Consider the following 288,358-nt stretch of genomic DNA (forward strand, 5'->3'; position numbering starts at 1 on the left):
TTTGATTGGCACTTGAAAACATGGATATTTTTCAAATGTCCACGAAAGAATTGGAGTATTTTGATGGGAAAGTCGACCTCTCTCAGGGAGGAAGAATGAGACTCACAGGTTTAATGACTTTCTTTCTCTTTTCTCCAAGTACCATGTAACTAAGGGCATCTTTTGTTTTCTTCATTTAAGAAAAGCCATTCCAGAATAGTCACCAAGTTCTCTTGTGGTTTAGGATTACGCAAGTGATGACACCATTTCATCTTGCTGTGGCGTGACGCAAATGGAACTTGTAAGATGAGATCCTTGGCCAGATTAAACTCAGAACACGGCTGCTTTTGTAGCTGCCTAGCAGGAGTGTGAGGCTCACAGGATGTATTCAGCCATAAATATTTTAAACGATTTTGCAACACTTTTTGTAATTACAGTATCTTGCTTCATGGTTGAGAGGTGGAGTTCCAGTGAAACTAGACACGACTGGAATCATGAACCTGACTTGCTTGTGTGGTTTCCATTAAACTCATAATGCAATGGAAATAATGCAATTCCTGACAGATTTAGCCATTGCATTCTGGGTATTCTCTCTGAGATTCTTAGTAACTACAAAGTTTGGCTTCGAACATATCAAGGTTACATTCTAGTTGTCTCCGTAGAGCTGGCACACAGATAAGCATCTGGGCACAAGAAGAGGGAGTTTTCAGGTGTAATGTGTTTTGAAATGAAAACAAACATGCCTTAAATACAAAAGTCGAGGTTTACAAGATGCTTTCTTACACATATGTGTAGGAATGCCTTTCACTGTATTTTTTTAAATTCTTGGAGTGCCACATGTGCATCTGATAAAAAATAACGCAGGGGTATTTGTTCTATACAGGAACACAATGTTGGCGAACCAGCAAAACCAAGATAGCATACTACAGTAGGAGTTTCCACTCACAGAAAAAGGAGCATCTTCATTTTAGAATAGTGTTTAATATACCCATAATCTAAGGCAGACATAAAAAAATTATCTGAATTTAACAGAAAATAAGTTGCAGCCCCACAATTATATTTGCATTGACAGGGGTAAATCTCTCCAAAGCTAGTGACTGTAAAAAACAATGTTTTATTTGGTTCGGACTATAATACCAGCATGTTTTGAAACCCAAAATAAACACATGGAATTTAAAAGAACCGTCAGACACCTGGGAGAAGTTGTCATTGCTTATTGCCCAGTAGAGATGTGCCTGAATGGGCATAACTAAGAAGCAGAAGAAAGTGCCAGAGAAACAAAGGATAAAAGCACAAAAATACAAGCACAAATTAGCATTAAGAAAGCAACTCTGAAAGCTGGGGTGGTTGAGTTTACAGTTAGGCACCTGCCACAGTCACAGTGAAAACAGAGACACTTGCAGGTCATTAGATGCCTATTCTGTTTGCACAACAGTGTAAAGCTTCTTAATCATTACCTTTACACCTGTTATGCAAAACTCTATATGCATATTCATACTCAACATTAATTTGGTGGTTCTTTTCTCAAGGTTACAGTATGTTGGCTGAAAATACTGTTCATTTGTTACGCCTGCGCTGGAGTGTAACCTCGTCTCTTGTAAATTAGCCCTAAAACATAGGGCGAATAAATATTGAGACTGGCTGAAGACCTTTTTCAGTAAGTGTTCCATGGGACAAAGTACAAAAACATTGCCCCAGAGTCATTCCAGCAATGTCCTCCATATAATAGCTCTTGATTCATTTCAATATATATTAGAAATGACAGTTACAATCAAGTCTGATTACAGGATCTAAGCACCTGTCACCCCACTGAAATCAGCTAGTGTTGCAGGTCTTTACTGTAGAAATTATGCATATAGCTGCGCAGCCTAAGAGAAGAGAAAACTCTGCAGACATTTAACTGGCTTCTTCCTGCTGAGAAGTGGAAATCCTAAACCCTGCACATGTGATAATTGTCAGGCACTCATTTCTTCTAAACAATAGGCCAGACCAAGTGTAAAATAGAAATAAGTACGTCCAAGAATCAGCCAGGACATAGAAAACTATTACATGATTTATTGTACATAGTGAGGACAGCTTAATTTTTTACTCAGAAGTATGTTGACTGTTTCCCGCTGTGACTTTTCATGCCTTTTCACTCACCCTTAACTCCTACTCTCATTAGCATGAGAACAATGCCCTACAGCGCAATTCTTATGTGGTTTTCCATGCTCTAAGTGTTTTTATTACTGATACATTTTTGTAACCACACTGTTCTTCCATTATTCCATGTCTTGGTTTCTTGGGGAGTTTTTAAGCCATTAACAGTCTTTGTGATTTTATAATGGACGAATAAACCATATGTATAATACTTGGTAACAGTTCCTCCTTCTCTTGTGCTATACGCATACATGGCGTGCTTCTGTTAAATACGCACACTGGAAAGGCTTTGTCTTTGGTGAATGTGGTGAACCTCAGGATCCTGACAACCCTGCAGCATTTTCTGAAAGTTCTTGTGACAAGCACCCAGAGCCTGTAAACATTCCCTGAGTTTCTGAGGTCTCAGCTCCTTGACCTCTTTCTACTCTGACAGTAGAAAAATCCTTAGCCAAGGATACAATTGCTTATTGGCTGTTTTATTTTTGGTATCTTTTGGTTTTTTCTTTGATGTGAAAGTTTGGTTTTATTCTGGGAGGGTTAAAGATCTTTCTTTTGGTTTGTGTTTATTATTCTGAAGCACTAACATTTATTGGTTTCTGTCTACCAACTTATCGCCGTTTTCATGGGTCTGAAGTACTTTCAGGTAAATCTTAAGAACAAAGAGTGTTTGAGGAACATATTCAATGGTGATAACCAACTTTACCTTTAAAGTTAAAATTAAAAAGAAGTCTTAACCTCTTTTTAATGGACACTTTTGCCCAGGAAGGTGCAAAAATCCACGCGACCACTATACCCAGGCACGCATATGCCCCATGAAGAAATTGTCATTCCGGTGTTCTTCCATTTTATGACCAGTTTAAGCTGAAACAATTAAGAAATAATGGCTTATTAGGGACTCACCCCATATGGCATTTTCTTGTATGTTGTAGCTTTCAAAATAGCATATAGCCAGTGTCTATTGAATCTTTTTTTTAGGTATGATTTCAAGGATAGATCTTGGATTACAGGAGATATAGGTGCACTTTTAAGAGCTGTTTTAGGACATGATTCCTGCCAAACCTCCATGTGAAGAGCACATTTTGCAGCAGCAAAGCCCAATGGTCTGGTTTGGCTGGCAAGAGTGAGGGAATTCTCTGGGGAAAGGGTCTTCAAGCAGCCAAGGCTTATGGAAGGTAAAAGCCTTTTTGGACTTAAGAAAACGAACTATGTCTTATGTTTACTATGAAATTGAGATGCCAAGGTCATGCAAGAGAAGGAAGTATAATGCTGATCTCACAAGCTGTTCATTTCAAGATAAGCACTAAAGTGTCATATCACCATTTAGGATACCCTACTGAAAACTACGTCTCACTAAAAAAAAAAAAAAAAAGAAAGAAATGCAAAAGTAAACCTCAGGTTTACATGCTTTGTTTTATGAAGTTTATAATTAAAGAAAGGGACTGCATTTCTCATTTCAGAGAAAGTGGCACAAGTTTTTTTTTTCAGTATTTCAGGAACAATCGCCCGACTCCCAAACTGAAGTTTTCAGAATAACTTTTTGTCACAAGATTATTTTTGATTGATCAAAGTATTTTTCTTATTTGTTTACTTTTTATTTACTTCTTGGTAATATTGCTATCAAAATGTATTGATTTATGTACATAGGCATCATAGCATTAAAATCAAAGTAGATAAGCTGTGCTTTTTCATTTCAAAATGGTCAAAATTGAATCTGTCACTTTTGTTTAAAGAACATTATTTCATTACACTTCATGTACATTTCTGTGGGTGTCAAGAAGGTGGGACCAGACTCTTTTCAGTGGTGCCCAATGATAGGATGAGGGTCAACGGGCACAGACTGAAGCACAGGAGGTTGTGTCTGAATATGAGGAGAAACTTCTTTACTTTGAGGGTGCCAGAGCACTGGAACAGGCTGCCCAGAGAGGCTGTGGAGTCTCCTTCTCTGGAGACATTCAAGACCCACCTGGACACATTCCTGTGCAATCTGCTCTGGGTGAACCTGCTGTAGCAGGTGGGTTGGACTAGATGATCTCCAGAGGTCCCTTACAACCCCAACCATTCTGTGATTCTACAAAATATTTTTCTTTCAGTTGGTAGGACACCCAACCAGCACTGAATGTCATACACTGTTAGGTGACTATTAACTTGAAACACAATATTACGAGTGTTTTGGGGGCAATAAGAGAACCCAGAAGGAACCTGATTAGCGCGTTCGCTGTTTGTTTTTTCTGCCAGAGCAGCCCACCAGGAGCTCATCTGGCGACAGACACGCGTGGGGCCCGGGAGCCAGGGTCGAGGGGAGCTCGGCGGGGCTGCCGGGCCGCTCCGGGCTGGCTGCCCCCCGGCCCTGCCGCCGGCGGCCAGGAGGTGGCGGTGGAGCCCCGCGGGCGGGCGGGCGGCGGACACCGGGCGGACACCGGGCGGACACCGGGCCCCGGCGGCGGTGGGGCAGCGCAGGTTCGCGGCCGGGCAGCGCTGTGCCGGGGCTGGGCGGTGCGGGCGCCGCCGCGGGTGGGCCGGGCCGTCCGGTTCCTCCGGGGCCCGGCAGGGCGAGCGCAGCCCGGGTGACGTGCGGAAACAACTTTACAACCTATGAAGTCATAAAACTTTACAACTCGCAAGGTTATAAAGTAGGCATGTTTATTTGACGGCGTCGGGCGCGTGAAGGATCACCCCTTTAATCTTGCGCGCACTTTCTAATGGTGTGTTTATATACAGCAACGTGTTACATATTCATAGTAACCCCAGGTACGCCTATACATATTCATAACCTTTCCCCGAGAAGGCGGTTCTTATTAAAATGAGTCCCAGGAAATAATTTCCATAGTCCCCGCCTGGACCCCCTCCCTGTTGCGCCTGCGCAGTGCCACCCGGTGGTCTTGAGGAGGGGTCTTTGGATGAAGGCTCCTTCAGCTTCGTCACTGTGAACTTTTTACCTTTGGCTTAGTATGCTGAATTGGCTGGAACCCAAACTGCCAAGTCGGTTGAAACCAGATTGGTACCCTCCCTTTTGCTGAAAATCTTTGTTGTCTCCTCAAGGTTACAGCTGGGTTCTGTAAAACTTCTTATCTTTGCATTCAATGAGGCTCTGTTTTTCTTAATTGGTTACATAAAGCTCTATGCTAGGCACTCATTATGTGGTTAACCCTTAAAGCGTTTGTTCCCTGTATCGCGGGGACGTGTCCCGCCGCCAGTCACCTGCCGCGCCGCGCCCGGGGAGCGTCAGCCCGTCCTGTCCGTGCCGGAGGGGCCGAGCTCCGCGGGGCTGGATATTTTGGCCGGTGGGAAGGCCGGGCTGGCGCAGCTCTCGGCGGCCGGCCCGGGGCGGGGGGGCAGGCGGCGGTTCGTGCGGGGAGTGTCCCCTCAGCGCCGACGCCTTGCCCGCTGCCCTTCCCCGCAGGCCGGCACAGACGGGCAGGTGGCTCTCGGGCATTTTTACAAGAGCGGTCCCTGCGCTGGTCGTGACTGCAACCGCTCTCCCCTCCTACAAAACGCAGAGCTCCCGGCGTTTTGCACGGCCCCAGCCACATGGTCAGTCTTCAGAGCAAGCAGCGAGCACAAAGTAACACCCCGTTGTCGCCGGGTGAGTGACTGTCAGCAGGTGTCTGAGCAGGTGGTGTCCACCCAGCTGTTGGTGAGGAGCTTTCATCCAACACCTGGTGCAGCTGCTCTGCTGACTCTCCTGCGAAATAAGAGCCTGGATTTAAAACAAAGCAGCAGCTCAGAAGATAGGTGTGAAACACCGTAGTGAAACATCGTAGTGAGCCTTCCCTTCTTCCTCACAATGGACACTCGGTCCTTGAAGGACCTCTCTGAAGTCCTAAGGAGTTGTTTTAGGGTTCATAGAGATCATGGTACTTCAGTGGCACCTGCCCTGGGCAAATGCACAGTATCTCCACTGTAGATCACAGTCAACTGTATATACCAGCTAACACATGCTAATTTGGCTCCCACCTTCTTCCTCAAGTAATCTTAGAAATTATAAGCTCACCATTCCTATTTGGAAGGAGACTTCTTATTGGAAATAACATACGAAGTTGGTAATTTTCACATACAAAAAAATCAGCTATCTTCTTGCCTACTGGTTCTTTATCAATCCCTTAGATGAATCAAAACCATGAGATCTTTCAGGAGTCTCATATTAGCCTTTTCTTCTGTAAATAAGTAAATGATCCAGAACAGTTCTTGTAGAATAGGAAGAAGTTTTTTGAATATTTGATCCTTGCAAACCACATTGATTGTATATATAGGTATTTGAGTTAAACAGAATAACATAACTGAGGAATTCTTCCCAATGCAACTAAGAGAATATACAGTTAACTGTTACACTAACAGTTACATAGGTTGAGAAAACAGCAATCAGTGTTACAGTAAAAATATGTTATGTTTTTTCAATAGGTCAGTGCAAATAAAGTTATTTTTTGGAATGACAGTTGTCATTCCAAGACACAATGCCCCAAAGTATGTGAAGCCTTTTACGTTCCTCAGGAGACAGCATGCTTGCTAAGTACTAATATTAATAATTAGATTAAATAATATTTTGATGACCTCACCTCTGTCTCTCTGCTTCATTCCTGCCAGCGTAGCTTTCAGCTTTCATTCCAAGTGGGAGAGGTACCATGAAGCTGCTTAAAGGGCTATATGTTTTTGGGATTCTTTGTAATGCTGAAGCAGAAATGTAGCTGAATAACTTACAATTCCGGAGAAATGTATGCTGAAGGCAATATAGGAGGTTAATGGCGAGCTGCAAATTTTCATAACCTAATTTATACTCCTTAAAGTTTTTTTCAATTAATTTATTTTTGCTTTTTTATCCTCATGAAAAAGATGATGCACCTAAAATCTGTTGCAGCAGTTAGGAACCATATCAGTCAGTAGTACTTTTCAGTGATGCTTTTTTTTGCAACCGTCTCGACAAGTAGGCTTCATGAGCAGATAAGAATAAGGAAACAGATCGTGTCTTTGATTGACGTAAAACTCTTAAAAGTTTTGTGCATTTTTTCTCATATTTTATCTCATTTTTTGCATTAAGTGACAAAAGACTGATGAAAAATTAAATTGCTCTTAGTCAGGGTGAATCAGACAGCGAGGAGCTGTGGGCTTTCCCGACATGATGTGGATTTTCAAACTTAATTTTTTTCAAAGATACAGTGGTCATTTTTGAGAGTGGCTGGGAATAAAGTGCAGATTGGTGTGAACGCAATGCTTGGGTCTTTTTACCGAGGGTAGAGGAGGTTGTATTGCTTCTATTCCATCATTTAAAAAAGCATTGCTGTCTGAATATCTAGTGTGGATGAAGCAGACTTTGCTTGAACTTTATAGCTGTGTAACTGATGCCAAAATAAGTGCAGGAAGTTGTTTATATAGTAATATAATGAATGCAGAAAAGCATTCAGGTTGTTAAATTGTTGCATATGTTTCCTGTTTAACTCTGTCCTTCACAGTCACGGTAGTCTTGCTCGGTGCCACCATTCTCAGAAGGTACCTTTTTAAAAGCTGCAGTGCCCTGTATGTTGATAAATAAAGTGCCAGACCATGCAGCAAAGTGCTAAGTAAAAAACACAGTTTAGATATTTGAATTACTCCAGAAAGAAACGGGATGCCTTCTTGCTTTTCCCTAGCAATACAATTCTCAGGCATGGAAGACTGCAACTCTAAAACTCTTTGGAATCTATTTATTCTTATAGCAGATTTGTTTGGGTTTTGCTTGTTTTGGTTTTGGTTTTTTAAGAATGTTTGTAACTGGATTGTGTTTATTGGAAACACAGATGTGGTTTGTGGTAGGCTTGTACTGTGGGTCCTGTGGAGTCAAAACTTCAGATGACAGCAATGAGGACAGTAAGTAGCACAGTGATTCTGGACAGCATGCTCAAGAAGCCAAGTTTTTGACCTGCAGTACAATAAAAATTAGAAAGGTTTTGGATGACTTGACTCATATTTGTTCTCATTTCTTTATGATTGAGAGTGCTGTGCTAGGTCACGATCCAGCATCTAATGGTACATACTGACTTCTCTGTTTGAATTAGGCCACACACAACTCTGTATTGCTAATAAGTGATACACTGTGCTATAAACTGCGTATCATTAGCTGAGCAGATGCTATCACTGAACTTACAGTATCAATATGATACTTTGGCATTTACCTTTGTCCCTAGGTGAAAGAGAGGTAGCCGGGCTTGAAATGCAATTTCTGCTGACCAAGATCAGCAGCAGAATACAAGGGAAGAGACAATGTCTTCCGAAACAACCCAACAGGAAAGTCAGACACCTCCACTAAAGCAAAATGGATGGGTAAGCTGGTTTTCCTCCCTCTTTTTTTGATGCTACTGCTAGTGAATAACTGTGATTTTACATTGGTCACACTTACTGAAGAGAGAAACAGGTATCTGTTAAGTTAACCATATAAATGAAGAGAAGAAAGGGCTATGTGTTATTCTGTCTGATTCACTAAACTCAGAGGGCTAGGAGCTTTTGAGTTTTAAGACAGTGGGCTCTGATTTATGCTATGCTGGTTAAACTAGTTATGAACTGGCAGAGCCATAGTGTCCGAGTACTAGTCCAGTATAACCTGTCCCTGTCAAGCTGTGCATGTGCACGTGTGTATATTCAGAAGGGGAGAGGGGAGCAGTACTGCACAAGAACCTGCCCTCCAGCTCTACAGCAGCTGAGCATTCTCCTCTGCTACCCACAGGGGTGCAGATGTTAGCATTTTATGATATAAGCATGTAATTAACCGCAAGGAATTTAAATGTGGTATGGCCTTGTTGCCTCCAGTCACTGCCAGAGAGCAGCATTAAGTGGGCTGATCTGCAAGGAAAGGTGACCCAGGAGCCATGAGTGACAGCCAGGCAGGCAGGGGTTGTGACCTCAGGGACAAGGAGAGCAGTCCCACGGTAACCCAAAAAGAGGAGCGGAGCAGATGCAGTGACGTTAACCAGGCTAAGCTAACAGCCAGTACAGTGATTGCCGGGTGAGTCCATAGGAATAAGGCCAGTTTGATGGTCAGCCAGGACGTCAAGTTAGCAAGGCACAGTAGGGATCATCATGGTAAGAGGCCAGGTGCAGGCATACCTACCACACAGCTAAGGTGAGGGCCTGAGCTTAAATACAGCTCCTGAGCCCAGGCACAGAGACGCTGGGCAAAGCTTCTTGCTGCTTTCTCCCAGCTTTGCTGTTTTCACAGCAATCTGCTAATAATTCAGTGTTACACAACTGTGCCATGCTAGAGCTGACTTTGAGCCCAGGCAACTAAACCTCTGGGAGGGTGTGTATGAGGGCAGAACAGTTGCAAAGCCTGTCGGTGCACTTAGAGCCCTGACACTAATTTCCTTATCTTTCGCTCAGCTTGTTTGGATTTTATTGTATTTGCTCTGACCTTGCTGTGAAACCAGTTTGGAGCGGTTCTCCAGGGCCTGGAGTGGAGTCAGTTCTCTACGGTTTACCCAAGCAGCACCGCCATTCACTTTAGTGGGCGCAGTGCTTGAAGAAGGATGGAGATATTAATTAGCTAAAATGTGAAATCTGTGGTTGCAGCCAATAAATGTATTTCATTATTACAGTTACAAAATCATGGATCAGTCGGGCATAAAATGAGATAGAATCCTGTAATAGACTAATGTGGGTTTTTTTTCCCAAGGCACTGCTTGCTCTATGAATTCTGGTTTTGCTTTCAAGAATAAGTATGTTTTTAGGTGTTATGTTTTTACAGAAAAATGGGAACATTTCAATTAATTTTAACTTAATGATGATTCTTCCTTTCCCCTGGGTTTTATTGCTGAGCACAACATCACATGGTGTGGGGTACCCCTTGGGTAACTTGGAGTCAGCTGTCCCAGTTGTGTCCCCTCCGAACTTCTCATGCACCCCCAGGCTCCATGCTGGCCGGACAGCCTGAGAAATAGGGGCGGCCTTGACGTGGTGCAAACACAATTCAGCAATAACTGAAACATCCCTGTGTCATCAACACTGGTTTGGTCACAAATCCGAAACGCAGCACCGTAACAGCTACTATGAGGAAAATAAACTCTTTCCCAGCCAAAACCAGCACACCTGTATATTTCAGATGTCCAATAATGAGACCACAAGTGCTAACACTGGTAACAGTTGTCTCTTAAGGAAAGAAAAATAATCTATTTATAATCATGTCAATACCCTGGATAGCAGAATGCTATCCCTTTTTTCTCACCATCAAAATGGAAAAAAGAAAAAGAGCTACCAGTAGCCTAAAAGAAGCCTGTCTGCAAGCTAATTATTATGAAGGTGAAGCCAGTATGGTTGAGTTCAGTTAATGTCATGAATATATTTAAACTGCTTAGAGAGAAAGTTAGGGTACTTGGGGGAATCTGACAGAGTTTATGGTGACCTTCTTCTGAATACTTGCAAAATCTGCCCTTAATGAATTTAACTTGGCTTCTGTATGGGGCAGAACTTCATTTTTAGAAACTACCACTCTGCCTTTATTTCCTGACATTTCTTTTGCAGAAAGCTGATGTAGCTCATGAGAATGAAATGGCTGACAGAAATAAAGCTATATACTTTTGGGGTAAGCAGCAGCTGAGCTGTTTTAGGAAAGTACAGACCAACAAGATGAGTAGTTTTAACTGAAAACCTTTGTAGTTCTTTCTCTATTGGGGTATCAAGTATTTCATCACACTGCTAACAACAGAAGAAGGAATTTTGCTTGTTTGGTTGTGGTTTTTTTGCATTGTATTTTATTTGTTTTTAAATAATTTCTCTTCTTTAATTGATTTTTTTCTTTCTCTGAGATTAAATTGAATAAGCTAACCCAGGTTTATCCTTTCAGCCAATGTTCTATTGTCCAATCTCACAAATTAACAATGCTGGAGAAGTTGCAAGGATCCATGAAGAATGCAAAAAGGAAAGTTTCTGGTACAGAGGTAAGTGATCCAAACTTGTTCGTATCACACTGAGAATGACTTCTTGATGTGATTATGCAAAACTGGCTGCAAAATGCCATGCCGTTTGTTGTAATACATTGGGTTTTGTTGGAATATTATTGTGGGTTAACTCTGTCACCTTATTTTAAGTTGAGCAAAACGTTATTATAGGGTTAATTGAATTATTTGCATAATCATTGTAGGTAAAGGTGGCTGAATTAAGCTCTTCCTTAATATGAACTTAATTTAACAATCTAGTCTTCTAGTTCTAGTTCTAGTCTGGAAGTCCATTATTAAAACAACCTTAGTATTGTTTAATTTATGACATACTTATTCTTGCCTTTCAATGAAAGGCAGGCATGGCTATATGTCTTGGGTTTGTGAAATTCTTTAGCTGTTAGGACATCTAAAAGATTACTTACTCAGTGTTTTAGTGCCTTTTAAGTCCACCACATCAATCTGTTTCAAAATTAGACATTTTCTGAAAGGAGAAGGTTGAAAAGGGTTTCAGCATTTAATTGGAGCTGCTGTCAGTATTAGTGTTGCAGTATGAGAGGAGATTTTCAGATGATGGAAGCTATTGTTTAATAAATATATATAATTCATTAGCTCCAGATGCTACAGCACGTCTGATGTCTGTCGCTGTGTGAGCACATCCTCACTCTGAAGAGATAATAATCTGAATGAGCAGATGGAATAGGTGATTAAGACAGCATGCAAAGTTAATGTTTAGAAGATGAGTAATGCATTCAACATTATAAACATATAAAACATTTAACATAAAAAAGAGTAATGTATTTAACAAATAGGTAAAAAATTCTGGCTAATACCAGGCGCTACTTTTTATTTTTACAGCTCTTCCTCTGTCTCTTGGGAGCATGCTTGTCACCCAGGGGCTAGTCTCAAAAGGTAAAAATAAAAAAAATACAGGATGGTCCTAAATGATGAAGTTGAGACTCTGGGATTACTACTGAAATGCAAGTTTCCCTAAAGCCGGGTGTTTTTCAAGATCAATATTTCTCTCACTCATCACTTTCATTGTTATAATGATTTGATCCTTATGTATCCCTTGCCACAGTCGTTCTTTTAAAAGAACATGAACTGAAAAGAGAATTCATGAATTTAAAGAGTGGTGGCTGACTGGATTCTGTCACCACGGTCACATGTCTTCCAGTAGAGTCTTCACTGGGGCTGCTTGTAAAGCAGAGCACCCTACAACCTGAGCAGGGGCATCAGCATCAGGTACTGTAGCTCTAACTGTTGGTTTATTTGAAAAAAAGCTGGCAATGTTTTTACAGTGACCACGTCTCAATATGAATGCAGCTTTGGTGCAAAGAGACAAGGAACACTGCCGAAGTGAGGGGACAGAGAGCTTTTCATAGACATGTCTTGCAATCTGCAGGCTAATACAAAAGACAATTGTATTCTGTTTATGTGGTGGATGAGCCTGGTTCTCCACATTGCACCTTGCAATGTGTAGTTTCCCTTCTAGGGGTCTGTAATAATGAGGTTGAGGGTAGTGTTTTGGGTAAAGAGTGCAAGGGACCCACCCTGAAGACGGCTAACATGGGAGTGTCCCACAGGAGCAAATCAGACAGTCCTTCAGCCTGCATCAGCAGCCAGTTACAGCAAGGGCAGGTAGGAGAAGAGAGAAATTACGGGACCTGAAGTAAGAAGCAGAAAAGAATCCTGGGGCTGTGAGAAGTGCGTGGTGGGAGACAGCAAATGGAGGAGGTGGAAATGGCTCAGCCTTTTCTCACTGTGTGTGGTTGCAAGCCCCCTGTTTTGTTCCAGCGGCTGTTACCACATTTCTTCCTCATTTTTTTTTTTTTTTTTTCTACTAAGGTGATCAGGAGGACTATAGTAAAAAACCTAAAAGCTGTGCTATACCTCAAGAGGCTGATGTGGGTTCCCTGTTGCATCTTTGACATAGGAGCTTGTAGGCAGATGAGGAGGGAAGGAGCACAGGAGCGTGTGTGAGGGACGGCAAAGGATTTCTCATTTGGAAAAGGGTGAGCAGTGGTAGGAAGGGCACTGCGGCGGGTCTCAGTAGCTCACATCCCACCCCCTGGCACTGGGTACTCTTCTCAGTTTCTCTCCATTGCATTTGGACATTTCTTATCATCTGTGAAATAACAAATGCCCATATTAAATAATCATTACTGTGAGTCAACCATTGGAAGAGGGGGAGGCTGTTTAGAAACAAACAACAATTTTCTTCCTCCCTCTCTAATGTAAAATTGCATAGATGCCAGTGGGCGAAGGCCCTTGCCCTTAGCGTAGACGGAATGCTGCTCTGTCTGAACTCTCTGCTCTGGTGACTGCCCAGCACACGGGCTCTGGAAGAAGCTGGGGCTTCTGACCCTCATTCACACTGAATGCATGTAACGGTGCAAACAGTGTTCTCTTCACCACGCTCATCTCGCTGTGCGGAGCCTTCTTCTGCAGCGTAGCGCTCCTCTGCCAGAGACACACGCTCTCAGGGTGCTGGTTCCGCCTGCTGGTGTTAACTCTGGGAAGGCACATTTTGGCTAAAGATAACATTTTGGTTTTCTCGTTCAGCACGCTATATTCTCCTGTTAGACGCCAAAATGTTCGATCTCTCATCTCCAGAGGAGCAGGCTAGATACCAGTGGTACAGTTTAACAGGAGTTTAATCAATAGCCACAGAAAAATACTGAAGAATAGTTTGGGCCTGCTTCTCGCAGCACGAGGAGCTCGACTCTTAAGATATTTCAGTTCACTATTAAATTTGCAAGGTTGGATTGTGCTGAAACATAAGCCACCGTCTCCTCCTCCTGCCATGCCACAGGTGTCACCAGTGGCAGCCGTGCTGCTTTCATGTGGATTTACACTCGGAGCCCCCGCCTGAACTGCATCCTGCAAAGTCCAGGCTTTTCTCCTTCTATGACTTAGGACTGCCCAAAACCAGATTCACTAAGAACTAGTGGAATAGAAAGTGCCATGAGTTAATGGACTTTTAAGTTTTTTTGTACAGTCTTCACCTTCAGAAATGCAAAAGCTTGTAGAAAAAATACTGTCTTGGTTTTGAGTGCTGGTGAGTTCCTCAAGTGCATAAGCTTTCTGATTATTCCCTTTTATTTTAGGCGTTTTCTCAGCAAGCCCAAGATTTGGTGCATTACCTAAGATGGCAAGTAAGTTGTACCCTATTCTGAAAGGAAAAGAAGGGTTATTTACAGGCAATCTGCAGACCTTAGATGCGTGTCTCTGAACTTCTTTCTTTCTGTTTTTGGAATTTATCGGATGTACTGCGGGGCTTTAGGAAATCAGAATTCTGCTGTGTTTAAAAATAAATGTATGAAATAAGGTTCTTTTAACATAAATATTTTCGGTAGCAGCTTATGTTTATTTAATATATTCTCTCCAACTGGTAAAAACTCCAGTCTCACCTTTGTTTTATAAATAATGTCAGCCTCATTGATCAGCCATACTTAGCAAATCACATAGTTTATGATATCAAGGGCCCATCACAGTATATATAAATTAGTATCTTCCTCTTCATATGTTCATTTGATTTGTCTTAACTGTCTAGTTCATGACCATGTTGATAAAGATACCACATACACTGTACAGAAATGTGGCTCTTAAATTGCAAGGATTTAAGTTGATTCCCTCTTCAGAAGAAGTTCAAGAGAAAATGGACAATGTTGAAGTAATATTTTTTTTCTGGCTCTATAATGAGTGAAAGCCTCAGTGTGATGGTGTGGCAGGCTGATGGTCAAGCTTCTTAAAACCCCTGAGAAGATAAGTGTTAAAAGTGCAATCATCAGAAATAACATGGTGCACATACAAGGGCAAGAGAAATTAGTGCTGGCACTGTGATTTAATTTCACTGTGGGCTTTCTCCATAATCTGCTCCTCCAAATCTGAAATCTTATACTTCCAGGTGAATACAGTAACTTTTTCCTGCATTGTTTTCGATCAGTTGCTATGTCTCACAATATGTGGCTGGTTTTCAGTAGTTATTGAAATCATCCCTGTAATCCTGTATAACTTCACGTGTGTTTGTGACATGTTTTGAGAAGACACACTACATACGATTTGTCATACGATTAAAATGGAGCCAATTGCAGACTCTTGATTTAGGCTCTTGTATTAACAATATTTTGTTATCTGTCTTTATAGTTGCTGGTGTCTTAGGTTTTGCCATTGGAAAGATGTCATACGTAGGAGAATGCAAAAAAAAGTTCCAGAAAATTGGTATTGTACCTTTTGGTCCACAACAAAAAAGGTTTGTGCTTATTTAAAACATTAATCCTAGGTCAAAATTGTCTTTACAATAGTAAAAATAACACGCAGCAAAACTATGAATTTAAATTTTGTGATCAGGTCATGAGTTACTACTCATATTCTTAGGCTATATATGACAGTATTAGAAACTACTAAATATTCCTCAGAAAGTGCAAATTAAACTCAGTGTAATATCTGTCATTAGGAAATCCATTCTTTAAATAAAATTGTCATACTTTTAAGTGTGATGGAACAATCGTTACTAGTTCTCTTTTCATCTAGTATTGTGCTTCTAATGGAACAATAGTTACTAGTTCTCTTTTCATCTGGTATTGTGCTTCTAAGTGTCTCACAATCTTCTATGTTATCGCTCGGCCCTTTCAGTCCTCCATTGTACCATACATCCAGCCAAATGTACTACAGATTTTTTTTACACTATCCTCATATTTTAACAACGATTTCAGTCTCAACCCACATTCCAGCCTCCCCCTCTGTGGCTTTGCCCAACCTTGTACTGTTATGCCAAGCCAGGAAGAGCACAAACCGCAAGGGGACTTTTTCCACCTTGCAACTCTAACCATATGATAGATCTCAGTCGTTGCCTCCTGTCACCTCCATGTTTTAGTCATTGTTTTCTAAACTTCATATAAAGTACTTTTTCCTGTCAAATCACACTCTGACTTCTTTCCAAGCTCCTCCTGCCAGCACTGCTTTTCATTTCCAGTATGGCTTCTCATATGCACCTTTCACGTGCAAGATGCATTTCCAAAAATCCTTCCCACAAAATCATTCTCCTCTGTCTTTCCACATCTTTCCTCCAGACCAGTGTGAGCTTTTACACCCATGAAAATGCCTGACTGATAATGGGAAGCGTCTTCATTGTTCACGTCTCTCTGTTTCTGTTCTTCCCCCACAAATAACAAAGCTATTACTTTCCTCACTTGGTGTTACACAAAGTGGCCCTTTGTCACTCTCTTGTATTATATGCCTTGCTCCTAACTCCGTTTGCTCATCATTAATAGGTACAATGGTAAGAACTGTCTTTTCCTTCTTAGAAAATTCTGTTCTATTTTGGTGATTGCTGGAAATGGTCATTAAGAATAATAATTAATGACGTTTTATTGGTTGAGCTATTTAGATTTCATCTTCTGCAGTTTATGTCCCATAAAGCAGTTACAACAATTGGAGAACGTAGGCAGGAGATTACTTCTTAAAGAACATTTGCCAGCATGCTATATGGTGGTACTAAAAGAAATCCAGCAAAATTCTTGACCGTTTTATCTGCTTTCAATACCGTAGGCATTGTCATCATACTTGCAAAGAATGTAAAGCAAAACTGAGATCGAATGAGAAAGAAGGTTCAGTTCCTTCAGCATCTTAGTCCCAGGTAGGCAACCTTGAAATTTAAAATAAATTCTCATTTTTTCCATGTTAAGTGGCATTCATGTTTGAAATCTGTGAAAAACATGGATTTTAATCATGGATTAAAATCTGAGCATTTTTCAAGGAAATATTCTTTATCTGTAGTTTGTTCATTTTTACTTTACATACCTTTAATGCCAATTTTAAATCCCGCATTTCTTAGAAATTTCTGCTGTAGCCGTAGCAGAGTATTGTTTATTCACCTAGTTGGAATTAATTTGGATTGACTACTTGTATGAAAACAAATCTAACTCTTTTCCATCTCCAGCTTTTTTACTTAACAATCAAATAATTATGGATGGTGTTGATATTTAAAAATACCCTGAAATACTGAGAATGTAGAAGCAGACGCGGCTGGGGGTGGCTTTGTTTGTTTGTTGGGGGGGACGGGTTCATCCAGCGCTGTGGTTTGGCCAGAGCCTTGGCGAGGGCAGTACAGCAGTGGTGCTGGAGCCGGGGCAGGGGGGACGGCCCGTGGGATATTTTCGCTCCAGAAAGGGCAAAGTCCCCTTTGCGAAAAAGGAGATTTTACAGGGTGGAAGGCAGAGGGCATTTAAAGACACTTCCACTCTTTGTCTGTGAAAAGCAGGCCAGCAGCTGGGCTTTTTAAAAGCGTTTCCACACATTCTGCTCGTGGTGAGCTGTGGCCTACATTTCTCCCGGGCAGGAGAATGTGTGAAAGTGTTTACAAATAGCTTGGCTGCCTGCAAGAGAGGGGAGCAAAGGGCCTGTTTGAAATCCTGCCCTGTGAGTTTGTTGTGGCTCAGACTGTAGCTTGGAACAAAACCCTGATGCAGAAATTCTTGGAGTGAGTCTCTTTGGCGTATACTATGTTGGAATTTAGACACAGATACTGATAACGGTCCGTTTCTTGCTCTGAAGTGCATGGCTGCCGACAATCTACAAGGGGAGATATCCTAGCAGAACCTGTTTGCTTACCCAGAAGAGGGATTTTGATGGATTTTTACTATGCAACAATACATTATGGCAGTAAGGGTTGTCCTGAAAGAAGCCATTAGAATAAATTCCTGGTTTTAATCAACTTTGCCACCACTTGAGTATTTTATATCAGGAGCTGCAAGTGCTCGGCCACTAGCAGAAAACGCACTTCGGCTTAGGCTCGCCTAATAGGGCTGCTGCCAAAATGGGCAGCAGTTCTTGTGTGCCGGCTGTAGAGATGGTGAAGCGCTGTGGCCCTCCAGATGCTCTCGCTGCTCTGGCTGAGTACCAGACCCCTGAGGAAAGCGGGAGGGGGGAAGTCCAGCCTTTCTGAAGGGTGACTTGCTAGTGCCAGCAGGGAGGAGGGAGTGAGCCACGCTTTGATAGCTGTGAGTGAATGACACCCTAAATCCCTTAGCAGTTGTGAGCTTAATGATGCCCTTTCGTTACCGTACTGATTAAGTGCTTTTAAAGATTTTCTCTTAAATAAGTGTTTCTTTACATAGGCCAGTATCCTCACCTGGTTCAAATAAGGACTCCAAAGCATATTTAATTGAGGATGGTCACTTACTAGCAATTACCCCTGTAGTGGAATCAAATGTTGATGGTGGGATTTACCTCCACTGTTTTTCAGAACTGGAGCTTGCTGAACCTGAAGTACAAACGCATTCGCTTTTTCAGCTTTTTCCCTTTTTCAGCCTTCCTCTGTGAGATGACAATATTTTTTTCTGGTGTATAAGTACCAATTCACTTTTAAATAAATTCCAAATTGTCCCAAATACTAAGGAGTCTCGCAGCTGTCTGAAGAGGAGAATGCAGAGTGCCACAGGCCCCTCTGGTGTTTTGCCTCCTGCAGTGTGTCCTGAAATTTCTGCTGTGGAACCTGTTCCCTGTTCCAGCTCACTTGTTCATCAAAGACCTTGATTGCTGCACTTTCTACCAGCCACTTAGAGCTTGTTTGTTTTCTGGAAGGGCTAAAAAGCTTAATCAGAAACATAGTCTAAAACCAAATGGAAGACAAGTGTATTTCTTTCAAATTTTAATTGATGGAAGGAAAAAGCCATTATATTTGGACCAGTGTGATATTTTGAATTTGCCAGAAATCAGTTTTGATGGCCAGGTTTTAGAAACATAGCAAAACAAATACTGTAAGCATTGTGTTGTTTTCCGTGTTGTTAAGCAGTGAAAATAATAACCTCATAACCTCTTTTACATTTTAATAAAAAATATTCATTTAGCATGCTACACTCTAAAAATATACAGAGACCCTACTGAGTGCATCTCACCACTATCCATGCCAAGCATGCATTGCCAGCTCTGGCATTGCCCAGGAGGACCACCCAGATAAAATTATACTCATGTTGATGAGTCCAAAGGTAACGTCTTTTATCGTCAGGGGCTTTGCAGAGGTCTCAGAGAAATCACCGAGAAGCTGCACATTTCAAATTGAAAACAAGGTGCCACTCAGCTAAATAACAGGTCCTTTCATTTCATTTACAGATGTGGTGAAGATGATAAAAAGATCTTACAGATCACTTGCTTCGTTCAAGGTTTTATTCTGTAGAGAAGAAATAATGACTTTCCTTTGGTGTTAATCTGCTTATTTGAAGTAGTTGCATAATGTTACGTAGTTCTGTTCATAGTAAATACCAATGTCTTGTAATGCACTTCTTGGTTTTTCCTCTTCTCTCTTCTCAGCATGTTTTGGTTTATTTTCCTCCCTTCGGTGCAATTTAGCTCTTAGTGCTGAAAAAATAAATTTGTCTGTTGTAGTTGGGTGCTGGCAATACTTTATGTAGCAAGGCAAAAGGCATACACTGGAATGTATGTCTTCCATGCCAAAGGGAAAGAGTGCAAGGATGTTTAAATGATTTTGCACAGTTAAGCAGCTGTTCCATCTCTGTGCTGCCTCCTTGTTTATGGACTGTTTTAGGAGTACTAAGCTAGAAGTCCATTAGGGTATTGTCACACTGCAGTTACTGTGCTAAACCAACTTTTAATAGGCCAGGTTTACATAAAAGTCCACGTTGCCAGGGTTATCAAAAGCACATGCCACCTTCATAATGGACAAGAAGATACAATATTTTGGAATGGTTTATGGCCTGCACGCAATCCAGTACGTGTTGAGAAAAAGCTAGATGGCTCATTCTCTTTACGAACAGCATGACAGGCAGACTTCCATGAAATATCTCAGGAAATCAAAAGCAGACACTTCCCCTAAACACGCTGATGGTGTTCACGTGGAAATCAAGCACACAGCTACTGAAAAGTTCAGGCTTCACCGCCAGTCGATGAAGTCTGTTTTCTGTGAGGGTTTTTTGTTTGCTTTTATACCCTGCCTACGGTTAGTCCCCCTCTTTGAACCAGCTTCTTTGGGCATCTTTACCTGGGCACAAAGAGGTTCTGCAGGCAGGATAGGTAAAATGTAGAAATACAAAGTAACTATTGGTCGGTTACTACACACAAAAGGCATTCTGGGTTTAACAAGCTGTTAGGCTAAATACGCACCACCTCGATAAGGCATTTGGAGAGTCTTTCCTAGCTAGGCTGGAGGAGAAGGGTGAGACTATCTACCTTGTTTTTTTCCTTTAAGATTTTATACCTTTTCAAACTGGCGTTTGCCCTCTTGAATTCTGGAGCTACTGAGAACCGCTGTCTCGACGGGGGCTTTAATTTTACAGTTTTTACCTTTCTGCAGACGTTTCCACGGCTGTTTCTCAGCAGTCTGAGCTGTGCGGTATCAGAGCTGATGCTTGGTGTCCAGGCAGGGGAGCCTTCAGCAGGGGCTGCAGGGCAGGAGGGTTACACAGCCACAGAGAAGTCAACCTCCTTTTGAATATAACATCATTATCACAGGTGTACTGTGATGGACAGCAAAACTTGTGTGGTGATGTCTTAGCTACTTTCCCTTCACCTGACGTCTGCTGTCAAGGTAGCAACAACCACGTGCACCAAGGTTAGTCACACCTGGGCTGTCTGGGACAGGTCATCACATCCATGTGGTGCTGAGGAGGTCCATGTGTGTGACAAAACCTCGCAGAGGTTTATCTTGTGGTCAGTATTACCTCTTGGGGTTACAACTTAGCTGCTTAACTTTGCTTTAAATGTGATTTTGTTCAGGCTTCCTATTACTTACCTCTAACAAATGTGCTGTTATAAAAACATTATTCTCTTTTTTTTCCCTGATTTTTTCCATACTTTGCAAGAGGCAATACTCTGCTTAGCTAGTTGTGTGGATCTAAGTTCACAAGTTACTATGATACTGTTGTGAAAAAAAGGCTGTGAGTCTAAGCTGTACTAGCACTAAATTGGTGCATATCAAAGGAAAAGTAAGCACAGCTTATGGGCAAGCTGTTCTTTAGAAGGTCTTTAAAAGCATTTTTCTGTACTTGGAGGATTTACGGCCAAATAATTTATAAGCCTGACAGGCGTCAGGCTCCACGTAATACTCCTTGATTTGAGAAATAACGGGTGTGTTTTGGCAAGGTTGTTATTTAATTTTGTTAAAGTACAATTTCTCCTGCTTTCCTCAACCAACAATCTAGTCAAATGTGCACCTTGAGCTACAAGCCTTTATAATGAGGTAGTAATGATATTGCGATATTTCTCAAATATAACTTAAACATTTTAAAATAATGTAAAATTTAAGTTAACTGTCTCTCCCAAAAGCACCAGCTGCAAAAGGACAGGGAAGACTCACAACACATTCGGTACCATGTTACCTAAGTTAATAAAATTGGAGCCAACTGGCTTTCATTGTGCTGTGACTTACAGGTATGTTGGAATATTCCTGGTGGCTGGATGTGTGTTCTAGGGGCGGAGTCAGACAGATGCTGGATTTTTTAGAATTGGATGGTTTATGGGACGTAGTTAAACTTTTAAGCTTCTTAAGATTTCACAAAGAAATACAAAAAAGTGCCTTCTAGTTCACAGGAGAATTTCCAGAAGAAATCAGGTGTTGGGATATTAGCAGTTGTGCTGCATGATGCAGAAAGGAACATTTAAATGTATACTGATTATTTTACATTATTTATTACTTTGTGCAAAAGGGAGACAGGAAGAGCTGGACAAATCTTCATGTACTCTTATGGCCAGACCCTCATGACTTTTTTACTTGGGAAGACAAGCTCCTGATGATTAACAAAGACTCCTCTAAGAACTGTAGGTTAGTACAGCTGGTTTGTAGTAATCATGCACAATTTAATGAGCTAACCTATGTTGACAATTACTATGATTCATTCCATACAAGTCGGTTAAAGAATTTGTTTTTAATCGGAGCAGAAGTTGAGTTGAATACATTGAATTTAAGGGCGACCTATTAAAAAAATAGGGAAAGATTTGAGGTAATCAGCTGCTTCCATAATCTTTATTTCAGTCTTGAATAAGAGGGGAAAAGATCTCCAGAAGGAAAAATAGTTCACCTTACAAAGGACCAAGCATTATTTATATAGTGCCAAAACTTTTCTTAGTAGTTTCTTGTACTAATAATAGGATATACATTCCCTTTTGGCAGGAAGGTCTTACAAAAAGGCTAAAAAAAATCCAGTGACGGTACACAGCTTCCTGTTAATCATCTGTATCTGGAAAGCAGAGCTTACTGTCTTCACTCAGAGATGAGGGAGTTTAACTATGTGCTTAGGAATATCATAGCTTACTTGAAGTCCAAGTACGAAGGGGCAGCTGGATCTGGCACTGCTCTGGTCCCTCCCACAGCAGCGCTGATTTGGCAGCAGCAGCTTCTTCCTCCTGTTTCTACCAGTGAAAGAGCTGCTGGTCACTTGTCTCACTCCCCCGGCTCGTTTTTGGCATTACACACAGGAGCTCCATTTGAGAGAGACAAAAAAAGGATCCAGCTTCTGACATCGGTATTGCTGTAGTTCTGCATCTTGGAAATACTAAATCACTTTTTTACTTAGAGAGCTGGCTTTTCAAAAGTGTACTGTTTTCCCAAGTGTGTATTTCATTTGAGGAATCATCTCTAAAATAGGTGGATTTGTGAAGTCCTATAGTGCCATATGTATATCTATGACGTATTATGAAGAATCGTTTACAGCTTTCACAGCAGGATGTTTTGCCTTACAAATCTATTCATGTTTTTCTGAAAGAGTGGGCATGGGAACAAAGGGATCTACTCCATACTGTGCACATGCTTTGGTATGGGTTTGGGCTTTTTTGCCTTATTTTTTGCTGATAGGGCTCCTAAGAAAATGAGGTCCTTGAGAAATAAATGACACTCTTCCCAAGGCCAGCTGAAAATCTAGAAGGCTTGAGAGGTCTTCTGGGGACATGCTAGGGGAAATCTGGTCAACATGTTAACAGATAATCTGACAAAGGAAAACATGACTAAGTTTCTTGAAGACAAAATGATAGAGCAAGGAAAATAGTACTGAGAGTATGACTAATAAGCTTCATTGTCATGGCGAAAAATACTAACCGCATCACACAGTTGGCTTTAAATTACTCTGACATTCTCAGTACAGAGATCGGGGAGTCATTTCGCATAGTTTTGCGTAGCTGCAAGACGAGATCAGTGCCCTCTCCTCGGCGGGCTGAAGAGGCTGCTGCGTGACTTGTGTGCGCAAGGCGGCTCTCGAAGTCAGCGCAGAGCTACTCCTGGTCCAGCAGGCAGAGCGGAAGAGAGGAAAGACGAATGCAGCCCCTCCTAACAGCTTAAGGGGACCCTAAAAATGCACTTGTCTCTTCAACTCCAGCACGCAGCCATACGCACTGGCTGCATGACACTGCACCACCAGAAATGATTTCTGCTTAGCATGGCTTATTTAGAAGGCGATTTAGACATTGTTAATAATCCATCATTGGTGTTTAGGCATCAGGTACTGCAACTAAATTCATCCTTTCCTCTATCAGTTACACTGTTTAAAAATGCTTGTTATCCTAAGATAGTTAAGATTAGCAATTATATTAAAACTACAGGATTAAGCCAAACAAAATTATTTATTTAGGCATTAGATTTATATAGAACCTTAGCTTAATAAAAAAAGAAATCTAATGCACTAGAAATGTGCTTCTACTGTGGATTAGAGAGAGTAGAAAAGAATGTGTAGCATTCCACGTGAGGAATGAATTGAAAATTCTTGGATTTACAAGCAGTTCATGCCAAGATTGCATATCCTGAAAATAGAGTTCTACATCATCACTGAGCAACTGGAAAAACATCAGAAAGGTTATACGCTATGGATTTTTAATCCTAAATAATTTACTTTGAGTTTTGGCAAAGGAAATCTATCAAACTCTCAATTTCTCTTTCATCTTCATGTCTTTTCTCATTTCAAGGATAAATGAAAGTTGTATGTGATTAAATATCCTTTTTATCAGATGATTGTGCAATGTCTTTATCATACATCCCTTTTTGTTTACTGCAGTATCACATTCTGAAAGTAGCTCATAGGAGACTCTTGCTTTTTAGTTTTGCAAAGCTATGCTTCTACTAAACAGAGGACATTATGACTGTACGTTGAAACTATGTATTACTGTGTATTGTCCTGTATCTCAAAATCTCAGGACATTTTCAATTGCTCAATCAAAAAAAAAAAAGTAAACGTGTGGTAAGTATTAAAAAAGCAATATAAGTAGCAGAGTAACTGGTATTCATTAGCATTGAACAAACAGAAACAAATGGTTTGAATCATGGCTGTTAATGTTTTGATTCTTTAAGAATTATAATGTTTTCATTTATCTGAGGTAAATACATGCAAACTATCCCCAAGGGATTGTCAGCTATTCTCCAGCAGCTCTCTCAGTAACTGTCAGATCCAAGAATCCATTTACTTTTGTCACATCTTATAATCTGAACAGTTACACATTTCTGGTTTTGCTGTATTGCTTTACTTCAGTTAAATAAAAATGCTTGTTGTTTTATTTTCCTCATTATTTGGAAAGAGTAATTCACTTGATGATCTTACAAGCCAGAATTCTGTGCGTTGGCCAAGGCTGTTCATGTCTAAGACCCCCTGGTGCTCCCGGGTTCAGGCTTTTAATGCAGCTACTCAAAGATGCCTCAAAACTTTTACCTGGTGCTGGTGGCTTATGTCCAGTTCTTACGCTAGCAAAGAAAATACTGAAAGTGTAAACCTGAGACATGCCTGTGTCCAAACCTGCACTGGCTCAGCTGAACTAGTGCAAACCCATATGAACAGACCTGTGGCAAGAGCCTGAAATAGTAATGAGATGCAAATTGTCCCATTTATGGCCTTGAGATTAAAATCCAAACACAATTTGTTGATTTCTACACATTTAATAGGTGACCAAACTGAAAAAAGTGAAGGGATATTTATAGTGCTATTGTCTCACTGAAGAGATGACAGAGAGAACTTATCCTGGTTGCGAGTCAGAAACATTGGCTTGCAAGCAGAGCCTTCCTGTGAAAGGTTTGATGTGTGTGTGACACATGGCTGAGGAGCTGAGCTGGATGTGCATCCTGCAGTGTGTACAGGCTGAACGGGTGTCTCATTGAGAGCCTCACTGAGGGCTGCCAAATGACAAGTCCAGCGTGAGGAAAACAAACAAGTTTTTCTGCTTCCAGCAAACAGCAGACAAGTCAGGATTTCTTCTTGAATCTCAAGGAGGCAAGAAATTTGTGGGCTCAGTTTGGAATAGTACATATGATTCCCCCAGGCTTCTGCAAATCCGCTCCATTTTCATTAAGCCCATCAAGCTATTTCTCATTTACACTTTTCTCTTTAATGTAAATGTGTTCCAAACAACTTCAGTAGGAACAAATCCCTTGAAAGGCCAGACTGTACTTACCTGGGACTCTAAACATGCCTGTGAATTCGGGGAAAGACAGCAGCATTCCAGACTGGGAGTTTTGGTGGAGCTTGACGAGCTATCAAAGAGCTGAGGCACGTTTTCACAACCCTCTGTGTGTTCACACATGTTAGTAACAACTGACTCGAGGACTACGCTACTGGCTCCTTTCAACTGCCCCTGCAACTGCTTATTTTTAGGAGTTTTAAGAAAGTATGAAAGCTGTTACTTTAAGGCTTTTTTAGAAATGTTCATGGTAAAGCATTCAGACTAATTTCCTGGTGTTTGATTTAGGCTATTAAATGTAGTTAAAATTTATTTTGCGGAGTAAAAGAAAATTTTCTTAGCTTTACAATAAATATTGAGTTAATTCACTTTTTTTTAACCTTCTGCACTTAAATACAGCTATTTTAAATATCTGCAGTTTCATTCAATCATTTTCTTCCAAAATGACTGTCTTAAGAGACCCAGTGTGGGCAAGTCAAAATATCAGTCTAAAAATATAGCTGGCACCATGAAACAGTTTTGAAAAATGGTTAAGTGTGCTTAGTTCCATGTTTGGCTAGGTTCCCCAGCCCTTTCTCCCTAGGTAATTCAGTATTATTCCAGAGATTACTAACCAAGCATGACCACAGTTTGAGGTTTCCAGCATATCACTTTCAGACAAAACAAAGTGAGAGCTGAGTTCTACAGGTAACTTTTAATGCAAGTCTTGAAAACTTGAGAAGATTCGGATATTTTTCCCTTCTCAACATATGTGATTGCATTTATTTACATATATTTTTACGTTTTGCTATGCATTTATATCAGTCATTGCCAGTTAACCCTTTTCACTCTTAAACAATAACACAAATGGTTTACAATCATGACACCTCACAATAGCCTCACTTGCCGTTTATGCGAAATTAAAAAAAATCAAGCCTAAATACTTGTTTTTTTTCTTTTTCCAATCTTCTAGCAAGTCAGGATTTTCTCCTAATTTATTAATAGCTGTGCCTGGCAAAACACACTGAAGGTGCTGATACTCGTGATTAATTTAGATGAAGTTCAAGTTAGCTGACAGGAGACAGTTTTCTTCGGTTCTTCATTCAGCTTTTACTCATCCCAGGTATCTCCATATTTATTTACTTTAACTGAAAAAAAAGAAAAAAACGTAGTCACATATGACTTAATTTACCAGCAAAAGTTTATCTTGTACAGTGCCAAGAGTATGACAAAATGCATTATCATTTTAAGTGGGGAGTGGGGAGTGTCAGTCACAGCACAACATCTAATTAAAGCTACTCTGAATAAATGGGGAGAAGAGTTTGTTCATCATTATTCTTTAATGAATTAATATTCAGTCAAGAGGCCTACTGTGCCAATTTCTGCTCCATGGAATTTGTAATTACTTTGAAACAAATGTAACGTGGATGAAACCAAGACAATTGGAGGAAACAGGCAAGGAATGTTGCGATAAATAATGTGGCTACATAATCCAGTTACGTGCACAATGAGATGGATTCAGGATAGTTAAAAACACGTTCAAAGACAAACAAACAAAACTCAGTAATCCCTACTAGGAAACTACTCAGCCATTATTCTTTGGCAGCTTCCTTTAGCATAGGAGTGAGTCAGAGCATTAAAAAAGAAAACCCAACAGGGTACTGCTCTTAACAAATTTATTCAGAAATATGTCATGCGTAAGTGAATGGCCAGAAAGTGAATAGATGCTCCCTTGAAAGTGAGCTAGCTGCCAAGCAGGCTGTGACAGATGCCACCACTGACAGGGTAACGGATGATCTGTACGTCCCATAGGAAGGCTGACACCAGTCAGGCACCCCTTGATAAATCCACTTGCAGGTTAAGTACTAAGCCCACTGTTTATTAATACCTATCTGCAGTAGAACCAGTGGAACAGAGCAGAATGTGTGGTCCTTGTTTTGGGGAGATGTTAGCAAAGTTGGCATAACGCATAGACAAATCTCTGTTAAGCTGACTGGTATTGCAGTGAGGCGCAACGAGAAGCTCTCTCAAAGTACCATTTGATGTCCAGTTCTATTACCCGTGGCAGCTGAGCAGGCTGCCCTCGTTCCCTGGAAAACAGTCCAGCCCAGATCACTCTGCCAGTGCATGGATTTGTACAGCTACAATGAACAGAGAAGGCACGAGCAGATGGAAGTTAGAGCTGCTTAAGCCTGGTTTAAGCATGGTCTGTTTTCTGTCCTGCAGAAACCACTGTCTCCCATTTGCTAGTCTGGCTCCTACAACACAGGGATATGAGGAGGAACAAAGGGGAATGACTCAGGCGTACAGCAAGTAACACGTCCAGTGGGACATGAGAAGCTAAATCAGATCTTAGCCCACAACATCAGCAGAAGCCCTGAACTGTAGATTCAAATGTGCTTCCACTTTTAAAACATTTCTGAACTTTTGTAATCCTTCCTTACGCTTTTTCCCTGAAAATATGAAGAGATACTCCTAAAAGTTTATTTACAAATCTCATGCACTGCTCAGTGTAGTTCTGTTCTCAAAGTATCACCATCAAACAGAACACAGAAACATAGAGTGCAATATTTGATCGACATTTTATAGAGGCCTTCTGTAGACCTCAGATAACTAAAAAGAAAATAATGAATGCATATTCTCATTTCACAGTTGCAAGATTTGCCATGGAATATGACAAGGTTTGCAAAATGCTGCTTTAAGATTTCTGTGTATGGTTTTCAAGTGACATGTCCAGGCTTTCTATTTGTGGAGAAATAGCTTGAAAAAGAAACGTGTAAATCCATGAAGAGTCAGCTGATGGAACTTAGAAACAATCTGAAACTACAGCCTCAGTAGTGTTGTAATATCTCGGTTGGCATAGTCACATGATAAGACAAAAAGGCGTCCATCTTTGAAATAACAGATTTAAATCATTACCCAATAATTGTTTATAATTTTTATTTCAAGACCACGAAGATCTGTCCAAAGAGAGATGATCTGGAGAAAGTAATTCACTGACGCTCTTAAGAAACACAGTTCCAAAGCTTCCTATTACTGCTTCAGAACTTTTTGCATTAATAGACTCTTCTATACTTATTACCACCTGTTACGCCTCATAGGAGACATGAGCTACTCCTGCAAATCTTCTTGCAACGTGATTGGCAAGACTGGACACTGCACACAAACCCAAACAATTCAAGCTGACTAGTCCAGCAGTGCGTTAAATGGTAAAATGTTCCTCTTGCCGACATCATTTTCACAGATGTCACACTAAATAAAAAACTTCTAGAGCAAGCAATTATGAATCGCTTCCATGTCTTCTTTTCAAAAAACTGAGTCCAGAAGTTGACTGAATGGCATTTTATTCTTCAGGATGTTGCATTCTTATTTTGCTGTGTAAAGTTTTGTTTTTCACTGTGAAAACAAATCTCAATATTGCTGCCAAACACGGTTTCCTTCTTTTGAGTTTTAATGTAGAAAATGAACCTCTACAAACAATGCCTCTATAGAAATCCTCTAATTCCACATGAAACAACTCATAAAAATAAATACCCCCCCACCTTCAAAACCATCAACCACATGCTCTATTGTAAGAGAACAATGCTATCTAGAACATACACCCCCTTCCATAGCTCAAACTCTTCAGTATTTTTCTGAGCTTAGAGAATTCTTTGTTGAAAGAGGTTCCTCGATACATTCAATACACCAAATGTTATGAGATACTTAGTCTGGCACTGAGCAACACGGCTGGAGAAGAGGAATTAGAATTTGCTATTAGAAGATCAATATTTTTGAAACAATAATTAATCTGAAATATGAAACTCCAGACCACATCATGAGATACTTGCAGATACTGTAAAAATAAATTGCTTAAAGGGTGAGCGGAATTAACCCATTTTTAACATAACTGCCAATATTTGAATTTACTACGTATTTCCGTAAATCAGTACATTACCTTCCTTAGCTGTTTTTTCCTGTGAAAACTTGCTGGAAGTTTCTGCCTTTGGCATTACATCATATGTCTCCCTGTGCTTATTCCTTAATTCCTCATATGTGATGCCTTTTTTTTTACGACTTTCTTCTGGAATTGGAGCAGGTTCTGAAAAAAAAACGTACACCAAAATGCTAGAAATGGCATCACACCAAAACTTGGCTGCAACCTATTTTAGAATGCCAGTTAATTATGGCTCAATCCCAAATGAAAAGGAGCATGACAGCTGCAATCCTAAATGCAACTGGGCATGTATGTGGTCTTTAATTAATCCATGCCTTTTATCCTTTTAATTTTGTCAAACTGCTTTGGCAGATTGGCAGTTAACTCTTCTTCATTTTACACAATGGAAACCCTAACAACTATATGTTGTTGAGGGATAAAATAGTGCTGGTCACTTTATGTAAAATTTATGATAATCATACATTTCATATATTTATGATTTCTGAAGAGATATCTAAGCGAAGCTCAAGGGTTTGCATTCAGGCTTTAAATTCTGCTTTCAAAGAATTAGGGCTACATCCATCATATGTCACCTGATCAACATTTTATCCTCTTATCTACATTTATAATGCAAAATCTTGGTTCTGTAATTAAGGTTCTAGCAACTATTGATTTTTGTGATGAAGTGTAACTACAATTTCCTTGACACATTCACATCTGATACTTTCATACAACTAAACTTGTGTTGCATGAAAGGGCTTTTTTTGTGAAATAAAACCTTTTCCATAAAGGACTTTAAAATCCAAACTAATTCAGAGCATGCAACTCTGCTCTTGACAGTAGCGTCCTCCTTTTTGCACCGGAGCCCTGAATTCTAAATCGTGTGTTTCCCCTACAGTAGCTGAGGAGAGACTTGATAGTGGAAGGAGGGGAACAGCTGCACAGAACAAGACTTGAAAACCATTTCAGTGCTCCCTGAGAAAATCAGCTGTCGCTGGACAGAACAATATGCGTTCAGTTCCCAGAAGATTTAAGTGTTTGTTACATTATGAAAAACAGTTTGATGTCACTGAATTATTGTAGTATACAGTTACAGCCCCACTGCTGGTGACAATGAAATAACCTCTGAAAGGCTGGCAGACCGATGGTAGAGACCGTGGTTTGTTTAGTGCAGTGAGAGGATGGCATATTCATCTGAATTTCGATCAAGAACAACTTCAAGTCAGGCTGAGTTTTTTGCAGGTTTAGTTTCACAACAGATTAAACCTTTTAAGTTAATTTACGATCTTTACTTGCAATTAGAGCTACAAAACATGAAAAAACCCCATATTTAGTTTACAGTTGGAATACAAAATAATACATCTATTTACCTTCTGTCTAAACACAATTCTGGGAACTTCAAGCTATTTCATCCAAAACCACTATACTGTACCATCAATGTTTGCATGGGATGAAAATACATAGTTTAGTAAGAGAAGTGTCTAAGTCAAAGCAAGAGTCATTGTACTACAAACTGCTAAATATTAAGACAAAACACACCTTGAACAGTGTAATCAGTAATTCCTGTAGGTGAAGATTCATTCAGGGAGGCACTGAATGGAACAGGTTCATAACTGGAGAGGGCTCTATCTGTTGAACTATAATCATCCGAGTAGGTGGAAGAAAGTGGGAACCCAGCTCTTGGAGAAGATTCAGGAAATGACTGAGAAGGCATGTCTGAAAATTCAGACTTCCGACTGGAACGGCTAGAACATAATGCAATTAAATATTAAATACAGAAATACTAAAGTTTAAAATGGAACTATAAGAGTAACAGTATGCACAGTTCAAGAAAATACTCTTACTTTAAATGGTTTAATTTCCAACATGAATTATCATCTTGAAGTTTGGAGTGTTTTTTTTTTTCCTCTTTACACTGGCAAAGATCTATATAATCCCTTCCCCAACAACTCCTCCCTTCCTCCCAGAAACTTAACTCGTACCTGAAAATCTCCAGAACAGAAGACAAAACAGAGAAAGTATTTTGCACTTTACAAGACAAAAATGACAATCCCTTCCCACAGGGAGTCCTCACACAGAAAAGACCCATCAGACACAAATAGTACAGGGTGGTATCATGAACTACAGTTAATTTTAAAGATCTTGAGGAAGCGTTTGCAATTTAAAACCTTTCATCACTAGAAGCTGCAGTAATTGATCAATACCAAGCAGCAGAAAAAAAAAAGAGAATGAAGAGCTATCTTGGGGAAATTAAATTCTGAAGTTTATTGAGTAGCCAAATTCAGCAGAAATAACAACGAATTTTCTCTTAAGAGAGAAAGGTAAGATCACATAAAGAATACTCTGGAAACTGAGGCCTGATATTCTAAAGCATTTGCTACATACTCAAGAGAATGGCCCTGCAAACCACTACACGACATGTCTCTTTATCAAGAATGCCACCACTTGGTGCCACTAGAATGTCTCTAGAGTATTTATTAATTTTTTACTTTAAATTTCTGCTTAGCTATACTTTTAGTTTCATATGAAAAACATTTGCAATTAGTCTTGGTTTTATTCTCACAAAAAGCATACAGACCTAAACCATCTTGTTGCCTTAATTATATTTTTAAAGTGTATGCAATCACAGCTTTAAAGAACTATCTAATCTTTTAGCTCCCTACCTATTTTTACCTGCAAATCAGAATTACCAAAATACTTTAACTAGTAGATTTATAATGACCATGAAAATGTAATGATTTCTGTTGCTGGCTTAAGAGAGGAGCATCTATGGACAACAATGCAATTTGAATGAATTTAATAATTCAACCAAGAAAAAAAAAGAAGAATTTATCACTTAGGAAATAAAATTTTACAGATACAAAAGAATGGTCCATTAAAGGTTGAAGGGACTTATTGGTGCCGCAGATGATGGCATTCAAACAGGTTCTCAGCTCGAGTACACACAGTTAATGATCACGACAATTTCTTATTAGAAACTGGAGGAGGGGGTGAAGGGACAAGTCCAGCTCCAATTCAGCTGAATTTATACAGTAAATGTATAAAGTGGTAATTCCTAAGATTATGTTTGATGCCATAAAAAACAAACTTTTCAGAATAAAGGTAAATCTTGTAGACAAATCTGTCATAAACCTGAATTTATAAAGTAATTAAAAATTTAATCAAGTCCTTTATAAACATTTAACAAATCTTAGCACATACGTAGCAGGACTCCTACTCACTATCCAAACACTAGTCTCCCAGTTTCGAGTCAAGGGTTTAAGTGAGATATTCCGAAAGTACTTCGCAATTAAAAACCACTTGAGAAAACATGCTGGAACAAAACAGGAAATAGTTTTAAGAACTTGATGAGTTTCTCATATGTACATCATAATGCTGTTGCAGATGTAAAGGATTTAAACAAACAGCAGTATGTTTGACCACCATGCTTCTTCCTGCACTGATATTGTTTACTACGCTCTTTCCTTTGATAAACTCTGAAATAATTTCCACTCTCTTCCTACTTCAATCAAACTAAACTATGGGAAAAACTTCCAGAATGTAACACTATTTTATTTCAGTTAACTTAGTTTACTTCTAAACTAAGGACGCAACTTCTGCCGTCACACTACCATAAGTAAATTCCACAGGAAAACAACATCTTAATTTACAAGGAATACATTTTGCTAAGTAAAATGTTTCTTTTTTCTACTCCTCAAAGTGATCAGCTGTATGTAAAGAGCTCAACATGCGTGTTTAGACCAACTGCTACAGATACAGCTTCTTGAAAGTGGTAGATTTGGGGTAATAGGGGAAAGAGAGAGAGTGCAGCTCTGAAGGTCTTTGAAAGCTGCAAATGTAGTCTTGATCTGTTAGTGTTAAAAATGTCATATTCAAGAATAAGTTTCAAATTTAAGAGAGAATTAAATTCATACTTATGTGAACTATGTCTCTGAGCTTGTCGTAGAACATCTCCTATTGGGGAATCCTTCAGTTTCTTAAATTTCTCGCTACAGATTGGCAAGTAGGATATCTTTCCAGCCAGGTATCCACACATTCCAGCAACTTTTTTAAAAGAAAAAAAGATGGTTTTATATGCTGTATCATAACATTCATCATAGTTACAAAATAATAATTTCAAATAAACTATACAGTACCTTGAATAAAAGAAAAAAACCAAACAAACAGTTTAGATCTAAACGAAAACCATGCAGTAACCATCTCTCTCTGGTTCTTTTGTAGACAGACGGTACTAAAAACAAATGCAACCACTGAACAGAGACACAGAGCAATGATTTACGCATGGCATGAGCATCACATGATTTCAGCTAGTACTTGATGAGTGACAGGTGACCAAAAAAAAAAAAAAATTGCAATCAGTTTTTCCCAAGATCGAGAAATAACAAGTAACTATTAAATATGATAAAACAGTCAGGAATAAACAAAGGGAGTAAATTTAATCCATCAGAATAGTCAGATCTTGAAAAGGCAAGCAACTGAATTAGCTGAACCCTTGCAATCATTAGGCAAATGCTTTCAATTTAGTGCACAAGCTATTTTCATCTGCTAGACAGGACATAAGAATAAAAAAATCACGGTAGTTCCTTCTGGGCTTAAAACTGATTATTTCCATCAACTGGCTCCTTCAAGTTTTACGAGTGGGTCAAAGAGAGTATGAAGGACCATGAAAGATTCAATGGCAATTAATAGAAGTTTTGTCATTGACTTTGTAGGAGAAAAGGACTAGATCCTTCTTTCATATGCAATGAGTATTTTCTAAATACAAAGACTAAAGACTCTCAATCATCTTTAAGTTGGGAAAGAGTCAATTACTGGGAATCAATATAAAAGGGTATTTTACCCAATTGTGCTGTACTGGTACCAAAATTGCGATCCCTGTTCCAGTTGTCTGTATTTTCAAAAGGAGGTTAAAAATCATTGTCCAAAGGAAAAGAGAACAGCCACAACTACAAGTGAAGTTTACAAATGAGAAACATAAGGGTTTAGCTGTTTAGCAGGTCAAAAAAACCCACAAAACTGGAAGACATCTCAAATGCTACAAATATGCGCAAAGGGAAGAATTACAAGCCCCTAAAAGGAAAAACAGTCTGAATTTAAACTAAATATTTAGTAAAATAAAGCTAAGCAGCATAAATTGCAAAGTATCATTTTCTTGAGGCTTTCCAGTCACAAAAAGTGGAAGCATCTCTCTGGAAGATGTTTCACCCAAAGTAATTATTGGCTAAAGTATTTGGTTTCTCTTACTACAGAACTAACAGCCAAATGATCCACATTTTCAAAGTTAGCACAGTAAATGAGATACTGTTGCTTCTGTATTCACTGTGACAAGCCCTTAGAGAAGCCGATCAGAGATCAATAGAAGAGGTCAGGTCCCGCTGCCGGCTAACACGAAGGTGGACACACGGATCTCACTCTTCTTTGCCAAAGAGGGGCAGAGGACCAATAGCTCTATGTTATGCTGAAGGGGATGCTGCCAATGTGGTGCATCAGTCACAACTAACTAGAAGTTCCATTAAATTGTCAGACTGCCTAGAAGACTACTGAAGAAAGTTATGAGTAATTTCTATAGGGAGAACATCCTGGAATCAAAAAATTCCTACGTAGAAAATTAAACACCTCTCAACTTCCAGATAAAACCAAGAGGGACAATGCAGGGAAAGATGCAAGACAGAGACTAAAAAATCCTGACTCAGATATGTTGGTTAGATATAAAAGACCAATTACTGTCATCAGGCATGGATACTCTTCAGAATAAGAATCTAATAACCAGAAGTGACACAGACCGTTATTGTAATCAATAGATGCAGCAGCAATATGCTCAGAGCAGTGACACCAGAAAAGCAAGAACTGTCTGAACTGTTGTTTAACATCAGGTAGCTATGAGCCAGCAGCAGTGCCTGGAATTGCATCTGCTCTTCTGTCAGAACTCATGGAGGAAACAAAAAAAAACAACAAACCAAAACACAACTGCATTGGTTCATTTAATCAGATTTCACTGCAGGAGGAACGTGCAGTTAAATTAGGAGACATCATTTGGACTATAAACTATGTCCCTGGCAATAGTTTTCAGGAAGATCCTGTAGACAGTAGGCGCATCCGACCTAAACAATATGAGGATGAAATGAAACCTGCTTAACTCAGGCCTTTTACAATCCAGCTACATCCTAGAAAAATCCCCGTATTTAAAAAGCACATAAATCACAAGAAGTTACCTGCTGAAAAACAACCAAAACTCACACCTTATGGAAAATACTGTAAGATAAAATGAAAGTCCATATACCTACCAATGTAAATCAAAAAGGAGAAGCAATAAGTACTTTAGCTTATATAACCTTAACATCAAGAATAATTGGTCTGGTCCAGCTGCTCCTTATTTTTTACGTCGATTTCAAAACTTAGTTCTATTAAACAGGAGGAACATGGCCCTTAACTAGAAATCTGTAAGAGCTATCAAGGAAATAGAATTCTATTATTTAGTAGAAATGTTTGTTATAACATTGTTTGGCAGAATTTAGCATAAACAAATGGCAGCCCTAGTCTCTCCCATTCATTTATCTGCTTAAACAACACTTCCTTCACCACAAATCACAGGCTTTACCCTCTTCCCACTGAAGTAAACTGTACAAGTAACTGCCTGTATCTGGGCAGATTGGCAAGATGGCAACTTCCTGTTTTACTGTCATGGATTATATTGAAAAGGTTAATTTGTTAATTCATTTTTGATTACATTTAATCCAAAATCATTCACATTAAATTGCTCTTTTCCTACAATTGTACATACATAATGTCCAGGAAAAAAGGCACTAAAATAGCCTGAATGGGACAAGTGAGATGCATGAATAAAGACCTTCAAATTAGGAAGGGTGGGGTGGGTATACTCTGGCAAAGTAATTTAAAGTAAGCTTGTACGATATCTATTTACAATGTTTTAATCTTAAATTCTTGTCAAGCATATTTCAAATCTTACAATTTTACAGAATGCCTGTAAACAAAACTTGTCTGAAATGTGCTGCACAAATTCAAAGCTGGTGAACAAATGAAATGCTCTGACACTGGATGGGTTCTTGCAGTGTGAGATGTTGTAGTTACAAAACAGAGCTCGAACATTGACCCCATGGCAGTCTACAACTTCCTCAAGGGAGGCAGTGGAGGGGGAGCTGCTGATCTCCTCTCTCTGGTGACCAGTGGCAGGACACAAGGAAATGGAATGACGCTGTGTCAGGGGAAGTTTGGATTGAACAGGAAGAGGTTCTTCACTGAGAGGGTGCTCAGTCACTGGAACAGGCTCCCCTGGGAAGTGGTGATGGCACCAAGCCTCTCAGAGTTCAAGACGCATCTGGATGATGCTCTTAGTCGTATGGTTTAGTTTTAGGTTGTCCCGTGAGGAGCAGAGAGTTGGACTCAATCCTTACGGGTCCCTTCCAACCTGAGATACTCAATGATTATTATAGAGTGGAGTGACAGTGGATCAGCCAGCTGGTCTCATGGGAATTACATCTGTGCAACAGACTCCAGAACCAAAGGCATGAATACAAGCTGAATTTATATGCAGCTTTTACTTACATGCAACTTTTGTAAAAGAGCCAAATCTTGAGCTATCTCGTAAAACACCTGAAAATAAGGATCAAAATTATTAGTAATGAGATAAGAATTAAGCTGAAAAACATTAACTGTAGTTATGTTTGTAGGTTAGTTTGTAGTTATGTTTGTAGGTAGCACTTTACTCTTTTACACTTAATGTTGAAGAAACATCAAGAAAACCTAACATCTGAATTTCCCCCAAATTATAAATACCTAAGAACTACCTCTCTAATATCACACACAGTATTACTACACACTATAGAATATTATGTTTCATAATCACTGAGATATTGAGTTTGCCAAAAAACATAAAATGAACATGAATTTGATTTTACTTCAAAGTTTTGCTCCTTCTTTAGTTTCAGGAACTGCAAGTCATGTAGTTAAAGAGTCTGAACTTCTTTTAATTACAAGTAGGTTAGACATTATACTGTTACAGTAACTTTATTAGCAGCAGAAATATATTTCATCTAAGCAAATCCAAATTAACCCAAAGCATGTTTACACTTTACCTCTTTTTATTAAGAAACTAGTAGCAAGCATGCTCACTGCAGCCAAAGGAAAAGCTGTGAAGAAGAAGAAAAGTTACTTAAAATATGATTTTCAATATTTTCTACTACATTTAACAAAATATGCGATAACAGTTGCTAGGCCTTACTAAGCTCATTTGTATAAGAATACAACCATATATATAATTAACAAACTGTATATGAATTACAAAACATTCTCAGTTCCATACAAATTATGCAGTACTGGTTAATGAGTCATCCTGTCTTCATTAGACTTCATGCTTCCTAAAACACAAAAGCCAATGCTGCATGGGATAAAGCTGTTAAGGACAAGATTACAGGTCTAGCTACAACCGCAACAGCATCAAGATGCAGAACTTTAAACCAGAGAAGCAACACACTTATCCAGGATGAAAGGCAGTTACACAGAGGTCAGTACCTCTAAAAATTGTTGATAACCAAAAGTCTTGATTTTGTTTTAACAGAAGAACTTTGGAAAAAGTCTAACACTAGTAGACATATAAACTACATCGATTACAATTAGGTAAACTGTTCTATTCACCAGCACATTAAAGAACAGGACAGCATTTTCTGTAGCTTACGGATCGACTATACAACTCAGGGTAGGGTCAGGAATGCAGAGAAGACAATAAACATGGGAGAGCGTTACTACCCGTCACAATCAGTTTTTATCATATTGAAAGACTTCAGGTGGAAAGAAGCATTTGAAGATGGCAAGAAACTAAAGGAATGCTTATTTCAAGCACTGATAATTATGATATTGGGAAGATTAACTTTTAAACTATTTGTAAAGACCACGATGCCCATGCAAGATACAGTGACACCGAAATAACGAACATGACAGAAGACTAAAATTCATTGCAGTAAAGATTTAGATATGTCATAATGAAATCACATTTTAAGCAAGTCTGAAAATGTAGATATTACAAAAAGTCTCAATGACTTTACCTAGTGGAGAAATTTTTGCAATGGCACTACATGTTTATAGTGTTTTGATGCACACGATCTGCTAATTAAGTTCATATCTGAAGATAAATTATATTTTTAGAATGTGAACAGCACAGTATTAAAATATATTTCATAAACTAACAGTTTATTCCTTCACAAATTCTGACAGATCTAAAGTAGGTTGGAAGTTCAACCAGCATTTTAGGGTAAAACATGACTGGGTGTCACTTTTAAGAAAAAGTACTGGCTCCTTGGTTCACAACCAAGATTAAAGTAACACTTTATAGAGAATAACATCTTCCGATCTGTTGAAGTTTAAAACCCTGATGCTTTTAGAGATTCTAGACCTAGATTTTCCAAAATTTAGACTTCTAGATTTTCTTAGGTGTAGAATGGCAATTCAAGTTAAATTGTAAGAGGAAAAACAAAACACACACACACACAAAACCCCCCAAACCAACCAAACAAAAACCCCACAAAAAACCAAGGGAGGGTGATTGAAAACAAAGGAACTTGTTACAGGGACTTCAGTCTACCCTTCCAGGTTTGAAGTTATTTATGGACCCAACACAAATATTACAGACATCAAAAGCAGGTTACACACTTCCGGGGAAACAGCTGCTAGTATGTGAGCATATAAATGACCTAAAATGGTAAATGGAAATTAAGAGAGTAATAGGTAAATGAAAATTTGGTTCACGCATAAAAATTAATATGAATAATTTTTCAAGTGTAGGAAAAAAAAAACCAAAAGCAGCTTAATAAATCAGAAAAGATAAATACTTTTCACTACTATGGGCAAAAAGTACTTTTTCTTCTTCAGGAACTAAACAAATCCTAGGAAGAAAAATGGAAAGCAGATACATCAACGGCACATAATTAAGGATGTGAATGTAATGTACCCTAGTTGAAAAGGTTTTAAGTGAAAAAGTCATATCAATCTAGTTTGATTTTGTTAGTGAGATTAAAAGTGCAAAGTAAAAACTGTAGATTGTAATGTGAATTTTACAGTATTAGAATTTATCTTATATGACAATGTGATTAAAAAAATCGCAATACCAGTAAAGCAGCTATTAAACTGAATTATACAATTACTAGCAAGCATTTCTGAAATAGAAGCTGTCAATAGAAACTACAGCAAAACAGAGAGGGTTTGTAAGAACTGGCAAAAATTTGGTACAGCTTGAAACTTGAATAAACAAACTGAAAATACACAAATTTATAGTAAGATCTGTGAATAACAAGAGTTGATACAATAAGAATGCGGATATCAGGGCAGTCACACAGGCAGCCCACACCTCTTGCAAAGAGCCATTCAAATAATATGCATTTAATACAGGAGAAACAACAATCTAGGTAGGTGCAACACAGAACAATGAAACAAAGGCAGGAGACCTAGAAAACAACAACAGGCCTTAGGCTGTTCCGCTGAGATAACAGGACACCTGAAAAAAAAATCTTTCCATTACTGTTGTAGCTCCCTGAAGTGAAATCACTCAAGAAACTAATAAGGGACTTCTCAACAATACCTTTGAGATGTTTCTTCAGTCTCTGTATGAAGATGATCGGGGCAGTAAGTTACGTGGCAAACCAAAAACTCAGAGAGAACACCTCAAGAGAACAAACAACTCCCTCCCCTCTTCCAGGAGAGAGACTGTCGATAAGCCACAACCAATCACCATCTTATTACTAATGAACCTGACTCTTTTCACTTATAAAAATACAAGGAAAACTGCTAGATTTTAGCAAGCAAGCTGAAGTTTTCCAGAGATTTGAATAAAAGTCAAAGAGGAGAATGTCAAAGTAATGGAGAAACATAAAGCAGAACTTTGAATTGTTAATTCAAAATCACAATGCCTTAGAAATGGCCCCTGAAAGTACTGGCTGCCAGGAGAAATCAGAGACCCAGTGCGCTAAATTTAGCAAATCAGCTGCTAAATTCTTCATCTGTCCTGGTTTCTGCTAAGCCACCTATCAGCATCAGCAGGAATCTAATAGTGTGTGACCAAACAGTGGGTCACAATCACATCAGAAGGCTTGGTCAAAGCTCTTGGCCAGGTAACAAAGAAAACAGGTATGTCTGGAACCTTTGGATTACAGAAACAAGAAGTAATGCAATCAGTTCTCAATGTTTTGTGGAAAAAAACCCAATATGACCTTGATATTTCAAATAAAATGAGACACAAAGTACTCTGTGAAAACAATGCGGGTTTATTATTCCTTTATACTAGCTGTAGTACAGAAATCATTACTGACTGAAGAATCATGCCTGAGAACCTTAGCTTTTATTTACAGGGGAAAAAGCCTGAATGTCTGGTCATGCATAAACACACAAATTTTCTCCAAAAATTTGGATCAGTGACTACTTCTACATTGTTCTCTTCAGAGATCTCCAGAAAATGGAAAGCAGTGCTTCTAAGCTAAACTATTTTATTCTTTTTTCTAAAGACAACAAAAATTGAAAATAAAAACATAGAACAAAAAGCATATTCAGATACAGAAATAAATGAGACTTCATCAGTTATATCTATTTTCAGACTTCTAATAAGCACATGAATTTAAAATATGAAGGGATCCTGTTATAAAGCATAAACCTTAAAAAACATGCTGCACCTTTTACAAAATTCCTGTCCTGCAAACTCTTAACAAATGTAAATCCTACATGGATCAACATTCACATGCAATTTTAGACCACATGAAGCTTGTTAATGAACTGTTGTGATATATTGACCTGGGCCTTCCTTCCTTAATGCCTCAGATAACAAAATCTAAGGGTGGAAGAAAAGCAAACCAAGTTTTCCAGTAAACTGAACTTACCTCTATAGCGGGCACTCTCTTCAGCACATTCCTTGAGGAGCCTTCTTTCCTCCTCTGTCGGCACATAAGGCTTAGGTACGTCCCTCTTTCATTAGGGAAATAAAATAGATAAGAATGAGCAAAAGAAAGCTCAAGAAGGGATTTTTCAAGTAAAAACTTTGTCTAACTTTCAAACATTGCAGTGCCTCTACTTTTACATAGCTATACTTAAGGAACTGGTGCACTTTATCTATTAATGTCACATGAAATATATCACTTCAAAAATGCAATGCTCGTACAAATCACATGAGAGAGCAGAAAATACTTTGAGCAGGATCAAAACCTAACTCAGCTCACTCCTTTTCCTTCATAAAAACCTGCTTTGGTTCTTGCAACCAGCCTTCCAGATTGATGAGTTCATACAGGTCGTTAAATCCCTTTTAAAAATATTTGCCAGGGTTTTAACTGCACACTGCGAGCTGTGCGCACCCCGCAGTGAGGGCTGGCCAGCCGCTGTGCCAGCAGGCCAGGACCTGCTCCCAGAGGTGCCCCGAGAGGCCTGTGACCGGGCACCCTGCCCGACTGCCGGCCGGGGGAAGGGCAGATGCGCGGAGGCCGCCGGTACCGGGCAGAACACCTGCACAGACGCCCTCCCTCAGGAAAGGCCGCCGGCAAAGCCTCCAAGACGCCGTCCCCGCAACCCCGCTCCCGGCAGGGCCGGGCGAAGGGCTGACACGTATCCCTCTGCCCGGGCCCCCGTCCTGCCGCCTCGCCCTCGGCAGAAGCAACCCCAAGCCCCACCGGGATGCCGCGGTTTCCCACAGGCAGCTCCGCGGAGCGAACGCCGGTACCTCGGCCGAGTCGCCGAGCTCCCCGCCGCCGGGACCCTGCCCGGCCTCCATGGCGGGGAGGGCAGAGCAGGGCAGCGCGAACCGCCGCTGACCCGGAAGTCAACATGACGTTGTTCGCCTGGCTGGCTCCGTGCGCATGCGTGGAGGCGGCGGCGGGCGGGGCGGGCGGCCTCGTTAAGAGGCGTGAGGCCCCGGGGCTGCCCTCTGGGGCCTGGGCAGCGGGTGGGCCTTGAGCGCCGAGCAGCGCTCCGCGGCCTTCCCCTGGGCTGAAACCCGGCGGAGAGGCCCCGCGAGCGGGCGTCCGGGTAGGTCCGGGGGGCTGTGGTGCTGCCAAAACGCCGCCACTGCGGGTGAACTCGGGGCTGCGGCCCAGGGCCGGTGTGCGTTTGTTTGTGTTCAGCGGCGGCGTTTCCTCCCTGGGAAGGTCGAGTGAGGGCGGTGGAAGGAGCCAGAGTTAACAGCTGAGGCTCAGAGCGTTCATTTCAGTCGAGGATGTTTCCGTCCTGTGCTTTATCTTGTTTCCTGCCCGCTGACGCGTGGGGAAGCAGGCGCTGGCTCAGCGGCGGCGGGTCCCTCCCAGGTAACCCGTCCGCGGCTGGTGCGTGTCACACAGCGCTAGGACCTGCCTCAGGACCTCTGCGCTTTGTGACGGCCTTGCTGCTTTGGGTAAATGTTAACAAAAAGCTTTCATGGGTCCATGCCCAGCTTGAACAGTAGGTATATTGCCAATAGGTGTGTTAACTGGTTGCTACAGATACATGTCCAGAAGTGACTGAAAAGAAGGAATCCCTGATATCTGTAAAAGAGTTCAAGTTAGGACCAAGCAAGGACCAGGCAGGCAATTGTCTGAACTCGAAAGTGGTAGAGGTTTGCTGGCTGGGATTGTAATGAAGTGGGAGATGACAAGTCTGTGTGCTTAGCTCCAGCTAATGCTGTTGAAATGGCAGCATCAGTGGATCCTTGCAGTCTGTCAGAAATAAGGAAAAGCTGAGGAAAAAATTAAAATATGTTTCTGATAGTGCAATGTAGGCTGCGGCATTTCGTTGTGAACATTCAGTGCTGTGGCTTGAATTTACCATCTGCCTCTACTTGCCTGGAATGCACCACTCCCTTTCAGCCTTTCCTGCAGCAAGCCATTGTCTGTTCACCCTGGAATTCAAGTGAAGAGGCTTAAATTGCTGCTGGCTGTACAAAAAAAAGGCCCTGCCTGAAGATAGGAGAGGGAAGGGTTTAAAGACCAAAGGTGTCTGAAATTAGTAGGGAATGTGGATGTGGAATGTCTGAAATTAGGAGAGAATGTGGCTATAGAATGAACACTGTGGGCACTCAAAGGATATAGGAGTAGTGTGTAAAGTGATAGGTTTGGCTGCCTGGAGTGGCTGGCTGCACCAAGAAAGCTGTAGAGGAGATGAGTTTTTAAGTATTGGATTCTTGCAATAAGATGGGAGGATAGAACCAGAAACTATGTATTGCAAGGTTCTTAATTCATAGTGCTCATCATTAAATAGAAAAACTACTTATTTCCATGAGATGGCTCTACCCGATAATGTAGATTACTTCCAACTTTCATTTCTGCCAGTCACCTGGGCCCACCCTAATGAAGTTCTGCCCAATACATGGACATGAATTATACACGTAATTAATCGGAGAGCAAAAGATTTTGGCCTCATCGGCTCACAATAGTTTTATTTATGGGACTATAGCACACTTATTAAGTGTGGCGGATGCATTCGACCCCCCCCCTCCAGCCAGCAGTTTATTTCATGCTTCTTCCTGCTTGTTTTTCAACGTATTCTAGGTGGAGTACAATGGTTTGTTAAAACCTGTGTTTTTGTAGGGTAGGACATGTTTATGGACTACACCTTCTCTAAAGATGGAGTTTCAATGAGGAGGAAATAGGTATCAGTCTCCTTCATTGAAGAAAATAATGACTCTGAGTTGTTGGTTTGCTGCTCTATGGTAAAATTTATAGTTACCCATTCAGATTCCTTACTTTGCTATCCCCAAGTCCCTCTGACTTCCAATGGGGAAAAAAATAAAGTCATGCAGCAAACCAGTGAGTTTACCATCCTTCCAGAAATCTCACCTAATGCAGTCTGCTTGTAAAATACTTAAAGGTACTTAAAAACTTCACCTGGTTACATATATCTGTTTTTTTGGCTTAGAACTGCAGTTGTAGGTCTATATTCATTAGAGATGGCAGAGCATATCCACATCCTTGGTGCCTCATTCTCTGTCCTCAAATCTTTCTTTGAAGTTCACCCATGGAAAGAAATCTTAACAAGGACACCCTTTTTGACATCTGGTCTAACTCTGCCACTTCCGTTATACTCATGCCATCTTTCTTGCAACTATTGAGAACTCGAATTTAAAATTGGTGACCGTACAGTCAAGTCCTTCTGATGCATTACATGAAATCATGTGCTCAGGCAAGGGGTGAGGCTGGCTTTTTAACCCCTTTCTATAAATATAATCTCTTGAATATTATTTTTCCAACATTCTCCTTTGACAGGTGCCATTACCCAATTTGGTATTTTTGTTGAAAATCTGTGCACTAGAGTAGTCCTTTAGAGATGACAAAGTAACATTATTTCCCAGGGAGTTTTGTGCTGTTTGTTTTAATGCCATGCGCAGTGAGTTGTATGTTTCAGCGACTGTTTTCTAATTGCTATTTTGTGAGTGTTTTTAAATGTGTACAATCTACAGAACTGACACGTTCTTTGTAAAGAGAAATAGCATAAAGTATTTTTGCACTGCTTCAGGAGTAAAAAAAAATTTCAGATGCGTTACAGCTCATCCATTACTCTAAACTTTTTATTTTTTATGACTTATATTCCTCACTCTTGGATGACACTGAGATTCAAAATACTGTAGTACTGAAACAATTTCTTTTGAAGAACATGCCTCAGAGAAGGAAAAATGAAAACTTAAGGGGGAAAAAAGGTTCTCTTAAAATGAACTGATTACTTATGTAACAAGAAGTTGGTAGGTGTGAATATTGGAGGGTTTCTAATTGCAGTACTTTGCAAAACAAAGTCACTGGTGAATATTCAGAACTCTTGAAGCTGGAGCTCAAGAATTAATAGGGTGAGTTGCGAGACTGTCAAGTGATTTAAGAGCTTCTCTTCTGGATAAATTCCTCTTCATCTCCTTGTTTAACAGCTAGTGACGGGTTTTATACAGATCTACTGCAAAACAAAGAGTTTGCTTTAGTTTTATAATATTGGATAAGAAATAACTGAAACAAGTAAACATGTGAAAGAGTTGGAGTATATGCTGATCTGGTAAGGAAAGTTGCCAAAACAAGTATTGAAAGTTTATGTGCTTGAGTACATAGCTGGAATGGTGAATTTTTTTTTTTGGCTGTTGTTTTTTGCCTGGTGCTTTGCACAATAGAGTAAAACACCAACAGCCGAGAAGTCAGAGGTTGCCAAGAGTTAACAAGACTGTATTTGGAAAAAATCACTCTATCCCTAATGAAGTGCTTCATACAAAAAAGAAAAAAAAAGCATTGTTATTACTACTGCAACTGGTGGCAAACAATCAGTTATTTGCCTGAAGCATTATGGCACATCAGCAAGAAACAAGAGTGGGTGTCTTTGTGGAGCTGATACTCAAAGCCTCAATTAGTTAAGGACTTTATCCACATTGATAATAATTACTACTAATAATAACTGGTACTGTAACATACTTTGAAAAGTATTTTACATGCTAACTAATCCTTAGGGCTATTTTGTAAAGCAGGCAGGTATCAGTCAGGAGAATCTGGGTTCTGAAAGTGGTATAATTGTGCATCGTGTAAAGTTCAGGTGCTCAGGGTTAAATACCAATGGTCTGATTTTTCATTGGCAGTGGTGTTCAGCTGCTCTTGTTTCAATTGCTTGGATGTATATACATTTATTGGGAAGATCAGGCTGAGCTCCTAACTTGGGATAACTTGAAAATCAGAAGCAACTTGTGACATACTTTGCTTAACCAATTATCTGAAATATGCAGAACACCAGTAGCAACAAATCCTGTTTTTCTTGTTAGGTGTTCTATTACTCAACATTTAGACTGTGGTACAGTTGTTAAAATAGAATTTAAAACCAAATCTAATTCCATTGACAAAAATCTTAAGTCTACAGGAAAGAGTTAATCTGAAGTATTCTTCTCAGCTACTAGTATATTATTATTTTTCCACTCTTGCTTTCCACTTCCTTGGTTTCTGCAAATTGATGTACACCATGTCTCAAGAGTGTGCAGCACATGAGAAGTTGGGCATGAAGGGACCTTTTACTCCAAACAAACCAGAATTGTACAAAGTGTGTAACAGAACTTGGAGCTCCTCTTAACAGAGATTAGCAACTGTTGTGCTGGCGCATTTGTTGTTCGTAAAAAAAAAAAAAAAAAAGCGTACTTTTTACTCAGTTCTGGTTTTGTTGGATATGGTTATTACAGCGCAGTTCCTGCAAGACAGGCTTATATTTGACAGTGGAAAAATGGTGACTTAAGTATTCAAAGTATTTCTTCCTACTGTTTTTTGCAGATCTGGAGTTATTTTATCATGGTCGACATTTTTTTTTTCCAAGCCTGGAAGGTTTTGAGGCACTCCAACAGAAAATATAGTTACTTTCTAATCTCTTAATGTTGGTGCTGTTTCTGTTTTTATTACCATCGGCTCCCCTATTTTTGCATTGTTCAGAAATACATTGTTCCATTCAGCCACCAGACTTGTTCTCTTGGTGAAATCCTGGCCAGTCTCAATATCAGACGAATTTTCTGAGCATGTTGTTGTGAATTACCTCATTACCTTGCCTTTCCGTCTCTGTCGCTTGTATTACCATAGACCTCCCGAATTGCTGCCAGCGGGAAGGACGTGAAACCAAAGTTAAGCTCCGATGGCGAAAGCAGCCCCAGTGTTTTACCAGCTGTGCCTCCCCGCAGCCTTCCCGGGAGCCAGGCTGCTGCTGCGGGGTAGAAAAACGCGAGTAATTTCTGGCAAAAAGGCGGTATCCGCGCGTTTGCGCAGCTGGCCGAGACGCAAGTATTTGCCCTTGTTCCCTGGGGACGGCCGCTATGTTCCACCCGGTTCCCAGGGCGAACGGCGCTGCGAGGGGCGTCCGCACGGCAGCGGGCACGGCCCAGACCCTGCGGAGCCTCATCTCTTCGCTAGCGCGGACCCTTCCTCGATGTTCCCCGCCAAGCAGCTGCATCCCCGGAGGGCCATTCTGTTCTCGGCTGCCTGGGCGCTACGGGTCTCGGTAATTGTTTTTAACGACAGCGATGTGTCCTGCTCTCACCGATACGCGGAGGCTTCCTTGGGCCGCAGGCGGCTGTCCCTGCCTGTCCCATCGGCGGCTCTCTCCGCCCTCCCGCTAGGGGAACCCGCCGCCGCCCTAAGGAGAGCCGCTGTGGCCGGGGCGCTCCCCGCGGCGGACAGGCTGCCCGGGCGGGAGTTTGTCCGCGGCCCCTCACCCGCCGGGGAGGCTCGGGAGGGGGAAACGGCGCCTCAGAGCGCACCCACGGGCGGGCTGGCCGGGACGCGGAACTGGCTGCCGCCTGGGCCTATCGCAATCGAAGGAAGCTGGCGGGCGCCGCCAATGGGAGGCGCGGCTTCCCCTTCGCGGCCTTGTGATTGGCCAAGGTGTCGGACGGCTGTGGGGGCGGGGCTGGGCGGGCGGGCTGGACGCTCGGCAGCCAACGGGGAGGAGGCGGGGGGGCGGTCCCGCGTGAGTGCCGCTCGCCTGCCCCAGTGAGCGTCGGTTCCTGGCGGAGCGGCGCGTGCCAATGGGGAGGCGGAGGGGGCGGGAGGGCCGAGCCGGACCGTCGAGTTACCGTAGAGGAGAGGCGGCGTCGGGATAAAGCCGGCGGGGGATGCTGGCGGCGCGAGTCGCTCACCGGCGCCCACCGGAGTCGCTCTGAAGGGGACTGTAGCCGCGCTGGGGCGGCGGCGCCCGGGGCTGTGGCGAGAGGCAGCGCTTGCACCGGCGGCACAGGTGAAGCGGCGGCGGAGCCGGGACCGGCCGCGGTTGAGGTGAGGGGGGAGGAGAGGCCGCCTGCTCCAACGGACACGGAGCGCGCGGGGGGCGGGGGGTGTTGCCCCGCGCACGGTCCCGGCCGCTGGCCGGCCCCGGCCGCTTTGTTTACGGCGGGGCGAGGAGGGGAAGGCGGTGTACGCTGGGCGGCCCTGCCCGCCGCCGCGGGGAGGGGTCGGCGGTGCTGGCGTGCGCTTGGCGCCTCCCGCCCGCCTCCCCGCCGGGCCGGGGCTCCGGCGCTCCTGCTCTGGGGAGACGGAGCTCTCTGCGGTCCACCCCCCCCCGCGGCCCGCGCCCTGTCTCCTTCCGCCCCTTCCTCTCGGCCCCGCCCGTGCAGCGCGGCCGCCGGCGGCGGGGTGCGTGCCCGGCCTTCCCCTCCGGCGCGATCGGCGGCCCCGCGGAGCCCCCGGGGTGGGCGCGGCGCTCGCACAGCCCCCGCGGGCCGAGCGGAAAGCAGCTGCCGCCGCCGGGCTCTTCCCGCCCCACGCCCGCACCCGTCCGACTAGCTCCGGTCGTCTCCCGCGGCAGCAGGACCGGGCAGCCACCGGCCTATGGCACTCGGCGGCCGCCGAGGCAGCCACCCTGCTGGGGGTGGCGGAGCCGGGCGTGTGCCAGGTCGCTCGGGAATGGCGGGACGGAGCGGGGAGGGTGGCACGGAGCCGGGCTTTGTTCCCGGCCCCGCCCCGCCGCCGGCGGGTGCCCGGGGCTGCGCGGGCGCGGCGGAGCTCCGGCGGGGAAACGCGCGTCCCGGCTGCGGGTGGGCAGGGCGGCGCAGGCGGGCAGAGACTCCGCCGCCCCCCGCGCAGCTGCCCGCGCTCCCGCGGCGGTAAATGAAACTTACTTTAAATCCTGAGCGTTGAAGTACGGTACCTGTGTGTGTGCGGGCTTCGCTAGAAGAGTCACTTCAGGGTGACCAAACTTGGTCCTAACAGCACCTTAGCAGTCTCACATAGACGTTACCAATGTGGCTATAAGTATTGTGGGGGCTTAAGTAGTTTTGTGCTCTCCGCTCATATATTTATATACATATGCACCTCTGTGGAAGTTGTTGTTGACTGTAATGACACTGCGCTGCTCAGTGGACAGTTCAGTTTATTTTTTAACCAGAAATCACTGGTTCGGCAACCAGGATAGCTCCAGGTAAAGCATCCTAAGGAATCAGAGGGAAAACATTAAAAACAAAGCAAGCCAAAATATTTTGGTGAAAGCAGTTTGCTAATATAGTTTTAAGGAACAGTAAGACCATCTGGAGATGAGCTATCAAGAATGTAACCTAGACTTCCTTCAGACCTATAAATCTGAAACGTGCCTTAAGGAAGAGATACACTAAAGCAGAAAGCAAGTTCTTCTTTACTTTTGCATACACTGCACTTCTCCCAAGTGCAGACTTCATGTACTGGGAAAGACTTAGGTGGTAAGCCACCTTCATGTGAGTGCAGACCAGACAGACAAAGGTGGTGTTAAGTGAAGAGCTGCTCACGTGGGCAGGAACAAGCAATACGGAGCATGTAGGGTACTGCCATGCAGAAGGTGATTTGCTGGTTGTGGGTTGGGCAAAGAGTGAAATTAACTGTACTTACTTAAGAAGTATTTCCTCGATGTGTTGTTTCCTCAGTAGGCTGCCTCAGTCACTTTGCTTCTGTGTTGTTACTGTCATGCTGAGGAGGATATGCCCCTAGTACTTCAGAATCTCTATGGAAGATTGTTGAGCAAGTGCTGGGAAACCACAGACTGATTCTTATCTTTTGACACTATCTCAGGAAGGAAACAAACTCCTTGGTAAAAATTGTGTTGCAGGTTTAGTAAGTCAAGTATTTAAAGATGAGAGCGACAGTCTCTCTGCCACAAGCTTCCTTTATCTGTGGTTTGTGGAGGCCCCTAGTTAGTGGTACTTGATGGTAGTTGTTGTCAGTAGACAAGTGACTTCCCTGAGTAAATTGCTGCTGTGAATGGCTCCTTATTTATATTCCAAAATGGACTTGGTTAAAGTCTGTGCTGACTTCTCTCTCGAAGTGGTTTCCCTGGAGTAGAGCAATGGTATGTTGCTTTGAGATGTAGACAACTGTTGCTAAGCTTCATTTCAGAAGAAAAGTTGTTTAAGTCTGCTGTGGGGTTAGTTAAGGTAAAGTTGAAGTATTCAACTTATTCGGTTTCTCTTTGGCTGGCATAGGTGAACCGAAGAATGGTGATAGCTGGCTCTCATGTAGTAGCATAGTACTTTTGAGGAGGGAAGCTGGAGAGTTGTAGAGCTGTAAGGCAAAAGGTGGAACTGTTCCATTTTTCATGTTATTGTATTAACACTTTCCAGTGTCATCCTGCTAGGCCTCAACAGCTCAAGAGTGGGCCTCACGTGTTTTTTTCACTGCAAGTGTTTGTCTTTTTAATTCTAGGGGGTAAAACTAATTGGTATGCTGAAAGTTTTTGCTAATACAATTGAGAACATGGTGTCTGTATTTACTTTTTCTAAGAACTTAAGAAGATTATAATTATCTACCCTACCAGTGGCAATGCATCAAGGAAAACAACTTGGAAGGCAGCATGTTCCACATCAGGAGTTGCCTACTTTATATCTAGTTTTGTATTTCAGGGAGTTTTATCTTGGTCATCATGTCTAGTGATGGCTACTTCATTATTGCACAAAGAACTGAATGACAAATTTAGTATTTTTTTTTGGTCTGAGTTCTTTAAGAGGCATGTAGGGAAACCTTACACTTCAGCGGACTCGCATAATACAGAACATGCTCTTATACGTAATATGCTCTTCCTGGCTTTGAGAGCCGTAAATGTTTAGCAATATTTGCCTATATTTAAACCATAGCTTAGGAGAAATCATAGGTATTGTGTGCAAATAATGATGTGAGAGGAATGTACTATACGCTCATGTGAGTTATGTGAGTTACTATGAGAAAAATGAGGATAATGGTCCAGGGTTTGTGACCCTGTAACTGTAGTTATCAGCTGCGTTGCCTTACGGGTAGGAAATGCAATGTAGCTTATCCGTCAGCGGGAGGGCAGCTGGCCTAGTACACGGCCTAGTTGTGGTTTACTGCTTTGTTCTGCTGCTGCACACTCACACGCAAACAACTTTGAACCTTTATGACTTTTGTATCTGTTATAATCCTCCCAGGAATGACTATGGGCTGGAGAAGAAGTGTTGCAATGTTTGAAGGTTTTAGGATTCAGCGTTATTCTTATCCGGTCTCACTCCAAATCCCAGTGAACTCCAGTAACCGATGCTAGCCAGACTGACTCAGCTAGGGTTGCTTATGCCTTTTTTATTGATTAAAATAGCAGTTCTTCTTTCTAGTATTTAGTTCACTTATCCTCAGTGTTTGACAGTTAATTCTTGAAATGTCTGTGTACTGCCATATAGCTCTGTCTCTTCCAAGACTTGTGTTTTCCTTCCTTCTCTCCCCTCCCCCAAATCTGTTATAATCCCTAATTCCCTCTGACATGAACAACTCCCATGAAGAATGACAGAATACAGACTCAGATAGCAAGTGTCCAATACCATTACTGGAGGATATCAGAAAGGAATAAGTCCCCTCAAGCTACTTGAACAACAGTGTCTGCTCTTGATGTGCCTTCAGTTTTGAGGGATTTTTGTGTTTATCCCTGGTTTTTCCTAGTGATTTATGTTTGCATGCAAATATGGAAGAGGAACAAATATTATTTTAAAAAAAAGAACTTTTAAAATTGAGTTTGAGGTTCTCTGAAATGTCTAAATATTTGGTCTGATACAATGGCCTAGTGCCCAGAAGCTGTTACTGCAAGCTTTGGGGTTTTAACAGTTTGTTCTTTACGTGGGTATTCTTGCCCTCGTCAGTGTGAACGTGAATTGTTTTTTGCAGTTAGTGATGACAGATGAAGCTGAGCTCCATGAAGTGTGCACAGATCTCCTCACAGGAGTACCTTTCTCCTGCCATTCTAGCCGCTGCTTTGTCAGGTGGTCTGTACAAGTCTAAGTGACCTGTACTTTTTCAGTGCCGGGGCTGGCTTTCAACAGAGTCTGTAGCAGAAGACCTGTGACTATTGACATACACACTTCAGTGGTGTTGCTAGTCACTTTAGAGTTAGTGTGGTGACTTATTTCCTTCTTTCTCCCTGTTTTCCAGAAAATGGGAGAAGATTTCTGGGTTGGACCTTTTTCTCTCTGCTTTTTTTCTTGGGTTTTTAACTGAAGTTACATGAGATGATGATAATAAAAACAAGCTTTGTGTGTTTTGTTATCTAACTATTGGAAGACTGCTTCAGACCTAAATAACTGATATTTGGGAGTATTTGTAATTTTTAGGTTGTATGTTAGACCAATTTTGTCAGCGGCAGTTGCCAACATTGCTTTTCAGCTTAAATAGCATTTCTTCCTTTGTAATGTTGATTTCACTGTCTTCAGTGTATTTCTAGAGAGTAATGGTATTACACTGCTAAACCAAACTCTCTCTTGTTTGCGTGAGATGTTTCCTGTTCACCTGATCATCCTAAAATCCCATTATTGCCTTCTTACATATATGAATTAATCTTTTTAGCGTGCGTTGACCAGACTTGTATGAAGTACACCAGAGAATGTGCCAGTGGGACTTTATAGAGGTCTTTTAGTGCTCTGATGGAGATATCTTGCCAGTAAACCTTAGGATCCTGTTTTCTTTCTCCTCAGTCCTCTCAAGGTTTCTCTGCTTTATCTTCATAAGCTGCAACTTATGATAAAAAAATATTACTACTCGACTATGTTAAATGGGAAGAGAAGCTATAGGTTAAATACAGCATTGATAAATGTCAGTGTTGTGACGGTTGTTGGGCCTGCCATAGTTGGGGTCACTGTGGGAATCATGTTAGTCGTACTTGTGCAGAAGGTGTTCAAGGAGCTCAAAGACGCCTCTAGCAATGTGTGAATAAGCAAAGGAGAAAAGTGGAAAGAAAAAACAGGTACTATTTTTAGAGAGAAGAATGTGCTGAAAAGATCCTTGTGAGAATATGGCTAAGACCTGCTCTGCGGTGTTCAACCCTGCTTGTTTAGCCTTTTACGGAAGACTTACTGCTGTTTATCTTTCACTACTTGTTTTTTGTAGTAGTCTCAAAGACAACAATTGTGGGGGTTTTGCCAGCCCTTTTTAGTTACATTTATTTGTTTGGAGTAACTGAATATAATGTTGGAAATGTTTATAAAATAACAGCTGGATAGACTGGTGAAAACTACAAATACAGATAGTTTGTTGTACATGGTCCAAAAGATAAGGGTCTTGTGATTCAGTGCGGGAGCCTGTTAAAAAAGAATAAAAGAAGCATAATTCATTAAAAAAAAAAAAAAAAAGTGGAGTATCTATACTAGAAGACTTGAGAATGTTCTGATAAAACCAGGTCTTGGGAATTCACATTTGAAGTTGATAATGCAAAGATTGAATGTATTTTTCCAGTGATGTTGTCCAGTTTTGCAAAGTAATCTTCTTTTGTAAACACCATGTCCTAAAGGGGACTTGGAGTTACCAGGACACCTGAACAAGGACTGATTTTCTGTAGAGAAGCTAGCATGAAAGATAGGTTGAAGTGTTCCCAGGCATTTTCATCTGTATTGCATGAGAATAGTCCTTATCCACACCACTTCTTGTGCTAAATCAGAAAGAACTGCTAGAGTTGTGTCTGTGGCAGCTGAACGTTTTGACACTGATAAGAACTTTTATGATCTTAAATTGAACTAATCTGCCAGTAACACTGATCATGTTAAAAAAGATTGCTCTAAGCAAAAATGGTAAGATTTCTACCTCTGTAGACATCATCCCCAAAAGATGTCAAAAAAGCTGAAGAATCACTGTGTTGTGCACTGTGATTGCTGCTTGGCCTATGTATTCCCTGGGGCACGGTGACGAGTAGTAGCTGGTCCCCCGATGGCTGCTGCTGTTGCAGTGACTCAGAGCTCCTGGATACCCACCTTGGCTCAGAAAGAGAAAGGAGTTGGGAGTGAGTGCTCTTGATCTTGGGAGGAGGAGCAGTAAGGGTAGGTCTCTCTGACTCCTTCACTTTGATATAGCACACCTGTTCCTCTGGTTCCTATAAACACAGAGATCATGGAGATCCTGCCCATTCCCTCTGCTGTGCAGAATTAGCAGGTGAATAACTATAGAATAGCTGGTACAGGTCAGAAGGGGTGGATAACAAGTGTGAGAACAGAAAGTTAGGTATATACGAGCACAAAATGAATAGAACAAGCTTTTGGGGCAGAAATCTGAACGTTTTTTACCATTATACACATTTATTTAATTAACACTTTTGTATGCTTTTGGACCTTTTGCTGTACTAGGGAAAAATGAGCCTGATTTAAAAGCATTTAAGAACACTTCTTTTACTGTACATCATGATCAGCCTTTGATATTATAGTCTGTTATTCAGCATCTGTAAACAAGCTGTCAGGTAGGCACAGGTTGTACTTGTATTCTTGTGGTGTGAGGGGGTATATTGTGTGCAAATGACCTGATCCAATTCGAAGCCAAACCTTGTATGTCCTGGGAGGAAATCTAAAGGTACTTCATAGTGCGTTCCATGTTATGCTGTAGTGTAAGTTGTTATTCTCTTGACTTGCATTTTTAAATTAATAATAAATAGTTCTGTTTTCAAGTATTTCGTAGTCCCTATAGTTTTACAGTAGCTTTTATTGTGTGCTCCCTTAAAACCATATCTAGTATATAAAACTACGGCATATAACTATATAATTTAAAGGCATACAATCTTCATGTGACTCTAGTTAGAATGATGTAGGTGTTCTAAGTTTAAGAATTATGTTAGTGACAGAAGTCCTCAAAAGATATTTTGAGTTCAGCAGATGGCTATTTGAAAACTGGTATGCCTTTGTTATGAGAAGAGTAGGATGCATAGTAGAGACAGAATATCAATAGAGCTTTTATAATGTTCTGTGCCTAGAAACAAGAAGAATAGTTCAACCACTTTTCTGTTTATCTTATTGTCATGCTGGAGAATGCAGACTGTCCTCATTTGGGCTTCTGTTAAAGTGAAACAGAAAGTTCATGTCTCAGCCCATGTAAATACAGACACTGAACTCTTCAGGTTGAATGCTGTTTAAGAAAAAAACAATGGGTAGAGATGATCTGCAAGTACAAGAGAGTCCTCATTTTGATTATTGTATTTCAAAAGCAATTAGCCTTTTATAGATAGTATTTGTGTCAGATTTCCAGAGGCCAGAGAATATTGTACTAGACTAGGATATATCAATTTAGGCATATTTTTCTGCAACTGCGTGAGTAGATAAGAAATCTGCTAACTGTTATACTTCAACGTTGTCTGGTCAGCATATTTGAAGAACTACTAACATTTTATGTATAGGACCTGAATTTAACCTCTATTGCTGTTGCTTTGAGGGGAGTGGGGAAAGCAGCTCCTTACTTTGGTTCGAGGGAGTAAACTGTTTGGTTTTTTTTTAATGTATGTGTTTACTTTTGTTTTTAATTTAAATCCATATAGGCTTTGGTACCGATGTGCGTCAAGTTCATGTTGTTTCCTCCTAATGGTATGTAATAACTAAAGAAACATTCTATTGCCACGTATTTTTCTTGGTACAGGCACAGTAATAAAACTTGTCAGTGATTTAATAGTTTTTGGCACTTTTAAAGAAATATATTTTTAGCTTGGAAGAAAAATAGTACATAAGCTGTTCATTTTTCATTCAGTAGTTCTAAGTGTTTGAACCCTGCTAGATGTTGATCTCCCAAAGCTTATTGAATTGGAAAGGACTGTTGGTTTTGGTTTGAGATTCTTTCAAAAGTAGGAAATCACCAAAAGCAGTTTGAAAGTGTGGTATAAGCTTCCTATTCTTCGGATTTAGTTATTTAGTTTCATGCTTACATGCTGATTTTTAGTTCAGTCTGTGCTTGCAATTTATTTTGTGAAAAGGAAAAAAAAAGGAGTTTAGTTTATAGAGCCATTTGGCTCTTTTTTTTTTTTTTTTTTCATTTTCCCTGTTGTTGCTGTAGTGGTGGTGATGCAGAGATCAGAATTTGAGGCTTTTTGCCTGCACTGCACACTCATGGAAATTCTCACTTTTCCTGTTGCTGAAACCTTGTTCATGTAGATCTGATGAATGATGGTATTCAGATCAGTGTCTGTGAGAGCTTTAGTAGGAGCCGTTGCAGGTGCTGTCGATGCACTGTCCTATTTATCAGTGCAGGCAGCACCGTGTGGTGTGTCTGTGGAAGAACACGGTTGTTGCTGTTGGTTATGGTCTACCATTTCCCCCACCCAGTGCATATGAAATAAGAAGGAACAAGTGATGATAAATTTCTAGGTGACATAAGATTAGGCAAGCTCAAGTCTTATTCATTACTTCCCTTTGAAATACTTGTGTGTAATATTTAAAAAATTTTGCTGGTACAGACTTAGTTTTAGCTGTTTTCCTGGTGGAAACAACATTGTTTGAGTTAATCCTAATATATGGGTTGCTGACGCCCTCTGACACTAACAGAAGAGAGCTATAATTTCTTGGTCACCTGCAGATTGGACACTTATTTTTGCAGTTTCTTAAAAAGCAGCACAGAAATCTTTTCTCTTGGATACCAAGTCCCAGCTTATAGTTGGTATAATAGAAAATAACTAAGGTCCCATTTTTGGGGCCCAAAAGAAAATAATTGGTTATGTACTACAGTTGGGGAAATGTGCCTTTAAATCAACAATCAGAAAATAGCAGGGGTAAAGGTGGGAGACAGAGGGCATGAGCACCAAGGGGAGGTGTAACAGAACAAGTCTCGTATCACTCTGTTTCTGAAAGCAGTGGGTTTCTTGGGCTCTGGCACTAGTAAAGGCAATTTTTATTAAGAGGCTAATGTGAGAGTCTTGAAAGATCTTATGCCTAGATGGAAATACCCACTGTGCTCTGGTAAAAACACAGTTTGAGTTTGGGCATATTTCTAGCAGTCTGAAATGAGATTCCAAAGAGTAAAAAGTTATAATAAAAATTTAAATAATAGGCAGGTTTTGTGACACTGGCCCAATGGACATGATTTGTGATTCATGTACTTTTCTCCTTTTTTTGTGCTAACTAAGGAAAGGAGAACACAAATATACATTTTAAAATTTGAGTTACCGTGGACAAGTTATTACATATTTGGTACCAAGCACTCATCTGAAGTTTCTTACAAATCCCTTTCAACTACAAATGGGGATTTTATAGGAGTCTTTTCAACTGAACTTTGTCAGTTTGTAAATGGACAGCTATTTCTAATTCTTATGAAGAGAAAGTGTTGAACCAGTATAACAAATGTAGTTCTCAGGTGCAGATGTTTGGTTATATTCCAGAGTTTTGGTATGGCCGAGATACTCATCCTTTTCTTCTTTTCCTATGATTCCCCTTAGGTGATCTTGATCTGCCTCCTGAGCGTTATCTCATTTCTGTGTCAGTTATGTAGAAGTTGAACCTACCTCAATTTCTTGCCAATGGTCTATGCATCTTCCAGTTATAGTATCTGTGGTGAATGAAGTTCTTCTCCCTGCCACCCTAAGCTACCCAAATACTTGCTTTTTGCACTGGGGTCCCTGCTTCTCTCTTGTTTATGATTTTTGTGCTTCCCTGTAGCTAACTGATCAGCAGGCACCCAGCCTCACTGGTTGTGTGGCTCCTGGAGTGGAAAAACGGCTGGGTTTCCGTAAGGGGGTGGTTGGTGAAATTGGGAAAGCACTGCATGATAACCACGTTCTTGACAGCGTTTAATAACACTCAGTTCATCATGTAGCTGTTTTTAGTTTGTGGTGTCGAATATGTTGTTATATAGTGTGGTTGTTGTATATTTGTTAAATTATTAATAAAACTTTTGCAAGGAGCAAGAGAACCAAATTGTTACTGAAAATCTTCCGTTAAGACAAAGTGTGCCAAACTACAGTAAAGAAATGGGGCAGATTTGATGTTGGCAACCTGGAAAGCATTCCCCCTTTTTATTCTTATAAAATCTAGTCTTGTGGGGTAGTTAGCTCAGAAATGCCTTCTGTAATATTCAAGTGCTCTTAAACTTTTTTTTTTTTTTTTTTTTTTTTTTTTTTGTAATTTCTGGTACAGCCACTAATATTACTTATTTGGGAGGAAAGCAAACAGTAAGCTCGGTACAGTGTAGCTGTGCAGGCTGTTGCTGAAGGTAAGGTTGGGAGGATGGAGGAATTGGGCAGCCCCTGAAAATCTCTCAGCCCTCTGGTAGCATCTCCCAGTGCTGTAGTGGAAAAAATGCTTGATTGGTCTGTTACAAGAAAGTCTTATATATGGTCAATATGTTGTAGAATAAATGTGGGTTATAGTTATCATGTATTTTTTTCCTTCCACCCCCTGCATGATGGATGGCATAAGTCGTGAGCCTTGGGCTGCAGCCTGGCTTTACCTTGCCCTGTGGCCTGATAATGTTTCTTCGTTGTGTGGACTCTTTCCACACCTGCCATCACTTTGGGGAGGGAGCGAGGGGGACAGTGACAGAGGACCAGAGCTCACAGGGGATATTGTGTTATTTATGTTAGCAGTGCCCGTGGCAGCGTGTTATTTAGCCAGCTGAAGTCCAGGTCAGCCACATGTTTGAGTGGCCATGGTGCCATTCTGTAAACGTTTGCCCCTAAACTGGTTTATTAGCAACTTTTGGTGGTAATTTTAAAAATCATGCCTCAAAAATTAATATAATTAAACTCTGCCTTTATAAAAGCAAACATAGTATACTAAAGGTAAAGCTGAATTCAGTCTTGCATGGTAGCCAACATTATAGCAGCTATTCTGTGAACATAATACATCAACTTAAAAATGAGATAAAAATTCTCTTTTAAACACCTCTCCCCCCCCCCAAAAAAAAAAAAAAAAAAGTTCACCTAATAAAAGTTGTATGTGCTGTTATTGGACAGGTTTGAGGTTGGCTGGATTTTTAGCTGTGTTTTCCATTTCAGGATGTTAGAGGAGTTCTGAATTTTTTTTTTTTAGCCATGAAAACTTACGGGTAGCAGCAGTGTCCTTTGAATTACTTTTTTAAACTTTCTGATAGCTGACCTCTTGTAGTTTGAACTTTATTATGTAGTTTTGTCATGTTCTGCTTCTTAGCTTTTCATTAATCTCCCCTAGAGATGAATCCCAAATGCTGAACCTCTTTCTGTGTGATACTTTTGACTTCAGATCTGATAAAGTATAGTTACATTTTAACTTGAAGTTGTAAGCTGCAGTTAGGAAATGAAGCCGATGAACTTCCTTCCAGCAATATGCTGTAGCTACTGTAAACTTCGTTCACATCCGTGGGAGACTTTCAACCTTACTGCTATCTTTACTGATACCTTTCTTTCCTGTAGTCAGGCTTAGTCTGATCAGATTGATTCTGTAGGGTACCTTAGATTGTATTAAAATACAACTCTAGTTGTACTTGAAGTTCTGGGCAGCAGCTGCAATTTGAAGTTTGTTGTTGCTTAGTATTGCTTGAATACCTCAACTGAGTTTTCCTGTGCCTCACACCCTTCGGGCTCTTTTTAAACACTCTGCCTGCTGAACTGAAACATGAGTATGTTTCCGGAAAGCTTGGACAGCTCAGTTGGTTTTCAGCTTAACTTTACTTCCTCCATTAAGGAGCTGGGCAATTGGGTGGTGTGTTGGGGCAGGGTGTAATCTGGTGTGGTGAAGAATGAAGATGAGTGAGAAGCACAGACTGGGTTTGCCCTGGACACACTGAGAAGGGGGAAGCCTTGAAGCAGAACGGACTCATGTCTGTGAATGTATATTTCGCTTGAGAAAGTGAGATAAAATATCAGCAGGCAGGTTGAAAGGTCATACATTTCTGCTGCGTAGAAAAGTGTTTGCTTGCCCCGATTGTCTAAAGAGGAAAAAGTGATGCTGATGTGATGCACTCTACTGTCAAATGCACAAACTACAGAAAGCAGTTGATGTTTTCATTAGAGAGTTGCAATTTAGCAGGTAAAATTCAGAGTTAGAATTTTATGTCATTAAATGCTTCCCTTTATAACTGGTCAAATCTTTAAAAGTTTGACTTGCCTTTTCAAGGAATTACATAGTATGCTCCCAATTTATATATAAACATCAGCTTGCTTCCTATTTGCAAAGGCTTATCTAATTTTCCTCATTGTCTCTAAGTCCCACTTTTAAACTTTCTTTTACATCTTAAAATATTCAGGATGTGTCTTTTTACCTTTAGATTGCACTTATTATGTGGGTCTCTCTTGTATTTTTGGAAACACTAATTAAGAAGTAGAACAAACTGTACATAAAAGAAGTGATGGTGACTGAATGAATGGTTCACACATCCCTAAAGGAAACTAGTACATTCATGATGCATCAGAGCACTGATAAAGTCATGTTGGGTGTACAGTTCTTTTTATGTACCTGCAATTTTTAAGGCTATGGCTTAAAAAAACCCCAAAAAACAAAAAAAAAGCCCCAAGCAAACCAAACCACAAAACAACAACAAAAAATCAAACCCATCACCAACAAAAACAAACAAAACCCCAGCTTTTTGTCCCTCCATATGCAGTGGATGATCAGGAGTGCTGGATTACTGCTGCATGTTGAGACTTGAGTTGCTAAAAGCAGTTGAAAGTGCTTGATCTGCCTCCAGGGTAAAATTAAAAATGCTAAAGTGCTTTTACTGTAGTTTGGCAGTATAGAAGAACAAAAACAAACTCTGCTACTTAAGCATGTTACAACAAGTGTGCAAATTGCATACAAACTTGTGTTGTGGAGGAATCTCCAGAAGTTCTCAAGGCTTTGTTATGGCAGACACAGCTGAAGCACTGTTTTCTTTTTCTGACCACATCCTCCCACTAACCAAGCAGGGAAAAAAAAATCAACAAAAATCAGAAAAGAAATAAAAGGACTAATATGAAAAACGTGATTCAGAATGACTTGCATTTGGGAACGATTGTATATATGATTAATAAAGTAGGTTCATTACTAAAGTACAACTAAAACTCTCCAGAAAGAATGGATGTGCATAAAATATGCTGAGTGTGGGAAGCCAGATTTTATTTCAATGTCAATTTTAATTTTTCAGGGCAAAAAAAGTCATTAGGAATCATTAGCTTCTGAGCAGAACAAAAATTCTGAAGATACATGTAACAGATTTTTATTGTTTATGACCCTTCAGTGACAAAGATCAGAATTCTAAAGCTTTTGGCAAATGTTGACTTCCCCATTGAGTGTCTAAGGTTTGACTGGTTTTTTTCTCGTTTTCTTTTCAGCGTTTTATATTTTGTTTGTCTGTACTGTGTTTGGAGACCTTTTTCCAATATTTGGCTACATACCAGCCGACTCGTAGCTGTTTACATCTTTGTCTACTCTCACATCTCTAAGCATACGTTGGACTCGGGGGGAAAATGTCTTGATGGATCCATCCTAAGTGCGATACGCTAACAGCTCTCCTCGGTGGTTAACTATGGCTTCTAAGTGGTAAGACATTTTTCACAATTTTGTCGTAAATAAATTTTCATGCATCTATTTTTTTTCCTTTTTGCTTTGGTCTTTGTTATGTATATTATACTGTTAACACTTTGACCTACTACTACAGCAGCTATCAATTATCTGAATAGAAGGGTGTCTGTACTATGTTAAACAAGGACATTTTGTTTAACATAGTAACTGATCATGGCCAAAAGTGAATGTCTAAGGAAGAGGTTAAGAACAGGACAAGCAGGCTCCCATTTTCCAGTGACCTGCAGCTCGGGGGCTTCCTAAGCCAGATGTGGTTCCTGTACGTTTTGTAGTTCTCTTAAGTAATTCCTGTATGCTCAATAATTTTCTTAAATTGTCTTTCACCAACCTCTGTGCTCATTGCAAATCAGACTTCTCGGTGCTAACAGAGTCCTCTTTACCATGTGCGGGCAGGTGTCTGAGCTCTGTCCTCTTGTGGATGAAGCCAGGTAATGCAGCTAATTAGTAAAGGCAGCCACAATTCTTTACTTAGATGCCCTTTGCTGCTCTTCATGTAAGGATTTTATCAATAGTAAGTAGATCTGTATTGCTGTCAAGCACAGGGTAGTCGTTATGGGTAAAGCACTTCTGTGCTGAAATGTTGTCGAACTAATCCAACATCTGAAATATTCTTCAAAAATAATGCAAGGTACTGCTACCCTGTAGTCAAGTAGTAAAACTGACATACTGTGCTTCCTTTTGGCCTTTGAGAACAGAGCGCATAATGGCATGACAGGAGGAAAATATTGAAGTGCTGTTGTTTCTGTGGTATTTGCTATGTGGACTTCTGTATTCAAGGTGTTCTGTGTTTATTATATATCCTATAATATTACTTTACAGAATGTAATAGAATATGTACTATTATTATTAATTCGAATTATCATGAAGAATTAGAATATTATACAATAATATTTTTACCATCGCTCTTGCTTTCCTTTGTTGTATTATCCGATGTATTATTTACAGGAGAAGTATACAGTACAATAGAATGTGAATGGATTCTGGCATTGGATCTTCTCCACTGTATCATATCCCCGTTACTTGCCTCTGTCACTGGCTTTCGTTCCTAGTTATATTACATTTTATACTATAATTATTATTTTTATGATGTATGTATTATTTCTCTCAAGAGATAATAAATTTGTTGCTGGAGAAATTTACCTTGAACATCCTTATTTTTCTGTTGTCCAAGGAAGGCAAATACAGTTTTTAGCATTTGAGTAGGAACTCCAGATCAATCTTCAAGTGAAACAGAAAAATAAAGGCAGGGGTTTCAGGACATTAGTATCATTTTTTGCTGGAAGTAGGTCTCTTGTGGGTGCTTATCATGCTTTGGGCAGCTCTGGTTTTACCTCACTTTAAAAGGTTTATTGATTGTACGTGTTCTATGCATTTATATAGAAAATGTGCTCTAGTGACAAACATCAAGCATTCAGGGTTGAATTGTGTAGCTTATCCTTATTGGAAGCAAGGCTGTTCAGTGCTGATCTAGGTCTTGGAATACTTCTCAGTAATTTTTGTACTTTCGGTAGCTATTGCTACATGTTTAAAAGGCAATCAGGTAGTAGGTTTAAAAAAATAACCTTAGCATTGGGTCCTTAGATTTTGTATCTGTCGTCTGTCCTCAGTATTAAAAACCTATTGTGTTGTGTGTAGGCAAAAAACTTAGTTTTTTCACTTCAGTAAAAGGTAAAGACAAGTCATCTCTCAGGGTGCATTTTCCTGTCAGAGAGTGCAGAGAGTCTTATCTCAAGTGCTTTCCTTACATGTGAGAAGGAAAAACAATATATAGCTTGAAAAATGTGCCACCTGCTATTTTTCTTGTGTTTCTAATTTACTCCCTGGAATCAGTTCCCTGATCATCAGACCTGGTTGCTCAGGGCTTCATCCAGTCAGGTCTCGAAAAGATCTGATGGTGAAGACTACATGACCTCTCTGAAAAATTGTCTGGAGCATCAGTTGTCCTGAAAAGCCTATTCCTGTCTGTAAATGCAATTACTAAACAATATTTGGAGCAATTCATATAACTGTTCATGCATTTCAAGTGTTTTCACATGTGTAACACTTAAGTTTGGTTAAGGATTTTTTCCAGCAAAATTAAGAAAATTAAGGACCATCAAGAGGAGAAAAGTTTGATGTGCTTGTTGTTTGCGCATAGTGGTTTTGTGTTGTTTTGTTTTTTTGGTCTTTCTTTCCTCTCCTTAAATAACCGTTTAGGATTAAAGCAGTACTTGGTACTCACTACCCTGTGCAGGTGTTTATTACCTGTATCTAACTGTAAGATGGATGTTGGGGAAATAGATGGAAACAATTTTTTTTTAATTACAAAATTACTGTTAAGATGTGTCTTTTATGTAGTTCGATGGGCTTCACCAACTTTTAATAGGGTTTTTCTGTGGGCTTTTTTCCACCCCTCCTGCTTCTTTTGAACATTAGTTCTCACTCTGCTGCCCAGCCAGAGGTGTGTTTCTGCTGAAGAGCTTTGTAGAACCTGCTTACTTGCAGTGACAAATGACTTGCAGAATGCCTCACACTTGATGCCTCTTGTTGTTCAAATAATGCAGAACATCTGGGTTGCAGCTACAAGAAAACAGAAGATGAAAATGCTGACAGGGACATAGAAGAACTGCTTAATTTGTGAACTTGGAAAGCTCTGTGTGTGTCAGACCAAGAAAAAAAGCCAACTGTTCAACCTGTCTTGTAGGATTTCTCTTTTCCAAGATACCGGTGTGTTTGTCCTTGGTTTGTGTGTGTTTTGTTGTGTGTGTTTGTTTTGCTTGTGTGTACTGCTCAAGTCTAGAAGGTCAGAGGTTTTTTTGTAGCAATGTTCAACATTCATAAAATTCCTTTTTTTTAACCTTTTGTGAAGCTTTTTCTTTTTGAACTTCCTGTCATGGAGAACATCTATGTATCTTTATCACAAATGCTAGTTTTTGAGTAAGATTTCTTTATGACAATATATTTGTTTTAACATAATTTACTTGTTTATTGAATATAATAGGACACCATCAGTGGTGTTCTTTAATGCCTGAAATGAAATACAACTGGCCTTCAAAGGGGCTTGAACTGTTGCGAATTTCTTTTAGAAGTCTGCTTAGAATACTGCATCAGCAAGAAGGTAGTGGAGAAAGAAACTCTTGTCTACTAACCAACTTTGATCTTGGTTAACCTGTTGATCTGAGAGCTCTGAAATTTATTTATATACAGCCATCTATAGGCATGTGCATCTTGAAATCTTATTTTTAACACATTTTGATTAGACAACTATTTTATTACTGGTTGTAGAGATGCTGCTGTTTCCCATGTGTAGCCAGCAGCTGTTTGCTTGGAAGGAATTATCTTGGAGAGGTGCTTGATTTGAAAGAAAGAGCAACTTCTTTATCAAGATGTGGAGTAACTCCACAAGTTACTCTACAGTAAGGCCTTTGTGTTACATTTTAAATCTCTGATATATAATAGAATGGAAACAGAAGTCTTGAAGGAACTGAAAAATGTCTATCCCTTGGCTAGTAGCTAGTGAAAACACTCTGTGCCTTTATGCAAAACAAGTACTTGAAAGATTGGGAGACAATGGTAGGTGTGTTTTCAGAGGTTTGGGTGTAAAGCACAAGTGATTCAGCTGCTTCTGGTATCTCCTACGTAGTTGCAGAGCTTTCCTGTGGAAACTCTGAGCATTCCCCTCCCTTGTGCTTCTGTCCAGCCTGGTAACGCCTCCTGCCTTGCTTGGCCCAGGGCACTTCACACCTACAGTGCACCACTGCTGATGAAGTTCTCACCTCTGCTGTCCTCCTTAGCTCCTCAGTGAGTGTCTCTGGCTCAGAAATGGCTTATGAAGTGCAGGAAGTCTCACTTCTGATGCAGACAATACAGTAACAACAGTCCCTGATCCTTTGATTTGAGGCATTACCTCACAGGATGTAAAGATTCAGGCTAAAAAGTACAGCACAGTCAGGAAGGAATAACAATGCTGTGCAAGGAAAGAGGCCCTCTCGAAGTTCTACTTAGCTAATATTCTGAATTTTAACCATATCTTATTGGCTTTTCTTGTGTGAATGGTGAAAGATAATCCTCGTGTGAAAATGACAGTCTTGACACCTATGTGTATTTCCAGTTGTAGGTAGTCTGCTGGCTTGAAACAATCATACTGTAAGGTGATCTGTGTGTGTTTTAAAATGTGTGTTACCTTCGCTTTAGATATTTTTTTAATCCCTGTTTAATGCATGTTAACTTGAAAAGAATGGATGTTTTTGAAAATTAGTTACTGAGAAATGGAAAGCAGTAAAGTTTGTTTTGTGGTAATCTCCTTAAGGAGGACGTAATTCCAGCCTCTGAAACTTCTTTGAAAAAGAATCCTCCTGTCTTTCACTATGACAATTAGAAGTCTGTTACTAGTCTATTTAAAAAGCCACAAGTGAGGAAAGGACACAGATCTTCTTTAGTCTTTCTATTCTAATCAGATGACTGGAGCATTAATTTTTCTTTGAACAAAGGAATCCTCACCTTCCTGCGTGATCATTTTCAGCTGTGTCCTTAAATTTCAATGGTTGTCTCTTTCTGCTCTTCAAAGGCAGGTTTTTTTTCTTGTCACTCCTGATAGGAGCAGGCTTAACTTCTCCTTTAGATAATGTGTAATTCTGCAATTCTCTTCCAAATCGGGATTTTTTTCTTAAATTCTTTCACAATACATGCAAATCTCACATATGCTTCTTCTGGTATTAGAATAATCTTTTTTAATCTGATGGTAGGTGTTAGTTAAATGTACATTATCACTATTTTGTCTCAATCTGTATCTTTCAAGTTATAATTCATGATGTGTCTGTTCTATAGATCTGTCTTGATTTGTGGTACTCGGGAAGATTTAATCATCAATGTGCTATTTGGGCTTTTCTGTTGCCCCCAGGTCACTGTCAGGATGCCTGAGCAGCAGAGCCTGTGTGGAGGAGCGGTACCTTTGCCCTGATTGCTCTCTGTAGTTTCATAAACTTTACTGTGATAATACTATTAATTTTAGTGAGCAAATCTGCGTGGGTGTGCATAAATACATAAATGGTTCTGTGTTTTTTTTGGTGACTCAACAATTTGTTGATTTAGGTTCTTCATCTTTCCCACATATTTGTTTACTTAGCGGCTTTGATTTACTGAGAATTATTTATTCTAGCAGTGCATTTAGCAACTACATTTTCTTATTTGCTGATAGTCCAAAATTTCTAGGTTTTAAAATTTTCTTCCTCACTTACTAGAAACATTTTTGGACCTTATCTAGTACCTAACTTAGGCAGACCACTGTTTCATCTCAAGCATATTGTAGCTTTTCAAATAGGAAGAGTAAATGAGATTTCATTCAACATCTTACACTGCAAGTTAGTATTTCCTCTCCTGTGCTCAAAGCCCTGAAACCCAAACCTTGGCAAACAAACCTAAATTACATCTACTCTCTTTCCTTTCTAGAACTTGAAAAAGTGTGAATTCCCTACCTCTTTTCATTTTAGAAATGAATATAGTAACTTAAAACATGTAAGTTCTGCTACATGTGAATATCTATAGCGTTGAAAGGATAGCTCTGTTTTCTGTTAAACATGAATGACAGTTTACAAATGTTTCTGTACTACAGCTGCAATACTGGGCTTTCCATGGGCCCACATGGAGCTCCACTGGGAGCATCCTCTGCTGCACTTCATGGGCTGTCTGGTGGTTGTTACTGACTTGAGCGGGGTTGTTTTGGGGAGGTGGTGTTTGTTGTTGTGGGTTTTGGTGTGTATGTTTTGTTCATGTGGTGATTGGTTGGTTTGGTTTTTTTTCCCCCTTCTCCTTAAGACAGGAGACAATTGAATGTTAATTAAAAAAAATCCCACTTGTTCAATGGAAAGAATATCCATAAACATTCTGTGTGTATTGAAAGACCTTTACTCTTTTTTAGGGTTACAAAATTTACATTAAAGATTTGCTCTAAATTAGTAGGTGGTATTCATTTGGTGTACGACTATGGTAAGTCATGCTCAGATCATGTACTATCTGATAAGTAAGTTCCTTAAGTATCTTAGTCTTCCACTGCCTTGAATTTAATATAATCATTACATGTACCTAATAGGTAAGAAAGGCATCTTGATATGAGCAGGAGTGAGTGTTTTCCTTTAATACGGGTGCCAATCTTTCCTATAAGCCACGAATGTTGAAGACTTCAGCCCAGAGTACCTAGTACAACTATATTTATTGTAACAACTGATAGATTGGACTGTTTTCCATTTAAACCAAATTACATAGTTCTGTCAGCAGCATTTATTCTTTCTGGTTATGTTCAGGTTATCAAGTGAAAGTACATTCAAGTTAAGTAAAAAGAAGGGGCAGACATGTATTTTGCAGAAGAATTGGAGTGCTGTTGCTTTACGCTGAAGGAAGCATTCTATTTAGGATTTAAAGAGGAAAACTACTACAATTTATCATCTAAGCTTATCTATTTCCACTAGAAAAATATTGTAATGCTTTAGATAATATTATTTCTATCTTTGAGATAGAAGAGATGAGAAGGGAAAAGTTTTAAAGTTATTGTCCCAACATAACTGTGAGCAAACATACATGATATCTAGCTTTTTTCTGGTAATATTCTGTTTAGAAAATAGATAATGAGTTTTAACTACCTATATCCTCTAGCTAAGAGTAACCTTCTGAAGTCCCACAGATAAATTATTTCTCATACAGAGATTCTATGTTCAGCAACTAGATTTAACTACTCTTGGTGCTGAACAAAGACATAACTTAAGAAAATGAAATTCTATTACTAATTCCAGTATTAACCTATGAATCTTGATCTCTAATTATTCATCCTTTGGCACTGTGGTTTTGTTAACAAGAAAGAGATCGCAGCATGAAATTTTGTATAGGAGTACTGCATATTATGAGATTTAAAAATACATTGCTCTTCAGGTAACGTAAATCTTGTGATACAAATAATTTCACTATAACACTATATTTTATATAGCATTTCAGAGTTTTAGTAGTATGGTCTGTATAATAGAGCACAGAGGATGTACGCCTAAAATCGTAGAGACTTCAGCATGTCAGTCCATGCAGATGGACTTGTGAATTTATCCACTCAGTTTTCTTTACTAGATTGAGTATTAATTTTTACTTTCTGTGCAATGTAAATAAAATTCCTGTGACCATATTTGAAAAATTGACCATTTTGCAAGGGAAGAACTAAAATAGACAAGAGTGGACGAATGCTCTGTAAACCAAGACAGAACCTATATTTAATCTAGGTGTCCAGAATATTTTCATTGGTATTGGAAACTGAGCTTGTCCTGTGTGCTGTGGACTTGGCAAGCTTGCTTCTTTTTTTTTCTTTTCTTTTTTTTCCTCTTTTTAATTTTTTCTCTTTTTATTTTTTAATCTTTATTTTTTCTTTTTTTTTCTCTCTTTTTTTCCTTTTAAAAAATAATAATAATAGAAGCTATGGAAAAGAGTTACAATGAAAAAAGGATAATGGTAGTTTCCACAGGTCAGTAACATTTTAAACATACCTTCCTTGTATAAAATTTCAAGCAGTAAACTAAGATTAGGTCAGGCTTCTTAAGGGAAGCAAGAAAAACTGGTCCTGTATGCACTTTTGAGATTGGAATGAAGGTTATTGTGAACAGTAGGTTCTTTCCCTGGCCATTTGACTTTTATGCTTTGGGCATGATTTTAGGAGTTGGCCATTTAAACACCTCCAGGGATGGTGACTCCACCACTTCCCTGGGCAGCCTGTTCCAATGCCTGACAACCCTTTCCATGAAGAATTTTTTCCTAATATCCAATCTGAACCTCCCCTGGCGCAACTTGAGGCCATTTCCGCTTGTCCTGTCACTTGCTACTTGGGAGAAGAGACCAACACCCTCCATGCTACAGCCTCCTTTCAGGTAGTTGCAGAGAGCGATAAGGTCTCCTCCAGGCTAAACAGCCCCAGTTCCTTCAGCTGCTTCTCATAAGCCTTGTGCTCCAGGCCCCTCACCAGCTTCATCATCTTCCTCTGTGCTCTCTCTGATACCTTATCACTTACTGTCTATGTTCTGGCCTTTCTATAGGCAAACCTGCATTAAGGGTTGGCAACTCTCTTCCTTGTGTTTCTGTCAAGCACTTGAAAAGCTTTTGGTAAAGGTTTTCAGCTCTTAATTCCTCAGAGATCCAGTGTCACAGCAACATTGCCATTGTTGGTCTGAGTTACTGGTAGCTGTCCCACAGAACCCTTGCTCCTGAAATATTGGGGGTTTTTTAGTGTCCTTTGCATAGAAATATTAACATCATGCTTTTTGTTGTTCTCTTTCATCCTTTTATAAGGTAGAAGATCTCGCCACTTCTCTTGTGGGATTGTGTAATTATGTTTTCTCTCAGTGTTCCTGCTTGCATGGGAATGGGTATGTTTCAGAGTAGGTACTGCTCTGAGAGATTTGCTTTGAAATGCAGGTTCTCATTTGAAGAAAATCTATTGGTGAAAGAAATTAATAGGTTTGGAAGATCTTGTGTGATACATCAGTAGTTGGAACAAGCAAGAGGTCAGTGAGGGGAAGCCCAGATCACTATGCTGACTGAGGAGTGTCGAAGCTGAAGGATAAGGCGATACCTTGGTCTTCTCCAGAACTCCTTGTGAGTTCTGGAAAGCATTGCATTCTTGCATGCCACTTCAAGATAAGAACACTTATTACCTAGTATATAAACAGTAAAAATTTTGGGTTATTTTTATTAAACAGGATAATATTCCAGTCAGTGAACGTAACAGCTGTGTTTCATGTTCAGCTTCCAATATGTTTTGCCAAGTATTTTATTTATACTTGTATTTCACTTCTACTAATGCTAAAATAATTTAAGCTCAGCTCTTAAAACCCCAAGCACTCCAGAAATCCCCAACCTTTCAAAGAAAAAGCCCCACAACTTGCTAAACCCACCCCCCCCAGTCCCCCATACAGAGTAAATACAGCTTAAGTGACTGACAGGAAATCGAAACTTCACCAAAAGCTGGCAGTTGTTAAGTAGTTTCATTTCATTTCTCAGGAAACAGAAAGCTAGACTTTCTTTGAGAAAAGCATGTTTACATAAAAAAACAAACAAAACCCAACAACAACCAAAAACAACCAACCAGCCCGCCCCCCCCCCCCCAAACCCAAACAAACAAACCCACTGTAGGAATATTAAATGGCTTAGGTTTAACGTATTTTTAATGCAAAATAATAGCCACAAGTTTACACCAATACAGAAATGGTTTATTGTGAAATACTGGTCCTTATTTTTTTTGCTGTTAAATTTCATTAATTGAACTGGACCAAGAAAACCATTAACGCTGAGTAGCTTGGGAATTAACTGGTAAAATATAATTTTAAATTATATGAAAGATGGCCTTCTATTTTAAATATATTTTAAAATTATGGAACTCTCTGACATGCGAAGTTAATTCCTTCAAATATGTCAGGTTCTTACAAGTAGTTAGTCCAAACTCCCAAAAGGTGAGATGACTCCACAGTTGGACAAGCAAACGGTTTTCTCCCTATGCATACATTTTTTGAGGTTATGTTATCTGTTTAGTTTCTGCATTTAAAATAAAAAAAAGATCTGTGACTAAGTTACAGATCTAAAGCAAAAAGGCTTGCCATTTTAAAAAGCATGGTGTATACAGAGAAAGAAATGGGGTTAGTCTTCTGTGTGAAATTATGACTGTATCCTGCTAATTGGCTAACAAGTAATAATGCAGCTGGCCAGAACCTGACACCTCTCATGTGTTTAATACAGGTGTGTTAATTTATACTTACAGGCTAGATTGCAGGTTCAGTGTTTACTGTTTTATTCTGCTTTCAGTTATGTATGTCTGACTTCAGTTTTTTTGAGGGGGAGGAGCAGTTTGTTTTCATTGAGATAAGACAAATTCTTACAAATTAGACTTCTATTCTGAGATTAAAAAGGAGAAACTTCCTGTATTTTTTTCCCTCTAAGTAAAATATGTGGGTGCTATCATAGTCGCTCCATTTCCTTAGTAGTTTCACTCCCATTTGAAACAGTCATATCAGGTTATATTAGCAAATGGGAGAAAATAGTAATGATGCTTGTTTGGTGACCACTAATACTATGTTCAATATGGGCTGAAGGATGCACAGTTAAAACTCTTAAGCTCAACAAGTATTAACATTTCTTGAAGACCACTTTGAAAGAGTGGTCCAAGTTATGCAAAAGGCAGAACTCGTACCCTTTCTATAGTCCTGGGTATTTGCGGTTGGAACTGGCTTGACAGTACCTCCTGGACCAGGGTCCCAGCAGCAGGAATAGTTTTAGTTTTGGTTTTGACTTTGTGTTGTTTTGTCCTACCAAACGTGGTCATGTCTCTGAGAAGCCGTGAGAAAGCAAGGGTTTGGTGTGCCCCCAGGAGCTGTGCAGCCCCACGGTGTCACCAGGGCGGTGGGGTTCGGTGTGTCCCCAGGAGCTGTGCAGCCCCACAGTGTCACCAGGGCGGTGGGGTTCGGTGTGCCCCCAGGAGCTGTGCAGCCCCACGTTGTCACTAGGGCGGTGGGGTTCGGTGTGTCCCCAGGAGCTGTGCAGCCCCACGTTGTCACCAGGGCGGTGGGGTTCGGTGTGTCCCCAGGAGCTGTGCAGCCCCACGGTGTCACCAGGGTGGTGGGGTTCGGTGTGCCCTCAGGAGCTGTGCAGCCCCACGGTGTCACCAGGGCGGTGGGTGCCACCGTGGGGAGGTTCGGTTTCAGTGCGGGGGTGCTGCCGGCTGGGGGTGCTGCGTGCCAGGGCGTGGGCAGTGCGGGGTGACCTTTCGGAACCTTTTTATTCCCCTATCGGCACCATAATCCCCCTGAGTCCAAAGGGCACTACTCTTTCCCGCCTCCAAAAACCCCAGTACCTGGCTTGCCAGCTGACATGTTAGATTGGAAGGATGTATTGTGTCCTCTCTGTGACAGCTGGTACAACTGGGGTGGGTTTGCTTTACCAAGGTGGTATAGTTTTGAAAATGTCCTGTGTTACAAAACTGAAGGTTTGTAATGCACACTTGTTTGTGAAGAGACCTGTCAAATAACAGGTGTTTCTGGTAGGCTACAGGACATCCAGGCTCTCTTCTAAAATTACACTTCCAAGTATGTTGTCTGTTTCATAGTTGTCTTTTACTATTGTTGTTGCTAATTCTAAAAATTTTCTAGACATGAACTCAAGGGACTTGAAAGTAGTTTCTCTCAGGTGGATCTTTTGTTCATGGATTGAGTTGTGTTTTTTCAGTGTTTCTCGTTAGGATGTTCCTTCGTCAGCAGGGTCATCTGCTTCAACAGAATCCCTGTGTATCTGCTCTTCCTGTGCACCCCCACCAACCAGCATAGCTGTTTGTGTCCTGAAAGGTTCAATCCAAAGGGACGGTGCTCTGAGAAGTGCTGTTACCCTCTGATCACTCACCGCTTCTCCCAACGTGGTTCTTGTGCATGTTTCATGATCTGTTTGTATTCCCTTCTGATGGGAAGGCCTCCTGATGTGGATTCCTGTTAGTGAGGGATGTGGAGCTTGGGCGTTATCTTGCTGTTTTTATCACTAGCTGCAGAACTGCAGCAGGGGAAGCCTGAAGGCACTTCACTGCAAAACCAGAGTCATGCTTTGAGTGCAACAGAAGTGCAATACACACAGAAAAACATCAAAGGACTTACTGTAATACAAATAATAATTCTATATAAGCTGGAGTCAACCAATCCTCTTTTTATTTATTTAGAGGTTCCAGAATAAGAAAGGCTTAAAAATTATCAAATAAGGCTTTTTGTAGCCTCTTTTGGTTTCTTTTAAGGATGAATTTGATTATAACAGTTGTAAGACTTCTCAGATGTTTTCCACTGACAAATTATCTGTAAAGCTTGCTCTGATTGTATAAAAACCACAGTTGTACATTGTACTGTTTAAGGAAGACGGTAAGAGCAATTGTGAGAGTAGTGTACATAAAATGACGTAGGCAGAAACCTTAGCTTTCTATCTTAGCTTTTACAGAATGTAATGAAATATGGGAAGTCCTGGAGTTAACCACCATCCATCCATATACATACCTAAATAGAAATAAAATATATACATATATAAATATATGTATGTGCCCAACCATCTTCTGTAGAAAACTGATATCTTTTTCTTAAGAGTCGAACACCAACCTGAAGGAAAAAAATTAATCAAAAGATTTTGGATACACCCGTGTTATATAAGCTTTATCAGTTTGTCAAGTTTAATCTTGAAAATATGATAATATGTATGGTAGGTTGTTTTTACTCTTTGTGTTTTCTTTGTAAATCCCGTTACTTGAAAGGCTGTTATGTTTTATTAAAAAAGTGTGGTTTCAACTTTTTTTTTTTTTTTTTACGCCCAATTCACATATGCTGCATATTCTTTAGAAAGTGTCACACCTTACGCATTTAACTGAAATGATGCACTGGCTACTTGCATTTCATCTGTCATCTCCACCCTGTGTCCACATACATGCTAAAACCTCTGTAGTGTGATTAAGAGCACTTTGGTGTCTGGTGTGAACCCTTCAGAGGGCGTTTCAGTTGGGTACAGCTTGAAATATCTTGATTACTCCCTTCTTTGCAGACTGCAGTTCGGCCTGTGGATGGTTGAAAGCATTCTCAGTCTCACATGATTGTCTGCATTTCTCTCTTGTTCTCAAATGCTAGAAAGTGAAAAGTAGGTTTGTGGCAAGATTTCAAGGGCAAAAAACGAAATTCTATGGAAAATAATGCTATTATGGATAAATGATTGCTTGAGTTTGTAATGACTTATGATCTTTTATACTCACGAATTATCTTTGTGTATCTTATTTGTTCTGAAAACACATAATATATTTTCAGAAAAGTGGTTTATGTGTAACTTTTTTATATTGGTGGGAAAAATACTGTGAATGCAATAATGATGCACACAATTCTTTTGCTCAGTCTCCCAAATCTTTCACTGCAGGAAATTATATTCTAACAATATGTCTTCTGTGATAAGGTCAGGTCAGGCCTTGTGGAATTTTGTATTCATTTACGAGAGAAATGTAGACTAACTTCAATATGTGGGGATTTTAATGTAGATCTGAATACTAAAGATATCATATGTTTTTGGTCTATATAGAACTTGAAAAAAATTCTTACATTACAAATTTAGTGAACTTGTACCAAATTTTTCAAGTTGTGGCATATGAAGTGTGACAGTAGAGTTGGTCAGTAGAGGACTGACAGCTGAATCTGAGCGAGTAGCCCCTTGTGAGCACTGAACTGCTGGAACTGAGACCTGAAATGGGTTACTCTGCCTTTCATAGGTTGTGTTCTTTTTTTTAAGAAGAGCTAGGCACAGCAGTGAATTTCAGATAAAGTACCTTCTTTTAAGGAATGTATATTAGTGTGGTGTATTTCATGCTTAAGCTGGATAACTTTGTGTTGAATGCCTTCAGAAATGTCTTGGAGACTGAGCTGCTCTCACAAAAATAACAGAAGCGTGCATGCCGCTGCTCAGATATTCAGAGTGAGTATTAGTGGGTTTCCTCTGAGAGGTGTATGTACAATCTTTGGTGGCAGATGAGGTGAGAATATTACCTAGTAGTGTGTCAGTGGATCTCCAAGTCTAGTAAATAATACTTTAAGTCATAGAATGATACATATTCCCAAATGTAGAAAGCATTAAGGAACACTCTTCTATGCTAATGTATAATTTTTTTCCCTGAGCTTTCTGCTCCAAACGCAAGGTGTCTTTCATAATGGCTTCTTTAAGCTAAATATAAAACATTTAAACTTCCCCCAAACAAAACCAAAAAACTCAGCTAAACCAGGCATATATGGAGAAGCAGCTCTAGGGATAAAGTAGATGTTTGGACAAAATGAGACAGGTTATTTCTGTACTTAATGTTTTCTGGAAGATGGCTCGAGTATTTTAGGTGGTAAATATAGCATCAGTGTCTCTGCAAAACAGAACTTAATGTTTATTAAATGTTAGTAACTTTGTAGCTAGTAGTTAAAACCATATGAGAAGCAAATGGTTTGAATTGTGGTGCTGCTAGACACTTTGTAAAGCTGGTGCATAGACTTTCTGAATGATAAGTGTTATCTTTCAAATGCAGATGAACACTGTGTACTTCATGAAAATTAAGAGCTATTGAACTCTGTCAGATAGTAATTTGAAATACACTGTGCATTTTATTAGTGCTTAAAATTGTTGCAATGCTAAATACGGTGTCCTCTACAAGTGCAGATTTTAGCGTGCGTTGGTTAATATATAGGCCTGTTGTTTGGTTTTCTTATCAGTCTGTACAGTTAGACGTCTTTAAAATCTGCCTTGGAGCAGCTGGCAGCTGACGTGCTGGTGGTGGCACCACCCAGGTTCAACGTGACATCATGAGGAGCAGTGCCGTGTAGTCCACCTCCCTGCTCAAGGAAGTTGATCTGGGAGCCAGACTGCGCAAAAGTGTAGCTAGACCGCTGAATTTAGTAAATGCTGAGAACACAGAGGGCATGTAAAAATGGAATTCCTGAAAAAAATCGTTCCCACTGCTGTTTCTGGAGATGTCGTTCTGGATGCTGGGAGTGCTGCCTGTGAAAGCTCCCCAAGGCTACTGAAGATGAGACGTGTCAGACTGTTTGCGTTAGGACAAACAATAGATGGAGACGAGGAGACACATGTTTCATATCCTGCTTACAGTATGTATCCATGTCATCAACCTGGTCAAAGCTGATTACGAAGCTTTTTCTTCAGATCACGATAGTTTTGCTAAATTACCAAATTTGATTATAAAAGGCCTTTTTGTCAGAGTCACTATTATAATAGTGTCTTTAGTTTTAGAACTATTTTATAATTGACACACTCTCATGTGTTAGTGACCTATTTGTAAGTAACTTTACAGGATTTCTAATGTGCTCATGTCTTTGCATGCCTGTATGACCTTTTTTTTTTTTTTCCCTTTTTGGGATAAGTATCCCTATTTAAGTTTCTAAACTGTAATGTAGCTGTGATTAGGCACTGAGATGGGTGCAGATGGGTGCTGCACCAGACTCGGACTGCAGTGCAGGGTTCAAGTTTTATCATCTTTTCTCTCCCTGTTTTTTACATCCCCAAATTTTGTAAAGCTTTTCCTTTTAAGAGTTTGTTTCATTTCAAACAAGTTTATGCTTTCCTTTTTTAGTGTTTTGAAGGTTGCAGATTTTTTAAAAATAAAAATAATATGTAAATTAAAGTAAAAATATGGACATTGTATAGAGAATTTTTAACTTAAAAACACAGGTAAGCTTGCTTATATGAAGATTTTTCTTTTTTTTACTACCTGTTAGTGTCTAAATATTACAGTGTATTGTGCTAATAAAAAGAAAGAGAATGAGTTAATGTTTGTTTTTCAGACAGTTCAGCTGGGTGGCAATGGAAAATCCAGTATTACTGTTTAATGTTTGTATGTGTGTGCTTTTGGTGATGTGTGTGTTTGTGGGTGGTGTTTTTTTTTTTTATTTTTCCTTCTTCTTTCTGCCTTCAGCTAAAATCATAAGGTCTTGAGTCTTTATGGTATTGGATCCTGATGGCTATTAGATACACAGTTTTACTCTTTGCTATGTGGTGGCTATTTTCAGGAATTATTGTGGCCTTGAAACTTTTTCCCTTATGTGTCTAAGTGCAGAGCTGGGAGGTGGTGACATCCATCTTATTGGCTGGTGAACTTATAGCCTTAACTATGGAATTAAGTTGTTGCTGTTGTTGGGATACAGGGATTTCTTTGGAAAGACTTTTCTCTGCCTTTCTGATTGTAATATAAACCACTTTTTTTTTTTTTTTTTTTTTTTTTTACTCTGTCAGGTTGAGTAACGTTGGCAGCTGGGGAAAGCAGGGACAGATCTGTTTTGTTAAAGGAATTGTTCCTGTGTGTAACAAATTAGAACAAGTTAATGTTGTAATTGTATGGACTATTGAAGACTAGTTACAGAGAAAGGTCTATTAAGACTTCTGTTGCCTGTTGCTTGAAAATTCTGATCAGCAGCTCATGGTGAGCTCATGGTGTCTGAAAGGGTGATGCTCTCTTAGCCAGATTTGTGTCCTCATTTAACTTTGAATGCTGTAGAGCCATGAAGTTTATAGTTGGATACCACTGTGATTTGCACAGCTTAAACATCTCCATAGGCATATCTCATCAGTTCTGCTTTTATGCTGTTTTATGGTTTCCTTATAGGCCTCACTTTTAAATAATATTTTATTTCAAATGTTGCAATTTCAGAATAAATAGAATTGTCTTTGTCCCAGGATAAAAGAAAATGCTATAGGCTGAAGTTTGGAGACAAACCAGATGCATTCATTTACCTTTGTTCAATGTTTTGTCAATAGTTCAAGCAAATGAGGATAATAAACATAGAATACACGAGTCCCATGGTTGAAGATGAATTCTTCTTTCTTGCTCATTAAATATTTGCCATATGGTGATTACTAGGAGCGATTTTGTGGAAATCAGTAGTGCCTAACTAATATCACTTAATAGCGTGATGTCATCATTTGCGAAATGCAGACTTATAGTCTGTTCTGGGATCATGCTTTTACAATAGCAGATAGTAGCTGAATCCTCTTTAAATTATCTGCTTATTTCTATTTTTGTATCTTGGTAATGGAATGAACTGCTCTGTGGGAATAGAGCAAAAGAACTACTGTATTTGCCAGTTGGGTATGCTGCAGGAGGCAGGTGTCGACTAAACAGGTAATAAAACAATACAATGACTTGGGAAAAAAAAAGTAAACATTTACTTGCTTAATGTCAGCAGCTGTGGTGTTAATGCACCACCAGATTTAATATGATGAAGCTGTTCAGAAACTCGATAGGTTTTTACAGCTAAGGTGGTTTGTCCTGTAGATATGTTTGAATTTGAAAGTGGATGGGGTTTTTTCTTTCCTTTTACTTTCTGTTCCTTATTGCTGTTGTTAGGCAACATTTTGTATTAATAAGAGCTTAGGTGAACTACAGAGTCTGACAACTAGTTTAAAATCTAAAAGTATTTCACAGGATCTTCAACCAACCAACAAACCAACAAAACTAAACTATTCCTGGCATGCAAAGCATAAAAGCAAAATGTTATTTTGATAATAGCACTCAGTTGGGTTTGCATATACCTGACCTAAATATTTTGTGTGGAATTCAAGTGATGAGATTATTTTTTTTTCTTTAGGATTAAAATATTTGTCAGTATCGCCTTTCAAAACGTTAACTCAATTAGTATATAGTTTGTTTTATTGCTGAAAACAAGGCCTTAGAAATATGCACTTGGTGGCACATCTTTTTAAATGTGTAGCTTCTGTCAGAATGGTTTCAAGTGTATTTTAGAAATCTTTCCTAACTGTCTTTTTAGATTTATAAGATCACAAGAACTCTAGAAAAAAAATCTTACTTGCTGAAGTATTTGCATATGATTGTGTGCATTACAACACTTAATAGATGTAAGTAGTTGTTTTAAACTTGTTGTAGTATTTAAGAGTTGATATGTTCACAGCTTTAGAAGTTTATGTCTCAAAAAAGCTATAGTCCAAATTAAAAACAGAAAGATGAGCTTGGAAGAGCCGGAGAAAGTATTTTACTGTACTGAAAAACACATAATATTTGTACACATACAGACGCATCTCTAAACTATGTCATATTCTCCCTTTTGGTGTTTGTAGCGTTGAAGAAGGGGAACGCCACCACTGCTGTGTGCAAACTGGCAAGTGGCAGCTGTACCCGTTCTGTGTGACGTGTGCCCTGCTGCTGCAGGTTGGGGCTTGGGCTGCGCTGTGAGGCAGGGTAGCGAATGCTGTGGAACAGTCTTGGTGGCCAGCTGTGACAGTCCAATCTGCAGTAACTGTACAAGGGATGTTAAATTTATCAGCGATGTGAGTATTCTCATTGCTCACGGTGTCCACGTTATTTCTGTGTATGGAAAACATCTCCTTTTGCAAACATTAAATGTGCTTCCTTTCAAGTGCCTCTGCTAGGGGAACAGAAATAAGCCAACTGAAATGTGTTCTTTGGTGGTAAAGAAATGAGTAGTAGAGTTGTAATTGCCTCAGGGGGCCAACAGCAGGGGCTGGATGGGCATCAAGTGCCTACGAGTGCTGGGTCCCTGTCATACCAGCAACTCTGCAGGGCACATTCAGCTCCGTGTCGCATTTCTGATCAGCCCTGTACAGCAGAGGATGACCAGGAGGTCCAGCATCTATCTGGAATAAAAATCAGTTTCTGTACCATGGCTTCCCTCGATCTCCAGTCTCCGTTTGCTTCTCGCTTACATTCAGAGACTGCTCCATAATACTGTTTGGGATCCAGCATGCTATTTACATAAAAATTTCTAACCCTCTCTCCTGTTATCACAGCAGATAGCATTGTTTCGCTTGAGTAATACTGCAGGAAATTGTTCTATGTGTATTTTCCATAAGAGTAATAAGAAAGCTTTCCCATGGGCCTCTGGAACCTGCTCTTGAAGCTCTTTGCAACAGAAGGTAGTGGAAGGGGATTTTGTTTAGATTTTCGAGTGTGGTTTTACAAGTGGATCAGAGGGATCTAACAGTTCACTGCCAGTGAAAAGGGCAATCTCGCTCCCAGCTGTGCAGCCTTTCCTCGTCCCCTGTCGAGCGCTGGTGTGGCCTTGCCCTGAGCTGATTCATTTCACAAAGCCAACAGAAAATGTTCTAATATTTTTGGGGCAGTATTTTTGAGATGAATTGGCGAGGGGAATCAACTCACTGAGAGGGCCTTCTTGGTCAGTAGTGGAGGCAGCATCAAATGTCTTGTCACCAAAAGTAGCAGTCGCCTTCTGGATACTCTCTGTTTTAAATATATTGATTTGCGGAAAATGAATTCTTTAATATTTTAGGTAAGTGGAAACACAAGCATCTCTCCAGAGTTTTAAGTGCAGTGATTATGCATTTTATCATTACTGCTTATAAGCAAATACAATGACCATTGGGTAAATTATTTTTAAGTAAGGCATTTGCGTAAGATGGACCCAATAATGAACTGAAGTAATGTCCAGCAAGGCTTTTTAAAAGTAAGCCCGAGTGCAAAGGGAGTATGCCTCTGACTTGTTCATTTTACCATTAATGCAGAAAATTGGCTATAATTATATTCAATTGTTTTAAAAAAAATGAGAGAAAAAGTTGGTATGACTTAGTACTAGGATATATCTCAAATATGATTTTTGGCTCTGTTTTTTAAAGATCTCTTCTGTGTGTGGTGTTTACTTGGCTGTATGCCTAATATACTTTTACTGTAGTTGTCTCAGGGTTTTATCTGCAGAATAAGCATGCAGGAATTTACAATGAATGTACTTTTTTTCTTATAGTGTGGTGTATTTTGTTTCTGTTTGTTTTGGTTTAGTTTTTTGTCCTTCCTTTCTTTCCAAACCTTACGTTTACCTCATCCCAAAGAGTGACAAAGTAATTTTAACTTAGTACTTTGTTCAAGGTGGGTGTCATTACAACTCAAAGTAGATCTAGAAGGGCCTTTTCTTCCAACTTAACAGCTACTCATATGGATTTCATGAGGAGGTAATTTATTTGTTTTCCTCTGAGATATGGTGAACAGAGATTACTTTTTGTTGTTGTTGTTCACTTAGTAGATTACATCTGCATCACATTTGCAGCTTCTGGACTTCAAGCACCTAAAAGGTTTTCCAAGGCTTAAGCATGTTAGTATAAGGTTTCATGTGACAGCTGAACCAATGTAATGGCTCAATGCCGTGAAAAAGAAGTTGTACCCTTCTACCTGTGTAGTTGTCTCGTGTATTCACTTCTGGTGCTCCTGGTGTGTGTCTGTCTTTAGTGACAATTTGCTAAACCAAGAGGAAACCTCCTTCCTTCCCAATACTAACGGATAGGCAGCAAACTGGAACACTGTGAGAAAGAACCAACAGCAAATTTGGGAAGGGAATGTCAGTAATCTTGGTGTCTGGGCTTTTTTTTTTTCCTGTTCTTTTTGTCTTTCTGTCCTGCAGATCATAAGCTGAAAAGTCAGAAGTAATGAGAACTCCAGTTTATTAAAGAAAACGTAATATTAGAGGTGAACTTGGACAATATTTAGATGCAAATATTCTTTAAAACATCATCTTTAGGCTAATTCTTTGAGATAATGGAGTTAAACTTAGGAGGGGATTGTAAATAAAGCCAATATCTCTTTACCTTTCCAATCCACAGTTACTTTACACTAAGATAGCTGGGAGAGGGACAAAATAAAGCCTTTGACTTAAAGGAGAGGGAGAGAGAGGTGATAATATGGGGAGAATGAGAGAAAATGTAATATAGCCAGAAAAACAAGCAAGTCTTCAGAACAACCCACAACAGTTGATTGAGGGGAGCTGTGAAGTGCTGAAGTCAAAAAGATGTGGAGAAACTTGTTACAAAAATAATTATATATGCTACTGTAAAACTGTTTTCTTTATGATATGCTAGTAATACAAGGACATAAAAGTATTCTTTTTAATTCTTTGTGTCTATCTAACTTGTCCACAGGTCTTGAAAGCAACATTTTGAGAGGGAGAAAAGGGTTTAGCATGTTGTTTCTTTTTGACTCACACTGTAAATTACTTGCATGTAAAACAGATTTTAAAACGTACCTCTCACACTGCTACCTATCTGTTTATTATAATGTCTGGCTGCGATCCAAGGTAGAGTCTGTAAGAGGCTGGACAGCGTATAAAATCACAATCTCATTTTTAAGGAGCTGCTTTCCTTTAAGTAGAAAAAGCTATCCTTTAAAACACATTAAAATTGATCACTGGGCTAAAAATCCAAAATAACACCCTCCTACTGCTCAAGAAAGTATTTCTAAAGTTGATATAGTATTTACCAGCAGGGTTAAATCAGCAGTTCCATATGAAGATGCTATGCTAGTGACATCAGCAATTCAGATTTAAGTTATGAAAATATTATAATTTGAAGGTTTTGTTAAACAGCTATTTAGAGTTGAAAATAATCCATGTTGCAAATGCAAAAGTTTTAGTTTACAGGTGATTGAACAAGTCTTAATCTCCTCTGGGGTGTTTTTTCTGTTTCTAATGCAAAATGCATTGTAAATGAAAGAGGCAGATATGACATGACGTTTTTCAGAAATTCATGATACTTTTCATAGACTCATAGAATAGTTTGGGTTGGAAGGGGCAACCTGGGCCAGTGTTTTACCCTTTCAGTGTAAAAAAAAAAAAAAAAAAAAAAAAAAAAAAAAAAAAAAAAAAAGAAAAAAAAAATCCTCATATAGCCTGAATGTCCTCTCCTTTAGTTTAAAACCCTTACCCCTTGTCCTATCACAACAGGCCCTGCTAAAACGTCTGTCCCCATCTTTCTTATAGGCCCCTTTTAAGTACTGAAAGGCCACAATAAGGTCTTTCCGGAGCCTTCTCTTCTCCAGGCTGAACAACCCCACCTCTCTCAGCCCGTCCTCACAGGAGAGGTTTCCATCCTCGTGATCATTTTTGTGGCCTCTTCTGGCCCCTCTGCAACAGGTCCATGTCTTTTGTGTACTGAGGGCTCCAGAGCTGGACGCAGGACTCCAGGTGGGGTCTCACCAGAGCAGAGCAGAGGGCCAGAATCACCTCCCTCGACCTGCTGGCCACGCTCCTTTTGATGCAGCCCAAGGTAGGATTGGCTTTCTGGGCTGCAAGTGCACATTGCCAGCTCATGTCCAATCTTTGATCCACTAGCACTCCCACGTCCTTCTCCGCAGGGCTGCAAATGGCTGTTGGGAGATTCTGTTGGCGTACGCCCACTTTATAAGCTATGCAATGTCTCTTTATATAGAGATACTACATTAAAAAAAATTCTTTAGCTCGTTATTACCAGTGAGGTCTGTAATGACAAGTATCTGTGGTGGACCCTGATGGCTTTGGAGGCTTTTGTTGCTCATTGACAAGACCAGTATGCCAATGTGAACTATAGATACTTTAGCATCAGGATGCTGTTGCACAGTTCTATTAGACACTTACTCCAAAATGTCTGTCTCTTGGCATCTTTGAAGATGCACTGGGGTTAGCCTTGTCTCAGTTACTTCTTTGAGAAGATGACTGGCTGAAGGAAGAATGGTTTTAATTCAGAATATTTTCTAACTTGAAAGCAGAAAAAAACCAGGAAGTAAAACACATAAAAGCAGCTTATAACTTATGTAAAAAGACTGTATTTCTCCAGTATGTTGTTTTCTCTTGGTTAGAATTAGGTTTAAAGTAATTTTTCTTCATTCTTTTGTTGAGATTTCCATAAACTCTTATTTCGCGGAAGGAACAGTGTAGAACTGACTAGTTTAATTTGCCCAGAAACTATGAAATTATACACTATATATTCGTAGGTAGATTGTATATTTGGAGAGTTACTGTGTTCATGTTAGTTACTGGAAGAAATTAACGTTATGTTAGTGCTCTATTAAGAAATGACATGACTGACAAATAGTGAGCAGCCGGTTCCACGAATAAAGTCTAAGCATATTCTCCATTTACCTGAATGTATTTCTGCCACCTGATTTCAGTTCTACCCTTTTCTTTAACTAGTAGGGATTACAGTGGAGTGATTCTGTCCCTTTCCCTTGGATCCACTCTGCCAGGTGTGGGTGTGTGGATGGAGAGCTGTGTGCGGCATCCCCGGAGGAGTGATGAGCTGCTGAACTTCGTGTCTGCTGGGGGTCTCTCTCGCCCAGAGCTGCCACACGTGCATCTGCTGCCCAAGGCTATTTCATAGTCCAGCAGCTGGGGTGCTTTTGGGAGCTTCATACTGTGGACTATTTGCAGAACTTCCAGACAAATGGGGGCTTGTTGTAAACTTTTAGTTAAGTGTGTTAGGTGTTTGGTATCTAATTATTACATTTAGCCGCCTTTGGGTTTGTTACTACTTCTCATTTTCTCACTTCCTGATTTTTGTATTTCCTTTCTTGCTTTTCTTCAATGTGACAGCACACTTGCTGAGGATAAAGGTTCAGAAATGACACTCATATGACTGCCATTAATTCTGACTCGCAAATCAATGTGTGCATGTTAATTATAATTTTTAATTTTAAAAACATTTCTATTTTGTACTTCTGCTTCAGGTTCCTAAAAAAAATCTGTTGTTTCACAGACATGGAAAAGCTGTAAAATTCAGCATTAAAAACACTTAATTGTTTAAATCCTGGTAACTAAAACATTAAAATATGCATTGTAAGCATTTGCTGGTTGTTGAGTGAAGAAATATGCCAATTTAGTTCAACCATGAAGAATGCCATGTTAATGTAATTATTATATTTATTTATTATATTGGGCAATGGAGCTCCTTATGCTCCTGCCCTCTGGAACTGAAATATTGGGAATGGCAATTTCAGGAGTTGAAACCTTAAGACAAAATTGCTTATCCATGCCTTGCTTTCCTTCTCTGCCTGTAGCTACAGCTTGCAAGTCCTTATACTGTGTGCGCAGGGCTTGTAAAACTGCCACCTACACAGGGATTTAAGCTGCAGTGGAGTAACTTGGTAGGCTTGTGCTTGTGAGGAGGTTTAGCAGATACCTGAAGTGGTTCCCAGTTGTTACTGTGCAGTCCCCCGTCCCTCTGCCCGCTCTGAGCCCTCTGTGGCAGAGGTGGCCGAACCAGACAAACCTGCACTATGCCGGGCTGTAAAACGCTGTAACGTAGAAACAGAAAAGGGCTGCAGGCTGCCAGCGGCAGTTCCTCAGGAGCAAATGTTCAACTTTGCTTATGGCAGAGGGAGGAAGGCAGAAATTTATCTCATGGCGCAGGGCAAGGCAAACACTCGTACCTTCAGCTGCTGTATGAGTCTAGTGGGAGTCTGCATCCGAGAACATTTGCTACCCGAGTATGATTGCACTCGTGAGGCTTAACAGACTTGGGACTTCTGTGCTGAGTTTACCTCTATAGCTAATTCATTTTTTTTTTTCTTGTAAAGTTTTCCTGGATGAGTCCTAAACCCTTCCCACCGCCCCCATGCTTTCTATAGACTAGCTGATCTTCACATATTGCAAATATGATGTTTCCCATAAAAGTGGCACAGACATCTAGCAGCTTGGGTGGAGCAACAAAAATAGAAACATAACTGATTTGTAGCAGTTGTCTCAAGGCCTTGTAGGGTAACAGTTAAGCCTTTCCCTATTCTATCCATTTAAACGCCCAGCAGCTAAGCAGGGATTTTCTCTGTAGCTCCATAACTGTTTCCAGATTACATTTAAAAGGTTGGTGAAAACTGGAGTGCTGGTTCCCCCAAACTAGTATGTTAGTACATTATTGCTGAGGCAGAGGAAGGAGGCCGATGTGGTCCAGAATCGGGCAAGATTAGGTTTTGAGGCAGTTATTTCAGGTTGTCTTAACATAGAACTGTCCTAATCAAGCTTTATACCTTTAAGGTTTATTTGTGGTTGTGGAAGGTTAAAATTGGGCATCTGAGAGGGATTAAATCACTGTCTTCTCTAGAATTTTCACTACAAGGATGCTTGTGAAAATTGAGAAACTCAAATTTGTTAGGCTCATGAGATATGGTAACAGCTACAGGTTTGTGTATCACTTTACCCATCTCATTTCCTCTTGAAGAGAGGTTGGTTAAATATCATCTCCGAACTGCCTGCTGGGTTGTTTGAAATGTTTCACATTTTTATTACTGATTCTTTTCCTTGTAATCTTATGATGTTTGCTGATCTGGAAAGCTGGATTTTCAGGAGGGGCAAGATTGAAATCTGTTCAGTCTAAATCCTTATGAAGTTGGTAAGGTCTTTGTCAAACTACTTTGAAAGCTATTTGATTTTTCAGAATGTAATTATTATTTCTTTAAAGCTGTGAGGGATTTTTTAAAAAATATGTTTTCCTCTCTTTTTTAAGGTAGGATTACTATTCAATCAAGATAATGTTAACTTACTGAAAAGTTAAACATTAACAGTATCCTCTTTGATCATACTCAAAGCCTATGTTCTGCAGAAAGCTGTGCGTCTTCGATATCCTGCCAGAACCAGTTGGAAAGCTCATAATTTACTTTAAATGAGAAATATTGCTTGTAGTTCTTTGCCTGAATGCATTTTCTGTCAGTCCCTATCATCTTGAAGATGAACGTAGTAGGAATAAAAACCTCAAAGAAACTTTTGGAAGCAACAGTGACTGCATGTTTTTTACATAACATAAAATAATGCCTTTAGCTGTGTTTTTTTAACTGAACATTTATACTGGAATGATTAATGCAAATTATTTTGTAGAGGGATAAATAGACAAATCATATTCTGTTATCTCGGCCATCCCAGTAGAAAAGAGCAAGAACTGTGTTGGGGAAGGGAGGTAGTATATATGATATGAATATACTCCTAGAGACACAAAACTATTGTAGAAGTGGGGAATAAGACTTCAAATGGGGGGGTGAAGGAAATGAGGCTAAAAATCTGTAATGTTCCCTGTGAAACATAAATGAATGACATACAAAATGTTATTTCTTTGTAATTTAAAAGCAAACTTTAAAAAGCTAAATATGCTCTTTTAAGATAAGTTGCTCAGCAATATCTTCAGTCATGAAAATCTCCCTGATTTTCAGCCTGTAGAGGTGAAGCTGAAACAACATTATGTAAACCATATTAATTTTTTTTCTTTTGTTCTCACGTATCATTTTTTTCCACAGGCCTCAGCTGTGGCAGTTACAGAAACAGCAGTTGTTATGCACTGCACTTATTTTACGTACATTGTTCAAAATAGTTGACAGCAGTGTTTCTGGGCAGCCCCAAGAAAATGGCTTGATGCTACTTTAATTAAAGCTGTACAAACAACCTTTGCATACGTGCTTGTAGTAACTGTATTGATCGTAGCAAGTATAGTGATCCTTTTAGAATTGTTTTTATTAAGTTCCAAATTCTACAAATAAAGAAAAGGAAACTTCTGCTATCTGTACTATCTACAGCACCATAGTGTCTGGTCTTGTATATTGCTGGGGTCCCATAGCTACTTATAATGCCCAGAGCAAATCTTCCTTGTTGTGTGACTGGGCTGACTGTGCGGGTACTGAATATTACATCTACAAGGTATGTGTTTTTGTAGTGTTGAATTGACCTTGCTTGTATAGATCAAGCATGCTATGGATGAACTGTACCGTGAACGGATGGCCTAATACTTCCCAGAGCAGCTGGGCTTTTACTGCGCATGAATCTCATAATGTATAGGTCTATTTGCAGCCTGAAGTCTGCAGATTTATATTGCTGAAGTGGCTCAAACAATGTGCTTCTGGCCATCCTCTTTACTAAAAGGTTTTCATATCTGAGCAAAAAGCATAGTGTGGACTGGACACTTGCGTTAATCATTTTAGTAGAGTGCAAACAGCTTGCGTTTGCAGATTGAGCACTTCTGCTTTACTACACTTACAATCCTATTCTTGTCGTGTTCTTTTAAGAGCTTACTGATAGCTGTGTGCTCATTCACACATACCTCACCTTGACTCTTGAGAAAGTATAAAAACCATAGACTTTATAGTAGCATACTGCCTGTAATAGTGAAATTTATAACTGGTTCAGAATCAAAAGATATGCAGCTATTTGGATCAGTATATAAACTGCATATTTATTGGAATTCTGTAGTGTCTAGCCTACTAATATAAGTATGCGCAAATCCTCAGTTAGAGAGTTTCTTTTTGGATTGTTTCTCTTATATAAGCCAGCTTCAGATCAAAGCTGTTGGGTTCTGGTTAAATTCATGTGCTTTCTTTTCTATCTTTTCTCTAGGTAGTAAAATAATAATCTTATGGAAGGCTTCCCATATAAGTACTCCAAAGCGATACGTATTTTTAGACTCAGAGTGGACATACTTTTTGGTCTCAATTTTAAACACGGTGTACTTTCCAGAAGTCTGTTTCATTTTCCTCTCTGAAAACGAGGAACTGGCAAAGAATCCATGCCGTAAATGACATTTTCTTACATGGTTTTAGAAATACGTGAAGATGATATCCTGTAACTCTACACAATCAGTTTTATGGGGCATTTCTCAGTGAATTAGCCTTGTCTGTGCTTGACAAGTTCAGAGGCTTGTAATCCATGTTTTTTCTTTCCTGCTTGTACTATTCTTGCTTTGATTAAAAATAAAACAGAAGGTTGCATTTTAAACTTCTGTTTATTCTAGTATCTGGTAGGTTATTTCATTAACTCAAAAGGCAAAACAAACTGCAAAAAGTCCAAAATGGCAGTAGTTGTCATCTATGCATCTTGTATTATAAAAGCATGTAAATTCGGTTGTGAGGAAAAAGAAGTGTTAGGCTTGTGCACAATTGTATAATAAGATAATGCTTATATGTTAATGCTAAGATACTGACAGATCCATTACCCCTCTTGTTAGATGTACTTATGTGTTTGTGGGGTTTTTTTTGGGGGGGGGGAGGGGGCAGCAGTAAAAGTATTTGATGTATGCCATTCTTAAATCTTGTAAATTAACAATGTCCATTGAATCAAACTTCTTATGTCTGTGCATATGTGTATGAAAACATATTGTTTATATTAATGTAGTATTTAAAAGAGGATTTTTCTTTTAAAAATATTTTTGTTCCTAATATTAAATATTCCTAGTCTTCAATACTTCTACTGAAATCTTTGGAAGGAAAAGCTTATGCTCTTGGTACATACAGTTCTCAAAATATTCTTAACATCCTAAAAGTTCTTAATGAGCTAACATTTACTATTGATCTAACTGCATTTGAAATTAATTGCTAGCATCCTTGAGGAAACCCTATCAACAGTAATCAGTAGTTCATATTATGAATCAATAGTGTAACAAAATCTCAGGTGACATGGCGGAAAGCCATGTAACTTGCTTGGCCAAACACATCAATATCATAAATAAGTGCAGATTTTAAAAAAGATTTCCTAACATTCATTAATTTTGGAAGCACTGCTTTACAGAAATACTGGCAGCTCCTCTGTTTGCTCAAAGTCGTCTTAAGAGGACTGCAGAAGGTGAAACATTGAGAATTAGTATTTCTGTGGGGTTACTTTAGTATATCTCCTGGGGTTTCTGGGATGATTGTTGTGGGGTTTTTTTAATAAGTTTCTGCTGCTAATAACTTAAAGAATAAAAGCGGGGGGGAGGGAGAAGGGCAACTACAAAGAACCCAAAGTGTATTTTAAAAAGTCATTATTTTTGAGGTGCTGGGAGAGTTGGCTCATGATACTGGAATGCACACTGTTAACAAGGATTCCTTTGAAGAGCTCTCTGTAGCCCAGTGTTAAAGGCAGTCAGAGACCAACCATAATTAATACAGTCTTTCAAATTAGTGGTGAAATTAATCAGCCGGTTCCAAAATCTGACCTTTATGTCCTACTTGTAACAAAATACAACCTCTGTTATATCTTATTTAGTAAGAGGAAAAAGGAATGCTTGGAGTATAACTTTGAATGTATTCATAAAAGAAGTGATGAAAAAGGGGTACGAGGTAATTGGAGGTACTACATAGGCAGTATTACCTGAAACAAGCTTATGAAAGAAAGTTTGATGTAGTGTCCCAGAGAGTTACTCTGTGTGGATGCACATTCTGTACCCTATCTGGGAAGAAACACAAAGGACTATCCAGATATAAGCAGCAATTTAATATCCTATTATAGAAAAATATTTTTTGCATGGGAGAATTAGAATTATTTTTGATCTGTGAAAACTGAGTGATCACACCAGTCTCTTTTATAATAAAACTATTCACCTCCTGAATGGATGTCAGACAGCAGCCGTCCTAGTGGTTGAACAGGCGAGCGCAGTGACACGCTTGTCCCGCTCTTTCTGCAGCATCCTTCTGCTAGGCTGTCAGACCTGTCCTTGAGAACCGCTCAGCTGGGCATCCCCTGCTCTGTCTTACCTCCCTGTTACTGATTATTACTTTGTCTTTTTGGGAGCTCTGTATGTGTAGATTAAAAACAAACCAATGAAAACCAAACCTTAAAAGTATTTTATATACACCATTCTTAAATCTTTTCAATGGCTTCAGATAATTCTAGTTTATCTGAGGGTATAGGTATTGATTTCCTCCTCATGGCTGGTTTACTCCTAGTACAGGGTGGGGGACAGTTCTGAAACTATGTAGGTTTTCTTAAAAAATTAACCAGATTTAGTTAATCAATGTACCTTAGACCCATATGATTGGGATTTTTTTTTTTTAGTACATCTGAATGGTTTGGGTCAAGTTTTAGTTTAAATAGACCTAATTAAACTACTGTTAGCAGACAGTGTCACAGTAATCCCAGTATCCAGTTCTCTCAACTTTCTGTATTTGACCCAAGGGTAAAGTTATATCTGTAGTTAGGTGGCAGTTATGGAAACAAGCATTATTTTCTCCATAACATTTCTGAAATTTTCAACTGCTTTTATTTGTCCATTAAAATCTGGAGGCACTTTCAGATGTGTTTTTGACATGTGTAAAGATGACACCTCAAGCTGACAGAAGGCCACCAGCTTTTGATTGTACCTGGTAGTGTGGGCAGAGGGAAAGAGGTTTATCTTAAACTGCTTTACCCTGTTCTGAGATGGGCAAAGGCCATAGATGGGCTATCTTGCTAAAGCAAGAATGGTGATAAATCCTCATCCCTACCCAGAGGTGGTGTTGGACTGCATCCCTAGCTATCCAGAAACTTCACACCTAAGATCCTTTAGATTGTGGCCTTTGAGATAACACTGAACAAAGTAAACGGCAAAGTTTTGTTGTTAAGCCATTTAAAAGATACTAAGGAAAAAACGCAAGCTGGTAATAGCTGTAGGTGTCAAAGCCGCATTGGCCTGGGAATTCTACCTGCGCCCTTCCCACCTGCCCCTGGGCGCCTGCTAATCGTGGTTGGGATTTTTTTTTCCCCGGTGTATTTTGCTGATCTTTTAGTGCAGAAGGCTTGTCATGCTTCTGGCACTGTGCAAAATGCCAGGCCGTTCATTTAATTCACTACAATTTTAACAGATCGTTGGGGAGTTTATTTAGAACTCAGTAAAGTGTAAACAACCTTTTATGGTCCTTTTAGGTTTTAAGTAGCATCCCCCGGGAGGCGTCTGGGCCCGTTCTTCCAGCCGCACCGCGCTCCGCCCGGCGGGTCCCCGGGGGGCGGGAAGCGGCTTTGCCGCCGGCAGAGCGCGCGGGGGGCGTGGCTGTGGGCGGGGCCTGGCGGGCGAGGCGGGGACCCGGGGGAGGAGCCTCCGCCAGCCCCGCCCCGCCCCCCCCGGGCCCTGCGTCACCGGGAGGCCGCGCGCAGCGGCGCGGGCGGCGGCACGCTCCCGCCGCGCGCCGGCACCATGCTCAGCCTGCAGGATTCCCTCTTCTTCGAGATTAGCATAAAGTCTCTGCTGAAATCCTGGAGCGGCGGCACCAGTAAGTATGTCGCTCGCACCCGGAGCCGCAGCGCCACAGCGAATTTTTTTTTTTTTTTTTTTTTAATTTTTTTTGCATGCTGCTGTGTAAAATTACACTGTACAACCAGGTTTTTGGCGGTTCTCTCTGCTGGTGCAACTTGGCATAGCCAGTGTGACAGGCAAGCAAAGTGCGCTGTCTGCTTCCTAGTCGTCATGTAGGACTAAATATATATGTATATAAAAATAAATATTTATATAGATAACATATATATAAAAAATAAATTTTTTTAGACTGTAGTTGTTTCAGTTCAATGAAGTTCTTGCACCCTTTGCTGTCCAAGTGAGGTGACAAGTAGCTGCTCGTCTCTGCGGAGTTATGAGATGCTGACACCGTAGCTTAGTAGTGCTAAGCTCCAAATGCTCCCTTGAAGCTCAAGCAGCTGTCCTCAGACTGAGTGTTTTACAGGGGGTGTCGGTTTTGTTCCTCAAACCCATTATTATATCTGCAAAAAGTGCCCACTTTGATCTTCTAAATGGCCTGGATCTAGAGTTCCTATGATGATTTCTTGTCTTAACTGAACCGGCAAAGGCGAGGATGCTCCTCTTGGTGAAGACAACCACTGTCCTCAGATCACCCCTTCACACGAGCTTCAATGCAGGGGCTTGGCCCGGGAGCTGCCGTGCACTGTGCAGCAGGCTCTGCTGTCGTAAGCACAGCAGCTTAATCACAGGATGCCAGGGGACGATAAAGATGACATCATTGTACGTCAGCTAAGAATTTTGTATGTCTTGAGTTTCTTGTATTTGTAAAAACTTAAAAAGTCAAAAGCAGGAGATATCTAGTATCTTAGCTGTAAGCTGTTTTTCATTAATTGCTGTTTGAGGTGTACTGTGATGCAGTTTCCACTCGCCAAACACTTTATCAAAATACCTTATATTTTTTAACCCAATACATCATTGTTTGTTTTACCTGTGTGTCTTGTTTGAAGGCATTAGTAGCAAGTTATTTATTCTACAGCGTACTAATCAGTGCTAGGAGAGTATGCAGATATTTAGTTTGTCCTAATAGCTTATTCAGATGTGAGATTTGCATTTTGCACTAAGTGCTGTAATCATTTGAACTAATAACTTAAAAGATCTATGACTTTTAAGATAAAATAATGAATATTTTAAAACAGGCATCCATATAGGTTTTGCTTTTCAGTTTGTTTAGTTTGTGTCTTGCAGATTAACTGTATCTGTTCCAAGTTATACCTTGGAATAGTACTTGGTAGTTATGAGCGTTCTTGCTGAAATAAAGATAACCAGAAGGGTTTTTCCAGTATTTTCTAGTAGAAGGTGAAGATGTCTCATGAAAAGCATTAAAAATCCTTGAGGTTGATTTTATTCAAGTATATTGTTTCCAAACTAAAGTAAACCTTGGGATACATTCAGATACAATAAAATCAGTGTACATCTAGATAAATAGTTGCTGTATAGATAAGGAGATGAACCGCAGAATCTAGACTAGATGATTGTCAGCTGTAGTAAGATAGACAATAATAATAAAAAGTGTATCTAAGAGGTTATATATGATGCTATATTTTCTCCTATATGCCCTCTGTTATGTAAGCACAACGGAGGAAGATCCTCCTGACTCTTTTGTCAGGAGGTGGTACTTGGATCGTCTGCCAACAAACTTAATTTTCTGTGCTATCTGATTAGATAGCTGGGCTTTATTTCACTTTTTTTTGCACCGTTGTCACTTTATTTGTGAAAATTGCCATGATCACGACACAGCTGCCTGTCTGCTCTGTGTGTGTGTGAGAGTCGCATTCTGCTGCCTTTCCCTGCGCAGTCTGGCCAGTGCAGCCCGGCCGGCAGAGCCCTCTCTGCAGCCTGGGCTCCTGGGACTCACTGGAGACCTTTGTGAATTGAGCTGGGCTGGCAAGCCAGTTGCTTTTTTCCTAAAATGTTTTCCACTCAAGTGATGCAGTATGTGCAGAACCAGGAAATACGCGATATTTATGTTGAGTATATGTTTGGAAATTCAATAAATGTGCATATGCTAAGAAATTACTTGAGAAAGGTTTTTTTTTTCTTGTGTTTTCATAAAACTTTTATATCAAATGCTACTTTTTATGGTTTATATGCTAAATAACATCAGAAGAAGGGTGGGTATGCTTGCGTGCATTTCCATATGCATAAAATTAAGCATCTGTAGAGAGCATTTAAGTATATAACAGACAGGCAGCAAAGCTCCATGGGTCTGGTTAAGGGCTTGCTTAGCTGGCGTAATGTTGTTGCAGTGCTGGCTAACGTTTTATTGTAGTTGATCTTTTTTCTTTCAGTAACAACAACGTAGTGACATTCATATGGCCTAGTTTCGGAATGCTGTCTCTGTGCCCACAATTTTAGGCATTACTTCTTTTTAAATTGAGTCAGGAATGTTCTTTTAATCCAACAGTGAAGTGAGGATGTCCCCGCTTAAGAATTATTTGCATACTGAAGTTGTGGATGTAATGGGAGGCTTTATATTGCCTCGTGCTCAGGTTGCTTGACTCCATAGTATTTCAGGAATTGTAGTTGTGATAATGCAACTTAACGTTCTTAAAGTTATGGATTCTGTTGTTTAGCCCGTTTCAGTTTCAAGATGTGGTCTGTTTAACCCTTCTTCTGAGGTTTCTGATTTTGTAGCAAAAATATTAATTTCAATTGTTATTTATGTCAATTGGTGTAAGAAAGCTCTCATATTTTGTCCACAAAAACCTTTGTTCAAGGTTAAGGAGGTCTGGGTGCATACATATATTTCCAGGGCTTACAGTCCAGGCAGGAAAAACTGCTTTTACATAAATGTGGGATCGATCCATTACTGCTTTCTAAAAGTTCTTCTGCATTTCTAATATTTACTATATTAGTAATCTTGTTCAGAAAAATTATTTCTGGATAATAAAAAGGGAACAAAACCAATGTATCTATTGTCTTTCTGATAACAAATACACAACTTTCTGTAGCCGTGCTGCAGTTGCGGTGTGTCTGTCTGGTAAACAGAAGGGTACACCTGTCCGGCGGGTGCTTCTCTGTCCTTGAACTTGCCTCTCCCTTCCTCTGGTGCATCAGTGTTGGGGGTGGTTCGTGAGACTTTCATATCGTCTTGCTCAGCTCGATACAGAAGTCATGCACGTCTGTCAAGAACTCACTGGTTATGAGAACGGGGCTGCTCTTAACGTCATGCCTGCCAAAGGTACACCGAGGTTGTTGCCCTTGGCCTCTTTTTGGTGGGGGTTTGTGACAGTGATTTTCAAAGTTACTTAGACTTGTGAGCCTGGGAACAAAGTCTCAGCAGGAAAGCGAGCTGTATCTGTCTATACAGAAGACCTTTTGGAAGATGTGTTATAAAATCAGAAAGTAATGGAGCAACTTTGAAGGAAAGTGAATTATTGGAGCTACGGCTGCCGGGTGCTGACAAGCATGTGAAAACTGGGGAGCTGCCTGGCAGACACTTCTGAATCATTCTTCTGTGAATGAAAAAAAGCCCTTGGAGTTGAAGAATCGCTTACCTTCCTATGGGAGTAGCTTGCCTGAAGATTACTCCCTCCTTTACCAACCAAAAATGAACCCTTGGGTCTCAAGAGAGGTTCTGCTCTGATAATATAGTATTTAACAAAGTAGGTGTGACAGATTCATTTTTATCCTGTGGCTTTTCATTTCATGACAGCAATGAAGCTGTATTTTAAGTAAGACAGGTGAGATCACCTGAAAGTGCTGTAGTAGGAACATACATGAAAAATGACCATAGGAAGAATTGGAGAGCAAACGTTTTATTGCCAGTCTTGTTCTTTGGGAGGAGATGGGGTGTATGTGGAGGCCTGCGCGGCTTTAACAGGAGGACAGATCTGCTGCTTCTGTTGCAGTCTGTTAGTGCAATGAAGATCCTCCAAACCAGTCAAACCAGTGCATTACCCTGAAGCTGAAGAATGCCCAGTGTACATAAGTGAAAGTTTTGAAGTAGTCCCTTTCCATTAGACGTGGGTCAAGTGAGCAGGATGAAGACAAAGGAAGTTCCATAAGATGGCTGAGCTCATTCCTTTTGCCGAAAGTCGTGGCTTTGTCCCTAGAAGTGCAGCCTTGTCACCATTCCACCTGCCAGCAGCGGTACTTGTCTCATCCTTTTAGTGAGCTGGTTTGGGTCATAACATCCTCAGAAATTTTCTTGGGAAGGTGAAGAATTTTGTTGTTAAATTATCCAACTGAATCATTTCAAGGCAAGGAGGGTTGGACATGAGGGCTGGTATAAAAGAAGGGCCAGGACCATCTGCCGAGCAGTGAGAGGCTGACATCCTCTCTTGGTGGCCATGTCTGGGTGTCTCAGCCCAGCTGGATCGTTGACCCTTGCTCTCACGTGTATTGCATGGAAGCCTTGTTTACATTTGCTTATTTTTCTTCTGTGGGACTGAAGCTACATGATTATTTTTTGGGTACTTTTGGGTTGGTCTAGCTTTTACTGTTGCTAAACATTCATACCTACATGTGTACTTTTTCCCTGCCTTATCTGTGTGATGCCTACAGCCTATATTATAACGCTTTTTGTGTAGATTTGGCATAAGGGTATGGATGCTCATTAGGGAAGCATATGTAACCAGATTTTTACCAATCCTAAGTAGATAAGGTTATGTGATGTTTTGAGCCTTACTTTTGACTTCTCTGCACATCAACATGGAAAACCTTGAACTGTGATTTTTTTTTTTCTAAGATTGTCACGTGTGACATTCTTTGTTCTTAATTTTTAAATAAGATGCCTGCATTGTATTATTAACTACATTACGTGTTGGAACATACATGATTTATCTTCATCAGGCATAGATATGCTAGAATGAGCTTTCATTTGGGGCATTCTTTCTATTGAAGCAATATCCTTTTTGCTAAAGCCATAAATAGATTCTGTAATGATTCAAATTGCAGAAGAGAATGCTGTTGAAAGGAGAAAGTGCCCCACATGCAAACCACTCTGTCAGCTACTGTTGCTAGAATAAACTGCATGCTCTGCATAGACTTCAGGAAAGCTCCAGATAAACCGATTGCAACAACCCGTATCAAATACCCCATTTCTGCTGACTTTTTTTTTTTTTTTAAACTCTAGCTCTGATGCTTTTGTATTTGGAGGGGAAAGGTTCAGACACCAGAGATTTAATAGCATTTAAGGGATCACTGACAAAACAGCATTTATTTATTTAGGAAGGTGGCTGCCAACTTTAGAACACTCTGTGGAGCAAAACTGTTGTTTGCTGTGTTATATCCCGTTTGCATGTAGTTACAGGTTTTCCCCCGTATAGAAGCAAGTGTTCTTCCTCATTCCTCTACAAAGAGTAATGATGCTAGTCAAAGGGAGATGTTAAATTCTCTTAGGTACAGTGCAAAATAAAGGATGAATTTAAACATAAAGAGGAAAAGGCCATTCTAAATAAAAAGGAGCATTCAGAACCTAAAAGATACTGGGCCATGTTACTGTGAATATAAATTGTTTGAACTCTGACATTACCAGTTGCCTATGTGAGTGTAATAAGCAAAGTTTTGCTTTAGTAGGTCTGGTAGGAACTACTTTCTGGGAGAAATTTCACAGGAATTTACTGAAATGTGGTTTGCATAATAGGCTGCCAAGATGCAGTAGTGGAAGAAAATAAAATATTAAGGCATATAGAATTGCTTTGTTTTAATTACTTTTGATATTAGAATGTTAATTATTGAAAAATTAAGATATAGAAAGAAATAAACTTCATATCACTGACTTTGCATTGATAACTGATTAGAGAAATCCAGGAGTTTTTATGGACTGATCAAGAAGTATTTAAAATATGGCGATGGTCAAAAAGCTAGAGGTGGAGAATGTTTCAATACAGTTACAGAATTACATGTTTTATGACTCTTTAATTATTTTAATCAGATTTTAGACTTGATGCCATAGATATGGTTAGAACAAACAAATAAACAGTGTATGTAAGATAGATTTTACTCAGTTCAGAATAAATATGACTGATGAATAAATAATACTTTCAAAGTAGTAGTAGAAAACAACAGGCATATAAAACTCTTTTTCTTCACTCTTTACCTTTTCTCATTGTTCTCTTAAGAATCAGGAATTTGAAAATCCAAAGAGGAGGAAGAGTACTTTTCTTCAGATTTACATAGCCTCAGAAACAGGCTGCTAAGAGTTTAATAAAGCAACTGTTTCAAGCTTTTATTTTAAAAGTTTTCATTTAAAACATTAATATTTATAGATTTCTTGCTCAAGAATTAGTTCAAGTTGTAGAAATAATTATTTTCTCGAAGAGAACTTAGGAAAGCACAGCATGGGAAGTATAAAGGACTCTTCTGGTTCTGCCTGTTGGGCTCAGCTGACATGTGATTTGGGGATATTTTCAACTTTACTTTTTGAAGTTTCCTTTGTATACAATCGTTACAGACCAGAATGCTGTATGTATGAATGCCTTATACCCTTGGACATCAATGCTAACTAATTAATGGATATTGGGAAGAATTGTTATATCCACAGTGCTATCAAAGCAGCGCAAGTAGCCTTTGGAATTGTAGTTTTTCGTCCTTTTGCTTCTTTTGTGCATCATCCCTGTTTGCTTCCTGTGTTCACACTGCTGAACCAGAGCTTGGGATCTCAGATGCGGAGCTGTGATGTTTGCGAGGCTGCTGGTGCACCAGGGTCACTGGTCAGGAACAGCTCAGCAGATCTTCATGCGGCTGATGTTCGGCTTAGAAAACGGAGCGTCTGACATCTCAGTGGAAACCTGCCTCCTTTTTCTTTCTGACATCTTGTTTGTGCTGCCTGTCAGCAGGACGTAGCAGTTGGGCCAAATATCACCAGATTTTTACTGTTCTTGCAGGTACAAATGAGGTCTTGTCCTGGAAAAAAAAGACAGGCTGGGAACTGATGCTTTGTTTTTATGACAGCAAAGCAAAGAAAGAAGGAAGCTAACCCAGATGTACTGAGGTTTGGCTGAGAAGTTCAAAGATTTTTTGATAGCTGTTTGAGACACTGTGGCCAGAAAGCCCATGATCAGGGGATATTAAGGTGGAGTCGTGCATTGTTCTGCTTGGAAGGGTATTCTTACCTTTGAACCTCTCTCTTCAGAAATTAACAGGCTAGGAAAAGAGGAAGGAAGAACCCAAACCCTAGAAATTCCCTAGCAGAAGTGCATGGCTGAGAAAGATTTTGGAATATTTTGCGCTCTCTTTTTTTTTTGTCTTAATATTTTAAAAGCCCTGAAAGGGTACTTCAAGCTATTATACCTCAACAAGAAAGAAAGAAAGTAAAAATGCGTCACTAATTCTGAAATAATTATGTTAAGCAAAGTAATATGAGCAAAACCAGGTTTCACAAATATGGCAAAAGGTGACCAAAAGGAAAATGATTGCAGTCTTAGAAGTTTTCCTAGCATTTGTCACTATAGCACCGTTCAAAGGATTGCGTGATTTTTAAATTTAAAAAAAAAATTATTTATAGTTTGTGCCTGTCGTTTATAGCTGCCTTATCCCTGAAGAAGTTACTGTAACTGGAAAACTAAGGTCCTTATCTTGGAGAGGGTAAGGGAAACAAGAAGAGAGCTTATTTAATCGAGTAGAGGAGAGGATGGCAGGACAGGGTCTGGGAGGGCTCTAGGGAGGGTGCAGACATTGGTTCTGTATTTTTGGAAGCAAGCCTGTAGGATTTTACTACCTGGATTGTGGTGAAAGGTGTGAATTATGCCACCAATGAGCATGAAAAGTTTTTGAAGCCTATCTAAAGTTCAACCTCACTAAAATTGAATCTTGCTGTGCCAAACTGGTGTCTTCCTGGAGTAAACTATGCCTGGTTTTGGTAGAGATGATGCAAGTTTTCAGAATAAAAAAATAGTACGCACTGCTTATTCTGAAGATCTGAAATGAGGAAGTACTGATTCCTGAGTTAATTTTAGTTTATATACTGGTTTATGGGATACAGCCTTGCACTTTTTTAGTTCTTCCTCAAGCTTTCGTATATCTTCTGTACTTCCTTACTTCTGCTAAGACCATTTATATTAATGGTGCTGGAAAAAATTGTGTCAAATCCTTGAGAATTATTTGGTTTTATTTTATGTTTGAAGTCTTAAGGCTGAGGTTTTGACTGACTGCCAAAACGTGATCATGAATGTTGGACAGCTTTAGCTATTTGGGGACTGGGAGAGGCGGCAGAGACCTGTGAAGGTATGGAAGAGCAGCTGTCCCATCTTGAGAGGATTTCCTCTGCAAGGTTATAATTCTCAGGAGCCTCGGTCCCTGACTTCTGCTGACTGGGAGCACTACCCAGGAGCTTGGCTAGACCTGAGTTAACTCTCTGAGTTACTGGCACTGGAGATGTTAAGATGTTTGCTCCCGTGTGGTCTGCGTTTTGGCTCCATTGAGCTGGCAGACCCTACTGAAGGGTGACAAGTTTTCATCAGCATTTAAATTGTGAAAAAACCTGATAGCTTTCTCTCGAGTTGCCTCTGTCTCCTGTGCTGTGCTTCTTACCAAATGCCGCTGCTTGAGCAGGGTATTGATACAATTTTTCTGGAGATTAAATGCTGCCCCTCCCTTCAAGTTGTGCATGTGGCTGTGGCATAGTAGTGTGGTGCTGGTCAGACTGCTTCCTTTTTTCCATCTGCAGGGGAAGAAAACTGTAATCTTGTTCTTCTGTGGGTCTAGCAAACTTCTAGTCAGCTCAGAAGGGAAAGTGGGCTTTTATGGCGTGCTTACAACAGCTTAGTGTTTTATGGTGTTGTCAGTATCTGAGCATACAAACTTAAATACCACATCATCAGGGAAGAAGATAAGCGATGAGCTCTGGATGTGAAACTCAAATTTCTAGGTCACTGACTGAGAGTGTAACTCAGCAGAGGCCAGAGCTTGTTATTGTTTCGTGTTTTACATTTGATCTCTTTCCAGGTGCCAGGACCGGAGCACTCCCTGCTTTGAGGCCCTGACACCCGACCCAGCTCCGCAGTCCCTGCACAGTCCCACCATGGCCACACTGCTTCCCTGCTCCCTTTTCTGCCCCACTCGAAAGTTTTTCAGTTGTTAATTTGTGTTTTATTACTGTAGAATGAGTAACGAGGTAATGTTTTCTTAGGATACACACAGATTTTTTTCCTGTGTAACTTTGAGGTACTGAGGAAGCTTGAGATCCAAAACCTTGACCAGAGAGGCTGGGATTTCCAGGGTTGGGCAGCACCTGAGAACAATTTTGGTAATAATAAACCTGAGCAAGAATGAAGCAAGTATTGCTCTGTTTTCAAAATATTTCTACCAGTGTATTTATGTATTGCAATTTGGGAGATGACAGCATTGGCTAGTGCTAATCTGTGCTAATTCTGGTCAGTAGCCTAAGTGACCTTATGTTTTTTTCTTCATGTAGCAGTTGTAAGGAGCATTATGTATTATGCAACCATTTTTTGGTGATATCTTCTGCTAGGAAATTTTACCTTTTGCTGAAGAGGGCCAGACATTGGAGAGTTTTTGAAGCAGAATCTTGATAGCTTCCTATCTTTCAATATATTTCTTCTTTTATTCTTTTTATATTTGTGATGAACCGTGTAGTCTTCTGAATATCATCCACATACTGCTTCTGTCATTAATGGCCCAGCTGTAGTCTGTGGCTCAGATGTAAATGTGAGACCTGATGAAAGGGAAAGGAGATGATACTTAATGTAAGAACTTGGGGGCGAGGGAAGAAGTTTACATTTGCTCTGATGGTCTCTCAAGCCTCAGTTTGAGTGTCCAAGAGGTCTGTCCAGCAGCTGGGCTCCAGGACAGGAGTGTTCAAGGTGTCTGTCCAACAAAAAGGCACCACGATGCTTGTGTCCAGCTGTTACGTCTGGAATCTGTGGCCATGATATGGGAGGTAAGGGTACGGGATGCCACAATCTCCTCATGTCCCGGCTTCCTCTTCGGTTGCTAACAGATTTAGGATGTGTTTTTGAAGCTGAACAGTGATCAGTGTCTCTCTCCTGTCCCATCTCTGTGAGTGATTCTTTGTCTCCAGATCTGGGCATGTTGTGAAACCGCAAGTGTATGTGTGGGGTGTCCCTGACCTGCTCACCTGAGTGCCATTCACACAGGCCATTCCGGGAGCCCCATGTCCCCATGTGCCTCCACAGCCAGACCTCCCAGTTCATACCAGTCTGAGCCTCTCGGTTACAGTTCTCTGCAATGTTTCTCAGAGCTTGTAAGAATGTATTGAAAACAGATAGAGGTTCTTATTGTGAAGAAAGCAAACTGCTTTCCGAAGGAAGTTAGAATCAGATAAAGAGTTAAAATGAAAGTTGAGGAAGGTAGGAGAAAAAATGCTTTTTCTTTTTTCATTGAATTCCATTATGTACAGCACAAATCTTTTAAATGACCAATTTAGCCATGTATTTTGGAGTTCCATGGGCAAGCATATGATAACCTATTTTTATTTCAGATGTGACTAGTCTCCTCCCCCGGAACTGACAAAGAAGCTGTTAACTCTGAAAGCTTGGTGTGTTCATGGTGGCTAAGAATAGCACTGTGTGGCCCTTAGGATTGTCTTTCTTTGTAGAGAGGTCCAGTTCAAGCACTGGCTGTGTCTGCGTGCTACATGAGATTTTTTTTCACCAGGTTTGTGCTGTGCCCTTTTACTTTCTCTGAAGACTTAAAGCCCAAAGGCTGTTTTTCTACGGAGTAGGACGACTTCCAATTCTTGCTAGTTTAGCTAACTTTTTATTTGCAGTTAGCATAGCTGAATTTCTTCAGAAGGTTTGGTTAGAAATACAAGTGTCTCACGCTTACTTTAAAAATATATATTGTTAACTAGGGCTTCATGTGAACTCAGCACTACCTTATTCTGGTAAAGACTTAAAAAAATGCTGAGGAGCCTCAAAATACAGTTCCCACACTAACCACAGAAGCAAAACAACTTTGGATAAGTTACCAAGTGAACCATCCTGAATTTTCTACATATTTGCTAATTTTCATATTATAATAAAACATTTTTCCCTTGGAAAAAATGAAAATAGACATCCCAGACCATCACCAGCTCAGCAGTTGACATTGCTCTTTTTCTGTAGAGTTTGATGAATGAAAGGGCTTGGTTCAGAAGAGTACATTGGGTAGACAGAAAATCACAGACAACTGTAGTTAATTTAAAAACAGAGGATTTATAACAATGTTGTAAGATGTGTGTGTGCCATCACAAGGAAATTTATGCTCTAGTTGAAAAGAATCAACGTCTCCTATACGGTAACTCTTTGGTTGGTAGCACTGGGAACTGAAAACCGTAAGAGTTGAATTTTCAGAAGAGCTGATCTCCCTAGTCCAGGGCACAAAACTTCAGGGAATATGTTCAGATATTATTTTTTTTTTTTACAATTAAATTTAAGTAGTTTGTTGGATGTGCTTATTTTTTTTTAATTGTTTTGCTTTGACTCCTCAGCAAACCTACTGTAAAAATACACTTTTGAAAATGTTGATTTCTTTTTTTTCCTCCTTGGCATGTTTGTGTTAAATGTGACAGATTGAGTTAGTCTTCAGAGGTTTGTTTCTCTTTTCAGGTTGTACGTTCATAGGGAAGATTACTAGGCAAAACTGACAGAATCAGAGCATAGGACAGTCATTCGTTCCTGAAACTGGTACAGAATGCGTGAGACTTATTCTAACCCTGATTTGTGTATGCTTCAGCATATTCCAATGCTCAAATGTATTTGCTTGTTTATTCTCTTTTTTAATCCTTATGTGTGTATCTAACACTTTAATTTTCAAACCATATCTCGGTGTCAGAAATACTGTTATGATATTTCTTTATATTTCGTTAGGCAGTTACTTTAAAAGATAAGAAAATGCTCTGTAAATAGACCCAGTCTGGGCCAGTGTAATGTTTTTGAGCTTTAACTTGTAGAAATATTTTAAATCTGAAATATTAATATGCTTATATGGAACATATTAAAAGAAACTAATTTGGTTTCTTTATAGATTTTTTTAATGATACATGATTTTAAGTTATTGGTTACTTTATAACTGATGCTCCAGAATCCTTTTCCAAAATAGCTTTTTACTGCATTTACTCAGGAAATATATCAGTTTGACATTAATGAGGATAATTGAGGATAATGAGCATAATGAGGATAATGAGGAAAAGTCTTTTTCCTCTTTCTGCTGGGAGCTGGAATTGCCCTCTCCTCACAAGGGAAGAATAAGTAGGCAGTGGGAGGGGGAATTTAAACAAGCTACCCTGGGTTGTGCTTGGCGAGAGAACTTGTCACAAAAGCTCCTGGCTTCTGACACTGTCTTTTTGGAAATAATATCAAACATAAACTTGTTTGAGCATTTTGACATTGTTTTCTCTTTCAATACAGTGCATCGATGGGGTTTTTAATATCCTGAATTGTTCGAACTGAGAGGATGTGGAGTTTTGTTTTTCCAGAGGAATGTGAATTAGGAAAGATGAGAGATGGTATTTAGGTTTCTTTTTCTGTTCACTGGTTAACAAAGGCATGTCTGTGATCACTTTGACCTTGTTACTTGATGTATTTTTTGTGTATGGTGTATATATATCTATTGAAAAGAAACAGAGCCTCATCATAGATACGTTTGCAGTGACAAGTGTTAGAATTAAGCAGTCTGTGCAGCCCAGATATCTGTGTGTTTTTATTCCTTTGTTGCTATATCCTTGCCTTAACTTCATTTTTTAGGTACTACTAGCTAAAGCTTTAGATTTAGGGCTTAGTTTGTGCTTTTCTTTCTCTTCATGTAATTAGCCTACCATAAAAATTAGTCTTTATTCAGAGAAAGTTCACTGTCGTCATTGCTGTGGAAATGAATGCTTCTGTAATTTGTAGAACAGTGTATATGGAAATCTGGAATAAACACTAGCAAATATCGGTCTCTTTCCTTCTCGTTCTACTCTTCCAGTCTCCAGGCCTGACTGGTGCATCTTGCCACTGCTGTATTTGCCTCCCTTATGCTTTTTACATCATTTAGCCAAGCATTGAGATAATTTTATTGCCTTTTTCAGCTCATGCTTAACATAGGATACAGTGCATCAGTGTGTTTTCAGCCTGGTGCAGCCTTCAATTTGATAGCCCAGAAAGGAAAAAAATGCATTTCTCCGCTTAAAGTAAATGTTCTGTTCTCTGCCCCGCTTCCCTTATCCCCATGGGCTGAGCTGGGCACACTTTCTATACAAAGCAGAAAGGCCGTGGAGGAGAAAGCGTACGTGCAAGTTAACCCACAGACTTACCTGTCACTTGAGAAGTTGACTGTCATTCTGTAGCTCTTAAACTGTAGCCATTGTCAGGGAGAGGGGATGGAGGGAAACCAGACTAACTGCCCTTGCAAGCTTGAATTTGTTCAGTGAGGATCTGCACTCCCCTTGGAAACTTCCTCAAGAAAAAAAAAAAAAAAAAAAAAGAAAAAAAAGAAAAAAAAAGGTCTGCTAGTGGCAAAATACTGGAAAACATTGATGCAGGTGATAGGACTATATGTACCTGCAGGGCTCAGATGGGTGCCTTATTTCTGGGTCCTTATTGGTGAATTTTCAGTCAATGTTGCAGCCAGGCTGGGAATTCAGCAACGAGTGATGGCATAGCTTCACCATTTTTAGCTTTTACATCATCAAAGAAAGTTGTGGTTGCTTATGTTTAGAGAAAAAAATTAATGTCATGAATCATTGGAATTGATGCCAGAGAAGTAGACCTCTGAGCTGAGCTCCTTCCAGTTGTCCTGCTGACTCCAGGAGTTAGAACTGAAGGAAAGATGTGTGGTGCTTTTGTGAGTTACGGTCTCTGGGCTGGTATGTGACTGCACAGCACTGTGTAAAAAACACGATAACTGTGACTCATGTGGTGATGTGCCTGAGCTTAGGTCCACTTGAAAGCTGAGGAATACCGCTAGTTCAGACTTAGTGGTGGCTTGCTTTATGTTTTCGTAAGGGCAGGTGGATCAGAAGAACTAACAGAACAAGCCAAAGTTATGTTATTCTATCCTTGGTCTCCATATTCAAAAGGAAGTCGTCATCTTTACTTCTGTCACAGTAAGAATTTTAAATAAAAATAAGCATCAGATATTGCTATTTAAAATTAGTACTGTAAGCTTTTATTTGCAATTTAATCAAACTGGAATAGAGTTGCTTCTGTGTTTGCATCGTTAATGAAGGTATGACTTGCAGTGCTGTAGGAGCCTAACATCGAGGTATAGGAAGTAAGGAAACAAGTTTAAGGGTTTTTTTAATGCTTATGTGGTTACTCTTTTGAGGGAATACAAAATTTGTAAGAGTGTGAAACTTGGGAGTTAAATAATGCTCAGTTGTTGTAGTTCAGTGTTTTGAAGGAAACTGAGATAGCAGGTTACACAACCTCTGTTGCTTGACAAGGTAGCACTAGTACTTTGACAGTGCTGTGCAAAGTATTTTGACAGTAGGGTCATGTTAAGTCTTCACAATAAGTCTACTAAGAAAGAAGACAGTAGGTAACAGACGCGTGCTTGGGCTGGTATCTTTTCTCTGAGAAGTTTACAACTAATTACAGAACTGTTTTCCAGCAGAAATTCATATATTAAGTCTAACTTGCTTTATTATATGTACAGCTTTAAATTGGATTGAAAGCTACAGTTGGATAAGACTTCAGAACAGTAAAAGTGTTTTGGAAAATTACATTACCATTGGGAGTTTAACTTGTAGCCCTGAACTTTTACATTCCTACCATTATCTAACTTCCATATGTGATGGATTGTGTTTTAGATTATGGACAGATGAAAGAGACTTACGCTTTACATTCTTTTAAGTTGATCTTGCATGAGAACAGCTTTCTGACAGTGAATCAAAGCATGTTAAAAATATTAGCGGTTTAGAAGTACGCTATTAAATAAATCTCATTTTTTAAATGAAGGTTTCTGTGAAATTCAAAATATGATTTTTAGTTAAAACGGTTTATCTGAAGAGGCTTTCTGTTCTGGCAGTTGTTCTAGAAAAGGAATTACATAAACTACATTTTTAATGGTCTGACACATTGATGGTCAGGATTTCCTGATGGCATGCCATAATCAAGAATGAATAGCGAGGACCTGAGACAATTGAGTTCAAACCGATTTCCTCTTCCCTGTCCAATTTTTGTGCTTTATCACATTGTTTTCCAATGTCTATGGTTTGGTCTTTTGGCATCTTGTGCTGTCAAAATTATTTTTCAATTTCTTCTTTTTTTTTCCTGTCTGATAATAATCTACATGCATGGTCTACCATGGGAGAATCCGTGAAGAGATTCATATAATGAGTTGTACTTCTTGCATATGCTCGTAGCAGTTTCAGCCAGTATTTCTCATGTATGTCCTAGCTGTTACATTGTTAAGGATTTTTTGAAATCTAAATATGTAAAGTTGGTCTTGCATATATCTTAGTATTTTGTGTGGTGGTGTTTTAAATTTAATTTTAAATTTCTTCTTTGCAAAGGTAATTACTTGTACCATAGATGGGACATGCTGCCTTGCCATCCCATACTAACTAAATTAGAATGACTTAGCATGAGAAATCAGGTGAGCTTCAGCAGGGATCTTTGAGACTGTAGCTTGTAGCAGCCTTTGCTGCTCTCGAGTCCAACATTCTCAGCAGACAGAGTGAGCCCAGCAACATCTAACAGCCTGTTTCTGACTGGCTGCTCTGGCTGTCCTGACACTGTCCTGAATGGCAGATCTGACCTCGTTTTCAACTGTTAAATTTCTTGACAAAACTATTTGTGTTTTCTACCTTCCATAGGTATAAAATACCTGCCTATCTGATTTAGGTGATTGTATGTCATGCACATGACTGTCGTTCGTTCTGTCAGTCACAATTCTGTAGAGAAGCAGGTTCTCTATATAAAGTATGAGGATAACAGGTTACTCTGTTAACAGTTTTTAAGGATTGCAGTGATTTTTTTTTTTTTTGACCCGAGACAAAGCTTTGCTCAGGGTTAAACACTTAAACTGGTATTTTGCAATTAGTAGTTGTGCTGCTTTCCACAGATGAGAGGGGTTTAGAAAAAGGTATAGCAGGATTGCTACTTCTCACCTATATATAAAAGTAAGAGGAATGACTAGCATAGTCCTTATTTAAGAAGTGGCAAAGCCAGTAGGATTTACTTGGGGAAATTTGCAGCCCCATTTCTCTCTTCTCATGTATCTGACGTTAGGCAAAAGAAGTATTTAAAAGTAATTTTCCTGATTTTTATCTCTGTAATCTATTGTGTCATTCTGTCTGTTCTACAGTTTCAGGGAAGAAATAATATACATATTTTATTTTGAGACTTCTCAAAATAAAGTAAGGAAGAGACTGCAAGATACAAAGTCCTGTACAGGGACTTGAACATTTGCTGGTTAGAATTTGCCCAGCCATTAAAGCAGCTAGGCAAGAAGAATATCTTGTTCTCTTCACAACACTTCCTCAAGGAGTGTCTGAATATTAGGACAAAAAAGGGGGAAAGGTGCTATGTGGCAGAACATATAGCAAAAAGTCTCAAGATGGTTTTGGTGATGGGGAATTTAGAAAGGGGAGAGAGACCTTTCAAGAACTTGTCTGTGTTTGATATGCAGGGAATTGACTTCATACATCTCAGAATCTCAGACCATGTTCATAGGTGTGGAAGAGGCGGAGGAGAAATTTTCTCCTAAACTTAAATTGATTTTTCTTTTTTTTTAAATAACAAAACCCATCACTTTTAAGTTTGAAGCAATGTTACCAAAACATATTTCTCTTTTGCTTTCTTCCTTGCAGGAGACTGGTTAGATTTCTAGAAAGCATTATGGCAAAATATATCTTAAAAGTTGCAGTTTATGAATGGAATTTTCAGGAACATTAACAGCAGTGGGTAAAAGGACTACTGAATCTTTGGAAGGACAAAACTACCTCGTTTATAAGGCACAGTTTCAAATTTGAAGATCATCAGTAGCAGCAAGACTGTACTGCTAAAGGATTGTAATCTGTCTCAGATACCTAGAAAACTAGATACTTCCAGATTAAGATTTTACGCTGTGGAATTTTTGCTGTATGTCTGTGTTGGCCTGAAGTAATGTTTCTATTACCATTTGCTAGCAGAGGAGTCTGCATTTTGGGGAAAGCTAAGATTAACTTTCTTGCCTGCGTTTTCAGAGGCTTTGAAAGCAGAAAACAAGATTCATGTGAAAACCTGTAACTACACAAATTGGCAGCTGGTCTCCTTGTTGAGTCAACTTTCCATAAAGAAAGGATGTTCATATTTTGGGGGGATAGAAAAATGAATTGTATGATGAAGCTTCAGAAGATTTCTGTGAGGTTTTTGTTCTGGGGTTTTTGGTTTGGTTTGGGTTTGAGTCCAAACGAAAGCTCAGCTATCATAGTACCGGTTCCCACAATGCAATCAAAGCTTTTACTTACTGTATTCGCTCTCAGGGCATCCTTTACATTTTAGCCATATGCTTTATTAGCTACTTGTTGAAATAAACCTACTCTTTATTGATGCAGCATTCATTTATGTTTCTTTGTTCCATAACTTGGCTAAAATGTAATATAAACGTATCTGAAGCTCCTTAGATAAATTGTCATTAGGAAAGTGTATCTACTGCAGAAGTAAAATGTAAATTCCAATTTAGACATGTATGGGAAGTTATCGATACACATATAACTTCCTCTCACTGGAAGGTTTGGCTTTACAAATGTTACACTGAACCACACTGCTGAGCTAAGCCAATTCAAAGCCTGGTTCTACTTCACAGGTGGGTATTCCATTCATCTTAGTAACATGTGACATTTCATAAATGCATGACAGAAGTACCAGATACTGCTTCTGGTTATTTTATTATTTTCATAAAATTCACATAAAATCTTTGAGAGAGAAAGAAGTGAATAGGAATTTGCAGTCTGAGCTTTTAGTCTATGTGGCTTGTTAGAGATAATGGTTCTTCTTTGTCTGTTCATGTGAGTGTACACGTGGAGCCATGATCTTTGTTAAACATTTTCCAAAGATAATTCACTGTATACTGCCAACACAGAGAAAGAAGAGAGAATGCCATGCCTTATATCACTGGATGAATTATAGTGTAGTCTGTAGGATGTTTGCTCATCAGGAACTATATATCCAGACTGAGACAGGAGAAATATGTGAGAAAGAGCAGATTTTTTTTTTTTTCCTGCTCATGTATTTGGTCTGTTTTCACTTTCAGCCACTGTGTTTATATTTGTGGTGTTACTGATAGGTACGTGTATATTATGTAAAGCAAAGGAATATCTAGGTGACACAGCCTATGAAAATTTGTATGGTCAGTGGCCCTTAATAGATACATAATTTCACTGGCAACAAGTGCGGATTTTATTCACATTATTTAGGTTATCTTGTGAAGTGGCATGACTCTGGTGTCAGGAGGTTGCTATGCCTCTCCTTTTACTTTCAAGTTTTCATACCAGTATCAAGAATAATATTTTTATTAGATAGTTGGTTTTTTAATACACATCATAAAGAATGCCTCGAAAAATGGCATCAGGCAGAGACTTATTCTCTTAGTCCCTCTAAGCACATCATTGAGAATAATGTACATCACTGAAAAAGTTGGAATGCATTTATATTATATGTAACTGGAAGTGATTAAAATAAGTATATTTTACAAGTCTGCAATTTCTTCTATTGTAATCTATTAGCACCATTTAAAATGAGTAACATTTTGCTGGTAAAGGAGCGTTAATGAAATAAATGGAAAAATCTGAATGAGTGCAGTATAATGCAGAATCTCTCTAATCTCTCTCCAGCTAGAGCTAGTAAGGCAGTAGTAAATCCAATTTATGGACGGACTTAACACACTGTCACTAGTGGTACATTGGTTGGACAAAAACCAGTGAAGTAGCCCTGGCTGGTATACTTGCTGTCACATGCCTCAGGAAACCAGGTAAACTGGCTGGATAAATGAGAAGCATCTGCATCTTCCTGTTGCTACTCTGAAAGCAAGCCCTAGAGATTCAAGTGAAGAACAGTGCCTTGGTGCTTTGTCTGTAGACTGGAGGCTAAGATTTGGAATGTGTATCCTTTGTTAGAGCAGTGTATGTTGAACTTTGTTGTCTTCATGAAGATAAGATGTTCACCATTTCTCTCATTCAAATCATGAGGTTTTTTCACGGACATGAGTAAGGAGACTTTGGAAACAATAGAAACCTGATGGTCTACAGGAATTGTAGAGCTGTGAAATAATGGTAAGGTTGTTGAAGAAGTTGCCTGCTCTAGAAAACAGACTGCTGGTCTGGGACACAGGAAACCTACGTGTAACTTTTTGGCTCTCCTCATAATTTGTTGGGATGATACTGGGTAGGTTGCCATCTCTTTTGAGCATTGACATCCTTATTAGGAGAAAATAATGACTCCTTTGGTAAAATAACTGAAGATTTGTTGCTATGAAGCACTCTAACAATTGTTACAGATGTGTTTCTGTGTATATTAATGTCACTTCTGCGAGGCAGGATGAAATGTTCTAGATGTTTATCAGAATAGAAGACAAGGAGCTTAATTAAAATTCCTTTAAGTAACCACACAGATAATATTTTTAATCTTTGGGAATTTTCATATTGTCAGTTGGACATGCAAGTATTCTTGCTACCTTAGCAATGAACTTAAAAATAGCAACCAAGAATATGATCTGCTTGGTGGAAACTGAGGAGGCCCTCTTGGAAGTGTGTTGAGTATCCTTATTTTATAGTTGGATTACTTACTATAAAAAACCAAACCAAAACAAACCACCCACAAAACAAAAAAACATAAAATAATTCTAGATATATTTTCAGATATCTCAAAAGAGGGGAGATACCTGACAAAAGTTGTGCTTCAGTTGGACCGTTCGACCTTGCTGAGAGACAGCAGCAAGTAAAAGAAAGCACATTTCAGATAAAGACATTAAAAACTTAGAAAGTACTACTTAGAGCACATGTGAAGGGTCATCACTTGGCTAAGTGTAAAGTAGTACCAAAAAAAGTATACAAAAGCTAAAAATCATAATTTAATATTAGCTGTGAAGTGAAATGCACTCATGGACTGTCACAGGCTGGGGTGCGTTTGTTACCTTTTGGTACCTGTTTTGTATGTTTGAATCCTGAATAATCTTGTTGGTAAATAGGACACTACTTATATCCTCAAATAGTTGATGATTTGTGCTATAAGAACAAAGCAGCATGATAAAAACAGTATTATTTAATATCAACTTGCGTATTAAGTAACCTTTCCTAGTTCTGGACACTAGTCTTTAACATGAAACAACTTTGTTTCTAATTTAGCGTACATCAGAGTATGTTGCCTTTTGACCTTGGAGTATGTTGTCTGTCTAATTATCCTTTGTATTGTTTTACTGTTCCTTGAAACTATCCAAACAATTTGGTGTGGTCCTAGCAACCAAACAATACTGCTTAACAGAGATTTCCTATGGCACTTGCTCCCAGATTTCCCAGTAGCGCTAGCTCGCAGCAGGGCAAACAAACAGGATATTGTTTCAAGTGAATAACATTCAGTGTTTTCAAGCGATTTATGAGAGTAGTTTTTTCTTTTGAACGATTGAGTGGTATGATTTTCGGTTCCAGGTTTCAGCTGAAGTTCTGTAGAATGGTCCATGTTTTGAAGCTTCAAAGCAATGTTTGAAACTCAAATTTTCTCTGGCAGCTAACAGCAGAGGATGGCTTATGCTTTAATGACAAAGAATAACAGAAAGAAATTATTTAATCCTGTCCTGTAATTAGATTTTTTTTTCCATTAAACATGTTGTTTAAAATCCACATAGACCCCTCCTACAGTGTTATCGATTGGAAGTTCATGAGTAAATGAATCCCACTGAACAGTTACACCAGATAATAATGTTGTTTGACCTAGTTAGGAAATCTGATAAAAGATTTTGGCTTTTCTGTAAGGAACTACAATATATCTTCTTGTTATACACAGTCAAGCTCCCTTCCCTTTTCCCCTCCTATACTGCTGTTTGTTTTGTATTTTTCTGTGTGTATTTAACTAACTTACTGGTTTTACATAGCAGATAAAACCATGAACAAGAGTCGTTCGTGTGAACCATTAATGCTGTCATGAATTAGAATCCTCAGCAAGTTCATAGATGAAAGTAAATCCTAATCATTATTCTGCCTTTTGAATACACTGGCATTTCACTGCACTAAGATATTTGTAATCCTATCATGGCAGCGTTAATAACTGCTTCAGTTTGACATTTTTTGCTTATTTTTTTGGGAAGGTTTGTTACCAGCCGAAGAGCTTGTGCATGTGAGCAAATTGGACAACAGGTTGTGTCAAAATTAACCTAGGGAAAAAAGTTAATACGTGTGCTGCTCTTCCAGTTCCGTTCATTACACAGCTGCCCACTTGTGTTTGCTTGCACAGGAGGAGGGTGGAACAGGGCAGGACGTGGCTGGGTTGCCTCCCTGGTCAGTGCTGCAGCTTGTGCCAGCTGAAGGGGGCTGTGAGGAACTGCAGCCCAGGAGGGGTTGGTGGCACTATGGGCTCATACAAGGCTGTCCTGGTGCCACGTTCCCCTGGCTTTCATGATTGTGCCCTCTGCCTTGCAGTGAAATTTCTGCAACACTTCTGGGAGCTGGTCTGATTGTAGTCCAGTTGCTTATTTTTTTTCCCTGCCAGGGTTAGGTTTTTGATCAGTTTACCCATTTTGAGTTGATTTCCTGTGTTGTCACATGAGTCTGGGGGTAGGATTTGCCTGTAGTGTGCCTGGTTTTAGATCAGCCTAAACAGCCGTGGGGATTTATTCTTAGTGAGAGAAACTGTTTTGTACCTTGAAAAGGTTACATCATAAGATGGTTTGCTACTGAGGATTAGTTTACTAATGCAAAGTAACAATAGTAATTTGAGGATGATCAGCTATTGATGCTTTCCAGATTCTTAAATGACAGGGGCTTTTTAAGGCAATCTTTTGAAAACTGGAGACTGAAATGTATTGTGTAACCACACTATTAAGGCTTGTCTACATAAAGCAAATCTAGATGTAGTTCTGGGTAGAAGAGCATGTTAGTCCCTCTCAGTTTCCCTATAGAGCGAGAAGAGCTGGTTGAGTACCAGCTTCTCGTTGTTCAGGAGCGTGGACTGGACTAGAGCTGTGGCGTATTCCTCTAAGTCCCCAGTCCTGATCATATGGGAATTGTGGCACACGCCAGTGGGTAAGTCTAGAAGGAGCCAAAGCAGCTGCTTTGCTAAATTTTTTCTGACCAGACACAACTAACGATATTCAAAAGGAGATTTAAACTTCTAATTTGTTTCCAGTCTGATAGCTTCAATATGTGATTTAAAATAATAGAGTCCACCTTGTCTGTTGAGTGTAACAAAGCTTTATCTTTCTTAGAAACTCTCATATTAAGGATAGAAGCAACTGTTTACTTAGAAATGTGGGATATGTCTTTGGAGTCCTTAGGTACTTGATTTTTTATTTTGTTCATCTGCAGATAGAGATGAGAGGAGAATTCTTCAAAATCTTTATGTTGCATCTTTTTTCTATTTTGTCAGTCTCATACTTGGTGTTTCTTTTTGATGCCTACTATGGCTAGGAAGGAGATATTCCTTTTCTTCGTCTCTTATCCTCTCAAACCTCCGTGCTCTCATTCTTGAACACGTAATGCATCTCTCTCATTTCCTGGGTTGCCTTTGGAAGCATCGGGGCTTAAAAGTGACAAGAGCATGAACGCTGGAGAATGTAGACATTGTAAAGAAATGAAATATTTTTTAAAGTACCTGACACATTTATGCTTCTGTACTGAGGGACAAGGCAGTCATGAGATATGGGATAAGACAGAATTTTTCTTTCAAGTCAGATATTTTGGGTTGTTACCTTTATTTGCAGCATGCGCTTTGGTCTGTTTCCTGACACCTTTGTGTGCTTTCATCCAGCAAACTTCCACCGTGGAGTTCTAGAACATGGCAGCATCCTTGATCTCCCATTGCCTGTGCCGTGTGGCTCACGCTTTTCTGTGTCTTTTACGACCTCTGTTATCGAGATCAAAGCACTAGATCAAAGTTAGAGGATGTTCATAAACGCTTTATGGCATGCAGTGTGCAGGCATGTTGTTCTGGTGTTGCCCTCGGTAGCCAGGAACTCAGCTCTGTGACCTTGGCAAGTCCTTCCAGCCTCAAAGATAGCAAACTGCAATTCGTGTGCAGGAAAATTAAACATTACTCCAACAAAACAGCAAGTTTATACAAAAAATACTTAGGGGGAAGAACACAGGTCATATGTAGTACTACCAACCTTATGCAAGGTAACCTTTTTGATTAGAGGATAAGGTAGTTGTGACCGTTCTGCTTTCACTCATGCTGATTTGTTGTTGACTTCAGTAATGCGTTTGGTAAATGAATGCTTTCTGTGGAAGTCGAGGAACTCTGAGTTATGTAAAATGTGACTTTGCGAACTGATAAAAGAAATTATGAATGGCCGAGACTCAAACTTGGGAGGATGTGAAGTGAAGTACTGCAGGTTTGGTCTCCATGGCAACCAGTATTTTCATGAATGAGTTGCACACTGAAAGAATGACTAAAGTTGTGGATAATATTTAGCTAACAGAAATTGCACATGTACAAGTTGGAAACACACAAAAATTTCGCAAGTTCGTCAAAATTGACCAAGCACACCTCTTCACACTTTAGCTGCAAAAAGCCCTAAAGAAGCCTTCCTGAACAAATCATGATATGTAGAACAATAAAATAGACTGAGACTAGGTTCCCTATACAACTATCTTAGGAAAATCTTAATATCACTAGGTAAGAATTCTTAATATCAATTAAAAAAATAACATCTGCAGTCCTGGAATATGCTAGAGAAATATCAGAACTTTCTGGGTAGATCTGGGGCATCATTAGAGATGTCAATATGTGCAAGACAAGAATTGTAATTATTTACCGTAATTGTTATGTGCGTGTTGGACTCATGTATGAGTGAGTTCTGATACCTGATTTTTGGTACTGCAATTCACATGGGGTGCAGCCGTGATAGTAAATAAATGTTTTTCAGTGTTTAGGGAGAAAAAAATAAAGGTGGATGGATAAATATATGTAAACTTAGTATATGACAATTTCAGTGTAAGGATGAAAGCACTAATCCTTAGAGAGGGAGACTAATATGTCCAGTGTTTTTTATATTGATCAGTTAATTAATATTTCTGATAAGGAACAAGTCTTTCAGATTTGTGACTAGAGACTAGTTAGCATGACATGTCCAGAAAGGATTTGGATTCTTTTTAGGAAAATTAGCTTACTGACAAAAACTGTCTAGAGGGGCCAAGGAAATATTTCTCCTGAAGATATTTGTACACCAAGTAGAAACTTGAACTTCATGGACAATTTCTAAAAATTGAATCAAGCGGATGCCTCTCACACTATAGAGGGATAACCCTTTACATTGAAACTTTTGATTTTTACTCATACTTGAACTGAAGGTACCAGATATTAAAAGCTGTAATCTTTATTGTGATCATCGTACAATTGTATTCAGAATGGGGTGGTTCACACAGTGCAAGACAGTTTTGCATTTTATCACTAACAAAAATGAGTTACATTGTAAACCCGTATGCAACTTATATTTAAAGTAGAATTTCCTACCTAATAAAAAAAAATGTGTTGGATGTTATAGCTAGTTATTTCCTTCTTCTGGTTTACAGAATTTACTGTGTGTATATGTCTGTGTGGTGGATGGGAAAGTAAAGATGTGACAGGCACTGTGTTTAGAAGCTCTGCTTTATAGCTTTTTCTTTTCTTTTTTTTTTTTTCCCCTCTTATAGCCTCCACACCACCCAGCAGAGTAAATAAACGCAGAGTTTCTCCAAGTGTTGTTTCCACCTGGGAAAAGAGAGGCATCATCATGTCTAACATTACTATTGATCCAGATGTCAAACCTGGCGAGTATGTCATCAAAAGCCTCTTTGCTGAATTTGCTGTTCAAGCTGAAAAGAAAATTGAAGTTGTAATGGCTGAACCTTTGGTAAGTCCTTTTTTTTTCATAGTATCCCTTGAAATGGTCCTGCTTTTTTTCTAAAGTAGGTTGATTTATCATATGTATGGTTACTGAAAAATACACCCCCAGATATTGTTGACTTTTCAAAAGGATTATTTCAACTAAGCTTCTGCAAACAGAGTTGCTGCCTGGATTATGTTTTATTGACTTCGGTTAAAACTGTCACGTAGTGGTTACTGGAAACAAGACCTCTTAGTATTAATAAATTCTGTAAAGTTACAAAAGGAAATAGCAACAACAAAAAATGTTCCTTCATTAACACTGCCAAATGTGTTTCCTGCTGATGTTTCTTTGAAATAATACTTTGACAATATATTTTCAACAAAATGTGCATTTGGTTGGTTTTCCCAAGTAATGACACTAGCACCTGGAAGAATATACCAGGCAGCATATAGTGCACATTTGGCAAAGTGCAAAATTCTATTGGTGATCCAGACGCATGATCCTGAAATAAATGTGTTGTTGGGTTTTTTTTAACTTGGATTCTGGGAAAGAAAAACAAACAGACAAAAACCACAAACCACAAAAACAAACAAACAAACCCACACCAAACAAAACCAACATAGAACCTTGGAAATTCACTGAGCAGGCAGGACACTGCAAGTGGCAGAGGGCCCCCGTTTGCAATTGCTGGGTGCAGAAGGGTTCATGTGCAGAAGTGCACCTGTGAGCACTTGAGCCCCGGTTTTGAAACTTTAGGAAAAAAATGTTATTAAGGAGCAGTCCAAAAGAATGCAAAAATGGGGCTAACATGTTTTGTTGTGTCACTGATGGAATCGTCTTTAAGTAAAACCATTAGTAGATCAAAGGTTGAGGAAAAGGAAACATTTCTTTCTAAACATCTACTTGGGTATATTTTATGTGTGTGTACCAGGCAAGCCTACAACTTAAACACAATGTGTCTGTTTCCTTATAGACATGCAAAAGAGTCAAATATTCAGGAAGGTTTGATGAGAAAGCACAGAAAGGTTTGTAGGAAAAGGTGCTTGCAAATGGTGAAGGGTACGTGATGAGGAAGCAAGAGGAGGGCTCCAGGGTGGTGATGCCGTGGGTGAAAGGTAGGTAGCTCCACTCAGGGGTCTGCCAGCTTCCTGCCGTGAGCGTCACTACCTCGGCCCCTCTGTTCATCTGCTGAACGTACAGGGAGGGTCACGGTTGGCCAGAACGATGTGGACTGGCTGCGATCCTACACCAGATGTAATAAATACTCCAACAATTGCAGGCTGTGTCTCCCTGCCATGCTGTTGACTCTTAAGCAAATGTTTTTAAATCTGTTAATCCTACAAGATCCAAACATCTCACAAGATTAAAAATAAGAAAACTCATGAAACTAATGAAATAGTGCACTTTTCAAAGAAGAATGATTCTCAGCTCTGTTGTCTGCTGAGGTTTTATGGTGGCTGCATGAAGTCTACCTTAGTCAGAATCTGGATACAATATCTATAAAATTCTCTGGGATAAAATAAGAAATTATGAATATTAATGGAGTAGTAATTTGTGAAGATATTTAACAGTTCTGTCTGGGTTCATTTGCTAAGTTGAATTCCTTTAAATAAAATATTTTTCAATGCAGTTAGGTGTCAATTTACACATATAGCCAGCATTCCTTTGTTTATATTGGTAAAAAGGAAGGACTGTATAGAAAACCAGCAGAAGTGCCAAAAGCTGTGGAAAACTGAAACAGTCTGAGCCCGTGTAACCCAAAGAGGTAGAAAGGGATCCTTAGGTGTCTCAATGAAAGGTAGCACTAAATTACTGAAGTGGTTTTATTTTTGTACGTAGTATTCAATATAAATACTGCATATTCAGTTCTAGTGTATGACATTTAAAAAGAAAAAAGGCCGACAGGGCAGAGGAAAGGCACTGACTAAGATTGAAGAAAAGGTTTTAACGGAAGAGGGGAGAGCCCTTTATCATTTTAGTGTGATTTTGTTTTGTGGGATGACTTGGCCACAAATAATAATATGGAGAATATATGTACTGTCACATAAATCTTTAATGTGTTAGATGAAGTGAGACTGTTGGGGAGAATTTGGAGCGAGACCAATTAAAGTTAGGAGCTAGACACTTTTTAAAACTTGAAAATGAACATGCCAGCAGGGGAGCAAAAAGTAATTAAAAATAATGATAAAAAAATAGTAACTTCAGATGAAGACGACACTTGGGGGTGAGGGAATGGTACAGTTTTGGCTAGATGTATGGGTTTCATTTAGAAGTACTTGTGATTTTAAAAAGTAACTAAATGGTTTCTCTGGCTGTGAATTTATTTAGAATACTCAGTGAGTAACAAAGTAGTTTCCTTTCACTGATTTAATTAAGAGGTCTCTGCTTGCAAAATCTTAATACCACAGAGTTTCCGAAGTTATGGAAAGAGCTTATCAGCAAATGCTTAAAATAAATGATTCAAGTAGCGGGAAGGAAGATCATCCTTTTAGCGGGTAAATTAAATTAAAACACCTTTGTGTTTGTTCTAAATCCTTCTAAGTCTTTTGTAGCAGTATATAGTTTTAAAGGAAAAAGGGCTCAGGCAAAATTTATTGTAGCTTAAAATACTCTTCCTCAGCTGAGCAAGGATGACTGAGGCATGATACCAGCCTTCCCCCAGATGTGAAGAAAACCATACCAGTGAAAAAGATTAGTGACAAACTCAGTTACCTTGTATTTTGTCAGGCTGCATGTAAATATAGATGGGTAGAATTTAAGCAGAGAGTTTGACATGGTACTGGCAAGTTCCCAAGCTGTGAACTAGGTAAGCTGCTAACTTACTAAATTGTAGCTCAGTCTTACGTTTAAGTCAGAACCAGCAAGAGTGTTTAAGTGTGTTGCCCAACACCAGCAATTTTGTTCCATCATGGAGATACTAAACCTTGCTTAGACTAGTACTGTCCACTTCTGCAAGTCTTGTCTAGGTGCTTTCCAAAGCTTGTCAGAAATCTGTAAAGTTTAGCGCACCGCGTGTCTTCATGGCGGCGTTTCTCGCACGCTGCCCTGACACCGGGCGAGGTGCTGCCCAGCACACGGGCTCAGGGAGGCGAGGAGGCAGCGTCGCTGCTCTGCCTTCTTGCCGGGACACAGAGACCAGTACACGGGTTTTGATGTGCTCACCCTGGCTGCCCCGCTGGGCCCTGCTGGCCGCCAGGGGCCGGGCCAGTGAATGCTGGAGAGGGGCCAACGGGTGGGACCTTTTTCCAGGGGTGCAGTTGTTTGCACAGCACCCGCACGTCTGTCTACATCCTGATCCCCGCTGCCTGCCATATGTTGACATTTCTGCTTTATACAATGGATGCAAACTGCTCTTTGCTTAATTCAATAGTGGGGTTTTTTCATTTCACTTGTAAAAGATAAATGTAGGCCTGTTATTTCCATTTCTCTCTGAACTTCGGGAACCCAGGAAAATAAATCTTAAATTATTAATTCAGTGAAAGTTTCCAGACATTTACTTTATGCTGTTGGATAGATTTTTGGAAGTCGTATGAGATGACTGGGGCCATGACAAAGCAGAGTTAGAAAAAGACATTGGAAGAAAATAAATTTTAAAGCCTTATGAATAATTCAAAGGCTTTGATAAACCTGTAACTGGGTTAAAGAGTATTATTTGGTCACGTTGCATTTGTTTGGTCAGTGTTACATTAACTATGGTGATGTTTACCTTTTAGCAGCTAAGATTTTTAATGCTGAGGAAAAATAATAGACATGATTATGAACTTGTAAGGTCTTCATTCCTTCTGATACTAAAAATCTTAAAAGTTATATCAACTGATGTACAGTATCTCAATGAGTATACAATGGGAGGGGGAGCTAAACTTTCAGAACTATCTTAAAAGTAGTTTGCTATCTATTGACATGGATTTCAAGTTCTTCATCTAAAGACTTAAAGATTATTTCACTGCTCTTTGATTTTTTTTTTAAATTATAATTCTTTAGCTATTTTGGGTTTTAGACACATGCAGTGGGTATAAAAACCCTAGTGTTTGTTAACCTGTATGATAGTTTTGCAGTACCATGATGGAAACGTGGCGTGTTGGGGCATTTGTATCATAAGGAGACTCAAGGAACCTGACTTTTTACTGTCTTCCAGGAAAGTCAGTTCCCTGTCTTCTCAGGAAATAGTCTCATAGTTTTCTTCCTTCAGCTTATTCAGCAATATACAATGTTTATATAGGGTGGAACATTTCTCGTGTTTCAGTTTTATAGATAAATTGCACAAATAATTGTAATCTTATCTAAAAGTGTAGTACAGATAACATGAATTCACCTACAGCAGACATTTCCTTATTAAAAAAGGGGAGGGAGAAATTCTAGTTAAAAGGGAGTTCTGATTGGCAAGTGCTCTCTGGATCTTCTGGTATCTGCTGCAAAATGTTGATTCTTTTAACAGTATTTTGAACAGATTTAACATGTAAAATTGTATGAATTTGTAAGTTTCCAAAAAGTGTTTATTTGCTAGTATCTGAAACAGTTTTCCGCTTGCTTTTGAATACACAGTGAAAGAATATTGGCTAATACATCAGTTGATGAACAAATAGAACTATTTCAGGATATTACATGCATTTTCCCGAAACCACCTTATTTTTTAAAATACTTCTTATTTAGCCATACTGGAGGTGTACAGAAATGACAGGGTTTTCTTAGACAATTATGTGTGTTTCTTTGGATTATAGGAAGTGAAAATGACTGACTTTTGAATTGGTACCTATATTATTTCAAGTTATACCTTTAGAGTAGACAAATGCTTTTTGCCTGGGCAATGTTGAATTCAAGTTTTTAGAGGCTGTAATAGTTGCTAGAGATTGTCCTTTTGAACACCAAATGCATCTGCCATCCTAGCAGAAAATGCCAGATATTGTCATGTATTTTCAAGATTGTGATTAGGACAAGTGAAAATAAGGTGCCAGTTTGAATCTTGGACTTGGTACATGCAATGCCAATTGGTATCTGCCAACCTGTCTGTTGCAGCCTTACAAGCGTTAAATACCAAGCAATAGGGACTTTGAAATTTTCTGACAGCAGAAGTGTTGTCTAAACCACTGAGCAGTTATTGTGTGTGAACTGAGACACAACCTTTTTATCAGTACTGCTGGCACCTCCTTTTACAGCCCAGACCAGGAAACTTAACAGCTTTTCCAGCTTAGGACTTGCTAAACTTGCTCCATAAGAGCTCTTGTGTTTGCTCACTGCAATCCAATGTGAGCTGTGAACTCCTTACCTTCAGTACTTTTTCTGCTTTCCTTGTTGAAGGGAATGAGTTAAATGCAACTCATTTATAACCAAGTGAAATCATTTATAATCAAGTGAAAAGCAGTTTAAAATGAGCCGAAAATGCTCATCATGTCTTTGTATATCTTACTGATGTTTAGCATGCCCTTCAAGCTGTTATTGTGGCACTCGGCTTATGGTAAATCATTGACACTCAAAGCCAGTACATGGGACTTTGTTGGTTGTGGGTTTTTTTCGTTTGTTTTGGGTTTTTTTTTTACAAATTTTCTTTCTTGTAGCTGTATAATTCAGTACTCTCAAGAGTGACTAGTAAGAATTGCATATTACAGTTCATGAGTGTTTTGTTTTCTCAGTGCTTTAAGTCTCAATAAATAATTTTGTCATGAATATAATTTAATTTTGCTCTTAACAGAGCAGTACATCTTATGGTACTGGTAGCAATGAAATATTGTAATAGTTATGTTCTAGTAATATTGCATGTATTCTGTACTTTATGAAGTTGTTTCAAATGTAAAGCAGATTAACACTGACATTCTCAATTTCCTGGACTAGATTTTCTAGCTATTTTTCATTGCAGTTCAGGAAAAGTGCAAATTGGAAATGCATTGCACAATTGTCTCTGCCTTTATGGAGGCATTTTAAAATTATTTCTTGTAACTTACAACAACTGCCTTAGATGAACATGAACACGCTTGTTAATTCAGGTGGGAATGACTTTCCTTCCAAGCTACGCTTGGCGCCCATTGCCAGCGGTCTCTGCTGAGCGCAATGCTCTGGGCCCTCCTGCTTGGGAGAGCTGTTGGATGTTTCCTCTTTGTCAGGCTTTAACATTATTACTGTTAAGGTACCAAATTAATTTTAGGTCTGTATTCTTCTATTTTGTGAGTACACATCACAGAAAGGGTTCTAGCTGAAAAATAATGCAAATATTTACATCAAAAGTTATCTCTTTGTTCTGTAATATAACTAAGAAAGAAGGAATCTGTCTGATAACAGTTGATTGCATTGTGAAATTCATGTTTGTTTTTATTTTTTTTACAGGAAAAGCTCTTGTCCAGATCTCTTCAAAGAGGTGAAGATCTTCAGTTTGATCAGGTAGGAGATACGTAATTGAAGGCAGTTTTTATTGGATCAAGATGGCCTCTGTTTTTGCTAAATGGTGGTTCCACTGTTGTAATGACTTGGAATATCCATATCTGAATCAGCATTAGAAAATTTACACCTTGCGTTTGAAGACACTATTTTCCATTGTAGAATATGATAGTAAGGCACTACTAGAGTAGATGGATTGTTTAAAGATGGCAGTGGAAGCTGCTGGAGGAAAGATGCTGAAATAGGGTAGAGGACAAAAAAGACTTAATATATTTCTAGTCCTGTTACAGGCTTTCTGTGACCTTGGCTTGTATCCCTTGTTGTTTCAGTGTTTGGGGTTCTGCTTTTATTAGCAAATAGTGTTAATTTCAGTAACATGGAGCTTACTGAGGGCTTTTTGATTCCATGGCAGAAGACATAAGGTAGATTCAGAATGTTACTTTGCATTTGGTTGCACTTTGAGGCTATTCTGTTTCACTTACGGTGAATTGGAGTAACTCTCTCCTCAATTTATTCATGCTTATTGTCTATATTTCTAATTCTTTCATAGTATACACGTGTTTTTGTCCCATAACTACTTCCTTGCAGTGGAGAGGCAGAATTCAGATCAATCCCCATTAATTGCCTGTTCTTTACTATTATCGAATAGCATCTTACTGTACGAAGATTAGTATTCTGTCCATACCTTCTGTAACTGGAGTTTCGCTTTGTGCTTTCCATTACTCCTCAGATACAGGTATGAGACATTGCAGTGAAATCTGTCGACCTGCCCCTGCTTTTCACTCAATAGCCATCTGTGCACCTCCTCCCAAAAGAGAAACAAGGAAAAACCAAACCAAAGCTGCTACCAAAAACCTCACGTAGCCTTTTAATGTTTTCTCCTCTAACCTGCTGTAAGGCCATTATCTCCTAAACGAAAGTTTACTCATAAGAAGGAAAATGGGTGAGGTGGGATATGACATAAAGTCACATAAAGTCTTTGGTAGCTACAGTATTTTGTTTTAAAACTGATCAAAAGCTAAATAATATACATGATATGGATGATCTAAGGAAATCTGTAAATCTGTAATATTACTGGCCTCCTACCCTGACATTTTTCCTCAGTTAAACATGTTTTTTAGTAAATCGCTAATAGTCATGTATTAAACTAGATACAGGTTCTAAAAATGTGCAGTGTTTAGAAAAATAAAAGGTAAAGCATGTAAGTTTTGAAATCTTGTAATATAGAAATAAACTAGTTTTCCTGAAAATGTAGTACTTTAAAAACACTTAGTTTTGATTGTGTGTAAATATATATGAGTGTGGGGGGCTGAATTCTTATTTTGTTCTTTTGTTATTTGTAATCTGCTTGGAGTTCATTGAGATCTGAATTTTAGTGGTACTGAAAAAGTACTTCAGAGAGTCAGAGTGGAATGGCTGCCTTGTGCTGACAGGGATCGTCAATTTTGATCCGGAATTTTGAATGTTGTTTGGCAAAAGGGATTAAGATGGTTTCTGTTGGTTCATTGCTGGATGTATGAAACCCGTGTTAAGATCAGTTCTCCATCAGGGCAGGAGATGGCAGAGTAAAAAGAGATTATTGGCAAAGTCTGGGAGAGAGGAGGATCCAGATGAAGAGCCGCAGCACCCAGCGACACAGCAGAGAAGCTGGGGCTGTCACTGGACCAACCTTGTTCACCCGGAGATCTTTACTGAGTTAGGAATTTGAGTCTAAAAAGTGGCTTTAGCTGTACTTTGTGAATATGAAGAGCATGGCTGAAACACAGGAGGGGCTCTGGGAGTAAGATGGTATCTAGTTAACACTTGTTCTCTCAGCTTATTAAGTGATGAGAAGAGGGATGAAGGAGGATGGTGTGTAGTGTTGGCTGTCCCTGTCACGAAAAAGTAAAATAGCTGCTTAATGGGGTGATAAGTTATTTCTGTTGGAAAGATAACCAGTCCAAGAAGGCTGCTATTAGATCAGAGTATGCAAAAACAATAGTATTTAATTTTCAAATAGTACAATTCTTTTATTTGTCATTGGGATTTTAATTTGAACAAAAATGTAAATTTAGCTAAAAGAGATGAAACTTCGGAAAATGATAAGGAAACTTTTATGTTGATACACTTCTAAACTCTTAAAAAATGTAGCGTTTTAGTAGCAATGCTTTCCCTTTATCATTCCCACTGCATCAAGAAGCTACCAGAGGGGAATTTTTTTATAGAGCATATATGGCATTTCTTAAAATATTTTTGCTTGTACAGCTTGAAACTGAAATAGCTTGTAGTTTTCTTCTTTTGTTTGTTTTAGGAGTCATACTTGGCAATTTCCTACTCTAGTCATAAGACACCAAAACTTTGTAAGCACACTGAGGCCATCTCGGTGACTTTGCTGAAAGCAGATGTGTCTCTGGGGTTCAGGCCAGTTCAGGCTGTTCGTGATTAGGCACAACCTGAGCGATGTTTTCAGGATCAGGATTTTGCCCATAGCTGGGATTTGGTCTCTAGCATCTTACTGTAATTTTACATCTCTCTCTTTATCTCTCAATGTGCTGTTGAGTACGTTAAGTGCAGCAATTAGCAATGTGTTTTGGCCTTTAAGACTGGAGCAGACTTTGCTGTTTCATTGGGAGCAATGTGAGAATACATCATGATGCCCAGTCTAGTCCTGCCTGTCCTCTTGGGCATTACAGGATCTTTCTTTGTCTGGATTGCTGCCTTCAACCTAGGCATAATTTAATGCTAAAATAAGAGGGGTTGCTTATAATTTTTTATATAAGGCGATCTTGCATTTGGTATCCAAACAGTATGGTAATTAAATAAAAAGAATAAGCATATAGCTCATGTTCTGTTTAGAAGCTATGTAATATGAGCAAAGATTTAATCTTCCCAATAATTCCAATGTCTTTTCATTAAAATGTTAAGGATTCAAAACTTGATAGGAAATAAAAAATTATAAAACTGACAATTCGTTTCAAGAGGAAAATGTTTGATAATGCCAGTAGTTTCTGAGTTTATCACTTCATCAATGACATTTTTCAATGCATGTGATACTGCTTGTTTCTGTGGAAGTCGATGTAAATTACCTAACTTCTGGAATGTTTAAGAATGGTAGTAGTATTTATATACTGTGTAAGCTTGCAGGAAAAACTAGGGAAAAGGTTTAGTAAAGATTAAAATGCAGTTTCCTTCTTTTTCTTCGACTAATAAACACAACAGTTCAGAAGGAGAACAGAGGAGAGGTGCTTTGTGGAGTCATGTTACATTGTCAGCATAGGGTAACTTAACTGTTCACCTAATCTGTTCCTGTCCTGTTGTGTGGGTACATATTGGATATATCATTATTTTTAGAGAAAGATAAATCAATGTATTTCTCCAGTGTTAAGGTTATCTGGGGTATGGGAATTGGCAGCGAATTCTGAAGGCAAAACACATTTTGGATTGCTCTGGTTGGTGATAGATCCCTTCTTCATCAAGTTTAGCTTTAGCTTTCATTTTAAGAATTGCCATTTACGTTGATGACTTGGTGCTGAGTCTAATACCTTCAGTTTAGTAACGGATGAGGCTTCATTCTTTCTGCTTTCTGAATCTTTCATTTTCTTCCCCCCGAATACATTAGTGCTTTTAAGTTGTGATTTCTGCTCGTGGCTGGAGTGATGTCAGCTGAGATGTCTGAGTACCCCAAGCTGATGGAAGGCACAGGCATTTCTTGCACATGAAATCTCAGTGAAGAGGTTTTGAAGTTTTATCAATACAGATTGGTCCTTTTCGTCTAATGCTTCCTCTTACTGAAGGATGATAGCTTTAATAGTAGTCCATAAGCATCTCAAATTTCCTCATAGGTTTTCTTTCCTCTTCTCCTCTCCCTCTTCACAAGTTTTTGCTATGTTTTGTTTGTTTTGTTTGTTTTTCCAAGGAAGTTTGTCAGACCTCTGCCATGTCAGAAAATTCTCTTGAGCAACATCTTAATTTGTACATGTTCCTTTTCATCTCTTGCTGCTTCATTTCTGATCACAGTGTAACTTTACAGTGGTAAAATTAAGCTGGTTTTTAGTGTCCACTTCTGGAAGTCTGATGTATGTTGGTTGGTTGAGAGGATATTTACTTTGTATGGCTATCAGTGCACAAGGAACAGGCTTACAACATGTTTGGTTTCCAAAGCAAGTCATAAAGACTTAAATGTATGTTAGTATAAGAATGAAAGTATTCTCAAAATTTAGCCTTTGTTCTGAAATGCAAGACATTATAGCAGGCCTACAGAGTATTTCTAGCTTCTGTTTCTTTTCTGTCTTAAAAAGACTTTGTGCAGTTTTGTGTTGCCTGCAATAACTGCCTTCATCTTTTTGTGCAGTTAGCTCATCCTGCGTGCCCCTCATTCAGCAAACATGCCTAGTTTTTCCTCAGAGTCCATAGTTAGTGAGTGTCCGGTTGACAGACAATAAGAAAAAAGTAATCTCATTGTTCTAGTCAAAAGTTATTAATGAAACCTAGTTCCTGTTCAGATTTAGAATATATGTAGTTTGTTGATACACTGGGATTAATTTTAAGTTTTTATGGATTTACAGAATATGATTTTACTTATTTTGAGGAAGTTTCTCGACTCGTTTACATAATTAAGAGATTTTTTCAGAGGGTAAAGCTACTTTTAATTCTTGTGTCTTGAGTAGCTGACTGGTTAACAAGCTAAGTATTCAGATGGTTGAAAGATCGTCCTGAGGTTTCCATGTGGTTTACCTGCCCCATCCCTTTCCCAAACCTGAAAAAACAAGATGCTTCAAATAAGGACAAAGAAATAATGGCTTGAGTCTTATCTTGCTTTTCCAGAATACTGAGGATGGCTTCTATTCAAACCTCTTATTTGAAAGGTGCAAGAGGTAATTAATACATGGCATCAGTGAGCAAATGTGGTTACTCCTTTTCCAGCCAGTGTTCTGGGGATGGGTTTGCTCCCTGCACGGAGTTTATAGCTGCTTTGTGCTGTCTTTCTCCAGTCATTCTTCTCCTCTCCAGGCCTGGGCACCGATGAGTTAAAGGAAGCCTCAGGAATTTAAGTTTCATACCGGGTTAAGGTCTTTGTTCTATAATGGTTTCTATTGCCACTGTTTCACAGATAGGTTTATGACTCATAGAGGTTTTCTGAAAGAGGACAGTAGATAAGGGAGTTATGCTGAAAATAAATATAGCTTGAAATCTAGATAGTCAAATGTATTAAAAGCAGAGTAGAATATCTAAAAACCTCTTATTTTTGTTTGTATAATAACCAAAGAAGCATGTTTTGGTAAGCTAGAGTTCTCTCTTATCTGTCATTTGTAATATAAAAGTATATATACTTAAAAGATACATATGGTAGCATTCAGGGACATCCTAAAGTCTCTGCTGTATTCTTTATTGTTTTATATGGATCATCTGTAAAAAATTAGGATTCTGTGATCCCTATGAGCTTTGGAACACTTTGTCTACTTAAATTTGTCATGATAATTGACTTAGAGTGTTGTATTTACAGTAATTGTCCTGGATGAAAATGATACATAAAGTTGCCACTCTGTAGAATTATATGATACACAGTTTTTAATGTTAAATACCAATCTGAAAGAATGATTATAATTCTAGGATTTTTAGATTGCGTTATCGTGCTAAACTATTTTTTTTTTCCAGTTGATAAGCTCTATGAGCTCAGTAGCAGAGCACTGTCTCCCCTCCTTATTACGCACCTTGTTTGACTGGTACAGGCGTCAGAATGGAACAGAAGATGAGTCTTATGAATATAGACCTCGGTCTAGCACAAAATCAAAGGGGTAAGAGTTTTCCTTACAAAAGTATGTTTCTTGTGTGCTCTTATAAGAAATGGTGTGCTTTGTACTTTTTTGACAAGTGTTTTGTATTTGGATCTGTTATTACCTAAGTCTGTGTAGAAAGAGCATGGGCTTCTATGAGGTGTAGTATATTTAACTTGCATAGGTGATACACATGAAGTGACTTAATGATTTTAGTGTTGATATACAGAAGGAAGTTGGATGCTAATAATTCAAATCTAGTTTGTCCCATTTTTGAATTGTTTTGGTTGTTGGTATGTCCTTTCAGGAGAGGACAACGATGTCAATGATGGACCAAACCCCAAAGTCTTTCTAACCATCCATTTTATATACGTGTGCAACAATGATCGCATGAATGACACATGTTCCCTTTCTCTGCAATATTTGTGTTCAATTTTGTATATGATACATGTGTTCTTCATTTCTTTTTTTAGGGATGACCAACAACGTGAAAGAGATTATCTACTTGAAAGGAGGGACTTAGCTGTAGATTTCATTTTTTGTTTAGTTTTAATAGAGGTTCTAAAACAGGTAAGCTCTTTTGCTTTGGCAAACTTCTTTTGATCTTTTGTTTTTAATGTCAGTTTTCGTCATTTTTATATTGAAAACTGGAGCATGTATATCATGAGCATATGCAAGACTGTAGTTATATTCTCAGTCGCGTAAAGGCTTTGGCCTCTCCAGTCTTCTCTTTACCTGCCTGCATTATCTCAGTTCATTTCTTGGATATGCTAAGTCAAAGCTACTGATGTACTGCAAAAAGCAAAATTGTAAAAAATAACATTTTATTTCTGTTCAGTACCTTTTGTCTGCTTAAAAATTTTTGAAATACAACATGAAATCATTGAATGACAAGATTAAAATGTCACTTTTCAAAAAAAATTAGAAAGGGTGTGTAATTTTTCTTGGCCTTATAGTCCAGTGCTAGATGATGTCAGGGCAATTTCTGTTAATATCAAATTTGCAAGATGGTAGAGTTTGGCTTCAAGTAGCAGCATTTTTTTTCTTGCATTTTTTGAGAGGGGAAAACAATTACTGTAAGAAAGGGTTTGAAACGAAGCAAATGAGCAAATTTCATGTTACACATACATAAGTAGTTAATGTCTTTTATGCATAGGTACATGAAAATTAAATGGCTTTCTGTACTAAGTACGGTAAGGGCTGTGGTTTAGTTTGCAAATAATTTGTAGGAAATTTATGTTTATGTGGTTGCGTATGGCCTGTCCTTCTTTGAGACACAGACCAATCATCCAAAGTGATATTCGTGTACTGCATGCACAGAGATGCAGAGAACCGTATTAAATCCATCAAACTCTTATGTGTTAGTGTTTTACAGAAGCTCTTTAGTTCATGCTCTCTCCCTGCCTAAATTTTCTATCAGTGCAAAAGAAAAAGGGAACTGGAAAAGGCTGTTTAGGATTGCAGGGTTGCATTGGTAGCTTCAGTGTTTTGAACTGGTAGTAGCTTTTCTGCTGAGTAGAATAGATGTTGTCAGTGACTTGGATATCAAGAGAGGTGCCAAAGTTTTGCTCTTGAAGAAAGTCTGTGGTGACTCCTGTAATGCTTGGGGAGCCTCTCACTGTCACTCCAGACAAAAAGATATTTTTCTGATAAAGATATTTTCTTCTGCTGAAGACCTGCAATGGGTCACTACGCATAGATGCACCACTTCAGGGAACCCTTTCGTCAATTTAACATTAAAAGTTATCTAAAGGAGAGTTGGTATGTTCTGCCTGTAGTTGTGAATCTGCAGTTAGGCAAACACAGCGCAGAAGGGATGGCTTTTGATCAATAGAGGTATTTACATTCCCATTACAACCGTCTTCCTGGAAGGCCTATCATTGTTTAATTCTTAGAAACTGGCTTTATAGGGTGCAAAGGGTACGATCCAGCCCTTTCTGTAATATGCACAGAGCAACCGGAGAGAGGGTGACAGGCATGACCTATGTAGGAACAAAAATCTCTTGCTTAAATGACTACATATTACTCATTCTATGAATATGCATGTAAATTGCCATTTCCAGTAACTGGAAATTCTTGGACAAATAGCTTTTTTGATGCAGAAGAGTATGAAATTATCGAGCAATGAGTGCTTTGTTTTCTGTAGACGAGGCAGTAATCTTTTCTTCTAATATATTTTGGTGACAATCTTAATCACTCTTAAGCAGTAATCTTTAGTAGGGTTATCATAGTCCCTACCTAATTGCTTTGAAATTTTAAAGATATTGTGACTTCATAATTTTATATAGTGCTTTTTCTAATTAATAACATTTGATTTTTAAGCAAATGTTGTGTTCTTTTAAACCTGAGAAAAGTGGTCATGTCAAAGAGAACCTCAGTAAAAAAGGGCCTTCTAATCAATGCTTGGTTTTGGTTTCTCACCAAATTGTTACTTATTGCTAGGAAGATTCTTACATATTTTGGCTGCTTTCATCTGCAGGAAGTCTAAAATGGAGATGATAATCACTTCTCCATTCTTATTATTTGGTTTTGTCTTCATTTATATTGAGATGAATTGCATTTTGAGGATAAATCTGTAATAGTAACACCATACAAGGTAGAAAGTGTGAAAAGATGCATAGTTAACCTAGTCTCATAAATTTTGATGACAAATTAATAGTGCTTACATTACTGTTGTTTATTTTATTATTAATTTAATCCCTAAAAGCCAGTACACAAAATAATTTAAGAGAACATCAATACATGTTGTGTAAATGTTCATGTATGGCAGAATGACTTGATATTGTATGCCAACAAAGGATGTGTCCTTTGACAGTAGTGGGAGAGATTTCTACAGGGCATCTGTACTGTTTATTTACTTCATACATATATATATGTATATATACATGCATAGTTACATACATATAAATGATACTTGCATTTCAGATACCTGTTCATCCAGTGCCAGATCCTTTAGTACATGAAGTTCTAAACTTGGCTTTTAAGCACTTTAAACATAAGGAAGGGTAAGTTGCACATGTATGCTTTAAAATATACTGTGTATTACCAGCCTGTACTTGATTGTTGTGATCATTCTCCTTTGCCTCATATGTAATACATGTGATAATACTGCAAATTAACACTGATTGATATCTTTAAACTGAAAACATATCTTGAAAGAACACAGCTGTGTTCAATATAATGCTGAGTTTACTTAGAATATACAGAATGATTTTCATGGCCAGCCAGTGTAAGAAATGTCTGAGTTTTGCTAACTATAGTGAACTTCTATGCAGAATATCCCTTATGTCTGCTCAATGAAACTACCTCACTTTAGATGTCACCGATGCATTTTATGGTTGACTATCATTGTTTTTATGGTTTTAATCCGTCTTGCTATGAAACGGACTTTTTCTTTGTAACCGAGAACACACTGGGGTTTTAGAAAAACAAGGTTGTATTTAGCACCTTCTTTCCCATCCCTCCCCGCCCCCCCCTATTTTTTTTTCCTCTTTAGGTATTCAGGAACCAACACTGGGAATGTGCATATTATTGCAGATTTATACGCAGAAGTGACAGGAGTTCTTGCTCAGTCAAAGTAAGTTCAGTCTCAGACTCTTCTTGGATTTGGAGAAAAATGACCCCAGACTTAAAGACTATTTAATATAGTAGCGTGTATTACTGACCCCAGTAACTAATCTTTTAAGTGTGAAGTGTAGTCAGGTGTAGTCTGTGTTCCATCTTGTGTTCCAGTACAAAAAATTTGAACAAACCAAGAAATAATCTTTAGTGCAATACTGAATTGCTTTGTTGTCAACTAGTAGGTGCAGGGAAAGGAGGCCTGGTATCAGTCAGTGGTTGTTCAGTTAACATATTCTAATGTGCTTATGATCATGGGCACTCTTAAATGCCTAGATTTTAAGTAACAGGGTTCATCTTGATTGTGTTTCTTTTACTGTAGGTGCTGTTATCATTAACAGACTAAAGAAATAGGTTCAAAATTATAGACATCATATAAAAGTAACTAAGAGTGCAAGTAATTGCAATCTATATCCCTTGTTCAGGTTTCAAGCTGTTAGGAAGAAGTTTGTCACTGAATTAAAGGAACTGCGACAAAAAGAACAGAGTCCTCATGTAGTACAAAGTATCATCAGTTTGATTATGGGAATGAAGTTTTTTCGAGTAAAGATGTATCCCGTGGAGGATTTTGAAGCATCATTTCAGTTCATGCAGGTAAATGAATATTACAGAAAACTGGAATGAGCATGATTTTGATTGTTTAAGTCATGAAGCTAGAATGATGCTGTGAGCAGCTGCTCACTCTACCTGTATGTTGTTCTTCATCCTTTTCTGTTTAGTAAGTTCTCAGAGGTATGAATCATTTGTTTCTCTGCAGTTTGTAAGTACCTAGCAAAATGAGAACCCATTCTCAATTGTCTCGGTAGTGTGGCAAACATATATGAATTTATTAGAGACTAAATGAAAATGAGTAGCAATCAAATAATTTTCTTTCTTTATGAAAGCAGCGCGTTAAAGAAAAAAAGTACTTTTTTTTTTAACAACTGAGATGCCAATAAACACTTAAAAAAAAAAAACCCCTTCAGTCCATTTTCAGAGAGACTTAAAGTCTCATTCATTGCTTCTCTTGGTTGTGGATTAAAAACTGCCTTACTGGATAACTCGCCTATTCCACAGTAACTGAAGTTATTGCAACTTGGTCCTCAATTTTATTAGAGCTATTTAACAGCCATTGACATTGATCTCAATCCTGAATTAAATAGTGTACACATGGGTGCTTTAGATTGTGTCCAGAGTGGTCAGTTTGATATAGTCAAGTATGCGTACATGTGTATGGATTATTTATTTCTCTGTAAAATTTTCTCTGCATTGAAGTCATCTTGATAGTGAAAATGACTATATAAAAAGAAAATGTAATTTTCTAATAATTTCTGTAGAGATAAGCTTTTTTTTTTTTTGGCAACTTCAGAATAATCTGAGGAAAACTGCATATTTATATTATTTTATATTCTGAGTACTCTATATTCTAAGCGGAAAGTAAATAGCTGTCTGGCGTTACAAATGTTCTCCTTTCAATTTCTTTTTAATTCCTGGGGAAACAAGTTTTAAAGTTTCTGGTGTTTCATAAAGTTGATATTGTCAAAGAATGTATGACCAATTTATAATAAATACACTGCATGTTTTAAATTCAAGCTGCAATTGATGTGCTACTGCTGGTGGTTTTTATGGCATAGTGACACTTGTCTTCTTTTTTCTAAATATTTTTTTAATGCTTTCTTGCTAAGGAATGTGCTCAATACTTCCTGGAAGTAAAAGATAAAGATATAAAACATGCACTCGCTGGTTTGTTTGTGGAAATCCTCATTCCTGTGGCTGCTGTAAGTATTTTTCTTCCCCTCCGCTATTCTCCTCACTTTCCGTTAGACTCTCTTTGCTGGGTTGCATAAAACTTCATCAACAGGCCAACACGAAGCTACAGCAGCTCCGCAGACCTCACCCTGACTGTTTGCCACAAGCTCAGAAAGTTTCATCGTAGTAAGGTGGACACACTTGCTGCGATTGTTGCCTAAAATTAGAGTTGTATTACCAAAGGTGAGGTAGGGTGCAATGTGCTCGTCACATTGTCCTGAGAAATGTCAGGTTATAGCTCCATGTTACAACTGATTATAGGGGCACATCTTGCTGTATGTGGAGAACTGGGACGTGTAGATCCCAGTTTGTAGAAAGGGATCTACAAAGACTATCCGGGTGGGGATCCTGTCTAAACAAGTTCACAGGAAAAGAAAGAGAAATCTCTGAACTCTGCATCGTCTTTCAAATGGTTTGCCTCACCCTGAGCTGTGGGGAAATGGTCTCAACCTTGTTTTGTTGGTTTGGTTGTGGGTTTTTGTTGTTGGTTGGTTGTTTGGTTTTAATATTAGAAAGGAAACAATCTTTCTTCTTAAGGCATGACCACAGAGAGGTAGTGTTAGTAGTAGCTGTTTATTGACTGAAGTCTTGATCTTACCTGGGCATACTTATGCTCTTCTAGAGAAGAATTACTTGTCCTGTTAAAAAGTGAACGCGTTTGTTGTTTTGAATTCCATAGCTGCTCGGCAATTGGAGTGGGGGTGCACAGAGAAAGTACTTAGCATTTAGGTAAACGCAAACATTAGTTAGCTAAAGAATAATTTAAATATAGTGAAATCTGCAGGTACAGTACTGAGGCAGAAGCAGTATTTGGGAATTGGCACTACCCGGTGGTAACCGCGGAGGCAGGCACACCGGCGGTGCGGAGCGTGTGTGCTGTTCTGTGGATCGCTTCCCACAAGCTTGGCCAGGATCAGCGCTTTAAACGGTTAGTGAGGGAGGCTTCATCTTCCCTTCTGACTCAGAGTCACTGATCGTTTCATACAAATGGAACTGCTTAAACAGAAGCAGAGAGGCCCATCCCAGATTGAGATGCAGTTGATAGGTTAGTCATTCTCTTGGAAGATGTGAGAATCTTTTTGAAGTAGATGAAGGAACTGAATCTATATTTTTCTGTGTTTTGGCAAAGAAACTTGCTTAAGCAAGTTGGCTAGTGGGTTTTGGCATTGTGACTTCTTTACTGTCATTCTCTTGCTTAGTCATTCAGGCATTTTTAAAAATATGACCTGATTTGGACTCTGCAGGTGTGACAGATGACAGCATATTTTACAGTGGGGAAGTTATGGCTGATGTGTAAGCCCAAGGTTATATTCCAAAGCAACAGTGCGGTGCTGGCAACAACTGACTAATTTCTCATGTGGAACGAGCAGGGCGCTGATCAACTTATAGCTTAAGAACAGCAAAAGACAAATAATTTTGGAAGTGATTTAAAACATAAGTACTTTCTCAGTTCGTTCTCTTAGGATTTGTACATGTTACAGAGATACTAAGCACTATTTTTTATGCTTCCCATCATGAATGTTTTCAGTGTTCTTAGCAAGGAGGACATGACATACCTCTTAACAACTTTGAATAATAAAAACTAACAAAAAATTACCTTATGTAATAGGGAAATTATGAGTATAGGAGATCTCTTCTAAAAAAGCCAACCCCCTTTCCAGCACCCCAGCTCCCAGTTTGATAAATAAAACAGAAACACAGTAGGTTGAGGATAATGTTTAAAAGGATCGTCACAGGTATCTAGAGAGAAGCCTGAGAGACTTGCAGGGGTTTTGATGAAGGTGGCTGCCTGGTTTGTGGTAGGAAGGCTATTTTGTGTGCAAAGTGGGTAAAAAAGGTGTAGGGCCCCAGGGATCTATTTCAATGATTCTGAAAGCTGAACAAAGATCACTTACATGGCTGGTTGACTGGTAATCCTGTGTATCATCTCCTAAGTTTTCAGTTTTCAGAACTGGAGAAAAAGGGAGCATTGAAGAGAGGAACAGCGAGAAAGTTTTGGTTATTATTTATTTAAATATATGAAAAGACGCTTTTAAAGAGTTTCAGTGTAGTTTTTATTTATTAGTTGGGGGCAAATATTTTTTTTCTTTAAATGTGGAATACAGGCCACATTCTTAAAATACTGAGGTTTTTAATGGGTTTTGTTTTGTGGGTGTTTGTTTCTTCGTTTTTTAAACTGTGTGGATGTAGTGTACGACATGAGTTCTTATGCTTCTGTTTATATTTCAGATAAATACACTCAAATATTTACCTAATGTGAGATTTAACTTTTGAATGTCTTGAATTCATGGACATCTTAATGTGTATTCAAATTGCCTTCTGTATAAATATTTAAACCTCTTTATGTATGTATTTTCTTTAATAGGCTGTTAAAAATGAAGTGAATGTGCCATGTTTGAAAAATTTTGTGGAGATGCTTTATCAGACTACCTTTGAATTGAGTTCAAGAAAGAAGCATTCACTGGTATTTTAAAGAAATATTTCAATTTCTCCATTTTGCTCATCTTAGACTTTTTAAGCTAGTACATTATATAAGGAATAGCTAACAGATCTATTAATTTAAATATTAACTTCTCAGTTCAAGTGTAATTAAATTCATACTGTGTATGTGCATTTGCTCTAATTTTGATTTGTTTCTTTGTGCAAGATACGTGCTCTGTTCTCTCACTTGTGAGATTGTCTTGAAATCAATGCTTGGTTTTGATTATTTTAGTGGGTTTTAGCACAGAATAATGTAACCTAATGTGTCTTCTACAGAGAACTTGATTCAGGAAGTCTGTGTATTTAAATTATGTTTAATTAAAAGATAGAAGTGTCAAGACTTTTCCAGCAAAATATGAGCCTATTAATAGTCCTGCTCTACCTGTTTTCTCCTCTCCTCATACACTTTGGTTTGGGTTTTTTTTCCAATATTTTTTTAATTCTCTCTTTTGGATATAAATATCTGTGGCTTTCTCTCCCCCCCAACCCTGACTGCATCTTTTCCCCTAAAACTGCATCTTAGCAAGGGTTTAATTCTCTTATTAATGCAGTATTTGGTAATTCTTGATGACTGTGGCAGCCATGTTTCAAGTTCATTCACTTCATTTTGTTGGAAGTGTAGAGCTAAATTTTGCATTACAGTTGGCATATTCAGTAAATGGAAGTGAATTTAAAATGATTTATGTTCACTTTCACGTTAGGGAGGAGCTTTATGTTCTGATATTCTGAACGTATAAAATGTGTGTCATTGTACATGGTTAAACTTCTTATGTAAGAATAACGTAAAGTAGTCAATGTTAATATTCACAGTGTCATTTAATTTATGAAGCCGGAAACATTGTTACATCAAGATTACAATTTACCTATTCATCCTCATTCTTTAATTTTGATACATAACAAGATAATCTGCAGTCAGATTTGGTATCAGTCGTCATTATGTATTCTCTTAAAGTATGAGGTGTTTAAACAAATCTTATGTTACTAAAACAAAGCAAAGTTGCGCTGGTCTGCATATTCACAGACTTTATTAGACTGTGCTTCATTCCTTACTTAAAGTAGACCTTAGGAGAAGTAATATTTCTGACAGGGTTTTTATTGAGTCCATGATGTTTTTCCTGACTATTCTTCTTAGAGGCAGTTTCCCCTCCCAGCACGTAGAACCCCATGAATTGAATCATGTGGTTGCAGGGAAAGGGTGAATATTCTACTAAGAGTGAGATCTGCTCACAGTCTTCCTTGGAGGTCAGGCTTTGCTGGGGGCTGAGCTTCCCCACGGTCCCACTGCCCCAGTCTGACAGCCCGAGCTCTCCCAGCACGCAGGTTGTACCCAGTGCTGGGCAAGGCTGTGGTGCAGGCACAGCTGGGAGAGCCAGAGGCGAGAGCCGAGCCGACTGTGTGTCTCATGCTTCATGTACAGGACTTGGGAGGTCTGCAAAGAGCAATCTCATAAATTCTTTTTCCTCCCTGCTCATAGGCTTTGTATCCATTGATCACCTGCCTGTTGTGTGTCAGTCAGAAACAGTTTTTTTTAAATAACTGGCATGTTTTCCTGCAGAACTGTTTGTCACATCTAAAGGTAAGACTCCTTTTCAATTCAGGAACTGTTGCAAATCGATAGCATTTATTCTAATATGTTCTCGGCATTCTCATGCCAAACAAACAATGAATATTTAGCTGGTTAAAAGGACACTGTGATTTTATTTTTTTTTTTTTTAATTAAATGTCTTAAGTCTCCATTGGTGTTAAACTTAGTAGTAAGTTTTTTGTGATGCTATGTAATGCTGGAAATAGATGTGGCTGCCTTGGGGACCATCAGTTTTATTGAGCAAAATCTGCAGAAGTATCTGCTAATAAAGACTATTTATGCCAGAGAAAGTACAAACTGTAATTCTTCATGTGCAAATTATATGTGAGAAAATTCATGGCTTCTCTACTCCTCCATGTAGAATGTATTGTAAGTGCAAAATTTCTTTGTGGTATTCACTTATTGAAAGAATAGAAAATGAATTGGGGGTCCAGAAAAGAGATTCTGTCTACAGCCTGTGATATATATTTTCCAAGTAAAAATTACAGTGTCCCTTTAACTCTTTGCTTCAGGACAGTGTTGTAAACATGAGTTGATTGATAAAGAGATCAAGATACTTAGAAATTAGGGATTTGTTTTAGTGACTTCCTTGTAGCATTAAATGTCATACATGTTCTTTCCTTAATTTTGATTAACATAGTTCATGATTCTGCCTAATGTGTTGATTTTGATAATTTTAATAAATTCTTTGATCCACCTTCACAATATTTATTCTTGTTAGGTATGAGTGACAATTCCAAAGCTTATTAGTAAAATACATAAACCAACATGAAGTCAAAACGAAACATGTTTAGCTGCTTGGACTGTTTTTTAAGAGTCTTTTTGTTTTCATGACATCTGTCACACTTTTCTGTTGCTTGTTGGGTTTTTGTATATTTTTCATCTAACATTGCAGTTCTTTTGCAATATTTGCCTTGATTTTTGTTTTGTTGTTTATTTTGCTTATGGAGGCTGCTTTTGCTTTTGTTTTTAAAGCTTTTAAAAAAATTCTTACAATCTAGGAGTTGCATTTTTCTGGCATGATGTCCATTGCTGATAATGGATGTATTAAAACTGTAAATGCCAGTGAGTTTAACTTGTAGTTGCTGAGCATGCATTTTGTATTTTACTTGGTTTTGTTAACCACTAACAGCTTAACACATTTACTGTAAGGCTCTATTCAGCAGAAATTCTACATAGGAATTTCTGCAATTCAGAATTTACAGTGTTATGATGCTGTGCCATCAATGAGTTCTCTAGGATATTTTATGGCTTGGTTTAATTTGGACCACCAAATACTATTGTTTTTTTGGATGCCTACCTTGTTCAGAAACTTTGTTGAGTTTCATCTTGAAAAATACATCCCCACTGTCCTCATGTGTCTTATGAATTAATGTGCCTCTTTGTTTCTGAAGCTAATTAAATGCATGCACTCTGTAATAAGTAATCTCATTAATATATACATCTGAATTTCACAGCAGTTAGTCTTTTAGATTTCCCTTTCCCCATTTTATTTCTTGATTTCCTAACGATTAAAGTTATTTTATTTGCAGTTCCTTAAATATGTAAAATGCAATAAGGATTCTAAATCCATTGTCTCTAGTGTCTTTGTTATTGAGTTAAATAATTTTGAGAGTTACTGGGAGATACTTTAGAGTACTGAAAAGGTTAATCCATCCCTACTGTATTAGTTAAAATTAACAAATTAACAATTGAAATAACGACAACACTTAGACTGTCACAGGCACGTTGTAGGAGGAACACAGGCCTGTTAGCAAGTCGCCAAGAGGTAACATAGGTCATAGGTTCATGATGCTCACTTTAATCCCTGGTGACTGCCCAGTGCAAACTCTTACCTAGCAATGAACACCATCTGGTCACACTTTGGTGACAGAAATAAGCAATTGCTCATTTGCCATGGTGTGAATGCTCACATCTTCGCAGTTGCTCCACAGTACCTGATGTACAGTGTGTTCATACCCTGCCTTACCCTGCAGTATTTTGGTGCCACGTTGTACTTGATAACGTTCCCGAGAATGCTATGAATCCTAATCCAGTTCTAGCAATATTTATCGCCCTTGTAGAGTCTTTGTACTGGGCTTCGGTGCACACTGCCTTTAGTTATCCTCAAAACACAGTTATTGTACAGCAAAACTTCCTAGCCTTGCTGAAGGGAGGAAGTCCAGGGGTCTGGACTGATGCAAAGAGCAGATAAGTGAGTTGTGAGAGTCCGTGTGGACCGGGAATGTGCCAAAGGGTGTTTCTTGCTATACATCTAGTTGGACTTGTCCCACAAAGCGCTTGGGATGCTACTTCAGCACTGAGCCCAGCAGGGCATTTCTTTACACACTGTAGTGGGCAAAATTCTGAGTTTTTCAGGAGACAGCAACACTGGGTTAGTATTGTAGAATGTTTTGTTTACTTTTTTGACTAGTATTTAGATAGACTAATTCTAGCAGGTTTGTAGGAAAGCTCATAGATTCTTGGATGAAGCTGAGTTGTCATGGTATCCGTACCACCTCTTTGGAGGAGAGGAAGGAACATTTAAGAAAGCTGCTGAAATGGGAGAGAAAAGTGTCTATCATTCTGCACCACTGTTGGATGGAAAAGAATAACTTTTCACAGTTTAACCATAGTGTTTCTTACCACAAAACTTGAAAGCTGGAGGGACGTTTTCTGCCACTATAGCAAAACCTGTATTTCTACTGAATAGAGTCCTTACTAGACAGCTATCTGTTGGTTTTGTGCTTTTTTTCATCTAACATGCATGTGCCTCCCATTCTCATGTTTGTTATGTTTTGCTGTCTCACATTGCTTTATTTAGATGCCATCTAACAACAGTATCAGAAAACAAATAGAAACACTGCAGGTGAGTTAATATGTTGTTATAACTCAATGAAGCGTTGCTTTGTCTCATGTAAATACTTTGGTTTGATTTTTATGTTTATTGTTGTATTTTGTGCTTTCCTTTCTTTGTAAAACTGCTGTTTGTACTGTTAAGAAGCAACAGGACTAAGAATAGCTGATGTTTCAAAGATCTATTTTTTTTTCTTGCCAAGGAGTAAAGGAGAAAGATCAGAAAATTGTCTAACATCACTTTTTCCATGGGGTTGAAAATGTGGCTTTGTGAGATTGAGTATCAATATCAAAGCTGGTTTCCCTGAACAGCAATGCATGTGTCCATTGGAATTACGTAAAATACCTATTCAGATGTATGGGTTTCTGTTAATTCATTTCAAAATGTGTCTTGCATGCAAGCAAACTTGAAAACATTTTCACAATTAAAAAATGTGAAACTGAATTTACCATAACAACTTGCAGTGCACTAACTTGAAAGACTTTTACACTGTTGGTTTTGCAGGTTTTAAAAAGTAGAAATTGTTTTAGTTCAGAACAGAAGAAAAGTTTAACAAAAAGTACTTGCATCAGTAAGTGACTACATTTGACTAACATGGAAAAAATGCTGTTTTGTTTCTTCATTGAGATATGTTTCATTGACTCATCTTAATGTGTCATGTAAGACGACTGTAGATTTGCCCTTACGGTTTTGGTTTTGTAACAGAGATACAGTTCTTGACAGCTTATTCAATAGTTTGCTGATGTAATTTATGTTAAAAGTTTTAGGATTTTAACGAAAACTGTGTTTGAAAAGAACCCAGATAGAGTGCTTTAAAATCTGACAGGCATCAGCTAAAAAGGAACATTAATACTAAGTGTACAAGAAGTGTGCCATAAGTTAGACCACAAAAGCCATTTTGTTCTAGCATATTTGTTTAGTACCTAGTTATAGGAAGAGATAATGAAAATTTTCAATGCTTAACAAATTGGATGTACTGCTGTATTTATTTTGTAGTCTTCCTTTTTGAAAGGTGAATGCCTCCTTATACATACTTTAAAAAAAATATTTTATTAACAAAGAAGCAGCAAACTCGGTTGTAACTCATCAGAAGTAGCTATACTGGATGATGAACCCTCTAACAGATGGACTATTGTTAACACATTGTAAAATATCTGCTGCTTATACCATTTTTTTATTAGGTGTAAATTTTTGCTTCTGGACCTGTAAATGAAGGTCCCCTTTGGAGGGGGGGTAGAACGGTGTTATCGCTGACATAGACTGGGTTAAGATAGTCCCTCTGATATTCTGCTAAACAGTCATGTGTTGTACTTGTCTGTGAAGTACCACTTTTGCCTCCGTGACTTTGTGATAGGCTTTTATCTTTTCTTAAAGTAACCTGCTACCAAAACCAATAGTCCCAACCCACCCATGTTAAAGCCATCCAAATCACTCTCCTTTGTGTAGTCTGTTGTGCAGATATGGCCGTGAAATTATTTGGATCAGCTTGCTGGTGTGAGCTGGACTTTGTTGCTGCTGGAGTCAATGGAATTGGGAGCAGTGAGGTGGCAGAGGAGGGAACTGAGAATGAGCCCATCTCTGTTCCAACAGTGTGGTCACAGATCCACTGACATCCTTTGTGAAACTGCACTCCGCTTGCCCTGCGAGGACAAACTTGTCTGACACTCTGGCTTGTGAAAGAGGCCACAAAATATGAGATTAGTTAGGTTCAAGCCATCATATAACTAACTCTTGAAATGCAGAGACTTCACTGGAGACAGAGAAGGTGTTTTTTGTTGTTGTGGGGTTTGGGTTGGTTTGTTTGTTTGTTTTATTTTGTTTGGGGTGGGGTTTTTTGGGTTTGTTTTGGTTTGGTTTTTTGTTGTTGTTGTTAACTGGGAGAATGCCAAAAAAGGTGACAGCTGGGAATCGTTTATTCTGATTCTCAGAATCTCTCTGGACATTTCAAGATTATAAATACACCAAGAATCTCTAGTTGGAAAAGGAATTGCTGGAGTTGGTATGACGCATGTTAGCTACTTACTGTTTTACACAGTTTTAGAGCTAGGAAGAGCAAAACTAAACTCCTAGTAGCAGCATTAAGACAAAAAAAAATGTTTTTCATACAGTGCATAGTTCAAACTGAGTTATGCCACAAAATTTTATATTAATTCAAGAAAAAGCTATCTTAATTGTTATAACAAAAATACAGCCCACAAGAAAAATGCTAAGTTGGGTGAAGCCTGGAGCGCACCCCCAGAGAAGCATCTTTGTGTGCCTGCCCTGTTCTGCATTCTTTTCTTCTGCACTGTCTGCTGTCATAGACTGAATGATGGACTTAAACTTTGTGCCTGATCCAAAGCAGCTACTCTGATGTTTTAGAAAAACTATAAGTTTGTTTGCTATAAAGTAGGTATTTGTTACCAGTGGCTTACTGAGGAAGTTTGTGGAAGCAATACCTTCTTGGTTCATCTCAAAAGGAATATCTGCTTTTTAGTTACCTCTCTGCTCTCAGAGTGAAAGATGTGTAAAATAGTGTGGAATTACTAGTTAAATATTGAGGTAGTTTTGGAAATACGCAATACAGAGCTGTTTTTATGAACACACATTAAAATTTATAGTCAGCATTAAACACATCAGTTTTCATTGTTAAAAATATTGAAAACGTTCTTAAAAGTCAAAAGAGTAATAATAGAATTTTCTGAGTGTCTCATGGGCAACAGTAACTGTATTTTTCATTTATTTTACAGAATAAAGATCCGAAAATGTCCCGAGTTGCACTGGAATCTTTGTATAGGTTATTGTGGGTTTATGTTATTAGAATAAAATGTGAAAGCAACACTGTAACTCAAAGGTAAGTTCATTATGCAAAGGATTTTAAACCACTGATTTGACGGGGGTTTTTTTTCCCTCTAGTGATATCAAAAGAGAGATCTTGAAGCCAGCTTAGGGATGGTCTAGTTGTGTAAACAGGGGACCAAAAACTTCATCTTGATAGAGAAAACCAAAAGAATTTGATTACTTTGACAAGGAGAAATAATAGCTTGTCTTTGTAGGGATAGAAGAGGGTGGAGAGATAAGAAGCAGGAAACTTATTAAAGAGGCATTAATGGTACCAGAACAAATAGGGTATGAAGTGGCCATCACTAAGTATGGGCTGGAAACGCAAAGGTTTTCTTTATAAATTAGCATCATGAGCATTTGGAATAGTCATTCAGATTTGGCCTCACCTCCTGGCTTTAAACCAGGATCTTGGCCACTTCATAAATGAGCCTGTGATACTGGTGCCTGTGACAGCAGAGAGCTGTGCTTTCTGTAGGTGGCCCCACTTGTCATATGTTTCTGCATTATTTAGTTGTAACCCCCCACACTCTTCCAGATTTGAACTCTAACATCTATGCTACTATAAAAAGTTATTTTTTAAAGTTTTTTAAATTTCTTTTTGTTTCTAAATTCTTGTAGCCGTCTCATGAGCATCGTATCAGCACTTTTTCCAAAAGGATCGCGTAGTGTGGTCCCACGAGACACACCTCTAAATATATTTGTGAAGATTATTCAGTTCATTGCTCAGGTAAGAATACGCCTAGGTGGAGCTATACAAATATGATGAACGTTATTTTGAAGAAATGTAAATTTAAGGTTAGTTTTTGAAATATTTGCTCTGAATTAATGGCCTTATATCATGAATAGAATTTCCTCAAATATGTATAACAAATGAAATGACTCATTCTGTTTCTACTAGTGGCAAAATTATTTTACTTCAATAACTTTTGTATAAGAACATTATGAGGATTATTATTTACATCTGGTATGTGTGTGTATGTGTAAAAACCCATTAATATAATTCGTATATTACATTATAATATTTTCATAAGGGACAAAGCATTTGAACAGTAGTATCCATTTACATTTAGCCTGGAGACTAGCCTCTGTAGACAGAAAAAATATGCAACGTGTGCAGTAGTGTGTAGTCAGTATTGCATCATGATTTATTTTACGTGCTTCTGTTGTCCTAATATCAAGTGCAGGGTATGATCCCAAAAGATAAACTTGCATTCATCTTTATAGATGAGAGGCATGTTTTACTGTCTTACAGGTAGCTTGTTTCTGCTTCAGCTCCCAAAATTGTTTGCTTCGGGTCATACAGGGATGAGACAGGACACATAACCCTTTCACTGTTTATATTTGTTTCCTAGTGCTCCTCTTTTTATCACTAATTTTTAGGTACCTAAAATAGTTCAGCTCATTTGTAGAAATGCTTTTAACCTGAGCAGAATTGTCTGGGGTTTTTTTTAAGGAGAAATGGTTCAACCATATCAAGGGATGAGCTGTGTTGAATTGTACTATATTTGTAAAAGAACATTAAAGTATAAGAATACCTAGAAAAAAAAGAATCTTTAAAAAACTTTTAAGTATTTTTAAACTTTTAAGAAATGCTGCTCAGCACCTGTGCAAAGGTGAGGAATTAAACTATGTATGTTAACAAAAAAAGAGATTATCATATCAATGTATTTTCCTTTATAGGAACGTTTGGATTTTGCAATGAAAGAAATCATATTTGATCTCCTTAGTGTTGGAAAATCACCAAAAACCTTCACTATTAACCCAGAGGTAAAAAAGTGCGTTATTTGCCTGCAGAGAGAACAGGGCATTGGGGGATTTCTTGGGGGAAAGTGGTTGACTGCTTTTGAGCTGAGATGAAAGCAGATTAATGAATATCTGAAAGGGTGATCTGCTAAAACTAAAGAAGTAGTTGTGCACACTTGCTGTCTCATTTCCAGTGAGTAAGCTAGCAGTAGTACTACAGTTCAGACTCATTTCAACAATAATTTCAGTCAGTATGTCTGAATTTTTGTTACAGTATAAGTGTAAAGCCTTTTTTCAGGGAAGCCGTACCAAGCTCTTATGGCTCACTGTCTGATCTAACAGATTAGATGTTTAAGCAATGTCTGTCTTCAGTTTGTCGTTGTCAAGATTCATACTAAGTCCCTTAGCACTCTGTACTATAAAATATTTGGTATATTAGTCCGTGCTAAGTCAACTGGAATCAGAGTTGTGGGAAGGCACTGAAGGATTAAACTTTTCTTGCTACTTTCATTACCCTAATATGTAAGATCTAAATAATGGCTGTCCATTGGAACCATACTGCTGTCTGTTTAAAAGAGAGGAAAAATGCAATTTGTCTTTTGCCTCATCTGTGTTACTCTAATGTTATAATTTCTTCTGTTTTCTCTTTCCTTTTTCTTCCCTCTGTTGCTGTTGAAGAGGATGAATATCGGCCTCAGAGTCTTTCTTGTCATAGCAGATAGCTTGCAGCAGAAAGATGGTGAACCACCAATGCCAACAACAGGAGTTGTTCTTCCCTCAGGAAATACTCTGCGTGTGAAGAAAATTTTTCTTAATAAAACGCTGACAGATGAGGAAGCAAAAGTTATAGGTATGTTGTATTCTTTTCTAAGTTGCCATTTCAATATGTGCCTACATGTTCTCAGTTATTCCCCAGCAGTTCATTTGTGTAACTTTATTTCTGTATTTCTTTTAATGGTTAGCGAGACTCTAATGATAGTCTGTTCTAACAGAATTGCTTTAATTCTTTAGAGAGGGCTGCTAGTCAGTATTGACCTGGTGTCTTGAGACTAAATCCATGGCTTTTTTTTTGAAGTGTTCTGCATTGTCAAATTAGCACAGAGCAGCCTGAGTGCAATTAGTGTAGTAAATAGCAGGACAACTTTTGGTGCCTTGCTGTCACTCCAGAATGTCCCTCCCAAATGTCCCACAGCTGAAGAGGCATAAGACAATTTTGATCCCTGTGCTTTGTTGATCTTCTGTGGATGAGGCAGTCGTCTCTAAAGGACTATTTCCACATGTAAAATTTAAACTAGAACTAAAATGCTCGGAATTGAGAAAACAGAAGAGCAATTAATAGTTGCTTCCTTGTTTATGTTCTTTCTAAAATAAGCTTCTACTTTATGTAATACCTCCTCCTACTCATACATTTCTTTTGACACTTAAAGTGTGTGTTTCATGTCATCTTTTGTACAAGAAGAAATTTGTCCTAAGTTGAATAAGTGACAAATATTTTAATAAAAATGAGAAAATTAAATGAGAACAGATGAGAGAAGTGATCGGAACTCTTTGGCTTTCCAGGAATGTCCATATACTACCCTCAAGTCAGAAAAGCGCTAGATAGCATTCTTAGGCATTTGGACAAAGAAGTTGGAAGGCCCATGTGCATGACTAGTGTGCAGATGTCCAATAAAGAACCTGAAGACATGATTACGTACGTACTGAATTACGATATTTTCACTGTCACAATTATGTCATAGTATTTTTATGCTGTAATATTGCAGATGCCATCACTAATGCATTACAAGTGTTGGCTGTTTACTTGACTATTAAATGAATGCTAATTTCATTAATTAATTGTAGCTCCTTAGTTTTGACATGAAATTGAAAATATTTGTTGTGTACTGCAATAGATTTTCCTGTTTTGTTTTGGTTATAAACTATTTTTGTAGGGGTGAGAGAAAACCTAAGATAGATTTGTTCAGAACTTGTATTGCTGCTATCCCAAGACTGATTCCAGATGGCATGAGCAGGACTGACCTCATTGAATTGCTTGCAAGGTAAGGGGAGTGAAATTCTGCTCTTGGTGGATGTTTCTTTTTCAATGTTGTGTGTATAAAAGTTTGTTAGTGCACTAAGTGATGCAAGTCTATGGCGTCCAGAATCTGTTCTTCATATTCCTGCCCACCTTCTGCAGTTGGTCAAGTGTTACTGGCCAGAGTAGCAGGAGGTAAATTTATACTGAAGATCTTACACTTATTTTTAGAGAGCATTTTTTTGAAAAGTAGGAATTTATTTCAGTTGCTTTGTTTTTTGAACCTGTCTTATCTTTTTGTTACTACTATTATATTTTTTTTCTTCCTGTTGCTAATACCGTAAATGATCATGAAGGCATTCTTGCTTGACATTATCAAAGCATGAGGCAGGCACTTACGGGAAACTTTTTTCCCTGTTCTCTACTAATCCTACTTCCTTTTTCCATTTTTTTTGGTTCAACACTACCCATATTCTTCCATCTCTTATCTCAATTTAAATTGAATGTGCCTTATCAGTACTGATAAGTAGTTGAGGCAACTGGACAACCAAGTGTTTGCAGATGGGTAAACTGAGCATTCAGTGAGAATATGTAGTTGTGGTACATGCAGACAGTCTTTACATATTGCTAGAATGATAAACCTTCCTTTTTTTTTTTCTTTTTAATTCCCCCCCTGTTTTTTTCTTTTTTTTTTTTTTTTTCCCCCAGGCTTAATGCAAGGATGGTCTTAGTATTGATTTGTATATAGTGTGTTGAGATACATATATATAAAAGCAATTATGTGAGAGACTAAGGTTTTTCTGACAATTTTTATTCAGTGACAAAAATGGCATAAAAGACATGAAGTATTAAATGGTAATACAATACCAGATAAGTTTCTGTCATAGCAGACTGAGACATATTTTCAAGTATATATGCAAATTTTTTTTGCGAGTTTTTTTTCTCATATCTGAAGTAAAGCTTTAATTTTAATTTGAAGAAGACAACCTGTACATCACAGAGTGGCTGCCTACTGAGCTCTAAGGTGGTTGCTCAGATCCATGCAAAGTTGAGCTATATGAAAGACTTGACCATCTCTCTTGAGAATTATTTTTTATACTATGTTTTGTGAAGTCTTGCGGTGTTTTGCTATAGTGGTAGCACTTTCTGTTAGTAGCCAGTTTCAGATGTATTCAGTGCAGAAATTCATCTGCGTGGAAGTATTCTACATTGTACAGTAAAGAAGGAAGAGTTAACACCAAACTTTAATTTATAAAGGCTGGTTAAGAGTATGCCAATCTAGGGTGATCATATCGGTATTTTTTCTAAACAGGCTGACAATTCATATGGATGAAGAACTTCGTGCCTTGGCTTTCAATACTCTCCAAGCATTAATGCTTGATTTTCCAGATTGGCGGGAAGATGTTCTTTCAGGATTTGTGTATTTTATCGTGCGTGAAGTGACTGATGTCCACCCAACGCTTCTTGACAATGCAGTAAAAATGTTAGTGCAGCTCATAAATCAATGGAAACAAGCAGCTCAAATGCACAATAAAACCCAAGATTCTCAGGTATTTCTAAATAAGGTCCTTTCATGTTAAAACGTGGTTTGAATCTACATACAATTCTACTAGTAGGCTTTATTGGTTTTGTTAAGTAATAAAAATTCAGCTTTCTTACAGTGCTTGAAGATTTTTAAACCTATTATGTTAAATCAGCATTTTTGCAAAAAAAAATAATATTATTAAGTATTCCCTAAACATTTATTCATGGCCACATTTTTGCTTACATCAAAAGTCATCATGTGTAACTGGAAATATATTAAGTAGAAGTGGTAAAACAGTAGAACTAGAAAAAAAAGTACGATTTTTTTCCTAGCAAACAGAAAGGGTTCAAATAATTTAATTTTATACAATCCTGTATGTAATAGTACTACGTATTTTTAATTTTACCCGCACTACATTGTTCTTGCCAGAAAGTGAAATATGAAAGACTTTCTTGTGGTATTTGTTTGGACTAAACTCAGAGAGATACTAAAAAAACGAAGTAGTTGGTCTTATGCCATTCTCATAATGCAAAATTTGACTAGTAGCCAAACAAGATCTGAATACCTTGTGATTAAATCTGCCGTTGCCAGTAATGGAGCTATAGCTTGGTAGTGTTTATTATTTTCTTAATTTGCTCAGCTTCTGCGATCTTTTTCTTAGCGTGGTGTATCCAATGGGGCTGCCCATACCCTTCCTCTGGAGAGGACCCTTTATTCCAGTGTGTTTCACGTGGTGGAAGGCTTTGCTTTGGTCATCCTTTGCAGCACGAGGCCTGCCACTAGGAGGTTAGCTGTCAGCGTTCTCAGAGAAATCAGGGCCTTGTTCACACTTTTAGAAATTTCTAAGGTAAGAGTCATTGACCTGTTCTTGTGACTGCTTAATGAAACTGCTTTTGCCTTGACTTTCCTCTAATCTTTTATGCTTTGTGTTTTGTCTTCTGTAGAGTGATGATGAGTTGGCTATAGATGTAATGGACAGACTAAGTGCTACTATCCTGGAGAGTTTCATACATCTCACTGGGGCTGACCAGGTAGGAGAGTTTTTACATTAAGTCAGATGTAAGATAAGGTACTTCTGCAAAACTGTCCCAAATAAATACTTTAAATGATAGCGTCACCGACCATGCCAACTTTATCAGCAATTTATCACCTTGAACAAACAAACAAACCTGAACAAACAAAAAAAAAGTTCAGAAAATGCAAGGAATGTTGTGAGGCTGATACCACCATTGTACGCTTTCTGATCAATAGTGTGTCATTATGACCACGGTGTACACATAGACAGCTGTATCTGTTTTTCTTCCTCTTGCTCATATGTTACAATTTCTTTGAAGCAAAGACCACTGCCTCTTTCTGCACTGAAACAGCGTCTAACAATGTATTCTTTATCCATGATGAAAGCCATAATAACTATCAGTGAATAACAACTGAATTCCTTATTTATATATTTATCATTCACTTTTAAGTATCAAGGAGAAACTCTTCTGATTTTAGGTTTAGGAAATAAGTTGGAATTCAGTACTAAGGCTTTTAGAGTCTGGAATTTTTTGGAAGAATTAAGTCATTGTGAGTAAAAGAGTCTTTTTCTAGAATTTACTATTTCCTAATATCCAGTTCCAGCATGTTTATATAACTGTCCACACTAGGAACTTCTGGAGGGAAACAAACAGACAAACAAACAAAACCACATAAACTAAGTTGTGTGTTTTTATCTATTCCAAATGTGGGTTCGACGCTGATACTTTATTAGATATTTAACAATGAGGAGATTGTTATTTAATATTGCCTTGTTCTCTTTTTCATGCACACAGACTACTTTACTGTACTGTCCCAGTTCAATAGATTTACAAACTCTGGCTGACTGGAATTCCTCTCCAATCAGCCACCAGTTTGATGTGGTCAGTCCATCGCATATATGGATATTTGCACATGTGACTCAAGGTCAAGATCCTTGGATTATAAGCCTCTCAAGTTTTATGAAACAGGAAAATCTTCCAAAACACTGCCCAACAGCTGTAAGCTATGCTTGGACGTTTGCTTATACCAGGCTCCAACTGCTGTCTCCACAAGTGGATATAAAGTAAGTTAATTTCTAAAATAAATACAATATATTTTATTGAGTATTCCTTCAAGTTTTATCATTGTTATAATGTTGTTATGTTTCAGCGAGGTAATATATGAACTGTTAATATTTTCTGTGGACTTAATTCAACTTTATAAAATGAAAACATAAAGCAGTTCTATCTGGAAAAAGGTTATCTACTCTAAAGATTAATTAATTCATGCCTTCAGCCATATTGTAGTTCAACAGATTTGACTACAAAAGCATATATTATTGATGTACAGATCTGTTCTGAATAACTTATTCAGAGTTTACCGTGCTAACAATTTTGGAAGCAATGGCATATACGTAATTGAAAAATAAATTCAGTAGAAAAGCAAAGTGAAACCTGGTAAGCTTTATTTACTCTACTGAGCTTTTTGTTTTGTTTTTTAATAGCAGCCCTATCAATGCAAAGAAAGTGAATACTACTACAAGCAGTGACTCCTATATTGGGCTCTGGAGAAACTACCTGATTCTTTGCTGCAGTGCAGCATCTTCTTCAAACTCCTCCACCTCCACAGGCTCTGTGAGATGTTCTCCTCCTGAGACGCTGGCGTCTACTCCTGACAGTGGTTATAGCATTGATTCAAGAGTAGGTTCTTCTACTGCTTACTGTAAAAAAGTCTACATGTTATTGGAAGTAGGAACAACTGAGGCTTATAATATAACTATCATGGTTTTAGAAACGTGTAGTTTGTCTGAAAACAAGTTTTGGTATGCAGTTGTCTTTCATTTGTTTAGGATAGTGTTTTTGTTCACTTCTCCCAATCCGTGCTGTAGAGGCTTATGTTTTTTAAGACAAAATCTGCTCATGTCATGAAAACATTAACCCAGTCTCAAAGTCGTCTCTAGTGGCAATGAGGAAGTGTTTTGTTTATCGTTAAGGTTGTTTGTTCATTTGTTTGTTTTCTGTCGGTAGACTTCTGCAGTTCTGAGCGAATAGCCTCTCACTTCAGTAACTTGAAGCAGTGACCTATTCAGGCATTATGTATTTTGTCATATTTTTCCCAACCACAGACTGTTTTCTATCCACCTTGTTTCATACCACCTGCAGATTTTTTTTTTTCCCCTTCTTCATTTTGTTCTTCTCTTTTTTTGGTTTCCTGTAGAAGGTACAGTAGAGGGTAAGATAACTCGTGCACTATGTAGCAGAATTTTGGCAGAAGCAGACTATTCTACCTGTTAGTTACCAAGATCCTTTCCCTAAGCCTGAGAAACTGTAAACTGAAAGCTTTGTTCTTTTTGAGAGCAGCAGTGGAGTCTAAGGCGTTGGACACCAGAAGTCTGCTTCCTCTCCCTAAGGAGAGCAGATACACTAAACATGGAAAGCATCTGTTTATTGTGTTGAGCCATTCTTTGTCATCTGACAATGAAAATTCCAATTGTACAAGGAATGGAGAAGTATTTAACACTGCTGTACTATTTCAGAAAGTCTTTTTCCATGTTAAAGATAAAAAAATTCATTTTTATAAGTCACTGATCAGTGTGAGAAGACCATAAAATTACAGCAGATGTTTTAATGTCACTCCACCTGATTGTTTGGTAACTACTTCATTCTGGTTTATTCTGGTTTTGGTTTTGTTTGTTTGTTTGTTTGTTTGTTTTCTTAGATCATTGGCATTCCATCCCCTTCCTCCCTGTTTAAGCACATAGTTCCAATGATGCGCTCTGAGAGCATGGAAATCACAGAATCCCTTGTGCTGGGACTTGGCAGGACCAATCCAGGAGCCTTCAGGTAACTGTTGTGTTTTATCTGTTTTTACGCTAGTTGATTAAAAAGCTGGGGAATTGGAGCTCAGAAAAAAAGGTTTCCTTTTTTTTTTTTTTTTTAAGAATTTAAAAAAAGCTGTGAAAACTGGTTGCTATTGTCTTTTCTAGCATTTAGTGGTGTGATAAAGATTATTAGAGGTTGAAATAATTTTATGTAGAGGTCATGTCTGCGTAAAGAAGAACAAGTTAGTTGAAACAACAAACATATGCCTTTTCTTGATATTAAAGGCTGCCCTTATGAAAGAAAAGACTGTGTGGACTATTAACATTTGGTGTTACCAACAAACATATGTTTCTGAGCTTTTTGTGTGTGGCAAATTCATAACTGTATTCCAAAAAGAGGTTTTTGGATGAAGCTGAGAAAAATACCAGTTACAACTGTTTTCTGACTAGTGCTAAAGCTTCTGAAATTCATGGTACATCCCTCTTTCCCTCCCGCCTTTTTTTTTTTTTCCCTCTGAGTAAGCTTTCTGTAACTTCATAACTGGTACACTAATAAAACTAATAAAAATGTGTCACACCCCAAAAAATATAAGTGGAGGAGGTATTTACTATGCTAACAAATATTAAAGTAAAACCAGTATGTTTTTACCTTAGTGTTTTGTCTGCATAGATCCATACTACTGATGTCCTTCCCCTTTCCCTGCTTGCTTTTTGGAGTCATAAGAGAGTCTCAGTGTGGCAGAAGGAACTGAGGAGTAATAAAGACTGTGGAGCTTCAGAACAAATTGGGAATGTAACCACAGCGTCAAAACACGTTGCTCTTCAGCTTTCTTAGAGACCAGCCTGACTTCTGTCAGCATAGCATTATTGGCCTTAAAGAAACAATCTTTATTAACAGCTAAATGCATCGTAACTGAACGAGCATTGTATGATAAGCTGCCACCATACCTTTTTCTCCCTAATAGTATCTATTTGCACCATAAAGATTTGTTGAACCCTGGATATGAAAATAAGTTAAAATTATCTGTGACAGAAATATGCCATAATCCTGGGTGAATGCCAATTTCATGGTAATTATTGAGAGATTCATTTGGTAGTTTGTCTTGAAATTAGGAAAATATCTTTCTAGGAAACATCTCCCTTAAGTGCTGATTTATTTCAGAAACTCACAGGTAAAGAAGGAAAACCTGAGGGTGTTTTAAGTTATATTGTAACACCAGTTGCTGTGAAACATCTTTCAGTTAAGGTGTTAATTTAATGGTTGTTTTTATCCTTTTAATTCTTTTATTTTAATTCAGGGAACTAATAGAAGAATTACATCCTATAATTAAGGAAGCACTTGAAAGAAGGCCGGAGGTAATTAGATATTTTCTACTATATTCAGTACACAGTTTTAACTATCTTCTCACAAATGGTAGTGAAGAAATGTTATGTTCTTTAATTTCTGCACCTAAAAACTGGCAGTATACCAGATAAAAGGGTGAGATGTTACTTTTTTAAATGATTGTGAGGTGTTTACGTTAGAAGAACTTTGTTTTGAGCTCTGTATTATTCCTGTATCAAAGAGCTTTTGTTTCAAGTGATGAAAACATTTCTGTAACCTTTTCCACATGGTTTTAATTCTTTTTACCTAAGTACAGTTTTACACAGTTGTTACGTCATTGTATCATCATTGATGTGCCCACAATTAGTAGTACCTGAGATGCAGAATTGAGTTCTGCTGTCCAGCAGCTTTACTTTTTTTAAATGAAAAAGGCTGTAAGCTTACCTGACTGACTGCTATGATTAAAAATTTGCTGATGGAGAGCCTGTTTTATAGCAGGGTTTAGAAGCCTCAGTAGGTATTCAAATAAATAATAATCTCTGCAAACACAAACTCAGAGATGATTGCTCATTTTTTTTTTTGTGGTAACTGTCATATTCTTATTAGTAATAAATTTGTAATTAAGTACAGATGATTGGAAGGAACATCACTTTGAAAACATTACTGGGCTATGTCTTGCGTGCAAATATGTAGAAAGATTGGCATTTGTACTTCAGTTCATCATTTTATATGTTTCACTTTGCAATAGGAGACTGATAAAAAAACATGATTTTGAGAATACATGTAATAGCAAACCTAGTATACCTTGGAGTTATGACAGGGAAAAAGTTTGTTCATTGTCTGTTTTACTAAAACTGCTAGCAATTTTGGTAACTTGTCTTAAAAGGTTGGCACCGCTGATAATTGGTGCCAGTTGTAGTACAGATATAATAACGCTTTTGTATACCACGCTGGTTTTATACTTAGTTTTTCCTCTGCTTCATTTAATTTTGTGTTTCCTCTGTTGAACAGAACATGAAACGGCGCAGGCGTCGAGATATTTTACGAGTACAACTAGTACGAATATTTGAACTGTTGGCAGATGCTGGTGTCATTAGTCACAGGTAGGGGCAGTGGTGATGAGAATATGTTGTTTATGCATCTAAGTTAAGTCGCTAGTATTCTTATGATAAAAAGGCATACAAAATTCTTCAGTGACTTTTAGTGTACCACTAAATAAATAGACATGGTTTTCTAAAACTCAGAATTTTGCTGGGTTCTAATCCTTCCCTACCCCCACACTTTTTGTCACAGTGGTCTGTGTTTTATTTAAAATGCTGATATTCCCTGAGATACTTCTTTGAACAGGCAGTGTGTCAAGTTTCTTCTTGTTTGTGTGTGTGCTCAAATATCAAAGCAGTTACACAAATCAGAAAACACAAGTTACAACCATTCTATGATCAGTCTGTAATTCTTCCTCATGTAGAGTCTTGATGCTAGTCGGCGTGTCCTGTGCAGAGAAGGCTACTGCTCATTAATATTGGACCTTTTCCTTTCTGAGGGAGGCAGAATGTTACTGGGTTCGTTTTTTAATCAGTTCACCCTACTCGTGTTGGGACACTTTGAAAGAAGACTTAAAATTCTAGCATGTGTTTTAGAAGTCTCTTAACAAATTTTTTTCTATCCAGGTGGAATTGTGTAAGGGCAAGTAGGTTAGGAGATGGTTAGGCAGTCAGACAATGTTACTTAAGCATTTATTTGTCAGTGTTAGCAAGATAATCAGTGTGAAATTCTCAATATTTAGCAAGTAAACAATATGTTTCAGAATGTTGCTTCAGAAGCACTGCTAAAATGCCTTTCTTGCTTTCTTCCTGCTGATTTTTCAGAGTGCAGCCATTAAAATTGTACTGTCCCTTCTTCTAAGGTACTCACTGGTGTTTAATTGGTGTGTGTAAAATACCTCCTAACCGCAGTCTGCACCCTGTCAGCATTTCTCTCGAGGCCAGTCTGACTCTGTGGTGGAAGCCAGCAGGCAGTTATGGGCTACCATAAACCTCCCCATCCTGCCGGTGATGCGCAAGGCATGCATTTCTGTTGTCTTCAGTACACACGTGGAAGGATGGTGGAGGGAGCTGAGAGGAAAGGAATCACCCTTCTAACCATTGTTTTTCAAAGGAGGGCAGGTTTGAATCACATGCAGTCTTTAATCTCTGATTTGGTTTAGTACTGAGGTCTAGTCAGCTGTGTTGGTTGTTTGAGGTTTTTTATTATTATTTTTAATACTTGTCCTCAGTGTAAGAACTAAGTCTGTGGGAAGGCTAAGTGACTTCCGATAGTGAGGCTTGATTATTTGCTTTCACTGGAGCTTTTTATTTAACACTGAAATAGAAGCTAGGTGAAGAAATTACTTTGAATTAAATATTTGCAGTGATGAGGTTGTAGGGGTTTTTTAAAGAGAAAGAAATAAAGAATTGTTTTCAAAAATCATTGTTATGTATCATACTATTTGATTTTTTTTTTAATTTTATTTTTAAGTGCAAGTGGTGGCCTTGATAATGAAACACATTCCCTCAACAACACTTTACTTGAGTATGTCGATCTAACGAGACAACTCCTAGAAGCAGAAAATGAAAAGGATTCTGATACGTTGAAAGATATCCGATGCCATTTTAGTGCCTTAGTGGCAAATATCATTCAGAATGTTCCAGGTATGTAAAAATGCTGTAAAAACGTCTGATTACCGTCTTTAATATGCACTACATTTAAAACAAACAAATCAACAAGAAAAACTAAACAAAAATCCACTTTTTCTCTGAAGTTTCAAAATACTTCCATAAAAGTAATTTATGCCATCAATTTTGTATATAACTTTAGCAGCATGAGTTTTTAAGGGCAATTTTTAGTACTGTTTGGAAGCATACAAGTAATTTTCTTATTTAGCAAAAGCCTTGTTGGCTGGCATTGCATTTAAATTTTGTAGACTAATAAATAGCTTGTTCTTGTACACTAGTGGCATTTAAAAGGACAATAGTAAACCTATATCCAGCTATTACGATGTTGAAATACTGTCTCTCTACACTAATTTTTCCTTTTGTATTCATTGTTTGGATCTGTTTCTGTTTTATGTACTTAATTTCAAAGAATGACACAAGGAGTGCATCTGACTGTGCTTTTCTTACAGTACACCAGAGAAGAAGTGTCTTTCCACAGCAGAGTCTACGCCACAGTCTGTTCATGTTGTTCAGTCATTGGGCAGGTCCTTTTAGTATCATGTTTACTCCCCTGGACAGATACAGTGATAGGAACATGCGAATTAACAGGCACCAATACTGTGCATTAAAGGTATTTTAGCACTTTTTGAATTTTGGAAATAGATTGTTATGTTGACTTTTCTAATGCAAATTTAACATGAGGGCTTTTTGGATGTGGTTTTCACATTCTTGTTGCCATTCATGACTTAGTTATTTTTCTCTTCTGCCTACATGTAAATTTATGATAGTTCGGCTTTTTCCTTACTGTAAACTATCGCACTCGCTGTAGGAATTTCTTAAAATGACTACTAAATCTTCACTTCCTATGACTTCAGTCCTCAGTTGCCTAAGGAGAAAGGCTTCCATATAAAAGTACATTAACAGTCAAAGTGAAGTATTAACACTTACATATGTCAGCATTTCTGTATTGAAAGTTCCTTGTATTTAGTAGTTGAGAAAAATGTGCTTTAATAATTTCTTGAATAATATGTTAAACAGTTTTTTATTAGCCTTGGTCTTCCTCCCTTGACTGGATAGAAGTTAGTTTTCTGATATTTTAATGGACTTGGTTAAAGTGCTTTCTGTGTCTAAGTTATTAAAATGGAGTGTTTTTCAATTACTTTCTAAAGGCTATGTCTGCTGTACTGTGTTGTGGCCCTGTTGCAGATAATGTCGGGCTCTCATCTGATGGCTATTTATACAAATGGCTGGATAATATTTTGGATTCACAAGATAAAAAGGTAATACAGGCAATGTCAACATGGGTTTGTGACTATCAGTGCCTTCAACATATGTTTTAATGAGTTTTGCGGTCAGATTGCCCTAAATGCTTTAGAGTGGCTTAAGCTCAAAGCTGTTTCAGTAGTGCATTTTTTTGCACTGTCCTTAATAGATGTACTCACCCTGTTGAGGAAGGCAGTCCCTAATCGCAGTCTAAGAACAGACAAAACAGAATGGAAGAGGAAAGGGCAAGAAGTGAAACTTTGTCTATTGTTTATAAACTAATCAGTTAGGTTTAGTTGTAGTAATCAGGAGATCTTTCAGAAATTTAAAGGAGATGAGATCTTGAACATGAACTCTTGTGAGACTGTGGAGTCCATTGGGGTCCTGTGGAGTTAGGAAGACCAGTCTTAAGACCATCTAAACAATAAGGCAAGATGTAGATTTAAAAGGTGGGACTTCCATTGCACTAATGCTATGACTACATAAAAATACAGCTCCAGTGGGCTACTTTGCTTCAAGAGAATACACGGGTCTCTGTGTAGATATGTCTCTTGTGTCCCGTTGGAATTCCTGCATATGTTTAAGTGCTTTTATGTATCTGATGCTTTCAGGTCAGTGTTCAGCTTTTAGTAAGACAAGTGAAAATAGTAAGTACTCCAGGGTAGCCTTGGAACTTTGGACAAAAATGTCAGAAGAGCTATCCTAGTTATTTGCTTCAATAATTCATGACTGTGTGTGCAAGTTGAACATTAAACAGTTTGATAGAATTGCTCGTTATTTTAAGCTGTGGCCTCATCAGTCTTAGATGGAACAAATTTTGTGTATTGCAGTTTTTATGGTTTTGTGGTGGTTTTTTCGTTTGTTTGTTGGTTTGGTTGTTTGTGGTTTTTTCTTGTTTTTGTTTGTTTGGTTTTGGTTTGTTTGGGTTTTTTCAACTAAATATCTACGTAACCTGTTTTATGCCATTTTTGCAAGTTGGACTTTTTTTCTATATTTATAAATATATATGGGCTCTTTTCTGGAATACAGGTTCACCAGCTAGGCTGTGAGGCAGTCATGCTGCTCTTGGAACTCAACCCTGACCAGAGTAACCTCATGTACTGGGCCGTAGACCGGTGTTACACAGGTTCCAAGCGGGTAGCAGCTGGCTGTTTTAAAGCAATAGCCAGCGTGTTCCAAAACAGGTACTACAACATTTTTCGAAACTTTAAACTTTGATTTTCAAAGTGTGCTTTGATGGTTTTTCCTCCTTCAAAGAGAAAAGATCACCCCTGTTTGTGTGTATGTGTTACTAAGGAAATATTTCAAAGTGTTATGTTATCCCATACCATAATGCCTGTAAATTAAACTTTAATAAATTCAAATTTTAGACAAATGTAATTTTACTTATTTCATACTTGCAATTTTTCCATAGGGATTACCAGTGTGATACAGTGACCCTCCTGAATCTGATACTGTTTAAAGCAGCTGATTCTACTCGGGCTATCTATGAAGTTGCTATGCAACTATTACAGGTTTGTATGCTAATTTTGATTAATTTTTTTTTTATTTTGAAATAAAGAGTTGTCCCTGTGCATTAAAAAAAATACAATCTGTTGGTATTTGGTTGTCCCTTCGGTAATGGAATATGATCTATATTTTTTTTCTCCTCTATTTTGGTACATAGTTAGACCAGAGCCTTACCTGGCACAGATAGACTTCAGTGGAAGTCTGTCTGTTTTCATGAACTAAGCACTCAAGACTTCTATTTTCATAGTATCTGCTGTTTCAAGATACAAAACTTAAATCAAGACGCTTCTGGTTTGGCCGTGAAACGGAGTGGTCTGTAGCTCTGTTTGTCCAACAGCACCTCAGAGAGAAGTCTGTTGCTTCCTGTCCCTTTACTCTGCTGGCGTAGAAGTCAGTTTTCTGATTTTTGCATTAATACCATACATTTTTTCGTCTATCTGTGTGGAGAGATGATAGTGAAAATCTTGTTAGCCATTTAATTTACTTGTGTATATTCCTTTCCAAGTTCATTTAGGGGTAAGCTTAATCTTACAGACAGCATTCGTGTTTAAAAATATGTGCTGCTTGTGGCTCGGACCATGAGCCTTCCAGTTTATTTCAAAGTTTTTTGTTTTCAGCTAAATTCAACAATTAAGTCCCCACTGAAGTCACAGTCCTGTTGATATGTCAGCACTCACGACACCCTCCCTTTCAACCCTTTCTTTCTTCTCGAGTGAACATCTCTGCTTAAGATGAGCCAAAACTGACTTCTGAAGTATCAAACCGCTTTAGCCTCCTGCTGCATCTTGCCACATCAAAGATTATGTTCCTACTATCCATGTGTCCTAGATGACCAGATATTGATACTGTTTGGAAATACAAGTGTTCAATAGTATTTCACATTTCGTTATAGAAAAATTTATATTTAATGCAGTATTTTGTGAAAACAGATTTCCGAAATTTATTGCTGGAAACTCATCAAGTGGAGTAAGTCTTAGCTAGTCTTCTACAGAATTACCAGCATTGGTGAATACTGTAGATATATAGGGATCTGCATAGATGTGAAACATTACATGAGAGTAGATACATGAATTTAAAAGATGATTTTATATAAAGATTTTCATTGTAGCTCCATACTTAGCTTCAAATTCTGAACATTACTATTGTAGATCTTGGAGCCAAAGATGTTCCGTTACGCTCACAAACTGGAAGTTCAGCGGATGGATGGGGTTTTGGGTCAGCCTTCTCCTTTACCACATCTGTATTCTGTGTCATATTATCAACTGTCAGAAGAATTAGCAAGGACTTATCCTGAACTAACACTTGCTATCTTCTCAGGTATGGTTTTAAAACAAAACAAAAATCTTCATTGGGTCAAAAGCACCAAATGTGTTATTCATATATTTCAATAATTAATTTATTTGTAATTCACTAAAATCAGGAGAACAAGATAACACCATCATAATGAATGGAGAAAATGGAATTTACTGAGAATTTTTGTTTACTTACCTTTGAAATATATTCAAGAGGAAACAACATGAATCAAAGATACTTTTACTGCCTTTCTAATAGCCGTGAAAAATCACTTTTTCAACTCTCTTTAAAAATTATTCTTCTATTGTTCTTTCTAGTACTTTCTCATTTGCTGTAGATTGCTTAAAAATATTATTCCATAGCTTTTTTAAACAATTGCAGAATAATAACTTCTCACATCAATGAAAAAAAACTACTAAGGCTAATATGAGGAAGAAAAAAGTTTAAGTGTTTTTTTGCCCAATTTGATACTTTTTTTACATGCTCTGGGTTTTCAGTTCCCTCCCAGAATTACAGGAATATATATATACATGCATATACTAATATGGTTTCTTCAGCATACTGTTTGTCAGCAGTGTCTTCAGTTAGCTCTACTGAAGACTGCAGACTTTATCATTATGAAATAGCGCTAGTCAGCTAAACAAAAAAAATAATGTTTGTATCAGTATTGCTTTATATCAATATGGTCTACTGGGCTCATGGTTATTGTTATTACCAAAATAATTCTCATTAATGATTTGCAATTCATGTATTTACCTAATTTTTGAATGACAGAAGTAAGTCAGAGAATCCAAACGGCTCACCCAGCGGGGAGACAGGTGATGCTGCATTATCTGCTGCCGTGGATGAACAATATTGAGTTGGTAGACTTGAAACCCTTGCCAACCATTCGTCGGCAAGATGCAGATGAAGAAGATTCTTTGAAAGACAGAGAAGTAATGGTGAACAGCAGACGATGGCTACGAGGAGAAGGCTGGGGATCACCACAGGCTACAGCTATGGTTCTGAACAATCTGATGTATATGACTGCAAAGGTAAAACTAAGCACTGAAGTGCTCCGTCTTGTTCCAGTGGATTGTGCTGTTTAGGGTGCAAGAAAATGCTGTTCAGAGATACTATGCTGCCAAACTTTCAAGAGTTAATGTTCATATTTGTTGAGTTGCTTATGTATACTCAAACTATACCGTATAGTTTTGAGGTATTATGAGAAATACATAGTGTATAATATAAATGTTACAGTAACTGTTACATATAGTAACAGTATACAACTGTTGTTTTGCAATATAGATGTCTAGTTGGATAGATAACACCAAGTTGCCTGTGTACCTGTGATCTCAAAGTAGAGTTTCAGAACTGATCTCTAGTTGCCTGAGGCTGATAGACCTTTCTCCTTCCTGTGACGGCTGCTTTCAACAGAGAGAAGGTTTTGGTCATGTGTAGTGCTCCTGCCACTTCTTCATGTGTTTCAATCTTAATGACGAGAGATCATGTTTTAAGCTACAAATTAAAACCTCTTGGCAGCCTGTGGCCCATGGAATTCTATTCAAGATTGTCAGCAACTGGGAGAATGGGTCTCTGCTAAATGTAGATAGCTTTTTTAGTTTATATGTAAATAAATAAGTAAAAAATAGACAGGAGTTCACATATAAATGTTTGTATACTTATATAATGTGTAGAAGTATATATTATATAAAATAAAATATATAATATGTGCAAATATGTTTAGACATGGTTTTGGGGTATTTATACGTATAAAAGAAAACAGTGATTTCCAGAATGTGTTTATAAAAATGAATATATGTGAAAGCTTCATTCTGGAATGATAAAAGAGCAATAACTTCTTACAGGATTTATGTCTCCTTTTTCTAGAGCCTGTCCCCCTTGGTCAGTACAGATCACTTTCAAATACAATGTTTTCTACTGGAGTTTTCAGAAGAGATGTTTCTTTTGTTTTCTAGTATGGTGATGAAGTGGCTTGGTCAGAGATAGAAAATGTCTGGACTACTTTGGCAGACAGCTGGCCAAAGAATCTGAAAATAATTTTGCACTTCTTGATCAGTATCTGTGGAGTGAACAGTGAACCCAGCCTTTTGCCTTATGTGAGTATGTGATATGTCTCTCCTTAGTACTACTGATATTTTTAAAATGAATTGTGCGTCTAGCAGCAAAGGTGACTGAACAAAAAATGTAAGGTAGTATTTCTAGTATCAAAATCTCCAGTCACATAATAATGTCACCACGTATTTTATGACCACAAAATAATATCAACAAACCAAACTGAGTTCTTGTGTTTTGAGTTACTTTGGACATCTGTGCCAAAATTTCAGTATCAGTTTTAGTTAAACCCAGCATTCATGGAGTGGGCTTGAGAAAGGAAATAAACCAGAAAGGATGTCACACCTTAAAGATATAATAGCTGAGGCTTCATTAAGACAACTTACTGACTGTTGCAATTAGGGTGGTAAGTCTGAAACAGTCCGCTAGCCCTCTTATCAGTTATAAGTTGTCAAGCTGGGTAGGTGGACTAGGTGGACCATAGATCTTACTTAGTGAGTAAATAATAAAAAATGGAAAAGACTTATTGAGACGTCTATGTCTGTCTTAGCATTTTTTGGTTCCTTTGTCATAAAAAGGAAAGTTCTTCATTGATTGGCAATCGTTTTCATTGCAAATCAGGAAATCTAGTGTAATATTCTAGCCCAAATTCTTTGCCTGTTCAGTTTGAACAAGGTGACAAAGTAATTCCACAAGTTAAGCACCCCAGATCACCTGCTTACTGTTCATCTTTGAGTTCTCTCAAAGGATGGAAATTAATCATTGAGCAGTAATGACTCAAGAAAATGTCAGAAGAAAAAAATATGAACTTACTGATGCCTAGAGAAATCACGGACTAGCAGTCATCTGCTGCTGCTGAGCAGTGACCAGGAGTATTTTGCTGAAGTAAGATGTAGTTGAGAATCCTTAATTATTATACTATATGGTCTTATCAGAGCATATACAGGCCTCAAGCATTTTGGTAATTAAATGTTTTTTTCCTGTGCTATAATTTAGGATAGTCCTAAAAAGCAGACAGATGCTACAGTAAAATAAAGCACCTGTCGCACCATGTGTCACACCATGACAGTGAGATTATTCCCACATGATCAACTATTAAATAAAATCACTCCAAGCCCCCTCAAAACCAATTTTACTTTTTGTCAAAGTATATGTGAGAGCACTGTAGAATAGCATGAGGCAAAATATGATCCGTGCAGGAAAAGAAATAGTGTAGAACACAACTGTGAAGTATCAAGAAACGATGTCAGAATACATTCGCTACAATGTTGATCTGAGATGTTGCTAAAACCTTTGTAAAAAAATATTTTGCTTGTTAAATAACTGTCATTGAACTCAGACTGACTTTCTTAGTCTTGTGGCATGTTTCCAATGCCTGCTGCTATTGACAGCTGTGAAAGCAATTTTGTTTGCTTTTAGAACTAGACTAAGTTTCAGGTGTCTTCACTTGCAGTGCAGGTAGATATTGATTCTAAAAAGCTGCGGTATTTAAATCTCTTCCCTTTTATTTTTTCTTAAGTCACTGCAATAAGAATTTTATTTATGTACAGACTGTTTCATATACATATACTTGTTTTTTATGGCAGGTGAAGAAAGTTATTGTTTATTTGGGTAGAGATAAAACAATGCAACTATTGGAAGAGCTGGTGAGTGAACTTCAGCTTACAGATCCTGTCAGTTCAGGAGTCACCCATATGGATAATCCACCATATTACCGCATTACTTCCAGTTACAAAATCCCCTCTGTCACTTCAGGTGAGAGTTTATTAATTTAAACATATATTATTGCCGATGATAAACATGCTGTTATCGATCAGTTATAATACTGGAGTTCATCTGTAAATACTCAATTGGAGTACAATATTATTTTTCTAAAAATAAGATTAAAAGTTTGGTTTACAAGATCTGCAGTTTTTGGTGCACCCAGAGTTCTTGTTAAAGAACATCTGATAGGTTCACAAGGAACAGGTTGGTATTAATATATATATTAGACTTTGTCTGTGTTCAGATCTTGCACTGTTTACCCTCGCTATGTCACTTTTTGTTTCAATGCAGTCAAATAACTGGGAAAACTTCTATAATTTTAAATCTATGTAAGTTGTTACATTTTAGGATCTGTTATAAACACAGGCTGCATCTGTAGGGATTTACTGAATAGGATTTAAGTGAACTTCCTAACTTGCTTAGGAGAATTTATTTAGAAATAATTAACAATAGATCAATCATTAAAAAACCAAAAGTGTCTACTTCATGCTTCAGTCCAAGACCTTGCTGCGAAATCAGGGGAAAAGCTGTCTGGTTTTGGTGAAGCATCTTTCAAAGTGAGCCGCAAAAGCCGTGGATGGACGTATGTCTAAGCAAGGACTTCGGTTTTGTGCTGCAAAGCTGTCAGTGTTGTGAAGCAGCCTGGATCTATCACATAGGGATTATCTGGATGACAAGATGGATGCATTGGCACTTGTTCACAAAAGCGTTTAAAAAGTATGAAAAAAACCCTATGGAGCTCTTGCACTTAAGTATAATTGAGACTACCAAAATCTGTGGGGAGGGTGCAAAATTATTTCCAATTGTGTTTGTCTATTCATTGTGATACTTGTAATTTTCTGTTAAAAATAAATTGATACAAGCTTCACTGCAGGCTGTTAGGTTTTAACTCCTGATCTGTTTGTGTTTTGAATTAACTGCGTACCAAAGTCCAACTACATTTTATGTATTACTATGAGGTATAGCATACAGGGAAGAAAGAAGTAGCTCTCTAGATAGGCTTCAAAAACAAGCCTTTCTACTTAATTTACATTGAAGATTCAGAGATTCCTGCAGTAGACTCTCTTGATTTTTTCCAGTTAGTGAAATAATGGTAGCAGCTCTGAATCTTTCAGTCTAAACAACAGTTTTTTCTTGAATATGAAAGTGATGTCTATGGCTCAGTTTGTATTTGTGCCAGTTGCTGTAGTGTAAACCTGGTTAGGGCTCTTGGCATAGATAAATAAATAATCGTCATCTTGTAGTGCTTTTCTTTTTTGTTGACCAATCTTTTTATTTGTCCATAATTCACAGGTACCACTTCTAGTAGCAATACAATGGTAGCTCCCACAGATGGCAACTCTGACAGTAAACATATAAAAGATAATATTGAAGAGAAGTAAGTATCTCCTCAAAGAGGAGTTGAATTATAGGAATTCCTGCTAGGTACTATAAACACTTGCATTTCAATGGCTCCAGGTATGTGTGTCTACATTGCAGGAAATATATGAATGTAAGTTTATGAGTTCTAAGCAACAGAACTGGAATGCTTGTGGGGATTAACAATAGCAGCCTCGATTGTAATTTGAACTCAAAAAGCTGCAGCGGAAACTGAATAAGTTAAGGGACTCACCCAGGTCAGGGTTTGTATTGTTTAGCTATATTGTTATTGATGCCTAAATTAGCTACTGTTACGCTGGATTGCATATGTTTACATAAGAGAAATTATACTGCAGATGGATATGGATACATCAAGGGCAAATATTTAGTAATGTAGCCAATTCGCAAATTGATTTCCAAGCTCACTGGAAATCAACAGTGCCCATGTGTTGAAAGCTAGTTTATTCTCCCAGGTAGGGTATTTGGATGCCTGGTATCTGTGGCAAGAGCCCTTAGAGCCAGCTGTAAAACAGATGCCTCCTTCCTGGATTTTTGAGCTCCTTAAGAACAGTCATTTGGAGAAATTTGCCAGACAGTGGTAATGGTGTGAGAGTGGTGGAAAGCAAACAGCTGATGTGGACTTAGGCTGTGGGCTTGGAGCTCAGCAGTAACCGACTGTGGGCATGCTCTCATTCTGTGTTAAATATGAGATAGCTAGCCATAAAGTGAAAAGGGAGTAGGGATTCTATAATTAGCATGAGAAAAAGTGTGCATGGAAAAAAAGTGTATACATGCTGTTGCTGTGGAGTAGCTACTATGTGAAATTCACAAACCCATTTATTTTGTGATGACTTGTTAGAGAGCGTTAGTAATTATTTTTCCAATATAATTTCCCAGATGGACACTTTTTTTCTTCCCAAGGATAATTATGTCAATATGGTTAGATTAGTAAATATGCTGATAGACACAACGCCAATACTTCAATTAGATTGCAAGGGGGCTGTGTGAAAATAAATCACAGAAGTCTGTGGAATCTGAGGTGTCATTCAGAATTCAGCCTAGCAAGGCCCAGACAAGTATTTGGCTGCTATGGGGGCTGGAGCTGAACAAACTTGTAGAGTAATGAGGGCAGTTTTGGAAGTCTCTGTGAGTTTTGGCATTTGCTGTAGGACTGTCTAACAAGTCCCCAGGGTGTATGCTTTTTTATAAGATGTACCATATATATCTTGGACTTGCCAGGAGGACAGAATTTTAGAAATTTATGTAGATATGGCTTGGAAATTGTGCTTTTAGCACTCTCATTCCTCTGATTTCTTTATCAGATTAGCAAGATGGGATCTTGGACTGTGTGTGTATAGGAATATGTCTATGCCAGGTCAAATAGGGATTTCATTATTTTGGTCGAGCGAGAAGAACTTACTTATTCATAATGGTAAATGTATTTAAATGTTAATGAAAATGACTTAACAGAAATTTAATTTATAGTGGATGATCTCCTTGGTTCCCCTTACCTAACATTGCTACAGGAAGTGTGTCTATACCGCTGAGATTCTTTGGCATCATATTGATTGTCCTTGTAAGATGAAATATTTTTGCATAACAGTTCTGTTGAAATATAGTTTTACTGAGAAACATTAACTTTTTGTCACAGAATGTCAGTTACCAATGCTGTTCTATTTGTTCCCACAGTTATGTACATCTAGACATCTACAGTGGGTTGAACAGTAACTTAAACCGCCAGCACCACAGACTGGAATCTCGCTACAGCAGCAGCTCTGGAGGATCATATGAAGAGGAAAAAAGTAATATTTTTATTTAAAAATATTTCTATGAATAGAAAACAAAATTTTCACAAGTTAATACTTCTGCTAAAGGTTGTGGAATGTGAGGAAGCAGGTGTTATCAGTGTTTTTTGCATGAACCTATTAAGAAATGTGGGTTTTTTACATTCCTCAGTCTTAGTACTGCTATTGGAAGTCTAGCATACATTTAATTACAATAGAATGTGCAAGGGAGATAAGAAACTTTCCTTCCCTTGTCCTCTGGAATGACTTGTGAACATCTTCCCAAATGAAGGAGTTTTATTGTAGGAAATGATATTAGATCACTTTGGATTTTTTTCCTTAGGAGCACCCATCTTCTCTATGTGCATCCATTGCTTTTATGAACCTATTCAACAAAATCTTACCATTACTTGCATTCCTTCTGTGTAATCATCCTTATGCTAAAAGAAATAACCTCTTTTTTTATTTTTAAACTGTGTCCAACGACTACTGTTTACAGCTGCTTCCCCCTCTCTTCCTCCCAGATCTCAGCTTTTCAAGAATTTAAAAATATTACTTTAGAAGACTATATAATACAGAAACGTATTTTATGTATATATTTTATTTTTTGGTTTAATTATCTTTCATATTAGGTGATTCAATGCCTCTGTATTCAAACTGGCGGTTGAAGGTGATGGAGCACAACCAAGGGGAGCCTCTACCTTTTCCACCCTCTGGAGGTTGCTGGTCACCGTTGGTGGATTACTTGCCTGAAACTTCTCCTCCGGGCATGTCTCTTCACAGGTAACTCTTGTAACAGAGTTGATATCAATTCATTACATTTTAATTTGTGTTGCACAAATAATTTTAAGATCGGAGATTAAAGACAATATATTTAAATACAGTAAATAAAGACAGTAGGTTTATTTTCTGCAGTTTTCTCGACAAGTTTAGCAATTTAAGATTTCTAAGCCTTTTAATTTGGAGGACTATGTTTTCTGTCTTCATAGTGAGCATTCATCGTTTCCCTTAATGCAATTCTGTGGATGTTTATAGACTTAAAGAGTATTTGTTAGTAGCATAATGAACTATTTGCAGCTCTCCATAAAGTTCATACTTTATGTTCTAAAAAATTATTTTTGTTTGTTTATAGATGCAACATAGCAGTGATCCTTTTAACTGACTTGATAGTTGACCACAGCGTAAAGGTGGAATGGGGAGGATACTTGCATCTTTTGCTTCATGCGATTTTTATAGGTAACTAAATTCTTACAGAAATATGCCTAGTAACTTAGGAATTAAAGGTTACAGAATCAAAGAATGGTTGGGGTTGGAAGGGACCTCTGGAGATCATCTAGTCCAACCCACCTGCTAAAGCAGGTTCACCCAGAGCAGATCGCACAGGAATGTGTCCAGGTGGGTCTTGAATGTCTCCAGAGAAGGAGACTCCACAACCTCTCTGGGCAGCCTGTTCCAGTGCTCTGGCACCCTCAAAGTAAAGAAGTTTCTCCTCATATTCAGACGGAACCTCCTGTGCTTCAGTCTGTGCCCGTTGACCTTCATCCTATCATTGGGCACCACTGAAAGGTGTCTGGTCCCGTCCTCTTGACACCCACTCTGGAAATATTTATAATCATTGATGAGATCCCCCCTCAGCCTTCTCTTCTGCAGGCTGAACAGACCCAGCTCTCTCAGTCTCTCCTCGTAAGAAAGGTGCTCCAGGCCACTGATCATCTTCATAGCCCGCCACTGGACTCCCTCCAGTAATTCCTTGTCCTTCTTAAACTGGGGAGCCCAGAACTGGACACAGTACTTCAAATGTGGCCTCACAAGGGCAGAGTAGAGGGGGAGGAGAACCTTCCTCGACCTGCTGGTGACACTCGTACAAATGCACCCCAGAATACCATTGGCCTTCCTGGCTACAAGGGCACATTTTTGACTCATGGTCAGCCTGTCGTCAACCAGAACTCCCGAGTCCTTCTCTGCAGTGCTGCTTTCCAACTGGTCTGCCCCTAACCTGTACTGACCCCTGGGGAACCCCACTAACTACAGACCTCCAACCAGACTTTGCACTAGTGATCACAACCCTCTGAGCTCTGCTATCCAGGCAGTTTTCAATCCATCTCACCATGCACTCGTCCAACCCGCACTTCCTGAGCTATGAGGATGTCGTGAGAGACTGTGTCAAAAGCCTTGCTGAAGTCAAGGTAGACAATGTCCACTGCTCTCCCCTCGTTTACCCAGCCAGTCATGCCATCATAGAAGGCTATCAGGTTGGTCAAACATGATTTCCCCTTGGTGAATCCATGTTGACTATTCCTGACAACCATCTTTTTCTCCACATGCTTGGAGATGACATCCAGAATGATTTGTTGAGAGGCATTTATGGGGCTGATCTTTTCGACATTTAAATTAGTGTTTCCCATTATATTTGAGATCTCATTAATTTGTTAATATTTACAATATTTTTAAAAACTCAACTAAAGATTAATACAACTAAAGATCAATAAAGATTAGTAATTAAGAGTTTTTTTGGAGTAGTTTCAAGGCACTTTCTTTTGGAGCCACTTTTACTTCTTTCGCCTTGTAGAAGACACTATAGAATTCAAATTTTTTCTTTCTCTTTCTCCGTGTAGCAATTTTCATAAAGAGCACAGATTAAGTTCTTACTGCAGTGTGAGAAACAGCAACATATATTAATGTTTGTTAAAGTGTACGCTTTTGTTTCTATATTGAAACACTGAAAAAAACCCCTTTTTTTGGTGAATTACGTAACTATTATTTGGTAAAGTATAACAGACCAGTTTGAATAGTGCTATTTTTAAATAATTTAATTCAGCATGTCCTTTGGATGTAATAAAGCTTTTCCATTTTCCTTTTGTATTAGGTTTTGACCACTGTCACCCTGAAGTCTATGAGCATTGTAAACGACTGCTTTTGCATCTGCTGATAGTGATGGGATCTGGCAGTAATGTCCAGTCTGTTGCTTCTGTCCTGCTCAGAAACAGGGAGTTCAACGAGGCCAGGGTGCTCACTGTCAAGCAAACTACCCATTTAGATTATACTTTCACAGGTATGCTTTAGATTTATTGCTACTAGTTAAAAAGACATGGAAAGTTATCTGTTCTTCCAGGCATTATTAAAATTTTTATTATTTGTAATATTTTCCTGGGCCCTTGTCATTAAAATATATTTCTTCAGATTTTAAGTCAAAATGAAAACAGTTCACATTAGCACTTTGTGCCCAGTTGTCAGGAGTAGGGAGCACAGTTAAGTGGTTAAATAGTAGTGGAAACCACAGAGGCAGCTCTGTGTTTTGGATCTGTAATACAGCAGTTTTTATAATGCCCTTGAAAATAAAAACCAAGAAGATGCATTTCTTACTTGCTTATAGCAACTTCAAATTTCTGACTTTTGTCAGCTGTAATTGCATCATTCAATAGGCTATCAGGCTACTGTTTTGAAGTATTTCATTTTAATGTTCACCTTAACATTACAATATTGTAATTATACAGGAAATTATATATTTTCTATGTATCTCTTTGTGAAAGGAATATTTTGAGGGTGTGAGCCTGTTGTAGTTTTTGAAGAAATGTGAAATAGTTCATTTTTTTGAAACCTAGTATTTCAGACTATTTCAGTAGGTGGCAGCATGTTGCCATACAATCTGTTCATTCTGTTTTGTTCACACCAGAAGTGGTTTTGTCACTAAACAAAAATACTCATCTGTTTTGTGAATTCAATATTCACAGCAATGAGGAATTAAAAAGTGAGCACAGTGGAAGAATTCTTTTACGTAGATCTATTTGCAGAACTTTACCGGTGCGCCTATATGGTGACCTATACAAACCAATCCATTGCTAATCTTTACAGTTTGGGGTAAAACTGTCTAAACGTGACACAGCATTTTGGTATTATTAAAACAAAAACGTCTGTTAGAACCTATAATAACATCAGCATCAAACATTTCCAGCTGATGATTAAGATGAGGTGATTACAGGTATGCGTGCCTAACACAAGGTCAGATAAGCTGATGTTAAATTTTATTTGAACCAGCTGATACCACAGTCTAAAACCTCGGGGTTCTGTAGAGTATAAATTTGATGGAAGTCATTGAGTCTCAAGCTTATGAGCAATGGTTACAGTCAAATGTTCACAACCCACTTTTCCTTGCCAGTTTACTTTTTCCCAGCACCTCATAGATAGATAGAGGTGTAATGTGAGGAGTTACAGCAGTTGTATTTTATTTCTATGTGATTCTTTACATGGAGAGAAAAACCTTACAGCAGCAAGATTAAGCTAACTTCAGAGAAGCTTTGTGCAGCCAGAGGGGCTCTGCTTAGTGTTGATTCACTAGCTAATGGTCACTGATTTAAAGTGCTATCGGTTACACTGGCACTGAGTTTTAGCAAAAAACCTATCTGCATATTATTAGGAAGTAGTTCATATCATTTTTCTCAGCTTATTGAGATGAGATCTCTCAGAAGCCGATGAGCTATCATGTTATCAATAAAAAAATCAAACATAATACAGTGGTTTTAGAAAGGGATCCAGTCATGTGAAGACACTGAATATATCAGACTTGTTGATTTCATTGACATTATTACATCCATTAAATTATTGCATTTGCAATGTTGTTGATTTTTTAGAGGGTTACTTTTTCTTTTTATATGTTTAATACTGTCAAGAGCACATAATCATCTCAGGTTTTTTTCAGCAGGTGTTCATGATTTTATACCTGATTACCAGCCCTCTCCAATGACAGACTCAGGGCTTAGTTCAAGTTCTACCTCTTCTAGCATCAGTTTAGGAAATACAAGTGCTGCCATTTCTCATCTGCAAAACACAATCCTCAATGAGGTTGACATTTCAGTAGAGCAGGATGAAAAAGTGAAAACCCTCATAGAATTCATTACCTCAAGGTAAGATTTCAATTTTCATTTTTGTAAAGATGTATTTTTGTGGAAATGTGGCAAACCTCTTAATATTTAGCATCACATTGTCTAATTTTGTCTCTGTTTTATCACCAGTAAGAGACAGTTTACTCCTGAAGTGTTTTTATGTGATACAGCCTATGAACAACTCTATCTTTCCAACAAATTCAGAGAATTTTGGACACTCTTTCATGACCTGAGAGTTTAAAAGTCTTTTGCCATGTTCTATGCAGATATGTTATCTTTGCTTGCCACACAGTTTCTAGAATTCCCTTTTCCTTCTAAAGGATTAGAACTGGAATGCATAAAGATGTGCTTAGGCAGCTGCAAGATTTCTCTGGTGTTTATGGATTAACTAGTAGTAGAGAGCTGGAAAAAAACCCAGGAATTTGTGGCAAAGAACATCTGTAAAACCACCAACACTTGTGTGGTTTGTGTGGTAGTTTATATAAAGCTTTCAAGATTGCGTAGATCTGAAATCCTGCCCATTTCTCAAAGCTTTTGATTACTCACACTTTACATCAGTCTAAATTTAGAATAGTGAGGTGTATTGATGGTAAGAAAATGAGAAGGAGGTTGTTTTAAGAAGTGTATAGTCATGTTAGTTGTACTGCTTCTTTGTTAGATAACTAAATATTATCTAAGAGAGAACACCTCTTCCTAAACTTATGCTGTTATTTCAGTTGGATCTGATATATTGCTTTTCACCTTGTCATAACTTCTTGTATATTGTTGTATACCAGGCAGTTGTCATACTACTTTCCAATTTGTGTCTGCAGTTCTAAATGGTTTATTTTATGCAGTAAGTAGTAGATTCTTTTGCAGTTAACCCTAAGGTTAAAATAACATTTAAATAATATTAATGAAAAGGCTATGGTTGATAATCTCCTGTGTGTACTTTATATTTTTAGGAAAAGAGGCCCACTTTGGAATCATGAAGATGTTTCAGCCAAGAACCCCAATATAAAGAGTGCTGAACAGTTAACTGTGTTTTTAAAGCATGTGGTATCTATTTTTAAACAGTCTAGCTCAGGTATGTTAGAAAACAGTTGATGCATGGTAAAATGTCCAAGTCTGCAAACTAAATGGTTTTTTTGAATGCCTATAAATTTACAGGTTATCTTATAAAATCGCTCTAGGTGATTGCTTACTGCTTCTAAGTAATAGATTTTTCTTCTATATTGCACGCTTCAGTTCATGTTTCTACTATGACAGTTTTAAATATAATCTTTTAGGAATGAGATGAAATATCCTATTAATTTATTTTGGACACTTAATATTCAAATCTTAAATGTTTCATTCTCCACAATTCTCTCCACTGTTAAATATTATGGAAGTTTATATGCCTGCAAAGATTTTTGAGAGTATTATTCCTTGAGAAAAATGTAGAAGATGAAAGCTTTTTAAAGTTAGGAATAACTCTTCATTGAATTCAAGTGGGTTTGTTTTTTATAAAGCATTGTGTTGCTTGAGTATTTATTTGCTTTTATAGGAGGGTTTCAATTGGAACACCGTCTCAGTGAAGTTGCCTTGCAAACTGCGCTTTCTTGTTCCTCTCGACATTACGCTGGGAGGTCCTTTCAGATTTTCAGGGCTCTGAAGCAGCCTCTTACTGCATCTACACTTTCCGATGTTCTCTCCAGATTAGTAGAAACTGTTGGAGATGCAGGAGAAGAAGCTCAGGTATTTGAAATCTTTCCCACACTTTATCAGAAAGCTGCCTGCCTAAATGGCATACTTACATTATTATTTTAATGACATAATTTAAAGGCATTTTTTTATTCAGTGGCTTTTTGTTTTTAAACAAAGATATTTCAAATATCAAACCAGTTTTAATCGTGACACTTTCTGAATTTTCACCTAATTAAGTGATGTGCTGTGCACATTCTCTTCTACTGCAATAGGAACTTTCAGAGGGTTTGCTACATCTGCTTCCTGAAAACACCTTCTCTTTCCTAGTTAGAGAATCCTGAGATCAGCCATATTAAAAATATTTAAGGTTTCCTTTTACTAAGAACTTAGCCTGATAAAGTGTTTTAAACACTATCCAACTTAGTGTAATTGTACCTCTAAAGAAGTGGATCTAATCTTTTAATATTGCAAAATGAGAGTCTAAATGCCTCCATTTTTAAGTCCATCCTTAAAAGTAATGCAAGCCAGAATGAATTATGTGAATATTTAGAAATAAATTAAAATGTTTGCCTGTCTCAAAGCTGTACTGCTAATTTGAGCTGTCTCATCAGGATTGTGTTCTAATTGAAGCACGAAATAATAATTTAGTTACTGATACTGATTTTATATTTTTATATCATACTTAATAGATTTTCTGTGATCTTCTTGTGCATATTGCATGATTTATGATGACCTGTGGCTTTCCCCAGGGTTTTGTCATAGAACTGCTTCTGACCTTAGAGTCTGGTATTGATACGTTAGCTGAAACCATGAAGCATTACGATCTGCTTTCTGCCCTTTCTCAGTAAGTGCTTTTATTAGTCAAGCTACATGACACAATTTTATACATTTGAGTTGTTAAAGATCTGTATTACCAATGTAATGAAATAATTTCTTGTTGTCTTTGCAGAACGGTTGTATCCTTATAGCAAAATTGCTTCCTCTTCTGTGTTTTTATCATTCAGCCACAAGCAAAACTCATAAGAATCTAGATTTTTTGAAAAGGATTTCTGCTACCTTTCCAACTTATCCTCCCGTCCAAGGTGTTCCTTATGGCTCAATTCTGAAATGTTGTCAGTTCTTCTGAAACTTCTCAAAGATAAAGCCACGGAGTATATTTAGAACTTTTATTTTTTTAATCAGGCCCTACTTATGTTGATTAGTAGTATAATTTTGGGTCTTATTTTTTCCCCATATGTGTAATGGAGGTAGTGGCACCAATCTTTAAAATATAATGTAAGGTTCACACTGTGAAACTCCTGTATGGCAATAAATGCTTTTTTTTTTCTAGTGTTAATACAAAATAAATTTCTTCAGTTACAGCAAATGATGGTCTGTCTTAGGCCTCAGATTTGTTGTCTGTATATCAGAGAAGTGTAATTCAACAATCTGAGTCATTTGCATGTCTAATTACAGTCTGAGTGGTTGGCTCAATAACGTTTTATCAAACTGAAAAAAAATCCCTAAATGTGCAGACACCTCTAGTTGTTTGACGTTATGGCAAAGTTTTTTAAAATATTGAGATTTCTAGGATTATATTCAGTTTCTCAGTATCAGAACTGGAAAATGTTGGTTTTTCTAGGTCAAATATTTCAGACAAATACAAGGTAATAAGTAAATAATTTCATTTATTAATTCATTCATTTCTCTACCTTTATCACATCTGTAAGTAAGCTGGAATCTAGATCTTCATTTACAGGTAATGTTTCACATGCTATAGGCTAATTTTCCTGATTTTACTGAATTGTAATGTAATTATTTTGCTATTCCATGATTGTAACAAATAAATTTGGTAGCAGAGATAAGAGGATGCTACTGTCTTGTCCTTATGCTGTAAGGATATGTTAGTAACATATATAGAAATTCTGTATTTTCATCTATTAAAATACTTTTCTGATGATGAAGCAGAGGATTCACTGTATGTGTAGGTATGTGATTAGTGTCAAATCGTTTTCCTTTCTTCCCTTTTTCCAAACTGTATGTCATTGAAGTGTTTTGCATGGAATAATATGTAATACCGATTTTTTTTTTTCTTTTTAGAACCTCATACCATGATTCTGTAATGGGAAACAAGTATGCAGCTAATAGGAAAAGCACTGGACAGATAAATCTAAGCACAAGTCCCATGAATAGTGGCAGTTGTTTGGGATACTACAGCAATGCAAGGAGTAATTCTTTGAGACTGAATTTAATCAGTGAGCGGAGAGGTGACCGTCGGCGGAGCAACACACTGGATATAATGGATGGAAGGATAAATCATGGTGGAAGTTTGGCAAGGACTAGAAGCCTTTCCTCCCTCAGAGAGGGAGGGATGTACGATGTGCAGCCCACTACTGACCCTGTCAACTTGATGGCCACCATATTTTGGATTGCAGCTTCGTTGCTAGAGTCCGATTATGAGTATGAATACCTTTTGGCGCTCAAGCTACTCAACAAGCTTCTTATTCACTTGCCTCTGGATAAATCAGAGAGTCGGGAAAAGATAGAAAAGGTGCAGAATAAACTGAAGTGGAATAACTTTCCAGGCCTTCAGCAGCTTTTCCTAAAAGGCTTTACTTCAGCATCTACACAAGAAATGACAGTTCATCTCCTCAGTAAACTCATCACCATTTCCAGGCATGCTTTGGTGGATCCTTCTCAGTTAGCAGGTATCTTTTTTATTAACTGTATATGTCATGAAATTTTTTTTTCATCAAATTAGGTGTAATCAAAATCAGTAGTGATCATACATTTCCTTTAGAAAAAAAAAACCCTTCAGTTAAATGCTTTTTTGCAGTTGGTGATATTACAGTGCTAGATAGTGGGAATACCTTACAGATTATGGTTATCTACCAAGATATACTGCATGAAAACTTTATGTATTGACTATTAACTCAATTTAAACTTGCTTGCAAGTATTAAGAGCATGTGTAATATTAGTGAGCTAAATACCTCACTTAGGACTGTCAAACATTTGTACATTTTTGAAACTGTTAGACTGTACTACCTAAAGCTATCCGGTTTTATGATAGTTTTGCTTAATTGGTCTGGTAATGATTTTGGTTTTTTATTATTTTTTTATTTTATACATGTTTATACCTATTCACAGACACATTTATATACCTTCTACATACATACTTTAGGTACCTGTGTGTGAATATATAATTTATATTATCTGTGTGAGTGTGCGTGTATCGTGCTCTAAGGGTTATTAAATACCAGAAAGCTGTTATATGTCCACATAACTCTACATTAAGTCATATTAAAATCCTTGGGGCTTGTATAACTGTGTTTATGTGTGTGTTTAGGATTTCCCCTAAACATCTTGTGCCTCCTTCCTCATCTGATCCAACATTTTGATAACCCAACTCAGTTTTGTAAAGAAACAGCTGACAGGATAGCAAAGGTATGTAAAATGATACCTGGGGAGTATCCAGGAGTTCATTGCCTGCATTACTGCTCCCTTACGCAATACTTTGACGTGATTCTAATAGTTTCATAGAAATAACTGTAAAAAGTTGTATTTTAAAGATGTGATTCAGTCTTAATTTGTGTAGTTGGTCCTCATATCAACCCCTCAGTTTCACTTTATCAATGAAAAAACACATTTTGCTTATTGTATAAACCTTAGATGTAAAGAAAATATTTACTTATTAATGAGTTACTTTTGCTTACTTGTCTGATTTTGAAGCTTTTAATTTTAAATATAAACTTAATTAGTTTTTAAGCACATTTCCTAATTTGCTTATGATAAGGAAGTGATCCTTGCTTTTCATACTGGCAGGTAGAGAAGAAAAGGTACTGTGTTCTTTCCATTACTTGTACACAGTGATTAACCTTGGGATGTTTCTGAGCTGCAGTCTCTGTTACAACTCCAGCCAGGCTGGTGCTGCGCTGCCCTGACTGCTGGGCGCACTAGTTAAAGGAACTTTGGCGTGAGCAGTGGATAAACTTGGAGCGTGGATGTCACAGTACCACTGTTGCGGATCCTCCTGCCTGCCCAAATACAAGCCCTCGTAACTCTGATAAATGCAGGGCTAGTAGACAGGGACTGCTCTGGGCTTGGAAGAAGGATGATGAATGGTAAAGCTGGAGAGCCAGGTCAAGGCTTGGGAACGCCTGCTGAGTGCAGCTGCCCACTCAGGAACGTGGAGCTAAACTTTTCTTATTTATACCTGATGCATACATTTATTTATTTGAAAAAGCAGTTGAAGTCTCTTAGCTAATATTCTCTTTACTAGTTTTGTAGTGAATTGCCAGACTCAAAATTCAACAGAAACTGAGGATGTTGCTTGTATGAGTAGTTTGACTTCAGTTATTAGAAAATAAAGTGAAATCTGGGAAAAGCGCATAGTGACTTGTGAATGCTTAGGTTAAAAAATTGACATTTCTAATATAATTAAATATGCTCTTTGCTTTTCAGGTTTGTGCAGAGGAGAAATCACCAACTCTTGCCAATCTGGCTCATATGATGAGTTTATACAGTACACACAGTTATTCCAGAGACTGTTCTAACTGGATTAATGTAGTGTGTAGATACTTGCATGACTCTTTCTCAGATGCCACATTTAACCTCGTCACTTATCTTGCAGAGGTAAATTTTTACTAAAAGCGTATCTCATGTTGACAATCTGTGATCAACATTACATTTACTTATTGCCAGTTTTGCATTATTCTGAATATTGAGGAAAAAAACCCACATCTTCCATAATGGGAGAATAAGAATAAAATATCCTAGGATAAAGAAAAAGGATGACTACTGCTGGTTTGGAGTGCAACAGTTAAAATGTACCTTGAAGTAATAATCCATCTAATAAAATATCCATTTTAATGATAGTAGTGGTTTTTAATAAATATTTATGTTCCGTACTACATGAATAAAATGTACACACTGTCTTGGCTTTAGCAAAATATACTTAGTGCATATTTTAATAGACCTTTTTTAGGCCAATACACATTCCAAAGTGTCCTTATCACAACCTAAGAACTCATTTCAAAGTTCAGTTTGTAAGTATTGCACCATGTATAATCAAAGATCATTTAAATGATAGAATTCAGTAAATGGTATGGGCAGCCATTCATACAGGAAAACTGTTATTACCTTTAAAAAAGTACCTTCTGTGAAAAATTTGTAGAGCTTGTCCTTGAAGTGTATAACTTCAAATTGATGGGAGTTTTAAAAAATGTTATTATATTCTCATGAATGAATTTATATGTACTTCTTTTGTTCATAAGCTTGTGTATACCAGCCTTCTCTAAACTGTAGACATAATTGTTTTTCATGCAGCTTTGAGATTTTTGAATTTGTATGAACACTTTTATTTAGTGAGAAGTATTTTATTATTAGGTGCTTTAGATATGTGCCAACAAACATATCAAAATTCAGGGAAAAAAAATGAGGACGGAGAACACTATGTTATTTTTTTAATGCTAAACCAAAATTTTCAAAACCATGAAGTGGTACACTTATGTTTCTTGAAGGGAAAAATAAATATGTGTGGAAATTAATGTTAGTGTTTGTTTTCGCTTTTCACTGCCATTAAAGGCCCTAATTCTGTATTTTTTTAAACCTGTTTTTTAGCTGTTAGAGAAAGGGTTATCCAGTATGCAACAGTCCTTGCTGCAGATCATTTACAGTCTTCTGAGTCATATTGACCTATCCACAGCACCAGTGAAGCAGTTTAATTTGGAAATCATAAAAGTTATTGGTAAATATGTTCAGGTAGGTACTCTGAAAAGCCTTTCTGCTTATTATCAAAGTGGTAGTGAAATTACACTTGATTTTTTTTTTTGAGAATAAATTTATTTCAGATATAAAAGCAGTTGTTCATAGTCAGATTCCATTATATTTTATTTTTTTGTCCTATGTACTTAATTCATTATATGCTTATGTATTTGTCCAATTTGATTTACATCTTGTGGGACAGGTTACCTGGATGAATGTGCATATATTTACAGATGTGGGCAATGCTACATATGTAGTTATAGCAAATGATCCTCGAAATATTAAAATATAATGAAATGTTTACTGCTAAATACTGCACAAATGTTTTATTTAAGTGTATAGGTTTTCAAAAGGAAGTTTTACAGTCAAATTAATGTTTAAATCACTTTAGCTGATATATCTGTGAGGAACATTAAGGTGCATCTTAAAAAATTCAAGTGCATTTTTTAATTAAAGTCCCCGAAAGATAAACAAGAGTGTTTTGCCCTAGGCAATTTGATCCTTTGTACTTGGAACACAATTTACTGAAAATCTCTTTTACGGAAGAAGGTCTAGTGTCTTGCTGAAAGATTTTACGAAGATGCCTGGAGCATAAAACCATTTCAGTGCACAACATTCTCTTTTTTCCTGAATTCCATTATTGCCAACTGTATTTCAGTCAAATAGTTTAATCATAATTATACAGGACGAGCAGTGTTCCCTGCATGTTTTGTTATTGATGGATATGTACTTTAGATATTGTGCTCCTGTCAGAGTGCATTAGGCAAAATGGAATGATTAGCATAACTGTAGTTTTCATGGCCTGATGGCTGCTGCTGCACCTCCAACCTTTATCTGAGCTTTCTTTGCAAGCCCACACTGCCATGGAATGTAGTCTTAATTAAAGATGCTAGCTATCAGAAAAAATATTCCAGAGAAGCCCATGTATTTTTGATACAATAAAACATGTTACTATAAATGGTAAAAGATCTTAAATTAATGTATTGTTTAAATGTGGTGCTACTAAGCTGACTTTTTTAGTCCTCTGCAATCATAATGCATCTTAATAAATATAACTTGCTGCAGGATGGTTCAAGTTTGAGACTACGTTTTTTATATTTATGATACACATAAATTCAGGAATTGTTGAAAACTCTCATTATCTACAAAGAAGCATATACTACTTAGAGCCTTGAAAGTGGTATTTATTTTTTTAATGCAATAAAAAACAAAAATTAATGAGCATGGCATCCTAATTGAAAAAAAAATACCGTCCAGACATCCTGCTAATTCCAAAAACCAGAGGTTTACGTTTCGGGTAGAATCCTAACATTTTCAGGAGTGCAAATCTTAAACCCTCCCAAGGTGCTGCTTTTGGTGGAAGTCTCCTCTGTGATTCCCTCCACAGTCCCTGTAGTTGAAACTGCTGGATTATTCGCATTACGTTAATCAACTTTTTAAGGAGAGTTCACTTAACTCAGGCTCTGCCGCTTATGTTCTCGTACTTTGCCCTGGCTTTTTTAAGCACTCCATTGGTTTGATACCGTATTAAAACCTTGAAAATGTTTTTGCTTTTTTTTTTTTAAGATCTTTAAAGTGTCTGAGGAAATATAAAGCACAAAATATTTTTGTCTGTTTCAAATTCAGTTTGCTCTGCCCATAAGTGTAATGTAATTGAAAATACCAGGAGGTGGAAGTTGTTTTAGTTTCAAATGCTATAATTTTTTGTCTTCTGGGGCATGCAGGGCCTGCCTGTGCTAGCGCCTGGCAACCACGCGTAGATGAGAGCTTTTGGTGTGGGAATCCTGCAGTGAATCAGTCCAAAATCCTACTGTACATTAAAAATGGCTGTCTTGTTCAAAGTAATTGTTTTGTGTATTTGTGTACATTCTCTTTAGAGTCCATATTGGAAGGAAGCCCTTAATATTTTGAAACTGGTGGTGTCTCGATCAGCAAGCCTTGTTGTACCTAATGATGTTCCAAAGTCTTACGGAGGTGACATAGGTTCTCCTGAAATCTCTTTCACGAAAATTTTTAATAATGTCTCCAAGGAGCTACCTGGGAAGACCTTAGATTTTCATTTTGATATATCAGAGGTAATTACTATATCTAAATTACAATGCAATAATGGCTTTCTGCTGCAAACTTGTTGTTGCAGTTGTTTTCTGTTAGCCGTATACATTTATATGTTTTAAAATAAATATAATTCTTAAGAATGGCCGATGTTGCAGTTTTACGTACATGTAATTAGAGTCATATTGAAAGATAAACTTGGAATTCTTTTATGTTATGTTTCTGCTCTTTTACCCCTTTGAATGTCTGCAGAGTTAATTACTAAAAGTCAATAGGATTATTCTCAAGGGTATTTCAGCTGTATCAGAGAGCGGGCTAATGCAGCTGGCTGCTGCTTGCAGCTGTACATTCCAGGCTTTCAACAAATGAAGGCTTGTGCATTCAAGGGCTGAGAGGATTAAAACCTTGTGCTGCAGTTTTAGCGTGACTATGGAAGGGGGAGAAAATTTAGAGGAGAGTAGGATACAGAATATAGAAACCTGAATGTGAGATGGATACAACTGGAGAAAAAGCTCCTGTAGTTAAAAACAACACTCCTACCCCCGAATTAGAATTTGTGAGAACTGAAAATAATATATTAATACAGACGATACTCATTCTATGTCTGAAAAATGGAGCACAGCCAAATGACTGCAGTGTAATATAAAGATGTGAAAACTGTATAAGGTTTAGAAGTAATCAAAAATAAGAGTTCACGGTTGAAGCTGACCCTAGATGATTATTGGAGATACAGATGTCTTAGGAGCATTACTTAAATTGGTAAGTGAATTCCTTACTGGAAATTTCAGTGCATGCAGATAATTGAGAGACGAAATGAATTCCCACAGAGTTCATTGGAGTAGGATTTGCTGTCAACTGACTGAATTCGATCTTTGGTTTTCGGAAGTGTGAGTGTGTTAGTGAAGTTGCCCGTCTGTGAAAACTGTTTGTTGATGTCTGTGAATGTTTCTATGGAGAAGTTTTGCATCTTTTAAATTTGGAACACAGTTATTTTTAAAGTGTGTTTTAAAAATGTAACTGGATTGCCAGCATAAAACTTGCATAATTCAAAAAACCACAAGTGGGCAGAGTGGCAGGCTACTGCTTAGGGTAGAAGTAGTCAGCTTTTTCTTTCCCAGTGCGACGATGCTCACTGGATTAGGCATGGGCTTCATAGAATGCTTAAAAACAAGCAAACAGATAAACCCTCCTCCATTTTGTATAATACTAAATTCTAAAATCAAATGTGTAGTATTTACTGATATGGATTTGAATTTTAAGGCAGTATTTGTTGTCTTTGATAGACACCAATTATTGGAAATAAGTATGGTGATCAACACAGCGCAGCTGGTAGAAATGGGAAGCCAAAAGTCATTGCTGTCACCCGGAGCACTTCTTCAACTTCATCAGGCTCCAATTCAAATGCCTTAGTTCCTGTCAGCTGGAAGAGGCCACAACTATCTCAGGTACTTTGTGCCTCAAGCACATTATACATATACTATAGACAGTGTTTATGAATGTAAAAAATAATTGTTGTAATTTGAAATCTCTATTGTGTCTTAGGAAAACTGTAAATGAATATAGCATAAACTAAAAGCTAATACTGGGGAAAACAAAAAAATGGTAAGATTCTTTTTAGAGGATGCCACTATGCAAGATGACTAGTTAAAAATGCAAACTTTTACATTTTTACGCGGACCTCCAGCAGATGCCTTGCTATGTGATTTTCTTTGGAATGTTTTTCAGAGAAGAACTAGGGAGAAGCTAATGAACGTGCTTTCTCTGTGTGGACCAGAATCTGGCCTTCCCAAGAATCCTTCAGTAAGTAGTGGTAGTGGTTTGTACTGGCTTTTAAATTCCAGTAGTGAGAATGCTATTGTGTTTTCAGGTATTGGTGAAGTTACGAATAGCGGTTTTTGACAAACTGGTTTGGGTTCAGTAATTCACAAATCCACTCAAAGAATTAAAAAGAGAAGGAATCATAAGTAATAAATTACTATTATTCCTCAAGAAGTCCAGTGGGCACTAGACAGGTTTCAAAACAGTATTTAAATTCAGCCAAAACGAATGTTGCCATCTCAGAGGATTTATGTCAGTCTTATAGGGGGAGGACTGTATGTTTAAAAGCAAAGATAAATTACTAGGATTAATTATTAATTCTTAATTTTTGTCTTATGTGGTTATCAAACCAAGATAAAAGTCTTTGGATTGGAACTCAGGTCTTTCCGTTGATTGCACTAGTCCTTGGTACTTTTTCTCAACATTTGACATTCTTCACAGAAGAGCGGGACTGCACTGCCGCTCCAGAACAGTATGTTTTATGTTTGAGGCTGCACTTATGAATTTTAACTCTCTTGCCTAAACTGTAGTTTAAAATCCAGCTAGTCTTGAAATAGACTGGAGTCTGCACTTGCCCTGGTATTATCATTATAGTGGTACGCTAACCGCCACTAATGCCATTGAATTGCAGGAAGCGGAATAGCTGACTTTTGGAGTTACAGAAATCGGAAGGTTTTATTTCTATTTTTACCCATATCTGCAGGTTGTGTTTTCTTCTAATGAAGACCTGGACGTTGGAGATCAACAAACTAGTCTTATTTCAGCAACAGAAGAAGTGATTCAAGAGGAGGAAGTGGCTGTAGAAGACAATACCAGTGAACAACAATTTGGAGTTTTTAAAGACTTTGACTTTTTAGATGTTGAATTGGAAGATGCAGAGGTGAGACCTTGGGATTTCTTCTGTGTGTTTCCTTTTGAGAATGTTTTAAAAATTAGGTTATGTTGGTGCAATTCTAAGGAATTGGCAGCTCTTCTAACTAATTCAATTGGGAAGAATTTATGAGATGATTGAACTTGTATGATAAAGAAACCTGTGTCCCAGACCTTGCAGTGTTAAGTTGTTGCAAATTGTTGGGTGTTTTTTGGGTGAGAGTTTGGATTTTTTTAGGGGAGTTAAGTGGCTTAGTCTGAAAGTGATATGACAGTATTGACCAATGACAGGATGAATATCTGGATATGATGCAGTAGAAAACTTAATTATGGAACAATATGTTAAGAAAATAGTGTATCTTTGCTCCTGGTGTGTTTCTGCATTTTGAAAATGTGAAGAATAGTTTTCGAAGTCACAAACTGTATGACATACTATTTCATTATATACAATTGACTTGGTCACCATAATTGCTTGCATTGACTTTCACATTATACCTGGTTTGTTGCAGTTCTTACATTTCCTCCACTTCTCCTCCTGTAAAAAAAGAGAGAGGGGAGGTTAAACAAAATTAAATATCAAGAAATAGTAAAGATTCTGTTAACAATTGTTCCTTGTTTGGGATAAATAAGAGGTTTCAGACTAGAGTTTGCTAAATCTTAAAAGTATGACTGTAAAAGGACTGGAGGAAGAAATCAAATACTTTGTAGTTCTGTTCAGTGTTTTGTTATAGTCTATACAAAATATTGAATTAGTAATAGAAACCCTTGCAGGTCATGAGTCAACGAACTACTAAGAAAGAATTTCTGCCTATCTGAACCCTGAGATTGTTCTCCTGATTAATCCAGCCCTTTTTTCCAAAATCTTGCTTTTTTTCCCTTAATACTTTAGTTTTATCTCACTTTCTTTATGCTTCACTTCAGCCAATATTTGCATCTTCTAGGAAAAATACAGACTTATTATGGTCTGTTGCATGTATGTGAGCAAGCATTATACAGATACAATTTCCTATATTGAATGCAAGTAGTCAAACAGTTCAGAATAATAAAGGCTCAATAGCAGTAAAAAATTATTTTAATGCTAGATGGGGCTTTGCAGGCAGGATGCCAAAAGTTGAAAACTTTGCTAAACCAAGTTTAACTTCATTTTCTGCATTATTTTAATAGCAGATCATATTGAAGACAGATTATTTCTCATTACTTGACCGTATGCAACATGTAGTGCTATAGTTGCAGAAAAAAAAATACAGCTTGTACAAATTGAGGGCATTACATATAAATTGTGCACTTGATACAAGAGCTGCCTAGTTTTGCACCAGAAATACAGAATGTTCCTTGTTGCTAATAATTAAATGCCAACGGTATAAACTGTGGCTTTTACATTACTATCTGAGTAATATTCAGATTAAATTGAAGTGCTTTAGCCCACAGAGGTAGTACTTTGTTGTTGGCATTCTTTTGCTTTACCATAACTTTTCACCTTTTTTGGAGCAAAATAACTCACTGAGAGACTACAAAATGTTTAGTTTGCTTTGCATATGTAACATGTCATGATGATCTCCTAAGTCATCACAGGAGACACTCTGTATGAGCAGTTTTAGAACCCGCACTTGCACATTTGGGGCTAGATGTGGTATTTTCATAACTGTCTCTAGGCTGGCAAAGTGAACTGCTCAGGTTTTCCACCTTGCTTAAATGGATTGTTGAAGGTTGACAAAGTGCTGGAGAAAATCAAAGATCATTATTGTACTTGTGAATTAAGACACTAGTATTTTTAAGATATTAATTTCCCTTAGTATGTTGGATGTTTGAAGCCCAAGTATCCTAGCTTTAAAATGTGCAAACAGAAAGGATCCAACTATTGGTGTTCAGGGTGCATTTCATAAAACTGACACAAATTAGCTGATGAAACAGTTAATGAGGACATCGTTTTTTCTACAACCTCTGTATAATTATTGTTGATGATGCTTTGTCGGTTGTGGTCAGTTTAGATTTGTGTGTGTTAGTTAAACAATTTCATCTAATGTTTGTTGAAACAGTTGGTTTACATGTTATGCCAGAGGAAATGTATCATAAGCATGCTGGTTTTAGTCTTTTGTTGTCAGTTTGTTTATTTTTTTAAATCAATCTCCCATTAGAAAGAGCAATTATTTTAAATACCAGCTTTTTGACTAAAGCTTTTTTTCAGAGCTTGAATCAGTCTTTTATTGTTGGCAAATCTTATGTAATAAAACATTTTTCCCTGGTTCTAGAGTATCTTTAAGTGTTTGTCCTCGTTCTTTCTAATTATATGTGTTTTCCTTTTTGCTAACCAGGAGCTGCAGGTAAGTTGCAGCCTGGTGCCCTGGCTTGTTCATCTGTTGTTGTCTGTGGTGTGTTTGTACTTTCTAGTCAGATATATAAAACTGATACCAACATAGTTCTAGATTATATATTGAGTTACTTTCTAAGAAGATATTAGAAAGATTTCTGCTTTATTTGCCATATATTTAAATTTATCTACAAACATCATTTAACAAGGTATTTAAAATTTTAATGAAATTAAAGGGCTGATTGAAACTCTGTTCATAATGCATTCAGTACTTGTGTTTTCTGTGTTACATTTGTGTATGTATTTTATTACGTTTAGATTCATACATACATATGTGTGTAACCTTTTTTTATTACAGGGTGAAAGCATGGACAACTTCAACTGGGGCGTTCGTAGGCGCTCTCTTGACAGTATTGACAAAGGAGACACACCGTCTCTTCAAGAATGTCAGTACTCTGGTAGCACACCCAGCTTGAACTTGACCAACCAGGAAGATACTGATGAGTCTTCAGAAGAAGAAGCAGCCCTGACTGCAAGTCAGATACTCTCTCGATCGCAGATGGCAAGTTATTTTTCTGTGAAAGGAATCTGAGAACTTAAGCTTTCACTTGCATTTTCAGGGCATAAGTATGGCTCACGCTTTCAGCCTAAGTGAACTAAAGAGGAACTAAGTTAATGTGGCTAAGCTTCTTTTTCATAACAACATCAATGAAAGGGAAGAGTTACTTTACCTACTGATGGCACATGACAGGTTTATAATTCCAGTACAACATTCGGTTTTTTGTGTGTCTTTATACTTAGAACATTTGTTTAAGCACAAAATTGCATGTGTTATATATAGTGTCTTTGTGAATCCCTAGCTTCAAAAAAACCCCAAAATATTAAATAAGAACAAGAGCGGTAAGTGATCCTGTGGGAGCCTCTGTTGTGTTTAACCATTGAAATTGCTAATTTAATGATGGATTTTGAAGCTTGTGTACATGGAATGGAGGAAAATCAAGAATGCTGGCCACTGAGAAGTCTCTCTGCATTACATAAATAAAATTAGGATAAAATTGACTGGTTGGGAAGCAGCAGGGTTATTATGCCACTTTTCAGACTTCAGGCAAGGTTGCCCATAACAAAGAGCTCTGCTCTTCAGTGGTTTTAGTCTAGCATTTCACTAGTGCCAAAGACCTTGAAGAACAAGAAAGGAAATAATTTTCTGGATGCCAAGGATAACTTCAAACTTGTATTCAAAGTTAAATGTTACAGAAATACATGTGATGCTTATAATGGTTTTAGTATAAAGCTGTTAAACTCATAATACGTAAATAAATTCAAATAGCTGACCATAATGAAACGTAGTATTTCAAAACTAATGTGTTTTTCCCTGTAATTTGTAATTTTCCCATGTTCAACAAACTATGAAGAATTTCACGTTTCTGTCTTTTCTGTCTTAGGTAAGCAGTGATTCTGCCTTAGACGAAACAGTATCAGATCATGCTGGTTTATCACTCCAGTCTCAAGATTCCACTAGCAGTGTGGGAACAGAAGAGGTGCTTCAAATCAGAACTGAGACCCCAAGTTTGGAGGCAACTTCTCTAGATAACTCTAGCAACCAGCTGCCTGAGGTGGGGAGAAATGTGGGCTGGTGCATGGCTGATTTGGGCTCCTTCTAGTGTTTAGTAGCAACTTTGGCTTTCTTTTCAACTGAAATTTCATCTGTTACAGTGATTATTTGATTTGCTTTTAATATTTCTAACCTGTTGGAATGTTCGTATAAAATGTTCCCTCAGTATGAAGACTATTTGGGATGGACGGAGGGAACTTACCACAGGTTAAAAATATTCTTGAAGGGCTGATAATCATCATGGTGCAGAATGAAAATAGGCTAATATTCAAAATGCTTTGACTTGATATGGTTGAAATCCTTCTTGAGCAACATTTTCTTTCAAATGCTTTATTATTCCCCCCTCCTTTTTTTTTTTTTTTTTTTTTTTTTTTTTTATGCTTTCTTTGGGTTAATGTGATTTGGTGCTACATGGGAATAAAACCTCAGGCCAGCTGTGTTTGCAGTTGGTTCTATTAATAATCCTTTAAAAAGGACCACAGATGCTAGTGGTATACTTTTTTGGAAAGGCCTGTGTGGACTGAGACAGATTTCAAGCTATTGGCCGCCTGCAAATCTGTGAGTACTTCGGTTTCTTGGGTTTTGAAATCTTTTGAATAATTTAAAAGAAAAAAACTCATTTAAAATAATACTCTGGTCTGCTACAGTTCCTACAATATTTAGCAGTTGTAGGTAAAACCTCAATATGTTGGTTTTTGTGGGTTGGTTGGTTTGGTTTTGTTTGGTTGTGTTTTTTTGGTTGGTTGGTTGTGGGGTTTTTTTTCCTTGAAGTGGCTTGGTTTAGGTGGACTTTATCTCTTCAGTTAAAGTTATTGGTGCTACTGGCAATCTTATTTTTATTTGAACAAGCATTTGTCATCCCATCTTTAAAAGAATGTACAGTTTTACTGAGTTTTCCAGAAAATTAAGCTATTAATTTGAGTAATCCATGCATCGTTTACACTTAAGAACAAGTCTTCAGCAGACTTGGTTTTAGCAGTCAACTGACTGGTTCAAATGACTGGCCTTTCTGAACAAAGGCTCTAGTAAAACCTGTTTGCTGCGTAGAAAATCAGTCCTATTAACAGGCAAACCACTCACCTAGCTAACATTTAATGAAGATAACTGTAAGAACAAAAGACATACTCAAAGTACAACAAAGGGAAAATGTGAGTGACTCGTTTCCTGTGATAAAATCCTCACCTTCTAAAAGTGTATTACTGTGACTTTTACAAAGCAGCTTTTTTCCCACATTTTTATCCATTTTGATTATCTATATGCCTTTTTTTTTTAAGCGTTTGATTACATGGCAGTTGATAAATTGTCTCAACTTTTGTAAAGCACTTGTGCTTAGATCCTCAGGCAAATTGTTCTGTTAGTGCTTTGTCTGCTTGTCTACAACATGCGCTTTTGTTCCAACAGAATTTTGTGTGAGGAAGAACGCTTGGTCTGGATGATTTTTTTCCACGTAGGGTAGATGTTTTGTGTTAAGATTTCAAAAGGACGAAGCACTATATAAGCTGGGTTTTTATAGACTAAAATTCACCACGACAGAACTTTTGTCTTCTCCGTTGTTTGCTTGTGGTACATTCTCAGCTGTAACTAGTTTTTTCTGAGCCTGCTTGGGTACTTGGATTCACTGTTCTTCTGCAGCTCGCTTTATAAAATCACTGTACTTCTGATAATTCAGGTGAAAACATACACACAAAAAAAGCACCAGTGTCATTAAAAATGTTGAAAGCATTTAAACTGAGCTGTAGTTTCATGACTAATGCATATAAATGCAATCACTAAATGTGATGTGTTCCACGTTTATTTTATGCTTGTCTAGAATACGGGATTCAGTCAAATACATGTGTTTTCTTCAAGCACAGTTCAAACATTTAAAGTCACCTCTCTACAAAAGTGAGCTATCTAATTGGATTTTGTTGTTAAAAGGAAGAGGCAGCTTTTTGCTTCTTAACAGAATAAGCTTGGAAATATGCACACTATCAACTCACTTTGAAAAATGGTGAAGCCAGTAAAACTGATTGTGTTCTGAAGTCTTATACTGCACAACTCACAGCATAGAATCATTAGTGCAGTTGGTTTTTCCCATGCTCATATGCTTTATATAATTCTTTCAATACAGGCATTTCATTGCATGCCAAGTGTCAGTTATCAAAATGTATTTAATATAAATAAATATGCATCAAAATTTATCTAAGGTAAAATTAAAAAAAAAATTGAAGCCATTATTTAAAAACAAGTGTGTGTGCTGGTTAGATGCAGTTGAGTTCCTTGTTTCTTTTGTAGGGATGCTGAAGAGTTAAGTAAATAGTTCACTTAAACGTATTGGGCTGATTCCCAGTAATAGCATGTGTCTTTGCAAAAAGGACCTTTCACATTCCAGCTGAGAATTTACAGTCTAGCTTACAAGAATATTTTCTGTTTTGTACAATAAGTTTTACAAGCTTAAGTATATGGAAGTTCCTGACTAAAATGATTCTCCATTACTCACTTGCACTGTGCATTTATGAGGGAATGGTGTACTGGAAGTAATTTTCCTTAGGTTCTGTGGAGTTGTCTACTATATAAATCCCATTTTTAAGTTCCTTAACATTCATTTTGGTAGTAAAGGCGTGTCCAATGTTACACAGAAAACTTCAGAAATCGAGAGTCATGGCACTATGAAGACTAACTTAGCTGTAAATTTATTAACTAGTAATTAGCACTTAACTGTTTTCTAAAATTGTATCCCTCATATGTACATCTACCAGACGTGATCAGTGCAGCTCTGTATCATACGGTAACATCTATAACAGAAATGGAGCACTGCTCAATGCAAATTACTTTGCTGTGGTATTGTAGAAGTGTCTTGCATTCTCGTGTGCCTTAGCTGCTCAGTGTGACAAAATGCTGCTCTATGCAATAAAATTCCAGATTTAGCTTTTACAAAAGAGGCATTGAAGTCAGGTCACTAGCTGTGTCAAGTGACAGCAGTGTCACATTGAGGAGTACCATAGTCAAAATGAGATAAGGTTAGGATCACTGTGAAAGAAAATAATATAGTTCTGTTTAAAGCTGATTTGCCTTTTCTAATATGTGTACAGCTGTTTATCTGTCAGAGGATCTGTTTAGACTGATGAAAGCCATGAACTGATGTGTATGCTTAGAGGCTGCCCAGAGGTTTGTTGGCCAGTCCTGGATATGCCAGTAGAGGAACACCAGCACACTAGGAATGAAAACTTGTGATAATTTGTGTCTTTAGGAAACAGCAAGTAAAAGAAAATGTTATTTTTATTCCACAGAAAAATCCAATAAAAGGTTTCAAATGGATTCATCGTAAATTAACTAAATCTGAAGTCCTCTGTTCAATATAGCGATGTTAATGAGTATAATAATGCTAAGGCAGGAAGAGGGAAGGGAGAAAGGTTCATTCTAATATTACCAAGCTGAGTTTAATCATCGTCTCTTTATAATTGCCAGTGATTGAAAGCCTACATATAGAGATTCAGGGTTAAACCTTTAAAGCACTCCATATTAACAGTAATGGCAAAATAATAAAAATAGTGGAATGTCCCATTTTCCATTGTTCATCTGTTACACTGTTGGTCCGTTATGCATTAGAAACTTATTAAAACGGAGAACAGAAAGAAGAAATTATCTGTACTAGTTCCAGACTCAAAAGGCAAGCATGAGGCAGTAATACACAAGGAGCAGTATTAATAGTCCTTACCTGGAAAAGTAAAATATGAAAGTCTTGATTATGTTTATTGTGATCTAAATATGACTGAGGCTATTTGCAGATATTTTTTCTGGGAAAGTTCTCTTAACAGATGTAACTGAGTGTATTTGAGAAATTGTATTTGCTATAAATAATAAGTCATATTCTAGGATATCAATGTTAACTAGAAGTTATAAATATTACAAATAGACTTCCTGTCTCTGCTCAAGTAAAACTGTGTGAACAATCCGAAGGGCTGAATGATTAAAGTACAAATGGATATTTGTAAACATTTATAACTCTGTTACTTTGCCATAAGAAAAACTGATAAGAATACATAAGCCCTGACAATTAAAGTAATAAAAGTGTGTTTGATTCACAGGAAGGCAGTTCAGTGGTAAGGGATGAACAGGTTAGCTCTGCTAGTGAAGACACTGGGTTGTATCTGCTACAAGAACAACAAGACTCCCTGGTCTGTCACGAGTCTCTTGAGCTGGAAGAGACCCCAGAACTGGTGGATGCAGCAGCTCCCGAGAGCTATTCTGAGTCTGTCTGTGAAGAGGATGTCACGCTGGCTTTGAAAGAACTAGATGAGAGATGTGAAGAAGAAGAAGCTGACTTCTCTGGTTTGTCTAGGTAAGGTTAATATTGGTTCTAAGTAACAGAAATTACCTGTTATCAGTGCAGGAATCAAACAAAGTAGGCTTTCTTATGGTGCGGGCTTTTCCATGAATCCCGTAATATAAGTATCTAAAATGATGGTTTGCACATCTAAAATAATGGTTTATTGGTTTTGCCTGTTAGAGCAAATAAACTCAGTAATTTGCCCAGCAGTTGTTTCTGGTACAGGGAAAACAGCTGTGCAGGAAAAGACGAGAATTCTTGAAAAAAGATATCTAGAATGTGTCATCACCATCAATAGGCTAGAAATGTGAAAAAAGGTCAGAGGGCATTTTGAAGCATTTTCTTGGCAGCCACCAGCTGCAAGCAGTATAACATGGAAAAGCCCTTAAATTGCTCTGAATTGTGGCAGAACCTATTTTGGCACCCGAAAAGACAGGAAAAAAAAAAATTAATCAAAGCTTCTGTAGGAGTCAGGCCAGTTTGTCTTTGAATTTGCGCAAGGTTTATTTTCAGTGTTAAGTTTAATCAGTCTCTTTTATATTTCTAAGACATTTTAAAGTAAAATATCATTTCTTGATTTTTTTTTTTAATATGAAGAGTGAAAATAATTATTGGGAGGAAAGATTATAGTTAGTCCAAGCTCGCTGAGTCATATCTAAAGTGAAACTCTCCCTTAAGTTCCTTGAAGGGAGCAGTCTAAGGAGGAGGGAAAACAAACAAAGAAAAACACAAACAAAACCCACACCAAAACCAAAACAAACAAAAAAATTCCAAATTGTTCATAGGTTTGTTGAAACTTAAAATTATTTAGGAGTTTGGAGGGAATAAGACACAGACTTAGTGTATATAGGAACATAGAGTATGTCAGAGGAGCCTTTTAGAGAAAAGGACACAACAGGAGCTTTTCTACTGGGACAGGGGCAGAGAAGTTGACTCTTGTAATCCCATATACAACCTACTGCAACATGCCTTGCAAGAAGTCAAGGCTGGTACCAGTTAATAGCAGTTATTACCTGATGAGCAACTGAAAAATCTCTTAAGGTTTTAGTTTATTTACACTAAGCAAACAAACAAAAAACCCCATAGCTCTAGTTTGAAGAGTGACAGGTGATTATTTATAGGGTTGATACACTAGTTAGAAAATATCTGAAAATGTTTTTGAAGCTCTCCTTACAGATATTCAAAAGGATTGCATCTTAGCTTGAGCTTTGTGTTACTAAAATGAATGTACCTTAAAAACAGCACCCACACTTCTTAAGACATGTTTAAGTCTTGTTTAAGACATACTTGGTGCTGCTGTGAATGAGATGGTTGTTATAGAGAAAAATAGTATGTGTTAAAAAAATTATTTTAATAAGCTATCTGTAGTTGGAATCCTCCCACGCATATTTTTGCTGCATAAGTACAATTATACAAGAACTGTCAAAATGTATCATTCCTGGTAATACAGAAAATTTGAACAATTGTTGTAAGTAGTAGCATTGATTAATTTATATTTTGATATTTTTATTGGAGGCTTGGTGCTTAATGGAAGTATGGCTGCAGAATGCTCTTTGAACAAAGGCCCATTAAATTGATTGCCCATAAAAATGAAAGCGTTCCAATCTGTCTCCTTTCACTTATGATGTTACTCAAGACAGTTATAAAATAGTATTTCCCTGCTAAATTTAGCTCTTGTGTTTCTCTTAAGGAAAGCTACAATTTGTTATAGATATTGGTGGGCATTTGTTTAGATAGATAAAAATTTGAAAAATTGAATGTTCATTGAGTTATTGAGGGCAAGCCAAAAATACCAGTTTCCGAATGCTTTATATATATAGTGCTGCATATAGCTATATATCACCTACAAATAGCCCTTTGTAGATATGTGTAGAAATAACATGTTTTAATAAACTTTGGAGGTATTTGAGAGTATAAGCTATTTTTTATATTGCAAAACCAGAAGTTTTCGATTTTTATCTCTTTTCTTGGTTCCTAGTTACCGTAGTTGATTATTTATTTTTCAAAACACTATTCTGAATTCCAAGTTCTTATTTTTTCCTCTTAGCAAAATGGAGGGTCCTTTCCTAAAAACATTACTGAGGGGTTAATTTCTGGTTTTTATTATTTGTAGCCAAGACGAAGACGACCAAGATGGTTTCCCAGAAGTACAAACTTCCCCACCTCCTTCACCGTTTCTTTCTGCCATATTGGCAGCTTTCCAACCAGTGGCTTACGATGATGAAGAGCAAGCCTGGCGCTGCCATGTCAATCAAATGCTGTCAGATACAGATGGATCTTGTGCTGTCTATACATTTCACGTCTTCTCAAGATTGTTTCAGGTCAGTGAATTGCCAGCGCCTGGTTGATTGTCTGAAATCCTTTCCTCCTGCTTTCCCTTCTGTAACTGCAAAAAACTGTAGGATTACGGTAACAAGAAGCCTTAGCAAGCAAATGAAAAGCAGACAGAAAACCCATGTTGTTAAAATAATGTTATATGGTCATACACTGTTTATTGTCTAGGAGTGATTCTATTCGGGGGCAGGGAGAGTGGAATCGGTGTTTTTTGTAAGCTCTTAGTTCAGGGTACGTCCTTTCTTTTATTTTCTGAACGTCACCCAAGTTCTGTGCTGATTACAGAATTAATTACTTCCTCCTGGGTTTTCTGTGGGATTCATTATTATGGGATCACAGTATGACAGACATGAATGAATTTATCTCGCATCTATCTTGTGAGAAACGGGTTTTTTCTGCAGAGAAGTAATTGAAACACCAGGAGATCCACTAAAGCTGAAAGTTTCAAATGCCTCTCTAACTATGTTTACCTCACAGATCTGGTATCCACCACAAAATGCCTATGGCTTACTTTTTCTGGCTCCCTCCTCCCTCTATGTAAGGGATGGGTTTTTTACATTTTCAAAGTGGCACCACTTGAACATACATTAACTCTTTGCAACTTCTTATGGGGTAGAAGCACAGTTATTCCATTTTATTTACAGGCAACATGTCATGTGAACTAAGAGCAGATTCAGTACTACAAACAAAGAACCTTATGACTCCAACCCTTTCTTATATCTCCAGTATTAATTTTGCCTGCCGTTTGGTCTATCATAATAAATTTCCCAGTGAAAGTCTCACTTTGTTTTACCACACTAGCATGTATTGTATCCCATATGTCTGGGGAGGTCTAGGGTTAGTACCATCAAGTAAATTACATGTGAAGAATTCATACTCTACCTTATTCATGGAAGAACTTGTTTAAATATTCAGAGCAAATTATGTATTAGTTTGTAATTTAATGACAAAAATATTTGCTTTCATGATGGAGAATTCTTGCTCTGAAATTCTTGATCTAAAAAGCCGGAGAAGGAGGAGGGATAGTAAAAATAGAGTGTAAAGTAAATGTTTTTCTGATTTGGTTTCTAGACCATTCAAAGAAAGTTTGTATCTATAACAAATGATTCGGTCAGCTTTCTTGGCGAAAGTCTACAGCGCATTGGAACAAAATTTAGAAGTTCTCTGGAAGTGATGATGATATGTTCAGAATGTCCAACAGTCTTTGTGGATGCAGAAACGGTAAAAATCTCATGAACTTACATGTTGAAATACCTGTCTGCTTAAAACATCATTTTGTGTATTACATAAAAATGTTTAACATTTGGCCAATAGCAATGCTTGGGAAGATTTTCAAAGGTTTTAATGAAGTGTGTTAATTATATTTTTGCCTTTTAAGACGTTTCTCTCATGTCACTAATTGAAACATCTGAATAATTCTGGGATGTAAAAAAAAGATGCTTTTTGTAATTGAAATCAGAAAGTAATTAAAACATTAGGTAGCCACTATGTATCATTAACATTTGAAAACACAAGTGAGAAGTGCATTTCCTCCAAAAATAACTTCCAGCTGTAACAATGAACAGTAGTGAGGGAACTTACTGATACTAGATATCACTTAAATTCCCTTGCTATTCTGTACCTTCCGTGCTTGTTCATATTTATTCTGTATTCTTTGCACAGAGAAGAAAAGGGAAGACTACTTATCTAGCAGCAACTTTGCCTTTTTAAATTGTACCGTTTATGTATATATTCAATGACGCATGAAAAAACATTCTAGCTACAAATATACAATGAAGGCTTTGAATTGTTTGTTGTGCAACTTGAAATCGTGAGTTATAATAAATATTAATGTGAGAAGTCAGCTCAGTGTTCAGCAGCAGTAAAAAAAAACTATGCTAGAATAATTAAGAAAAGAGACATCAAAACACAAAACATCATTGAGCTAATGTACATATCCCTGATATACTTACATCTTGAATTTTGGGGAAGTTCTGGTCTCCTGCTTTCAGAGAAAATACAGTTGAACTGGAAAACGTTCCAAGCAAGATCCACAGAGATTATGAAATATGTGGAATGGCTTCCATGTAAGATATGAGTATGCAGGCTAGGATTTTTCAGCCCTTTAGGGGAGAAATCTGTCCATAGATGTCTTGATTATGGTGGAAAAATGACAAGATATTACTGTATTGTTGTCTTACTTGATGTTAAGGGTGATCAAATTTTGTGATCAGTCTTGTGCTTGCACTTGCCAGCTGATCGAGAGGTTTTTCCAAATGTGGACTTGGAATTTCATATTATATAATTTAGATGTTAGACTTTATGGATTATAGTCAGATGTTACATGACCACAGAGGTGATTGTTTTCATCTTTCAGCTGATGTCTTGTGGCCTGCTAGAAACACTGAAGTTCAGTGTTCTAGAGCTCCAAGAACACTTGGATACCTATAATGTCAAAAGAGAGGCAGCAGAACAGGTGAGTCTCTTGTATTTAAAACCAAAAAGTATTAGAACCTGCTCACCAAGAAAATGTTGCAGGTCTCTATCTCTCAACACAGGTATCTAAAAGTAAACTGTGGGGAAAAAAATTCTATAATAAAATCCTGTTTCCTTTCCTTACTACTACTCGGTGTGTATAATCTGAACCTGAGGTTTTTCTTACGTGTAATTCATTTTTGTTGCACATATTTCTGAAGTTGACTTTGAATATATAACATTGCACAAATGCACAAGCATTGGGAAAAGCACATTCCTAATTTTAAAAGTCCTCTTTTAAAAATATTAAAATATTTTTAACTTTAGTGTCAATAAATCATGGTAGATTTTTTCTTTATGAACTGGCTTATTTTATTGGACTAGAAGGGTGGGATTCATCTCTGGAATAAGAGATTTATAGATAACTATGTGAATTAAGTGCCTTAGCACCCATAGTATTCAAGGTTCAAGTCAATACAATAAAATAAATCAAGAAGGCTATGCGTTTTATCCTAATATAGATACTGACTTGTTGCTCAGTTGAATAGGTCTTCAGACTTCTTTTTTGTTGACTGGATCTCCATTGACTAATGGGGGCTTAAACAGCTGTGTCATACATAGACACATAAATTTAGGTTTCTCATCCTGCAACTGGATCCCATTGAGGCCGGCATTCATGCCAGTTATTTGGAATGATACAGTTAGTTTTCGAGGTATTTGTGAGTGGTTATATATTTTTTACAAAGAAACGCAAAGTTTAAAAGTTGAACATTGCTGTAGCAAGGGTCTGTATATTTGTTTTTGTGAACCTTTGTGTGATGTTTAGGAAGGAAGATACAAACTTCAAAAAACTGAAACAGGTAAGATTTCTATTTCAAGAGCCAAAAGAAAACATGGATCTACAATCAGTTTTGCATGTACATGGAGAGAGAGAATATATGGGGCTTTTGTTGTAGAGAAAAAATGATCCGTAAAAAGTTCCTTCAAATACATATTTCATTTTCTTACTGGTACCAGCAGACTGTGAGGCCATGACAATGGCCATATAGGCAAGTTTGATGTGAAACAGAACCAGAATTCAAGCTATGACATCTTGGCAGAGCTGTATCGTGCAGCACAAGTGGCTCCATGTTTCCTGATCGTGCAGAGTTTATTAGGAAACGATGGCCTCTGCCTTGCAAAGCTTGCTGACAGCTCATCTGTTGAATAGAGTACAATAGAATAGATGTTCACTTTTTTTGTGGAAAGGATCTCAAAAGAAACAGAGTTTCTTTAAAACCAATGCTTAAAGTATGCCACACAGCACTGTTAATGTAGATATACTGTTTCCAGGATCTAAGACAGCATTTTTGCAAAAGGGTTGCTGCTTTTTTTGCTCTGCTCTGTGGTAATAACAATTTGTTTGTAAACTAACTCATGAGGTCTAATATAATGAGCTACATTTTGCCATTTAGGCCTAATCAGAAACAAAGTGGTCATCTAATGACTAAGGTTACCTTACTCAATGTCGTATCTCATATCTGACAGTCTCCAATATGTAATGCTGTCATCACTCCTATGAGAAAATAATTTATTTTATTCCTCATTTTAGAGAGCAACACTGAGGCACAGAAAGACTGATTTGTCCCAGAGTCAGACAGGAAGATTCAAGGCAGGATAGAGAGGAACTCGTGTGTGTGTACTTAGAATGGTGACCATCCAAACACTGAGGAATTTTCCTTATGTAAACTCCTCATTTAACCTACAGTTTATCATAGCAATAAAAATGGTATTGTTTGGTTGATTGATTTATCAAAGTATGACAAGTTAAAATTGTGGCCCTTTCAGATGGCAATGAATTAATTAATGTATTTTTAGCTAATTTTGTACTGGCACGTATCATATCAGCATAAATCCATGCTGGATGTTAAGAGCTTGTTTGCATTTTATTTACTTGATAAAGGACTATGGATATCAATTTGATGGCCTCTTGTCATTATATCATAGTGAGAGTTGTTTTTCTGTAGTGCAGCTGTCAAAAGGGTGTCCAGTAACATGTTTCTGTGGTCAGCCTGTCTTCTCCACAGCATTTTGTGAGTGACTGGAGCAGGAAAAAGGTTCACAGGATGAAAGGAATTGTTCTGAAATAACGGAGAACATTTTGCCAGGGTTTTATTTTTATTAAATTATTTATAAATAAAAGCAGTACTGAGGAGTAAAAAAAATGTATAGCTTTGACCAATCATTTCTGACTCTTGATAGCATGTCATACAGCTAATTGGGTGCATTATTTAAGTATGTATTTAGCATGTTAATTTAGAAGTAGTGACTAATTATCTCAGGTAACTTATTCTTTTAAAACTTTTTAAAGAGCATTTCTTCAGCTGTTGGTCCTCATATTTTTGGGGTGTGTATTACATAGTATATGTAGACTAAAAATCTTCCAAAGCTATTTCTCAGATATGGCTTACTGGTTTTCTTCTCCTGTGCTATTAAACAGGGTATAGGGAATGATAGAAAGAGACTTCCTCAAGTCAAATTTGAATTTCTGTCATAGCAGGCAATTGTACTATGTATCCTATTCAATCTGAAAGTATTAAGGCAAAACACATAGTGAGCTTGTTGCAGACCTTCACTTTTTCTTCATGCAGAAAAATGATCAAACTAAGCTGGTTGAACTATTGTATAATAAAGTAAATATAAATTAACAGATATTTAAATAAATATAATTTGTGTGTTAATCCGGCATCCTCTAGAATCAACCACTGGAAAACTTTGTTAATGAAAAATTGTTGTTCAAGGTTTACCCTAATAGATGATGTTTGTCACTCTCAGTGCTATGAGTTGTACTGGCATTCACATCAATCAAATTTAAAAGTAAGAGGCTTGGGCTGAAGTTGCTTGAAACTCTTACCTATGCACGGGAGATAAGAAAGGTACCTATAGTAGGTGGTCTGGGATGTCTGGTTTGGGGTTAATCTGGCAAACCAACCTGTTCCATGACCATGACCAACCACAGACTTCCCTATATTATGCTTTCAGGTAAAGCTCTTCACTCTGTCTTTGTAGGGGATATATGGGGAAAATATAAATTGATGTAAAGCAAACATATTAAGAAGATTACGTTGTCATGCAATCTACTGCTCTTCCCAAAGAGAAAATGTAGGTCTTTCTAGCATGCTGAACATATATTCTGTGCAGAGTTTTTAGAAAATCAATTTTGTCACCTTTTTGGAGCTATTGCTCTATTTCCTTGCAAGGAAACTGCTTTGACTTCATGTGAGCATTAGGAGCAATGATACTGAATCAGATAAGTGTAACAGAAAATATAAGGTTACGTGTACGTCATAACATTCTAGGCATACCCTTTATTCAGACTGGTTTTAAGATTTTTAAAAGATCTTAAAAGGGCAGCGTGTGAAAACAAATACTGGCTTCCCAATCGCTGATGCTGTTTGTTCCAGTGGAAACCTACTCCATTGTTAGCGATGAATGCTGCCAGATAAAAGAAAAATGAGATTTGCTGTGTACATTGGTATCCATGTCACTAATTGAAACTGACACCAGTGTTCAGAGAATTCCATTTCTCCTCTTGATAAGCACACAGGCCTAGTTAATTCACTAAGTAACCTTTATTAAATTGAGCAGATGGGAAATCACATTTTCCTTTTTCTTGCATCAGACAAAGGTTAGAAAAAGGTCACTAAGATTTCCTGTGAGATTCAAGATACCAAGCACACAGTATGCTAAATTATTCTTCCTTGGACATACAGAGCCTGTTCTTCATTTCAGAAGATAATCTGCACTTTATCTCAACATGACGCATTCCCATTTCAATACCTGAATTACCTCATGCTTGCAGTTGTTTTCACTGTACAGAAAAATATGCTGGGCACAGTGTCAATGAGGTGATTGGGTCGTATTGTTCAATAAGAGCATATTTGATTCTGCAAATGCTTTATATTAATACTTTTAAATTTGCATGGTTGTTTAACGTTATTATAGAAGAAGAGATTATCCACTGAAATTAATAAACTTGTTGTCAGCTATAGGAACTGGGGTTAAATACAGCCCTGTATTTGTGAAACAGTGGAATCTGCATGTTTGCATTGTGCAGTGTGAGAATAATTCATCTCCCTGGTTTGTATGAGCTGGAGTTGACGCTAAACTCCCATTGAAGAATTTCCTCTTCTCTTTCCATCCAGTAAACCTGAACTTACATCTGTACACAGGAGAGTTCTATTTCCTTCTGTTTCTAAAATAGTCCCAAGAAATACGGCAGGCTTATTCTTACTATCTAGTTTGAATTAGTGTTATATTTTAAATGTTGAGAAATCATGTTGGTGTAAACCTTGTATAGCAAGTAAAGAGAAAATATCTTATTTAATGAAAGTGATTTTTCTGTCTCCACCCCCCACCATGTCTCACTCTAACAGTACCCAAATTCAATCACAGATTAGTATTTATGCTAAGATGTACTACCCCCACCTAGGGTAAGGAAGGCTACAGGAAATTTATGATGGAAAGGGTGCAATAAAAACTACTAAGTGATATATCAGAGTAGAAATCATTAGTGGAAACAACATTGGTAAACAATTGATTTCTAACACAATTTCTTGTGTGATCTGAGAATGAGCAAGACTTGAAGTGTCTTACGCAGTTTTAGCACAGTCTTCAGTTTGCTTTGTTTCAGAAGATGTTTAATCTTGTTTGTATTTATTTTGCAGTGGCTAGAAGACTGCAAAAGAACATTTGGTACTGATGATGGTATTCATGGCACTAACACAGATGCCCAGGTAGGTGTATGTCATTTGTGAGTCTGGATATCAGATTAAACAACATCTTTATTGCACGAAAATTCCAATATTTGCAGAGAGATTAAAAATGTATGAAAAGCTTTTCATTTCAGTTATCATAATATCTTTTGGAAACTCAGATTCTTACGAAGTAGTGGTCTAATAAAAAGGGCTCTTTTTAATAAAAGTTGGCAACCTGTCTTGGGTTCTAGACTTAATAACACTGAGTAGATAAGCAGAGTAGATACCATCTGTGTACCAGCACGTTTGCTTTTCTGCAGCTGTTTCTAGAACAAAAAAAGATTATAATACTGCTTATATGCTCAGATAAACTGTCTAGCCAAAAACCTCTTCTGAATTTAATATAACTAGTACTATATAAATACATATGATCTTTCTGGAGCCATTATTTGGGTGAACAGGGAGTAAAGTAGCAGTATGGCAAAAATCTCATGAAACACTTCTGTCAAAATATCATCTAACAAAAATAGGTGAAGTAATTGATTAATATCAGTTCAATATTTTGTATGTATTTGCATGGCAGTCATCCATACTAATTGCTATAGTAAGTGATAGCTTTTCCCCAAGCAGACTAAGACTTTTTTTTTCAACAATAGCTGCATAATATTGACACTGTGGACCAAAAAAAAAAAAAGTCAAAAAACTATTATTAGTATGTACAAGGAATATGCCATCAAGAGTCCTGTAATAAGAGCAGTGAAAGATGTAAGAAAGTAGAATTGCAGGTAGGAGATGAACTTACCTTCTCACAATGCCACTTCGACAGAAAACCCAAATCAGGCTGAAAAAGGAGGAATTTTATTCCTTTTATTCAATCGAACTCTATTCATTGATGCACTTGGTCATGTTTCTGCTACTGAAAATGTAGTGTTCAGCAACAGAAATTGCTGCTGTGTCCATGAACTATTTCTTCTTTTATACAGTTTTCATTTGATGTCATGTATATACGTATATATTTTTAAATTCATTCACAAAATGCACCTGAATTTTTAAAGTAGTGAACAGTGTGGTAATACACTTTTGGTTTTTATATTGCATTGAAGTTGCACATTTAAAAAAATATTTCATGTAAATAAACAGAGGTAATACAGCAAAATTATTTGCTGCCATTTGCAAGGATTTTTGCTTTGCCTGTGTTTAGTATATTTTACACTTGGTTTACATCTTTGTATACTGACTGGTATGTGTTTAGAAATATGTAACAACATTTACTATTACAATACAGTAAATGTTCTATATATTAATAAAAAAGCAGCATGTACAGCAGTCTGTATTTTGAATGTTATTACATACACGAAGAAACTGTTCTAACATTTAACTGTTAGAACATAACGGTTCTTACCACGAAGGTGAATGTTCGTGTTCCCTCTCCATAGCCATGGAAACTAAGAAAGGGAGGGCAGGCGGCGTGCAGGCCGTCCCGCGGCTGCAGCATTCCCAGTGAGGCAGTTCCGTCTGTTCTTCCTGGTTTCGGCATGGTTACAAGATGTAGTGACAGGCCAAGGGGTAATGGCTTTAAACTGAAAGAGGGTAGATCTAGGTTAGCTGTAAGGAAGAAACTCTTCACCATGAGGGTGGTGAGACACTGGAACGGGCTGCCCGGAGAAGCTGTGGATGCCCCATCCCTGGAAGTGCTCAGGGCCAGGTTGGATGGGGCTTTGAGCAACCTGGTCTAGTGAAAGGTGTCCCTGCCCACGGCTGGGGGGTTGGAACTGGATGATCTTTAAGGTCCCTTCCAACCCAAACCATTCTGTGATTCTGTAGCCTCTGAAAAGGAGTTAATGTGACTATTCACATTGATTCTTTGCGGAGACCTGTTTTGATTTCAGTTTTCCATCGTAGCCTGCAAGATACACTGGCAATGTTGTCTTTATGTGCTCCTTGCACTTGCAGGTTCAGTTAAAATAATTTTAATGTATAGTATCTGTTGAGAAAGCAGAGTCCTGTTATCCTGCTTCATAAATATACACAATTTACAGAAGTTATAAATTTATTCACAGAAGCTTGTAGTGACTTGAAGGAGATTGAGATGTTACCAAGTGTAAGATCATTGTTTCAAAAGTCCTTGTAAATGGAGTGTGTGGCTGCTAAGTCTCTCCAGTCAACCAGTTAATGCTAAAAATATGTAAGTGTTGTCTCGCTTAGGAAAACAGAGCTGCTTCATTCATCACATATTTTTCATTCACTAACACAAATAAGATTTTCTTCCTAATTTTTAGCATTGTGGTCAATACAGCTAAGGATAGTGAGATTAATTCTGTTCTGACTTGTGCATTGCCAGCAGACTTGCAAGTAAATCTAATTACTGAATTCTTGATATTAGTACTTACACGCAAGCCTGAAAGAATGCATCTGGACTCTGGTTAGACTGTTTGTAAAGGACTGACAGGTAGAAAAAACAGATTATTTGTCTAGTGAACAAGTATGTGAAAGACATTGAAGAGGCACAAAGCCATTTTTAAAGGAAGGCCTCTCTTGAATTTTTAGAATAGCTATCAAGGTGTGAAATTGGGGAGAGAAGGATTATTTGTGGTTTACAGCAGGGATGTCAAACTCATTTTCCCTGGGGGCCACATCGGCCTCACCATTGCCTTCAAAGGGCCGAATGTAATTTTAGGACTGTATAAATGTAACTGCTCCTAAATTTATACAGTCCTAAAATTACATTTGGCCCTTTGAAGGCAACCATGAGGCCGATGTGGCCTCCAGTGAAAATGAGTTTGACACCCCTGGCTTACAGTAATGACGAGTCTTGGCTTAAAGAACACTGGAACTTAATGACTAAAAATATTAAATAATCAACCCTGCCACTCCTCAGTCTGATTCTCTGTGCTTCAGGAAAGCGAGTCATAGAATTCTGGTCAACTTCAGGAGTTCAAGGTCTTACCTCTGCGGTGTTCTTTGCATTGGATAGTTTTTGCTTATATCATAATTGTGCTGTTTATGTGATAGCACAGAGTACAGAACAAACACATGCAATGCTTATAGTCTGTTAAACACATAGCATGTAATTTATTATACACATCGTGTGTAACTATGTGCTTAGTAAAGTTCAGCTGCTTCTGCCTGTTGGAATCAGACATTGGTTGCATCTTCATATGCTTACTATGCCCACTGTACTTGCTTAACTGCCATCAATAGACTTAGCGCTGTACAAAGCACAAAGTTCCTGTCCCTAGTCTGACAAATATATTTTCTGATGATTTCTCTCCCTGTCCTTCTTTCCCAAACGTTTTTCTGAAGTAGCTTGTAAAAATCAAGTGCAATTAAATTACAGAAATCTCACAATGAGCTGTTGAGAATTGAGTCTAGCAAAACCAAGAATTTTCTAAACTGGTTCAGAATCCAAATTAACATTACATCTCAAATTTTAAAAGGCAATATTTCAACTTAAACTGTAGTGGTACAGAACAAGTAAGAACACTGTACAGATGTTCAGACCTAAGTGTTCTTGGTTTTGATTTCCTTAAATTTGCATACCTCTAAGACTACACAATCTATAAAGACCAGACAGGGTTGTAAGTGAAGTATGTTACTCATGTTGTGGGACAAAGCAGCCAGTGCTGTCTGTTGTTAGTTACAGCACCAAGTAATTTCACTTCAGATTCAGTCTGTTAACTTTTTTCATTCATGGTATATTTGGAGCATGTTACTTGTATTTCTTCCTCCATTTTACCTGGGACATCTTTTAGCCAAATTAAAATTATTTCCTATACTAATTCTTGCTCTTTTTTTCTTCTTTCTTTGTATTTTGTGACCTGCTCATCTTCTTGCTTAGCAAATGGAAATTCTAGCAGTAAGTGATGGTTCTTGATTTATCAAATACTTAACCATGCCAGTCACAAAACTGGTCTCTGTCTCGTCCATTTGTGACATAGCGATGTCTTGTCATAGACTATTACTAAAATGCTGTGTGCTTCAATTTTGCATCATCTAACCCATTGAACTGTTGGTTCTTTGTAGATAATAGGATCCTATAGTTAGTAGAACATCATAGATTATTCCATTAGCTTTTATGTCTGTATGTGAAGCAGTATTAACAGTCTGCACTTTGAGTAGCGTTTTAGACGCATAAAAATCGAATTAAGACAGTGCGTAAGTTAATGCTGCTGTTTCCTTGCCTTAAGAATATATCATGTGGTGTTTTATAAAATAGAGTCAGAGCTACCTGATTCTTGCCTCTGAGAATGGAATTATTCTCCTCTTACTCCATCAGGCAATTGTAAGCTAAGGGCCAGGTTATATACTGTGCTCACATATTTATATTAGTGGTTAAAAAAGATACCAGTACTTACTACAGACCACAACTGCTTCTTTTGCATGTTAGATCTTGAATTTAAAACAGTAAAATAGCAACAATAAAAGTAAAGTGATCTATGAAACTGTCTCGGAACATGACATTTCAAAGGTCTTTTGAAAAATTTTACATTCCCCCTCCCCTTTCTGGAAATGTAACTTCTTATGAAAAGTAAACTTTAAACCTGCACGAGAGAGGCTACCCGTTAATCTAGAACTGAACAAAGCTTTCATCTGCTTTTCATTAGCTTCCTGCTAAGTTAGCTTCTAAATCTTTTTGGCATTTTCTTCAGTAACCAAATAACTACCATTAATTTTGTGCATTCTATACTGAAGAAGTTGTCATTTATTTTCTCTTTTATTGGATAGTAGATGTTTTGCGCTTCCTGAATATAATAATGCTGTTTACATTTGTAGGAGCTGGAGTTGTGTCGGAGGCTATACAAGCTGCATTTCCAGTTGCTGCTTCTGTTCCAAGCCTATTGCAAACTTATCAGCCAAGTGAAAACAATCAACAAAGAAGCAGAGGTAATGAAAACCATGCCATTTACCTATTAATTGTTGACATTTTAAAGCCAAACCATTTAAAGTACATTTTGATAACATGTTCATCAGTGGGACATCTTTTTAGAAACTGAAGGAGGGTACCAGCTGTTTTATAGCCGATTAATAAAAGATTTAAGTAGAGCTCACAAGAATTTCCTGAGATGTTCAATTATCTGTGTTGATTTCCGTACAGCTTGAAAGCTTTTAAATAGGCAGGAACACAGGGAGTCCAGTGATGAGGATTTTAAATCTTTCACAAGCACTCCTGGTATATTCTAATCAAGCTACAATCAAGGCACATCAACTCCAATCTACAGGTTCTGTGATGAAGCCCCTTTGCATCACCCCAGTGATTCCTACTGCAAACACTGTTGCTTGCTACCAGCTGATTTATATAACTGTGTCACTTCAGCCACCACTCAGTTACTCTGCAACCTTAGTCCCCATCCTGAGCACAGTCAGTAATGCATTCTAGACATCTTACACCTGACTTTTAGTTGTACTAACTTTAGAAGTAAAATGGCTTTCAGCTGCGCACTTGTGGTACATATGTGACATTAATCAAGTTAAGCTGAATGCATTATGCTATTAATAATGCCTTCTGAAAGTTCTCCCCTGGGTCTGTAATGTGATAAATAAACGTAGGAATGAAAAAAATAGGCCTGGCCTTGCTTGATGTAATAGGGAGAAAAAATGAAAAAGAGAGATGGAAGTCTGTGGGTTTTGAGTAGCTTAGGTAAAAATTATGCATGTTCTTTGTTTATATCTCCAGATTTTTGTTGAGGCTACAAATAAGTGAGTTCATTTCCAAATGGAGAATGTTGTGGAAGGTCAGCATCACACCTGTCCCACTTCCTGCCTAAGTTAGTCAGGTGTAGAATCATATTCTGAGCAATGGCCTTGTCTTTTACTCATACATTGATGCTTAAGCCGAAGACAGCACTATATATGCCGGCTGCGCTACAGTTATTCTGCTGCATTACTAGTCTTCCAGACTTTTTCTTCGTACTTAAGTTGTCCTTGTCATAATACAACTGCTGCTCTAGTTTCCCAAAGTGTCTAATTCTTCGTGTCAGCTTAATTGTTATTAAGTGATGTGGGAAGAAAATAAACGTATTTTTTGAAACAAATTTTAAAAGAACTAAGACGAAAATTTCATTACGGGAAATACGTGACAGACACACTTGGGCCATTAAATTACCTGAATACTTAAGCAACTGCAGCAAACGCTTGGATGTACTTTTTCTGCCTTTCCTTTATGATGGCAAAGAGAAGGAAAAAAAAAAAAGTCTGATCTGCTGAAAGTTAATTTGGCTGAAAATATATGTACACTAGAAAAGCTCACTCTTCTATTTGTTTTAGGTCATAAACATGTCTGACGAACTTGCTCTTTTGGAGAGCTGTCTGAAAGAGGCTGAGGCTGCATCTGACAGTGGTATTGAAGAAATTGAAATTTCAGAGGCTTCCCAGGCCAGCACAGAAACAGCTATTCACTCTCTCATTGAAACCCTGAGAAACAGAGAGTTTGTATCAGCTGTAGCACAGGTCAAGGCTTTCAGGTAAGTGCTTAAGGATTATTTTTTTCAGACCTGAGTTTGTTAATTGGCCTTTTTAATTTAAAGATCGCTATAAGCACTATTCCAGTTCTTTTTCAGCTCCTGCTAGACATCCTTATTGAAAAGGACAAGCACTGTTGCTTCACTACCGCTTGTTCATATGCATTTTGCAATTTTTAAAAAGCAGTTCTAGTAGTACTTGTTCTTCAGAATTTATTTTTGAGAAAATAAAACTGTTAAGTATCAGGACTATACAGCAGAAAGTTTTCCTGTGTCATCTGTTCAAATGTCTATTTAAAGATCAAGAATATTGAAACTTTTTTTTTTTAAATGTTTAAATCCAAATTGTGTGTTTACAGATCTATTTGGCCCCACGACATCTTTGGCAGTTCTGAAGATGACCCAGTTCAAACATTGCTGCATATATATTTCCGTCACCAGACGCTTGGTCAAACTGGTAGCTTTGCAGTAGTAGGCTCCAACCAAGATATGTCTGAGGCCAGCTCAAAGCTGATGGAACTCAATCTAGAAATTCGAGAGTCTCTCCGCATGGTGCAATCCTACCAGCTTCTAGGGAAAATCAAACCAGGAATAAATCTTGTGAGCACTGGATTCTGAACAGCTGTCATTTAGAAAAGAACTGATGATGAAAACACTTCAGACTATTATTGAGCACCTTTCATAAAGAAAAAAATAGAAAAAAAAACCTCCGGCAATCGTGACAACCAACACAGTTTCATTACAGCAAGAAATTGTTTTATCAAGAGTAAAAATCCAATAATTGAAGTGAACATCTTACTTGACTGCTCTTTCTACACAGTAGCCATGTGGCAGTAGTATTTTTTAATTAAATATATGTATAAAAACTACATGACAGGAAAAGGGCTTAAATGTAACCATACATATGCATTATTTTCTGTTGTAACAGAACTATAAATGGTGTTTGCAGTAACAGCCTCTAAAGGTTGACTCAATATCGCAGGTGGGATGAGGCTAAAATCAAGGCTGGTTTATTTTGGCTGAAGACCTGCAAGGCTTCCTGGCTTTCCAGCAGCAGTAGATATAATCATCAGCTAATACCTAATGAGACACTTTGCAATGTCATGAAGAATGTGCGGTCACACATGAGTAGAATGACTTACGACTGCAAAAACCATTGACTTCTCAATGTTTTACTTGTTTCTGTTGTCTGTAACAAGGAGATGATGTGTGTGAGTTAGAATGTATGGCTACGTGACAGTTGTTTTTTGAAGGTATGGGTGATTGTTAAATAAGGTCTGAGAGCATGCTTAAAAGAGCTGCAAGATTATTTTTGAAGAAATTTTATTTTATTAGATCTAATCCTCATAGTGTGTAAATGTTAGCACATTTAATAATATTTTAAACTGGGATTTCCCAGTGTTTCTAAAAGAAATAATATATCTGTTAACTTTATTGGAATGCTGCTCAGTTCTCTGATCAGTGCTTATGTTACAAATATTGATAACAACTAACCAAAAAGTAGCTGCCTGCAGAGACTTTAAAATGTATAGTAAAAGATATATGCTGCCCATCAGCAATTCTCATTAGAAGTTAACTTATTTTCTTCTGTATATATTCTAGAAACTGTATAGTGCAAAACCAGTATTTTTCTTGTAAATTTGTGCAATGCACTGCTAAGACAGTAGGTGTATAAAGGTATGAGGGGAAGGGGGCATTCTCCCTGGTGGTAGTCACATACATTACTTGCAGTCCAAGTACTCTGCAGGGTTCAAAGAGCTTGAATGCACATACATGCATCTTCATGACTCAACTTAAGCCTAAGGAATTGGGACTATATAGAAAAAGAAAACTGACTACCAAAACATGCAAACAGGCAATATACTCATAGTTCAGTGTCAAAGTCTGTAGCATAAAACAAACTGGATTCTGTTGAAACCAATAGCATTTTGTAAAAAAAAAAAAAAAAAAAAAAAAAAAAAAAGAGAGAGAGAGAGAGAAAAGAATAACAGAAAAAAAGAATGTAGTCCCATGATTCCTGTGATTTGAAAGGAGCACCCAGTATTTTTATATATATCTCTTACCCACTGTGATTTTTTTTTAATGGGCTCTAATTCTAGAGTTTAGAATGTAGAATTGAAGTTCTTAGCTCTGCCTTTTTTGGGGAATTGGACCCCACTAGAAATGTAATTATGCTGAAAACGCATTAATTGAAGGCACTGTGCACGCTGTTGGACTGCTGACAGTAGTTATGTTATCCTAACAAGCTCTGTAACTGGTCAAGGCACATCCATAATCACTGTATTGTTTTCCCTGTCCCTGATAAAATTGAATTATTTTGATGGTTTTGTGGTACTGTAGATGGTGTTCTTAATTATTTAATAAGTATTTACTGGGGTTAGTAGTTTTATTTAGTGGTGCATTACACTTTTATTTACATCATCTTTTACCAGCTTTTTTTGTAAAAATAAAAGACATTGTATCTGTCATTTTGTGTATTTTTAAAAGCTAGAGTTTAAATACTTCAGCTAAACAGACTAAACACCAACAATAGAGGCCTGGGTTCCCTGAAATCTGTTTCTTTCCTTTGATGTCCTGTCAGCACAACAGCATTTTCCTAGGCATCTTCTGAAGCTGTTAAAGGATTTCTCATGCAACTCAAACCTGAATTAAATATATATAATTCCTTATAACATCTTCCTCCATTTACAATAACTAGTGAAGCATTTACAATAACTAGTCAGCAGAATCCTGCTGTCTTTGATATTGCTTTAATTTTGTGAAGCTTTTCCAAAATTACTCATTCTCAACCATTGCATAAGCTGTTACTTGGTGCCAGTTCTGTGCCAAACACGAAGCTCTGGTGAAGCTGTCTAGAAACAAGTGAAACATCAGACATCTTCTGTAAGACGCAGCAAATACAGCACTGACTGAGCTAACACATGCAAGAGAATCTCATCGCAAAGAAGCTGTACAGGCCAAGTTCAAGATATCTTTGAAGAACTGACAGCACGAAGGCTGTTCCTTTCTGCTTTGCATCATCACATAGGTCATGAGCAGCTTTCCTTCCTTCTGCTGAGTCCAGGAACCAGTGTCCATGACACACAATGGATGCTGTCAAGGACGTGACAGAGCAGTAAAGTGGAAAAGTATACAGAACCGTACTTTGGCATCAAGCAGCAAAAGCATTGAATATATTTATGTAAGAGGAGTGACATAGAGCTACTGCAGAACTGAGGAATGCTACAGGATAAAGAAAAGCCTTTTTAATATTGCTGCCCACTGCACTCCACTCCTCCAAGCCTCCAAACCTTGCAGCAGTTAACAAAAGCAGGGGTGGCTCTTTGCTGTTACCTGCCACTTGGAGCCTTCATCAGAAGTGACCTAGTGTTTATGTAGCACTTCTCAGTCATTTTCAGCTGCTTGTTAGCAGTTGCTGTAGAAGCACACCATACAGTTCAGATCCACTGGGCCTGTTCTACATCTCATCAAACAAGCAATTGCTGCTTTGACTGTAGTTGGTAGGGATGACAACTCTTTAAGTTGCACTAGATTTCACTTTGAGCTATTCCTGATAATTGCATCACCTATTCACAGCAAGTAATCCTCAAAGCAATGCTTGCAAGGACATCTGTATAAATAGGAAGCACTCAGCTGCTGATATTGCTGCGAGTTGCCATATGACATAGAGCTTAACTTCTCAAACTCGTTACCAAGGTGCACAGACTCATCACAGTCTACCACACTGCATCAATCAGGAACAGACTACAGGCCTTAGCATGGGGAAGGCAAACAGGAAGACATACTGAAAAACATCCTTAGAGGGATATGAAGACATACCAGATCACAGTTGCACCTGCAAGCTGAGGCAGACTAGGACTGCAGGGAGGGCCACAGCTGTGTTCCTCCTCAAGCTGGAGACTTGCCCCTGCTCATTACTGTAACTACAGGTGAGTGCAAGGCACATGCATCTACAACAAAAAACTGCCCAGCTGCAGCTGTGCTTTTCAAGGTGAACAGGGCAAGGATGGAACCTATGTGAAAGTCTTTGAGTGAGCTGGTAAAGCAAGGGATATTTCCTTTTACTGGGATACAGAGGAAAATGCTTCAGGCAGAAGCACAAAATAAACTAGTACCACATTCTGGGGGTGGTAGGTCTACTTGTTCCCAGAGTGCCTCATGCTGCCGCAAGAAAAAAATGGAGCAAGAATAAATAAAATTACTTGGCAATGAATGTGTGCTGAGGCATTAAGCCTTAGTTACTGCAGCAAGTTCAACAGGCATGTTAAAGCAGCCATCTATGGCAAGATCAGTTACACCTACAGAATTAACACTCACTGCCCCTCTAAGTAGACATTTGTTGGTACAAAAGATAATGTTTGCCTACCCTGGCATACACTATCTTCTATTTAGAGATGCAATTCCACCTGGCACTGAAGCCATTACACAGTATGGGCTTAGACTGGTTCTCCATTTAGTCTTTAATAGAGTGGTCTCAAGCTGGGTACAGGCATAGGTAAGTTTGTTACAGCCAAGATAAATCGGTCTTTCCTAATAGAAGCTACCTCAAGAATTCTGCAAAAGACTTTGTGCATTATTATGTTCAGCTTCAAAATTAACAACTTTATTAGCGTTCTCAGAAATGTAGGTTTTCCTCATAAGTTTACCCAACTCCTTGGCTACAGGGTACACTAGTGGGGGGTGCAGGATTCACTATCTTGTGACTGCTCAAATGGTGATGCTGTATTCCCAAAGTGAGGTGGTCCTACAGAGAGTCCATTATCACTGACAGTGCCAACAGGCCTGCGAGAACATCATCTGGGAGTAACCATGCTGGTTCTGCTATTGCCACCCAACACTAGAAGTACAATTTCTAGTTGCAAACTCAGTCCCCAAAGGGTGCAGGAGTTCAGTCCTTCCCCACTGACACAAAACTAAGCCATAACAAGATCAAACTCATCAAGTGTAAGCCATTAAGTGCACAGCTCCTTATCCATCACCTGCAGGTACAAGAGGAAGGCAGGCAGATGCAGTATCACACCTTGAGCCTTTATAGTATCGCTTCTCTTGATAACCTTGGGGAAGTAAAGATAAGCAACTCATTTCTCAAGAGACAATAACAGCAGTTTGTGAGAACTGTCCACAAGATGCATGAACTATAAGCTTTCTTTGGCTTTAATCTACAAGACAAAAACACCAGATTAGCTAAATGCAGACCAGCTGTGCCAGTAGAAGTGACCTAGTGTTTATGTAGCACTTCTCAGTCATTTTCTAGTGATGAAGAACAGCAGGATGCACAGTCAGTGAATACTATTAGGTGTTTTGTTCATGAATGATTCTCTGCTACCTACTGCAGATGCCAATTTGATGTTGAGCTTAAGTGTATGATTAGTTCAAGGGTAGGAGCAGTAACACATCCTTTCCCGAGATTCTACAAGATCCTGAGTCAGTTGCTGCCAAGACTGTAAATGATTTACAAAATGTTATTTGTAGGCTCTTTCCCTATGCAAGTTACAGAAGTTGCAACACGCACCCTCCTCTGAGCTGAGCAGAAACCCACCTGATCATGAGTGTGCTTTGCAATACTTTTATTTGCATGCTTTCCTACCTACACCTCACCAAGTACCTTCAAACAATAACACCAACAAAAACATCTGCTCTACTTGCAGTTTTCTAGAAGAGCCATAAACAAAACAAACCCCATCCCACTCAGATGATGTATTTGAAACTAAACGTGCTATCGCAGGAGAGGCGCTTCCCTTTGCACCTCCCGCAGAGGTCCTGGCGGTGGGGCCTCTTGGGATCCACGTGGCGCATCTTCACGGGGCAGGTGCACCTGGTCTGCTTGCAGCTCTGGGGGAGAAGGCGGCAGTCGGCAGGTGCGGGCCGAGGCAGCCCGGGGCGGGACGGGACAGACCAGGGGCCCCTTACCTGGCAGGTGATGTCCTCCACGCGGTACGGGTTGTAGGACTTCTGGCAGGTCCGGCAGAACTGCCGAAAATAGACCTGCGGGGGAGGCCGGGGTCAGCGGGGGCGACGGCGGGGCCGCGCCGGGATGAGCCGAGCCTGCCATACCTTGTTGGTGCCCTGGACGCACCAGACGTACGCGCTCTCCCAGCGGATGTTGCAGTCCTTGCAGTGGTAGTAGCCGTACTTCTGTTCCAGGAACTGCCGGGGACAACCGTTACTCGACGGGGCAGGCGCCTCCCGGGCCCGCCCGGCCCCGCTCTGCTCCCCCATCCCGGCCGCCCCTCACCTGGAAGCGCAGGCGAGTCTTGCCCGCCGCCGGCTCCCGCTTCTGAGGGGCGGCCGCCGGCTCCGCCCGCGCCGCCGCGTCCTCCTCCCGCTTCTCCTCCGGCCCCGCCGCCGGCGGCTCCGCGGTGGCGGCCGGACGCTGCTCCAGCGGCTCTGCCGGGCGCTGCTCCAGCGGCTCGGCGCCACTCTCGGGGGGCTTCTCCCAGCTCGCCCGCACGGCTGCCGCCTCCGCCTCCCGCTGCTCCCGCAGCGCGGCCGGCTCCTCCTCGACGGCCGCCGCCGTCGCCTCCTCCTCCTGCTGCTGCGGCCGCCGCTCCGGCTCCAGAGCCGGCTCCTCCAGGAAGGCGGTAAGCCTGCGGGACGCCATGGGCGAGTAGACGGCGATGGTGCGGGGGAAGCGCACGGCGCGGGTGCTGGTGGTGGCCAGGCTGCCCTGCTCCTGCTCGGCCTCGTGGGGCCGCGGCCCGGCGGGGGGGCCGGGGCGGCGGCGCAGCAGCGTGCGGGGCCCGAGGGAGCACTGCACCGAGGCGTCCTGCCGCGGGTTCACCTGCACGCCCACCTCCTTGGTGTTGGCCTTGCGGAGCCGCGGTGTCAGGTTGGGGTTGACCTGGGAGAGGATGGCCTTCAGCTGCGCCCGCTGGTAGTTGTCGAAGTACTCGGCGGCCGCCGCCGCCTCCCCGTAGCCCGAGAAGTAGCCGCTGCCCCGCGGCCGCCAGCCGCCCGGCGCCGCCCCTTTGCCCTTGGGCGGCGGGTAGCGGTAGGAGTAGGGGTGGTAGGCGGCGTACAGGTAGCTCTCCATTGCCTCCTCTGCCATTGCGCCACACCCGGGGTATCGCGGTGGGGAGGGCGGCCTTAAATACCCCCGGGGCGGGGCGGGAGCGCGGTCAGGACCGGGCTTCCCCCGCCCCCGACGAGCGCCGGCCGGGGCGGCCCTTTCCTATCGCGGTGTGGGGCCTCGGTCAGGGATTCCCCCAGCCCCCCAGCACAGCGCAGCCCTTACTTTTCCCCACGGGATTAATCAGCGGGAAACGTGGGTTTGGTTCAGCTTTGCCATGTATTTGTGGTGAGAACAACGAGCACAATGCTTTTACAGCGGGTGGTAGGCACAGAGATACGCGCGTGCAAGATGGGTTGCCTATTTGTCCACACTGGCGCCGTATTGGCTTCGCCTCTGCGAAACGCTCGTCTCCTTCCTCCTACCCATTCCTGCTGCACTCAGGTGGGCAGGAGGCTCCTTGTGCAAGGACGTACACTTATTTGCGTTGGAGTGATACTTTGTCCTTTTTTTTTTCATATTTATTTTTGAGGAAATACAACTGTCACGGTAATAAACACACATCACCTTGTACAATGGGAGTGGCTGGAGAAATGATAGAGGCTGGGCAGCTCTGTGTGCGCAGCGACAAGCGTGGCCCCAGCCTGGTTGCAAGCACAACACACATCACACATCCCTGGGTGTCACCTCCTTATCTCGCCTAAAGCGCCGTCTGCGTCGGCTCCATCTGAATGGAGTTGTGCTCCTCCGTTGTCACTGTGCCATACGAAGTATCGGCCACCTCCTCTTCTTTCAGTTTCTTGTAGGAAATATCCGTGTCTTCCTCTTCACCGAGTGTATCTTGTTTGTAGCTGTCTCTCCCATACATCTTGTATGCCAGCACAAAGAGTCCCGCTTCTGCTGACTGAAAAAGCGCGTAAAGCAAGGGAAACATGTACATGCCCCCTATGAGCTCTGGGGGAAAGGTGAGTTTTAGGATGGCGGTGCAGAGCTGGACGTTTTGGCACCCTGTTTCCAAAGACACTGTTCTCCTGCAGTGCGGGGGCATTTTAAAGACCGTGGCTAAGCCGTATCCCAAGGCATACCCCGCTAGAGGCATCAGCACTGCAATGGCATAGACAGACGCAGGAATATGTGCTATCAGATCTGGGCCCAGCATGGTCCCAGTCAGGATGAACAGGATCACCAGAGTCACCAACAGGGACCACAGGGAAATCTGGCAACAGATATTGATAAACAACAGGGGGGTTATTAGTTTAAAAGGATAAGCATAGCAGGTACAGACTTGATAAAGAGTCTAAATTGCAAACTGTGGTTGCGCTGCCCTTTTCGGGTTTGTTCCTGGCTCAGGACTTTGGTAGTGTTTGATCATATCCCAGGAAAGGAAGAGGCTGAGATCGCCCTCCATCATTTTGCTTTGGGGTGACTTGCTGGGAAACTAGAGAGCCAGGGCTTTTGCCTCACTTTTCCTTTCATAATTAAGCTAATTTGTTTGCGTGTTTTAAGGAGGTGTCGGCGTGCCTGTGGGGTTGGTTTTGCTAGCCCTGGTTGCAGCAGGAGCGGGGAGAGAGCAGGATGCCGGGGAACGCCTGTGCTCCAGGGTGCAGGGTGTCTCCAGGGGTGCAGCGCTATGCTGTCTTCCTTCCTGTGTGCAGGGGGTCCCCTGCCCTTCCCTTTGCTCTCTGTCTCTGTCCCACTGCTTTATTTCCAGACTACAAAAGTCCTTATATTCCACCTAAGTAGTGGAATATGCCTGTGGGAACCCACCATCGGTTCAGAGGGACCAGAAGGGTTACCGCCATTGGACCCCCCCACCCCGTCCCCGATGCCATCCCCGGCATCCCCCGCAGAGCAGGCACCCCCCAGTTCCCAGTGCCGTGCCTACCTTAACCACGAGGTCGGCGGCGCGGGGGTGCCGGTATCGGATGAGCACCCCCAGGCCGATGGGCAGCAGGGTGCTGCCCAGCGTCAGGCTCACTGCCCCCAGGGGCAGCAGCTGCACCAGGGTCGTGTTGATCCAGTGGCGGCTGTAGACCCAGAGGCAGAGGGGCATCAGGAAGAGGGCGAGCAGCGTGGAGGAGGCCGTCATGATAATGCTGCGGCGGGGGAACCAAAGAGACAGTGGATCACTGCCCGGCCGGCCGGAGGGCTGCCCCGGGAAGCCGTAGTCCCCGCGGGAAGGCGGCTCTGCAGCCGCCCTGTCGCTTCGCACGGCAAGAGCCCCCCGCCCCGGCCAGGACGCGGGATGGCAGGCTTTTTAGGGAAGGGAGCAGGAGGTATGTGTCGGGGTCCGCGTAAGACGCGTCCGCTTCAGGAGAGGCAGGAGACCAGCGTTGGGGGTTTTCAGCCGCGCCGTGTCTGTCCGTCCGTCCCGGTCCCACCGCCGGTAGGTGCCCAGCAACCCCGTCCCGCGTCCCGAGGCCGCCGCAGCACCCGGCGGGCTGAGGGTGACGGGGAGAGAGGCGCCTACCTGAGGTTCATGTCCCCGTCGACGAGCACCGACATGAGGTTGGAGAGGTTTCCCCCGGGGCAACAGCCGCACAGCAGCACAGCCACAGCCGCCACTTCGTCCAGGGCGAAGATGAGGGCGAGGAGGAAGGCCAGCAGCGGCATAGCCACGAACTGCCCCAGCAGCGCCAGCAGCAGCCCCACGGGCCGCCGCAGCTGGTGGCCCAGCTGGCCCAGCTCCACGGCGCAGCCCAGCCCCAGCATGGTCACGCAGAGCGCCAGCCCCACCAGCACGCTCAAGCCCTGGTTGAGGGAGCGGTCCCCGAAAGCCTCGCCGCCCCCCGCCAGCGACCCGCCGTCGGGGCCGCCGCCCCCCGCCGCCGTCGGGGGCTGCTCGGAGCCGGCCATGGGCTGCGCGGCCGCCGGGAGCCAGCGGCTCCCCGCCGAGCCCCGGAGGAGGGAGCGAGCGGCGTGGGGGCCGTCAGTGCGGGATGCGGGGCCGGGTGGCCCCGGCGGTCCGCAGAACCCGCATCCCGGCCCGGCTCGGCCCGGCTCAGCCCGGCTGGGCGCTGCTGCTGTGCCGCGGCCGCCGTCCGTCGCTGCGCGCCGGCTGTCTACTGCGGGCACCGCCCGCGCATCCCCGGACCCACGCGGGGCCACCCCCGGCGTGGGCGGTGTCTCGCTGCCGCCTCGACGGCGAGCAGCGCCCGGCCGCCAGCCCCGCCCGGCCCCGGCGGAGGGAAGAGCAGGCTGGGGCTCATGGCCGCAGCCCCTCTCCCCGGTGCGCCCTCTCCGCACAGCATTCGGGACGTGGCACAGCCACCTGCATCCTCCCGAGGGCCGGGCCCGGCTTTTCCAGCAGAGGGAATGTGGTATCGGGGGATTTGCTTCAGCATCGGTATCAAAAAGGCAATCAGTGTCGCAATGTCACCCGATGTGGGTGGGCAGCATCAGTCCCCCTCTGCTGAGGGACAGCCAAGATCGTTGCTGCTCCAGGCAAATTACCCGCTGCTGTGAAGACTGCGAGAATGGGTGGGGAAGGAGGAAAAGCCCTTTTAGGAGGTTGAGAGGCCCACCACTTTCTGCTGGTGAGTCCCAGAAGCTTGTAAGGAGAGGCAATACCTTTATAGGGCAGGTGATGCAGGTAGAGGAAGCAGACAAGCTCTCAGGCACACAAGTATTCAGACCAGTGTAAGAAATGTAGACCGCCAAGCCAAAAATCACATCCAAGGGTGATTATAGTGTTGTCAGTCATAAAACTGTGCTTGCAACATTTATGTTTCCCCTATTTTGTACTTTTCATTTAATAATTGTGTGTCACCCCATGCTGTATGGGATGCCAGGCTGGGCTCACAAGGACAGCAGCTCCTGACAGAGGAGGAGCAGCCTCTGAAAGCAAAGTGGACATCAGTGACTCCTGCTCTGTGCACTTGCACTACTACTGGCTGTGTTTCAGGAGCGTAGCCGTCTCTTCTTCTTTCAGCTGGAGGTTTTAGAGGAGTTGCAGCCACCACTTCACATCACTGCTTCTGGGTGGGAGTAGCTAGCTCAGCATGTAGCATCCCCAGGGGCTGCCCCTTGGTTCCCACACTGAGCATGCCACTCTGCTTCACATGGAGCATCTCGAGTCGCAGCTCAAGAGGGATGCGCTGAATTTAAGTAGCATATGGGAAGCACCCCGACCAGCTGCTCACCTTCAGCTCCATCAGGCAGCAAGTTCTCAAAAGTTTATTTTGGTGAAATTTTAGGCTATCCCAGGTGTCGAGTAGAAATTATTGGTGACTCAAGAGAAAAAAGAGAGTGCTCTTTGCTTCTTAAACCTTAATTCTTACTTGGGATACAGGTGACACAAGAAGTGCATCTAGTACCTAGTGACAAAATCCCGGGTACAGCAACTTTGCCAAAATGATGCCAAGTTTAGTGGTGTTCTCCTTGTGCTTATTTCCTTGTCATTAGCCTAAGGAGAGTGCAGGGAAGATGAGTCATCAGAGCTGAACAATCAAATAGGATCCTGATTGCTTTAGTTCATTCATATTTTTGGGCTCTGTGTGCTGCTGGGCTGCGGGAACATGGGGCTTGGTTGGCTTTCTGAGCCAACAGTGTCCTCTAGACTTAATTTTTGGATCTTCATATGCAGAAAAGTGTATTTATTGTGCTTCTTAAAGTTTTCCCACTGCTGTACCTTATCCCGTCCTTCACATAGCCAATATTTGGCTTCCCAACATGCAGGTCATTTGCTTATCATACCCTCCCTGGTTTGTAAATAATGCCCGTGCGGTTTCCATGCAGTGGGACCAAGAACGGGATCACCGTGGGCAATCCCAGGCTGGGTCAGTTGTGCAGAGCACCAAGCAGCTGCTTATCAAGCAGGTGTGAAGGGCACAGGCCAGGCCTTCTGTTTTATCTTCGAGTGTCACTCCTCAAGCTCTCTGCTGGAACAGGGCTGGTCATGGGAAGATATTTTTGTGTCATAACATATAACATATAACATATAGGCAGTTATAGGAGGAGTTCAGTAAACCTAGAGATGGTGAAGCTCTATTAACAGTGAAGCAGATGTGTCCTGTTTCAGAGACCACCCAGTCATTGCAAAGTTCAGTTTCAAGGGACACTGAAGTACAGCGTTTCTCATGGGAAAATGTTGGGATCGTAACAAATCAAGACCTCTTGAGATTTTTTTAAAAATGTATCAGCCGAAATTCAAGCTTAACTCTTGGTTTAAACAAGAGCAGTACTGCTGACTTCAGGGAAAGCCAAATCTGAACCCAGCTGATGTGCTTCGCTAATTGTCCATCTGTCACCCTGGGTGGCACGTGGCATATTTTCACATCCAGTATGTAGAGTGAAAAAATGTTGTATCTGCCACTGAACATGGTTCTTGTCTCTTTAACTTGCTGCAGGCTTTCCCAATATGTCATCGTTAAAGTGCAGTCTGGAGTGATGCTAAGTAGTTTTGCAGCATCTGGCTGCACGGCAACCGGCTCACACGTAGTGCACACCCTGGGGTATCTAAATCAATGGCTAATTACTTCTCTGTTTTCTTTTGTGGAGGGTGGGAGAACACGTACTGCCTACCCTGCTATTACTGGAAACAACAGATTGACTATTTGAGTAGAAAAAGACTTGTCAAATAAAACCGATCATATATCATTCCCAAATTATTCCTCATTAGTCCTTTGGTTGAAAAATGGGCGAGAAGATAAGAGGTAGCAAGAGCAAGAAGAGGGAGGGAAAGGACTCATTGAAATATGACCTCGTTGTAATTTTTAACTTTTATAAATAATATTGCCTTACATTATTCTTAGGAGGGGTTTAATTTCCATAGGAGAGCACTATGGCAGTTGCACGTACCCCAATAAGGTCCAGAGCTTTCAATACAACAGTTGATGGCTCTTTAGCACCTTTTGTGCCCCACTGTGGCTGTCCTTACGTACCCACCTCAGTCGATGCCGACTGTCACGTCCCCCCACCCCCCTGGGCACGATGACTCCAGTCACATATACCGCTTGGTTGGGGTGCAGGAGGGACAAGACCCTTGGTCAACAGACAGGGTTCTCAGACAGCGACGTGCCTGGGGCCCAGAAAAGCTTCTGGACCATGCTTGTAATGACCACAGCCGACCAGGCTATAAAATGGGGCCCTCAACAAAGACCCCCTTGGAGTGGTCTTCTCAGAGCACCGGGACTATGACCGGAGCCCTCCCCTTAGATCAGGGATGCCGTCTAAGGAGACTTCCTGAGATTGAGAGCCCCCACCTTCTCCTTGGTGGGTGATTATATCTCCTGAATATATCCTTCAGTGAGCCCTTGCCGCTCCCTGGGCAAAGCGATGATTTCTTCTGGGTACCTCTGAGTGAGAGGCCTCTCCTTTTGCGGGAGTGTGTGCACGCTGTGGATCATCACTCTTGTGTGATCGTATGGTGATAATATCCCCAACTGGTATATCGAACCCGAAGTTTACTAAATGTCGCTGGAGTGCTGACTGATTTTGGATTATCCTCGGCTTGCATTGTTTTCTGTCATTTGGTTTCAGGTTTGGTTTTGAATTAAAGTTGGTTTAAGCTTACATTTGCTTGGAGTCGTTTTGGGGTGCCTCTGTGAGAAGCACCCATGCTATAAGCTGGTCTGGAGTAGCAGGAGTCCTTCAAACACTGGGAATTTTGTTTGCTCTTTTATAACAAGAGCTTTTGTGCGTTCCCTGTTTTTAACTGGAAACAAAGGTGGAAAATAAAGGGTAGGTTTGTATGGAATTTTGACAGTGCCGTAAGAAATGAGCAAAGCGACCTTGCTGTTCACTCAGCTAATGACTGCTCCAGCATGTTGTGTGAAGATGTTGTTTCAGTCACTTGCTTCTGCCAGAGACTAAAAGCATCTGCCATAGCCCAGAATTATTGCAAAATTGCAATCACTGCGTATATGCAAGGAGGTCCCTTCAGCGTCCCCCAAAGGAAACCGCTGTGGGTGTCGTGTGCTGTGCTGAATTTGGGGCAATGGGAGGAGGTTCGGTTCGTGCAGCTGTTATGCCCATCACTCCACACACTCAGGAGCCTCAGGCAAGAAGGGTTGGTTCACAAATCCGAAGTAGGTTACGGATAAACTGAGTAGGTTATGGATAAGTCACATTCTTGGACTTTGAAGCCTAAATCCCGACTGTGTTGCACTTCAAGTGTGTGTGCGCTGTGGTTATGAGCACTGCGTAAAAGCAGGACGATGGGGTGGGATGAGAAAGCAAAGGGCAGGCACCCTCTCTTTTCCTGCTCTTCCCATTTCAACTCGCTACCCAGAATATTTTAAATAGTGGAAATGCGGGTAGAAAACGGTGCTATGGCTGTGCTGTGCTGCCCTTTCCTCCTGCCCCGGCTCCTTATGTGCTGTGCCCAGGTCTGTGGGAAGCAGCGGAGCTCAGCTCCTGTGGGATGGTGTCATCTGCCCGTCAGTCACGCTTCGCCTCTCTGCATGTCCATGCCGGCTGATCTGTGCAGCTGTGCTGGGTGTTTGCAGAGGAGGAGCCCTCCACAGGATTGTCCTGGAGGTTGGAAAGCTTTCCATCAGCACCTTTAAGAAGGCTGGGACAAAACACTGCTGTGAAAGTGATGTTCAGGTGAGACCTAGCAGTAGTTTCTGATTCTAATGGGACATTTAATCCCTTTGTTTCTGCTTTGCTTGCTACGCACCTAGGTTATGAATGGAAATAAAAATTAAATTTAAGACTTAGTAGGACAGTAATAATTTTCCATGGAGCGGGAGGGGGAAAGTCTTTGCTGTTGACTTGGATTAAAATAATCCTTGAGGTGTATCTCGTGATCCCTACATGCAGTTTAGGGTAAGCTTGTGCTAAAATCCATGAAATACATATGCCTATTCTTATCTATAACTTAAATCCAGAGCGGTTATGTTTGTGGCTTAGGCAAGTTTGGAATTGGAGCATAATTGTGCAGAGATAGTGGCAATTTTGCTGGTTCTTCCATGGTAGTCTTTCTGCTAGGAAGGACATGTCAGCTGGTCCTTTGCTGAACCAGGTACCTCTCTGACACTTGGTTCCCACTCCCTCTCTCAAGAGCAGCAGCACAAGATGGGACTTCGTACCTTTGGCCACCCTGGCCCATAGCCCACCTTCACTGAGCCAGTGACCAGCGACTATGAGATCTTAGCAGTCATGGCACCTTTTTTTAAAAAAAAATTTATATTGTTTGGGAGCTGGTTCACTAAACAGGCAAGAAAACACGTTTTTAAAATAAGATGAAGCATTGAGTTCTGTGCCAATCAGTTGTTCCTAAGAAACCTTCAAGGCCAGACAGAAAGTGCCTTGGTGAGGATGTGCTGATCAATCAGTGTTGCTCCTGCCCCGAACCACTTGTGTTTCACACAAAGGCAGAGTGAAGCTGGACCATGTAGGTGGAGAGCACACAAGAGCTGTGGGTTTCCCCAAAGTTCCTTGCTCTGGCAGGTGTCTGTAGAACAGAAGGGGTGCGACAGACCTGTCCTCCCTGCCTCCCAGGCTTCTCTGCTGCTCTTCAACGTGACACCTTGCCCCACCGCAGCCCTGTCACACCTCATCCCAAGCTTACTGTTCTTAAACTCCCCTCTGTCCTGTCCTTAGCATGGCACTGCAGCTCGATCCTGCTCGGTAAATCTCTAAAATAACCAGCATCTACCCAATGGCCTCGACCAGAACCAAGGTTTACATTTCAGGGTGGGGAAAATTAGATACGTGTTCCTTCCTCCCCTCCTCAGCAGGAGTCGTAACTGCATCCCTGCTGTCTCCTCTACAGGCAGGATCCCACCAAATCATCCTTCCCTCCCCCTTGGCCCAGGTAGCAAACTGGTTGGCATCCAGGCATCCTCCCCCTCCTCCTCCTCCCTCCTCTGCCGCGCTGCGTCCGCCTCTCCTCCTCCCTGCCGCCTTTGTGATTTCTCCATTCACGGGAGCCCTGTCCCCTTCTCCCTCCATTCCTCTTCCAAATTATGCCTGTTTCAGTCCATACATAAATACTCTGTATTTACGTCTCCCCTGGGAGAAGTGCTCTGCAACTCATAGCCTCCGAGATTTTATTAAATTGAAGTGGTGTGGAAGGGAAACAGCGCAAGCCTCGTTACTCGGCTGCGCCATCTCCTTTGTGTCCCCGCATCTGTTCAGTCTCCCTGAGCAACTGGGAACGGATCCTTTCACTGAAGCTCTGGGTTAGCAGCCAAGGGCAGAAATTATTATAACAAACCCCTCCCATCATACTTGGTCTTCCCTCATGTTTATTTTTAAGATGTATGAAGACCATTAATCAACAACAAAGTGCATCACGACTCGGGTCACCATGTTCCAATAATTCCTAATTAGAGCTAAGTGTTTAAGGCTGTGTGATCCACCTTTTAAAAATGAGATGCAGAGATCTTTTGCCAACTATCCCATTAAGGAAAAGGCTTCAGGAGGAGAAACCAGTAGATCATTGAGAAATGATCTTGCGAATCGATTGCTGACCGTCATTTGTCGCATTGGTTGTACCCTTACAACTGTAGGCAATTAAATGCCTTTATGTGAGGTACCTTTACCCAAATTAAAATAGGAAATAATTCTGCCTCAGACACTGTTTCCTTTTTTCGCCATTTGATCTTTTTCTCGAGTTGGAGTATTATCAGCATTAAGATGAAAAGTCATAATAAAATAAATGACCTGATGACTAATGCATGCCTCCATCCAGAAGCGCCAAAATTAGCCTCCTGTCCAGGCAGGCAGGGACAGGATGTGAGGTGAGGTGAGGCTGCCTCTGAGGGCATTGGATTCCGTTTTAAAAGTCAAATGGTATCCTGCACCGCGGGCTGTCGCAGGCAGCCTCGGCCGTGCCGCCGAGACGGGCATGCCACGGGTGCTGCCGCCCTGATTTTCCTCCCCGCGAGCGCCGCAAACGGCCCGTTCAGCACCTGCGGCAGCAAGAGGAAGATGCAGGGGGACTTCAGGATGTGTGTGCAGTCGCAGGCACAGATCCAGCTGGGTTTATTGGCTTTATTGGCTTCCACCGCCCATTGAGGCTCCCAGCCCCCTTGGAATTTCCTGTGCCGGACCCTGGTCAGGGTTAGGGACATAAATCAAGGGAGGTAACATGGATGTAGATCACACAAACGTGGTTGTGTGCCTACAAAATATATATTTTTGGGTTTGGCAAAAAAATGCCAGATCAGAAAAAATGACACCGAGACTGTCTAGTCCCACAGAATAGTTTAAATATTACAAAAATGCAGCAATAAATTTAATAATACCTACAGCAGCATTTGCTTGATAGAGTATTCATTTAATTGGAACAAAGACACTCCCAAGACAGATTACATCCTTCTCCTGCCAAAGCTTTCTCCATATTAAAAGGGATGTTAATGGTGAGCCCCATGGGAAAGATAAGAGCATTGATATTCTATCTCAGGTCATGCAAAAAAAAAATCTTTGCACTCAGTTGTCATTTGTATCGCAGCATCTAAGGCGCCTAGATGTGGACTAAGACTGTTTTGTGTGAGAAACTGTACAAACACAGGATAAAAATGCTTCTTGTCCTGCCGCCAAATTTTTATTGTATATCAGAAATGCAAATCAACAAATAAGCAAGCTGTTCAAAATAGGTGCGCTATTACCTAAATTAAATCTCAAGCTGTCTACAAAGACGTTTCCAGCAAATGGGAAGAAATAAATCTCAAACATAATAGTAATCTCTTAATACTTGTTTTAGATAATGTTGTATATTAATCCCATGAAAATAACCTTGACGTGTTGTGTTATGTGCACTTTTAAAACCGTGATAAAGTAGGACATTTTTTAATAACCTAGAGAGTCTTCTGAATTTTGAACCTATGGTATCAGGAGAGCTTGCATGTTGCTGCAGCTGAGGAAGATGCACCCTGGGTTTTGTATACCTGTTGATTTGTCAGGAAGATGAAAGCGTGATGTCTTCATCAACAAGATATTTTATCTCATTTTTGGGGTGTGTAAGCAGATATACTGGGTATGAAGCCAGAAGGGTATTTTTTCCTGCCTGAGGTGTTGACTCTACCACTAGTTGAAAGTCTTTTTTTCTGGGGTCTCATCTTTAAAAATAATTCTGATAAATTACAATGTAGAAAATGCTGTGAAAATGCTTGAGTTTGGGAAATTTGCCTTAACGGTGAGGGGCTGGGGATCTGTTTTGTGTATCCAAAGGGAAGCTACTGGAGAACTTAGCCACAGTCTCCAATGACTTGCAGGCAGGAAAGGCTGCTAGTCTTAATAATAGGAAAGAGCCTTTTCTGTGCTAGTGGAGAAGAGCACAAGTAAATCTAAAGTTTGGAGATGGAAACAAGGCAGGTTCAGAGGAGGAAGAAGGTGCATGATTTGAATGGGAAGGGCATTGGCAGACCTGCTCGCCATCACTTGTTTTTTGGGTGCAAGTGGGAGATGTTCTCACCGGGGTGCAGCGACTGCCGTGCGCAGCCGGTGGCTTGGATGTGCCGCGACCTGGCTGAAATCCTCGTGTCTGTGGTGAACAGGAGGCTGGCGAGAATGTCATTTCGAGCTGAACTAAAAAAGAGAAATCAGTTTTACAGTAAAATCTAAGCTATTAAAAAAAAAAATTAATCTACTACAATCTTTCATGAACCTTTGTGCTTCTATGCTGTTTCTAAACGACGCCAACTTTTAAATTAAATGTAATTCCCTTTTTTTTTTACATTTTGACTTTAAAATATTTCTTTTTATCGAAATAGTTGTTCACATCTGTCACAAATTTGTGAGTAGTTTGATTTGTCTGAAGCCCCGTCTTTCAAGAAATATTACGTTCTTAGGTGTTTCTGCCATCTCTGCCTACAGCAGCAGCTAAAGATGCCCAACCTGGAAAGGTTTGTTGAGCTGCTTTAGGGTATGAGCAGTTAGAGAGAAGGAAATAAATGCAAGTAGCTTTGGAAAATAACCCCACAAGTCTACAGCAATACGATGGGTTTAAGCTGCTGTAAGAGAGAATCAGATTCGATACTGATGGTGCAAATAAAACCAGAAGGCTGGGGAGAGGTCAGGCAGAGACCTCCATGGCAGGGGGAGCTGCAGCCCCTGACTTTGCTGTGGGGCGGCACAGAAGGGCCGGTCGCTGGTACCTTGCCCGAAGGCTCTTTGTCCTCTGCTGTGACACCCACCGGTAGCGATAAAAGTTTCATGTCTCTTTGTGGCATAACTGCGCTTGTGGGAGCAGCTGCTGGCAGCACATGGGGGTTCAGGGGGGTCTGGCCAAGCTGGGTACGTCAGAGCGGGTTCACAGCCCAGAGCTGAACCGCTTGTGAATTTTGCTAAACTGGCGGCGTCTCATCTGCTTGCCAGATAGCGGGCTTTGGACAGAGCTGTTTGAGATTGGATACTAAGAGGAAGGAATAAAAAGCCCTCGGTGCTTTATTTCAGAGTGAAAGAATTCAAGGAAAACAAGAGATTGGAATGAACGTGTACAAAATGGGTCCCTTAAGAGCTCCTTACCTTTGCTCAGTCCCTGATAAGATCAGAAAGCAAAGGATTATAACTATTATTAAATTAATTTTAATGTGTTAAATATAGAACATGTATTACACATACATCTTTTACGTATAATTTCTAAATAAAATATTTGAAACATGTATTTTACCCAGATATACATGGGTTAGCCTAAATGCTGAGTAATTCTCAGTAGGACAGTCTTGCTGCCAAAGTCGATTCGAACCAGGACCGTAGGAGTGGGTGCCCAAAGAGCTGTGTAAGGTCCCAGTGCTCAGCGTTTCCAGCCCGGTGTGAGCGTTGCTGTGCAGCAACCCCGCGCCCCGAGGGGAAGTTCACCCAACCAAACCCTGCCCAAACCCCTCTGGGCAAGGGAGCCCCGTGCAGGACAGGAGTCAGGGACGGGCAGGGAGACAACGGAGTCGCCACTTCCCTTGGAAATGCAGAAACTCCTTGTCACAGGGTGCATCGCTTCAAACTGAAGCCAAGAAGCACAAACAAAACCAGGTCCCAAAATGCTCGGTGCTGGGCAATAATCTCAACCTTTACTAGATAATGAAAATACATTATCTGAGAACTAAGGGGCAGATTTTAGAAAGACCTTAAGTAACCAAAATTCAGTTTTAAGAGCATAACAGACAGTGAGAGCAGTCGGGCAACCAACGTCCTGAGCACCAATATACCAAATGCAAATTCCACTGTCGCTTGTGTGAAAACGCAGGTCGCAGCTGAGCTCTTCCCAGGGGTTTGCTTGGATCACATGCCCAAATCTGGAAGCCCAGAGAAGCCAGGCTCTGCAGAAAAGGAGACTGGCCCGTCCTCCCCATTGCAGAGCAGTAACAGCAGCAGTTTGCAGGTGCCGCTGTTGCCCCAGAGCTGAGGCAGCCCCTGTGTGACACAGGCTCCTACCCCCGTAATTTCACAGCTGTGCTGGTGGGAGTTGGTGGCTCTTTGCTACACATACGTTGCTCGGAGGAGCTGCTCTAGAGGGAGGCTCTACTCGAGTGCTGTGTTAACTGCAGGTGGACCTGCCGTGGGGAGAAGAGAGGGGTGTATGTCTCGTGTAATCCACGCCAGCTATGAGTAGCTCAGTACCAGACTTTTTTACATCCTGCAGACATGAGATGATGCTGTGGGTTGCTACATATTTGATTGGAAAAACTCAGACCAGTGGGAGGAGGTTTAAATCCACCGGACACCGAGTAAAAATTCTAGCAAGGATAGTTCAGACCCTGTAGTACATATGAAAAATAAAAAGTCCTAAATCATAAAATCTAGGCAACAAGATTAAAATATCAAAGCTGGCACTGGAGCAGTCACTGATGACCTGGGGTGCAGCCTGGCATCTCTAAGAATGAAAGGTGATGTGCAGGAACAAGCTGAATTTTCTCTCTTTTAGATAAAGTCACATACCTCTACAAGAGGTGGTTTGTGTGGCCAGCTGGGCATGGCTTGGTCTTTCCTCAGACTGGGGCTTTCCTGGTGTTAGTGCAGCAGTTAAATTCATTCAGGACTTTATGGACAATTTAGTGTGAGTTCAGGACAATGTGGTGAAGCTGAGCTAGACCAAGCTTTGGACTGAAAAGCATCAGAGAAAGCAAGAACCCCCTCTAGTGTCTGGAGAGTCCTGGGAGCAAAAAAAGAAACCCCAGCAGTATTTCGAAGACTAGAAAAGGCATGCAAGACAGTAAAACAGAAGGGCTAAAAAGAATGTGTAAATGGGCTGTAAATGTAACCTGCATGTTGTTTTGAATTTTGAAGTGAGGTTCCTGGGAGGCAGATTTCAGTGATTTGCTTTGGTAATTAATGTTATTTAATTATCTTCGTAATGAGAAGGATGCAGAAAGTGGGAACACACTGACAGAAGGAATCTGGTGATGAAAAAAAATGGAGAGACTTTGCGGGGCAGGGCAGCACAGAAAAATGGTCTGGGCGAGGGGTGGGAGAGATGTGCTGAGCCCAGGCCCCGCGGAGCTTACGTGGTTTGAGCTACGTAATGAAAACACTTAATTTTCATGCTTCAGTTCTGCCATTGAGGCACTCGGCCCGGGGAAAGGGGCGCTAAGCTGCCGTGGCACCTCCATCACGGTGGGAAAATAAGGGTTAGAAATCAGTAGAGCCTGCTATGCAGTAGCAAGCCTTGAACAGTAGGTCATGAGGTGTTTTTGGAACAGGAGTTTTCCATTTCTTCTACTGAGAGTGGGCCACTGGGCAGGACGGCTGGCGTTGATGGCTGGAGGGGTGCAAGTGCCTGCAGAGGGCTTCATTTCGCTGCCCCACACAAAGTGTCACGTGGAGAAAAACATCGTAAAAGTGAGAAGCCCACTGGATATTGGTTAAATCCCGATGTTCTGCTCAGGAGAAAGTAGCCTGAATTTGCCAGCCCTTAGCAGGGTCTTGTGTTACTGAAAGCTGCTTTGCTGCTGAAGGAGAGGGCTGAGCTGGGCTTGGGCTCTTAAGCAGCCTCTCACCTACAGGCAAATCCTTTTTTACTCTTCCCACAGCATGTTTGTGTACCTGGGCAATACCATTCACCTCAGTGGAGCTGAGCCTGGGTGAGTGGCAGCATAAATACAGTAACTAGTTCTTGTTGATTTTTTTTTTCTAAAGGGAAAAGAGAAATCCCTTGTCTCTGACATTTACAATAGACATTATCTGCTCTCTGACATTTGGGCTCATAAACCAAGGTCAACCCAATTTCTGTTCTTAACTTACCTCACTGTTTCAGACAAGATATGAACTGACTGGCCGACCCTTTCTCTAAATAGCAGCACAACCTGCCCTGCGCCCCCAGCATGCGAGTTACGAAGAGTGGTACTAATTTCAGCGATGATGAACTGAGCCTCAAGAAAATAAATGGGTGTGTGACAGAGCAGGGGACTGACTGAGAGTCTCCTACAGCCCAGTTTGCATCAAAATGATTTTGTTTTTTCTTTTTTTTTGATCACACAGGTATTCAGGAGGGCTGTGTGCACTGAACTGACGGTGCCAGCCCTGCACGAGCAACCTGGGAGGAGCGGTGCGTGATGTGAGCGGTGGCTGCCGTGGCCGTGCTGCCTGTGCGGGCAGGGGCACCGTGTGGCTCAGGAGCTGCCGGTTCCTGCCAGCAAGGCTGGGCATGGATGGAGGGGGCTGCTCTGGGCTGGCGTCCTGAGGCTGGGTGACAGCCGTGACACCACGTTGCTATCACCAACATCCAGGCACGGCTTTAAAAGGACGAGAATCAGGACGAGGTTTTCAGAGCTCCTTTGAAGACGGGTCAGTGGAAGCAGCACTAACAGTGGTTTTATGTGTCCGCATTAGCCCTGTGGGGGAAATGGATGAGCAGAAACAACACAACCTTGCCCTGGGCTTGGTGTTTGGGTGAGTAAATGCAGGGCTAAGTGGACAACTCTAGAACTGAGAAATTCATGGCTAAAGCAGGAGCTGAGGGTGAGCATAAAGAGCAAAGGGTTTGCCTGATCTCCCCCTACTCCCCTTCTCTTTGAGAGGGAACTCAAAATGGCAGTGTTTGCTTCAATAAAATGTAATTTCTGATAGAGGACAGTGACGAAGGTATATTTAAGATTTCACAAGATAGATACTCCTGCCCATCTTCTTCAAGACAAACAGCTCTGCTTGAAGAAGGAGGACTATGTAGTGGTTCTTTAACTTAGCATTTACCCAGTTATATCAACTAGCAGGTGCAGCTGGCGTTAGTCTCAGCCTTGACCAGGATGCAAACCAAACTCTTGTGAGCCCAAGCTTGGTCCAGCATGGCTTTCTCTTGGCAGCATTTTGGCATCCGTCTGCAGCACAGGAGCAGCAGCAGCTGCTGTGAATGTCAGGGCAGTATTAACCGAGACGGGGGCGGGCATGAGGGCCAGTTGGATAATGAAGCTCTTCTAACAGGTTGCCCAGATCTGTTTGCTGCCAATGTCTGAAGGGAAACAAGCTTCGGAAGGTTGCTCTGAGACAATCATGGGAGACTGCCGGGAGGCAGTGCAGCGATGCTGGGGTTAGAGCACAGGGCACCCAGCCCAGCCGTCTGTCTGTCTGTGGCCAAGCCGTGACTCCTGGGAAGAGCAGGAGGCTGGGGAAGCCCAGCCTGCCTGTCCCCCTGACCACACTCCCGGCACCAGCTCGTCACAACCCAGACATTTCTTGTTCACCTGTGTGGTTTTCAGCAGCTAAGGCCATGCAGTCCCAAGTCATCATTGCTGCCCTGCTCCCATATTAATAGGCACTTTTTTTTTCTTGGGCAGGGTAGAGCAGGGGGAACAACGCTGAACATGAGTGTCCTCATTCATCTTCCTGTGTATATAGAGTTTTCACGCAAAGAAAAACCCAAACACTACCATGGACCACGTAAGTGTTTTTTTAGACAATTACTGTCCTTCTTACAGAGAGAAACTAGTTGAATTGCTCTCTGAATGCTTTTTCCTTAAACACCAAAAAAAGCAAACATAGAAACAGACATAAACATATACTACTTGACTAATGTCACCGAATACTTACAGCAAGAAAATAGCTATGTCAGACCAAGAAATGCTGGTGTCTTCAGAAATGAGCTATTGTTCACATGAGAATTGATTCTATTAATTGCAGTTTTATCAATGGGCGTAGTTGTAGGAAAGCTTAAAAAATATATTGTGTTAAGCATCTCTCAAATGGACTTCGAAGCTGAGCTGGGCAGGGCAGCAACTGGGCTCCAGTTCTCCTCACAGCCTGGTCGCTGGAGGCAGACGGAGGCAGCTGGTGTCAGACTTCTTGAGACCACGTGCTGGGCACAGGGAGAACCTTGTCTGCCATCGGATCAAGCTGCTTGTACCAGCAAGGTTTTTAAACAGCGTCTCATGGGGGGTTTGTGAAAAGTGGCAATTTTGGCTGCAGTCTCAAGAAAATTATGGCGAAGAGAATGGAAAAGAAATGAAGAGCTCACAGTTTGCACTCTGCATGTTGTGCAGGATGACTGAAAGTTGAGTGACACGGCGCTGGACCACACAGCCACCCTCTCGGTGAGGCACATACCACTCATCCCTGATACGCTTACGTTTTGAATCTGATTTGCTGTAGCTGACAACAGAAGGAGGCTTTCAGGGATCATTTAAAAGCAGCAAGGAGGACTGAGCACACAGGGAGAGAAGGCAGCACAGGCCATTCTCTTTGAAGCTTTATCTTTGTGAGATATTAGAAGTATTCTCCAAAGGAAAATGGGGTTACATGATTACCGAAGTTTATGTTCATGACAGAAGCTTAGCTTACAGTACAAGTATCTCAGTTTTAGTCTTGTGAAAGATCTAGTCCAGTTTTGTCTCATGTGAGAGTACCACATAGCATAGCGAATCTCAGGCTTTCCAGCTTTCAAAGCTAGTAATTTTATTTCACTGTTCTAACAGGTATCAATAAGGCACCAAGTTGGAAACTGGCTTTGCTGGTAAGGAATTATTTTAGCTATCTGTCCCTTTAATCCTGCTGAAGATCTGTAAATGAGTTTAATCACTACGGTTATGTTTTGTGTCCTGTAGGTGCTTAACATAGTCACAACAGAGTTTATAATTTAATATAAAGAGGATAGTGACGCACAGTACAACTGTATGGGATAGTAGGTCTGAAAATACCATTACATTACAAACAATCCAACTCTTCAAGCAGAGAGCGTCCACATTACTGTGAAGTTGCATGTAAAACACACTCCAGAGAGCGCCCCAACCCCAGCCACATCCCACAGATCCAGTTCATATAGGCATCAGCCCCCTGCTGCAGAATGGCCCATGCACAAGTCAAGACGAGGTACAGGGCATGTTTTGTTTTGTTTTTAAAATCAAAGCAACGTCACATCACACCTGGTTTACTTAAAAAGGTTAAAAAAAAAATCCCAACTTTCCTGCTGTTCTTACAGATCAAGAGGGAGAAGATACAGTGCTGTCATATTCGCTTCCCATGTCTTTATTTCTCAATAGTACTTGTATTAAAAGATTAGTTTTAAATGACCAAGACTGTGTGCTCTGCAGCCACCCCGAGACTTCAGCAGTATAAGCAGCTTTGACCTTCTGCCTCCTTACATGTTCATCACTTCTTTTTCTTCACCCTTGCAGTCAGACTGCTAGAGGGTAACAAACACACTATCAAAAAAACCCTGAACCTAGCACTTCTATACCTTTGCTCAAAATAACAGAACTGTAGAAATAATATTTTCTGTCTTGAATCTTGCAATATGATGATGGTAATTAACTACAGTTTAATATAGAAGAGTTTGTTACAGAAACCTACTGAGAGAGAGGCAGGAAGGGCTATTAATTGCCTGTCATTTTGACACTGCTCTATTTTCCTGAAAGGGTGTGAGGCAAACGGTGCTTGACTGCACAACTAAAAAGCGTCAAGGAGAGGCAGCAGACACACGTCAAAAGCAGGAGGTGTGAGCCAGCTCTACATAAGTAGGACAGCTAACTAGGGGCAACTAACTAGGGGGAAACCTTTTAATCTGCTGGCTTGATTACAAAATAGGAGACTGTGCTGGGCTAAACAATTAATAGCAAGCCTCAGAGGTTAAATTTTGTTAAACAGATTTAATGTTAAGTGGCCACCAAATAGATGTAAGCCTAGTTTAACTTTATTAATACCAAGATTAGGAAAAGATGGCATCCACATTACTATTAGATACGTTGCTTTGTAGAAAAACAGAAATTACGGAAAATTACCAAATTCAAAACAAACTTCTTGCTTGTATGTAAGCCAAAAGATAGAGGAATTCATAGATTAACTAGATAAAACATATACTTAACAACTCAAAGGCAGCTTACCAGGTACACTTTTAAACTGCTCAGTTTTCTGCATGCATTTTCAAAATAAAAAATTTGTTTCATGTGGTGCAGTGAGCATAAATCCTGCAAAAATGAAAGGCAGCTTGAGTACTCAGACTTGCACAAACAAACTGTTCTGGGTGGAAATTCAGAGTACGGTTTTTCACATAACTCTGAATGATGCATCGTCCTTCTAGAGCAGAAGCACAGCACAAGTCCATCTCTGCCAGTGAAATCAGAGATTTCACCCAAATACAGCGTTGTGTTCAGTTCATGAATTACAAGGCCAGACCAGAAGCTGATGCTGGTAATTTCTGGAAAAGTGAATGCAGTTCTTAAGAAACAACCCCACCAACCAAAAAAGCCCTATAACAATACCCTTTCAATGTCTAAAATATTTTAAACCCCATTTTTTATTAAAAAAATGATGCAGGAAGTATTTTGTGGTAAGAATATTTTATATATTTTTTTACACTTTTAACACTTACAAAAACATTCAAACACAAAAAAATTAAATAACTTTGGAAGCAGAACAAGTCCTTCTGCCTACACACATACAACAATTCCGAGCTGTTGGCACAAAAAGTAATCCACATTCATAAACCCCTTACTACTATATCAAACATAAGTAAATCATAGGCACTAGTTTATCAAATCCGTATTTCCACACTTCTGGAGAAAATCTCTAAACACAGAGCCCCATGATTTCCTGATATCAGTAAACTGGTAATGCACAAAGGCTTTTCTGGTAAACAGACGGTCCGTCTCTTTCAGGAAGTCCTTTGCTGTATTTCAGGGGGAGAACAGCAGAGAAAAGAATCCTTATAAAACTTAAACTCAACTTAGCCAAGTGATGAATTACTTAAGGAAACGTACACAACAGTTTGATGCAGCCATGGTAAAACCCCCAATGTCATCATCTAAACTGACTTTCAAAATTTAAAAGTCAATCAAGTGTTTAGTAAAATTCACCAACTAAAATTCACCTTTTTTCAATGAAGACTGCAGCATTGCTTTGTAAAATGCTGAAATGTTAAAATTCTGGCTTTAATGCGAATATGTGGGTTTGATCTAGTCCTTTCTTCTGCTTAACAGTGACAGGAGATACTGACATCCATTATCTGTGCCAGCACATGACACAAGGCTGGATCAGTGGTATGTACTGGTCTACTGGTGCAAGGTGGTTTCTTTACCCCTGCTGAAATCTTACTGAATTACAGTATATTTGATACCCTGACTTCAAAGTCTCAGCACAGATCTTGGTCTGGAGTGTGAAGTCATTCACCAACCCAAAGCTCGCATGAGTAACAAAAGCTGCAACTTAGTCTTCACTCCTTCGTATTTGGCTTTTTCCAAGTCAAGTAGTATTGCATGGCTTTTTGTCCAGGAATACGTTAATGCTGGCCTAAAATTCAAGTGCTAGAATTTCAGGGTTAGTTATCCTCTTAGTGGTGGGAGCAAAATACACCAGCAGCGCCAAACTCAGATACTAATGGGGTTGAAGGCTACCTACCATCCAATCCAACTTGTAGTGTTCATCAGGCATTGCACAAAGGATATACCACTCACATTCTCTTACTTCATCAACTGTACATCCAAAATACTGAAAAAGCTTCAAACAAAATCCCTTCCATTTAACTAGTCCCACCCAATACAACTTAGTTACAAATGTTTGCATGATGTCTTCCAAAACAGAAAACAATGGTTCAAATGCTAAATATATGAATGAGTTGTTCTGAGCAACCTGTGTTAGAATAAGTCAAAGCCACTAGAGGAATTTAATAGCTTGTAAACAGACACAGCAGGTTTCATACTCTGTTACCAGTAATGTAAGATACACATATGTAAGGCAAAGTACATATTTAATCACACTTACATGGGCAATATATTCTGTAAAAATATTTACAATTTAAAATAAACCAATTTAAGAAATGGACGAAAGTAAAAAAATAGGATACAGAAAACTCCCTCATACCATGGAACATCACCTAAATGAATATCATTTGGCATCAAGAGTCAACTCATTACCTTAAAATTTGTATGTTACAAGTGCATAGTTGTGTTTCCTTCTCCTTAACTATCAGCATTTACAGTTGCTCCAGGCTGCAAGCATAGCGGTATGGTATTAGAACAAATTAGCATTATGACTCGCTCTTTCTTTTTTAAGGAAACCTGCTATAAAAAAAAGTTTTCCCCAAGTAGCAAGGCGTGTGTTAAAAACGTGGCTACAATAGCAAAGGCCATCTTTCCTGAGCCAGGAACTTTAAGGTTAGAAAGATTGTACAACTGACACTGAGCCCTTTTGGCAATCAAACATTTAAGAGCGTGTAAAGCTGATACATCAATGTAGGAAAGATGCAATCTATACTATTGCATTTGTGTCTGCTACATTCAAACCTTTAATGTTAATAAAAGCCATGGCTACTACTCGCTGTTCTGCCTAATCTTCCAGAGTAACTTCTGATTCTCTCGGAAGGACATACGTACCACTTTCCCAAATAAGAATCTCAGACAAGTGTTCAAAGCCGTGTTTCACTAGCACTGTAGCAGTCTGCAATCAGAATACTAGCTCTGAGTAACGAACGCAGTTTTGCTTCGATAGTACATATTCACCAATCTTTCTGCTGAATTCAAATGGGCTGAAAATGAAGTTTTGGACAATGTAAGTTGACTTTATACTTGCTGTTTTTCAAGATGGGCATTTCTTTGGCATTCGTTAGGTTTTTGCCCAGACATTGGCCACTCTCATAAATGCTCATATTGATACATTTTTAGCAAGCAAGAAAAAAAACCCCAAAACTGATAGCTATTTGATGTAGAAGTGATTGTATGATCACCAAACATCTGATGTTAGATGTCATTAAAGTGCTGCTTTATAATCTCTGCCAGTTTGTGCTAATTAGAGACAGAGAGGTCTGGAATTTTGACAAATCCCAAAAGTCACATCTGAACAGTTTGTATAATCAAGCTGTCTTTTAGCCTGGTAAGGAAGCATCCATGAGCACTGGAACTTTGCATTAAGGTTTGCAGTTCAGTAGCAGCCATCTTTCCAACTCTCGTCTTTCACGTTGCCATAGGTTTTGGGAGCGGGTAATGATCTAAAATAAAATGAGATTATTTTTCAGTTTCACACATAACTGCTGAAGTCTCCATCTACAATACATAAGAATTTAAACATTTTACAAAAAATTGAAATATACATTTCATTCATTTACTTCTCTGCAGTACAGTCTACTTAACATAAACTCCCAAATATTTTCAGTTTCAGATTCTGTGCATTATATCTTGGCAATTGCCGCATCAGAAAAACATCTGCAAAAATAGACAGAAAACTTTTTGCTATTATATTCTGTGAGAATACAGACTTAAGCTGCTGCCATCTAAAAACAGGCCTTTTTTTTCCAGTGATGTATAAACAGGGAAATCCTTGTTTAAAGTATTACATTTTGCTTACATGAAAATCTTGACGTTCGTAGACACTTCATTATTGTATTGAGCACAGCTACTGCATTATGTGTGTAAATTTTAAAAAATAGCTGTGTAAGTTTAATAAGTGAAAAGCTTTTCTATAAGACAAGTTGTGATTTGGACAACCTCACTGTGCTACTATTAAAAACTTTCTGTCAAAACCAACTACTTTTTATTACACAAAGGTTCACACTACAGACAGACTCAAGAGTGCAAAACAGTCAGTGCTGTGACAGTCACTTGTCATTGCCCTGCCCAGTACTCACTGCAGAACAGAATTCCTCCACTTTGCTATTCATGGCTGTTTTATCTTTCTCTGGTACTGGGAACCAGCTCTTTTTTCTTTCTGTTCAGGGGAAACAACAGCTTCTTTATGTCAGCTGGCTTCCGCTTGACACGTTCAGTGCAAATCCACATTAGCGTGGCATTAAGAGCACGTATTCTAAATTATGCATCACATCCTTCTGAATCTCCTTAAGACAAACTGTCCACGTAGCCTTTATACTTAATACACCATCTCTCTTGTGGTGGTTTTCCAAAGCACTCTGACATTAAGCAACTTCTACAGCTGGGTGTCAGCACAGAGGTTATGTTTGAGCTGAAAATTCTGGTTTGTCCCATGGGTTTACTGCATTGATTTTTACATTAAGTTCAGAAAATGCTACAGATGCCTCCTCTGTCCTCACGTGTCTTCCTTCCTAAAGTCTGTAGTTGACCAAGGAGAGAAACTGCTCCCACCGTGGTACCACTGCTTGATTTATGGATTACAAAAGGAAACTAGTTCTGACTTCAGAATGTGTCATTTAATTGTACAAATTAATTTTCACTTGCCAGCTATATTTTGATAGCTTTTTACCACATGCAGACAAGACTAAGACACTTTATTTACTTAGCTCAGTATCTTTCTTTATGCGTTTCACTTTCACTCCTTCACCTTCACTCTCTAGTTCAAGAACCTCTTCTCTCAGTTTTGCTTCAAAACTATTTTGGAAACAGGCAAATACTTCACGTGTAGGTCTCAATTTCCATTCTAAAGACCTTGAGATTGAAGTAAGAGTTGCAGAAAGGAGCAGCACATATACACAAAGTACAAAATATATTATGAAAACTTCAAACCAAGACTGCCTGTCACATACTCACCTGCGAACAGGCTGTGCAAGTTTGCTACGAGGCACTGGGATGCCCCCTGTGGAAGGGGCACTGGGTCTGGGCAAACCACTCCTCATCCCTGCTGTCCCTGCCGGTCTGGTAAGAGTCGTACTGTTAATACTGCTCGCAGGGCTGGGCAAGCCTGAACTGGGGGCTGCAAGAAGCCCTGGAGAAGAGCTACTGTGTGTCAGCTGCACGGCTTCTGGAGAAGCAACAGAACCGGGTCCGTGGTTACTAAATGCTTTCACTGGTTGTCGGAGAGCGAGGGGAGATGGTGCTGCAGGTGAGCGGAATTTGCTTGAAGAAGGTACTGGAAAATAAAATACAGAAGTTACTTTCAAGCTTAAGTTACATTGTGACTGAAATTATAAACGGGAGATTATGTAAAAATTCAAACAGTATGGAATGTATAATGAATACAGCCAATCAAGCAGCAATGAGAAACAGGAATTCAGATGTCCTCTGTCATGTGTTTTTGATATCATAACTCTAACGCCCCATTTGCTTACTACAAATATTTATCTGGATTTATAAATAATACTAGTATGGCTCTAACGATTATATCAGTCAAGTAAAAAAAAATAGAGAACATATTTGTTAAGAAGAAATTTAGCTGCTTCAGAAACATGTAACCTAATTCCCATTCCTGAAAGAACACACTGAAAAATACAAGATCCTAGTGTGATAGAGTCTTTAAATAGATTTAAAGTGTGTATTAGCTTTCAATTATGACAATGTCAGCACAGAGCATCTTAATGTTTCTTTTATGCTCTTCTTTTTAACCCAATCCATTGAATTAGAATTCACCTAAAGATATAGTCATGTCCCAGATTTGTTGGCTGATGGGAAAAAAAAAAGGCTAAGGTCAGCCAATCCCCAACACAAAAGAGAGTGAAGTGCTGCTATGAAACTTACACCAGACAACTATAGCAATTTATAGCCTTCCTCTTTTTACAAACATTATCTAAATTATCAGTATAGCTAATATCTGAATTCAAAAACTTTGTATTTGGAGTTAGTATGTAAAATATAGGTCTCTACCAAGTCCTTTCTGGGAAAGGTTAGTAAGCCAATGAAAATCCATTTAGAGGCTTACACTTAAAATAAAGCATTGTCTCTGCAACAAGGTGCACATACAAATATACTCCACTAACAATTTATTTTTCTATGATATATTTGTTTTACTCAATGCTATTAATGCAACAGCAAGAATTCTAATTTATTATATACTCAGGAATTACTTCTGAATTAGTAGACAGCTACCAGTGAATGACAACTAATCCTCACAGCAAAAATACTGCCAAAAAGCATATTCAATAATTCTTTGATAATACCAAACCTTAAGCACAATTTTTCATGAATATAAGTATTTTCAAAATATGCATAATATAATCACTAAATGGAATACTTAAAATAATCCATCATTTTAATGATTAAATGGAATTTCACTAGCTTTTCAAACTGATTAGAGCAGGTCAGTCAACAGTTAGGAAATAAAACAAAATCACGGTTACATTTAGTGAATTTGCATGAACTATTCTTTTCTCCACTAAAGAAACTCTTTTTTTCACAGAGACCAAAGCTGAGTCTTCTTAGACAGATGTTGTACATAAAAGATGGTCCTTCACATAGCTTTTATTATCATTTTACAAGGTAAATCCACTAAGAGCATGAGGAGTGAAAGAAGGGACGAGTAAATGACAGGAACATGACAACCTAAATGGGGTACAGAGGAAGCTGTAGTTTTCGTTGTATTTTAAAGTCATTCCTTATAGAGGATACCTAGGAAGATTATTATGTGCTTCACTGCAGATGTGAAGTGGATTTGATTCTTTTCTGGATTATCCAAGAGGGCCTCTCCACTGACAATGATATCAAACAAAGCATGAAGCAGCTCATGGGAAAAGTTGACAAAAAGAGTGGCAGAGATGTCAACAATACATAACAGCTGCTAAGTAGCAAGGAGAATAAATAAAACCCCTTAAAATAAAAACCTTGGCATCTGTTAACAGCAGAATGACTGGACAAGAAGAGCAGCAAAGTGTTCCTAGGACTAAGACAGATTAGGTATTAGAAGTTTTTACAATACAACCATTGCCTGTAACATTGGTGCAATTGAATCTACAGAATTTTCAAGTGATTCTACAGTGTAAACACAGGGAGCTTTTATGAGTAAACTTCTCATTACAATACTTGCTTGGAACAGAAATACAGCATCACGTTAGCAACTGACCAACAGAGCAACACCAGTGCATGAAAACTTAATATAGCGTTGGGACTCTGATAGGCACAACAGGGAGATTTTTAGATACAGAGCGTAAGCAATGAAAAACTGTAACTGAAGAAAGCTTGTCACATTGCCAGTGGAAGTCAGCATCCAGTAAATGAGTCCTTTCCATTCTCTCCAGTTTTCTGTTGACCATATTTTACCATGCTTCCAACTCGAGCTGTCAATTCAGAAAACATTTCCTGTCAGCACAGCATTGCAGACATGGCTGAGAGCTGTACTCATTCCTGTACACAAAGGGATGAATTGTCTTCCAACATGCTGTGATCTCCAAAGCAGTCCACGTGATGCAATCTCTGGCAAACTGCCTAATAATTCTGCTCTACATACAAAGAATTTTGTCTTAGAGCAGTTCTGGATATTTATATTTAATAAAACTCAGTTTGGCCTATATGGAAGACAGGATCACAAAGACTGACGTACTGCCTTAGTCAAAGACTGATGATTATATACCCACATGCAGTATTGAGCTGATCCACGTTTAATAAAAACATGTAAATGTGTATGGGTGGTGCTTAACAACTTCACGCAACTCCATCTCCTTAGAAACTAAACAACTAGGACCAAATACATTTAAAACATCTAGCAACGATACAAATAAATGGCACTGTGCAGTCACAACATTTAGATTTCCCACTCTCTCTGGATTCTGTCCTGGATTGTGGGCAGGGAGCAGGAGATCCCCACCTGGCAATGCAGGATGCTGGGATGCTACCACCTCATCTGGCTGGCACCCCAAGGCCAGCTGCTGCACACAGACCTGAAACCACAAGCAATTCTGATGCAGTTGTTAAATGATAACCATCACAATGACAGGATTCAGACTGATACAAAAGAACAGATGAGGTAAAATTATGAGAATCAAACTATTCTGTCATCTCCGTACAGGAAAGACATGGACCTGTTGGAGAGCAGCCAGAGGAGGACTTCAAAAATGATCAGGGGGATGGAAACCTCTGCTATGAGTACAGGCTGAGAGAGCTGGGGTTGTTCAGCCAGGAGAAGAAAAGGCTCCAGGGAGATGTTACTGTGGCCTTTCAGTACTTAAAAGGGGCTCATAAGAAAGATGGGGACAGACTTTTTAGCAAGGCCTGTTACAATAAGACAAGGGGTAAAAGTTTTAAACCAAAGGAGGAGAGATTCAGGCTAGACATGAAGAAGGGGGTTTGTTTGTTTGTTTGCTTACAATGAGAGTGGTGAAACACTGGCCCAGGTTGCCCAGAGAGTTGGCAGAAGCCCCATCCCTGGAAACACCCCAGGCCAGGCTGGACAGGGCTCTGAGGAACCTGGTCTGGTTGAAGATGTCCCTGCTCAGTGCAGGGGGGTTAGACTAGATGACCCAAACCAGTCTATGATCTGACTGATACTGGATTGCTGTATAAGCCTTAACAAAGCTGTGACACTGAGGTACAGAGGTGGCTATTTGAATGTATTTTGAACTGTTTTACACAAAATGGTAAAAAAAAAAAAAACACCACACCAATGTCTGTCAAGCTATGTCATGAACAGTATTGTAAGACACTAAAACCAATTGTTGCTCATAGTTGTTTATTCTTTTGAAACAGAAGTCTTGCTTTATTACTGTATAATGCTTCTGTACTTGTGAGAACCTCAGATCAGAAGCAACAAAATTAACACATCAAGGACTACAAAACAGCAAATAACTAAAAAGGATGTGTTGGGTCCTCATTTGCAGTGAGGAATGACAGCAACTATGAACCAGAATACATAACTGGCAGTGCAACATGCTCGATTCCTCATTCTTTAAGGTTTAATAAAATTTCACAAATAATGTAAACTCAAAGAAAAGTCAATTTTCTGTACGTTTCCACAGCTCCAGACTCAGCCATCAACCTAGTGAGTGTTCCAGACATCCAGATGAAGGTGAAAACTGAAAAGAGAGCATGGAAAGCCTTGCAGAGGAATCAAGATAGTGATGTTACGCCAAAGCAGAACATGGAGAGAACTTTTCTCCATTTGGTATGGAATATTATGAAGACTGTTGGAGACCTCCTATTAAGCCATGTGAATCTGTTTCAAAGTCACTATACTTTGCTAAAACTTTCTGCATGGAATAGGGTTGACTGGAAGTGACATCATTAAACCATTGAGAAACACACGCATTTTGTCAGCCGCCTCCAGTATCTGCATGAAGGACTCTTACAATCCTTAAAGGTTTCTGGCATCTAGAGAGATTATGGATTGCTCTCAAATGAAATATGATCTTCAAAATGAGATCTTCTAGATTGTAATAAACAGGACCAACCATGATTAAAAGCAAAATCGTGAACTTGTTTTATTTAAGTAGTGAAGCTGAGGCAGTGTCATATCCAAGGCTGCCAGAATTAAATACAAATCAGTTAAAACTTGTCTAACGGGATTAAAGCCTCAACATATTTCATTTTCTTCTCAAGAAGCAGCCAACTTCAGCCATTTGCAAGCTGGAATATTATATGCAATAGCCTCTAATTCACTGAGAAAAAATGCAAATCTACTGTATGTTGGGGTTAATCTTCTAGTTTTGACAGGAAAAAATAAAGTGTAAGCACTCACGCATGTATGCGCAAAACAAGCTAATATTCTATGCTCATCTTTTCAAGGATAAACTCATTAGCTTTTGTTTCCAGCACAAAGGATGATATTTTCAATTGGCTGCAGTTTTAAGAAACTGTATTTTACAATTAATAAAAATTCATATCCAAATGTCGCCCTCATGTACATGGATTCAGGAGTCTACTTTTCTAATCCAGATGTCCTGATTAATGCTAGAAGTCACCAATTCTTGGATTTTATCTCAAAATCCAATTTAATACTTTTTTTTCCCTACATGATGCAGGGATGTACTTTTAATGTTTAGACAAAAAAGTTACGTACTTCGACACAGCAAGGACCACTTGGTTAATCTCAACATGCGACAGCAATTTTATTAATCTAGAATGTGTGAGATTTAATGCAAGTGAACAATTATCTGAGATTTGCTGGAGCTTCATAAGAGGTTCTAAGTTAATTACCTCCTTTTGTAGATGGAGTTTGAAGAAACTGTTTGGTTTTGAACGCAGCACGAGGCAATTGTTTCTGCCTTTGCAGAGCTGTTGAAAGACAAGAAGTGTTATATTTGTCTAAGAAGATACGAAAACTAAATTTAGTGGGAATTTCAGAATTGCATCCACTTTTGAAGCATCAAGGAACAGAGTGAATAAAACACTCTAAAAATGCTGTTATGACTCTGGAAGTGATGGGTTTTTTAAAATGGTGCTTGCTCTTAAAGGCAAAGAGTTACAGAGGAGCGTGTCAGAAACCGTGCAGCGCAAACTGTGCAGATTCTGTGAGAGTAAAGCTTCTTGTAGGGCAAAAAGCCCAGAAAGGCAAAAAAATTAATACGCCAAAGGAAGAACAAGCCACCTAGCAAACATGCTACAGCAATGTGAGCGCAAGTTGGATACAAAGATGAAAATTAAACTGTCATATTTGACCTAGCAAGAATAAACTTTTTATTTTAAGGAGTTTTCAAAAAATATTATCATACTACATAAAAGCATAAATCATTATCTGAATGTGATCCTCATTAAAAAGTTGTATTTTTCAGGTTTTTTTCCCTCAAAAGGTATACAAACTTAAAGACATAAAAGAATTAGCAGCTGTCAGCATGTAGACAGCATGACAAAAATTGTTTTTTACTGCTCTTGTGTCTTGCCTTTTTTCCAGCAATGTTCAAGGGCTGACACTGCCTTGAAATGACCTCACTACCCACCAGTTACCAAGAGAGAAGCCATCATTCCAAGAGCTGCAGAACCTTGGCAAGGAGAGAATTACCTATTGCCAGAAGGAACGCATCGACTCAGCGTGTTTTCACCACAGCATATTTAAGGGGGTGGGGAGGACAAAAGTAGCCAATAAAGCTTTGCCTACAAAGGCTTCTTAAAATGATAATGTATGAATAAACATCTCTGTATGGAGTTTTATACCAGCATAAAGCCGATTGTGCTAGCAAGGCTTATTTCCATGGTGAAAAGGAAGAAAGATGGGGGAATGGCTGTGCTTAAAGATCCTGACCCTCAGTAAGGAAACTCAGTAGTTCTATCACCAAATGGTGAATTATTGCTATGAAGAAGGCAGGGGAAGAGAATTAGAATTCTAATACAACAGTATTAGTTAATCTTTTTCTAAACTTGATAGCATACAGTAAATGCCATCACCCTTCCTATCCCTCAGTCAGTGCAAAATGCACAATATTTTGTGAACTATAAATGAAGTTCATCCTGTGTTTTACCTTCATTCTGAAAATATGACTAGGTGGTCAGTTCATTTTAGTCTTACTAAGGAAACTAAAATCTGTCATTTTCAATGAACAGCAAAAAAGAATTAAAATGTTTATAAACATGATTAAATGCTGCCTGTACATATTAAGAATAAAAAGCATCTCTTCTTTATACCAACTAAAATCTAATGCAAAAAAGCATGTGGCAATATGGAATACTTACAACCTCTGGCACGTGGTCTTGCTATAAACTTTAAGGCATATCCATAAGCAGCCAATTAAGCACAGCAAGATGTTTAAAAATGAGCAGAATTCCCAGGAATTTAGTGAGGCAGACCACTGCCCAGAGTGTTTCTGTTCACAAGAATTTCATTATACCATTTTTTACTGAATTGGTCTTTTTGTTATACCACACAAAAACCAAGGACAGCTGCTTCCTTCATATTTTAGTTCTTGAATTTAGCTTGCCCTGATTCATTCAGTTAGATTTAAATATGCTACTGCATATAACACTAAGTTTCTTCCCCCATCATTATGTGCACTACTTGCAAGTCAGAGATGTGGGATGATGTGGAAAGGACTGAAAAAATATATATCAGATTCCTTCCTTCTCAGTGGAGACTCCAGTAAATAGAGACTCAATGGCTAAATAATTCTGTGCACTGAATCACTGAGGAGAGCTTCAGTCAGTGCAGACTGGGCAACGCTGAGAAAACGTGCAGTTTGAGATGAGCGTGGGGCACATGCTTATCCACACTATTTGCTGCTCTTCCCGTGCTCCAGGTGCTATTCCATTCCCTGTCACAAATGGCACATGCTGAATACAGGTGGTTATGTTTGCTTCTGGTCACCCCAGCTGGAATACTGCTTCCTCAAAACACACACTTTCTTCTTTAACTCTGAAAATGCCAAGCAGCCGGATCTTGGCAAGCAGACTAGTTACTTTACTGATAGTTTGAACAATTTACAGCTTAGTTCTGAAAAAGTCTTTATTTCGCTCTGCTTAAAGATTTAACATTCACCTGCTAATAGTGCCAGGCAAGTACAAAAGTGTCACAGACAACCCACCAGAAAGCAAGGAGCTCCCATATGGAATCCACCCTAGAAGGTCTACAGCTCTGCACAATCTATGTGGTGTAGGACGCAACTACAGAGACTCCCCATCATTCTAACACTTTAAAGTCTAAAATATATTTATTCCTTGGAGAACACAAGTATTACTGTACCTTCCAGTCTTTTAAGGTGAAATACTTAATAGCTTTCCTATAAAGGAAGTACTTTCTGCATAACGGCACGGAGAACCAGATGTAAATGAAGATTCTAATAGTTACAACTGTTATTTAATTCCCTCATTTCAATCTCTTTTCGAAAAGAATTTGGATTTTTCACCACATTACAGCTAAAAATTAAAATGCAAATGTTTTTAGGTTTCACAGCTGTACCTCTAAACACAGTGTAAGTATCCTCACACTACTAAGCAAGCATGTACACTTTGCCTGTGTAACCACAATTGTCTTTTCAGAAACTTACTGGATTCCTAACTCATTTTTGAATGCCAGCAACCATAGCAAGTTCAGTATTGCAGCCACAGCAAATGTGCAAGTAAATTATAAACAGCAGATCTTTGACAAGGAGAAAAGTAGTGACCTTGGGTGGCAAGCCAGCATCCTTGCAAAGGTAAGCTCATGCAAAACTAGCAGGTATATGAGGAAGCTTCAAATTGCAAGACCCAGAAGTCATTGCCAAGGGGAAAAAAAAAAATGCTGCAATTTAACAGTGCTTTGTGCAAGGTGACAAAATATGAAACCAACAAAACAAAAAGTATACAATAAAAAGGACACAATTCTGGAATTTGTAATACAATGTACAATTTCGCAGAAAATTTTAAAATCCAGACTAAGCAAAGATACTTACTCATTGACTTCATACACAAACCGTTTTACGATTGTCAATAGCAAGACTCTGACAAACATCTGTAAGAGCAGGGAAACTGTAAAAGCTAGAAATCTGGGCTTTATTAATGATATTTAACTTACATGTAAATGTAAGTTGGTCTAGAGTGGTTCACATTTGGGGAAAGATTCCCACAAAAGGCAAGCAAATTTACCTAGTAATTTCTGATATTCTCAATGCATCCACAAGTTGAAAAAAATTATATATGTATAAACATAAGTCACGCTACTTTGGCTTCTGCAATGAATAATTCACTAAGTTTTGAATACTGAGACTTCTGCTGTCTGATCTTTCCATAAAGTTTCACTGTGAATATACTTTAAATATTGGAAATAGCCTTCTAGGCAACTACGCTGTCCTCTGTGCTCTTCCCTTCCCAGTTCACTCAATTTTAAAACGCCAAATAAAATATGTAGAAATTTACACTATATTTTTTTTCCCTTTGTTTTCTTTTAGGTCATTTGATTATTCTTCCTGTCACAAAAATAACACAGCTGGAGGGCTGCTGCCCAACTGCTCCGAGTGCTTTATAGTTCGACAAGCCTACCAAGCAGGTAACAGTCCTGCATTGGAACTACAGAGAGGCCCTTTCAGTTGTGAATCCCACCCTCTGAGTGTTTGTGAACAGCAGAAGAAGGGAGCGAGGTGAAAGGGTGCTGGGATAACCTGTATGAATAATCACAAGGTCACACTAATTTGGCTACAGCGTGACAGATCTGGGACTGACTGTCCACACAACCCTTACGTCTGGTCTGAGTCACTACAGAGACAGAAATCTTGTCCATCTTTGGCATGGTCGGTATTCCTGAATATTATTGCATTGGCACACTGTTTGGGAAGGACCACTTAACCAGGCCAACCAGGTATGCCAGTATGCCTTTACAGTTCAAGGGGTAAAAAAAAAAAAAAATCATTTCATTCACAAATATCTTACATTTCCTGTCAAATATTTAGATTACTGATCAACTTTTATTATAGAACTTTTATAGTTCAGGGCTTTACACATAATAATATTCATAATGTGTTTTTCTCTTGAAAATGTCACACAAGGTTATTAAATTCTGAAACTTGCTTTAAAATAAAATGGTCAGGAACTGCCAATATTGACATATAAAGAAGCACTGAATATTTAAGTTTCATTTGCTTTGGCTTCTTTAAGGTCACCATTTTCAAGAGACTTGTGATGTTAGCAGCATTCTCCCATCAGCAGTTCACTTTTGGACAAACTAGCAGCTCCTGGTTCAGCAATGGGCTGGTTTGTTTCATGGGACACAGGTTCATCCAAACCTTTTATAAGGAATAAACAACACTTCAAAAAAGTAACTAAGATCTGCAACTGAATATATAACTTCCAGATGACAAAACAACAGAAGAAAAGAAACTGCAAATGAGTTAAACTTGCATGGATGTTTTCAGGTCAGGTTTCACTAGGTAAAAAAAAGCAGTAAACATCCAGGTAAGTCTTTTCATAGCCCAGTAAATTTTTGTAGTCTGAAAATAAAATTTAACAGTACAGAGCACTATACCTTCTGTAAATCAAGAAAATAAATGGTTTCTGAAATGTCTAGCTACTGTATTTATACTCCTTATGGTACTTCAGTACTTCTACATATACTTCTATGAAACTATGAATGGTACCTTAAATAAGCAATCAGACAGTCTTTGAATATAACCAGTACCAAAGAAGCAGACCCACACAGGTATGATTAAAAATCAAGATTAGCATCTCCAGTGTAGCATGCAATGTTTCTCTTTGCCATGAAAGACAGCTAAATGCCATCACTTCATTGTGATTTACACACTGAAGTGTCACTAAAGGTACTTACTGGCTGAGGCCTGAGGTTGAATGCGAGGTATTCCCCCATTTGGCACTTGGAAGTTTGAGTCACTTCTGCTGTTTTTCACAGACTCAGCTTGGATGTTAGATGTCCTCGACAGGTTTGGAAGACTACGCCTTAGTTTTTCTGTATGAAATAACACAAAGATACTACAACATGTAGTCTGATGCTGGACAAAGTTCAAGTTATGAACCCATTATTGAACCACAAGTTTAAGTGACACAAAATGTTACCCATATAAAACTACACTGCAATTTAAAAGTGTATTTTGTTACATTACAATTCTTCCATTACCTGGAATTAGAGTTCTATATTATTTTCAGATTTATCACATACAAAACATTTATATAAAAGAAGCAAGAATTTCCATTTTTCACCTGTGGTGAATGTGCAAGTTTTTTCACCTGTGGTGAAAAAAGTCAAGCATAATGTGTTTTGAAATTGAAACATATCTGGACTATGATTCTCCGGGTTTTGTCCTACTGTCAGGGAAATTGAATAGGCAAACCTAATTTGCAGTTTTGCAGAGTTTTCGAAGTTTCTACCTAGAAAGCTATTTATAATATAGAATGCTTGCCTGAAGACTAAAAACACATAGTAATTTCTTGAGTGAATTTTTAGGACTACCCAGTCCTATATTAGCACATCATACAACAAATAACAGCCACCCACTAGGAAAGAACACCTTCATATGCAGCATTCAAAAATATTGAAGGGTCCAGTTATGCTTCATCTTTCACATATGACTTGATTATCTATTCAGCTAATACTGGTTCTTCAAGGGTCTTCTAAAACTTGTACCATTGCTCACAGAATACAAAAAGATGCCATTAAATATTTCTCAAGTCTAATGACATTCTGTGTCTCTCCAACCCACACTAAGCTGGGTTGATGACATACTTCAGATAGAGGACCGCAGATGCCTTGCCAAGAGGAGTGGCCAACCTGATTCTGTAGAGGGATGCAGGAAAGAAGCACGCTAACCATGCACAAGCACTAAAGAGAAAAACAAAAGTAAGAGTCTTCATAGCCTAAATATTCATATGGGTTATTCCTACAAATGTACTTTCTGTATTTAGTAGTTTGCGTTGCTTTGCACTGCAGTTGGTACATTGTTGAACCCTGTCTACTAAATTTCCCTCTAACCATTCGTAAGAAAGAAAAAAAAAAATCCCAAACAAGTTTTTTTGGCTGCTGGTATATGACCTCTGAATATCCAAGCAACATTCAGCTGCACAAAAACCACTGCAAGAGAATTTGTTGGAAGTGTTTCAGAAGCACATGATCACACACTTTATTTTGATCCCTCTGGTATGTGGGATACCAGCTTTCAGTACCTTGCCTCTCATGGAATATTTTTGTTGTAACTCATCTAACATGCATTAAGACTTTCTTGAAACCCTAGAAAAGAACAGGAAAGGAATTCTCAACTAAGTCACAATATAATTGATTAGCTTTTGTGTTGTACATTTTCCTGTGTACCTGAAACTTCCTCAAACCACTATTACTAGATGAGACTTAAGCTAAGCCTTCCAAAGATATTCTTGAACAACTAATTGAATTTGCAGGACCACCTTCCCCAAAAGCTCTAGCCTAGCACACTGATTTTCCTGATTAAAATTCTCAAATTTCTTAGTCAATGCAATTCTGTAAGTGGCAGAGACCTCTTTGCTCTATTAGGGGGAAAAAAAAACCACTCAGAAAATAAACTCTTTAAAAATGCATTTCAACATAATCTCTACTGCAGACACATTGCATCCAGCTTACCTGAAAGATGAAAAAATATGGTGAATTCTTAATATCTAAATGTGTGTTATTTCCAAATTTAAGATTTTATTTGCCAGATAACAACTACATTTCTAAAACTAGGAAAACGCTTGTGAAATTTCAGCCCAATTAAATAAGTTTCTGCCAGACTGCTACCACGAAAAAGTACCCTCAAGAAGGAAAATCGTATCAGTATATGATATTTTGTTGTATGCCAATATAGCATAATTGTGTCAAGTTTACTGGCAAGCTTTATTTTTTATTATGCAGTGGTTTGCAGAGCTTTGAGATACCTAAAGTATTCAACAAAGGCGTGACTTAAGTACTAATATTTTTAAGGCCATGTTCACGCTCAAAAAATTAAGAGTCCTGCACCAGAAGAAAGCATTCAGCTACCTCTCAGCTCACGTGCAGGCATAAATTGCCATGTTATTCTCACCTGACCACAGTTACTTTCTCTGCATTTTATTCTGTCATCTGCAAGGCTTAACCCTACTGGTGAATGACAGTTCCCCTTGGGCTCTGCTTTATTTTAGTGCATTTGCCTTCCAAAGATAGAATTCGGTCACCACGAAACTCAATTACACCTCGAGTGACTGGATAACATCTAAAATAAATATAAGCCTATCAACTCATCTGACTGTAAGCGTTCCCCAGCAGAACTTGAGCTTTGCTTGCTCTGCTTTTTCTTTAATAACTCTGAGATTAAACCATGATGTTACACAGGCACGTAGCTTTAGCACTGCACACTGACCAAAATCCTTTACAGGAACTATACAACCATTACAACATTACTTGTGTAATTAATTTGAGACAGAGCTTTTTACCTTCACTTTTGACATTGCTGGTCTGCAAATCTGTAGGATGGCCTTGAAGCGAAAGACGAGGTTGCTGTAAACGGCTAATCATAGGCTGGGGTGACACTCTGCTGTATTCTATGCTTCGAGCAGGAGATCGAGAGCGGGGTGAATTCCTTGGAGATTGTTTTGGTGAAGGCCAGGGAGAACTGCGGGGTGATGGTGAGAACCTGTTGACAGCAGGGTGCACTGTGTGATGTGTGCCATCTTCTTCATCTTCTAAACTCTGTGCATCGAGCTCCTGATCGCTGAACGTGCCTCGCCTTGTAGAATTGCAAGAAGAACCAGAACTACGCCGAGAAGCAGTTGCTGCATACTCTTGCCGGAGGCCTGGCAACAATGAGAACATTGTTCACTTCCTTCCAGCCCACAAACCATTCAAACTGCAGACAGTGCTTACAAGTATCTACCCTATGCTCAAACTCACGTTTGGCTCACCTTAACTCCTTTTTATTTGAGGCATTAAATTAATTCCAGATTAGTACTAAAAGAAGTTATCTACCATCTTGAAATAATTAGATAAGCTAATTCTTTTTCCTACTCCAGCAATCATCAATATAGCTGTAGTGTGTTTGTTCATGTCCTCTCCCAGGCTGGCTACTAGCAACACAGGCTACACCTTAATTTTGGTATCATGTAACGTCCTGTAACAATTCTAGCAGCCACAATAGAACGTCTCTTGCAATGTATTAGTAAATGTAACAAAAGCTATGTGATAAGCTACCCCTAGAGAGGACAGAGTTGTTAGACCAGCAGTCTCTGAAGCGTGGTGCATGTACCCTGGGGGCTATGCAAAACTGAGGTACAGGAAGTAAATTTTCTAATACCAATAAAATAATATTTTTAAATAGCATTTATCTACTCTTTAGCTCATCTTTTTAAAATGTTTATATTTTTTGTGTACACTTGTGTATTTTTGTGTATATAATACATTAGTAGAGCAGTACATGTGTATAATTTATTTTAAAAAATATATATTGGGGGCTTGGTTTTGTTTGTTTGTGGTGTGTGTTTGTTTTTCCACTGATAGAAATATGCAATAATGAAGCCTAGAGACCACCAAGTTAGACAAGTGAAATTACTACTAATTTCTCCAGACTCAGAAGGATCAGAAGACAAAAAGTCTCAACTAAACCTATAATAAAAGAGGGACATCTACATAGGTGTTTTTCTTATTCTTTGCAATATTGACTTTATATTTTCGTGATTTAAATCATGGTTTAGGCACTGATGTCAACAAGACTGGATTACATCAGGAAGGCACGTATCTCCTGAGAAGACTGGTGGCAGGTCTAACGACCATCATTTTAGCATACACCATATGCAACAAATTCATACTCTTTCTAGCATTTATTTTGTCCGCTGTTCCGAAAGAACACTCCTGCACAGCAACATCCTTTCCTTGTCCTGGAGGCAGAAGGTCTCAGCCAGCCTTCTCAGGAGAGCTACATTTGTACATCTGTAGTAGAATCTACACCCCTATTCCACTCCTGCTAAGCGTTATTGCAGATATTCAATTAAAAAAAAAAAAAAAAACACCAAAAAAAAAAACCACACCAAAAAAACCACCAAACTATCAGCTGCTCCACTTTGTTTTCGGGATGGAAAATACTTACTTTCTTCCTGCATTCGTGCTAAAATTTGCACATCTGTAACATCATTTAGCTTGTAATTAGACCCAATAGAGTCTTCATCCATCTCTGATGCACTTAATTCACTGTCCAGAGAGGACTGTGGACTTAGTGGAGGATTTCTATCTGCTGAACTTTTAAGATGACCTAGAGAAAGAAAATAAATAGGAAATGTTAAAAAGGGGTTGGGGGTGGGGGAGAGGGGGTGCAAAAAGGCAAGCTGTATTGCCTTTCCTAGAAGAACCACCAATGTGAACACAGATGATGACTGAGTGACTGAGACATCGAGTCTGACAGACCATTTGAAACATTTGATTGCAAACCCAGGCTGAAAATAGGATTTACACAAGCAGAGCTTAGCCATTAACTTCTAAAAATGAAGAACTTCATAAAATCCTTATAATGGTGGCAAAAGAAACGAATGACATATAATCTGGTCTGCCTGTACCAAGTTTCAACTGCTACGAAGTTTACACAGGTCTTACAGAAAGAAGAAGTGCATACCTGTTCCATGTGTGCTTTCACTACCCTGTAAGACATAAATTCAACTATATCTTTCCTGACAATATGGACTTGCTGATCCAATGAATATTGATTCAATTTGCAATGTTTAAAATACAGTTTATCTGAAAATACTACCTGTTCTATGTATACACCTTTGCTAAACTACAACATACCAGAAAAACTCTTGCTGTTTGCTGCCTTCTGCCTGACACCCCACTGCTAGTCACATTTCATCTCTCTGTCCTGCTGGCAGATACAGCGTTGGAACACACAATGCAGAGTAACCTACAGTGACCTACAAATAGCTGGATTATCACTGCAATGTTTCTTCAACTTCCCTGCAAGCTAACATGAGTTGAAGTATATATAATAAGTCAACATTCTGACTTCAGAGTAGAGATATGTAGCAGGCATCAATTTTTTCTGATGCAAAGAAAGTATCTATGGTGCAGAATAAAGGCAGAAAACATTGCCAGAAGTTACTGTTTACACTGATGACTACAAAACCTCAAGGAATGCCTTTAATTAAAACACATGCTTCTTCCTTAGATTATATTGTTCACATCTCAGAGGTACTGATGGATTCATTGCATAGCAAATTTTTCAGTTAATAAGTAATACGGTAGTTGTAGAGATTTTACAGCTACCAACACCTAACCTTTAAACACGTACTATGGAACTTACATCCCAGTCAATTACAGAGCCAATACTAGAAGTCACTTAAGTGTGTTGGGACTCCACGAAACTAACAATACATCTTTTGGTCTAACTGCTAAAATGCATCAGTGATCTTAGGGACTTTGACATCCAGAGAAAAAAATTTTAAATATATCTCATGCCAAAAAGTCTGTAAAAAAGCCTTTCCTAAAAAGCTTTAATGCTGCATGATGCAAACATCCTACAAAAGACCAACAGGTTTTTGGTGTATTTCTTATTCTAGTTGAATGCAAATGTAATCTATTTGAGCATATATTTAGTAAAGTAAGAGGAGAGAACAAACACTCATACACACACTCACCTGAGGTACCAGGAGGTATGAGCTGTTTCACTAAAGCAGATTTCACTGGTGTTGAGGAGGGAGAGTTGAAACCACTGCTGTAGGGGCTACTAGTATTTGGACTATAGGAGCTCGCATAATTGACCGCACTGAAAGGGCTGCTGTACAAACTCTGTCTCTTGAGAACTGTATGAAAGAGGAGGAGAGTGACAAATTATACTGAAGGAATCAGTGAAAAATGAATACAACACTATACAATATTTTCAATGTGATGTAATTACTATACAATCCAAATAGAACATTTCAGTCACCGGGAAGTTTTTCAACTGGTATCTTCATCTCCTAGATACAACCACACTGTGGAAGGGGTGGGAGTAGACTGCAAAACGAGATAGTGACAAATATATTCCTTGTAAAAATCAGATCTAAGATCACTACAAATGATGTCTTCAAGATGTTCAATGTAGGTGTTGGGAAGGAGGAGGGAAGCAACACAAAAGACAGCAGTAGCTAAGATATGCAAACATATACCCTATGAACAATTACCTACAAACCAGAGCACACCATGAAGTCTAGTTCTCCAGAATTCACAGACCTCTCTAGATCTTCCGATATTTCAACAGTAACCCCAAAGCTGGCACCACAGAACCACCTACGAAATTCCTCAAAGCATATACTAAAATGAAAAAACAGATTTGCTGTGCTTAATGGTTTTATTTCTGGGTATCATACACCCACTGAATACCATAAAGCAAATTGACTGTACAATTATTCCCTTGTATATATCTCCTGTTCTAATGCTTTGGGATCTTTATGCTGGTGGGCTTCAATGCCATATACAATACAAGATCTAAAACTGGGTACTTTCCTCTGCTATTTATTGTAAGTATTTCAATGCTGAAATATTTTCAGATGAATTTTAACTACTGGCGAACATTTTCAGCACGATACTGCAATTCCCCTAGTTGCCAGGTGTATGATTTGTATAGTTTAACTTAAAGGAGTATTTTGTTCAGAAATTTACATTTTATTTTAATGTAATAGAAAATGGAACTTCAATGGCAGAAGTGGGAGCCAAAGGAAATTCGGTCATTTTAAGTAAAATCAGTTCCTCCATTGCTGAAAGTATTTTATGCCAAACAGAATTATATTTTATCAAAGATCAAATTAAATTTCAAAATATTAAACTGAAAGCTAAAGATCTAAACTTCATGATGTACAAACCTAGGTTAGATTAAGGTGCATATCACCTAGCTGCTAGAAACTAAACTCTCTTTAAGACATGCCGATACTGAAACTATGCATATATATTATAAACTGACAAGAACAGATCTGGCAAATGTATGGCAATACACTGAAATAATTCTTAAAAAAACAGGGCAGAAATTAAGCTATTCAAAGAACACTGTGTGACATTTGTTACTGAAAAAGGGCTTCAATTAGCACAATAATTATGCTACTGATAGTAGTGGACTCAAAAAAAGGAATGGAATTAACTCAGTTCTACTGTGCCAGACAACTTCGCATTAATTTGTTTACTAAAAGTCCTTTTATTCAGTGTCAGATTTTTCTTGTTTTGTTTTGACATCACAAGAAGCCAGAAGAGACTACAGCTGCATGAGATGCTGCTTTCAGCAGCAACGCCTGCTCAGCTCCTCCGCCCGCTCCACTTCCCTCTTGGTCACTGCTTTCCCAGTTCAGTACAAGCAATGCTGGGGCTGCATGATTATCCATCCTATTGAAGTGGATTTAGGTTAAGCACATCTAGAGTATTTTAACTGACTGCAGCAGTGAATTAGTTTTTAGTAGCACCCAAAAAAACCATATTACACAACCAAATGGATGGCAGAATGCAGCACAGAGGTGGAAGCAGCAGAAATTAAAGTTGACTTTACAGCAGATTCCTTAAACTGCACCTCATGTAAAGATTCTTATGGAGTCAAAACCAGTTAATATTACTGCTGTTTTAATTAGAGTGAAAAGATAGATAGAGGATAGAAAGTTTATATTCCAGCTTTCACTGCAAGCCTTAAATGTTATGCACTGATTTAAACAATTTGTGAATTAAATGAATTCTAGCAACCTCCAGTTTATTTTGAGTGTCAGAAAGGAAATCTCCATTTCATTACAAAACTCAGTTAACAAAACCAGTAATTACAAGTCAGTTATATTCTGGTTAAATCTGATACAAACTCCTTTGATAGCAAGTTCTTCTGCCATTCACATAGGAACCCCAAAGCATCTATTCCAACTGAATCTTTGTTCTCATGCCAAAAAAAAATATTTACTTTTCATCTCTTGCTGAAAATGACAGTAAAAAAAATCCTAAAATCTAAGTCTGCACAACAGTTCTTTATTTTGTACTTATTACAGAGACAAGTGTTTTAAAATATTAACCACGAATTAAAAAACAATTGTACTACTGTATACCCCTCAAAACAGGCTCTTTGTACGCAGCCGTAATGGTACAAAATATTCTGTCACACAGATTTCTTTAGATGAAAGCAAGCATACTTCCGTTACATTTAAGAAGCATACTGTGGTACATAACAGCACTTCATGTGGTACACCAGCTTTCATCCTAGCTAATGTGAACTTCTGCCTTCCTCACCACTGTATTTTTCCCCAGAAAAAAAAAAAAGCTGGACTCAAACCATTTTTCTGGCTTAGAATTCCTGAAGCTTTTCCAACAGGGATTTCTGTAACTTGGTAAGACATTATTGTTTTACAACAACTGGAGATATGGTCTTCAGGAGCGTCAGACAACATTAGTAAGACAGATGACTCATTTTAACATTAAAATGATGCTACATTAGATGAAACATCAGTTTACAAAAGATTACACATTAGCTTTCAAAACACTGGAGGGGAGGGTTAATGATCAACATTTTAATGTAAATTTTCTTTTATAACGTTCAGAAACAGCATGCAGCATCTGAATTATTTTTGTTGACACTTGGTTAAATTGGTCTTGAATCTCTCTTTTGTTCTAGAAAACAGGCATAGAAAAATCTTCGTGCAGAAAACTCATGCTTAGGTGGTTCAGAAGACCTACTGTATGCATCAGGTCAAATTCTTCCAAATGCTTAAGACCTGGTGTTTATTTCTGTTACATTTAAGTGACAAATTTATTCCAGCAGTCCTCGCAGTATAATAATTCAAACCAATCATTAGCAAAGCCTGAGACCAAAGTTAGCTAAATAACAGCTGGTTATGAACATGCTCAATGCCTAGCTGAAAAGTCAAACTCAGCATGGAAAATATGACAGCTCTTTTACATATATAGCCACACAGTTCTCCTACCAGCTATACTGATCATGTGCTTGATTTCAAATATTTAAATAAAAACACTGCCATAGTAAAAACTGCAATGTGACCAAAGTTACTCTTTTCTAATTCTGTGCAACTATGTCTTAAGAAAGCATCACTTCCAGAAATTCTTCCATCTGGTATTTCCCTGTTCCTGCAGTTACTTTCCTGATGTGCTCAACCCCATGCGATTTTAGACCACGTGCTGGAAGCCATGGTTTCCAGCCAACATGAAATGCACTGTTGCACTTTTGACCAAGGAGCTGAGGCATGGCTAAGAGAGGTCTTTGTACCAGAACATACCTAAGGTTCCCTCTAGTCTGAACATGCTTCCAACACCGAGAAGGCCTTGCCCTGCAATTGTAAACCTGAACTAACTAGCAACAAGGCGCTGTGCAACCTGTGTTCTCAGTAACTGCCCACAGCAGCATGGAGCTGAAAGTCGCTCTTCCTTCCTTTATCATCGAGCAATGGAAAAGATTACTTTAGAAGAAGGAAGAGGAAAGTCTGGAATACAAGAGTGCATTTGAGACTCACAAACAGCAAAAAGGTATTAGATTAGAAAAGATGTAACAACAGGAACTGACAAAGAAAATAATCAAAGCAAAAGAAAAATCAACAAGGATTCAGGAGAGAAAGTAACAGTAGTATGAAAAGCCTTGTTCATAGAGATTGGAACTGAAATTGATAAACTGAACCAGTAACAGGTTAAGCGATGGGTCCATGAGATACACTATGTAAAATACAAGTCACAAGATATTCCAGAAGTTGCGGGGTAGGAAACACACAAGGTTACAAGCAGCACTGCTTGCCTTCTCCAGCAGAGCTTCCTGCTACCCTATATCTGTAAGTAGGCTGGTTGCTCTAACAGACAATTTTCTTTTTTGTTGGAAATTGATTTTTCCATGAAACCTTCTCCAATCAGCAATATTAGTGCCCATCTATTCTACTGCTGGTATTTTCCCCTATTAGCACTATAGGTGAATTGCAGTATTCTTGCAAGGTTCACTGCCAGAGGGAGTCCACAAACTTAGGTCTATGGAAAAAAAAGAGGTAAAGTTGCCTAGACACATCACTTGAAAGATAAAACTTTCAAGTGTCTCCATTTCATTGGGAATCTTCCTGCAGCTCTGCTTCAACTATGACTGAATTTTTAAAGATACTCTAAGGGTAACACAATTTGTGGTACTTCTACAAGATTTCTACTCATTTCTGAAAAAAGTCAAACTATGAACAGAATTGTTCATGCTTAACCAAACTGTTATCCAGTCCTAAACACTCAGGAGTATTCAAACTCCAGAACTTGTATAATTGTCCATAAATCCCTGCAATCTAGGTACTTTTAATTGTTTAGAATTTCAGTCCTTACCTGTCACAAGCTATATAATATGGTAACTGTTCAGGAAAATGGTTAAAATACATTCATCAAGGCAGCATACACAAAGCACAAGAAATAGGGAAAGATCAAAGGTGACTCATACTGACAGCACACTCACCATTATGCCCACGATTTTTATAAGAAACAAACTTCTTGTGTGATCTACCATCAATGTTTTCAAATTTTATTAAGAACAATTCTAGTACAAATCAGAATAAAGACTGCGTTGTTTCATAAAAGCATTCAAGGAGGGGAAAAAAGTTACAGTCAAATAAACTCAGCATAAAGTTTATATGTGAACTATGTAAAGGAGCTGGTAGTTGGGAACACTCCTGGAACTATGTGTTCACATATTCTTAGCTCAAGTTCTGCCATTCTTCTAATTCCTGAAGATAACAGTTTAAAAAAAAAAAAAAAAAAAATCACACATAGCACAAGACTGCAAAAATATGGAAATACAGAGAGGATATTAATAGTGAAAAAGAAAATTAAGTCAGCATAATTTAAAAAAAAATATATATAAATAGGGTCTAACAAAGAAATTAAAATAAAGCAAGAAACCATATGGACAGATAATTTTAATCAGACCTTCAACATTTTACTGCTGGTTTGACATCAAAAAGGCTGGGAATAAAAGGGTAGAGAATGGAGGCTTTCATCCTCACAAGGCCAAATACTCGGTCCTTCCCCAGTTTTGAATATACCCAACTAATTTGTGTTAAGAAAGAATCAAACACTCTGGATTTCTTAATCTGACTATGACAAGTTCATAAATTACATGGGATGGGCAGAAAAGAAATCAGTATTACCTCCCCAAAGTATTCAAGAATTTGGGCCTTCATTTCTTTAGATGAAATAAAATAGCTCATCTAACAGAAAATGAAGTTCCCTGGTAACATACCAAAAAGCACCTAACAATGATGACAGTTTAATATAGGCTTCTTATTTTAAAATAAGACAAGAAAACCTCCAAGTTCAGGACACTGTTTCTTCCTGAAAACTTCTGACCAAATTGTAACTATGCAGGTAGTATAAAACTCCAAAATCATGACTCATGGTCTAATGCTTCCTTTCATTTTATTCATAAAGTCCAGAAAATTAGTAGAATGAATTACTGTTTGGAAACTGTAATGAAAACTTTAGACAAAAGTAACTGCTGGATCTCATCTCTTCTCTCACAACTATCAGCTAATTCTGACTCTGTTTCAGAATAAATATATACAACCCAGTGGCATTAGTATGCAGGAACTCACCTGACATTGTCTGTTCCAGCCTGTGGATCAGCGACTTTTTCGCACATTCAATGTCAGGACTTGGGTAATCCAATACCTGCCTGCACCAAACTAATGGACTGACACATTTTTGCACTGGAGTTAGTTTCTTCTTTGGGGATGTATATAACCTGAAACAGAGGAGGAAAAAAAAAAATCTGTGAAGACAGACAAAATGAGCATAAGATCAGGCATGTAACAAAATACCACATAGTACTATTTCTATTTTTATACTATATCTACACTACAACCCGAAAATACAAAGAAAGCACCAGTTTTACCTTTAAATTAACTATTTTGGATACAGTATAATACTGAAAGCATATGGCTACCCAAGGACTCCTGGCAAGAAGTGATGCCTGCATTCCTACACTGGGATATGCTGACTGATATGCCAGAAACAAAAGTTCTTCAATTATTCAGACACTTTAGGTATATGGACAATTCACTTTGTCACATAAATGTACAAATCAGGATAAATCTTTTCAGATTTAAGTAACATTCACCTAAAAGAAGGAAATAAAGCACTACGCAATATGCAACTGTTGTTTTCATAAAGACAAAGATGTAGCAAGTGATAAGCATCTTAACAGCCAAGGAACCGTGCACTTTAAGTGCACAGAACACATCTACTATTTCAGTATCCTTGAACAATAAACATTTCATTTTTACTTATAATTTGTATCCTAGCACCTGATCCTTTCCTTTTCCTTTGAAAACAGAACAAAAGGGAATATCTCTGTCCTAAGGGGTATATAGTCAAGCATTAAAAGCAAGAAACAAGATAATGCACAGAGAAGAGAGAAACAATGAGACCATATTGTTCTTCAGGACATGCTGAGGCCTTTGCCTGTCAGCACTTTCATTCATTTATTTTAATGTCAGCATTCCGTGACTGAAGTAGTATTCCAGTTCAAAGGTTCTAAAAATTTACTGAAAATTTCTCTTCCCTCAACAAACATATTAAAGCCAAAACCAATCACACATTCAAAATACAGATATTTAAGTCTTATCTTCGGTCTAGAAGCAAACTTGGAAATGTGCTTCAGTAAAAGACAACAATGACCTACAGCTCTAACTAGAGCTTATGCATATGCAGAAGCAGTTAAATCAGTGTTTCTTCTAGGAGTAATGACAGACTTCATACTGCAAGTGAATGTGGTTGTACGCTACACACTAACTGGGGAATATTTGACAGCCTAATCAGCCATGCTTCCAGACAAAACAGCAAAAACCCGTTTCCTTTCTGCCGATGACACCAGCAACACGCAAGTTTTTCTCCCATAGCTCTATTTGATGATTATTTGCTGATCCTTCCTCTGTAATCCTAGAACTTGAACTTAGTTTTTTATAAACAGCTTTAGTAGATTTTTTTTTAAATTAAATTTTTAAATTAAAGTGACCCTTAAGGTCACTTCTTAAAAAAGCTTCCCAAGAAGCATCCTTATAAAACCCCCACAAATATCTCACACAAAAGACATCTATATGTTTGGAGCATGCTCTAAAACACTCTTCCCTCATAAATACTGAAATTAGAAAGCTATGTTTGCAAATTCAAGAGAGGATTTTTATTAGCTGCCAGGTTTTCAAACAAAAATGAAGCTGTTTGTAAACAATGCAAATAGCCACTGCCATATACTACAGTCCATGTGGCTTATGCTTTGGCCAGTATCATGCTGGTTGTTAAAATTGATTTTTTAGAAATCCTTACAATCTTCACAGGCATTCTGCCCGCAAGAAAAACTAAGAGCCCATCACATATTTATAGCCCTGGAGATCCTTGGAAAGCACAAGAATGACTCAATTTTTACAGTACTATGTAAACAATTACACAAACTGCTGTACTTTCTGTGATTATTTGCATACTGTTAAAAGTAACGTTTAACATGTACTAGCTCTCTAACACTTTGAATTTGCTGTCTTTTTAGCATTTACTCTCCTGCACTCTTTTAGGTCCTAAGGTATGTTTATACAATACAAAGCAGTGTCAAAGGCAGCAAAGTCAACTTCTGTGCCGTACAGGCCAGGCTCACTCCTACACCTCTGGAGAGCTGACATGTCGTGCTTTATTTGAGAAGTTCCATGCACATTTGAAGTGTTTACAGTAATAGTATAATAGGCAAGAAATTAAAGTGCATGTCCTCTCTGAAAGACACACAAAAGAGATCTCTTCAGCAAACCTACAAGACTAATCAAAATGGCACTGGTTATTTTAAGCTCCAACACATTCTCTTCTGCAATTTCCAACTGTTGTGTTTGCTTCACAAGCAGTCTACTTACTGAAGCAATTCAGGCTCACGCAGCTCCCACATTTCCACCACCCTTTCTAAGCAAACATATATTGCAGGTTCTCCCACCTCTTTTGAGTCAACTGCTTTCTTCCTTTAATAGCCTTTGTTTCACATTTTACATTTCAAGAAACCACAGAACTTCAGAATATTCTTATTTCATGGAACTACATTACCTCACAATAAACACATATGCATTGATCCAGTAACACAATTGCTCTTTCAGGACAGTTTCTTGCACATCATGTAATTACAAAGTTTCATTATTAGCAAGCAGTGATCTTAATTTCCCATCTGACAAAGAACAGCCAATCTCAAGTTTTGGAACTGACTTAATTCTACCTGCTTTGCCTTATTTGGATTAAAAAAACCCCTCAAACCAAGGGTAAGAATCAGAGTGATGCTTCTACTACTTCTTCTCTTTGCAACAGCTGGAAGGGAAAAAGAACAGAAAGGAGACACTGGAGCATGTACAAATAACTTCATTCAGCCAAGTGATCTTCTTTGTCAAACTACCATTTGACACAAAAGATATAGGTCCTCCTTTGCTGAAGAGCTTTCCAGAAGAGATTCATTCCCATTTGTACCTGTTAATGCACTCTACAGCAATGCAGCAGCACTGACTGGCAGGACAGCAGCTTCAAGAATGAAGATTACCAGTGTGCCTTCAAACGCTACTAAATCACTTCCTCAAAACAGGAAGTTGAAAACGATTGAGGAAGTTGACAGCTCATCACCCCTACTACAAATGTTAACACACCAGAAACCAACACTCCAACTCTCTACAGGAAGGACTCTACAATTCAGTGACACAAAGTAAAACAAACAAACAAAGCAACCAAACCAACAAAAAATCCCACAGTGCACAAAAAGAAACCCAGGAGCTTTGACCCATTTTGAAACAGCACTAAGCAGGCCAGACGCTCTGATTCTGCTGCACACAGTAATATTCCTTTCTTTCAGCTGTCACTAGTCAGCTGTACCACAGCAGCGCCAACCTGAAGCATAAGCAGCCAGAGGCTCTACTGATTAATAGAGGAAGACACAGCACAAAAAGGGCAGAGCTTTTGCGGGAAGACTGCTGTCACCACGAGCTCATGTGATAACGTCAGCCGAACTGGGCGAGGTGTAGCATGTTCCACTGGGAGACAGCTGAGTTGGAAAAGGCTTTGAAAAAAGAGGACGCAACATTGAGGTAGGAATGGAATATCTGCATAGGGATTACCTCAGCTGAGGAACACCTCCCAGTACATTAACATACAAGAGGCTAGTTGCCACAGGCATGAAATCAAAAGCCAAGATTCTAATCGGGAAGAAAGGAAGAGTCTTTTTGTATCAAAAACCTTCTACTGCTCAGAAGAGGGGAAAAATAAAGCGAGATGAATATGAAGTCACAGATCTGAATTAGAAAGATGGCGGCAAGTGGAAGGAACTAGAGTTAGAGCTCATTTATTTTAGCTACATTAACTTTAAGCAAAAACCAGCAGGTACAATAAAGCCAACTAAACAACAGAGCAGACAAAACATGCTGCAGGCAGAAGCAGGATCAAGAAAGCAACCTGAAGATGTGAAGAAAAAACAGAAGTCTAAGGCCAGATTGGTAAGAAATTCCCATAAAATACAGGAGGAAATTCCATGATAAAAGTAATTCAGGAGGCAATAATACTCAACAGCCTTGGAAACACACAATTTAGAACACAACAGTACCAATCTAAACTCTTTTAGATCAATCTAAAACTTTTGCGACATCCTATTTAAAGCAATTTAAATAAGTTAAAATTTAAGGTGAATTCTGAATAAACAGCTACAGGTAAAGATCTGAAGAGAATCTCCGTTTGTAAAGAAAAAAAAAAGGCAAAAAACCTAAGTGACATCCCTGCACATATCTGGCCCACAGACATCCTCTTTCCTTCTCCCCTGCCAAGTTCCTATCCTGCGGTTGTAACTTACTGAGACACATTGCTCCGCCTGTAATTACTAATTGGCTGGTGTACTGAACTTAATGCTCCTAGTTCCAAGAGATGAGTGAGTGCCCTGGTTTTGTTAAAAAACAAGTTTCTCTTTTAGTGGACTTCCCTGTCACCTAAAGCCTTCTAAATAGCCGCAGTTTTCCTGAAAGCTAGATACATGTTTTGGTAGACATAGCAATGGAATGCAAGGTCATTGATAAGGATGGATGCACATCTCGTGAGAGCAGTGAACTGAAACAGGTGACCAAAAAACTGACCAACTAAAGTATTCCATCCCATTCACATCATACTCCATATAGAAGTGGGGGATCATGAGGATCTCGTCCCTTTTCCTTATGGCCGACATTGGGAGAGGACCTTGCAAGTCATCTCTGCGAGTTGAGGCCTAGTGACAGACTGAATCCAGCTCCGGTTGGCTGCAGAATCCAGCCCAGGACTTCAGGTGCCAGCTCTACATCTGCTGGAGCAGTTGCCGGGACTTTCAAGATTGGTTTTGTATATTTTGTATTATTTTCTCTATTTTTATTGGCAGCATTAGTAAAACATTTTTAGTTTTTCCAACTCTCTTTTCTCTGTCCTCCTTTCCCTCCCAATTGCCTGTCCTTAGTGGGAAGGGGGGAGAGGGAGGGGCCAGCAGGGGAGAAGGGGTTAACAACACATCTGCCACGGTTTTATTGTCACCCTGCAATCAAACCACAATAGTGAGTTACAGCAAAACTCCAGCTCTCTCAAAATCAGGAGATTAATATGGCAAAAATGCTTTGACAATGTCATTGAACCTCCATATTAAAGCAGCATGTCTCAACTACATGATGCAATTTTCAAGTAGAATTGGGAGGATTCAAAGAGGTTGAAAAGTGCAACTAGGAACACAACTGCCTTCCTATCACCAACAATTAAAGATATTTAGCCATGCTCTGGTTAGTTGCTGGAAATTACAGCAGTTATTAATTTCCTTGTCTCACAAGAACATGTTGCTGCCTGAAAGGGACATTGTAGAATGGGAAGAGAGGCCTCCAAAGCTTGGAAGACTCCTGTAACACCATCATGTAGCTTCCTTAAAACTGTCACACAAACTCTGTACAACTGACCACTGTTTGGGAAGCTTTTCAGAAGTAATATATTCGAGCATATATGCTCTAAGGTGGCATTGTTGATACTTACATTGAAAAGAGAAAAGTTGAAAAGTTCTGTGTGCTATTAAATGTGTTCCAAAACAATAAGTCTGCTTAATTACTAGGCGTGAGAGCTATGCCTACAAAAAGTAGAAATGTGAAGCATGCCTAAACAAGACATGATTATGAGGTAAACTTCAGGAATACCATTAAGACAATACAGGAAATTCATATTGAAGCTTTCAAAATATCAAACATGTTTAAAAGCCATAAATACTTCACAGAATCACAGAATCTTAGGGATTGGAAGGGACCTCAAAAGATCATCTAGTCCAATCCCCCTCCCAGAGCAGGAACACCTACATGAGGCTAAACAGGAAGGTGTTCAGGTGGGTTTTGAATGTCTCCAGAGAAGGAGACTCCACAACCTCCCTGGGCAGCCTGTTCCAGTGCTCTGTTACCCTCACTGAGAAGAAGCCTCTTCTCAAATTTAAGTGGAACCTCTTGTGTTCCAGTTTGAACCCATTACCCCTTGTCTTATCATTGGTTGTCACCAAGAAGAGCCTGGCTCCATCCTCATGACACTCACCCTTTACATATCTATAAACATTAATGAGGTCACCCCTCAGTCTCCTCCAAACTAAACAGACCCAGATCCCTCAGCCTTTCCTCATAAGGGAGATGCTCCACTCCCTTCATCATCTTTGTGGCCCTGCGCTGGACTCTCTCCGGCAGTTCCCTGTCCTTCTTGAACTGAGGGGCCCAGAACTGGGCACAATAATCCAGATGCAGTCTCACCAGGGCAGAGTAGAAGGGAAGGAGAACCTCTCCACCCCCCTTCTAATACACCCCAGGATGCCATTGGCCTTCTTGGCCACAAGGGCACAGTGCTGGCTCATGCTCATCCTGCTGTCCACCAGGACCCCCAGGTCCCTTTCCCCTACACTACTCTCCAACAGGTCATTCCCCAACCTATACTGGAGCCTGGGGTCGTTCCTGCCCAGATGCAAGACTCTACACTTGCCCTTGTTATATTTCATTAAATTTTTCCCTGCCCAACTCTCCAGCCTGTCCAGGTCTCACTGGATGGCAGCACAGCCCTCAGGCGTGTCAGCCGCTCCTCCCAGCTTCATCTCATCAGCAAACTTGCTGATAGTACACTCAATTCCCTCATCCGAGTCATTAATGAATATACTGAATAATACTGGTCCCAGTACTGACCCTTGAGGCACTCCACTAGATACAGGCATCCAACTAGACTCTGCCTCATTGACCACAACTCTCTGGCTTCTTTCCTTCAGCCATTTAACAGTCCACCTCACTATCCGATCATCCAGACCACACTTCCTCAGTTAAGTAGCAAGGATGCTGTGGGAGACTGCGTCAAATGCTTTACTGAAGTCAAGGTAGACCACATCCACTGCTCTGCCATCATCTATTCACCTTGTTGTGTCTTCATAAAAGGCTATGAGGTTGGTCAAGCACAACTTCCCCTTGGTGAAGCCACATTGACTGCCCCAATGACCCTCTTATCCTTGATATGCCTTAAGATGGCACCAAGGGTAAGTTGTTCCATCACTATATCGCAGGGATGGAGGTGAGGCTGACCAGTCTATAGTTACCCGGATCCTCCTTCTTGCCCTTTTTGAAGACTGGAGTGACATTTGCTTTCCTCCAGTCCTCAGGCACCTCTCCCATTTCCCAAGACACAAGAAGTTAGAAATAGAAAGAAGTTCTTCTTACAGTCCTCAAACATGTGTTTCACAACACAGATATCCCAAAGACATTAGTCAAATGGAATATTATATGATGTTATACCAGTTGTTTCATTTGACAAACTGGTAACTTCTCTAATCCTTAGTTCTCTCACATGCTTCTTTTCTTCCTAGTTTGAGAAGCCATTATCTGAATTTGGTTAAAAAAAAATCCACATCTTTAAATCAGACTGACATTTAATCTGCCACAAAATGAAAAGCATCAGTTGCTCTTTTACTTATGTCACAGGGCAGGAATTGATCAGAACCTGTCCAGTTTCCAAGAGGCCTAAACCACATCAATGCAGTGCCACTTTAGCAGCTGAAGAGGAAATGCTGTGGTGTCATTGCAGCAATGGGAGTTCATTCAGGTGCAGCTCTATCCTAAAACACTCACCCTACACTTTACTAGCTCACGATGGCAAACTTTAGGGTTCCAAAACATAGTGCTCAAAGGACATTAAGCAATATGAGTTGAAAGACAATAATTACAGATGACAATCATGTTTTCATCCTCTGTATCTCAAAACAGCCACTTAGCCATCTAACTGGAATGGATGACTAGAACAGAAACGTAGCCTATTAAAAATGGGTGCCAATTTAATAGAAATAGCTGGTGAATGAGAACATGTATAATAATAAAAGTTCTTGCTTTCCATCTTAACTAAACAGGATATCAAGCTAATATGAGGTCTTTAAAAACACTAAAAATATTACTTATGAACTTTGAAGCCACCAGAAATTTCACTTTAAACACATAGTAACTGCCTCTTGTTTGTAAACAAAGTCAGTCAGCTGTTAGCTATTTCAGCCCTACCAAGGAGACTGTAGATTGCAGCGCCATGAGAACACCGATAAGCACTAGGCTACCTTTTGTAGCACTATTGTTTAGAGGACGCAACTGCTCTGAAGTTTGCTGAGCAATTAGACGTACAAAACAGATACATATAAGCTCTATACTGCTTTATGCACATGCTGCTTATACATTCTGAAGAAAAAGCACTGTATGTTTTCCTCTATTTAAATGAGAGCTCCTCAGAAAGTTTACTTAAGTGACTGTGTAACAAGTTACCACAAAGCAACTTACAGTGGATTCACAGCACGTTAATTAATCTACAGTAATTGCCCACATGTGCACTTACCCCACAATAAACTCAGGACAGCTCACTTTTAAAAAGAAATACAGCAAGCCACCTTGCGTACTGTTACCAAGTTGTCTTCCACACCCAACCTTACCCAGCAAGTCAGGCAAGGAGCTGCGTACATTGTCCTGCCTCTCTGAAGATGTCTCCACTCTTGTCCCCCTTCCTGCCCTTTTCTCTTTTTAATTAACTAATTTTAAAAGACCTGCTCAGATTGAGATTTGAAAAAAATTAAATTCGATCCAATCTGCGTCCGAGCACATCTAAATAGGAACACCCACAGAACGGATTAGCAAAGTCACTGGCAACTCCTTGAGGAAGTAATTAGCAGGCCTAAAGCAAAGGCTCCATGGGACTAGGTACAGCTCAGCACTGTGTGCGTGCGCACATGTGCCTATTGGCAACCTTCACTACTGTTAGGAAGAAAGTTTCAGCATATTAAACACGGTTCAGAAGCATATGGCCAAGAAACTCAATATAAATTCACTGAAATATTTTTAGTAATCTGTCTGAAGATTGTCTCGTGCTAAACTGTTTAAAACTTAAAACAGAACTGGAATTAACTAACCACGGTGAAGAGAAAAAAAAAAAAGGCAAAAATACAAACAGTCCCAAAGTTTACTAATACTGTAATGCCGGTTTAATAGCTAATGCTGCCACTAACGCAGCAGTATCAAAGTTCTTTTCACTTGTTAGTAATTAAGCTAGTTCTACCATTTCATTTTTCACTTTACACTTCAGTCCTGTGTAGACTTATCTAAAAGCATTTGAAGAAATTAAAACCTAAAGATGAGTTGATCAACTCCAAAGTGTAGATTTAAAAAATAACATGTCACATTCAATTCAGTATCAATTTCAGTCATAGTATCAACTGTTCCATCTTAAATTTGCAGTCAAATTTCACAGGCACTAAACCTATGTGAGCATTAAATGAAAAACAATGTAATTTTAGCAGAGAAGAAAACTACTTCTTCTGCCATTACAAGACTGCAGACAATTTCGTAATGAGGTATATGAATATATGGTCTGAAAAAATGCCTGTGTTACAGAACACAGAGGGAAGAACACAAATAACCAGCACCCTTCAGCATCTGTTTTCTCCCATAGCAAGGTCCTTCTGAAATCAAAAGTCAAGACAAAGTTTAGATTCTCCATGTAGACAATCAGAACAGGCAAGATGAGTCAATTTTTTATGCACGAACTGTGATTTTAGTTTGTTTCCACATGAGGTTTCCTCAGCTGGTAAGTGGTCTTTGATTTCTACAGTGGTATAATCCCATAGTTTAAACAGGATTTTGGGTTCAGCAGCAGTGATCCAAATCCATTTGAACCTGAAAGAGTTCATATGAGGTTTAAATTTTATCAAATACATTCACACTTCCAGTTGATTCAATTAGTTTTTGAGTGACCTTCCATAACCAAGGCCTTACGAGTGGGATGTTCATGAAACAGTTTAAGAGAAATAAACTTACATCATCCCTCATATTTTCACAGACTTGTTTCTTTTTGATTGCTCCACTAGCCCTCTGAAATTTCCAGCTTCATTTAGAGCAATAACCTCCATTCATCAAATGCACAAAGTCATCCTACCTTCATAAGAAAAAAATGATTTGAGAGTATTTAGTGCCTCTACAGTTAAATTAAATGGTGTCCAGAAATTCTAGGAGTTAGATTTCAATTTTTATAGAGCAATTTGAGGGGGGGGGGGGGGACAAACCAATCTAGCCAAACCACATTTATCACTAAGTGTATATTATACTACAGCATGATTTTTTTAAAATTACATAGCCATGTTTCTTGAGATGTACAAGAGTAAGCAAATTTTAACAACTGCTCTTTTCCACGTGTATGCTTTTGTGTCTCAGTCATTGTCCCAAGACTGAGAATTAGCATTATAGCTGCTAAAGTATTAGAAAAAGAATGAAGACACGTAATAGACTGCATTTAAGTTTTGCTGTCTTTTGAGGACTAGAACTCACGTAGAAACATGACTGAAGCCACAATAACAGGCAGTGCAAGTAATGTGCCAAACACCTGACACCAGCAGGAACAGTGCTCAGTGAACTATGCCGCCTGCCCATGAGTGTCCAGAATTGCATAAACAAAACCACACAGCATTTATGCTGTCACTGTCACGATATACTCTGTTCTGACATTAATTTTCACTGAAGAGATGCATTATGTTGCCCATGATTCAGGATTAATATATAAAATGATAAAATCTACTGTCACTAGAATTCATAACATTTACAAATCTAGCCATCCAACTCCAAACTTACTGCGCAAATTTAGTATATTCTATTTCCCTCACATGCTATAAACCAGTAGATTATAAGGCATAAACTGAGAAGAGTAGCTGCCTTGCAGAGACTCATCATCTGGAAGATGATGCCTCATGTTACTTTAGTAAGCTCATGTTGGATGAGAATAAACTTATGCTCTCATACTTCTCCAGTGGATCAGGCTGGATGTCAGGCAGATGACTTCTCTAAGGAAGCGCACACGTTGTCTCCTCCCTGAGCAACTAAAACATTCCTCATGCATGGAATCATTCCAGCATTTTAAAAGGTATTTCTAACTTTGAAAGACGTTTTCGTTTGTTTCTTTTTTAAAACTGTCTGCATGTTTGCTCCAGAAAGAGGCCTTTGTAGATGACACTACAACCAGTTCTGACCCAAGTCAGACTGCTTTTGTTACACTTTTCCTCCCTGTACACGCTTCCCTTGCATTCCTCTGTTGACGCTATGCTCCTCCCTACTATTTCTCCTGCAGCTCTAATGCTGCTCCTCAACTAGTGTCATAGCAAACTTCAAAAAGACAGCTGGAGAACAGCATGACATTAAGAGACAGCAAACCTCCTTAATTCTCAGTAGAAGCTCATCCAAGTATAATAAAGACAAGCTGAACAGCCACCTGCAGGTGCTTCTGCTGGAGCAGCAGGGTAAGCAGTCCATTTAAAAAGAGAGGAACCACCCAAGGTAAACCACAGTCCTACATAGTTAGCAATAAATGAAAACACCTGAGGACAACACGTTTATGAAACAGAGTATGCTGCATTTGCTGCCTTCACAGCTAAAAGAAATCAAGGCTTAAAACATGTTTGATGCACGTTTGAAGAAGTGTAACAGTACCTGTGGGCTAATTCTGCACTACCCCAGAAATGTGCCACAAGTTTCTCAACACCTCCACAACCTTCTGAAATTGTGAAAACACTGACAACTGATTTTGCGGCAGAACTGGAGCCTGCTCCGGTCTCCAAGTGACCCGGTGCAATACTCTCACCGCAGCCGAACAAAAGCACAGGGCTGCAGGCCTCCGGGGAGCCGCGAGGTGAGGTGCAGAAACCAAAACACCCTTCCCCTGCGGGCTCCAGTACATCTTGGAGAGCTAATTCCTCCATCCAGCCCCAAAGGGCGAGGCTGCCTCCCTACACAAAGCCCCGGCACCACCTCCGAGACCAGGCCCACCTCTGGAAACGGCCCCTTCGCCCCGGGCACGGCGGGTAAGGGCAGGACGCTGCCTTCCCTGCCTCCCGGCGGCGCCGGACGCCGGGCGACCCCTTCCCCCTGCCCACCCCGGCCGCCTCCTCACCAGCCGGTCTCGTCCTCCTCGCAGCCGGCCAACCGCTCCAGCTCCTCCGGCCTGAGCAGCGCCGCGTCGTCCAGGAGGCCGCTGCCTTCCTCGCCGGCCGCGCCGCCGCCGGGCTCCTCGGGGGGGGGCGGGCGCCGAGCGGCGGCCCGGGGGGTGAGGCAGCGGCTGTCGGGCGGGGAGGCGGCGGGGGGCGACGGGGAGGGCCCGCCGCCCAGGAAGCGCTTGGGGCTGGCGGGGGCGGCGGGCAGGGCGCCGTGGCGGCTGCGGAGCTGCTCGTTCTGCTTCTCCAGCTTCTTCACCAGCTCCTGCAGCTTCCGCACCTCCGCGTCCGCGTTCACGCCCGAGCCGACGTCCTCCATGGCGCCCGCCGGCAGAGGGGCGGCTGCGCGGGGAAGGGCGGCCGCGCCGCCCCGTCTACATGGCCGGGCGGCCCGTGGCGGGGGCGGGCTGTGGCGGGGCGGGCCGCGGGCGCTGCTGCCACCGCCCCCTCAGCGGCGGCGGGCGGTGGGGAGGGCGGGGAACGCGCGTCCGGCCGCCGCCGCCGCCATCTTACCGGCTCGGCCTATCGCGCTGACGTCATGTGCGTTCCCCGGAGGCGTCACCGCTCGCTCGTCCCTCTGTTGGGCGGTGACGTCGCTGGGTGGGGCGCCCCGCGGGCGGCGGGCAGGCCCGGGGCGCTCTGGCCGGGCTGTGCGCGGCCCTGGCGGGGCGGGCTTTGGGCTCCGCCTCGCCGCGGGCTGGCGTCGCTGCCTGGCTCCTGCGGCAGCCGCGGGCCTGAGGGGACAGCCCGGCGTGGCCTGGCCGCCCGTCCCGGCTCTCGGGGGCCGCGGGTCCCACCCGAGAGTTGCACGGGAAGCACCGGGATGCCTTCCCTAAATCCTCTAAGGGACGCGAGGTGTGGCCCTGGTCCGCGGCCCTGGCGCTGTGCTCGGGCCCTCTGTGTGTGACAGGCACGTGAACCATTCCCCGAATATCATTCGAGCCTTTCGTGTGGTATAAATATATATATTCGTATGAAAAATGGCATGGAATTGCCATCTGCAGCATGACTCTTACACCTTTAGGTTTAAGGAATTAGCGGGGCTTGGGGGTTTTCATCTGCTGGCATCGCGGGGATGCTCTGCCTCCCGTTCCCCCTACCACTGTGATACAGTGCCCTCAGTGCCGTCCCGTCACTGTTTTTCCTCTTCCCGAGCTCCAGCTGCTCCACAGCTTCATTTGGAGCCCACACTTGCCGGGGGGAGGAAGAGCAGCAGCAAGGGGGCCGGAGGAGGATGGGAGTCTGTGCGGGGAGGCCCTGCGGATGAGGAGCACGTCCCAGGCTCAGGGAGGGACGAAGGGAAACGAGACTGGGGTGCTTAGGCCTGTGGGGTGTGCGGAGGGGATGCGGAGCCTGCGGGCAGTAAATGCCACATGGTTGTGTTTGGGTTGTGTTAGGTACGGTGCATGGACCGCTGGGGCGTTGCGTCTACAGCACCCTTATGTATGGGGACAAGGACGAGGTCACCTTGCCTTATGCAATACTCTCCCCTTATACGTTCACAGGTTACATTATCTCTTTACGTACAGCATTGCTGGGGAGTTTATGCTGGGGTGGCTATCCACTGTTACTCTTAGGTCCTCGCCAGAATGCAGGCCTTTGATCCATAAATACAATTTATGTCATTGTTTTGTCCAAACCAATATCACCTTAAGCATTTAACCATATTAAAATACTTCTGGGATGGTATACTTTAATAAAGCAATTTAAACTACTCTTATGGTACTGTCTTCATTATCTGCTAGCAAAACAAACTTGTTATCAGCAGCAAACCTCACCACAGATTTTATATAATTGTCACACATATAAAACTATAATATTAAAGAGTTTTGGCCCATGAGCTGAAACCATTGAGACTCTGCTCATCGATACCACGTTAACAACCATCAACGGCAACCATTGGAGAATGGTCTGTAAACCAGTGCGTAAGTCCAGCTCATTCTCTCTTAAGTGTGTATCATTTGGTACCAAGTCCAGTTCCTTAAGGGAATCCAAATATATTCTGTGAGCACAGTTCCTTTATTAACAGAATTTAGAGTCCTCCAAAAGGCAAGCAAAACAATAAAAAGGTTTTTGACAATAAGGATCTTCTGTGACATTGACACTTTCAGTGACACTGCTAACAACTCCGTGGTTGGTGGGTGTAATAGCAGTCTTAACCTATGCAGGGAGGTTTATTCCAACAGAACATTTATAGCAGGACCACACGGTATATCTTCCTTATTCTTCTTTAACTATCCTCAGTCCAATGTAGGTGACACAATAAACCTTCAGTCACTTGCATTATTTATGCTTTTATTATAGCAATAGAAGGAGTCTGGTCCTTTCTATCCCACAGCTACTGGGGTCAGGGTGGGGCTGGTGGCTGTGGCTGGGAGTGGGACAGAGTGTGAAGTGGGGCTGTGACAAAGGGCTCTGCCAGGGAATGCAGGCAGTCAGTGCGCAGAAGGACCAGGACCAGAAACAGCCACAGGCTCCTGGGAGCTGCTAAGTCAAACCACAGTTGTTTGTGGTGCTTATGTCATGTTTAGGGGCCTCTTCTGTGATGTAACAGGGCAGCTCTGAGAGCCCCTGAGTAGTCTGTGTTTTGCCTGCGTCCTGCCTCTCCTTCCTCTTTCTCCTCCCTTCCTCTTTCCCCAGCCCCTTCTATGGTCTGTCAGTCCCCCAGATTCCCTACTCCAACTTTCTGTCCCCTGCTGACACCATTACTTTGCTTCCAGCAGCTCTCACAATTACCTCTCCCTGTAAGAGACTCTCCCTGTAGGTGTGTGGATGGGGAGGGAGGAAAGTGAGAAAAAAGTTTGAGAACTGCTAAATCATCTGCTATTTTTACAAAGAGTAAAGGCAATTGAGACGAACAAAGGGAGTCACTGGTTAATAGTCACCATCATCTGTGCTTGAATAGCAAGGACCACCATCCTGCTTTCTCATTCACTCTGTGCTGTGAGTGCCCTTCTCATGTTTTGGGAACAGAGGAGCAGCAAGGTGTGGACCAGAAGCCTCCCATTAAATATCATTTCAATAATGGGTTTCCATGAGCTTCTTAGTCATTAGATTCCAAGCTGGCACTTGCCAAATGTGAAAGACCACACCCAAGCAGAGTTCCCTGGGTGATTATACATAGTGACGCCACAAAAATGAAATCTTTCCGCTGTGTCACAAGAGCAAGAAAAATTCCTCTGCATGTGAAATTAGACCTGTTGCAGATTTTTTTCTGAGCAGCTGCAGTTTGTGCCCATGGTGTCTTTTTCACGCACATGGAGAGGGCAGGGAAAAGCAGCATTTCTGCAGCGGTATTTTCCAGATCTCAGTACCTGCATGGATGCTTCTCTTCTCTGCCTCGGGGTGGGTTCTTCACACAGGTGATGACAGTAAATGAGGAGCACTCCCTCCAAAGGAAAAGCAGCTTGAACAAGGCTCCCATATCACTCAGATAATCCAGCACACATCCCTCTGACAAGTGGTTCCTGAGAAAAAGGCCACCAGAAGCCTTGTTTTGCTGGCCTTTGAGCTCTCTAGCATGGACAACCCCATGGCTAGTTTCTCAGTGCTGTAATATGCTGCATTGTTGTCACATCTGGCAAAACTCTTAGAATCTGACTTTGAAACTTTATTTCAGTTGTCACCTAGGAGAACACAAAAGATCCCTTGGGGAAGAATACATGTAGATGAGCAGATGCATGGTGGGAAGTTAACATTTGTAGCAAATATTTGACTTCACGCCTGGAAAACTAGACTGTTTTATAAGCAGCTTTGTTTAGTCTCCTGCAGTAGGTTGTTGCCCACCAGACTCCTCAAAGATGTTCAGCAGGCCCACACACATTGGTGTTAGGCAGCGTTTATCTAAACCTTTGACAAAATAGAAAGTATCATTTGTCATTACAATGTATAGTATGTGCAAACATTGCATATACAACAGAATAAGTATACCCCTTTCATAATATGTCCCTGTCAGAACTAATTTCAAAATGTTAGCTGCTTCTACTGAAAGAAGCAACATTGTAACTTCAATTATTTAGAAAAGATATCTGAGTATATCTGAACATCACCAGTAGTGAGACAACACATTTAGCCCTTTGCATTAGACTTAGGTTATTTGGAAACTCAAAAGTAGAGTCAGTGTCTCTGCATACATCTTCAGTAACTGTCCTCTAGAAACTGTGAACAACAGTGAGCTTTGGAAAGGCATCTGTGCATAAATAAAATTCTTAATAAATAATTTCATAAAGGTATTTACTACTGACACTACCATGGGCGAGACAGAAACCCACATTCAGTACACTGGTGTCCTGACCAAGTTGCAAGCCTGCCTGAAGGATAGACAAGATTCCAGCTAAGTTCTGCCATTGAAAGTACATCTGTCTTTGGTATCATCAAGTGTAAAACGCAGCTCTTAGGCATGAATTTATCTGCCTCTTGTCTTTCTGGAGAGACAAGATGATGTTAACACTTTGACCGCAACCATCTTTAAACATATATTTTACACTTCAGAGCTGGAGCAAGAGCAATTCTAGGACACTGCACAAACAGATTCCTAATAAGGACTTCATGGCATACCATGTGGCTAGAAAATGTATGAACAAGTATGTACTTCAATCACTGTCATTTGTATAATTAATTTACTGATGACTCTTTTCAAAGATTATCACAATCACAGAGTGGTTCAGGTTGGAAGTAACCTCTGGAGACCACCTGGTCCAAGCCTTATGCTAAAGCAGGCCCACTTAGAGATGGTTTCCCAGCACCATGTCCAGATATCTTTTGAATGTCTCCATGGATCAAGATTTAACAACCGCACTGGGCAACCTGTGCCAGAGCAGAGTCACCCTCTCAGTAAAAAAAAAAAAAAAATTGTTTTCTGATGTTCAGACAGAGCCTCCTGTGTTTCAGTTTGTGCCCATTGGCTCTGGTCCTGTCGCTGGGCACCCCTGGAAAGAGCCTGGCTCTGTCCTCTTTGCACCCTCCCTTCAGGCATTTATCCACATTGATGAAATCCCCCTGAGCCTTCTCTTCTCCAGGCTGAACAGTCCCAGCTCTCTCAGCCTCTCCTCACAGGAGAGATGCTCCAGTCCCTTCATCATCTTTGTGGCCCTCTGCTCCAGTATGTCCAGGTTTCTCTTGTGCTGAGGAGCCCAGAACTGGACACAGGACTCCAGGTGTGGCCTCACTAGTGCTGAGTAGAGGGGAAGGATCCCCTCCCTTGACATGCTGTCAATAATTTGTCTAATGCAGACCAGGAGACCATTTTTGGTCTTTGTGGTAAGGGCATTTTGCTGACTCATGTTCAACTTGGTGTCCACCAGGACCCCCAGTCTCTTTTCTGCCAAGCAGCTTCCCAGCTGGGCGGCCCCCAGTGTCTACTGGTGCCTGGGGTTGTTCCTTCCCAGGTGCAGGTCTCTGCACTTCTCCTTGGGGAAGTTCATGAGGTTCCTGCCAGCCCATTTCTCCAGCCTGTGGAGGTCCCTCTGGATGGCAGCATGACCGCCTGGTGTATCAGCCACTCCTCCCAGTTTAGCGTCATCAGCAAACTTGCTGAGGGTACATTCCGCCCCATCATCCAGGTCATTAGTGATGATGTTGAACAGGACTGAACTCAGTACTGACCCCTTCGAGTATGGCACTAGTTACTGGCCTCCAACTATTACAGACTTTGTGCTGCTGACCTCCACCTTCTAGATCTGGATCATTGCAGACACTCCACATAATATTTGAATTTTATCACTAGGTTCATTGTCATGGTATCTGAGCACCTTCTACAAGTTTAATATTTTCTGCTCCTTGCATTTTTTCTATATCTGCATGTACAGTTCATTATAAATGCAAATTCAATTTTGTCATGGAGTTAGCTACCAGTATTTCATGTTTATCAATCACTTGGAAATAACTTAATTGTTCTTTAGAAAACTGCTGAGCTCAACATACTTAAAATGCTGTGGTGAGACCAAAGTTACTCAGAACACTGGGAAAGGATTTTCTCTTGTCAAGAAGATTCATGATTTATGTTCATTTGCAGACTGTAGTGATTTCATTCACTTGGGTAACGCTAAGTGAAATCTTATGTCTCCACCCATATGAAGCAATCTTCTGTTCTACCATTCAAAAAAGTTTCTAAATTTACTGAGAACTCTCTTGACATGCTTTTATTAACAATCCAATCCTGCAAGGAAGAAGATTTCATTGGGCTCAAGACGTTCTTGAAACAGTTTTCCATATGCACTTTTATTAACAGGAAAAAGCACCAAATCTTCTCCAGAATGCAAAATAATTGACAAGCAAACAACTTGCAAACATGTGGGAAGTTTGAAATGCTGTATTTACATGCATACTGGAAAAGCTAGCAGGTTTTAAATATCTTTTTGGTTAGATTTTAATGAAAATTTGTAACTGAATGGGGGAGGGAGAGCGTAGATCAAACTTTGCAATTAAATTAGGTTTATGCTCAATTGATTCATTAATGACTTGTACTTAACAAGGCTGTGCTTCTGTCTGAAGACAAAATGCTTATACTGACAGAAATAATGAAGATCTACAATCAAGAAAGGAAGATGTGTGACCAGTTTTAAAGGTGGCTGTAGTAATAGAAATACTGTATGCAAACAAAAGTTACCAAAGAAGCCTGAGATACTACCTCTGTACTTGAGCCTGGAGAGAAAATGAGAATAAATTATTTGAGAAATGGCATGTGGCTCAGTTATTAAAAACTACAGAGTAATGCAACTTCAACTTTCGCTCTTTTTTTTTTTTTTTTAATCCCGTTTTCTGTTTTGAGGCAGCGATGCCTGTTTTGCACAGTACAGTAGGTGTCCGTCGCCATCTAGTGACACCACGTTGTGCCTGAGTCGGAATCGGGCACTTAAGCTGAGCCTTCCTAGGGGAAGGTTTTGCACCAAGGCTCTTGCCAGCCTCTTCCAGAGGTCTTGAGGTCAACAGACCTTGGTCACCGCTCTGGTGGCTCAGGGCTCGCTCCTGAGGAGGTGTCCCAGAGACGGTACAAGTGTGTGCGGAAGGTTTCTGGTGGGACAGGTCTTGCCATACCTGTGCTGTGAGGAGCTAGGACAGGTACGTGTGTGCTCTGGCCTCTGCGCTAACAATTCCCTGACCAGATTTTGGGAGCACTTGGACAGGAACCCCTGCTCATTCCACAGTGGAAGAAACTCCCTGTATTTGGAGGATGCCATAAAGTAAATCTTACAGTGTAACTGGTCCAAATTCTTACTGATCTTCTCTTCAACATCAGTATTATTATTTATCACAGTGTTGTGATTTTTTTTCTGGATTTTTTTTTTTTTTTTTTTAAATTATGTCAAATGAGGGCTGATTCTACCCAACAGTGGTAATACAACAAATAACACATAGAATCGAGCAAAACATTCCTGCTTACATTGCTGTTTTTTTCTAGTGCCATTCACTCTGTGGTCTCCTGCTGCTCAACTAAACTAGATAGCTCCAGGGAGCAGCTGAGTTAGCCATTGCTCTGTCAGCAAGGCTAAGCAAAAGGAAAGGCCCTGCAGCGAAATCAAAAGAAAATTCAAATTCTTTTGTTTCCCAGAGCATGTTTCTCAGTGCCTAGTTAAGTGCATACCTTCTTGCTGAAGCCCACAAGAAGAATTATCATTAAGTTTCCCACTGCAAGAATATTATATGGTTTGTGAATGAGAAGCAAATTGGGAATATGATGTTTAGAAACCACAAAGGATTATGAGAGGAGGCTGTGCAGGAAGGGTGGGCAGGAGACCTCCTGGAAACAGTTGCAGGCAAATGGCCCTCTCGTGGTGGCCCTCAGCAAAGTAATCTGATCTTGAAATGCCAGGTCACTCGCTATAAGTCAGTAGGCTTGATTCAGATTTCCCCCCACCCCAATTGTAGGTGGGTCTTGATGAACAATTTGGTATAAAAACATTCAGGACAAATTTATTTTATTATTTTCCTATGGAATTGTTTGCTTCCTTCCCAATATTACCACAACATTCACCAAGCAGACTGAATAACTCTGTCTTTTTAATTTATTTTCAGTAATGACTTATTGAATGCAATAGCAATATCATCCTCCAAAGTATACAGTACAAATAATCTTATCTATTTTCCCAGATTTGTACTTTAGCTTACAGACATTTAAAAAACTATTAAAGATTAAAAAAAGAAACTGATAAAATTGTCTGTTTCGTTACCCATACTCCTGCTTTGTATTCCCTTTGTTTCTTTGATTACTCCCCTTAGATTTTAAGATTTTTGTTTGGAGCAATCACTGGACTTTCATTTACTAAATAAGTGCTTCTTTTGTTTCTAGTACACCTAATACCACTACTCAATGGGAAGCCAAAGTCTGCTGAATATAAGTAGCTGAAATAATAATTTAAAAATATTGGCGCTACTCAGCTGATTTGAAGTATGAACACATATTGAGCCAGAATACTTGAGTCAGATAACTGTGAAATGCAACTAGAGTTCCTTTAAGCTAGTGCTCCAGAAGTTGTCTCAAGGATGTATCCCAAAGGGGAAAATTGTAGGAAATAACTTCATTCACAGTTAACTGAGAATCCCTTAGTATTATGTATAAAGGGAGAGCCTACAAGGAACAGAAAAAGAAAAAAAGTCTTGCCAGGCAGAAGGCACATGGAAAGGTGAAAATGGCAAAAGTCAAGATTAGGTAGGGGCTGCAAAAGAAATTCAAGCAAATAGTAAAAGCTATCGTGGCCGTATAAACAACAGAGAAGTTCGTACCTTATAAAACATAGATGTGGTGGCAATTAAAGATGACCTAGGTACTGCCCCAGACTACCTGAGTATTTGTCTCAGCATCAGTAATGATAATGCCACAGTACACAGAGGCAAAACCAAGGATGTTCATGAGAATGGGTGTCGGAAGAGGAATTGTCATGTGCAAGGTGAATGCAAAGGGCAAAGAGCTCAGCTCTCCAGGAGGCCCAGTAACTGAGACAATAAAGCCAGTGGTAACAGTTCTAATGAATTTACTAAAACAGATGGCAGTACCATATAATTAAAAAAATAAAATATGAAGTAGCGATCTTGAAGGAGAAAAGTGATCCAGAAAAGTCTGTTAGGATGATCTCAATTGCTTACAAGGACTCAACATTTTGTGAAAGAAATAGGGATATAAAAGTACATTAAAATGGAAGAAATAGTTACCAAAGATAGATTGTGCCAAATTAACCTGGTATTTTTATTTGCTAAAGTACACCATGTTTTTAGAGAACAGAATTGCAACAAAGCAAATCCATATAGACTTCAGTAAAGTGACTGACATGGTGTTATGTGGCAGTCAGTGTGATAATGTGGGAAAATCAGAGGGAAGAAACCAGCTGAAGAGCAGCAGCAATGGCTGTACTTACAGGAGACTGCTCAGGCTATAGAGAGATGATTTGTACAGCTGTGGCTTAGGAACTGACTGCATTTATCATTTCTGTTAATGGTTATGTCCGAAGAATAGAAATGATTAATGACATACACTCATGACAGAAAGAAGATATCTGGCATGCACGGTAGGACTGAACTGCCGTAAAGCAAGGGCTCAGTTAACAGAAGTCTAACGCAACAAAGGCAAGAGACTTAGGGACTAGGAAGAGTTTCTTCAGTAAGGATAGGTCCATCAGCTGCTGACAAAAGAGATGAAGAGAAAGGCCTGGCAGGTTTAGTCAGTTGTCCATCACAGAACATCTAAAGACCACTACTGTGACATCATCATGAAAAACAGAAACACATCCAAAGATCTATAGGTGCTGTATTTCAAGTAGGTTGAAAGTAAATATTTATGCAGCCATGTAAGCTGAGACCTTATGCAGAGTACTCAGAACAACTCTGTTACAGTAAAGAAAGATTAATACATACTGGGAGAAGTTCAGGAAAGAAAACCTTAAAACAGCCAAGGAAATACTGATACCTTCAGTATAGGCCAGAAAGCATCTTGTTTAGCTCAACCAGATGTGGTTTCAGGGAGTAACGAGGGTAAACACTAGGGTGGAAGAACTATGAGTATAAACTAGCTACCACTGAATCTAAACTGATAATGGACTCGTCACCACCAGATAATCCGGAATTGTTCATTATTGAGGGCACTGGGGGCAAACAGCTGTCTTCCCTCTACAGTTTGCTACCCCTGGTTTCGAGCTGCGCTTGCAGGGTTACTGTGATAACAGAGGTGGGAAGGATTTAAGTTCTGAGTCCCATGTTTTCCAGCTTCCTCCACATTCAAGTTGCAGTTCTACACAGCCTGAACATTCCCAATACAAGCTGTACATTAACAAGAAATACATTAGTGTACATGCTTAGCTTTGAACACAAAATTGGTCCCATCAGGTCTTTAGGTTTCAGGGGAAAACCTGAACCATGAGAAAAGAGTGATGTATAATGGAACCTTTCATTTTCATTCAGGCAAGGCAACCCATACAAGCTTAGCAGAAGAAAAGGTTTTGCTACATTTTATAAATCAAATTTAACTCACTATGGTGTAAAGAAAGTGCATCAAGATGAAAAATATATACTATAACAAAAAACTGACCTCAATTTACTGCCTTTTAAATCAGCGGGAATTAAAAATCTTGCAGCATCACGGCCCCCGAGGTCCTTTTGTAATTCAGGTAAGTTGAAAACGTAACGATTTGGTGTTAGTTTTCGTTAATGCATGTGATAATTATGAGTGTTCCAGTACATGTAAGATATTGGAAGTGTCCACTGACATATATGATTTTATATATATATTTAAATATACATATATATATACACATGTATTTGACTTAAGTCAAAATGTTAAACTGAGGTATTATAATGAGATAAGTATCAGAGAAATAGAACTATTCTACCTTGTTTCCAGGTAGAATATAAAATTTATAATTGTTTTAAACAATGATATTTCCCTACCAAAATTAAAATAAAGAAATTATATCTGAACATGAAGTTACTGTCATGGAAAATCCCTCTATTGAGGGCTTGACAATAACAAGCTCAACACAATAGGTACATTTTGTTAGAAGTTACCTTCTGTACGAATCCTTCTCTGTAAATATCCCTGGCTCCTTGGAGTATTTGCAATTTAACTGATTTTATCATTTGCAGCTTGAAACAATCTCTGGAGCGTGCCAGTGAGCTGTGACCTTCTAAATGCCTTTGTTGCTTGGTGGAAAGGCTGAGTCACTCATTGTGCGGGATTTGTGGAGGATGCAAAATCAAAAGAACAAATGGGACAGATTCAGCGCAGGTGTGGCTGCAGTCAGTGGTGCTCGAGAGCTAAATATGAGCCAAGATTAGGCTTCTTCCAGGAGAAGGAAGGCTGAGGCACCTGTGGTCTTGCCCCCTTCACAACCAAGCCCCACGTTAGGGCATGGTGGGATGCTGGTGTCTGGTGCAAGAAGACACATTTTGCACTTCCTTTATTAACAGGTCTGAGCCTGTTCCAGTGCTGCACAGTTCTTTAAGTACAGACAGCCCTACATAAAAGCTAAGCTATATTCAGACTTCAAAAGATGTGCGAAAATGACAAAAGTCAACCCTTGGTGGAAAGTTCAGAGTAGAGAGAGAATTCAAAGGCCTCTTATTTTTAACCAAGAATGCAGCAGTTTGTCTCGATTTCCCAGCTCAAACAATGTGGCAGGCTGGTGAGAGTGAGATATTTTCTATGGGCTCAGTTCCTACTATTGTTTACAAGCCAAATGTGAGGCTAGATAGTAATTGGTCAGCCCACTCGCAGTCATGGCACAGGCATCTCTTGCTAGTGACATGCCTGTGTATTAGAACAAAGAAACATGTGAAGGCAAGGGACTTACAGTCTTCTTCCTTTCTCATAAGCACTTTGGCAAGAAAATTTTGAGAAAAATGTCAAGGTTTCTCCAGAGAATTTTATTATTATTTTTAAAAAATGCTTTCAGTGTTCATCTTGACTGATTATTCATAAGAGTCCAGCTTCTGAGCAGTGATAGCTAAATAGTTCTCTGAAAATACTGGAATTTTGACAGAATCCAATGAAGCATTGGGGGGTACTAATTTGTCAAGAATAGGATTATTGCCTGTTGTTCATATTGTCATATTTCTGCAGTTCAAAGTGGTGAACTAAATTACCTTGTTTTAACTTGCTTTTCACTAGGTGTATAACAACTTGCGTGTGTGTTTGTGCGTGGATGTGTGTGTATCTCTTTGTCTATATATGCACATACATATACACATACATCTATTAAGCACCATATTTGCAGATCATATTGGATCTGAAAAACTGTTAGAAAGCTGGGCTTCAAACAGAACAAGATCAGGCCTAGTCTGGAATTAAAGGAAATTGCAAGAAATTAGGAATGGAGCATGAAGTGGAAATGCCCTCTTTATACTACTTGAGGCTCCTTAACTCCCTCTACGCTTCCATTTTAAGAGCTTTAGGAATGCTGAAGATGCAAAATTGTTTTCAGCAAGACCATAGCTGTGGACATGACATTGCAAAGGATGCAACATTCAACTCCACTCAAACTTTGCTCACAGCAATGGAGTTCAGGGGGATTGAATTAGATGAAAAAATGTTATATTTTCTGTCCCTACTTTATTAAACTGGTAAATATTATTTGAAAAGTGAACATCAGTTAAATAAATCCTTTAATCATGAAGTTACTCATTCTTTAATAACAAAACAAATACTATTTGCTGCAACTCTCTTGAAATTATAGAATATTGATGGCTGCCAATGAAGACTGGAAAAATGGGGTTTAGGGTGAGTGCAGGATGTCAGGTTCACTGTGCAATAAATTCAGGTAGGTAATTATGATACATATAACATATATTATATAATAAATAAAATACATAAATATATAATATTATATAATAGATATTATTATACATGACATATAATAAATATAATCATAAATACTACACTAGAACATAACATAACATAACACAACACAACACAACATAACAGTGGATTTACTCTGAACTCTCATTACTGGGGTGCCAGCCTGAAAAGGGCATAAATTAAGGTCATGTGGCAAAATGCTTGGACTGCAAATTGCTGTCTTACTACGAAGTCAATCAGATGCATGATGTGTTTTATTCACCAGTTTGCAATTGTGTTAGGGAATCCCAAATACACTAAAGCTCTATAAGAAAAGCCATAGTCTGACCTACGTGTAAATTCAGAACCATTTCCCTAGGAATGCATCTACAATACTGTTGCCACAATCAGAATCTGAACTTCCCTTGGGGATTAGGGTTTTGGCACGCTTAGCCTTCTAATCAAAGTGGTTCAGCTGCTTCTACTGAAATCAGCATAACATGGTTGCGTAACGATACAAACCTCTTGTCAACAGAGCAATATTCTTTCCTGCAGGAGAAAAATTATGTTTACATTTTTGCTTTGTGTTTTTAGCCTATGCAGAGTCTCACATAAGACTTAATGTACAAGCTAAAATTACACATTGATCACCTACTTTTCAATAGTATATTCTAACCAAAGAGACCACATCCTGACACCAAATCTCCTTTCAGCCTTTTTGCTATAAATTTGGTGTAACTCCACTTAAGTCAGCCATGAAGTTCCAGTTTTGCTGGGCTCAGAATCTGTTCGCTGTAGCATTCAAACCCATTGACTAAATTTTGCCCTGTCAACTGTATCTGAAGGGTAAACTTGCTTTTGGATCCTAAGAGTTGCCTCTTCAAGCAGGCTTGCTGTGTTTCCTCAGCAGCCGCATGCGTGGCTTCCAAACCACACACAAAGGTACCGCAGTGTCTGAGGCTGCCCTGAAGTGTCACCCAGCCTCAATTTGTGCTTCTGGCAGCTGCGTGCTGCAGATAGTCCACACTGCCTCCACGCCACTCTTAAGCTGGCAGGGCAGTGGTTTTCAGACCTAAGGATCCTTAAGAGAGAGTATCCTACTGAATGAAGTGTGGCCCTTCTTGGTTACCTCCTGTGGGTCCTCTGAGAAGTATCTAGAGGCCCAGGGATCACAAGTTGAAAACTGCCAGAGCTGAGAAACCCAACACCCTAGTTCACATCCTTGCTTTTTAGGTAACTATTCTTTGTTTTGGTACAAGCAAGGAACTTCAATGTGCTCCCCAGCTCTACTGCGCCAACTCTGTACGTGCAGTAAAATGTGCAAAGAAATGAAGACTCTTTACATCCTCTTCCACGTTATATACACACAGTTACATCCTGTCATTTTATTACATTAGCACGTCAAGCCACCAGTCAAATCACGCTGCACTGTACTGAAGATACGGCCCTGTTTTTGATAACTAACTCCCTGGATCATGGCAAGTTGCACTGCAGCGTTTTACGGTAGCAGAGAGAAAGGCGAAACAAAGATTTGGCAAATGTGTGTGGTTATCTGATTATACCAATCATAGTGGCCAAGTAGGACT

At 39.3% G+C, this 288,358-nt stretch overlaps 6 protein-coding genes across 14 annotated transcripts; 2 read left to right on the plus strand and 4 right to left on the minus strand.

Moving 5' to 3' along the window:
• The first annotated feature begins 8,283 nt into the window (after positions 1-8,283).
• On the plus strand, positions 8,284-19,194 carry OCIAD2 (OCIA domain containing 2). The gene is made up of 7 exons (XM_065634788.1): positions 8,284-8,409; positions 10,922-11,015; positions 11,871-11,924; positions 14,123-14,170; positions 15,162-15,267; positions 16,566-16,653; positions 19,128-19,194. The coding sequence occupies exons 1-6, from the start codon at positions 8,350-8,352 to the stop codon at positions 16,645-16,647; spliced, it is 444 nt and encodes a 147-aa protein (XP_065490860.1). The 5' UTR covers positions 8,284-8,349; the 3' UTR covers positions 16,648-16,653; positions 19,128-19,194.
• A 6,881-nt stretch (positions 19,195-26,075) lies between these two features.
• On the minus strand, positions 26,076-42,112 carry OCIAD1 (OCIA domain containing 1). Its single transcript, XM_065633886.1, has 8 exons — positions 42,002-42,112; positions 41,172-41,256; positions 37,389-37,442; positions 36,859-36,906; positions 33,210-33,339; positions 30,835-31,040; positions 29,317-29,460; positions 26,076-26,527 (listed from the first exon to the last, which is right to left on the minus strand). The coding sequence occupies exons 1-8, from the start codon at positions 42,050-42,052 to the stop codon at positions 26,490-26,492; spliced, it is 756 nt and encodes a 251-aa protein (XP_065489958.1). The 5' UTR covers positions 42,053-42,112; the 3' UTR covers positions 26,076-26,489.
• A 5,684-nt stretch (positions 42,113-47,796) lies between these two features.
• FRYL (FRY like transcription coactivator) lies at positions 47,797-211,671 on the plus strand. 8 transcript variants are annotated; one of them, XM_065633171.1, is made up of 64 exons: positions 47,797-48,017; positions 61,216-61,423; positions 116,439-116,638; positions 122,930-122,983; positions 128,615-128,754; positions 129,207-129,303; positions 131,659-131,738; positions 132,230-132,310; positions 132,777-132,945; positions 134,016-134,108; positions 136,505-136,603; positions 138,095-138,196; positions 141,009-141,053; positions 143,771-143,874; positions 144,483-144,591; positions 145,545-145,631; positions 146,286-146,457; positions 147,168-147,300; positions 147,539-147,646; positions 148,934-149,171; positions 149,808-149,993; positions 150,091-150,177; positions 150,958-151,226; positions 151,647-151,842; positions 152,861-152,985; positions 154,262-154,319; positions 155,299-155,390; positions 156,802-156,974; positions 157,448-157,608; positions 158,147-158,257; positions 159,270-159,424; positions 159,655-159,754; positions 160,898-161,066; positions 161,817-162,076; positions 163,001-163,141; positions 164,684-164,852; positions 166,155-166,239; positions 167,910-168,022; positions 168,637-168,787; positions 169,137-169,240; positions 170,871-171,056; positions 172,701-172,905; positions 173,829-173,950; positions 174,410-174,600; positions 175,299-175,393; positions 176,629-177,236; positions 177,876-177,973; positions 178,991-179,161; positions 180,149-180,289; positions 182,170-182,367; positions 183,628-183,789; positions 184,070-184,144; positions 184,866-185,042; positions 187,699-187,902; positions 188,783-188,953; positions 193,020-193,273; positions 195,375-195,582; positions 196,667-196,816; positions 197,952-198,050; positions 202,756-202,824; positions 206,624-206,641; positions 207,559-207,669; positions 209,050-209,246; positions 209,603-211,671. In XM_065633171.1, the coding sequence occupies exons 3-64, from the start codon at positions 116,519-116,521 to the stop codon at positions 209,859-209,861; spliced, it is 9,105 nt and encodes a 3,034-aa protein (XP_065489243.1). In that variant the 5' UTR covers positions 47,797-48,017; positions 61,216-61,423; positions 116,439-116,518; the 3' UTR covers positions 209,862-211,671. The 8 variants fall into 8 exon arrangements, with proteins under 8 accessions (XP_065489243.1, XP_065489244.1, XP_065489238.1 ...); XM_065633172.1 differs by having other exon boundaries at positions 47,797-47,979; XM_065633166.1 differs by lacking the exons at positions 47,797-48,017; positions 61,216-61,423 and adding an exon at positions 75,873-76,101.
• Positions 211,672-214,914: 3,243 nt separating this feature from the next.
• ZAR1 (zygote arrest 1) lies at positions 214,915-216,291 on the minus strand. The gene is made up of 4 exons (XM_065634555.1): positions 215,479-216,291; positions 215,298-215,390; positions 215,154-215,228; positions 214,915-215,075 (listed from the first exon to the last, which is right to left on the minus strand). The coding sequence occupies exons 1-4, from the start codon at positions 216,289-216,291 to the stop codon at positions 214,932-214,934; spliced, it is 1,125 nt and encodes a 374-aa protein (XP_065490627.1). The 3' UTR covers positions 214,915-214,931.
• A 573-nt stretch (positions 216,292-216,864) lies between these two features.
• SLC10A4 (solute carrier family 10 member 4) lies at positions 216,865-219,108 on the minus strand. Its single transcript, XM_065634639.1, has 3 exons — positions 218,723-219,108; positions 218,138-218,348; positions 216,865-217,468 (listed from the first exon to the last, which is right to left on the minus strand). Exons 1-3 carry the CDS (start codon positions 219,106-219,108, stop codon positions 216,953-216,955), a joined length of 1,113 nt encoding a protein of 370 aa, XP_065490711.1. The 3' UTR covers positions 216,865-216,952.
• Positions 219,109-235,880: 16,772 nt separating this feature from the next.
• Positions 235,881-274,528, minus strand: SLAIN2 (SLAIN motif family member 2). Of its 2 annotated transcripts, XM_065634541.1 has the most exons (9): positions 273,973-274,527; positions 262,095-262,243; positions 256,176-256,340; positions 254,639-254,800; positions 252,993-253,352; positions 250,387-250,524; positions 245,361-245,438; positions 240,054-240,372; positions 235,881-238,543 (listed from the first exon to the last, which is right to left on the minus strand). In XM_065634541.1, exons 1-9 carry the CDS (start codon positions 274,329-274,331, stop codon positions 238,477-238,479), a joined length of 1,797 nt encoding a protein of 598 aa, XP_065490613.1. In that variant the 5' UTR covers positions 274,332-274,527; the 3' UTR covers positions 235,881-238,476. The 2 variants fall into 2 exon arrangements, with proteins under 2 accessions (XP_065490613.1, XP_065490614.1); XM_065634542.1 differs by lacking the exon at positions 245,361-245,438 and having other exon boundaries at positions 273,973-274,528.
• Between the last annotated feature and the right edge of the window lie 13,830 nt (positions 274,529-288,358).

This window comes from Caloenas nicobarica, chromosome 4, assembly GCF_036013445.1.
Source record: "Caloenas nicobarica isolate bCalNic1 chromosome 4, bCalNic1.hap1, whole genome shotgun sequence".
Classification (NCBI taxonomy): Eukaryota; Metazoa; Chordata; class Aves; order Columbiformes; family Columbidae; genus Caloenas; species Caloenas nicobarica.

Coding starts and splice junctions, on each gene's coding strand:
- OCIAD2 (XM_065634788.1), top strand. CDS start 8,350: ATGTCTTCCGAAACAACCCAACAGGAAAGTCAGACACCTCCACTAAAG. Junction 11,016..11,870: donor GGAAAGTTTCTGGTACAGAG/GTAAGTGATCCA, acceptor TTATTTTTACAG/CTCTTCCTCTGTCTCTTGGG. Junction 14,171..15,161: donor TGCATTACCTAAGATGGCAA/GTAAGTTGTACC, acceptor CTGTCTTTATAG/TTGCTGGTGTCTTAGGTTTT.
- SLAIN2 (XM_065634541.1), bottom strand. CDS start 274,331: ATGGAGGACGTCGGCTCGGGCGTGAACGCGGACGCGGAGGTGCGGAAG. Junction 256,341..262,094: donor GCTGGAACAGACAATGTCAG/GTGAGTTCCTGC, acceptor TCTTTCATACAG/TTCTCAAGAGACAGAGTTTG. Junction 254,801..256,175: donor CATACCTCCTGGTACCTCAG/GTGAGTGTGTGT, acceptor TTCTTTCTCTAG/GTCATCTTAAAAGTTCAGCA.
- OCIAD1 (XM_065633886.1), bottom strand. CDS start 42,052: ATGGAGGCCGGGCAGGGTCCCGGCGGCGGGGAGCTCGGCGACTCGGCC. Junction 41,257..42,001: donor AGCTCGGCGACTCGGCCGAG/GTACCGGCGTTC, acceptor CCCTAATGAAAG/AGGGACGTACCTAAGCCTTA. Junction 26,528..29,316: donor GGAAAAAACAGCTAAGGAAG/GTAATGTACTGA, acceptor CTTTTTTTTCAG/TTAAAGTAAATAAATATGGA.
- FRYL (XM_065633166.1), top strand. CDS start 75,924: ATGGAATTCCTGAAAAAAATCGTTCCCACTGCTGTTTCTGGAGATGTC. Junction 174,601..175,298: donor ATGCAGGAGAAGAAGCTCAG/GTATTTGAAATC, acceptor GGCTTTCCCCAG/GGTTTTGTCATAGAACTGCT. Junction 184,145..184,865: donor GCCTTCCCAAGAATCCTTCA/GTAAGTAGTGGT, acceptor CCATATCTGCAG/GTTGTGTTTTCTTCTAATGA.
- ZAR1 (XM_065634555.1), bottom strand. CDS start 216,291: ATGGCAGAGGAGGCAATGGAGAGCTACCTGTACGCCGCCTACCACCCC. Junction 215,229..215,297: donor GCGTCCAGGGCACCAACAAG/GTATGGCAGGCT, acceptor CCTCCCCCGCAG/GTCTATTTTCGGCAGTTCTG. Junction 215,076..215,153: donor TGGAGGACATCACCTGCCAG/GTAAGGGGCCCC, acceptor CTTCTCCCCCAG/AGCTGCAAGCAGACCAGGTG.
- SLC10A4 (XM_065634639.1), bottom strand. CDS start 219,108: ATGGCCGGCTCCGAGCAGCCCCCGACGGCGGCGGGGGGCGGCGGCCCC. Junction 218,349..218,722: donor GACGGGGACATGAACCTCAG/GTAGGCGCCTCT, acceptor CCCCCGCCGCAG/CATTATCATGACGGCCTCCT. Junction 217,469..218,137: donor CCGCCGACCTCGTGGTTAAG/GTAGGCACGGCA, acceptor ATCTGTTGCCAG/ATTTCCCTGTGGTCCCTGTT.